Source organism: Nipponia nippon, unplaced genomic scaffold (assembly GCF_047370975.1).
Source record: "Nipponia nippon isolate SJK-2023a ecotype South Korea unplaced genomic scaffold, ASM4737097v1 scaffold_20, whole genome shotgun sequence".
Lineage (NCBI taxonomy): Eukaryota > Metazoa > Chordata > Aves > Pelecaniformes > Threskiornithidae > Nipponia > Nipponia nippon.
Genome location: NW_028262337.1, coordinates 3,953,311 through 4,162,238, shown reverse-complemented (window position 1 = coordinate 4,162,238; position 208,928 = coordinate 3,953,311). Strand labels below are relative to the sequence as shown.

General features: G+C 37.1%; 1 long non-coding RNA gene across 2 annotated transcripts; it reads left to right on the top strand.

The window, feature by feature from the left end:
- The first annotated feature begins 22,901 nt into the window (after positions 1-22,901).
- Positions 22,902-156,353, top strand: LOC148055568 (uncharacterized). 2 transcript variants are annotated; one of them, XR_015705244.1, is made up of 10 exons: positions 22,902-23,019; positions 26,529-26,603; positions 27,211-27,254; positions 30,308-30,412; positions 57,116-57,259; positions 91,806-91,844; positions 102,017-102,171; positions 126,765-126,937; positions 131,162-131,331; positions 155,300-156,353. It is a non-coding gene; the product is annotated as an uncharacterized LOC148055568 (long non-coding RNA). The 2 variants fall into 2 exon arrangements; XR_015705243.1 differs by lacking the exons at positions 30,308-30,412; positions 57,116-57,259; positions 91,806-91,844; ... (2 more) ...; positions 131,162-131,331; positions 155,300-156,353 and adding an exon at positions 27,887-28,296.
- The last annotated feature ends 52,575 nt before the right edge of the window (positions 156,354-208,928 follow it).

Genomic DNA, 208,928 nt, shown 5'->3' with positions numbered 1-208,928 from the left:
GAGTAATTCAGGAAAACATCCCCCCAGACTCTGCAGTCAAACTAGCCTTTCTGACCTTGTCCGGAACTCATAGGTTGCAGGTTTTTGATTAACTCAGTCTAGCATCATTATCAAATACCTGTGCACCTAACATGCATTTAACCTGGGATCTTCAGCTCTTTTAGAAGCCTTCCAGGCTCTAACGTAAGGTCTTGGGTCACCAGGACGTAGTTTAGTTTTGACTGCTAGAAGAACAGCATTTGTTTGCTTTCATGAGTGCTCTTTCAGTGCTCTTATTAAAGTAACATGAAAGGTTATATCCTTGACTATGTTTGTTCTCATTCCCATTTCCTCTCCTGTTTAGAGTCTCATGGCCTTTTCTGAAAGTATTTTACTCAGCCAGGGCAGAACACATATCTCACAGATGTCAAAACTTTATTTCTTCTACGAATCTATTGCCTCAGTTCTCAGCTAAGTCATTATGGCTGCTGCAAAGCTACTTGAAAAAGCTAGAAGAAAAGTATTTTTGGTAGGTCTTTGCTGAGATTTTGAAGTATTCTGCAGATGAGATATTTTTTCCAGGAATGGTCCAAAGCTGGTATCTCACCAGCTTGTCCACCTGACATTTGCAGCCCACTTTGTAAGCTGATTTGGGGCCAGCCGTCACAAAGCTCCAGGACCTGTATTTTGTAGATTCACAGCACCTTATCACGTGTGGTTCCTATGCTCCTGGATTATTGGTCTGACAAGAAGCTAAACCCATTAATCCCAGCTTCCAGGTTTATTATTTCTTGAATGACATTGATACTGGTGTATATAGATCCAAGTAGGCTGCTAGATGGACTGTACGAATTAGGAAAGTGAGGCCTGTGGCGGTATGGCGATATGGGCTAGTCCACCTGAAGTGTTTCACTTACTTTGTGGAGGAAGATAAGAACTTGGTGGTAAATTTGAACAAAAAACAATTTATACAGGGTAAAAATCACCTTTTCACATACAGCTGGGTAGATTACACTGTCTATACTGTAGCCATTCCCATGACTCATGTAGACACACTTGGAATTATTTTATAGCTAGTTTTCCAGTTACATTTCAACCAGCTGTATTGGTGTGTTTGAGCGATGTAGCCAGCTGGTACTTAGAGCAGCATGGAGACCCTCCCAAGTAGCAAGATAAAGAAAGGGGTGCAGAAAGAGGGGAATTTAGACCACAGTGATTACCACACTGCTGTGCCTTGTAGTCACAATGTCTAATTTAAGATAAGACAGCCATTTTAGCTGCAGCTATGGCAACAAGATTCATAGTAGTGATTATGATACTCAATCAGCATTGTGTGTTTCATGTGGGAAATAGCAAAGCTGTGGAGAAGAGAGCCTTGACAAGTCACAGGGTTTCTAGTTGTCAAAACAAAGTCACTCGAACTAAAAGAGAAAGAAACTTTGAGACCAAATTTTTTTACTGTTATTAGTCATGTGTACAACGCCAAAGGAATTTATGCAGCTAGGTACATAGTAGCAGTGTAGGTACATAGTAAGATCTCAAAACATTGAGCTTTCCAGTTGAAACCCAGTTTGCTATTTGAAATTTTGCACATGGTATCAGTATGTGGTTTTTGTGAAGCAACAAAGCTACGAATTAATGTCAAGAACATTCTGAACTTGGTGATTTTTTTTAGTTACTGACTCTTCCAAAATTTGTCTGCATACAGAGCTTGATTGGCAAATTGGCAAGGGATTGTGTTGTGAATCAGATAGATTGATAGTAAATTCATGCATTTAGTGTAATTAAAATCAGAGTAAGTGGTATAATGATGTAAGATATATAATGATACAAACGCGGTAATGATAACATTATACAATGAAACTGGCTTCTTATAATTTGATTTAACCCTTCTTGATAGATTATATTAGATTAATTGTTCACATTTTGTTAATACTGTTTGGACTTCAGAGACTATTTTGGTGGGAGGAAAAAGCTTTTAAATTCAGATAAATGCTCAGTTCTGTACTTTCATTAAGCATTTAAAATCCAATATATAATCTAATTTTAAAATAAGCCAAGCTATTCAGTCAGTTTGATTTGATATTTTGCATACTATGTTGTCTGCAATCCTGATATCCCGTTATTTTACATTACAAAAGTAATTTACTGCATGTGTTTCAAGACATATTTTATTGACTTTCTCTAAATCTCTAGGCCTGCAAAATATATAAGAAAACCTGTAACAGTGGAGGAATTGTATTTCCAGTGGGATGGCCAAAAATTTATTTCAGAGTGAACAGATTTTAAGGCCAAAGGAATTATTATGGTTGTTTAGTCTGACCTACTGTAGTGCACAGACTTCTGGTTTAATATTGTCTTTAGATCAGATAAAAGTATGAAATATATTTATATATGTATATACAATACAATACAAATACAATTCTGCCAGTCTAATAGACAAATTCTAATTCTTTTATCTTAGATCTATCCAACCCATTAATTGTTGCCTTTTCCAGCAGAGCTGAGAATTTTCAGATGGGACTTGAACTCAAGCCAGTAGGGTGGAAGGAGAAGTTAGGGAACCAAAAAAAGGAACAGAATTAGAACTGATATCCATCATATTTGTTAAAATCCTTGCCCTGAACATTGCCAATAACTTTTGTCTAAGCAGGCAGTGAGTAAGCTTGACTTAGGTCTGTCTTTCAACTTTTTCATGAACTTCAGAAGGCAAGCATGAGCCAGTTTATGAGAGCAAATATGTGCTTAAAATTATAACAAGGCATGGTATCTTCTTGTTGAAATGCAGCTTCTTACATGAAAATATTACAACCAGTCCATAAGCTAGCTCAACATGTTTCATGCTATTAACAACTGAGTTCAGTCATAACCGCATTTTGACTGGTTTTAGGAGGTATGATGCAAAATCATAATTTACAGATATAATGAATAGACCCTATATTTTGGACTAGAATTGTAAGTTGATTGGAGTGGAATAGGTCTTGGGGATTTCAAGAAGGAAAGTGAGAGGGGCTTAAAGCATACGTTTTGGAATATCTTCAAAATATAAGGAATATTGTGAGGAAAAGGACAAAGCAGTATAATCTTACATAGCAGGAGGTAATGAGTTAAGCTATAAATAGTAACATCATTAGTCCTGTGTTTAGTATGAACTAAGCCTAGTTTCCTATTAACAAACTGTTTTCTATCCACTCCGCAGTATAAAAAACCCCGACGCCACAACTGTAAACATTAACTTAACCTGCGTAAATGTTTATCAGAGTTCCACATGTAAAGGAATCCTATTAAAGCAGCTGAGGAAATAGATTAGCAGACATGCATGTAACAGACAATGAATAATGCTAGCATTTTCTCCTGTCATGGCCTCACAAAATGAGTTCCTAAAAAATGGACTCTGAACATTTACATAGTCATAGCATCCAACAGAAAGGTTCCTTCTTAGTCCCTGTGAACTAGAATTCTATTTATTTTTTCTTTTATTGGTTTATTTGAATAACAAAGTTTACTTAGGAATGACAGTTAAAATGATGTTGCAAGAGGAAAACTGTGTGACCATTTTACCTGCAGAAGGGAAATACAGCTACTAAGTATACACTTCACATTGATAAATGCCACTTGTAGTATACAAAGAACTTACTAGTACTGACTGCCTTTACCTGCAGCTAAACTAAGTCCTGTGAATAAAATTTATTTGAGTACACGGAGATATCTTTACCTGAACTAGTAATTTTAGGCTTTTCTTATAACCAATGAAAACAAACAGGTTTTTCCAGTGTGTGAAAGATGTCGTATTCTAAGAGGCCTAAAAAAAATTAGAAATCTCATGACCTGAAACATCTTTTGTCTCTTTATTGTCTATAAGGCATTCTGGTAGATAGCTGAGATGTAGAAGTCTACACTCTAGACTTACAAACTGAAGAATTTAATCCATCCTGGGACTGAAATCCTTAATTTAGAAAAATCTGTAACAAATCTTTTGATTGCTTCATTAAGGACAGATTGTCAACGTGTGTTCTGAAAGGGACATACACACTATATGGAAGGTAGCTAGGATTACAAAGGCTGGTTTTCTGTAGCGAACGCTACACATCAAGGTTATCCTGCCAGATCTCCAGCTGACCCGGGCTTTATACCCCCAGCAGTGGGCGTGTCATGTTATAAGGGGCGGAGACAAGGGAGGGTCGACCCTTAACTCTTTCCGTACAGCGCGTGATCTTCCAGTTGCCAGCCCTTATCTTTACTACAGTTTTCTACTTGCAATTTTCCACCTACACAATTGATGGAACTGCCAAACATTCATTATGTGTTCATTGGTAGGGAGAAAAATCTTTCTACTACTTTGTGGCCCACATAATAAATACATGGAGATTTCCTTGTTCAAAGAATCGTGAAAAGAGGGAAACTACTTCTGACATGATTTATTCAAAGAATGCCAATGGGTGTTTTCAGGGAGACAAATCAGAGTTAAAATGTCCTTATGTGTATCTATAGTAGTTACCAATCTTTTCTGCATATGTTGATGACAAAGGAAGATTTGTCACTGTAATTAGGAAGGGAGAAAAAAATCCACTTGCTTTAAGATAGACTACAAAAAATACTGTTTTCACATATCGTTGTGATGGCTGATAGTATCAGTGTTCATTGTTTGGAATACATGGGTATTGGTCAAATGCTCTTTTGCAGTGAGCTCTCCTGTCATAGAAAGAGAAAAAGAAAAAAAAAAAAAAGACTAATGAAGAGAAATAAAGAGTGTCATGACATGGAAAAGGCACTGGAAATCCACCAGATAGATTTTCCTTTCAACTTCTCTTACATGTTTTTTTGGTCTATATTGCTAGACTGGAATACATGGCATACATAGAATTCACAGTAATAATGCCTCATCTTTTGTTGTATCTCTTAAAGGAGATTTTTTTCTGTTTTCATTTCTTTGTCCTTACAAGGGCCCTGCTAAAATGCAAGAGAATAATTCTGAGTAACTGTGGTGACCCCATTTGGTCAAGAGGATGGTGTTTTCAAATCATGACAAACATATTCCTTTTTCAGCTTTTAATTTTCTGATTTTATTCACCCTTCTGGAGTTGAAGATTGTGCAATTATGCTGTCAGTTTATCAGTTTGATTGCTTATGTGCTGTTTTCCTGAGTAATCTTTCAACCTAGCAGTCAGTTTCAGCTGAGTCCATTTGGTGGAGAAGCAGAGGACTGAGTATGGTCTCGCAAGTCTGGGGAAGTATGAGTATTAGTCAAACAAGTAAGGGTAAATTAGAGCCTCATCTTTTCCACCAGTTCCCCTGTAGGATGATGTTAGACCCTCGATCAAGCAGTGTATGTTATACCAGATAGCTAATTATCATGCTTAAAAGTTCAGTATAGCAACAGCACTGTTGTCTCATGAGTGGGGAAAGGTGTTTGATAGGAGATGTGGGTGAAGGAAAGGAAGGAGAAGTTGAGATCGTCACAACAGAGGAAGAGATTCACAAGACAAACTCACAGAAAAATAGTCATTTTTCATTAGTTTTGTTATTCATAGAACTTTTTTTTTTTTTTAGGTTTCAAACAATTTACCTCATTTGTATTTAAAAATTTAATTCAAAACCAATAAACCTTCTTGGTCTTAAATCAACTTTCAGTTAGATATAGAAAGTGAAACAATTTTGTTCCCTTTACAAGAAACCCAATTAAAAGACTGAAACTTGTGGTAAATTTACTGGAATTCTGTGGCAACATCTGGGAACTGACTGGGCACAGCTGCCTGTTCAAAGTTATCAAACAGTATGGCAGACTAATGAAAAAAAGGTGTTGCAACTTTCCAGCCACTGTTGTGGAAAATAACAATATATTGTAAAATTTTGAAAAGATATTGACCTCCAGTTCTTTATACATATAATAGTGAAGAAAAATCAGATTGTTTGAATGCTCAATTCCATCTAATAGTATTTTAAAGATGTTATTTTGAAATAGCACTCATTAATGGACATATGATACGTGATTTTCTTCTGGTTTTGTCTCTGTTGATTTTTTTTTACTGTGAAATAGGGACCAAAATGCTATAAAGTAAAAAAAAATGCAAGAGAGAATCTAGAATTAAAAGAATAGGATAACTTCAACAGTATGATTATAGTATGATTTTTTTTTATCGGTTACACAATTTGAATTTGAAGTACTTTTACTATTGAAGTACAACATCTATAATTAGAGATGTAACTGTAATATGTATTTTTTGTTATGAGTCAAATACATAGTTATATAGTGTGAAGAGTTGTATCGTATTTCTAAACAATATTTGCATACTCTTTGGTTATTAAAATACGCTGATCAAGTACTTTTGTAAAGTTAATTTTCAGGTCCAGCTTAACAGCTTCTTTCTCCAGCAACTTGCACACAAATTTCCTCCAGTGTCTTTCTGCAGCAGGACTGTGGGAGTTATATTGTGACACAGGCCATCCAGAGCTGCAGAAAAGCCAACACAATAGCAAGAAAGCAAGATATTATTTATATTTTTTATCACCAGCTTTTTAGGTCACTTGTGCTCTATTTCCTGTTACAGAGGTCAGTATACAAGCAGATGCTATAATAATTAATAGATGATATTTTCCCACCTATGAAAGACAATGCAAATTTTCACAACAGCTTAAGTTCTATCTAGAACAGAAATATTTGAGGGAAAACCATATACTGTATTTTGCCATAGGAAGCAAAAACATTGGGAGATGTATATTCCCAAAATAACAGTGTTCAATAAGAAGTGGAATGGATTTAAAAGCTTTATAACAAAGCAAATTCCTTGTAAACATAGTTTTCAGGAAATTTCGTATGCAAGCTATCCACGCCTTTTCCTGACGATGCATTGTATGATATCTGTGAAACCACAGTTCTTTATCCCAGGTCTAATACTTACAAGGATTTTAGTTATCTTAGACACATGGAGGGTCAAGGTTTAGTCTTTTTTTGTTTAAATAAAAATCGCTGAGGGGTTTTACATGAAAGATAGGTGGATTTAAAAGAATGTGTAGAGGTCAGTGCAGAGGGTGCCTTGAAGTTTGGTGGAATTTGTTTTCTCAAACAGACCACTGTATTTGCATCTCATGCCTGTCATATACTGCATAGGTCAAGCTTTTCATACTGCTTGGAATATAAAAACTGATTTCCTGAATTAAGTTTGTACAATATCTCCCATAAGAGATAAAATTAGTTTCATGAAATTTCACTGGCTTTGTTTTTTACTGAGCCAAATAATACTTTTTATCTTATTTCCCCAAAATGACAGTTTAGCTTTTAAAAGCCCTCATTCTATTGAACAGTTAAATAATTTTTTACCTTTTAAGAATCAATTATCTCTAAAATGTGCACGATTTGATTGTTATAAAGTCTCATCTAGCTTAATTTTTATCTAACATGATAAAATTATTTGACAAAAAACAGAATTCTCATATGCAACCCAGTGAAATAAAAATATGATCCTTTGAAGGCTGGAAAAGGGACATAAAGTCTGAAAGCCAGGCACAAATAAATTAGATTCAGTCTTGGATGAAACCTAGTGCCGATACAGTGCATATCAGATACAGGGGTTTTGATCTTCACTTCTGTTACATTTCTTAACAGCCCTGACCCTGAAATTCAGTATTGGAGAGGATTCCTTAGTAAGTCATGCCACCACATTTAGTGATAAGATACAGCTTCTGCATTTAAAATGTGTCTGTCTAATCTAAGCCATTTGTCAAGGCTCGTTTTACAGTCAATGAAATGAAGTACTCCCCTAGCCATATCTAGTCTACATTTTTCAGAACAGCTACAGTAGCTCTCCTGTACCTTCTTTTCTCCATCAACTCTAGAGGGATCCTACCTGCCATCTTAGGCTAAAAGTATTAACATTTAAATGGTTAAAGGTAGGGGAAGTGAAGTCTACATTTTGTTGGCTTTCTATGTCTATATATAATACAGAAGTATTACAATTGTTATTATTAGGAAGGTATCCATTAGTATCAGCTAGATCATGATTTGATATGTATGGATGTTTTTGTTTATTGCTTGTTTCCTCATCCTCTAGTTCTCTAGCTTTGGAGTACTTTTTTTTTCCTCTTCAAATCATTTTTTCAGTATCAAAATTTGATTAATGTTTTCTTGGAAATTGTTCATAAGTTTGGGTGTGTTTCTTTTTGTTCAAGTTAATTAAATTGGAAGTGAAAGTAGCTAAACAATGCACGACCTTGAATAAACTAACATGATTTTAACACAATGTAAGTGAACCTCCCATCCAAAATAAACACTGTGGCAAGTTCTTGAAATGATACAACATAGACTGTTAACCATTAAAAAAGCACTGTGTGAATAACTCCATATTTGAGCATTCAGGATAAAAACATTTCACACCTTTTCCCAGGTGCTTCAACATTCAGGGATGCAAAAAGATGTTTCATTGCTTGTCTTCCAGGAGGAGAGCTGCAGTGGTTTATAAAATAATAACAGAGCTCTTTTTTACTGTTAGTTTTCTAGCCAGGCAAATAGACTGAAGATAAGATGAGATAAAAAGTGTATCTGCTGAGGTTTTGCCTGCAACTATAATTTAATCTATGGGTGGTTAGAAGCTGGATTGCCCTAGAATGATGTACTGTACGAGAGCTTGAGAGGTTTTCAGGCAGATAAGCAGGAGATCTGAACTGGAATTAAAGGAATTTCCTCATTTAACATCAAGAATTTGCAATATTTTCTTTTCTGTTTCAGTTCTTGCATGTATTTGAAAAGATTTTTCTGACATTGATATGGTAAAATACTACATTGCTTAATCGCCAGGTTTGTTCAGCCTCAGACTGACTCAAGGGTTCTATGTATATTTTGCCAAAAATGGGACCACCAGCCTTCAGTCTTCCTGTTAAGTCACATCCTTAGGAGCATGGGTATGCTAATAAGCAGAGATTTTTTTTCAGCCCTAAATAGACTTTTATTCTAGAGAACTGTAATAATAATTCAATAATCTATTTCTACATAGTTGAAAATACTGAGATTTTTCAAAAATAATAATTTGAAATAGCTTATGAACTTTAAAAGCAACAAGAACATTTTAGCTGACTGCTAACTGCAGCATGGGAATCCTTTTTGCTGAGTCAAGTAATGAGCTCTAGTTTCCTTTTAACAAGAAAGTTCATAATAGAGCAAGGTAATTTTTGCAGTGCTAGTGTGGAAAACACCATTTATCCTTCAAGCTTGCAACAACAATATACTTCCTTGTAATTTCTGTTGTGTAATTAATAAATATTTTATTTGTTCTCAGAGCATTTATACTTGGAAGAATTACTTCTTGCTTATGCAAGTAGTCCTTTTGGACCAACTGGATTTATTCACTTGAGAAAATATTGTTTTAGTAATCAAAGACTGCAGGACTGAACTCCAAATGCAAAATGTTTTTCTTAGTTTGGATCTGTACAGGATATAAATCAATGATTAATTTAAGATTATTGGAGCAACCTAACATTTTAAAATTTCTGGATTTTAAACCAGACTTTCTCACATTTCCATATTGATTTGTGTGTTTGCTACAAAGACTTTCATATATTGTTGTTTTCATCCAAAAGAAACAAAACAGTTTACAACGTGACTTGATTCCTATTAACTTCATCCCACAAAATTAGATCCATATTTAAGGTAGAGGGCAACATTATAAGCAATAGGATAAATCCTAATTCTTTTCTTCAAGTGGCTATAAAGACTACTATGAAATTCTCTTGTACTGCATGAAATTAAAATTTATGACATGCTTAGGTATTAGCACAAAGATTAATTTCATTGTCTGTAAATTGCGTCTTGGACCTTATGAAGGATGAAGGAGTGTGCTGGTTTTGGCTGGGATAGAGTTGGGTTTCTTCACAGTAGCCTGTATGGGGCTATGCTTTGGATTTGTGCTGAAAGCAGTGTTGATAACACAGGGATGTTTTGGTTACTGCTGAGCAGTGCCTACACAGAGTCAAGGCCTTTTCTGCTTCTCACCCCACCCCACCAGCGAGTAGGCTGGGAGTGCACAAGAAGTTAGGAGGCAACAGAGCTGGGACAGCTGACCCCAACTGACCAAAGGGCTGTTCCATACCATATGACATCATGCTCAGCATATAAAACTGGGGGAAGAAGAAGGAAGGCGGGGGGGGGGGGCATTCAGAGTGATGGCGTTTGTCTTTCCAAGTAACCGTTACGCGTGATGGAGCCCTGCTTTCCTGGAGATGGCTGAACACCTGCCTGCCGATGGGAAGGAGTGAAGGCATTCGTTGTTTTGCTTTGCTTGTGTGTGCAGCTTTTGCTTTATGTATTAAACTGTCTTTATCTCAAACCACAAGTTTTCTTGTTTTTACTCTTCTGATTCTCTCCCCCATCCCACCGGTGGGGAGTGAATGAGTGGCTGTGTGGTGCTTAGTTGCTGGCTGGGGTTAAACCATGACCAGGAGCAAAGCTGTAGCCAAATACTCTAATAAATCTCTTTTTAGGGTGTCACACTTTTATAGATTGACTTAGATTCGTGTCCTGTTTCATCATTTGAGTGAACCTGGACTTTTCCTTGCCCCATGACAATTTTTTTGGTATTACTCAAAAGCACCACTTCTGTTCAGACTACTTCTATCCCGCATCTTCAATAGGAAATGCATGTGGAAGGGACTTCCATTTCTTTGATTCTGGCTATTCTCCACCTCAATCCTGTTAACAAACAGCTGGAACAGCTGGATTCAACAATGCTGACAAAAAACATTGCTGCTCAGTTGGAGCTGAAGTCTGAGCTCTATGACACTGCAGAATAATAAGTTGCATTTCCCAAGTGTTTTTCATGATCCCAGCTGGGGACTATAGATATAATTCAATGTGGGCAGGAATATCTGGATGGAAAGTAATTTTTAGAACATATGTAATTTTATGGTCTAACTGAAATAGTGTATTTTGGAGTTATTAGCTATCTGAATCAATTCAGGCCCAGTGTTGAGAAGGAAGCCAAAGGCAGTAATAAACACACTGGAGTCAAAAGAGAGCCCTTCTACCGTAACGGGCAGCTACATCTGGGAGAGTGACATGACGTTGGAGTACACCAGAGCTTCTGTAAGGAAGAATGCGAGATGATCTCTGAGACCAGTTTTCATGTGCTGGGAATACTGAGGAAAACTAGAATGAGAAGTATCTGTAGTAGAAGAGTCAAAAGGAGTCAAGTCTAGGGAAGAGGCAGGAGGAAAGCTTCTGGGAGTGAGGAACCTTAAAAAAGGTGTCCAGAATCTATGCGGTAACCTGACTGTCACAACAGACACTTCTGTGGACACGTTCTTTCCCCTTCCCCCCACCCTTTTCTTCTTTTAGATGCTTCTTTTTTGCAGTTCTATGGTAGATTTTTTGTGAGACTTCTTTGATGGGAGTGTGCTTCCAGTCTAGGTTCCTTGGAAGCTGAACTTTGTCAGTCATCGCTGGCATTATGCTTCTGGAGCTCTCTAGTCACCTCTGCTATAATGTCCAGGTCACAAATTAGCAAGTTGAAGGGAGCAAGTGGGACCACAGATGTTCTTGGCTGACCCAAAGCAGAATTTCTCTATGAGTGAAGCACCATCAGCCACAGTTAGCCTGAATTAAGAACTATCCAAATAGCAGAGGTTGGTTTTTAATTGCAATGCTCATTGTCCACTTTTTGACCCCAAATGAACTTGTAATGAAGTAGAATGAATATGGATTGCCAGATTCTGTGTGATCAAATCACCTTTTTAATGCCAATCGGCATGTCAGTTTCATGCCCCTCCAAGTAAGGAAAGTGCTTAGGGGTGATCTTCAAATGTCACATCTCCTCTCCCTCAGTTTTTCCTACTCTGGTGGTCCTCCCACTTTTGTAGCGTTTGCTCTTTTGATTGCTTTGCTCAGTTTTGCTCTTAGAATTAGAGTTGATAGCTATGAGCAACAATACAGCGTGCTAAGTGTATACAGGACCTCAAGGACTGTCAGACTACTTACCTTCTTTCCAGAGTCCTTATGTACAGCCACTTCCAGAATGTGATTTCTGATCCCACCAGCCTAGAACCTGGAGCAGCCAAGGAATACCAGAGCACATCACGTGGAGAATCCTATGTCAAACACAGACAGACCTGGCATAGTTTGTGGACATGGAGCAAAATTAGGCCTTCTACTGTAAAGGATGGCTCCAGTTCCACCAAGACCATGACTTCTGCAGGTACAAGACCTAGGCAAGGGTGTACTACTCCTGATGCAAATATACTGAGAAGCTAGAGAGTGAGGGATGAGATAATGGAAGTGGATATTTAATTTGGGATGTGTTAAATTCTGAACCTTCAGCTCTTCTTCTTACTGTAGGCACTGTCAACAAGGAGCAGGCTGAGTACCAGGAGAGATGGTGACTCCTCCAAGAGAGAGGACTGGTTGATTTTGCTAGCTGTGCAATTCTGACCAAATTTGTATTGACATGTGATCTAGTAATGGACAGAACTGATACAACAATTCTCTGAGTGTTGCCTGAGCCAAGTTCCCCACTTGAGGGATGTGTACCACAAAACTGTATGAAACTCTCATTTGTATTTAAAAATTGGTTGCTGGAAGAAGAACAGAGAAAGTGTGCTCACTGGAGTTCTCTGTATGTGACAACCTTGTAATGCAGGATGCTGATTCCTCTTTGTTTATTCTGAGAGTAATATACTTGCTAGGGTTTTTTTGTGAGTGATTTGCTTCATTGGTAATGCTATTTGCTGTTTTAACACTCAATTTTATTTTTGGCAGGACACTGGCAGAAATAACACAGCAGCAGTTGGAATGACTGTGTTTCTGAAATTAACTACAAGGGCAGGCAGCATCATCTTAGTGAAGAATACATGTATTAAATCAAGAAATGTGTAATGTACCATTTGTATTTTCTTCCCAAGGCTGTGCAGTAACTTGAAACAAAGTAGTAATCCCTGTCTTCCCAACCCCCTTCTCATAGCATTGTAAAACTTTTCAGACCTGGATACACAGCTCTAGATATCGCTGATAAAAAACAGAGGGCCATTTTAATGAGAAGAAATCATAAATCTAGGATTTAGCTCCCAAGGAAAGGGAGGAGTATCAGGAGCTAAAGGACAGCCAGGCTGTTTCTAGTTTAGCTAGCTCTAACAACAACAAAAAAATGTAAAGCTATTCTACCTTTATCGTTTGCCAAATAGCTGTCCAGAAAATACCACTATGAATAGAGGAGAGTGTGTTTTGTCTCCCATTAGGAACTGTGCAGGTACGGAGTCTGAGGACAGCTATTGTGCCAATAGTGGTGGAAGCCCAGGTCCATTCCTTTGGGTGGAGTCTGTGTTGCAGAATTTTTGCCATACTTCTGCGTAGGGGTGTTAGAAAGGTTGTTTGTGCCCTCTCCTTGTCTCTCCTTCAGCTCAGAGATGAATAGTGGTTCCGTCCTTTGTCCTTTAGCCTAAAGTAACCTGTTACAGTTCAAGAATTCTGTCAGGAGTTTCTGTTTGATGTTATGACACAGACATATTAAGAATTGCCTCAATGTCTAAATCTACTATGAACTGACAAGGCTGTTACATGTGCCTACAAAATTCCATCATTAACCCTTATAATTGCCTAATCTAGAGCAAATGCCTTGGGACAATAGATGGCTAAAGATTTGGTGAACTAGGCCAACCACATTTCTCTGCAAAGATAGTTTTGCAGAATGGAAAATCCTCAAGACAGGCAAAAAGGGCTGATGTAATGCTTTCTGAACCAGAGACTGGTTGGGTCAGCAATGACTCTGTGATCCATGGTACAAGCTTGAGCCAGGAAAGGGAAGAGGTAGGGAAGTTATATGATGTAAATGTGCAGAAGTTCCGGTCTGACAGAAGGAGAGCTGAGGAATAAGAAGCAGGGGTGGGGGGAGGAGGCAGAGAGGGAGAGAGGAAGGGACCCAGAATTCTGGGGAGGTGCCATATGCATGGTGAAATCCTGCCTGCCTCATGTCACTCAACTGTTCTGTTTTGGTTTGGTTTGTTTCCCCAATTTCTTTTTAGCATGGTGTGGAAAGAAGGCAGAGAAGTGGGTTACTGTGAGTTTTTTAAAAAGTGAAATAAATGTAAATTATATATAAATATACCTTTGTTTTAGAATCCTAATCAAAGTTTGTTCTATACTTACCTCATGCCCATACTTATAACATTGTAAATGCAAAGTGCTGGCATGCTGGGCTGTACGAGGAAGGGCATGTTTCAGTTGAGCGGGGAGGCAAGCACTGACTGAAGGCTGTGGAGTCTCTGTTCTGTGAAGGAACATATGCCAGGCTGCTAGGAGGAACTAGGAGAAATGCTTCCTTTCTGGGCCCAGGGAAGCTTCAGAGCCAGAGGCCCTGTAAACCAGAAGAAAAAAAGAAAAAAGAACAGAACAGGGAAGGGAAGGGAAGGGAAGGGAAGGGAAGGGAAGGGAAGGGAAGGGAAGGGAAGGGAAGGGAAGGGAAGGGAAGGGAAGGGAAGGGAAGGGAAGGGAAGGGAAGGGAAGGGAAGGAAGGGAAGGGAAGGGAAGGGAAGGGAAGGAAAGGAAAGGAAAGGAAAGGAAAGGAAAGGAAAGGAAAGGAAAGGAAAGGAAAGGAAAGGAAAGGAAAGGAAAGGAAAGGAAAGGAAAGGAAAGGAAAGGAAAGGAAAGGAAAGGAAAGGAAAGGAAAGGAAAGGAAAGGAAAGGAAAGGAAAGGAAAGGAAAGGAAAGGAAAGGAAAGGAAAGAGAAAAGACAGTATGTGGATTGTGCAGCAGGAGAAATATAATATGTGCTTTAACCTATCAGAAGGACAAGACTTTTTAACCTGAGCAGGACCATTGCTGCTAATAAGAGTAATGACAGCTCACATAAGCTGGAGTGGCAAGATTTAGTACTGAATGCTGTTTTTGGTTTTTTTTTTAGTAGAAGTATCTATTTATTTTTAACTGTTGTAAAACATATATATACTACTTGAGTATAATAATACATAATGTCATTTAAAATGTAGATGCCAATGAAGCAGAGAGTCAAGAGACAAAAATCCATAAAATAAATTGAGGAAAATGCTGCCATTATCATTACTGTTAGAATGACAATAGTGTCTGTAGCAAGTCAAATATTTTTGACACTTCTAGGTGGTCTCAGGCCAGATTCTTAGACAACTTTAATAATCAGTGACATTAATGGGGGCTGTATTGATTGATGGCCTCTGTGGGTTTGTCCCTCCAGTTTTGCTATGAAAATTTGAGTATGTCTCCAGGTAAACCAACACAGTAGCCAAACTTTTTTTTTTAGTATTTCTTCTTCAATCTGTGTTGTCAGTAGGATTCCCAGAAAAATAAAACAATATAGTAGGCCTGATACCAAGATTGCTGACAACTAGGGAATCTGTCCCTTGCCTTTCTCCTCAAGCCCCAACCTGGCTTTTGGATCAAGCCCACAACTTGGGAGAGGAATATAATGTAACTGTGAGTACCTGCTGAGTTTTACTAACTCTTGTTCTGGTTGCTAGGAGGAGAGTTGGCTTTTATAAACAAAGATATTTTTCATTGCTTCGTTGTCTTCATTTTGACATACAGCTACTTTTTCCTTTAGGCTCAGTTATAGAATCTAGGAGTTTCTATGCTCACTTGCTAGATAATGTTCAATTCCAGTATGAACAACAAATTTCTTAGGAAAACAATCAGGAAACGTCTTAAACACCAACTTTAGTTTTAGTGCATTATTACTTATAGTAATGTATTACCTAATTCACAACTTTTGTCCCTCTGAGGGACAGACTGAGGCACGTGTGAGTAATTTTGAACAGTGAATGATGCCTGCAGTATTCTCTAAAACACCTAACAAAGTCGACTTTGTTCTCTGAAATTCCATTTCACTCATTTCTGCTCTTCCCCATCCTTCTAGGGAGGTATTCTGAAATCCTACTGTCCCCTATCAGTATCTTGAGCACCCACAGGCTCCCCCAAGCTTTCCTAGCCCTTTTCTTTACCGTAACCTCCACTGAACTATTCCAACCTGCTAAAACTCTCACTGACGTTTCCCAGGCTCCCTCCCACCTCCAGAACTTCCTGGACCCCTCCCAGCTGCTTGTACAAAAATATTGCACTGCTGAGCAGGAGACTGGCTCTGTTCAGGTAGACTACTATGAAGGTTTAAACAGCAATATACTGGAATGTAAAACTTGGATTCAATAACAGTTCATAGACTGCAGGAAAAGCTACATTTTTTACAAGTGCTTCCTGGCTTCCATTAACTGGAAAGCATAAGACAAGGGAATCTGTCAGGAGTTATAACAATTATTGCCATACCACAAATCTAAAAAATGGGATTTGTTTTAGTGTTCAATGGAACATATATATTTCTCTGAATCAGTAAAGACTCCTTACTTATACGTTCATAGCCAGAATCACTCTAAGGAATAGAAGTCAATACCCAGCTATTCTTCAAAATACCTGGCTTAAGCAGCAATCCCTTTTGGGTCAGATCTCCAGTCCCTGACATGACTGCATAAAGCAACTGCAGAGCTTCTTTAAAGCAGAAATTGAGAAGTCTTCCTAATGTGGAAGAATAGTGGTTATCAGAAAGCCCTTCAGGCTTGTTCTGTATGTTTTCTGCCCTGCTACATACTGTGGCAAGCTGAACATAAGATTGGGGGGTAAGATCTTACGTCCAGTTGGCTTGCTATGGTACTAATACAGATATCGGAATGCTAATGGACTTTCTGTAGAAGACAACCATTTGCACCCTGGAGAGAATGGAAAAAGAGGGAGAAATATTAGGGTGATCAGAAGCTATTCATCAGCTGGACAGTAAAGTCTTTTAGCACATGTCCACTAAATATTGTCCTTAACAGAGGAAGTATTTTTTTGAGATACAAAATCTCTGTCTTCAAGATATGTACCAGTAATAAAATCAGCCATTTTTTATTTATAGTGGATAAAGTAATTCAAATATTAAACTATTAAAACAGATTGATAGATAAGGAGAGGAATAGTAAAGGCTTCATTTAAACTAGCATGGGAACAGGATAAAAGAACAGCAAGTGAGAGGCAGAATAGGTGTTTTAAAACTACAAAGCTGTATGAAACATTGTAAAAATTAAACAGATCTAGAGTATTGAGTAAAATATTTTAAGATACTTGAAAACACTCCAGCAGCACCTCCTTATTTTTGCTAAATGTCTTCCTAACCTAAAAAGTAGAGCAAATGAACTACAGAAAAAATAGATCTTGCTTGGATATTAATCATAGATGAGATTATGTACTGACAGTGGATAAAGCAAACCTTCCCATTTATAAAAGATGAATGGATGAAAAAAAAAGAAAAAGGCAATATAGTACAGTGTTCCTCTGTGTTGTTAAAAAGCTGCTAAAAGCAGAGAGTTTGCTGCCTTTCTGTGATGAGTGAAATTAGTCCTTCATATATTCCTCCACCCATAATACTTTGCTAATTGAGCTGTAGGGCAAAATCATGTTACTACAGCTTGAAAAGATATTTTGTGTCATTGAGACTTAAGGCTATCAATTTGACTTCCCGTTTGTCTTGTTTATGACCATTTACATGGTCAAGTGGTGTATGCCTTATAACATTAAACCAAAAAATTTAGATTGCATGTTCAGATGTCAAGAGATGAAGCTGAACAAATGTAGTTACTCAATGACAAAATGCTTAGAAGCAGGAATACTGTTAAGATAACACTGACATCAAATCCTAGCCTATGTAAGTTCCCAAACTTCATATCATGCTATTCCTACGTTGTCATTTTCAACTGTGATGAACCCACAATAGTGATGCACACATCAAAAGTACTTTGACATGAACTTCAAAATGCAAAATTTCATGTCTGAGCTGCTGGTGTTATTTTAAATAATTTATTGAGATTTTTTACTTTAACACGGGAAAGTTAGAACTTCTGCTAACATTTATTTGTGGTCTGCTAACCACTCCAGAACAAATATGATCAGCTTTGCCACATGATCAGCTTTGCACACCAGCCAGAATAAGCAAGTGAAGATATTTAGAGCCCTCCATTACCTACTGAAATGCATTATGTATAACATCTGTATGGGGTTTGCATGGTAGGTTTTCATAGCAGGGGTGCTACAGGGCTGGCTTCTGTGAGAAGCTGCTAGAGGCTTCCCCTGTGTCCAATAGAGCCAGTTCCAGCTGGCTCCAAGATGGACCCGCTGCTGGCCAAGGCTGAGCCTATCAGGGACAGCGGTAGTGCCTCTATGATAGCATATTTAAGAAGGGGAAAAAACACCTGTACAACAGCAATTGCAGCCGGAAAGAGGAGTGAGAATATGTGAGAGAAACAACTATGTAGACACCAAGGTCAGTGAAGAAGGAAGGGGAGGAGGTGCTCCAGGCCCTGGAGCAAAGATTCCGCTGCAGCCCGTGGTGAAGCCCATGGTGAGGCAGGCTGGCCCCCTGCAGCCCATGGAGGTTAACAGTGGTGCAGATACCCACCTGCAGCCCATGGAGGACCCCATGCTGGAGCAGGTGGATGCCTGAAGGAGGCTGTGACCCCGTGGGAAGACAATGCTGGAGCCAGCTCCAGGAAGGACCTGTGGCCCCATGGAGAAAGGAGCCCAGGCTGGAACAGGTTTGCTGGCAGGACTTCGACCCCATGGGAGACCCTCTCTGGAGCAGTCTGTTCCTGGAGGACTGCACCCCATGGAAGGGACCCACGGCCAGCATGGTTCGTGAAGACCTGCAGCCCGTGGGAAGGACTTCCAATGGAGAAATTCATGGAGGACTGTCTCCTTGTGGGAGGAACCCCACCCTGGAGCAGGGGAAGAGTGTGAGGAATCTTCCCCTGAGGAGGAAGGAGCAGCAGAGACAATGTGTGAGGAACTGGCTGCAACCCGCATTCCCGGTCCCCCTGCGCCAGTTGCGGGGACGAGGTAGAGAAATCAGGAGTGAAGTTGAGCCCAGGAATAAGGGAGGGGTGGGGGCAAGGTGTTTTAAGATTTAGTTTTTATTTTCTCATTACCTTACTCTGATTTGATTGGCAATAAATTAAACTAATTTCCCCAAGTCGAGTCTGTTTTGTCTGTGATCGTAACTGGTGAATGATCTCTCCCTGTCCTTATCTCAACCCACAAACCTTTTGTTATATTTTCTCTCCCCCTGTCCAGCTGAGGAGGGGAGTGATAGAGTGGCTTTGGCGTCCTGGCGTCCTGGCGTCCACCCAGGGTCAACCCATCACACATTATTCAAGTGTACATGGACACAGTTGTTCAGTATTATCTGGGCTTTGAAGAGATTAACAGATGAATGCAAAGGGTGAATTTTTCACCATGATGGATCCAAAGAGTATGTGCTTACATTTTAAAAATGGAAAGAAAGGGAAGGACAGAGAGAAGTAATGCTATAAGGGAGGCAATGTGTAGTATGGAAGTTTAGGATTATGCTAGTCACTTGTAATGAGTTATGAGTGAAGTTCAACATGAAGAGGAATGGAAGAGACGTGTGAGCTAACAGATGAACATCATCCTATTGGGCATTTCCATTCAAGGAGGAGGAAAAGAATCAACAAGCTGTTTAAGTTACTTTTGCCTATAATTCATGAAAATATATTGGTTTTATGTTCTTAGTCCATGTAAATTTGTCCTGCTTCAAAGACAGACTCAGCTATGATCCTAATCCAGAGAAACTGAGTCATTTTGTCTTTCTTTAATATTATTGAATTACTATTTTCTAGAATCTTGACTGATATTACAGTAACAGTGAGATTCTCAGAAGTCTGTGTTGACAGGAAATAGCATACAACCTAAATACCAAATTTTTCTGCATGTGAAAGGGCCAATTAATTGCACTGTGCTAACAGGCATCACAATGCTAAGTCAAGGCAACATACCTAGAGTTTGTCTGGGATGATGTGCATTTGTTTTAAGCAATGGTCTGTCTTCACTTCCATGTTCTTGGTACCCATTCTAAATCTTGTTAAAGTAACTGGAAATTCATGGGATTTTTTGACATTTTCTTCACTGCAACCACATCAAAAATGTCTCTTTGAGAAATGAGTTAAAGTGTAATATAAAGGTGGAGAGCTGTATTGTGAATAGCCAGGTCCAGTTCTTTTCATGTCAATTCCTCTACAATCTATAGCAGAAAAGAGTGTTCAGAAGTATGCTTATTCTTAACTGTTTTTTTTCCATAGTTTGTATCAGAGAAACTGACTGCAGTTACGAGAGTTTGTGTTTCCTCTTCTTTACCCGTTGCAAGAAACTTTCTGAGTTGTAGATTTAAAAACCAAATCAAACCAAACCAAACACCACAATGGGACTTCAATGGCATTGCACTACCGTGGAATAGCAGTGGGGGAACTGAGGTCTACCCTAAAACCACAGTTGTGTGTATATTAGAATGTGTGTATGTCAGCCTTGCTAACTCAGTATCCTGCCTGTATTTTTAAACAATCTCAGTGCTCCACTTGCAACCACATCATGTGCCTTGTATGCAGGAAAGTACTTCGATATGAATTCGAGTTTTGTTTCTTGGTAATGCAAAGAAAATACAGATACAAAACTACCTAGAAGAATGGTATGATGAATTCTCCTTTTGCCTTTAAATGCCTTTATACCGATGTATCCTTATTAGTATAAGGGAAACCTCAGTGGCTCCGAGGGCACTGTCTTGTTTTTTGTAGAAAATATGACTTAGATATTTCCCTCTCCTGCCTCCCATACCTATTGTGATACACTGAGATGCTGATGCAAGCCATGGGCAGCAGCAGGCTTTTCAGATGGAAAAGTGCAGGAACAAACTCGGTATAGAATTTTCAGGTACTGTTGTGTAATGGTCAGTATGATTGTATTTGCTTTTGATTTGTGTTTTGTTCACAGAAATAATATATTCAGGAATCATGCTAATCATTCCATGAAAATGTCCACCCAGGAGATGACAGATATGACACAATTACTTTCAACTTTACATGATCGTCTAGTTACTTGCAACTTTGAACAGGGAATAGAATAAAGAACATTCTGAATAGAAGTACTCTGGGCAACTATTGAATATATCTAGGCTTCATATTGATGCACAGTGTATATCTAAAAGGCTTAATATAGTGGAACTAGTACTAATGACCCTGCAGTCTGATGAGTAAGATGATCAAAGGGCTGGAGCACCTCTGCTATGAAGAGAGGCTGAGAGAGTTGGGGTTGTTCAGCCTGGAGAAGAGAAGGCTCTGGGGAGACCTTGTAGTGGCCTTCCAATACTTAAAGGGGGCTTATATAAAAGAGGGGGAGAGACTCTTTATAAGGGCAGACAGCGATAGGACAAGGGGGAACGGTTTCAAACTGAAAGAGGGGAGATTTAGATTAGATGTTAGGAAAAAATTCTTTACTCAGAGGGTGGTGAGGCACTGGAACAGGTTGCCCAGAGAGGTTGTGGACGCCCCATCCCTGGCAGAGACGTTTAAGGCCAGGCTGGACGAGGCCCTGAGCAACCTGGTCTAGTGGGTGGCATCCCTGCCCATGGCAACAGGGCTGGAGTTAGATGATCTTTAAGGTCCCTTCCAGACCAACCCATTCTATGATTCTGTGAAGAAGTTTTTTTTTAATACAGCGGTCCTTATTTATGCTACCATCAACTTCAACAGGGATTTTTTTGGGTGAAAGTTTTAGAATCTAACCAAAAGTGTCTCTTACTGATCCAATGCCAATGCTAGACCATTGCTATTACTGTATGGTTTCTTTTTTGAAGTATTTTTAAGTTTCTCTAAAAATACCCTATTAATTCTTAGATTCTGGCTGATTTCTTGCGTTTTACAGAGGAATGCTATTCTGCAAGAAAAATGACACAAAAATGCAATTATTTTTGAAATGTTAAAAAGGGCCCTGATGTGTCATGTCATACATCATTGTGTTTGCTTTTAAACAGATCCCCAGGAACTATTACAATTTTTATTCTCTGCCTTTCAATAAACCAGGAAAATGCGTGTTGGAACCATCATGCTAAATCAGACCAGTGCTTCACTGAATCCATGTCACTGTCCAGTCTGTGACCAAAACCGACTGGTCCACTGTAGGATACATAAAACCTACAGAAGTTTGATGATTAAGTCTGTCCACATCTTCTTGACTATTTCAGTCTGATCACACCTTAAAACCCATTGTTAACATTAGTAGTCTCTGCTTTACATCTGGCAGCTGTGTTTCAAACACTCACTCTCTATAAAACACTGGTTTCTTACTTCAGCTTTTCCAAAATGTAGCCATTAAAAATAAAGTGAGAATTGAAGCGGTGTAGCAATCAAAATGGTTCTAAGTTTATTGTGTTTTGCCTAACTTCGGAAATCATTAGTTTCCAAGTACACGTGCTCCCAGGAACAGTAAAATATTCTAGACTATGCTGTCAGACCAGCAGTCTGTCAGACTGGTTCTGTTTTTACTTATGAACAACAAAAAAATAGTGAGTTTTCCTGTACATTTTCTATGTAATAATCTTCAGAAGTTATAAGTAGAAAACAGTTGTCACTTTTACTATATCTATAATCTATATCGATAATATATATTAAATCTGGGATATAAGATTCTGGAACATTTTATTTTTAGTCACTCCATTATTGGTAATTATAATGGTGCCCTGCTAGTCAATTAAATATTAATTTCACTCTTTCTTATGTATACATTACCAGTACTTCCTAGATGTCTTGCTAAGGATATGAGTTTGGAAAGTTTGCCCTGTCCTTTCTTAAAAGAAAAAAGATCAGCAATTCCATAACATCAAATAATGCAATAGGAAATCTGCTTTCTGACCTGGCTGAAAAGATAATTTATGCAGTGTTCTGACTGTATCAATAGGCCTAAAAAGAAAGAGAAAGAAGGGGAGAGGGAGGGAAAGAGAGAAACCAAAGCCTATTCTGAACATCAAATGCTAATTGCAGCTGAAGACAAGCACCTGAATTTCTGCCACAAAGGGAGAATTGTGTTGCTAGGAGCATTGCAACGGCCATTTGGCATTTCAGCTGTCGGCCCTGCAGCATATAATCACAGGGTGTATTTAAGTTCTCCAGCAATTGTAAGTCTACTGCAAATGTAGTATTCTGACATCCATCAAGCTGAAGGAATGACAGGTAAAAAATACATATGAATATAAATTGCATTCTTCCTGAGGGTGCTTTTTGTATAAAAAGTGATTGAGCTTGCATATGAGTAAGGTTTTTTCATTCTTCTTTGCAATCCTTGAAGTCACTTGGTAACAATAACACAGTGTAATTGTTTTATGAAACTATTATGAGCATTTAGCTTCCTAACCACTACCTGTGCACTATGCAGAGAGAAATTTTCCACTGCTGCAGTACAAAACTCTCTATGCCTTTGAAAAGTGCATGCCATTTCCCTCAGCACATCAAACAGTTTCAGGGATGGTTGTGAGGGACTGGGAAAGCACAGCTGTCTTTCTTTCCTGCTGCTTTGGAAACTATCTGTGCTAGTAACCTCTGTTCCCTTCATGTGATGACATTCCTAGAAGAAATGTCTCTTATGCAATGGCTTCCAGGTCATAGAAAATAAAAGTAACTGAGTGGCCTATGTGGCAAAACCTAAAGAAATGGAATGAAATACCAGCTCGATGGTGACATAGGGTAGAAACCCCATATCATAGGCAAGTAGCAGTTAAGCCCTTGCTTACCTCTATCATTGTGGGCTTCTGGTTGAAAGCTTATCTTCAAGAGCTAAGGTATTAAGGTCTCTGCCCAGCATAGCACTGATACATAGGCTTAATGTTAAGTATATTGGTAATTCTATTGAGTCAACAATATTCTTCATGTCATTTCAACAATATTGTTCCTGTCAACTTTCCAGTTAAAAGTCTCAAGTAGGCAGTGCTATACAGGCAGAATGTTGAAGAATTGTATAAAAACCATAGTTTTAATCCACTAAATCAAGAACATCTTTTCCACTGCAGACTGAAACATTAATTTGCTTTCTCTTCTGGAAATACCTTCCTTGAAACGTATTTTCTTCAGCTCTATCTCAGTAGTGGCAAAGGGAGAAGTTTGGAGGTCAGACTTTAAGAATATCCTTTATTTCAGTACCTGCAAAGGTATTGAACAAAACAAAGATGTGCTGCAAGTCAGTCTCCAAATGGGACCATTGTTGACACAGCTAAATAGGATTATTGGCAACAGCCTTAACTCATTAATGTATTCATTCTCTCAGACTGAATATACCTTGCTTACTTGTATATAATTGGTTTAATCTTTCTGCATGCCACTTTGTTGGATCTTGGAGGTGTAGTTTATACAGCAAAATCTTAATTCCTTATTCATTTTGTTGGAAGTTTTGTGTAAATAATGACACAAAAATGAACCTTTTGCCTCTGGTTTGTTCATCCAATTGAAAAAGCACAAAAACTCTCCACCCTGCCTGCAAACCGGCTTCAACATTACACACGTTTACCTGAGTTTAGAAGCAAATGTACAGCTAAAATAGTGTCTCCATAGTAAACTACCGGTGCAAGCATTGTGAGAATATCCTTATCAAGGCATGCCGAAATGATGACTCAGGACCATCTACGGTAACACTTTTCTTGAATAGCAAGAGGATAATGAAAGTGCCCAGCCTCCACTATACCCTTCAAGATTGTTTAATGACAGGAGCAATTGAAGGCTCAACAAATTTAGTAGGCTCAACAAATAGATAGTAGATCTTGAGAGCAGTTACAGCTACCACAGACCCAGACTGAGGCCAGAGTCTGGGCTTGGCTGGGGTAGGAGTTATGTTAATTCAGTGTAATAGCTAGAAAGCCTCTACAAGCAAGGCTGCAATGGAGACATGAAAGGAATTTAAAGCTACTTCTCTGATAAAATTTGAGAAGGAAAGATTATATTAAATGCAGGGCAAGAGGCCACATACAATCCCATAGCTGAATATTCCTGAGGGGAAAAAGAGAAAGGAAAACAGGCCCAGATGAAGAGGTGCCCTTGAATTAGTCTTGAAGCAAAAATCTGTGGTGACTGCTGATCTGAGATCGTTTATTCACCATTCTAGCTGTTAAGTTTACAGATCTCAGCTGGGCCCATTTGGTATTTATCCTTTCTCTAGGGACAGAAGGGAAAAAACAGTGTACAGACTTCCCAGTCTTTGAAAGCCCAAAATAATAGCTGTTACGCTTCACATTGGCTGACCTTTGCAAGTGAGGACATGCCTCCAACTGGCTCAGCTATTTTCTCAGTAGAGATGTCAGTGTGCTGCACATACTCCATGTTACCGAAGGAAACTTTAGGCACATCTTAGTAATCAGTACTCCAATGAAAGCAGCTTTCATTTACATGAGAAGATTCCTTCCAAACTGCACCTGGCAAATTAAGAATTGTGAATTCACTGTGTTTAGGTTGTGTGACTCTGCTAAACCTAACAAATGGTATTACTTCATACACTAAACATGTTTTATTGTAATAATGCATCAAAAGATGATGCTCTAAGATAGTTCTTCAGATAACTCTGCAGGCACTATAAAATGATTACTTCAAAATATGAGAGCACAAGAAAAACTGTTCTTCATAAACTGTGCTATAGACTTTATGACCAAGATTTTAGCTGCATCTGGTCTAGCCATTTTCTTTGAACTTCAGAACTGCAGCAATGTATGTGGCTTAAAAACTAACCCTGATTTTTGTCATTATAGTATGGCTGCCTAAGAACTCTTTTCTCCTTGATAGTGCATAAGCCATCTACTATAATAAGGGCTGGGATCAAGTTTAATAAGGCTGTGTTATAAAAAAAAAGGGGGGGGGAAAGCACAATAAAAATGAAATCAGCTTCAAAAGAAAAGTACTTCTTACTCCAAAATGCTCCACTACCTGGGCCATAAAAATATCTCAAGGGAAAAGGAAGGCAAATGAAAGAAAGGTTCTTTCTTGTTCTTCTGTGCATGATACCAAAGACCTTACTATTTAGGTAGTAACTTTACAAGAAAACAAAGCTCTGAGACCATGTGAAGCACCTAAACTTGCGGATGGATTTCAAAGTGTGGAGAGTAGTGGAAAAGACATTCCCGGTATTGGCTTAGTGGTAGGTTATATTTTAGGTACCAATCCACAGGAATTTAAGAGAGGCTTAGAAGCTCCATTTATATTTGCATATAGTATGGCTGGACTCTAGATAAAAGTGTTGAGAGCAGAATGAATGAATTAGAGCCTCTTGAGCTTGGGGACGTGGGGTATTGGTCTCTTACAGTTACTGGTCAGATGAATAAGTTCTAGTTTGCAGCTGCCATATGGCCACCCCATATACATTTCCAAGTCCTGGAAGCAGCTGGTGTGGTGTTCAAAATTATTTTTGTTCAAGACTTTCTCTATTGCAGTTGAGAGTTTAGAGGCCAGAATTAGAGGGTGCTGAATTCTTTCAGCTCCAACCAAACACAGCAAAAGTTGAAAGCATGCAGATTGGACCTTTTGAAGATACCAATTGAACATCTTGTGGGAAAACTGTTTGTGCTTACATGATCATGCTGCTCTGTGCATCTTGGAAACGTAAGATTAATCTTGTGCAGGAAATACTGTAACAGGACAGAAAACTAAACAAACAGCAGTCATTCCCCACTCTCAGCTATTTCATCAACTTTCTGCTATTGTTACAGATAGTTTGACTAAAAACAGAGAGAAGTGAGTCTGAGCGCCCCTCCTACAGGAAAACCTGCAGTGCAGCATAATGGGTAAGGAAATCTCTGCAAATTCTATTAGGGGGTACTTCTCAGTCATTCCAGACGGGGAGGGGAGGAGGCAAGGTTTGCTTTCCTGTAAAGGGACGCAGCAAATTCCTGTGGACATCAGCTACGGTCTGACGTCAGAGTGATCCCAGGCAATAAACTGCAGAGAAAACCATTCAGCCATGGAGGTATCTAACAAACTTGCACAAAAGATAATCCCTGGGGAGAAGCCTTGGGAGTAATCACACACATAATCCTATTATGAAAGAAGTCCCTCGTAAGCTTTAAAGGTTAAATGACATCAAGACCCTCCCAAAATAAAAACAAAACAGATCATCAGGGATTTGTTTCTGATTGTTAGAATATCAGAACTGTGTTGCCAGTTCAAACACTCTGAAAGACATTGGTCTGTGAAACCATACGATACAATTAATTGGACAATGACCTGCACAGACAGCAAGCTGCTGTCTAGCTGTTAATACTGGGGTCATGAGGAGGGGAAGAAAAAAATTGCTATGAAAAGAACCACCATAGGATTGCAAAATTCAGCAAATGAACTGAACTCTTGCGGAACTGTGATTCACAAAAAGATAATTTATTTTCTGGATTACAGACTAGGAAAGGTGTATGGATTTCTAAGACCTGTTGGAGTTTCAGGTATGTATGATGCCTCTGCCCTGGGAATACTTTGGAGTTTACCAAGCATGAAGAGTACTCATGGTATTCCTAATCCGTCATGGTTTGGTGTGTCTCAAGTAGGGCAAAATTGCATGTCTTTGTTTAAAATAAAATAAAAATGCTGCAGTGTGACAGGCAGTTCAAAAAGAAAGAGGAAACATAAAAATGCTTACTTGAAAAGGGTGGACATGAGAAACATGCAAACACTGTATGAAACAAGTGAAAGGGAATGTATTCTGAAAGAAAAGCCTGGCTGCGATGTGGAGACTTGTCCTCTCATAACATGCAGCTCTGGGCTGTGATAAACCCAGTGTTATTTGCCAGTGTTGTTTCTGCTGTCTGATGCATATATTAAATTTATACACAACTGAGTTCTTCAAGTTGTGACATAAGACTTGAGACTGTTAATTTTGAACGTGTGGATCTGGAACATGTGAACTGTCAATAGCATATCTAATTATTACCTTGCTTATTTAACTTACATCCTCCAGAAGAAAAACAGAATGATATAAATTGGTCATCAGACATTTGAGTTTCTGCTGTTAGAATGGTAGACTAATCCACCTGCAACACCTTACAGCAGTTTATCCATTATTTTATCTGTTTTGCAGGTGGGGTGCTTCTCCCTGCCTTTGGTTGCCCCAGGATTTCAGCTTCCATTCTCCCATTGTTGACTTTTCAAACAAGCACTGTTAGAACTGTTTCAGTCCTGCCATTTGTGTTTGGAAGGAGATTCCCAAGACAAGAATGCCTCTATCTCCAGCCAAACCCATCTTATTTTTTTTTTCCCTGTGATCCCTGCAACTGTTATGTTACTGACTTGCAGACCATTGCTTAGGATGGTAAGACAGTATCCTGCCTGTACTGCTTCATTTGGCTCTTTCCATCCGTTGATTCCTGTAGACTGCAAGACATTTTCATCCAGGATCATAATTTTCTTCTGTGTTTGTAAACAACATAGAGCTGGGATTCCAGCAGGGCCCTTAAGAGCTCTGCTAAACAGCAACAGCACCAAGCAATGACAAAATAATGCATGTGGTAGAAATACTTTTGTTGGATGACTATATGTTTAATGGAAAAGACAGTAAATATATTTCTTAACATTTTTGCTTTTTTTTTAATGAAGTGAATGGCATGACCACCATGAGTAAATTAAAAGAGCTGCACTGAAAGGGTTTATGGCCAACTTGACATCACAGACGTGAAGTTTAGGAGTTGCTTGAATTATTTTGAGGGAAATAGCTAAATGGAAATTGTGGGGTTTGTAGTGAATTAAATGATAGATGGAATCTGTGCAGGTAGTCTTTGATGAATGGGAAAGGAAGTGAAGTCAGAAGGGGGTTGTATATACAGTGAGTGAACAGAGGAAGGAAGAGTTGTCTAAAGTAAGCAAATGGTTGACAGAAAGAAAATTGTATTAAGTAGGGAAACAGACAGATCTAGGAAGAAAGAAAAAAAGAAAGAGTTTTGAGGGAAGAACTATCAGAAAGTAGAGACAGGTATTGGGCAGTTAAGAGCATCAATATTTGAAAACGTTTGATGCCTGTCTTTCAAAAGGAAACATGGAAAATGAAATTAAATAAACTGAACATGGAATACTTTAGCAATCACTTAAAAAGCAGGATAACTAAGATAATAATAATAGAGTTTTTTTTTTTAAACAAAACAGTCAAAGTAGTTTGCAAAGAAAAAAGTGGAAAACTCAAAGATTTAAGCCACTATTACTGTAGCTTGGTATTAAAAAGAAAAGAATCAAACTGATTGTGTTTTACAGCATTGTAATCTGGAAAACCAGGTTCAGCAGCTAAATTCAAAAGATAAAGGTGATAAACTATGGGTGAGAGCTGAAGCACACTAAAGTATTAACTATGTTACACAGAGGACTATTTTTCAAGTTACAAAACTAACTGATTTGGTGGCGCACATATGTTAAGATGCAGTTATTCAAATACCCTCCTTTGGAATCATTTATTGAAGATTTGATTGAGCATTTCTGTTCGGGATCTTAACTTAGTATATTAAGAAGATGGTAACAACAGAGTTGATATTCTGCATTAGGCCCATGACTCATGTAACCCATATCTCTCTGACTAGCCACCAAAGACATTTCATTCAGGATTATTAGAACTACAGCAAGCACTGAGTAATACTTTCTCTGTATATGGATACAGCACTCATTTATTCAGTAATGTGATGATGCTTCTCCTTTATTCTCCATTTCTTTCCTAACTTCGTTTTTATTTTGTTTGTTTGTATTTTTCTTTTTAAATTTTATTTTGTTCCTCGGCCAATCATTGCACAGACTTTTTTCAGAGAATTTAAATTGTGGTTCTCTTTTCTGACCAGTAAGTGCTAATTCAAAGACCAGCTGTTTTTTCCTGGATACCCTTAGGAAGAATTGGGGAATGAATACTCCCACAGGAATGCCTATTATTTCCCCCAGTAGCTTTGTGAAGATTCTTGTAGAATACTCCTAGCTGTTTTTTTTTTTTTTGAGGAAACCTTGTTAAAAGTAAGTTTGTGACAAAGGGCTGCCAAAAAGTATGAATGAATCCAGCAGGCTTATTGCATGGAAGGTGCACTGTATGTGGCACAGTGCTGACAGTATGACAAGAAGTATATAGAGTTTGTGAAGTGTCCCTGTTGTCTACCATGTAGTGTCTATTCTTGCTTTCTTGATGAAATGGCTGGGGAGCAGATGTTTCAAAGAGTTTTGCTCCCTTACCCTGGATTTTGCCACTGAAAACATCAACTGAACGTTTAGCACAGGCAATCATAGACACTGTGTTTACAAATACAAAGAAAATAAGAATATAAACCTGGAGTAATCTGTACATTTGCACAGTGACAAATTCTGCTCTCAGTTATAGCTGAGACACAACCTTGTTGACCCAATTAATATTACCCAAGGTCCAAATTGACCTGAGGCTGAGTTGGCCCCTTCTTTTTTTTGAATAACATGATTATTTGGAGAGGCGGCTGTAGGGTAGTCTTAAAACAGAGATTAATAATGTAATTATGTTACATTCCAGGCTAATAGAACTGTAGCATCTGAGTGTGGTGAATTATTGAAGAAGACAGAAGATCCTGGCTGAAGTAATAAAAGAGAGATGATAAAGACAAACTGATTACAATTAGTAAGTATCACTGAGGTGACACATGGTAGCTTATGATTAGTTTACTGCAAGGGAAATTGGCACAGCTACAGTCAGTGACAAAAAAAGTAATGAAGTGAAACAGAAGCATGCTGGATGTAAATATGAAGCAACGAATAGAGAAGATAAGATTGAGCATAAACAATTATAATGCAATCAGAATTGAATGGTATTTAAGAAGTGCCGAACTGAAACAAAACTCTTCTCATTACATAAGGAATAAAGATAATTTAAAAGAGATAGCAGAGCTTAGGATGTAATTTGCTGACAGAAAGAAGTACACATAGCTAGACTTATAAAAAGACATTTAAATTAGGACTCCCAAAAGAATATAGGCACAAACAGTAGACACTCATTGCCCAAGGGCAGAAGAAGAAATACTGAAGAAAAATAAGAATTTGCCAACAGAGATGATCAGGGAATCAGAGTGTCTGAAGCCTGTGAAAATGTCAGGACAGACAGACCCATTCCAGATCTGCCAAGGAAGCAGCAGGAGAGATAGGGAAGGTTTTATCAGATACATAATAGGCAAAGCCATTCTGAAGGAGACTGGGAATGAAGCATTGGCTTTACTTAGTCTTCCCTGTATATCTTCTAAAATATTAAGATGACAACTGACCTCTGAATTTAAATCAGCAGACTGCACACCTGAAAGGCAACACTGATCAAGATAAATAGCACAGTGGGTGTTTGTGAGTCTAAGGTTATAACAGCAAGTTGTTGTTGGATATTGGCAAATACTCAATATATGCCTCAGTTTCTCCATGTGTAAAGTTGGCATATTGATATTTATTACAAAGAATTCTAATTGTAGCTAATAAATTATTTACACTTTTTTTTTTTTTTTAAATTTAGGAAGCAAGGAAATTTCTGATTAATGAAAACTGTTTTGTCATGATTTCATCTGCTTTGGAGAATCCCAGCCTAATTTTATGTAGTTTCCACAGGGCTTTATGGTCTGCTTATAACATTTTTGACAGAACTTCAGTAGCTACAAGGGGTGTCTTTTTCCTATGAAATCAGGAGGGTTCAAATAGTCTGGATTTTAGCTCTGTTTAGTGTTATGGTCTTATCCAATCCAATCATTTTCTGGTGATTTAACACACAGGAGAGACTCCTCACTTTCTCACTACTAGATGGTTGTTTCCTTATGCTACAGCATTCAGCCAGACAGGAGCTGCAAAACACTGGCTTCTCTTTCTAAAATTCCGTCAGGTCTATTTTTTGGAGTCAAACAGTGAAGCTGTAATAGATTTGGTTTCCTCTGTCTTGATTTCTATTCTTAAGATCACAGAAGTTTATAATAAGGTGATTTATTGAAAATTGCTTTGGTTGTTTTAAGGATCAGTGATGTCACAGAGAACACAGAATTCATATTGGACTTGAGGGTTTCTGGAGAGACATTATCGTTTCTGCTAACAAATTGAGGTTTACTTCCATTTGTAAAAGCAACAGCTACATTGTTAAAATGTGTATCACTGTTGCAGTTTCACATTAATTATTTTCACAAGAACAGGTGTCAAAATTGCACAGCAATAAAAGAATGTAGTAAACAAACTGAAGTGCTTCCACAAGACAACAGACAGTACTGTATATAAGCCTGAATAATTCAGAATACAGTAATATTTTGTAATGCAAAAGATACTAAAAAGTGAAGTAGGATTTTTGGGGAGAACTGGGGTGTTTGTTTCATTAGCTTTAGTGGTTTTGGGATAGGCCAAGACAAAAATCTCATTGTGAAAGTAACTGCATGCTAATGAAAAAGTAGCAGAAGCAATTAATAGAAATACAAAAGCTGTTGAATGACAGTAGTTCTGTCTCAGAAATTAGGTCTTTTAAAGACTGTTGAGAATTGTCTGGTTCTATCTGTGGAGAGAATTTGGTCAGATTTCAGCTTCAGAGACATTCTTCTCATCATGAAGTCCATATTTAGGCACAGATTCCCAGGCTGATGATTTGCTTGGGAGAAAAATTTATCTGTCTCCAGCTGAAGTAATTTGAAATGTTCCCATTGGCTCCAAATGGAAGTTGGAGCAGGCTATGTGTAAGAAAGTAGCCCCTAATCTCTCTAGCTGACTAATTTATCTTTGCTGCTTTTTAAATTAAGTTTTCTAGCACTGCCAGATCAACGAGTTTCAGTTGCTAAACATGATATCAAACCAAAACATTTCTAGCTAAGATGTGCTAGAACAAAGCAACATGGTTTAACTAGCCACCACTGAGCAAAATGTAGTAAAACAGAAACAAAACTGTACAGACAAAGTAAAATAGGATCGACCCAAAATAAAACTAGCCTCAAATCCTATCTTGCTGTTGTTTAAAGTGGCACTTTGGCAGACGTTAATGAAAGTTGATTTCTAATGGTATAGGTGGGGAATTTTAATACGGTCAAACAGGGAGCAGCATTTTGCTCTTGTGACAAACTATTTCCTTTTTGTGCCTCCCCCCTCAGTTCTTGTGTATGATGCTATGCTTTCCCCACTTACACTTTTAATACTGATTTATGGAATAGAAAACATCTCCTGGATTTGTTGGCCTTCAAAACAATGGAAAATATTTCCAGACATTAGGAAAATTATATGTTAAACATATTTTGTAGTTGAAATGGCCTCAGTACATTTATTTGTTGTGCAACAATACTATAAAAATCTTGATGCAAATAGCAACACAAAGTTATGGGGAAGCAAACGAAATGGTCATAGATCCTTGGCTGGTACACTTTGGATCAGTGTCCTGCTGTTTGCAGGATCCAATCTCTGCAGTGGGTATCAAACTCTGTAATTCTGGGTTTGGAGATTTTCCTGCTTCACCACATTAATTAATGTCTCCCAAGCTTCTGTTTCATACACTGTTGTTCCTAGGAGCGATTGAGATGGAGGAGTAAGATAATCATTCACAGAATTGCTATGCTTTTGCAGAATGAATTCACAGATAGTATTTTCATTTACATTTCTGTTGAAATAAGTGAAGAAGAGTCAGAAGGTTTCCTGGCAAAGGACATGTGTCATTTCTTCATTGCAGACTTTACAAATTGGTATATATTCATAGATTAAGAAGCAGCCAATTTTAGAGGTAGTTACAATGCTTATATATTTACATTGGCATAAAGTTTAGCTACCTTGTTTTCTACCTCTGAAAGATGAGAGCAATGAGCCCTTAACAGCTGACATGTAATAAGATACTGTGCTGCAGCAATGTTATGTATTATTAATTCAGTTTTGATAATGCTCTAAACTGTAGATAATGCTGTAGGATACAGGGGGAATGATGGGAGAAGGGAGAGAAGGTCAAGAGAAAACTGATTGGAATCAGTTTCAAAACAAGTAAAAGACGTAGTTCTTCCTGGAAAAGGTAGCTGATTAGTGCAACTCCCTGCTAAAGGATGCTGTGGATAGTAAAAATCTACATAGATTCAAGAGAAAAAATGGAAAATTTAATAGAATAGAAATTAATTGAAGATTACTAAATGTGTAGAAACCATTTCTAGCTTATGAAGAGCTGAAAATTCTTGAAGGCTGGAAGGTTTTAGGGAGGGACAATGTATATCCTTGCCCTGTTCTTACTCATACTTAGGTATCTGCCTGTGGTCCCTGCCAGAGACTAGACTCTGGGCTGGACAGACTTTTGCTGTCACCCAGGATGGCTTTCTAATGTTCCTATGTTTTAGGAATCAAAGTTTAATATTTACTGAGTACAGTAAATAATTTTCATTTACCATACATTATATATAAAATATAAACGTATAAAATATTCCTTACCTGAAAAAGAAATATATACCACAAAAATGCGTAGTCCCTCATTTTCTTCTGGTGTAATATTCCATGTAAGAATAGTGATCTCATTGTATCACTGTCTGTCTCCCTATGAACCGTAATTTAATTAGCAGGAAAGCTTAAACTGAAGGTCCTTAGAAGTAAGACTTTTGTATGGGAATTTGAATGCTCTGCTTTGAATGTAGTGGCTTCATTTGCCTGGAGTGGGTAATCGGAGTTCTCTGAATACGAGGTGTCTTCACTGGGGCATTTAAAATAGAAGCATTAGAGAATTTTGGTGATGTGACATATGCTTTTTCTAAAAGAAAACATTTCTCCAGCCTAAAATGAAATACATATGGACAAACCCCAAGTGCCTTACAGTGAAAATCGGTGCAGGCAGAAGTGTCCACCCACACAGATTAAATAATGGGATTGGATTTCAAATATGTAACAGCCCCCCTAGCTCCATATATAGCACACTGAAGGTTTTCCAAACACAAAACATGTGGTCAGTGGTATATCATTTTGGATGCCTTTCTGATAGCATCCTATAACCCCTTTAGCAATTTTTCTGCCTTGATATGATAAACAGTGCCATGCATTATGGGGTGAGAACTCCTTGATTTATGAACATTTCAAAGGAGCAATGTGTACTTGTTCACTTGGTATATGCAAGAATAAATTCTAGAAAAGCTCATTTGTCTCTTGCTTTGGTTTGATTTGCTGAAACATTACAAAATTGAGTTTTAGTATTTAAAACTTATGAAAAAATGGCAGAATTTTATTCTTTTCTGAAGCCTGGTCCAAATTCCTTGAAATCAATGACAACCTTGATTTGATTTTGGTTGGTCTTGGATCAGCCTTTTAGTCATCACAAAATAAAGATAGATTCTTTTACAATCAGGCCATATTAGTACAAAACTTTGTATTTAACTCAGTACTTTATTATTATGTTGATCTCATTTAAAATATATTTTATTTTAATGCTTATTCTGCATTTTGCATGTTCAAATGGATTCCTTTTATTCTCTCTTCAATTATTCATCTCTAATGTCAACTAGGGTTCTGCTGCTTCACGACCCTAATTCCTCTATTTGTGATTTATTCTCTTCTTACAAATAGTCCTTCTATTTTGTCCTTGTAATACCCTGCTTATGTGTAGAAACATTTGTAGAAGACTGAAGTTATTTCACTGTAGTATTTAAGCATGAGGAATTATGTGGCAGTAAAGTAAATGGTGAGTGGAAGGAGGTCATGTCTTTATTCTTTCCTTCTTTAAAGCAGGATCCAGTGGGTGTGATTAGCAGCAACTTTTAGTTCAGCATCTGCATTTAATCAGAAGTTATTTCCCCATTTCCTAGGCTGCTTAGTGTCACGCTTCACCACTTCATCTCTCTTCCGTGCCAACCAGGCAATAAAAGAAGGGTTTCTAACTTTCTCCTTTTTTTTTTTTTTTTTTTAGCCAACCTTGATAAACCTTAAATATCTGATTTTCTGTAAAGAAGTGATAACATCATAAATAAATATGTAATTTTGTCTAGTAAATGACTAGACAAAACTTTTCAGCTGTTTCTGAAGTTTTTGTACAGCACAGCGCAGGAGTGACTCAGCGACACAGAACAGGATGTTTAAATAATTACCTACATTTAATTTTAAGTTCAAGTATTAATTTTAACTTAGTGTAATTAGAGGTGCAAAAGAGCAGTGTTTTTTTGCTTTCTGGCACATCGATGACATTTACCCTATATCAAGACTCATGAGTTTGCATTAAGGAATCCTCAGCCTTGAATCTCCCCCTCCCTGCCCCTGACAAAAGTGCTTAATCTGCTCTTCATGTAAGCAGTGCATCAAAAGCAATTCATATATCCATGGGAAATCACATGAAGAAACAACAATTTAACTACATAAAGTTGAAAGAAATGTTTACCTTTTTTATTAAGAAAAGACGCATCCCTTTTCTTGTACAAGGCTTATAGCCACAAAAACATTGACATTCACATTCAAATGTAGGTAATTTTTTATAACATAGAAATGTAATTTTCTCCTGTTTTTTTTTGTTTGTTTGTTTTTTGTTTTTGTAATCAGACATCAAACCTGAGTTCGGTTACATTGAAAGCAAAGATGGGTAAAATACCTTTTAAAATGATCTCTTGCATAAAAATCTCCCAGCAGGTTTAATTAGTATTAGGTGATTAATAATTAGAAATTAATTCTGTATTACTTTTCTTTGAGATAATCTCATGAGATTTTTAAATACATTCTGTTGCCCTTCCGCTTGCTGTATCTTTGCTTGCCATCATGCCCAAATACTATGCAAAGATTTTTATGGTATATATAATATATATAGCATCACCACAAGGAACGGATTGGATGGACCCATATGGCTGTGCCCAGATGTTGCAGATATGAAATTATCAGTAAAAAAATCTCAGCAATTCTTACTTCCTGCAGGTGAGGAGTTCATGTGACCCTGTGCCGATTGATACCAGACTGAAGCTAATTGCCTGTTCACTTCCAGATCATGGGAACTGGGGAAGAATCCAAGGCATTACTAAAATATGGAAAAAAAATGTTTAACAAGTTAAAAGTTCAGAATCCCATATCAAATGTTATGATTTTAATGGATCTGTTGCAGAACTGTTCTCTGTCCATGAAAGTGAAGGATTTTAAAGTATTCTATGTGGGGGCTAAAATCTGTCTCTGAATACTTAGAAGGTGTTTGCTGTCATCTTAGATCTGAGTTGCCTCAGAGCTTAGAGTCTTGAGAAAGTCTACCCTTGAAGTGCAACAATAACATGAGGTAAAGTACAAAGTAAAACAGAAAAAAATATGTCGACTTAAATAGAAGTATTTTTCACTCTGCAGTATATTGCACAAGCACAGACAGTAAGGCAGCTAGTATTCCTTAGAAGTCTAGAACAGACTTGATTGATAATGATATTCAGCTCCAAAAACTTTGTTTCCCTCTTAAGAGTTTAAAGAGACAAAAAGAACTGTAGTTCACAGGTTGTGAAATAGAAATTTCAAGTCTTTGTAATGAGATTGTGTTACACATTACCCAGATTTTCCCATCACTTAACTTCCAGGCACAGCTGAATGTTACCGTTTATGTCATTAAGGAACATCTGGGGACTGTTTTTTAAGGGTGGGAGGCGAGAGCTATGTGTGGTGGTTTCTTTCTTTTAATTTATGCTTCGCTTACTTGTTCTGACATGCATTACATCACATAAGTGGCTCAAATTAAAGTTAGTCTGCTACCTTGTGGCTGTAACTTGAAATACCATACCTTCAGTGGTTTAATTTATAAAAATCTCCATTATATTGACACTCATTTCACTTGGCATTTGTTAAACTGCATCCAGAATACTGTACTCGGTTTTAGACCCCTCCCCAGTAGAAGAGATAACTCTCTTGTACCAGAGGCTGAGTGTCAGAGGTGATAAATTATTCATTTTTCCTCACCCTTCTTCTGTCTCACCTTTGAAGCATAGAAACAGAACACAGAGGGGAAATATGCACTGCTGCTGTTCTTGTGCCTGAATATATCTTAAATTTTGATGACAGCAGTCCAAGGATGATGGAGAATGTCACACATAATCCTGGAGAACTAAAAAACATGACAACTTTGATGTTTAGATGACATAGAAAGTATATGCCTTCAGGATCAGAATTTTATGTGCCTCAGTGTTGCTTATATACCCTTCTTTAGCTCTTCTTACATATCCTCCTTTGAATATATTTTTTTTTTTTTTACTTTTCTTGAAATGAAAAAGGCATTTAGTTCAGAGGAATCATCTATTAGGCACTTGCAGTGACCATGTGTGTCATACTTTGTCAGTATGCATAAAGCATTTGTCCAGTCTATGTGAATAATTGATCCATAGCTCTCTTTGAGACACTTCTAGAAAGGTCTTCCTGTGGACCTTTAGACATGAGAAAGAGGTAATTTTGGAAAGCTGAACTCTTCCATTAGCCTCTTCTCTCTTTTCCTGAGGGCTTTGTAGTGTGATGTCCATCATGGGCCCAGATATAAATTTCTGTAGCAGTAAAAAGACACTGTATAACCCATTTTAACTGATTTTTTTCCTATCCTGACTTAATTAAAATGAGTACAAAGGGCTTATCATAAAAATTACTATGCTGAGACTTTGAATGTCTGGGCCTTTCTAATTACCTAATTTTGAACAGATTATGCAAACGTTATTTAAATTCCTAAGTGTTCAGAATTCCTGATTTCTGGTGTCTGATTGTAGATATACTGACATTAAAGCATCAATGACGTAATATTTAAATAGCATAGAAACAGTGAGATAGTCTCTAGCCTCAGTCTAGCCATAATAATAACAGTCAGATAATTCAAATATCCAGGATCCCATTCTGTTGCAGGTATTTTGAGAAATACTTTATATAGCTCTATTTCCTTGTCCATCTTCAGGTGACTTCAAAAGACCTATTCTCATTGAAACCAGATTTAGATCTGTCCTGGTATTTTTAGCTGTTCTTAGCAGGAACAGTTTGAATAACTCAATTAGCTTTTAAAATAGTGTAAAATAGTGGCAGAATAGTGTCTTAATAACATTAGCTTTCAAGCCATATTCTAAAGTAATAATTTATTTGTGCTAATATTGACAATAATTGTAAATTACCGGTATGAATCATTGTTGTTTATTACATGCCAAATACGCAGAGAAGCCATTCCTTCATAATCTCCAAATTGTGTTGCACTGAATCAGATTTGCTGGATGAACTGTCTTCATCTTGTATTTTATAGAAAAACACATTAACTAGACTTCTCAACAGTGTTTTCCTGCTAGTGTTTTTTATTATATTAAGAGATATCAAGGGTCATGCTGGATAAAGAGAGAGCTTTAAAAGATCTCTGTTTAATGCAAGAGAAGAAAAAAACCTTCATTTTTTAATTATAAATTCAAAATTCCATTAGAGGCCCAAAATACTCATTTCAGTACTATTTTGTACTTTAAATATGGAACAAATTTTTGCTTTTTAAAATGAAGGGCAAAGTCCCTCTATTGACAGAAGCACGTCTAACACAGAAATAAGTACAGATCAATGTCAGACAGTGAGAATTTAAGGAAACATTATGCAGCAGAAGTTGTTTCAGGAAGTGGCTGTGTCTGGGGAAGCTGCTGATAAAAAAGGAAAAAATCTTCCATTCATGTTACAAATAAGGCATTTAGGTATGAAATGACAATATCATGTAAAATAGAGCCAAATAATTGTAGATTTGTATGGACAGACACTGAACACCACATTTGGTGAATATAAATTTGTAAACATTTTCTTATATTTTGACACTGAGGAGATGTGCAGCTGGCATACAAACTGTTGTTTCATGGTACTGTACGAGACAAGCACACAATATAGGCTTTACCTTGCTATGGTATCTCATTCACAATTTACCTCACTACTTACTTTCAGTGGCAAGACAATTCTGCAATATAGAAAACAAATCTTAGAGGGGAGGAACCTGTGCATTATTTAGTACAAAATCACCATATGCTTTTTACTGCCATTGATCAAATTACAACCAAGTTTTTCTTAATAGCTACATCATTGGGGAGGAGTGGCTAGAGAGCAGCCTAGCAGCAAAAAGACCTGGGGGTGTTGGTTGACAGCCACCTGAACATGAGCCAGCAGTGTGCTCAGGTGGCCAAGAGGGCCAATGGCATCCTGGCTTGTATCAAGAATAGTGTGGCCAGCAGGACCAGGGAGGTGATAGTGCCCCTGTACTTGGCACTGGTGAGACCGCACCTCGAGTACTGTGTTCAGTTTTGGGCCCCTCCCTACAAGAAGGACATCGAGGTGCTGGAGCATGTCCAGAGAAGGGCCACGAAGTTGGTGATGGGTCTAGAGCACAAGCCTTATGAGAAGAGGCTAAGGGAACTGGGGTTGTTTAGTCTGGAGAAAAGGAGGCTGAAGGGAGACCTTCTTGGTGTCTACAACTACCAGAAAGGAGGTTGTAGTGAGGTGGGGGTTGGTCTCTTCTCCCTAGTAACAAGCAATAGGACGAGAGGAAACGGCCTCAAGCTGCACCAGGCAAGGGTTAGGTTGGATTTTAGGAAAAATTTCTTCACCAAAAGGGTAGTCAGGCATTGGACCAGGCTGCCCAGGGAAGTGGTTGAGTCTCCATCCCTGGAGGTATTTAAAGAACGGATAGATGTGGTGCTTGAGGACATGGTTTAGTGGTGGACTTGGCAGTGTTAGGTTAATGGTTGGACTTGATGATCTTAAGAGTCTTTTCCAACCTTAATGATTCTATGATTCTATGATCATGTTGACAAAGAAAGGTATTTATTATCAGAATGTTGAAAGTGACCAAACCTCTACAATTAAAAAACCTTATTTATTTTTCTTATAGAAAATCTGTAGCTCTAACTTTATTCATAATGGCAGAGTACCAGAAATACTCAGACTGGAATGATAACACAGCAAATCCATGAATCTGAAACTCTTTTTTCAAAATTTTTGAAATAAATGTCTTCCTTAAAACATGGCTGCTGGGTGGCTTGGATTAAAAACTGCTTAGTATGTATATTAATCCCATTTAGGTTCATGGGCTATGTTAGTACAGAACCTTATGTGCCTTGTTAATTTTTGACATAGCATTATAACTTTTCTCTCTTCAGTCTACAGCAAGAGTTTCTTAAATGGGAGACAGAAAATTATTTTTTATGGATGGCACTGGACGATAGTACGACAAAGCTTAAGAGTGTGAACTAGATATGAAATTTATGTATGCCAAGAGAGAAGACCAAATGGCTTTTCTTTGGATGCAAATCTCAAATCATAGATTAAAATTTTGCCACCACAAAAGAGACACCTACAAAATGCTCTCACCCAGACTTTCCCATACTTAAGTAGCTGAACAGCAGCTGCATTCAGCTGTTCCTTCTCACATAGAATCATCTTTACGTGGTTGAGTGAAAGCTCTTTTAATTTTTAGCTCCCATTATTTTAATTACATATGTAGTCTGTCATGAAAACTGGGTTTATTTATTACAACTGTTTGGGACTGTCTGGTGCTTGGAGCATTCTCTTTGATTTTTTTTTTTTTCCATCAGTTTTCCAAATGGAGAGTCTTCGATTGTAACTGTATTTTGATGGAAAGGATGCATTCATTTCAGACTTGTGACTCTTTCTATAGGTCATGGGCTTCTCCTCAAGTTAATTCTCATTCTTCGGCAAGAGAAAAAACACAACTGCTACTAAAAATTCCCATCCTTTCATCAGAAGGATCTGCTCCCATGAAAGATGGAGGAAACTGTTGCTGAGCTGAGTTCCTTGGCTATGTAGGATAAGAAATAGAACGATATAATATTTGGAAAGATTTCCCAGAAGTCTATGTTACTGCAGCATTATGTGACTTTTGCAGATGCAAACTCCTCTATTTTTATGTGTTTTTTACATCTATGAGTGTTTAATTTCTGAGAGAAGAATGTACACAATTTCCGGTCAAGATGGTTTTTATTTTGCTTATAAAAAAAGTCTCTAACTCTTTTTTAAGGTGATGGTAGGCAAGAAGGCCCACTTTCCTCCTTTGCCCTGGTACCATCAATAACCAAGAATTGGCCAGCTGATTCCTTACCGAGTGCAGCTTTTTTCTATTGTATATAGGACTGGCTGTGAATACTTGAGTTTTGGTCATTTTTTAATGCACTCTGAAATTAAAGACGAAATCTGTCCAAGTGGCTGCTGGAATTGGTGAGGCTGTACTGCTAAATTTGGGAGAAAAAAGCTGAAATGGTGACCGAATGATTCCATCCCACTGCTTTGGAATATCCCAGACTCAGATACAGTCTTGTCTGGGCAGTCTTGGACATCATTGTGAAATCAGGACCCAGACAATGCTCTGTCTGGCAGACAAGATATTGGAATGAAACAGGAGGGAAAAGCCAAGCAGAAAATTAAGCTGGCAAAGCTACTGTTAACATAGGTTAAACAGAGCAGAAACAGATCCTAATAGTGTTTTCTAGAGTTCTGACTAGTTGCATTTTATCCTGAGTAGATCAGCTAGATGATTCAGTCTCTTTGTACCTTTCTTCTCATCTGTTTAGTCCACCTTCGCTTGTCTAGGTTCTCCCTTCTGTGCCTAACCACTGAACTATAAAGTGCATGTGCAGTCTGCAGTGTTACAGTGTGTATTGCTTCTGTTTATTTATTTGTTTTTCTCCAATTTTTCACTTGTCTTGCTTGTGTGGAGGTGGTGTTTATAGAGTGTTGTTTTCACTATGGATGGTTCTGGTTTTGTTCCTACATAGGCACTGCCATAAATACAATTAATAATGATGCAGAAATTACCCAGTATGATCACTCACACATGGCATAAGAGTAGAACAGTGCAAACTGCAATTTTTTTAGTTCAAAGACTCATTTGGGCAGTAATAAAAACAAACATTTAGTGTATGATAATAATAGCTGCATTACTACATTGAATAATGTAAAATTACTCGGCCCAAGAATAGCATTATGTTCACATGGATAATGGAAGTTATTAGCCAGTTTCCTTAGTGTGCAGGGTTCATCTAGGTACAGGTAGATATATTTGCATCGAAGGTACCCTAAGCTCTGTGAAATGACCACAGAGGAATGCAGTGGTTAATGTCATTCTAAAATCGGTGTCTACAGGTGTTCAGATGAATCATGTCTTAAAAGTGTCAGTTTCTCTTCACTGACTATATAGAGAGCCTGCAAGAATAAGCTCATATGTAAAATCTATGTTATAGAAATCTGAAGTGAGGTGAAATGAGTCACACCTGAAAGATTTTATTTCCATTTTCATTACTGTTAACAAACACAAAGCCATGAAGATGAAAAGCTAGATTTGTATATCTGTCAAAAAACAAAAGGCAAAAGAGAAGCTACAATCATGACTTGGTAAGAAAAGAAAGCTAAAATACCCAACAGTCGATTGTTAGGATGCCACCCACTTAGGGTACTAATTTCAGTTATGTCCATTGCCTGAAGGTTTCCCACTTTCCAAGAAATATCTTCATTAGTAGACTATAAGCTTTGTGTAGTGGAAAACTGCTTCCAGTTTTGTTATTGACACTCTGCCATTCTGAGTGTCATACTTAAAAATGAGTTACTGGATACTTAACTTCTGATGGACTGAAACTTGTTGACCTAGTGAACACTGGCCTGGTGTGATTATGAAAGAGACAGGTAAGGCATATCACTCCACACTCTCAGCAACCAAAATATCCTGTCTCAGATAAGAAAATGGGCATACAATTTTTCTTCTCATTTTTTCTGAAATGTCAGGCCAAATGGTGAACAAATCTGAAAATCCCCAGTAGCATGTTGGGGAGGAGCAAACATTGCCAGTCATCAGTTCAAGTTCTACCAAATGCACTTATTCCCTCTGGGGAAAAAATCCAAACAAAACCAAAATAAAAACACCCATACAAGGGGAACATAGACATAAAGATTTCACCAAACCCAAAACTTTTTCTTTGAATTATTGAGACCCTGATTTCATAACTGATAAGCAAAAGTCAGGTGATCTAGTAATTGGATCAGGTTTGGTTCCTTGTTTTTCATGGAAGCACAATCTGGCTCTTTGTGATCAATGTAACCTTTTGTAATACACTTATTTTAATACTGTGTATCAATATCAACATTCCTGTTTAGTAATGTAGAATTCATGTTGCACTTGAAGATCTGAAACCTTATGGTATTACTTAGCAGTTAAATTCAACTTGTATTCTTAGCATAACAAGTTAGTAACATAATTCAGCAAGCAGGAAGTCGTTTGGAATTCTATACTTGTAGGAAGCAGTTGTGTGCTAATTTGGTAATTATGCATATCCCCACTTGGTATCTATATTTCAACAATAGGTGGAGTAGAAAGTCATGCATAAATTTTGAAGGTATGACTTCAGGAGCTGCCTCAGGCTGAAGATCATTGTATCTATTGCACTGTTACAGATGTTGCACACTTACTGCCTCTAGCAACAGTGAAGTCCTGAAAGATCTATTTATCTGTGGCACATTACAGTTCCACAATATTTTTCTGATGTAAAGTTTTCTATGGGAAGAACTTTTCATGAAAATCTGTGTTTTCTATAGGAATATATAAATCTGACAAAAACTTTGTAAAAATTGCTTGAAGGGAGTTAAAGCGTTCTGACTTTTTCTGGTCTTTCAGTATTTCCTAGCTATAAGAAAATGAAACAAAGTCTATTTCAGTTCAAATTACTTGTCACTTGAAATAAATCACAGGCTATAAATACAGCTTGTCTGACCCAAAGGAAGATTTTGAAAAATTCTCTTTCCTGGCAGAATTGGTTTTTGTTCTGATTTCTAATGGGAAAAAACATTCATGGTCCGAATTTCTTCTCAGCTGTCTTTTACTTGCCTCCATTGCATGAATGCTTTGATTAAAATGAATAAATATATATCAATATAAATATTTGGATTGAGCCTAGAAAACAAGGCTTATGTAATCAACAGTTTGCTTGTACACCCTAGGGTTTGAAATTGCTGGCTAATTTCAATCACATTTAGAGGAGGGAGGATATCTCAACCGTAAGTGTGTTTCTATAAATTTTGCAAATACAGCAGCTGGATGGAGGAGTTGAATCCAGGTCATTGTGTCCCCAGAACAAAGTGGAGGCAGAACTCAACTGTTACACATTTTATTTGGCAGCAGATGGCTGCCAGCTAGTCCTTCAGACCAGCCACGTTACTGCTGATTCTTTCCCTGGCGACGATACGGAATACGTGTGTTGAATAATACGAGAGAGCAAAGAAGACAAATTCTGAAACAAACTTCACTAGTTCTACTGACCACAAAAACAGTTTTTAATTGTTAAGGTAGCATTCTTAGCCTATAGTCAGCAATTAAATGATTAGCCCCGGTTTATCTTTGACATCTGTCACATTGGACTAAGGTTATCATGTTGGATTGGGATACGGTTGACGTGATTTCTGATGACCTTACATGAGACTAGACCAGACTGGCAGAGAAACTGTGCAAATTGCCTTAGAGGGTGCTGTATCTATATTGTAGACAAATCAATGACTTCTATTTACAATCTTCCCTAATATGGCTTTAGATCTATTCTATTTACAATATTTCTTATAGCATTATGCCTAAGCTCTTAAAATATGCAGTCACAGAAAAAATTAAGTGAAAGGGACCTCCACAGGTCTTCTACTTCGGCCTCTTGTTCAGTGCAGAACTCAATGTCAGGCCTCAATGCAGGACTCAGTGCAAGACTCACTGAAGGTGTTTTGGCCTGTGTACTTACAGAGTAACGTAGAGAGTTAAAGATGTTATTGTTGCTGCTCTTCTTGTGTCTTTTCTCCCTTTTTTACTGTCTGTATCCTATGAATATGGCATTTCATTCCTCTGAGGCTGACATGCCCCAACTTCAGTCTTGTGCTCCCTCATAATTTGACGCTGCTTTGGGGGTCTGGTTTATGAGCAAATTTGCGGACAGAGAACTCCGTTCACCTGATGAGTTGCAATTTCTGGGTTATGAACCTTAGCTAAACACTTCTGTTGAGACATTTTGCTAGCAGGCTTGTTAGTGAACAGTTCGAACCCTCCTGACTGGTTGTTGCTGTCTTTGAAAATGCACTTTGTGAATCTTCATAGAATCATAGAATGTCCTGAGTTGCAAGGGACAAGGATCGTCGAGCCCAACTCCTGTTCCTGCATAGGACAACCCCAAAATTCACACCATATGCCTGAGGGTGTTGTCCAAATGTTTCCTGAATATTGTCAAGGCTTGGTGCTGTGACTACCTCCCAGGGGAGCCTTTTCTAGTGCTCCACCACCCTCTGGGTGAAGAACCTTTTCCTAATGTCCAACCTAGACCTCCCCTGGCACATCCCCCTGCCATTCCCTCAGGTTCTATTACTGGTAGTCAGGGAGAAGAGATCAGTGCCTGCCCCTCCTCTTCCCCTTGTGAGGAAGCTGTAGACCGCCATGAGGTCTCCCCTCAGTCTCCTCTTCTCCAGGCTGAACAGACCAAGTGACTTCAGCTGCTCCTCATACGGCTTCCCCTCTAAACCCTTCACCATCTCCATGGCTCTCCTCTGGACACTCTCTAGTAGCTTCGTATCCTTTTTGTACTGTGGCGCCCAAAATGGCACACAGTGCTCAAGATGAGGCAGCACCAGTGCAGAGTAAAGCGGGACAATCACCTCCCTTGACCGGCTAGTAATACAGTGCTTGATGCGCTCCAGGACACGGTTGGCCCTCCTGGCTGCCAGGGCACACTGCTGGCTCATGTTCAACTTGCCGTCAACCAGAACCCCCAGATCCCTCTCCACGGGGCTGCTCTCCAGCCTCTCGTTCCCCAGTCTGTATGTAAATCCAGGGTTGCCATGTGCCAGATGCAAAATCCAGCACTTGCCCTTGTTAAACTTCATATGGTTGGTGATTGCCCAGCTCTCTAATTTGTCCAGATCTCTCTGCAGGGCCTCTCTGCCCTCAAGAGTGTCAACAGCTCCTCCCAATTTTGTGTCGTTGGCAAACTTAGATAACAAACCTTCAAGTCCTGCATCCAAGTCATTTATGAAGACATTAAAGAGCACTGGCCCTAAGATGGATCCCTGCAGAACCCCGCTAGTGACTGGTTGCCAGCCTGATGTAACCCCATTTACTATAACCCTTTGAGCCAGAAGACCTGTCAGCCAATTGCTCACCCATTGCATGATGTGTTTATCCAGCTGTATGGATAAACATTTTGTCCAGGAGGATACTGTGAGAGATGGTATCGAAAGCTTTACTGAAATCCAAAAAGATTACATTGACTGGCTTCCCTTGGTCAATTAGGTGGGTAACCTTGTCATAGAAAGAACTTAATTTTGTGAAGCAGGACTTTCCCCTTGTGAACCCGTGCCAGCTGGGGCCAATGACTGCGTTGTCTTTCAGGTGCTTTTCAGTAACTCCCAGAATAATCTTCATGATTTTTCCAGGCACAGAGGTGAGACTGACAGGCCTGTAGTTACCAGGGTCATCCCTGTTGCCCTTCTTGAAGACTGGAACAACGTTTGCCAGCTTCCAGTCAACTGGGACTTCTACAGATTCCCAAGAGCATTGAAAAATCATTGTGAGAGGTCTCTCTATGACATCAGCCAGCTCTTTAAGTGCCCTCGGATGAATCTTTTGCTTTGAAATGTTACATCTACTATGTCTGTTGAGCACTGAGCTGGCTCTCAAGGCCAGCTTCATCTGCTGTCAATGCTGTTAACATGCATGAGAGCTCTCTGTGTTTCACCCTTTCCACTTTGGTAAGACAGAACCCCTCACTACATGCATGGTTCACATATTTCCAAGTAGTCCCGTTTCTAAGTCAATAGTCTGGACCTTGGTCTCATTTCAGTCACATGGGGAGATAGGTGAGAACAAAACACAGTGTTTATGAGCTTGAGCCTTAATGTTCTCTAAATCTTCCCATTCTATATATTGAGTTGTATTATGTGACCCAGTATATTTAAGTGATGTTCAAGCTTCTTTAGAAAGTTTTGTCCTTCCATATTTGATTCTTCTCATTAAGATGATACTACTGACTCATCATCTCTGTAATTGTCATCCATTCCAACTTTACAACCATGCTTCCAGCTGTGTTTCCACTGACAACATTATCTTCTGAAACTTTATGCTTGGCATTTCCCAGGAACTGGCTATGTCCAAACATTAAAGCAAATAGCTCAGTGTCAGTGTCTTCCAAACAGAGCAGAAGAACTCTCACATTGGTATTGGCATTAGCACACATTATAAACTATCACTATTTTTCCTTTGAGATGCTAATGTAGGAACAGGATACATACTATCTTAATACTTGTAAGGACACAGTGAAATGATACAGGAAGCAAGTTTATTCAGCAATGATTTGTGTAAGTAAGTAGGATATACGGGTACCTAACATCGGACCCATATAGGGCCTTTAATGAGGCACATCAGCCACATACTCTTCATTTCAGCCTTATGCAGTTAGCTAACAAATCAAGAAGAAAAATCTTTTGAAGACCTAGGAAAAGTGAGACTTGCCCCTGCTTCTGAGGCTTATAGAATTGCAGAAATCAGAGTTGTATCAATTGCATCCAGGTGCTGTGAATGAACTACTTCTTTGTGCTCCATCATGTACTCTTCACTGCTAGTACTACTTACTGCCCCACTGGCCTGTGAGCTTCCATCACATCCCTGCCTTCATTCAGGAGCCATTGAATTCAAAGTATGGCAGAAGTGGACTTCTTCCTCTCAACTTCCTGCAATTAGGAATTTGCTGAAGAAACTCCATGTCTTGTGGCTAGATGTGGATGAAAAAAATTCCACATCCTTCCTTCTCTGAATAGAATGTTGACAGCTCTAAGATCCAAATTTAATGATGACATGGAAGAAAAATTCTGTTCAAGTAAATTCTTATTTATAAACTCTCTGCATGAAACTATGATTTTTTTCTTTTTTTTTTTTTTAGATATGTGCATTTTCTTCATGAACCACAAGATGGGAGTATTGGCTTTTAAAACTGTGTTTTAGTTTGTTTTTTTTCTTTTTTCCCTTGTGCTGTGCCAGGCAAAGAGTTTGAGAAAATGTTCTGTTCCCTCCTGAACAAGTTTTCTGCAATGAATTAAACTGGAGAGAGTTTCTGGAATGTTTAGAAAATGTTAGTCAGCCTCATTCCCAGTATGAATCCAGGGGCAAATGTCATGTGTACATTAAAAGAATTTCTTGTGACTAAGCATCACATTTCTCTGATACAAGTTTCAGAGTGGTTCTTTTTCAGTTCTGCACTGACCTGACACCTTTTCGGATAATGGTTTCCCTTTAGCACTCTCACTAGGCTGTAAGGATAAGTGGAGTAACAGATCAAAACACTTCATGCTGCATTTACAGGTCACCATCTGCAAGTCTGATAGAGCACAGCTTACTTGATAAAATGACCAGCTCTGAGTAATTTTGGGAATGAGAACTCATGTTAAGAAAACATTAAGAAATAGAAAATCCCACAGTTAAATTTTACTACATGGGCAATTGAAGGACTACTTGTTCTGCCTTCAGGCTTATTTCTGAAAGGTGTGAGCATGTCCTATTTGTTGTGTGACACATAGTGCCTATGAAGGCACTAAAAGAAAATGGACCAATGCCAAACTATTGATTCTGAAATTTCTGAGCATTGAGGAAGTTCAGATATGAACCTCCTTGGCTGTAGTCAAAGCATTCATAACTTTTGGGAAACTTTTATCTGCACATAAGCTATGTGACCCATAGCCCTCTTATATCTGAAACACAGCATCACCCAAGCTGCCTTTTTTAATTTCTTCAGGTTTTTTTCTTGCCACAGCAATCCTCCCCTTCTCCTTCAGTTAAAGAGGGAAGCATTTTACTAAGGAGTGTGTAGGAGGTACTTGCATATATTGTTACCTGTTAATGGAGTTTGTATATGTATACAGGTGTCTGTGAACACCTTTGAAAACTTATTAAGTGTAAGCAGGCATGTGCTTATTTCCAAGCAGCTGGTGCAAAGAAGAGAGGGAATGACTTAACTATTACATGCTATATACAGGTATTGAAGCAAGAGTATTCAGACAAAATATCATTTCCAACTTGGCTCATTAGATGAATATTATAAACAAGAGTTGATTAATTCTTTTGAAAGATAATACCCTAATACATTTTCAAAAAAATTTGGGTCCTGTTCAAATACTGAAAAGAAAAAGCAGATTTTTTCAGAAGCCCAGTACTTGCCATTGAGAAATTTTAATTCAGACTATATTGTGCACTGTTGTTTTTTTTTTAAAGTAGCATGCTAAATTTTCATTGTTTTATTCTTTTCCATTAAAAACTATTGAAACCGATGCTGGATTTAAACTAGTTTATTGCAAGCAGATGTAGTAGGAACAACCCCTTATTTGATACAGATGATACTAGTAAAAAATGGATTAGCCGTTACATTTTGCATTGGTAAAGTCCATCTTTTCAAGGTTTGTCAACTGTACCTAGTGGTAAATTATTAGTCAACTTTTGGTTGCTTTTTAACAAGCTGAAAACTTGAATCTTCTTGCTCCTGTATTACAGGAACACTGAAAACTTTTGGGCTTCTCTTCCTTTCACGCCTACAATAAGGAACAGACAGGCTGAGCTGACTTGTGGCAAGCAGTAACAAAATTGTGGCAGATATATTCATGCTCTCCCCGTACGTCTGGGCCTCCTGTTAAACCTGAAACCTTGTCTTCCCTCACTGTGATCCTGCTAGGAACTTGATATTATGGCCTCTACAAGGATAAAAGAGACTAGTCATAGACATATAAAAGTAGCTGAGGAAATATGCCTTAGACATAGTGCTACATTTAAAGAAATAAAAAGAAATCTCACTAAGAGAAGAGGAAAGGAAGTGCAGCATTTCCACGGTAAATTGCATGCTCTTCCTTTGGCAGAAGTGATCTTGGAAGAATATGCTTCCTGCCTCTGTTCTCTAGTTTTCTGTTTTCTCCCTGAGTGCGGTTGTACTATGAAAAATGGCTGATGCCTTTTTGTACCATGTCTTTGCTCCTTCTGTATATCCAGAATCAGTCGTGTTTGCCTTCAGGTCAGTAAAACATTTTTTTTTTGTTTTCCATTTCTGTTAACAATGTAACTGTATAGCTATGTGAGAATCTTTCCCTTAATGTCCATTCACAACATAGTTTACTGACTTGCAGTCAATTTAATCTTTTCGAGTCTCACACAGAGCATGAAGGTAGTTTCTGGAAGAAGAGCCCAGAGACAGTATGTTTCACAAAGGAGTATTCAGTGCCTCCTGAATGTGACACTACAGCTCTTTTGTAGTGTGCCCTTTCAGGCTTTCCTAAGGCCCTCCTAAGCCACCTGGTGCATATTTATGGAGGAGAAGAAGGATTAATTCCCACGTGGGAGGCAGACCTAGCTCAAGGAGTACTGAAAATTTAAAACTAATTGTTTGCTGGGTTACTCCCTGAGCCAGGAACTCCTGAAGAAAAATAGAGCTGGTTTTCTTTCCTTTCCCAGTATATTTTAATGGAGATTTGGAGTTTCTGGATAATAAACTGCCTGGTAGGAAGGCAGCCAAAGACCTTTGCCAGCTATGAACTCTTTTGATTAAAGGAGAACTCCTTTGATGTACATGTAGAAAGAATGAATCAGACAATATAATATTGGAGATGCCACTTTATTTAAAAATGTTATCTGAGTGAAAGAACCACCTTACAGTACCAGACTGTGTTACTTCTGTAACAGGTTCAAGTAGGATCAAAGGTTTCTACATATAGTAAAATGGAAGGTAATCATGGAAATCATGCTCCTGTGTGCCCACAGGCCTGAAAGGCTGACTTCAAGTCTATTTTCACTCTGTGATAAAATGGGAGCAAAAGGAAAATCACAAGCTGGGTGAGACAGGAGTCACAAGTCTCTAGGCAATGCCACGTCTGGATCAATAAACAGCCATGAGAGGCTTCAATGTGCATCTCATTAATGTGGGGATCTATTAAGGTGTTTCTTGTTGCCTCCCGTAGGAGAGTTTCCACTGGATAAATTGACTTTTGCGGATTGTATTATAAGGAAAACAATTCCACGTAAGAATTTTATAGAGGTCCCTCAGCACTTGCCTGAGAGCTCATGAGAGAGGTCAGTCAAGTATTAGACAACTTCAATCTTTTTGCCCTGTCTCATTTACAAGTCCCTTAATTTCAAATGCACTGACAGTCCCAAAGCAACCAATGGTCCTTGTCACATGTGCTTATATACTTAGTGTCTAAAAGGGCTTTCTTTCTATATTCCTGATGTAAGATATCACGTTATTGCAAGGACAACATTGGTGAGATATAAGACTTCCTACCACAGTTGAATTCACCTGTTTTTGTTTAGTTATCTTACCACAGCAAACTTTTTTTGTGAGTAGTATTTGTCCATGGATTTTTTTCAGTATAGTGACAGAATATGTTAACAAAGCAGCATCACAGAGGTGTGAAAAAGAGACACATAATATCATGAAGAGCTCTAGAGGCATTTCAGTTTTTCATCTGCAATAGTGATTAAAAAGTGGCACAAAAGAATTTTCTTTATAGGTCTAATAGGAACTGGGATAAAATACCAGTAGCATTTTTAATTCACTGAAGGCTGTGGGCAAACAAAAATATTTCCCATACCTCGTGGAAGTTCAGAAAGTATTGTGGAACACATCTATTACTCAAACCTTATAGAGGTGGAACAGCAACATAAGGCATTTCTGGTCTTAGTATCTCCTTTACAATGCTATTTTGTTTTTGTTCTGTCCTCAGGTTGCAATCTGTATGCATAGAGATTACATGTGTTATGTGCAGCACCACCTGTTGTCTCTGCATGCTCCCTGGAACAGTCAAGACAGAGCAGGGAAGGAACAGGGAGAATTGGGGCTGGAGTGGAACTGGAATTCAATTACACATCTGCTGTAGACCCATCCTCATCATAAAAACTGGCCTGACAATTTTAGCTTTAATCATCCCTATCTGAACTCTCTTTGATGTTAAAGATGGGTTACTCTCATCCTCCTTTCTTGTCATATTGTGGGCAAGCATCACTAAATCAGGTAGCAAGATGCAGACCTTTCAGGAAACCTAGGCATGGAGTGAACATTTTTCTCCAGCCCTTGAAAGTACATGGGATTGATCTGTTTGCTGTACAATCCCCAAGCCCCAGGCAAAGGATAAAATTTCTTAGAAGAGAGGCAAACTAAATCAATTATCTCCTGTTGCTGGGATAAAGTTGGTCAATAGCTGATATTTTAAAGCACCTCCATCAACAATTTATGAGATTTATTCAGTTTATGCGAAAGAGCACTCCATAATCATCACTACACAGTGATGGCCCAACAGGGTGTTGCTAACTGGATATCATTTAATAAAAGTTTTTCAAGTGCTCAGCATGCTTTCATCAGAGGGTGATTTTTGTTTTTATCCTTGTTTTGTATGAACATTAGGAGGTAATCAAGAAGTTATAAAAGTTGATGATTTATGAAGCTTTTGAAGTGGTGGGTGAAATTGTAGGCTAGATATAATGCTCATATTGATCAAACTGTTGGTAAAAGCATGGTAAGACTGTTGACTAAAAGTACTATTAAAATAAGTTTTATGACAGGCTGTTAAATAGAGATTTAGTATTATTTTCATAACTTGATTTTCGCTAATAGTGGTCTTTGTCAACACTGGGCTGTATAGTGTTGATAGAGGCATAAACCTCACAAATATTACCAAAACTGGTAGATAGTCCTGGTGTGTTTTCAGAATTGAGAGTGTAGTTACACAGTTACCAAATCTCTCCTCCACCAGCTCTTCAATTAGGTTGTCAGCAGTATTCTTGTCTCGTACACCAACCTTTTGAAATTTTTGTTCCATGCTCATGGCTTCATCCCACTCTGCTGCTTTGATCCCTCAATCTCCTCTTGTTTTGTTGATATTTTTTAAAACAATTCCTCTACTTTTTCTTCCTTTTCCATTTCTCATATTCTGAGACTACCTTGATTATTACATTTCTTTTTCCAGTTTTGAAAGCACAAGGGAAAACAAAGTAATGATTTATCTTTTTGCATATGTAGTCCCATGCCCTTTAGTTCCTATCACATATTATCCACCATTTACAAAGAAGTCTGAGAGAGTCTTTTTAAAGTTTCATAAGTATCTCTTATTCAGTCTTTCTTTTTAGCTCTTTTCTCTCCCACGACTATGTTTTTTCATTTCTGGCTACTTTTATTCTGAAGAGTGTCTCAGAATTTATATTTCTCTTTCAGATAAACCACGACCAAAACACAGAAGCAAATTTTGGCTTCTCATTTTGATACATTTTATCTTTACATCTCCTTCCTGTACTTTATTTACATTCTGTTTCACTGCATTCAATTGAAGAGCTGGTGTCTTCATATCAATGCCTTTTCAATCTTTTAGTAGTTAGGTGAATAGATATGTACAACCCCGAAGTTTGGAAAACAATCCAATGCTAGCTTTTAGGACTGTGCAGCTTCCATCTCTTTTTTGTGCACAGATTTTTGTTTCTTTGGTTTTCTCATATTGGTGCCGACTGTCATTTTTGAGATAAAAATACTGATTCAAGTACTTTTGGAATGAGATGTGGTTTCTTTGGCTGATTTAGTTTATCACACATCTGATGTGTAATCTAGCCATGATATGAGAATGTCCAATGCTATTATGAGAAAACTGCAAAATCTGTTTTATACTAATACAGAACCATGTTTTGAAAATAAACAAAGGTATGTCATGAAAAACATTTGTCAAGGACCTCATCTGAGAACACAGCTGCCTTGGTCTGTATTTGTGCGTGATCATCTGGGGCTGCACAGTACAGATCTCTGAAGGACGTGCTGTGTTCTTCTTGAAGAATTACTCTCTTCAATCTAATCCGTACAAGCTACTTATGTTCATAGGTGTTGCCACCTTTCCTCTTTCATATATAAGTAAATACAGTAAAAATCACCAGAACAAGATTATCAGTGTCATAAAACCAATCTGAAATCTCACTTACTCATTTAAAGTTAGACTGGGTATTTTGTTATTCTTCTACAATCTTCTTTTGACAAAGCATAAAACTTAATTTTAGTTTTGTTTTTCTTCAGAAGCATTTCAGAAGCAGAGGTTCACTGATGTTAGTTACTGTGTTCCTGTTCATTCCAGTACCTAAACAAATGTTTTAAGAGTAAAATCACTGAAGAGACACAGTGCAGTTGCTGGATTTTTTTTTTTCAAATTCATTTAGAAAACATTGCCAACAGTAGAGGTTTTTTTATTGTTCATATGGCCAAATATACCAAGATACCTAAGACAAAATCTTAGCAAAACTAGAAATGCTGTCAAATCTGGATGTAGTTTTCATTTCTCTTGAAAATATGGTGAGTTACCTCTGAAAAAAAACACAAAGGATTGGGAAAGGTTGGCTTAAGAATGACCTTACGTAATAATCACATATGTGAACTTTAAATGACTGGCTGTATTTATGGACATTAGACAAGCATGCAATTATTTGGAAACTTATCTAAGCAGTATGGGAGTTCTCATGTTTTTGTTCGTGGTGACATAAGTGATAACAACACTGATAAGCCTAAATATTGAAAAGAAAAACAGGAGAGAAGATTATATCATTATTAGATTTTTTTTTGTTACAACAATTAACTGAACCATTCTGTATAAATTAACTAAGCCTTGCCTGCTGAATCATTGGTTTGGCTTGAATCTTTATAGGTAGAATACCCTGCCAGAGTTGCACCATGTTCTCCTCCCAAAGGTCCTTATTTGCACCTGGACAGATGTAAGAAAAATCTTTTGTGGTGTGTTAGAAAATTAGCAAAAACTTTTCTATGTTTATGCACTGGACAGTGATCTTTTTTAACATGGATTCCCACATGATACAAATCAGAACAGCTCTGTCAAAGTCAGTGGCACAAATCAATCAATACTGGCTAAAGGTTTTGTCCCCAGTCAGTGTTTTGATGGGAAGACAGAAAAGGGACACTTTTCAGTGTCACGTACTGAAAAACATCATATGTCTTACTGGGTCAGGCTAAAGACTGCCCTTTGGAAAAAAAAAAAAAATCACTGCCTCTTGGCTAAGCAAAAGAATTGTGCAGTTTTGAGTACAAACAATAGAGCCTTTGAACTAAAGATGTGCAGGCATGAAACTGTTTATTTACAGGGAAAAATGACCCACTTCTCTAGGAACATGACCCAGTTTAATCTGCTAGAAAAAAATTGAAAATCTATTTGACCTAAATTTTCTGAAGCAAAAGGTGTGTGGCAGAGAACTGTCCATACAGTTCACGAGGCAGCATCATTTACAGGTCATTTGCTCCATGAGTCAGACAGGATTTTGTTTCTTTTAATAGGCTGTGATTAGGAACATTACCTGAAGAACCTCCACAGAGCTTTGATCTGTGGTGTCACTCTTTTGCAGCTGTCTTAGGGATGCAACTACACTGTAAACACTAGTATCACTTAAGTACACTCAGAATCTCAGGACAGGGTTAGATAACATTTGGTGATAATAAAGTACCTTCCGCAGGCAGATGTGCAGAGACAGGAAGACCTGACTGTTGACTTGTCAGATCTGAGGTAATTTGGGTAAAGGATTCATCTCAGTATGGTTGTCCCAAAAGCTCAGCCTACAATACCTCTGCTTTTAGAAATGGGTACAAAAATTATAACTTGATCAGTTCAGATGGTCAGTATGGTGGAAATCTCACATGCTTATTTTGTCTGAAGAAATTCATGCTCCCTTGTCCACACAGGAGTCTTTCCTGGGAACAGACCTGCTTTGACTTTGACATATTTCTTGTTCTCTACATATCCATCAATGTACTGAATCATCAGAGACAGTCAAAACTGCATCACTGCAGAAGTATTTATTCACAGTATTTCAATGGCAAGTCTTTCCATGCACTCCCCTCGATGTGAAGACCAATCCTGCAATTTTAGAGAATTGTATGAGTGGCATGTAGTATTCAAATCATGTTGGCATTTTTATTAAAAGCCCAGATATATATCCATGCCTCTTCTCAAGTAAATCAAAAGCTGGATAGAGAATGCTCGATGGACATTTCTTCTTTTTGTCTACAAAACTGCAAATGCAAAATGACTCATAGCTGCTTCCTACTCTTTTGCTCACAGAATTATGAAGGGACCACTAATTTGGAACAAAGAACAATATGAGAAAACTATCATCCAGGTTTTTTGTAAAACTGACTATGTGAGATAGCAGTAGCAAAAAAGGTAGTTTAAGACTGTGAGCTTCAGTCACAGTGAGATCAATAAAATTAGTTGAGGTGTGAGATACTCTTCATTATGGGGATTTCAGCATTTACTCCATAGTAATTTCTTCTTGTATGTGTATAGACAATATGTGACAAATAGGACAATGGATTTTTTTAATTAATGTTTTTGTTCATTTGTTATTTTGTAGGTACTTTGTATTATCACTCTTTGATATTTTGTACTGCCTCTGCATGTGCAGCAAAAAGTCCTGTGTGAACTTGGGAAGCAACTGAAAGGTGCTGGGAAGTAAAATAAAACTGAAGAATACCCTCAAAGGATATGGTGGCCAGAGGTATGTTGACATTAAAGCATTTTATTAGGTCCCAGTAATTCTGCCTTTCTCAGTGATTTACCTTACTACAGGTAATTCTTGTGGTGTCATAAAACTTCAGCTTTAACAGTTTGATTCAGTGGGTATTACTGCTAGGATTTTCACTGCTGTCATGATATACAAAATCATAACATCTTTTGTGGAAGGCACGTAATAAAATATAGCAGCATGCTAGAGAGCAACAGATTTTCAGTGTGCACAAAACTCAATTTTCTCTACTTTCTTTAACAGAGGATGCACTGTGTGGTTCATTCAGCCACTGAACATGACTTCACATAAACGTATGAACGCAGTTATGTGGCATGTACAGGGCCTGAACAGGCCTTTCCAGTTACCCATACTCAGCTCTATCTACATTGCAGAAACTCTAATAAAAGTCAAATCAGTCTGTTGAGCAATCTGGGAATAAATATTCATATCTCTAAAACCTAGTAGGATTGGCAGAAGAAGATAGCAGTTATCTCAAGCACAAAAATGGAGCAAACAGCAAAATTCTCCCAGCCCAGGTGTGCATATGTCATAAATAAAAGGGACTCATGAATATCATCATATCAAATTCACTCCTTCCATTTGCAAAGATTTTCAGATACAAAATACCTTTCAGTATCTGTCCAATCTGTCCAACTGAACTGCTTGCTCATTCTGATGAGATAATTATCTAGCAGTATCAATTTTGACAGTGATTCTCAACAGACAAATGGTTTATCACAGAATTTTTCAGTATCTGTAGTGAATCCAAGTTGGTAATTTTCAGATGCAGGCTTTAACTCCCCTAAACTAACCAGAGCTCTCTAATTAGTGTTTGGAATTTTTTGCTTATTTTCTTCACAATACTCATCTTCAAGTTTTCCACTTTCATATTTGCCCTTATACTAAGTGTGGTGCTAAGCGCTACTTGTATGTCACAATGACAGATTTACAGCCTTGATTACCCGTAGCTTTCCTAGTCATCAACAGTGTGCATTTGAATATGAACCTTTCACAACAGACTCCTCTTGTTTACAGACAGCATGTGGCTTACCATGGCCTTTTTAATCTAATGCAGGAATTTAACATTAGAAATCGAAGCTAATTAAGTAAAGATAAGAGCACTGCCAGTTGTTATACAATTGGAAATAAATAACTGAGCTTGGTGACTGAAATTAGTGGAGTATTGCATTGTTGGGACTAAGAAAGTTTTTAATTCTTAAAGGAATACTTCAGAACTATTAATTTAGCCAATATAACTGCTAAAAACGTGTTAAGAATTTCCTCTGACAAACACTATAGAAAAAGAGTGCCTTGTGCTTTTAGAGAACTTTCATATCAAAGGATTGTCAGGAGTGTTTGGCTGACAAAAGCCCCCATCTTCAAGGTCACCTGCAGGTCTATCCTACTTTCCTCTTCTGTCTCCCTGCCAGCAGTTCTGCTTTGAGTGGTGCTGCCACTGTGGTACAACTACTAGAAATTATGAATGGGGAAAACTTCTTATGAGCATTTTTCATATCAGGTATAATGCTACAGCTATTAATTTTCTTGAATATTAAATTTATTTTAAAGGAGCATTATTTCTTTACAGTTAATAGATTTTTTTCCTACTCACACACTTCCAGTATCTACATTTCAAAAATCAGAATTCTGGCAATTATTTTAGGTATGGATATTTAAAAATTATTATTTAAAATTTGTCTGATTTTTTTCTTCAAAGGGTACCTATGGTGTATAGAGTATTAGTCAAAAAACTGTACTTTTCATTATTTTTTATCTAAAATATTTCTTGTGTTTATTAGCAGCTGAATTCTCCACCAAATCCTGCTTTGCAGAATTTATTTTAATACAAGTTATGCAAGTGACGCATAGAAGGTTGTTTTTATTTAAGGGAAAAAAATGATTTATGCACGTACTAAGTGGTTCTGGAATAGAGTTTGCAGATTCAATCTTACAGTGCTGCACAATTTGTCACAGAGCTGTGATTCAGCCCTTGGCTTAGGATTAAGGAATGAAATAAAAAATATGAAAAAAGGAGACCCTTCTTCCCCCATATGTACAAAAGATATAATATAAATTAACATTTACCATGTTTTCTAAATCACTTTCTAGAATCTAATAACCTCTTTAATAGACATAACAGCACAACTGTTTAATACCATTTATTTTCCATTGCTGTTTTAGTGTCTTATTTTTGTCCAAATCCTGGTTCCAGGAGAGCCCAAATAACCCCGCTTAGCATGGAAGTGCAGTACCTTCCCAGTTTGCCATTTGGGAAGAGAAATGCTGTAGAAGTTGCAGTAGTCTTATGGCCTGCATCTTGCTCAATTTGTTTCAGGCACTTTGCCCTTCCTCCTGCTGACTGAAGACATTACCTACATTCCTCTGCTTGAAATAATCACCTGTCTTATGGTGGTTAATTCATTTATGCAAATTTTGTTCTGCCTGTTTTTGGAGATACGGTCTCCCTGAGCATTTAACCATCGACATCCATTCCTCACAACTCCTTCTTTTCCATGCAGACGTTTACTGCCTGTAACATGGGGTGTGTATTCAGAGCACTGCACCCCCCCCAGCAGTCAAGAGGTCTGTCCGTCACACATCCTATCTGAATCTTCATAATCAGTTATGATGCAGCTCTTCTCCCCAAATTCAGCTTGTTCCAGTTCATTTTCCTGAAGTACTCCTTCCAGCACCTGGCTGTCTTTATTCTAGACCCTTATCCCAAGCTTTTCCTCTCCAAAATTATTTTTTGCCAAATCCTGATTCCAGGACAGAGCCCAGAAAATTAACAATTCTTGCCATTGTTTACTGGGGAGGAAATGGGATCCTTTCCCCAGTTTCCATCTGGGAGGAGAGGTGCTATTGGCCCAAGAAATTTCCTTCATCATGACCCTACCGCAGGTTTTTTTTTTTTCCCTCTCAGAGAGAAACCCCATTTTATTTTAACTGTCTTCTTCCTTTCCAGTCAGCCTCACTATCATCCTACAGTTCTTTTTGCTTTTGGCAGCTCTCCCAGAATGCTGAGCTGAAAGCAGAGAGAAACCACACTGATTCTGTGGTTTCCAGAAGAGACCAAGGCTCCTTTTTACATATTTCATGCAGCTGTGCTTTCTTGGCCATCTCTCTCACTTCCCCAGCTAAATCCCAGTCTTTTTTCTCCATTAGCACATATGGATTTCTAAGATGATCAGGTCAATGACTCATTGTACACACTTGTTAGAGGGGATCATTTTGGAGGTGCTTTGCAGTGAAGTGGTCTAGTTCAGTTTGGGTGTGCTGGAATGCAGAATTACTTCTCTTGCCTTTGGAAAGAATAGGTGCTTCTATTTTGTGTCTTCTTGAATATTGGTAGGCGGCCTTTCATGCTAAAATACACTAACTTATCTATATCCAAACTGTATACATCACTATTAAATCACTTTAAATATGTTCACTTTTACTAAACCTGTACTTTCTTCTGGGCTCTGTCAAGGAGATCATGGAAATATGGATTTCATCTGTGTGATTGTGTATATATGTGTCAGTATATATGTATATTTTCATACATATATGTATACAGAGAAAATAGTGATGCTTTCATATATAATTTTTTCAAAATATAAAAGTAATTATGATGACTGACAATAAATCTTTGCAATCAAATTCCCAAAAAACCTTAAATCACTATTAGAATGTGTATCAGATAGAGAAATGATATACACACATACAGACAATTTTTTTTTTTTTTTATGGGTAATCCCAGTTTTATTTGTATTGTACAGTCCAAGGGGAAAAAAGAGTGGCTGTCCTATCTGTCCATTTAAATTGTAGTAATTTCACACTTCTTAATAGATTTTGGGAGAAAGTGAGACATTTTACTATCATTAACAGCCGAACATAAATAATTAGCTTTAGAACTCTTCTGGGAAAAAAAAAAATAATGTAATGGGATAGTATAAGCCTACATGTGGGATAGAAAAAGTATATATATTATTGAAGGTTAATGAAATGTAGTTTTAGGTTTATATAGGTTTACAGGCTGGATCGTTAGGCCGGGGCCAACTGCATGAGGTTCAACAAGGCTAAGTGCCGGGTCCTGCACTTGGGTCACAACAACCCCATGCAACGCTACAGGCTGGGGGAGGAGTGGCTGGAGAGCTGCCTGGCAGAAAAGGACCTGGGGGTGTTGGTTGACAGCCACCTGAACATGAGCCAGCAGTGTGCTCAGGTGGCCAAGAGGGCCAATGGCATCTTGACTTGTATCAGGAATAGTGTGGCCAGCAGGACCAGGGAGGTGATAGTGCCCCTGTACTCGGCACTGGTGAGACCGCACCTCGAGTACTGTGCTCAGTTTTGGGCCCTTCCCTACAAGAAGGACATTGAGGGGCTGGAGCATGTCCAGAGAAGGGCCATGAAGTTGGTGATGGGTCTAGAGCACAAGTCTTATGAGGAGTGGCTGAGGGATCTGGGGTTGTTTAGTTTGGAGAAGAGGAGGCTGAGGGGAGACCTTATTGGTGTCTACAACTACCAGAAAGGAGGTTGTAGTGAGGTGGGGGTCGGTCTCTTCTCCCAAGTAACAAGTGACAGGATGAGAGGAAACGGCCTCAAGCTGCACCAGGGGAGGTTTAGGTTAGATATTAGGAAAAACTTCTTCACCGAAAGGGTGGTCAAGCATTGGACCAGGCTGCCCAGGGAAGTGGTTGAGTCTCCATCCCTGGAGGTATTTAAAGAACGGATAGATGTGGTGCTTGAGGACATGGTATAGTGATGGACTTGGCAGTGTTAGGTTAATGGTTGGACTCAATGATCTTAAGGGTCTTTTCCAACCTTGACAATTCTATGATTCTATGATTCTATATGTTTCCCTATGATATTCTCTTTCTTTTGTCATAATCACCCTGTTTGCACAAAGGAAAGACACAGTTAGAACCCTTTACCCTGCATTTGGAGGTTCACAGAGAGCAACAGAAATGTGTTAGAGGAGCCTGTAATCCTGTGAATTTTCAGAGCTGGCTCATGGTGCAGCTCTGCAGATTCTATAGAAGTGAAATGCTTTCTTTGTGGTAATTATAAACATGTGCTTTAGAAATTAGAAGTCAGATCTCACCAAACTTTATGCATTGAACAATTGTTAGTGTGACTTGGCATCATAAGCTTTTATACAATGAATGAAATGGTTCTCCCTGTACAGATGACTGCCCTCATCTCATCCTTACCTCCCAATCCCTTGTGTGTGCAGGTGTCAGTCCAATTACATTTCCTGTTTTGCTGTCATTTCTAGATCATGGATTTTTCAGTGGATCCAACAAAAATGGTAGGGAAGCGAAAGCAGCAATTTCAATTATATCCAAAGTTTGCATTTTAGATATAAGGAGAACACTTCTGCTGTGAATAGTACTGCATTATGAGAAACAAGAAAAGAAAGAATAACAAAAACAGAGTTTCTAACAAAGAACATGTGGCATGGGTTCCTTCTGTGCCATAGAGGATGGACTCTCCCTCACACATCAGCAGTAATTTGAGCAGATCAGGGTACTTTAAGAAGGCTTCATGCAGGAAAAAAAATAGGAACTGCTGCACTGCAACTCTGATGTTTGGGGTTGTGCAATTTGAACAAGCTCTCCGGGTTCGTATCTTTTTTAATCCCTGGGGTTAAGACATGCTGAGAGAATTAACTGAGGGCTTTGCACAGCTAATCACCCATCCTGAATTTGTCTTGAAAGAATGGTAGAAGGATGCAGCTGGGTTGAAGATGTGTTTAATTTGGCTGACTGCTTCTCTCCCTCTTTCATTGCCTAGTCTGGTAGTTCATCTCATACCTTTTCCTAGCCTCTTTTATGGGGGTGGATATCACTGTATCACTGCCATCTTTGCATTTTTGTAAATGTTAAAATTCACTTCAGCATCTGTCTTTTTTATACGTCATCTCGAGGGTGTGATATGGCAGCATTCCAACACTGGATAAAAAAATAGAGTGAAAATGGAAAAATCTTTGAACACAAAAATCTTTGAACACACAAATATTTACAGCAAAGCCTTACTTGGTATAGGCTTTCCTCACACTGTGATATACCAGGGAAGATACCCTTCTTCAGATTCAGGCTGCCATTTCTGTGCAGCTGTATTCTAATATGAACTTGTGGACGGATTATATGAACTGTGGATGAACTTTTCTTGGCTACCTTGCTGCTAAAAATTTTCCACCATCACAAAACTCACAATTAAGGTTTGGTTCATAAATGCCCCACTAGTATCAACTAAATGGTTACTGGATGCGGCTGCATGTGTTAATAACTTATGAAGTACAATAATGATACATTTTTAATGGGTTAAAACATTATTACAGCAGAAAGGAAACAAGTATCTTACTCTCATTTATAGTATGACAGCCTACAAGAGTTGGGAAGAAATGTTTCTTCTCTGGTGTAATTATCTAGTTACATTAGAAGGGTGAAAGGGGATTTGATTTCCACTGAAATCTCAGATGCTAGCCTCTACTGGAAATACGATGATGAAGTAGCAGTCTATGCTAGGATGGAGGCACCGATTATTCATAGATTTTAAGACCCAGAAGGGACCATTATGATAATTTAGTCTGACCTCCTGTATAACATAAGCCTTATAATTTCACACAGTAATTCTTGTGCTGAGCTCCTAACACATTCCTGTGCATTAGTAGAACAGTTTTAATAAACCAAAGCCTGAAATCTTACTTTGGCACAGAACAGAAAGTGGAAGTCAATAAGAGGGAAGAATATCTCAGTCCTTTCTCTGTCCCACTGAAATCAATGGTAGCTTCACCTGAGTACATAATAAAGGACAGTCAGTAAAGGATTTCAGAGCACAGGCCCATATTAATATCCTGAAATTTGAATAATGTAGAAAGTGTATGCCAAGTTTAAATATTGTAATTTATTTTAAATTGGTGAAGAGCATTATAGAATATTATAGCTTGGACTAACTGTAAATGGTTCATTAACATTTCTGAATTTTATTTCTGCATCACCTTTAGCACTGTGGGGACAGTTAAAGCATACCTGGTTTGCTGTCAGTGTGCTCCTTCTGTTCTTAGTGTGTGCTTCTATTTTGACATTGTTTTTCTGTGCTATAGGAGGTCTTTTAATGCACACAGTATCACCAACCAGTAACACTGAGAGCTGCTTCAGCTTATCTGCAGGGTAATGTTACTCTGCCTGAGCATGAAGTTCTCTGTGTGTTTTTCTTGACTTCCATCACTTGTTTATTTCTTGGCTTAGTTAACTGACCCGTGCTCATTCAGCCAAGCTCAAACTTTCATACAGGTGGATTTTTCCTGTGTTTTCCTTCTGTTTTCATCTTCTCAGTTCTTTCATCTTTATTCTGGGGCAGGGAGATGGGGGAAAAGAAGACATGCAATACAGCCTTGCAATGCAGGCAAACAGCTTTATACTCCAGTACTTTTTTGCTGGTGAGTGGTGGATACATGTGTCTTAGCTACTCCTGGGAGAGCCTAACCAATGGGAAAGATAATTAAGATAGTTTCAGATGAAGTATTGTTTGTATTCCTTCTCTTTTACTTTCTGTGCTTGTATTTTCCCTTCAGTAGAGATCAGTTCCTCAAAGGCATTACCAGGTATGTTCAATACACTATTTGGCTTTTAAATCTTTTTAGAAAGTGTCAAGACTGAACACATAGAAGTTTATTCTGGCAAAAGAAAATTGGGTTGTAAATTTTCATAGGACTCTGTACTGGACAGAATCAACTGGTGTGATTCTGACAGAGCCTTGTGATGAAGTAGTAGTATAAACTTCAGTCCTAAGATGGATCTGCAAATTGAATCAGGGAAAGTGTGATCTGGATCTTAAGTTCACAGAATGCATTAAAAATAGCATTAGGAAACCATTATATAAAAAGGAAGGTTGATTACGTACTTCAGTAGTGTTCAGGCTTTCTTGAATTTTTTTCTAAAATATTTACAAACTGAATGCCATGGGTTATATGGAAATACTGGCATGTGTTCCCAGTATTACAGATCAAATAACAGGCTGTTCATGATAATACCCATATTTGTATACTACTTCAAGGTCTAACCAGCTACTTTAAACTAACATATTAAATAAAGGAAGTAAATTAGCAAGGAACAGTGTATTCTTTCATTTTTTACCAATGAACTCTAAAAGCTTGGTTTCCAAAATTTGTGCAAAACATATTTTGTATATACTGGTTAGTTTAGACAATAGCTGTATGGTATGGTATTTTTAGCTAGATCAGTAGCACCAAACCTGAAAACAAACTTTATATATATAAAAATACTGAAAAAAAAAAATATATATATATATTCAGTATGGTGTTGGAGGAGGCAGTGTGCTCAAAAATTCTTTTTTTTTATTGACTATTCTTCTAAATCTATGTCAGTCCAATCTTTAGTTATATTGCAATTTAGTCTTCATTGCAATGGTAAAGTATGAATAAAATGTAAAAAGACCAGATTGTCAGTTTAAGGTGGGTCAAAAAAGTGCTACTCAGCAACTTTGCACATAATCGCTTCTGTCTTTATTTCTGTACTCAGAGTCTTGAAAATGAACTGGGGAAAAAAAATCTGTTTTTCTTGTTGTCTATCCCAGTATTTATTTTTTCCTGTGTTGTTTTGCCTGGAAAGTAAACCCCAACTAATTATTTTACCTTTCACTTCACAGTCAGTTTCATTCCTGTTTCTCAAGTGTTCATGTTCTGTGTGCCTGTGTGTGCAGATGTTTGAAGCATCAAGGAAATGCACATATTCCTCTTTTTGCACTTAACTGCTTTTTATTTTAGCTGTATAGAAAACATGACTGTATTCAGAGTGTGCCATTTCCTTCAAAATATGTACATAGTTGCATTAAAGTATCTTTTGACCAATCTACTCAGATAAAGAGATCTCAGAAATATGACTATATGACCTTAATTGCTAGCGCCAGAATAAAAAGCAAGTGGAAAAAGGGAGTATATATGGGTTTTATTTCAATTTATTTTCCCACTTCTTGAGTGGCCACTATAGAAACTACACAAGCTAACCTGAGGAAAGAGGTAGGATTTAATCTACCATATCATTAGTTCCTAACATCTTCTTTTTGTTCTGCTGATACATAGCTATCTGTCAAATGTGCCAGGGCAGTCTGTATCTGAACTTTATCCAAACATGAGCAAAATTAAAGAGAGATTTGGCAGATTGAAACATAGTCCCGACACCTATACTTCTCTAGCATAAAAATTTGTAGGTGTGGATAAGCTCCCCTGAGTGTGACCAGGCTGTAAGCAGGTCTGCAGATAGGATAGCAGAGAAGTAGTTAGATTTGTAGATGATGGGAAGTTTCAGGAACTCAGAATGTACATGGTTTTAGAAAAGGGACTGCTCTTTAAAGCAGGGATTCTCAGCTTACAGGCTGCGTTCCTCAGGCAACTTGCCAGGAGAATTCATGTGATCCATCATCTACTTCCAAAACTTTGTTTCCTGGGAAATTTTGAGCTCTGATGCAGGCCATGCAGCAGATAGCAGTGATATTAGCCTTCTCTTGATCACTGTCTTCACTGGATCATCGCTCCACTTCTTTGCATTGTTATACAGGCACAGAGCAAATAAAATGCATATGCACTGTGCCATCCGTCATTCTTTGGAGAAGCGAAGGCTGAGGGGAGACCTTATTGCTCTCTACAACTACCTGAAAGGAGGTTGTAGCGAGGTGGGGGTTGGTCTCTTCTCCCAAGTAACAAGTGATAGGACAAGAGGAAACGGCCTCAAGCTGTGCCAAGGGAGGTTTAGGTTGGATATTAGGAAAAATTTCTTCACTGAAAGGGTAGTCAGGCACTGGACCAGGCTGCCCAGGGAAGTGGTTGAGTGCCCATCCCTGGAGGTATTTAAAAGATGTGTAGATGTGGTGCTTGAGGACATGGTTTAGTGGTGGACTTGGCAGTGTTAGGTTAATGGTTGGACTTGATGATCTTAAGAGTCTTTTCCAACCTTAACGATTCTATGATTCTATGATTCTATGAATAGACTAAATTCTTTTATTAACTAGACTGAATTTTCACAGGCAGGCACCAAACAGGAGACCTGTGTGATATCATGAGAAAAGGACATGGGAATAAGTCCCAGAATGGCAAGTATGTTCTGGTGCTGTCCATTACCATGTAATTACACCATTTCAGAATGGTTCTATTATTGTTTTTATATATTTTCATTGTCATTGATTCACATAACCATAAGGATAAAAGAAATGTTAACTGTAATTACTCTTTCTGCCTAACAATTAATATACAGATATTCTGATATTATCATATATTAGCTTCATGACAATATAGCTATTATTTTTGAGTTGCTATTTCTGATATAAGTAACTGCAAAGGAGGGCAATCACAGGCTTAATTTTGTGACCGGATTTCTTTATTTCCTCATCAATCCAGGTTCTTATCTTTGCAAATGAATACTGGTATGCTATGTTTATGCCCCAAACCCACCATATTTTATTGAATTTTCATCATCATTATTTGTCCTTGCATTTGCTTTTTAGGAATATAAGTTAATTTGTTCTGTAGTTAACTGGGCCTACAAAAATACATAAACAATGTGCAACATAAGAATTAAAGAAGTCAGAATTGTGCCTCAATCTTTGCCACTTCTTAAGAAGAGGATGAAATGCGAAGATGCAATATTTATGAAACTGTAGCATCCTTCTGGTTTTAACTCAGAAGCACATAAAAACAGGATGTAACAACTATTTGGAACTATAAATAGTAAGTCTAATTCCCAGTAGTTCTTACATCCTAATTCCTAAGCAATTAGTGTATATGTAATATGAAATGCATTTGGTTAAAAGTAAAAAAACCAGCCTACCCCATACAGCCAAACCCTCCCCAAGCAGAAGAGAAAGAGCACCTAAAACTTAAGCTCTAAAAAAAGAAGCAGGTTTAAGGCTTAGTTATCTCTACGCTGATGCTTTCAGAGAAACACAATTGTGAGACAAATAATTTCCCATTTTGTCCTCACTCTTATAATCTGTGCAGGATTAGCTACCAAAAGGAAATACCAGTCTGCTGAGACAATGAAACTGAGGACAGCCTGTGTGAATATTGTAGATGCTTCAAGATATTTCCTACAATTCGCTACAATTATGCCCCTGCTGACACATTGTCAGTCTTCCAGTGATTCTTCTTACCCTGGATGAGGGGATTGAGTGCACCCTCAGTAAGTTTGCAGGTGATACTAAGTTGGGTGGAAGTGTTGATCTGCTGGAGGGTAGGAAGGGTCTACAGATGGACCTGGACAGGCTGGATCATTGGGCCGGGGCCAAGTGCATGAGGTTCAACAAGGCTAAGTGCCGGGTCCTGCACTTGGGTCACAACAACCCCATGCAACGCTACAGGCTGGGGGAGGAGTGGCTGGAGAGCTGCCTGGCAGAAAAGGACCTGGGGGTGTTGGTTGACAGCCACCTGAACATGAGCCAGCAGTGTGCTCAGGTGGCCAAGAGGGCCAATGGCATCTTGACTTGTATCAGGAATAGTGTGGCCAGCAGGACCAGGGAGGTGATAGTGCCCTTGTACTCGGCACTGGTGAGACCGCACCTCGAGTACTGTGCTCAGTTTTGGGCCCTTCCCTACAAGAAGGACATTGAGGGGCTGGAGCATGTCCAAAGAAGGGCAACGAAGCTGGTGATGGGTCTAGAGCACAAGTCTTATGAGGAGCGGCTGAGGGAGCTGGGGTTGTTTAGTCTGGAGAAGAGGAGGCTGAAGGGAGACCTTATTGGTGTCTACAACTACCAGAAAGGAGGTTGTAGTGAGGTGGGGGTCGGTCTCTTCTCCCAAGTAACAAGTGACAGGATGAGAGGAAACGGCCTCAAGCTGCACCAGGGGAGGTTTAGGTTAGATATTAGGAAAAACTTCTTCACCGAAAGGGTGGTCAAGCATTGGACCAGGCTGCCCAGGGAAGTGGTTGAGTCTCCATCCCTGGAGGTATTTAAAGAACGGATAGATGTGGTGCTTGAGGACATGGTTTAGTGGTGGTCTTGGCAGTGTTAGGTTAACGGTTGGACTTGATGATCTTAAGGGTCTTTTCCAACCTTGACGATTCTATGATTCTATAATTCTATGAAACAGTCAAAACTATGATGATCCAAAGGAGCACTGGGCTTCTTGAATGATGATGACGGTATCTTTGTTTTTCTTATTTTTTCAGCTGTCCCTCTCTAGCATGGGTTAAAGCCATCCTCCGTGTTCCTGAATTGTCCATGTATCTGGGGTTTACTCTGGGAGCTCCGTGAGGATAGCAGATGGCTGGGGACCTTAAACTGCCTAATAGGAGTTTTATGAAAGGCCAGTCTGGTCCAGAACACCAAAGGATAAATGTAATCACATTATGAAGCATGACAGTACTAGAAAACAAAGAAGAGGGATACAGTCTGTAAAATATAGGTACATTCTGATAGAAATGTAACAAAAAATAAATGGATTCATTGAAACTGGTTAGTGCAAAAATAAGGGAAAATGGAGTGAGGAGTTCAGCCTTCGAAGATCAAAAAAATCATGTTACCAAAACGTGTAACTTAATTTTAGGGTTTTTTTATCCTTTATGTTGATTAAATAATATTTTTTTTATTTTAGGTATTTATTTTTTATTTTAGCAATAAAATTATATTGCCATGATTCATTTAAAAAGTGGGAAGAAAAGTAGTGCAAAAGATGCACTAGGTTTTAAAATTATTTTTTTCAGCATTTACTTAAAAGCTGTTTCCTCTTAGTTTAATTACACTTTGAAATCTAATACTTTGCTAGTAATATAACATCCATATTCAGGCTACATGGTTCACCTTCTGTTGGGAAAAGGTGAATTTTAAATCATGTAGTGTATTGTAAAATACCCTCATTTGTTTAATGTGTTTTTATCTCTTATGATCGTATCATCCCTGATTCAATTAGCTCAGTGGTGACTCCTGGGTTTTCTTCAGATTTACTGCAATAGGGTTTCTCTTTCTGGCATATCTGATATGCAGAGGAGTTACCTCCTGTCATTTCATTCAGAGACGGATGGTAATGCTAATTTTCTAGGGAGGAAATCTTTGTCTGCAGTTTTATTAGTAATATGACTCCAAATTATCTTACAGGTGTTTTTCAGTGGTGAGGTTAGACTCCATCTCAATCTGATAAGGCATTCCTAATAAGGGGAAATTAGGCCAGTACTTGCAGAAAGAATAAAGTGCCATATGTCCTGACTTTTCACAGCGATCATTAAATCCCAGGAGGGTACGTATACAGTGTATTCAATTCTGAGAAAACAAAGGAAGTCTTCATGAAGCAGTTACAGTTTTCTAACAAACAGCTAATTAGGATCAAGATGTTAGGTACTCTGGTTACTATACGAAGAGAGAGAACATGTTTGTAAGGAGAGAACTCTGCAAACTGATCCCTTTTCTCAATCTTGATAATTTATTTTTATGCATGAGCATAACCAAATATGATCTGAGTTGATATATTCTGAAATACAATTTGGAAAAAAAAGGAATTATACTTCCACGCGATTTAATCGCATCCCTCTGTTTATAAATATTTTATAAAGATTTCCTTTTTTTTTTTTTTAATTTTTATTTGTGGATTAAAGCCTTCCAAGTCTCACAGATCTTATTTCTAAGCAATATGACATAGACAGTTCAGAGTCTGTAAGCCATCCATTATTACTTATAATCTAAATCTGAAGAATGAAATATTGCAAGTATATCTTATACTTTCATATTTATGAAATTATAAACCACAAAGACATTGACAATGTACTCAATGTGAAATTTTCTACCAGGTTTTAATGATACATAGATTTGCGGTCAGATACTGCTGCCCCTTTGTGGCCTATCTGTGAAACAGAGAATCACCATTACCAAATGGCTCTCCTTACCACAGCCATCATTCAGCCAGTGTGTTTTGTATAACATTTGTATACATATTACAGTTTAATTTTAAAAGAACGATTAGAACTCTGTGCTTTGAAATGCAATTTGCTTTTGCTTTTTATATTGACTACTACAAAATGGCACTACATTTCAACCTAGTAACAATATATAAAAGAGTAAACAGAACATTGAAAGATGTATTTTTAGGGAAATTCTATTCCACTGAGTTCTCCAAAGCAGCACAAAACCGTGCATTGTGGAAAATTTTTTAATACAAGTAAATGTAGAAACCCTACAAACCCTGGGGATATTTGTTCTTTTCAGATTGCAGTGAAGTACAGGCTGCAAAATGTGATATAAATATAACTTAAGGAAAAGGTAAATGCAAGCTGCAAAAGTCAATTACTTTAGTTTTCAGCAGGGGTAAAATTTACTAACACAAGCATTAAAAACCCAATGTGCTATGGAAAATATACAGTAAACTGTGTATAATACATTTTGGAAGGCTAAGGGCTAAAGCAGGTGTTTAAATTCATAGCAAATTACTCAGAAACATAGGAAAACATGGTAGTTTTCTGAAAGAAAAGGCTTCCTTTCTTCTTGGAAGACCTGTTTTTCTTCTTTGAAAATAAAACATACATTTGAAAAAAGTATGATGGTGCTATTTATCTTTGATTTATTTTATTATGAAAACATTATTGAGAGAGAGATTTATTAACAAAAAGAATTGCATTTTCTTCCCCCTAATTAGCTCTAGGGAGAAATTAAAACTTCAGTTTATAGCTTCCAGGAAAGTGCAGCATATATGAGTCTGTATTATCCAGTGGTGCTGTTATTATTTTGATTTGGATCATTACTTCCTTCTAGTTAAGGTCAAAATTTTGGAAACTTTCTGGTTAGAATCAGGTGTGACACAGGTCAGTTTTCAGAGATTCTATATTCTCACCACCTTTGAAAAATCAAGTAGTTTACTGAGGTCTTTTGCATTGAAGTGCCTCATTTTCAATTTGAAGAAATGCAGATTGTATTTACACTGGTCGTGAGCCTCTGGCAGAGAATTTAGATATAGGTAATGATGTCAGTTAAAAGGAAAAGGAAATGAATCAGCTGAGAACTTTGGATTTAACTATGGAGCTCTGGCTTTGGTTCTTTCCCAACACTGTCTTTTGCGGACTTCAGGAATTGCATTAGGGAGAGGCTTAAAGACAAATTGACATTTCATGTGCTAAATTAGATGTGCTTGTAGAGCAAAAAAAAATATTTCCACTGCTGCAGGAAACCTGCAGATTCTTGGTGAAAACTATAGGTAAAACCTGCAGTTCTCTTAAACTTCACAAGCTTCCAGCCTGTGGAGAACTATACAATTATTATCTCTTTCTAAATAAAGACTTTTTTCACACTGTCTGAAAATAGCAGTGCTGTAAAGCATGGTTTATCCATGTACTGGAGAACTGAAGCCTGATGATTACAGTACATAACCTAACCAAAGAGCTAAACAGGTGTAGCATGAGATTTACTGCTTCAAACAGTCATCACACGGTATGGGTGAAAATTTTATCACCGCTGACAGGTTTACTAAATTCCAAAAGTTGCTCAAGAGAACAGCAGTAACACCAAGGCCATCACACTGAACTCAGCATGTTGCTCTCTGTTCACTCCCTGTGGCACATTATTGGATGAACTTTGACTGTGAGCAATTTTTGCACTTTGGAACGTACTGATGTGAGTCCTGGCTTCTCTCATTGATTTGAACTTAATCTGCATGTTGCATCTTTATTGTATTGCCATGATTCATTTAAAAGCAAATGCTTTTGAGCGTGGCTGTTTGGCTTTCACGATAGGTTGGGCAGCCAGAAAATGAAGACACTTCAGTGCTGGGTTTTTTTGGCTTATGTCTGGAAGGGAAAATGGCTAAAAACATTAGTCTCTCTGCTATTCAGAGTTTTGACTGCTTTAGCTAGGGGGGCTGGATTCATGATCCATTTACTGTTTCCTGTCCAGCATCTAGTTGGTGCATTATGTTCCATGTCTCTTTCCATTAGCTGAGCCCTATATGATGTCAATTGAGAAAAGCAGTAGCTGTACATTATAAAATCCTTGTAACGGTATGACAATGGCAGTGTTATAGTGGCCTTTTACTTGGTTCCAATATACATTTTACCATTATATTTCATGCCTTCAGCTCAGCTGCAGTGATAGAAAACGGTACAGCTATAGCCCAGTTTTTTTTAGGATTTTTAAAATTTTCTCTGAAACATTACGTAAGGGAGCACTTGCTAGATGGAAAACACTGACATTCCTTTCAGTTTACCAAATGTAATACAGTAATCTCAGTAACAGGCCTGGCAACATCATAGATACTTTCTTCCCTTTGAAAAAGAATAAAAAAGCAAAACAAAAAATATCTTAGTAAAGTAGAAATTATATATTGTCAGAATACTTTTTTTCTTTAACCCTTATGTCACAGAGAAAGCTTTTCTGATGATAGTAAATTCAAGGAAGGTAAATGAAATAGACTCTTTTGAGAGACATGTTTACACTTAGATTTGGAAAGAAGTTAGTGTAATGTGATTCGAAAGACTGGAGCAGTAGGAAGGCAGTCTCTCTTTTCACAAGAGTTGGGTGCTCATTCAGAATTGGATTGTATTTAGATTGAATATTTACTAAAAGCAGAATCACAGCAGCTGTGCAATTTATGACATCTTATTTGATGTCATAAGTGTGTGGCCCAAAGTGTGCCCCATTTCTGTGCAGAGTTTCACATTTGCCTGTATTGTATGGGTAAACCATGACTATGCATAGGGCTGCCAGGCAACTACAGCTCTGCCTGTGGAGACATACTTAAAAGTATCATGAGACACTGCAACTACAAGTGCTTTTTCTACCAACCAAATCCAAAATGCTCTATGAGATTTATTAGGGATGGAGTATAGCACTGTCTGGTTGGGGTTAAAAAAGAATGTTTCCATTCTGAAAGGCCAATTTCAATTCCCTGTAGTTTTTGTCAGTCCTTTATCTTGCAAGCTGATATTTTGTAGGCTCACGTGCAGAAGGCAACAATTTTGCTCAAAAAAAGGCAGGCAGGTAAGTATTTCTCACTATAGGAAAAAACCCAAAACATTTGTTAGAGAAATGCACAGTGGTAGAAAGTCCATGACCAGGAGAAGGAGAGACTCTGGAAGCAGATATCTGAAGAAGAGGAAGGTACAATATGGATGGCTTACTGGACTGCATTATATCTATTGTGTATAAACACATACTCTCCTGAGCATATATGTATTTTTATAAAATGTTGTGATAAGGAAATGTTTCACACCCATCACAACAAAGCTCGCTTAATGTATTGTATCATCAGTGATAGAAAAATAATGTGTTCCTAAGAAGTTCACCTCAAAAAATCGGTCAAAGAATCCTTTTGATGCCTAACCTTTTTCGGTGCTTTATATTTGAAAAAGAAATGGGATTTCTACTGTCTCCAAACAGAATAGATGCACATGATTGTTCATTATTTTTTTCCTTCCCTGAAGGTTGCTTTAGTGATAACTCATTACAGATTTACATGGTTATAGGAAAACAAAACCTTTTCTCCAGTCTTCTCAGTTCATGGGATAGCATTTTTTATTTTCTCTGCATGTTGAGCTACCCTGTCCATCCCAAGCCCCTGATTCTTTACACAAATAAGACTGTCTTTTCTATGTCTGGACTGGAGTTCATAAGAATCACAGAAGCAGCTGAAATTATTCTGTATCATTGTATAGATTACTAATCTCTGAGGCTGTCAAAAGAAATGAGAGGAGAGCTATGTTTGTGCCAAGCTCTCTAGCTATTATCTTATGGTACTACTAGTAATCCAGAAGCAGATTATTACAGAAGGCCAACTAATATCAGAAAAGATCCTGGAGGTCCTCTGGGAAGTTTTAAAGTACAGACAAGAAATTAACAATATTAGAGTATAGTGAAGACCTGAAGATACTGAAAACTGTGAAATTGCTATTACTATAGAATCCTAAAGAATGTTTAAATCCCCAAAAGAATAAATGTTTATTTTACAGAACATATTCCCATCATGTTATTAGTTAAAAAGGTTATGCATTTCTCCCTTCCAGCTTTTCCCTATGTCCTTAGTAAGAAAGCATTCTTAACTGTACAGTATTTTGTAAAAGTAGTGGACAAATGAAGATTTAAGAACAGTTAGCTGCCTTGTTGCCATGGTTACCAAGAGTATTCGACACTGATTGCTGAATAGAGTAAAACAGAAACAGAGTGTACCATTTTAAAGAGGGTACATCTAGAATATTTAAAAGTAAATTAACACTCAAGAAGAGAAAACCAACACAAATTATTTTAGACTGAGTTTCCTACTCAATATAGTTCTGTGCACAAAGCATATTTTATAGATGGCATAGTGATAAAAAAATACATCCATCATTTGGAAGTGGTTTTAAATAATGTATCTCTTCAGTTTGGTAACTGGAAGAGTCTGTGTTTCTGTGTGTGTATGTGAATGTGCAGACATGAATATCTGTTGTAGGGTTGTAGACAAATAGTGTCCTTTATTCCAGATACTGATAATAGCATACAATTTCATCTATACTGCATGTGGTAAAATGTTTAGTTGTTATTCTAGAATATAGACAACTTATGAAGTCAGGTTGTCTGTTTTCCAGAGTTCTGCTCCATGCCATCATTTCAGATGAAACTCTTAAATAAGATGTCTTACTTAAATATAATAGAAACAAACAGACGAGGAGTTGTATATCTCCATACACAATGAATTTGAATATCAAAAGCAATACACTTTTGGTTTTGAGCAACTAGAACACAGAACATCTCTGAATTTTTGTAAAACCAGCATTGGTTTTGCTCTTTTATTATTGTTTTTCTTTAACAGTTAGAAAGCTTGAACAGAAACTAAGCCCTTTTTATATGTTTTATCCTAGAATGTGTGTTTAGCCCTTAGGATTTATGCATAATGAACCAAGTTAGAGTTGATCTTGCTTTAAGGCTGTGAGATGGACAGGTGTGATGAACTCACACCTCATTTGTCTATGATTTTCTTCTATTAGTAAAGGTTTTGTAAGGGGCAATTATCCCCTATGTATGGGGGATGTAGGAAAGAATGTATATATGCCAGAATGTAGGAAACGGTGAGATTGTTTTTGTACTTGGTTAGTGCAGAAAGTGGATTTCTATAGCACTGCAGATTTTTATTAACTGTTAATTTCCTTGCAACACTTACAGGCTACATAGAGATAATATTGGGTCCCATGACTTTCACTGAGGAAACTGAGGTAGATTTTCTAAGTATGTGTGACTGCATTTAGACACTGAACGCCATCATTTTAAAAAAAATCTCAGCTCTCCATAAGATGAATTTTCAAAAGCTTGCTGGTTATTGGGCACTTTCAAAAATCTGGTTTCTAACTCAGGTGCCCAAAATTGGCCTACACCATTAGCAGATATGGAAGCTAAATGCTCAGGGTTCTATTGAATCAAAAGCATAATCTATTTTCATATTGAACTGCACCATTTTCTTATGGTAACTCATGCATGTAGTTTAGTTGGCAACCAGTTAAAAATGTCATTTTGGCAAAATATTTGAAATCATCACCAATGCAGCTAGAAAAGAGAAAAGATTGATCAGTAAAAAGCAGCCATTCAAAGCCAAAAACCAACCTGGATGCAGCTTAATATTAGTAAAAAGGAAAGATTTCACCCAAACCAGGGACTTTCACATGAGATCCCAGTGAAACAAGAAGAATTAAAACTATGAATTACTATGTTAGTGAATTAGAAATAATTATCATTAAGGCACCTTTATGGTAACAATCTTGACTTATGCTAGCAACATCTTCAGTGGGGCTGAATTAGACTTTCTACGCCCAGACTGTTGTGATCATACAACCTTCCCAGGCTTCGGGACTGAACATCTTTACTTTGTCTCTTTTGGCTTTCTGTAAAACTCTAGTGGTTCTCACAAGGCAGAGGGACCTTACTCATATATTTGCCTCTGCAACAGTATTGAACAGAAGCCATCACCGTGATGCATATTGACCCCTTTTAGACTGAGATCAAAAGAACAGCTTTGAAACTTAGGGACAGGGATGGCTGGAATAGTTTTGCCTGTAAACTAGCCTAGTGAAGCAATGGGTTTCAGACCATGGGAAGCACCTCTCACCTGACTCTTGTGAGTTGCTTAGGTAAGTAAATGCCAGTTCCCAAGGTGCTTTCTGCAGCACCTTGCTCTAGGCAAGTGGCACTTGAATAGTAAAGACAAGGATATTAGAGTGAGTCCTCTAGGAAAACTGGAAGAAGAGGGTTTTCTAGACTTCTTTCTTGCAAGGGGAGGAACTACTTCAGTTGCTGGAGTTAAAAAAATGAAGGGGATAATCCTCTACAACTTCTATCCCAGTTTAACTTTGATGCTTTCTTTGTCAATGTACCACTCATAGAATCATAGAATCGTTATGGTTGGAAAAGACCCTTAAGATCATCAAGTCCAACCGTTAACCTAGCACTGCCAAGTCCACCACTAAACCATGTCCTCAAGCACCGCATCTACACATCTTTTAAATACCTCTAGGGATGGAGACTCAACCACTTCCCTGGAAAGCCTGGTCCAATGCCTGACTACCCTTTTGGTGAAGAAATTTTTCCTAAAATCCAAGCTAAACTTCCCCTGGCGCAGCTTGAGGCCGTTTCCTCTCGTCCTATCGCTTGTTACTTGGGAGAAGAGACCGACCCCCACCTCACTACAACCTCCTTTCAGGTAGTTGTAGAGAGCAATAAGGTCTCCCTTCAGCCTCCTCTTCTCCAGACTAAACAACCCCAGCTCCCTCAGCTGCTCCTCATAAGACTTGTTCTCTAGACCCATCACCAACTTCGTGGCCCTTCTCTGGACATGCTCCAGCCCCTCAATGTCCTTCTTGTAGGGAAGGGCCCAAAACTGAGCACAGTACTCGAGGTGCGGTCTCACCAGTGCCGAGTACAGGGGCACTATCACCTCCCTGGTCCTGCTGGCCACACTATTCCTGATACAAGTCAAGATGCCATTGGCCCTCTTGGCCACCTGAGCACACTGCTGGCTCATGTTCAGGTGGCTGTCAACCAACACCCCCAGGTCCTTTTCTGCCAGGCAGCTCTCCAGCCACTCCTCCCCCAGCCTGTAGCGTTGCATGGGGTTGTTGTGACCCAAGTGCAGGACCCGGCACTTAGCCTTGTTGAACCTCATGCAGTTGGCCCCGGCCTAATGATCCAGCCTGTCCAGGTCCATCTGTAAACCCTTCCTACCCTCCAGCAGATCAACACTTCCACCCAACTTAGTATCATCTGCAAACTTACTGAGGGTGCACTCAATCCCCTCATCCAGATCATTGATAAAGATATTAAACAGAACTGGCCCCAGTACTGAGCCCTGGGCAGCACCACTTGTGACTGGCCGCCAACTGGATTTGACTCCATTCACCCCCACTCTCTGGGCTCAGCCATCCAGCCAGTTTTTAACCCAGCGCAGGGTGCACTTATCCAAGCTGTGAGCAGCCATCTTCTCCAGGAGAATGCTGTGGGAGACAGTGTCAAAGGCCTTCCTAAAGTCCAAGTAAACAAATTCCACAGCCTTTCCCTCATCCAACAAGCAGGTCACCTTGTCATAGAAGGAGTTCAGGTTAGCGAAGCAGGACCTGCCTTTCGTAAACCCATGCTGGCTGAGCCTCATCCCCTGGCTGTCCCACACATGCCACGTAATGGCACTCAAGAAGATCTGCTCCATGATCTTCCCTGGCACCGAGGTCAGTCTGACTGGCCTGTAGTTCCCTCCTGTCATCCAGGGCTAGTTGCAGAACAGATTTACTTCCTGTGGGTGTGAAGTTTACTCCTGACTGTAATAATATTGGGGTAGCTATTGATATTTCACCACCCTAACGATTGGCAATGAGTTACCTTGAAGAACTGAGGTGAGCTGGCTTGAGGTGCTAGGCACTAATGTAGAGTGAAGGCTCTGGAGACTGCTGCTCTGGAGTGAGAAGCTGTGTGAGAAACCTTCCTCATTCAGCTGCTACTGCACCCCACCAGTCCCCTCAGGATACATCTATGCTTGCAGTCCTAAGTGATTGTAATGTTTGCTGTGTGTGAAAATGCACATTAGCTAGGTTTAGAGGTGGAAAATATACCCCAGAAGCAGGGTAAATAAGCTTAGCAAGGGTGTTCTGTGTACCTGATCAGGGATGTTAGTAATAGCTCTTGTGCACAGACAAAGATGAATTGAATTGCTGCTGTGACAGCTGCAAAGACAGATCCCTAGCTGTTAAGAGGGCTACGGGCTTCACAGTCCTATTCTGAAATTCTGTGTATGTGTGTGTGTTTTGTTTTTGGGGCTTTTTTTTATACATATACCAATGTTTTCTCCTTATTGTTTTCCTAATACTCTGATCTAGTAAAATTACATTTGTCTATCATGCTGCCTGGCCATATAACTACAAAATGATATTTTTAGTTTTGAAAAGAAATTCTACCCCTGCTGGTAGGTAAATCTACAGGGAACATCCTGTAGCAGTGACTGTTTCACTCCAGATAACAAAGCATTATCCACAGGTTTAATTTTATTATTGCTTTTAGTTTTCTGCCAAGGATGCCTAGTAAGAAAGGTCAAGGTATCATCAAAGCATAGACAGATTTTTGCTGAATGACATAAAACTGTCAGAGATGCTGAGCTTTGATGTTCCATTAAGTGATCGATGTAGATTACTGACTTTTGGCTAAATGCTGCTCAACTCTATAAGGTCAATATTTGTTAGTTCATTGGTAGAATAATTAATCAATCAATACAGGATGCTTGAAGTCAGGAAAAAAATATTGCCAAGACTGTATGTCTGGCATTAGTAACTAAAATTATTTCACAACCTCTTTGGAGTGTTATTAACCCTCTGTGTACAGAATTTATGTGTAACCATCACATTTCTAGTGGAAGGAAGAAAAAAAAAAATCCAAGTGAAGAGCACTTCTTGTAACCTTGAGCTCTTGGAAGGAAAAACCTCTAACAAGCAGAGTGCATCATCATTAGTTCTTCCCTTTCACATCATCACGCTCAGCTTGGGAAATAATTACATGCAATTTTTCTATTTTGCAGTTGGGCCACATGACACAATGTTCTTTCTTTAGAGTTTGTACTCCAGTTCTCCCATTTTGTCTTTTATTGTAGTCTATAGCATTGCCAATAGCCTCTCACGTCTCCTCTGGAAGCTTTTACAACACTGCATGTACAGTGCCTTGCACGAGGGTCTGAACCATCAGCTGGGACTTTTAGACCACAGACTACTGCAGTAATATTAATGAATAGGGATAAAGGGCTTCCATAGATACCCTGGTTATTTTCTAGGTGTAATAGCTTTAAACTTCACAATTCCATTAGAATTTATACTCTAATGCCCCGACATTCCTTTCAACTTACAGGCAAAAAGTGTGTATAGACTTGTCTAGAATGCTAAGATGAGCACTTCTTCATGCACTTCATATATCCTGGATGCTTTCAGGCTGTGAGAATTGAAAGGAAGACCTCTTTCTCAGAGGATTACAAAAGGAGATGTTTGTAATGGAGGATTTTGAATAAATTTAAAAGCAAATTCCTTCTTTATATATCTTGTAGTTGTGCATGCACAAATGTCATCTTTTTGTGGTAAATTTCTGCAGTCCTGAGCACAGTGAGATCTTGATATGTGTATGACACTATAAAAATAATAAATCATAATAAAAGAGTGTTTCTAAAATAATTGCATATAATTGATGGTTGCATTCAATAATGAGATCCAAATGTTTTCCTGAAAATTAAGGAAATAACATGCTGAATGTTTGAAGAATAGCTAGCTGATCCTCTCCATTAGGAAAGAAGTAATAATATTTTTTCCTTGTGTGTTTCTTCTTACCAAATGTGAATATCAAACTCAAATTAATCAATATCAAATTTAATTAATAGAAGTGGGAAAGAAGGGAATTGCAATACAGATCCTAGCTTTGCTAGGTTCAATCACTTAGGACTTGGAAAAGTAGAGAAAGAACAGCTTCATGATGTTTTCCATGGTGAAAGACACAGCTGTATTTTGTCAATGCTTAAGAGCTCCATGCCAGCTGGCTTGCAAATGATAGACCTAAATATGGGCATCTCCCTGGCTTTGATTTTTAAGCAGGCTACGCTGTGGTTTTATATAACCCCCTCAACCATGCAGTCTGGTAGAAAGATTCTGCAAGGGAGAGGCTGAGCACCGCTGTACTGTAGTCCATTCCTGGCCATCTGACACTGAGGGCACATTGTTCAGAGCAATTGGGGCTGCACCAAGTAGGATGGGGGAGAAATTATGGTCCTTTAGACCCTGCTTATCCTGACAACAACAGAAGAGACTTTTGCTTCCATTTTAACAATGGAGAACTGAAGCACCAAGAACCTACATATCTTGAATTAGGAGCAGGGCAGGAAACTGTGCCCAGATTTACCAAATAAATTTATTTTTAGTCAAGTGAAAATACATAAGTCTCTTGCTACTTTATTAAAATTACTAGAAGTTTGATATACTCTTACAAGAAGTTTGATTCACAGGATGTGACAGTTATGTCACTCATTTTCTCACAGTTACCTCAAAGATATGGATTTGTGATGGCTTGTTAATTTGTAACTATATAATTTCATTGATTTTCTTTAAGAGATATTTTATTACAGAAATATTTGTTTGTGATTTACCATAACGGAGCCCAGAAAAGATGGGCTCAGAGCTTTTCTTTCATGTTATTGGTTAGTTTGAAGGTTATATAAAGTCAATGTAAGACCATAAATTACAAGGAAATTCTCTGACATAACTTCTCCAACAAGGTGAAAGTTTTACAGTTTGGCTGTTCAACATATTACCTCATGGTTTAATTTTTCTGGATGTCTATGTAGAATTAGAGGAATGTACTTCCCTTTTCAAATCTTGTAATAACATTAGAGATCCATTTGCCTTGCACTGTCATCTACTCATTCAATTTGAGAAGACTCAAGGTGTCAGATGGTCTGAGCTTTGTAGAAAGGAAAAGGACCACTTCAGTGAAGTTTCCTATGTACCGTGTTTCATCGGATTGTACTGGGTTATTGTGCCACAACTTGTTCTATCACATCACAACTAACATGCCATGAGAGAAATAAGTCAATGAGGACACAAGGTACCACAACACTTAGCTCTAGTAAATGCATACAAACCAGAAAATCAAATGGCATTGAAACAGACGTTGTACCTTGATTACTATAATTTCCCTTTCACCAACAGTTTGCACATAGAGATTCTAGGATTTTTATTCTGAGAAAAGGCCATCATGATCCAAACTGTGGTTCCAAGCAGGAGTTAAACATCTCTCTAAAATGGGAAAGCCTTCTCTGAGCAACAATTACTTTGAAAATCAGAAGTCTGAACAACTGTTTTCTTCCCTAATATGGGACTGCAGAAATATCTCTAAACTTACGTGTTACCATTATTATGCTCCCTGTTGTACTCCATCAGGTTGCAAATATCTCAGTACCCAGTGCTGTACAGATATATAGAAAGATACGTTATCTGATTCGGCATAAGTAACTTGACATTTGAAAGAACGTTGGAAAGAAAGCTGGAAGTCCTGAACAGCTACTTTCACTGGGAATCAAGATGAGGGTGTAAGTTACAACACAGCAATCTCTCTACCATCAGGAGATGCTGGAGAGCTTCCCAAAGGAGGTAATGTTGTTGTCTCTACTTTACAGAAAAGGAGGAGAACAATGAATTGATTTGTTCAGACTGACCCAGGAGATGAGTGGCCAAGACTGGACCACAGGTAATGCCATCAGGGAGGTGAATAAATACTACTCTGTCTGATCCATGGGGTGCATGTTCTATGGCTTCTGATGAAGAAGCTGTCTAAGGAATAACAACATAGTCAACGTGTACTCAAAAGTCTCCTGGAGTACTAGTATGTTAAGACTGGCTGCCTATAATGTTCCCCTTTTAAAAATTTTTTCAAGGAAGGTTCTTCAAAGCAATTATGATATTAGTAAAAGGTTATATCCTTTTAAGAATTTTAACTATTGGAAGTCGTCTTTTTCTGAAGAATTTTGTGCAGGTGAAATTCTTGACATTAGTCATTTTCTCAGTTTGTTTTTCCCCTCTGGCTGAAAGCATTTAACTCAGAGGCAAATGAAAACTTTTGCTTTCTGGGAATATTGTCCTAAAACCATTTTTTTTTTCTGACAGTGGGATAGAAATACAAAGCAAAAAAAGAGAAAGATGATCAATCCTTTCCTACTTATCCATCTTTCTTTTTTTATGTTTGGTTGCAGTAAAAGAAACAGATAGATGATTTGCCACTATTTAAATGTGAGTTTTGTCTTGAACCCTGTCAGAGTGAGTAGCATTCAATAAAAAACTGCAAAATCAACAACTCTTAGGAAGGGTTCTTGCAAACAGCAATTACAAATGTCTCAGAGATTTTATCCTTTAATATGCCAGGATGGCATCTTTAGCATGAGCTATGATTTAAGTCCATAGTTGTGTTTCAAAGCAGGATGGTTAGCAGGTAAGTTTTCTAAGCCAGACAGGTTGCCAATGTAGAGGGACTGGAATAGCAGCCAATGTTGTGGGTACAATTGTTTCCTGGATTAGAGGAACATACAGTCGTGTGAAGCTTCCTTTCCAGAGAGCAGCTGGACAGAACTAGACATTTGGAGGTTATGTACATATAAATGGTATTCCTCAGTATATTGGTATATATTTTCACGTATTTTTAATGAGCAGATATACAAAGAAGGTTTGTAGGAAACCTGATGGCATACACATTTGCTAATATCGGTTATACCCAATTAGGAAATGCTGCAATGGTGGAAGTGATAGGCAACCTCTATATTGTGAATTCTGATAGGAGGCACTAAACATGAAAGTGTTGTTCTCCTTTGGCTGCTTAGGGCTGTCTTGAGTGCTAGGCTTTTGATCACAGTGACAGTTTTAAACCCCTTCAGAAAACTAGAACTGAGAATAAAAAAGCTGACAGCTGTGGTTCACCTCTCTCTGTCTCTCTTTGCCTTCCTATTATTCTAAACCCTTGAAGATCTCTGGAGAGAGATACAGCTCATACCGCACATATGATGAAACAGCACTCATCATGTGTCCACTGCAAGTGCACTATATATGTCCTTTTTACTTCTGTCAGGTTATTGAGACTACTAAAAGGCATGAGCCTCAAGAAATGAACACATGTTACTCAAAGAGCCAAGGTGGTGCATATTTATAGTATATATGGCATCCTTATGTCTGCATGAATTCTGAAATCTGGTTGCTATTGAATAGTAGGCAGCGAGCAGTTTATGGTTTAAGTAAATTAAACTGTGAAGCCAATTAACATCTTTGGGGGAAAAAAAAAGCAAGCTCTTGATAGGAACAGGGAAAGCTTAAAAACAGACTACATAAATAAAAATATAATTTTATGGTATAATAGTTACTACATGTTTAAAAATTTTCATGTTATATTTGGCCAATGGAGGAAAGGAGATAAAATCTGAACATGTCAGGTTAATAGTAAGTCTATTCTAGCTGTCGATGCTGTTGCTGTAATTATGGCATTCATCGTCACCCCCGGAAAAAGCACAAACCCGTAAGAGTAGAAATACCTACACTCAGATTTTATGTGCAAGCACAAAAGTGGGCTTTTAACAAATGCAGTTGTGTAACTGTGAATTTTGCAGGTATAGCTGGAAAGATCTGTTCAAAATAGGGTTAGTAACAGCCACTCTAACATAAGCTATTAAGATCTTTTATGGAAACCCTAACGCCACCTATACAAATTCTTTATCACAATCAGTTCAGCTGAATAGCTACATGGGGAACTGTAGAAACAGTTAGATGAGCCATTCCACTGATGGCCTTGAAGGTCATTGTAATGATCTATTGTCCAAGATCATCAGTGCTGTGGCTCCTAAACTCTCTTCCCCATATACCACTTTTTAAAGTCATAATAGTTTATGGATGACAATGACTGATTGCATGTTTGGAAGCACCACTGGCAGAAATTATGCTACAGTTATGGCTGAGAAAGTTTTCAAATTCCTGTACTGCAGGTGAAGTGGAAGTAAAAGATAAATAAAAATTGTCTTCTATTATAGCATCTGATAAATCTGCTTCGGTAGAATTCTAATATTTGCTGCTGACAGAATGATAAATCATTGCAGGCTCCACTTAAAACAAGTTAGATTTCTCATACCGTAGGGAAATTTTCTGTTGACTTCAAGGATTAGATCAGAATCAGACAGAACTGTGTTTGTGGTAGGTGAAATGCACTTTTTTATTTGGTAGACTTAGACTAACATTATTCATTAAGTTTCTAAAGACAATAACAGAGATTAATCCAGTGTTCTCTGAATCCTTCTGTGATTAATGGGCATGACATTGGGTTACCAGACTAAAACAAACTGAAACAGCCTCCCTTTAAAAAAAATATTCAGTCTGAAATACATACTTTTTTGTCAAAATAGAAAAAAAAATCTCAGTGCATGAAGAGGAGTATAGGATACCACGTGTAGTGTCATGTGAAGTAGATACATTGGATTTTTCTACATGAATCTATGGAGGAATTTCTTTGGAGAGTTTCTTTAGGGGTTTCCGGTGCAGGTGTGGAAGCACTGTGCAACTAGTACAAGAATCCACTGATTTGTTAAAGCCCTGTACTGTTGATGGCCTTATATATTTTGGTCAAGATTGCTTCTGCTCCTGTGTTTATGCACACAATACAAAGAACAGTAAGTCACGGTTAACAGTGATGTAGTGGCCAATAAAAATATGCTTCAGGTTTCCCAAAACAACTTTTTAGGAATATTCTCAATTTGGAGATATGTGTTCAAGTTTAATTAATCCTGCTAGCTGAGAACTACAAAAAAGACTGTGGCAAAAACCAAAATGTGGAAGATGATATGAAATGGTTCAAAATTTTTAAGGTGGACAGAAAAATACACTGTCAATCCCACTAAGTCCAGAATCAACAAGGAAAATGACAGAGTAATTGTAAGGGTTGATCTGGCTCCTGGGTCCTTCTGAGCAATGGGAGATATATTTATACTGCAAAAACATGTAATGTATCACTGTAATTTTTGTATTTTACAGCCAAAAGCTTTCTAAGGTTGAAAGCATAATAAACAGGTAACGGAGAAGAAATACTTCAACACTGTATATAATCCAAGCAAGCTTTAGAGTCCTATGTATCTTTGTAACTTCCTCTCTAGGAAGTAAGCCCTGTTTTGGAAAGGTACTATATAAGTGCTTTGCTTAATGATACTTCACTGAATTGGGGCTGTAGAGCCATTGCATTGAATGTGTCAAATTTGTCACCATATAGTTACCTTCTAAAAGATACACAGTCACTTAAAATCCTCTTCTTCATATTTGATGATGTTGATAAAACATTTTCAACATTTAAATTATGTTAATAGCCTCAATGACAGAAATCACACCAAGCAATATAATTCATTTTAGACTCTCACAGCCTGGTAACCGTATTCTGTAACTCAGAACCATCCAGCTCACAAATGAGATGACACAAATTTTAAACTCCTATGAGAATTTTAATTTGGCGCTTGACAGAACCTGTTCTAGACATAAAACAAGTATTGCATGAAAGTCCAATAGTTACTACCTAAACACAGAGAATACCTGGACTCAAGATCTGGTTTCGGGGTTGAGACTTGTCATGGAGCATAGAGAATTGATTTTGGTGAAGTCGATGCAGAATTGCCTTTATAGAGAGTTTGATAACAATAGGAATTGCCATATTCTGTTTTTACCACATATCATTTCATTAAAGCATAGCATTGAAACAATTATCATGTATAAAAATGGTATAGGACAGTATTTATTAGGAATAAAAATGCGTTGTTTAATTTGCTTGATGTTTTCCTGTCCAAAAATTTAAATGGTAATGAAAATGGTGTCTGTCTTTTACAATCATGATTAAAAAAAATCCAGGAGAAAAACATTGGTACAGATTAACCTATGTGTACAGTGATTGTCTGTAGTGTAAATGGACTTTTCTTTGTGCATACAATAATGTTATCTTTAGCAACCTGTCCTGCTTAGCAGAAGCTCCTTAATTTTGCAACACAACTGCTTCAAAACACCTCCTTGCTTTCTTTTCAAACAGCCATTTTTTTCTAGTGGAGTTCTGATGACCTTGATGGGTATTATATCCTGTTTCTATTGTCCTAATGCCCCAGTTAGGGTCTCTGGTAGCTTGCTGATAATTTCCTTGCTGTGTTTGTAGGTGATGACAGTTGTGATAAGCTACTTAGACCTCTGTAATATTTCAGATTAAAATTTTATGCTGCATCTCCTTTTATTCTCAGTTTATTAGTTCTAATATTCAGTGACATGTTTGTCAGGTCAAAGTGAAGGCAGAATAAATAAAGAATAAATAATGAATAAAGAGTTATTACTAATAAAGAGATATTACCACGCTTTATGAATTCTTTTTTCATTACAACAGAAAGGCCAACTCTATTATATTTTCAAGGACACTTCACACATTTGCATAAACCCCCTTCTATTAAAATTAACAGAAAAAGTATGAGACTTATCCAATAAAATAAATGCTCGATTCCTCAGTTATTGAAGAATGTATTCAGTGTATCCACTTAGCCCATGTACTAGAAAAATCCATCTCGGTAAAAATTTTTTGTTTTGGTGGAAGTTTAAGTGCCTAACCCAACAACGAATTTTTAATTCAGTAAGCCAAGTAGTTGACTAAAAATCCATTGCTTGCGAGCAATGTGGCAAAGGGAAACATCTGATAAAAACAAAACCACATTGAATTATCTGCTGAATCTTCACTTACATGTTCCAAAAGAGGGCAGCAAATGTCTGCCTATCTGGTGCTTTTCAGTTCTGGTCAGCAGTGGTCACTGATGATGGACTGATGCAGACCTTTCCTATATTCACATCTTAAAGTATTTGTTGTGATCAGAAAAGATTTTTCGGGGAAGGGGTGTAAGTCTGATTGATTGGCTCATCTGTACAATATGTATCTTTTAAAATATAAACAGAAGGAAGAGACTGCATGCTGGACTTTATCTTATGCCAGGTCTGGTAAAATACAGTTCAGAATAGACAAAACAAAATAATCTGTGCAGTTCAGAATAAAATCTCTCATAGGTTTTTTTACACTCATATTAATTTCCTCCATTTTTTTCTCTCCTATAATAGTGAAAACATTGGAAAAAAATAAATAGCCACTCCTCCCCAACCCAGAGATACATGCAGGAAACAAACAAACAAATCTTTTGCAATATGGAAGTGGATTTTTTACAGTACATTAAGGGGGTTGTAGAAGCAGTGTACATCTTCAGAAAGGCTGAGTAGAAAAAACAGGGATGAAGTTAAAACTTTCTTCTGAAAATTTGATACACTAGGTCCAAAATGCTGCTTCTTCTCAGACAAAAATCTGAAAAATAGGGGAGATATATATAATTTATTGAATATTTTACTGTTCACATTACTTCTCCTAAAATGGCTTACTAACTCTCATCACTGTGAATGTGTATTCTTACATTCACACTTACACACACTTATTCATGTTTTTGTGAATTTCCTTTCAACTACTACCTTTTCCACTTGCTTGTATGATGCTCATTACCAAAGTAGCTAGTCTTTAAGCACAGAAAAATTAAGGAAGGAAAAAAATTCAACTGCCACATAAAAGCAAAGACGTAATTAAAAATATCTCTCTCTCTTTTTCATAGGGAGAATAAAACTGGGATTTTATTATTTATTATTTATTGGGATTTTATTATTTATTATTATTATCCACTCTAGGATATTTCTGGTTTTTTTTTTTTCTTTTTTTTCAAATCCAGAGTAACTTTTTTTTTTTAAATAGAATCTTGAAAGTAATGGCACAATATGTTGAAGGTGTTTTGGCTTGCTTTTGCAGAATTAGAAGACATTTAATAGAAAAGTGTGTCGGAATGGCTTGCAAGGATAGAAGGTACAGCTATAAGCTAATGTCAAAAGGCACATCGTGCATTATGAATAAAATACCTTGAAATATGTATATGTTGGTAAATTCTTGTCGTGCTGAAGTATTTGAATTCTGTGCATATGTTCAGCATGTTAGAAGGCTCTCAGCCTATCCGCTTTTAGTCTTCTTTCCAATATGTGTCTCCTTTAAAAGCATTTGGATTTTCTGGATGTTAATTCACTTGTTACTTGTTGGCTGAAGGTTATTATTAGAACTTCATATTCCTATCTGAAATGCTCAGAGCAGGGCTAAATTCAGACTTAAAGCAGGCCAACTGGGGCTTTGTCTGGCTGAGGTTTCAAAACCTGCAGGAATGGAGATCTCACAGCCTGTCTGGGTAAATTGTTCCAGTGTTTAAACGCTCTCATGGGGAAGAACTGTCAGTATGTACAGCTGGAATTTCCTTTGTTCATCTTCGTATCTGTTGCCCCTTCTTCTTCCACTGTGCACGTCCCAGAATAGTCATCTATGTCTTCTCAAGAACTCCTTTTCATACACAAACACATCTATGGAAAGAGCTGGCTAGAAAAACAAAGGATGAACTAATTTTCAAGGCATTATCCACCAGGATTGCTAAGTCCCGTTCTGTATAGTTGCTACCTAGCCAGCTGGGCCCCAGGCTGCACTGATGTATGAGGGTACTCTCCCTCAGGGGCAGGACATTGCATTTGCCTTTGTTGAGCTGCATCAGGTTATTGTCTGTCCATTCCATCATTTGAGCATGATGACCTTCAAATATGCACAGAGAAAGGAGAAATGTACTGTCCATAACCATGATGGACAGCTATAGCAAGAAGGATCTAGGTTAGATGTTAGGGAGACATGTCAAGTAGTAATGAGGATGAAGAACCAAAACTGGTTGCTTCAGAAGACTGTGGAATCCCTGTCATTAGAGGTTGTTTCAAATGGATTAGGCAAACATCTGGCAGGGAAGAGGTAGGGCTCGATGCACCTATCTTGGGACAAAGAGATTCAGTAAAGGGAAGCAGAGGTGAGATCCCCTCCAGTACAGTTGGTTTCGTAAATGGGCCTTAGGCATTTGCCATCAGGTTAATTCCTCAAATGATGGAAAACTTCAGATTTCCTTATACCACACAATTCTTTAAGGGATTGTTTCTGATAAACATAACTCTAAAAGAAATGCATGTATTTCATTTATGCAGAGAAGCTAAAAGTCCCATTTTCTAATAACTAGACTAAAGTTATCAACAACACCTAAGTTAGAAGCAAATGGAACTTAGTCCTGTTCGTTAGAAATTTTAATTGTTTTCCTTTCCTCCTCCATTTTTTCATTTATAGAACAATTGCTCTTGATATTTCCTTCAATATTTTTTAATTCTCACTCAGTAGCTAAATAAATGTAAACAATTACAATGCTTATGTTGCTACTGCAACTAATTGTAATATTAAATTCCCCCTGTGAATGTAATTTTAATGTTCTTGGTGGCGTTTTTGTCAGCAATTTTCCTGCTGTTTAAAAGATCAGAGTCTAATGGGATTAAGGTGGATAATCAAATCTCAAACTGGAATCAGGGTATGAGGTTTGGATGCCTGGGGAGTACTTCCTTATTGAATATGAATTAAAGATGTTCAGTGCTTACAGTGGAGAAAAATAAATGGAAGGCCATATTTTCACACTATGGTGTTACCTCAGACTTCTTGGTAAGGAACTTGGATTCTTTTTCTGATAGTTGGACCATTAGACAACATGAAGAATAAATCCAGCTCGTCATCCAATATTTGGGATTGAAATAATATTTCAAGGGATTTATAAAGTATATGACATTATTCAGAGGACATAGCAATGTGGTTTTGACTACAATTTTTAGTGCAGCATTGAACCTATTGCTGTTTTTTTTAAAAATTGTTAAACTCTACTTATGGGCATACTATATTTTTGGTAATGATTTTAATTCTCCCATCTCAGACACAATTCTGGGCTCTGTGTGTGTGTGCGTGCGTGCAGGTGAGATAGTTGGGGCAAAAGAGTATGCCTGGCATTAGGTGATGTTTACTTCCTGCATGTGGGAGCTATGAAACTTACTTTGTAAACTGTAATAAATAAGTGGAAGTAACTGATTTCCATATAGGAGTGTTATCTATGCAAGTTGAAATAATGAAAGGAGAAAAAAAATTACATAGCTAGCAAACTCCTGCCAATTGCTATCAGAGCTGCTTTGAGTAGTGTACGTAAGCTCAATGCAGACAGAAGGCAACCTGTAGGAGAGCGTAGGCATCCGGAAACTGTCTTGTGTGTTTGGTTTGATATAGTCTGTGGGTATAAATTCTGTAAGGTGTCTTCCAAGCTGAATTCCCTTGCTTTGCTGTTTTATCCGAGGAAACTAATTTTCTTCCATCAGAAATAAAAGGATAATAGTGTTTATTTAGATGATTGTTATCATAGTGGTTGACACAGGTATTGAATGGAAGACCATATGACACACATCTGTAGAAAAAACTTGAGCTGAATGTTTATGCTCCATAGCTGAGATCAGTAGCAGATAGATGTCCTCTGTAGTTTCCATGGAGAGAAGCATATATAACGCATGCTCACCATTGTTTAAATGCATATGTTCCAGAATATTTTCTAATTTATTCAATGCCATTTTCTTATTTTCTAAACTAGGAATTGTCCTGTAGCAGTACAGAGGCCATCTTCCCAAAGGTAATAATTTTAATCTAATGATATCTGAAGCTATACTAACATATAGCTGCATACATCCTGGCAGTAGTAGATCTGTAAATGACTGTGAAAATGAATCTAATTTATGTACATTTAAACTGTGAATAAATGCTTACTTTTTAATATATTTTGTCAGGCTGTTTCATAACTTACTAAATTCCAGACTTAGAGCAAGGTAATTTCATGTATTTCAATTTCAGTGTATTTATTCTTAACTTCTGGCTGATTTTTCTTTCACAATTGTTTAATACTTCTATAACTCCTCTAAAGCAATAACTTTATGCCTGTTATGCATTCCTATAAGACAGTAGAGTGTAAAGACCTTATATATTTGTTACTCTATTAACCTTGTTTCTAAAAATTCTCTAGAGACACTAAAAAATATCTTTAGCAAACTGTAAACAACCTGTAAATGAGGCACATTCTGATATGTACTGCACTTGTTTAATATGTTTCCTATATATTTAATGTATTTTAATTCTTTTTCAGTTGAAATGATGTAATAATTAAGTTTCCCTTTTACTGAAGAATAGAATTGTGTTCCCCATCTAGTGACATTTGTATTAAACACATTTTTGTGCTGATATTTTTCCTTAATCAAAATTCTTGGCAATGGTTTGTAAACATACATCCAAATTCAACTCCTGTTGAAATTAGCGGGAGTCTTCCAGGTACCTCTATGGCAGCTGAGTAATATTCTTAGCATAAACTACTTTGCTCAGTTCCTGTTTTAGAACGTTTCTTCGTGGAGCTGTCCCTGTGCCAAAGCAGACTGTCTCGCATTCATGTCTTCTTGACTGGAAGATAACAAGTAGCAATGAGGAAATACTTTTTTTTTCTGCAGAAAAGAACAACCGATCTTAAATTCTTGTATATGAAAATATGTATTCCAATGCTAATAATAGAGTTTCTTCCTACATTTCTCATTTTAACTCTCAAAATTTTGATTTTAAGAAAACTGACTAATCATGTGATTTTAAGGCTTTCACACTGAATGGATCTGCAGGCATGTTACTAAATAAGAAGTAATATTTACAGATTTAATTCAGACATAATTTCTGACACCAAAACCTAAGACACTAAATAATTACTGAAAAACAAAATGTTTTGGGCTTTGCATACTTAGTCACTTAGATGTGGGCCTGATTTCTACAAATTAGGAGAAACTATACTAATATCCTCAGACTGTCCTGTGTGCTCTTAAGACATGTCATCAAACATAATTTCCACAAGAACAGTTTACTGAGGCAGAATAAAGGGAGGATCAAATCAATAACAGAAATGGCAGCTGTCGGTATTTAAAATTGTAAGGATATAAACATATCTGATTTAAGATGGGGTAGGTCTTAAAGGAAGAAAAGCTGAGTAGAAAAGTTATTGCTGTCAATTTGGAAATCACAATCCACATGCTACAGGTTTTGATAAGAAATACTGCTTTCTGTCTGGTAAAAAAGATTTTACTTAATGACTTCGCTAGAGCTATGCTGATGTACATTGCCTTAGGATATGACCCACTGCTTCCCGACTTCAACACCTCAACACTGCAAACCACATGCAATAGAGCTGTGCAGGACTAAAATGCATTAACCAGCTAATTTTTACATGGCCACATTAATACAGAATAAAAACTGATCTATGAAAAAGGGGTGGAAGCGCTTGGCAGCACTGTCAGCAGCAGCAAAGGCTTTTCATTCAAACACTGCCCTTTAGATACAGAGTTATACTCTGTGTAATATATTTGCTGTGGATACATGTTTACCAAGAATAGGGGGGACAATTAGTACAGAAGGACTCATTCTATATCTCATATTTTTTAGCATGTTCTTATACACACAAAGCCAGGGAATTAAAAGTACAGACTAAAATGGTCTTGCAGGAGCTGGACAACCAGGGCCTTAAAGACGGTGTAGTGCTGTGGCCTGAAAGCTCAGACAGACATAGTTAAGTCTGTCACTAGAAGAAGCTGAAATCTCAATCCCAGAAATATCAAGTCAATTATCCCACACAGCAATGTTCTTCACGTTTCTGTCGGTCATCCCAGTATCACATGTGTATGGTAGTCATTTAAAACACTGTGTGCCTTGTACTGTCTGTTATGCATTTTCTGACACAGCACATTATATGCAGTATCCTTTGGGTACCTGTTGGGATAGAGTATAACCACGCTGTAGTCATGGTTTCTGTGGGTATTCCCCTGCTGATGTACACAAGAAAATTGATGACAACTGTATTATTGCACCTTTTGCTGGTGATATTACTGATTGAACGATCTCTTTCAGTTGTTCATCTCCACCATTTTCCTACTCATTTTGCTACCCTTCTCCCCCATTCTTGTTTTGCATACCAGCTGAGTGATCTCTGATTGCCGATTAACTCTGGTGAGTCTTCTGAAACATAAGCAATTTGCTCAACTTTGAATGTCATGTGTTCAGATTCCAAGTTATGATGATGATTGCACATTTAGTTTAAAAGTGTTTTGCACCCACTTTCATTGCTTATTCAAGTCCTATAAATAAGAAAACTTGAAATGCAGCTCTTCTCTACTGCTGTTGATTGACTGAGCCCCCTGAGGCATAAATGTCTCCAAAGGGCTTAATGAGATGACAAATTGTTCAGCCTTGAGCTTGTAGGAGACATGTTATGAGCATCAGCACTGGATGCATAGTTAACAGCTGTAGATGTGATAACATTTACCATCTGTACAAAGAAACAGTGTAATTTATTGAAACAATGCAGGTAACAAGGCATTGTAAGTAGCTCTTCTCTCCCTTTCATTTCTCCCCTCTTAATGCTGATTACAAGATTTCACCTATCCATTGGGCCAACAGTAACACTGACACATGGTCTGTGTCCTTTTTAGGAAGATAGTTAATGACGGTTCTTAGCTATCCCCATTTCAAGAACTCAGTTCCTTTTTTGCTTTGTGACTGACAAGTCTGCTGCCTTCATCCAGATAAACGGCAATGTGGAAAGCCTCAACAGCTGAGTGTGATCCTTTCTTTGCTTTCTTGATGGCTGCATCCCCAAAGATAAGAATGCGAGTACAAGTGAGGGGCCATTGACATTTATTCCTCTACAGAACCTGTCAAGAAGAGTAAGACAAGTGCCACATTCTCCAGCATTACCCATACAAGGGGTTGACTCTTGACCAGGCATAAAAGCATAGTCTTCATAAGGTTAATGAAAGATACCATTATTAGGGCAGTGGCGGATAAAGAGAATATGCCACTCTAAAAACTAGATTAAACCAGGAGTTAATTGTGATGACTGAAAAAGCAGCCATGAGCTGAAAGGGAATCCTAATTGTCAGCATGACCCAAATTCAGGCCAGCACTGGCCACAAGCAAATATATGATGAAAGGGAGAATCAGAATCACTGTACACAAAGCTGTAGCACCGCATTCCCCTTGGTAACACCACTTAAATATAGCAACAGAATTTGCTGATGGTTATGTTTTTTTCTTACTTGATTGTAAAAATCAATTCTAAAGTGCAGTTTCATAAAGTGCTTAGAGATAAGTTATGCTATGTAGCGATTGCCCTATCACTACAGTGCAAAGGAGTAATTAACAATATTAACTATCCTTGCCACTTCAAAGCCATATTATTTTATATCAGTTACAGACAAAGAGCAAAAGAGGGCATCAGGATAACCTAACACTATAGATTCTAATACTAAAAAAGTAAACTTCGTGAAGATCTTTAGATAGAAGGACTTACCAGGTGTCATTTTAAGGTGCACATCCTTTAGATTTCCCTTAGAGAGGTTGGTAATGTCCTTTAGGTTATAACATACTTCCATGAAATGAATTCCTGATCCTCTTTCCTACCCCCCATCATCCAAGAATGAGAAAAAGGGATAGAATTTGAAATATAACTACTTGGAGAATTATACTTTTTATATCTCGGTTGAGCTTCTACGTAATAAAAATGCCACTTTTATAAGAAGGAGTTTCAACTCCATTTACAGAAGATACACATTCTTAGGACATCCAAGGCAGCACAAATTTGACTTGATTTCCCATCTGCTTCTTTTTTCATTTTTCATACATTCCACTAGGTTACAAATCCTGCAGGTTAGTATTTTTTCCTTTGGAGAAAAGCAATTGAAAAAAAAATCACACCATCTTATTTAATTCAATATAGATTATCTGAAAGTATTTCTGAAACCTAAATGTTTTGAGCCTTTGTTGGTCTGTAATAATATTTTTTAATCTTGAATAAGCATTCATTTTACACTAGTGGAAAGTAGAGTACTCTGCTGTACTAAAACTACTGATCTGAGAAAAAAATAATAATTGTTCAAAATCCGTAGGAATCCCCAGCAAACTACACTCAGTGGGACAAATTCTGTTCTCGCTTACACCTTTATGTACACGAAACTGCTTCACTGAAAACCACTTGATTCTTTACACCACAGTGTAAGGAAGAGACTTACTTTGGCCAAAGGTTCTACATAAAGTATTAAATAGTATTTAATAGTATTAAAGTATTAAATAGTAACATTTGTATCTTGGTGTTTATATTAAAAAAACAAGGGCATGGATTATCTGAGAATAGAACAAATTCCTTTTACTTTTATGAACTAATATCAATAAGTGCAGCACTGAAGGAATTGATTCCTTCCACAATTGACTGCAATTTCAGTCTGTGCCATGGCCTGTTTCACCTTTGTTGCACAGTATAAACTGACCCCAGCTGCATTTCTTCATCACTATTGGATTTGCTGTCTCCATTCTTTTTGTCAGGGTTTCTCATGAGTCCACCTGGTCTTGAAGAAAGTTTTTTTTCTCTCCTTGGATTGTTTGGTGACAGAAGTTCTGTCTAAAAATTATTCTGTCTTGCCTACCTGCGCTTTTGTTACAATTTTCCTTGCCCCTTTGTACCCTTTCCTCTCCAAGGCTCTGCCTGACAGTTTCTGATCTTCTAACTATGTGTTATGCTGAGTATCCTGGTAAGCTGTGAGTGCTTCTCCTTAGAGGGTTACTAGAGTCAGTTGCGCTGCTGCCATGTCTCCATTCAAAAGGGCTGGAGTATGCTTCTACGCTATTCAAATGTATTAGCCATGACCCAGGCTTATACCCACGTCATATCTCTTGTCATCAAAGTCTCTTGTGAAAGTTGTGAGATAACAATTACTGTGAAAAGGAAAAGGAAACTTCTCAAAGGAATATATCACAACTCAAACTCTTAAAAACTATACCCATTCATATCGGGGCAAATATTGGGTAATTTTTATGTAACACAAGAGGAATTACCAACTCCACAGCTTGAAACTAGTCCTAAGATCGTGAATACAACTTGAGAGCTGAACAACCTCATATTTTGCAAAGTGTGAGTACTTCCATAAGAATTGCTAAGACTCTATATGAAATAACATTTTAAACTAAGCTTAATTTGGAGATGGTCAGAACAGCAAATCTACAATGTAGACAACAAAAAAGAGATTAAATTTCCCATAGTGCCTGCACAGCAAAGGCACGTATGTGACTTCCTTCAGGTCCTGTGGAGGGTATTGATCCCTTTTTCATCTGCTTGTTCCTGCTTCTCTTCTTCTGTGCACCTTTGTGCTGTAATATGACAAAATTATTGGGTTTGCTTCCTGCAAACCCTCTGAAGATCTGAACATGGAATAGATCATGCCACTAACTAACAACTGTCATTTCAGTTTACAGACTAACTATGTGCTCATAATCTTACACAGGATTTCTGAACTAGCTGTTTCATCTCCAGCTCTCCTAAGACTTGGCTCACACCAAGATTATTGCCTTTGCAACAAGCCTAGGCTCTGCTTGGGTTTGTTCTTTCTTCAAGCACCATCTGCCATAGGAATAGTCTGTGGAGATTTAAATTTACTTCTTTAATGCCAACTTGATAGTTACTGTTTTTACTATTCAATTTTCTTTATTTCTATATTAACATAAATAACGAAATGCAACTCTGTGTATCAGTTACATGGATATAGTACTAAGAAACCCTGTGATCCCTGGGTCTCCCTCAAACATGGGGAACACAGTCACTTCTTAAAAATGTATAATCTAAGAAAATATAATCCATAATATTTTCTGGTGGAAGATATGTTTGAGATAAATAATGTTGCAATAGATCACATTGGGAGAGACTAGGGTCTTGTGTCCTCTATTTTCTATTTTTCCTCTATTGACTTAACGACCAAAATATTTTGGTTCTTTTGAATGTCAAACACATCTTGATTAACTGTCTGGAAAATTAATTTTTTAAATACTAGTATGTTTTCACAACAAACAAATTTTTATACCCTTGCTTTTCCATTCAGTGTACTTAACCTTGCAAATTGCTCTGCAGTGCAAGCCCTCATCCAAGCAAATAAAATCACATTGTAAAAACAGCTGCTTTAGTGAAAAAAATACTGGGGGAAAGTTTATTTCCGTCTTCCTAGAATGGACTTTCGATGAATCACTATTCATTCTGGGTCATTTATGGAACCAGCTCAGTTTACTAATGATCTTAGCTATTATTCCCATTGCAGATTTTAAGGTTTTCTACTAGTCTTTTGCACATTGCTAATACGTTTGAGTATCACGTATAGTTCAGTTACACTTGAGCATTTGTGTTTTGATAGATGCTTGTCAAAAGGAAGCAAAAGCATCACATCACTATTACAGCATCTTCACAGAAGTGTTTTACTGAACATGTTTCCTAATTTTTTGATGCAACTATCCATAACATAGCCTAATACGATGATCAAGCTGTGAAAAATAAAAACCGGTAGTTAGGTAGTAATCCTTCTGCTTCTGAACCTGTGATGGACTTGTGTGATTCATAGCTTAAAACCCCTGCTGCAGAACTGGCTACAGGTAGTAGATGCATCTATTTTTTGTGACCAGAGAGTAATACCATAGGCTCAAAAGATGTCACAGAAAATTCTGCAGACTTCAGGTGGAATAGGGAGTACTTAGCTCACCCAGAAAGCAGGCCTATTATAAGTCAGATGTTGGGTAACTAAAAGCTACAATATCTAAAAATTATGATTGCTTTTGAAAAGTGGCCCTCTAGTGCCCCCATGCATCAATAAAATATTATTATGTAGTACTGTGAGTGCTCTGACACCTTGTCAAGTTTATGAAGAATATTTTGATCACATGAATAAGATAGTAGAAGATATGAAAATGATTATAATCAACATTGTAGCTCTTATGCCTAGCTATTTTTTTTCATTCTAATAGTCTATATTTTGTTTTCTCTGATGTCTTCCAGAATTAGTTTATTTAAAAAGTATTTTTCTTCCAGTCCTTTATCTTTATTCTTAGGGGGATGGACTTTATAACATTAATTTAGTCTTTCTCTCTCTCATGTTTTTCTTATCTTATTTTAGTAGTAACAATTTTACCTCAGGAACGAAGCTTTAATGTCTTTTAACGATGTATCATTTACAGAAGAGTGCTCTGGTTGTAGCATATCCACTTCTGGTTTAATTAGACTGCTGCTCTTCTAGGTTCCTTTCATCTTTCAAAATATATCCTGCCATTCTCTATTTTTCCCTTGCACTTCTTCTATCGGGTTTCTAATTTTCATGGGAGTTGAAGAGCTTGCCCACTTTTAATATTCTTTGGCTTCAGAGAGCTTGTATACTAGCTCACAAACAAATGCTAGTAACAAGCACACATGCTCAGTAAGCTCAGCTATTTGTTTTTCCATGGAACAAAAGAAAAAAGAAATGTGCATCAGGAATAAAGGAGATGTTCTTTACAATAAAAGACAGAGAGAGTTTGAATTAATTGAATTATTTATTTGGTAGTCCACTCGTATCTACAGTAACATAAACTTTATCATGTTTCTTTAACCCTGGAGAGTAGTCATATGCTATAGCATTAATGAGTTTCTCCACATTTTTAATGTGCTTTGAACACAGTGTTTACACTAATCTCCCAAGTGTCTGTTGATCATGATCTTCATTTTCTTAAGAACATCCAGAGTCACACTTTTCCCTTTCTTTCATGGTCAAGATGAAGCATCTGCTGCCTGCCATCTTCATTATCATCATAAAGAATGATAGTTTAAAAGCTAGAAGGCTAGTGAAAGTGTGCAGCATGCACTTGAGAGATAAGTGTCCTGGAAAACTGGCAGCCCATGTGTATCCAGTGGGCTATCTTTCCTTCTCTCCCCTCACCTTTTTTTTTCTTTTACAGAATTAGCTTTGGCAGCAGCATTGTACAACTGATTAGTGCAAGACAAATAGATTGCTTGTTTGTTTGTTTGTTTGTTTTTTGAAACTGAGAACTTGTATTCCATCTTCATTTAAAAAAACAAACAAACAGGGTTCTCCAAAGAAGGGGGAAGAACAAGTGATTTTTAGGTTCTGAGTCTTCCAAATTTCTGTTGTCTGTGATCTACATGAAAAATTAGATCATGCACATATCAAAGATTGTTAGCATTTCTTAAAGTATTGATGGTTTCACTTCACAAATGGGAGGGGACTGACTAAAGGAAGATTAATACCCTGTGACTAGTGGAAAATATAAATCTATTAATTCTCACAACACTCTGTTAACAATGGCTTATATTCAGTTGAAGGCAATTTACTCTAAACATGTAAGTTTTTATGGCAGAATAAGCAAGATTTAGCACCCAGAGAACCACATTTCTTTACTTGTTTTAAAATTCTTGACAAATAATCTGAGATTAATCTCTACTTATTTTTTATCTTTATTATTTACACAACTCTAAATTACTGAATTAAAACTAGCAAATCTGGACAGCTGTGTTTGATCTTTGGTCAGTGAATCCAAATTGTCCTTAAAGTCAGGGTTTCACTGCGTTTCGTACAAAGGTGCAGTAGGAAATGATTTAGGAATAAACACTTTCTAGATGAAAAAAAAAGATAGGAAGGTGGAAGCAGCCTCTTCTTCACAGAAAGGGAACCGAAGCACAGATGTGGTGATTTACCTAGAGTTTCTCAGTGGCTGGCAAGAGAATATGCAGCAACATCCTGCATCTCAGTGTGCTCCTCCCTGTAGGGCCATCTTTACAGAATTATTCATGGCGCATAGAAAACAAAAGTCTGAAAAATGTGGAAGGCACAGTTTTGCCCAGACTTTATAGAAAGGAAAATGTCTCCCAGCATTCTTTCTCACTTTTTGTTCTCTGTAATTCTGGAATGAATTCTACGTGGAATTTCCATATGTCATAGCAACAATTAAAATTATATTTAACTCTGGCCTGAGTTTTTTCCCTCTTTTTATGCACAATTATAGAAAAACACTGAGGTAGGTATAAACAAATCTTTGAATTCTTGTTAGTAGCGCTATGCACAGCTTTTAGAAATCACCCTATAAAACAGTGAACCTTGTACAATTCAGTCTCATCGGTGCTATAAGTTTTCAGAGGAATTGAGGAGGAATTGAGAATAATATATTTTTTAAAAAAAGAAAAAACACAAACCACACCAGTATCATTTCGTCTGATTAAGTGAAAGTTAATAGCTGGAATCAAGGTTGCTTCTGATGTCCTAATGAGTAGATTGGAATTGAGTAGGATCATACTGTTTTCTAATATTGCTTAAATATGTTACATATGTTTTCTTCAGTATTTGGTGGCTCGATGATCCTTTCAGTAGAGCGATGCAAATTTATAATGGTCAGGACACAGAAGAACTTCTCACTCTGTGTGCTACATTGTAGACAATTACTGGTCATAAAATTTCATTTTCACTAGTCCAGTTGCAAGGTGCAAATGAAGACAGAATGTATTCCTGTCTGTACTGTGTTCAGCCAAGAGCAAGCATGACTTAAAATAAACAGATAAGCTACATTAACATGACCTGAACAAATAAGAACAAATTATTATTCCAATTGTGGTATATATTAGCAAACCATTCCTTGATCTTGAATGCTTTTCTTTCAAAATGCTGGATGACAGAATGATGGCAGATGGCTTGGTATGAAATGTCCAGCTTTCATTACTCATGTCTGATGGCAGCCACTCATTGTCACACAATACTTTTACATCAACACAATATTAATAATCAACTTTATCCCTGCCCATGGCAGGGCAGTGGAACTAGATGATCTTTGAGGTCTCTTCCAACCCAAACCATTCTATGAGTCTATGATTCTAACTTCATCTATGAATTTTTATCTAAATGAACACTTCTAATTTGGCTACTCATGATTCAGGAACACTGTCTCAAGTAAAGATCTCCATGATGAAGTAGAGGCTGAAAGGACTTCAACTACTGCCATTGATACTGCCCAGCTCAGTGCACTTTCCTGAGATTTCCAAGTATTTGGTGTGTAAAAGCCTCAAAAGCGTGGTGACTCCACAGATGCAGGTAATGTGTTCAGATGTACTAAATCCAAGATAATACATGCAGTTCACATGCCTATTGCCTATTCAGAAAGAAATATAGGGACTCTAAATAGCTATACATTATCCTCTGCTTTTAGTATATTAAAAAAAAAAATCAACCAAACAAGAAGAAATGTCATAATTTGGAAATCAGTGCCCAATATTGTTATGCTTAAGTCTAGGAACTGTGGTTTTCCTCTTTTAAAGTGAGGAGAAAATACATTGTTTTGATAAATTTTACGTGATTTGAATAAATTTTAATTCTTTCATGATATCTGCAAATATTGTGAAGATGATGTAAAGAAGCATGAGGACTATATGCAAAATTCTTTACCTGGTAAGTCTATTTCTGAAACTGATTGATGTTTTATTTGTATGGAGAGTCTAGGACTGAACAAAAAACCCTACCTATTAGGTCAGCCAGTATATTTCATTAGGAAAAGATCATTGCTTAGAGGTGTGTCTGATTTTCAATGAATATAGGTATATTTAGAAAACTATGAGTTTTCTGCTTTATATCCTCATGTGCTTGCTGAAACAGTTTACCTCAAAGCCCTCAGTACAGTGTTTTCTCAATTTTTACCCTTTAGTATAAATTCAAATTAAATATTATCAGAGTAACAGATAAAAAGGACCTAAGAGGAAGTTGAGTGACCTAGAAAATATTCTGAATGGGGAAAATTTTTGTACAGAGATAAGAAAAACAAGTATTGTAGCCCAATCTTCACCCATTTTGCAGTAGAAAACTGTTCATTTTGGTGGGAAAGGATCTGTTCCATTATGTATTTCAGCTAAGATCATTAGAACAGGTAGTGATGACTTTGCAATCTGTGCTTTTCATAAACTCACTGAAGAATGATTGGCAACTAAGGAAAATTCCAGAAATTTACACAAATCCTATTACAGTATACCACTCTGTATATAAAAATTTAAATCCCGTGGGAGTTACAAGAAAATACAGAATCATTTTACTAATCCAATGTTCAGAAATTGTATATTGCATTTACACAAGAATATGGATATCTGTCAAAATAGTAATAAGTGCTTTGGAAAAAAGTTGTTAGAAAGTTTATCAGAAAACTGATAACGGATAAAAATGTAATCAATTGTTTTCTGGCATTTTTTCATAAACCACTTTTTCTAATTTTGATCTTATTTCCTGCATAATCTTAATCACGTTTCTACTCAAGACAGTGTTCAAATACTTGCATAACAGTGCATGTAAAATGGTAGCAGTTATTTTAAAGACTAGAGTCCTTTTCACTGGGCCATCCAAAAAACTTGGTCAGTTTTTACTTGTCTAATTTCTGTATAATGCCATGCAAATGTGAGTCAAAAGCCAATTTCCTGGTGGTGGCAGTTTACTTCTAGGGTTAGGAACCCTCATGCTGAAAAAGAAATTGAACCTGCTGCTACCTAAGTTGAACAATTAAGCCCCTGACTTGTGATAGACACCACTATGGGCATGGTTAAACAACATTTTTTAGAGTATACTTTGTGTTCTGAGCACCTCTCTCAGGTGAAGGTCTGTGAGAGCACAAAGGGGTTGTTCATCTGTAGATTCTAACAGGACTTGAGGTATTTAAATCTGCTAATCACAGAGCTGTTTGACTCTGCCAGGGCTGAAACCTCCCTAAGTAAGTTCTGAAGTTGTAATTCTATGCTGAAAATTCTGACACCTGCAGACTTTATTTGCTTTTAGGATTAGATCGCATCTTGGAGATTTTAAATTCATGTCATCTAATTAGAGTGCCATTTAGTTATTTAAGGATGATTTAGTTACTAGGGGAAAATGAAAGGAGGAAAGAAGCAGGGAGAAGAAATTTTTCTAGGAACATATGATGGGTTACAAGCTTTGCAAAATAAAAGTATTAATGTATTTCTGCACTTCACAATGTGGCTATCCCTAAGGGAGAAGTGCTTACATAAAGTGCGTACATCAAAGGACTGTGTGTACTCTAGAATGCATTTCCCTCCTCTCACAAATGCCACTGGAGTGTGAGCTTCTATGTTTTCTTCTCACTCTTTCTTTTCCCCTTTTGTCTGCCACTTCTTTCTACCTTCACAGCTGTCCTTATCGTTCCTTTTTCTGCCTACTTGATTGTTTATGTTTCCTTAAAAGCTCAGTGACGGGAATATGAAGGCAAGGGATCTTGCTTATAAGTATGGCACTCTGAAATAGCCATCATTGCTCCTGCAGATAGAACCATGGCAGTCCTTGCCTTATGTATAGACAGACTAGATCTGATAAGTGCACTGGTTACAACCCACAAATTTGACTGGAATAAGCCGAAGAAGCTAATTAGCTCATCTTGAGTTAAGAAACAATTTTATTTCCTCCTGTCTAAATCTTTGCAAAATGCAAAATGATGGGCAGGCTTACTGGCACTGGTTCTTCAATCCATTGATCTCTTGTTAAAGGTTGTGAAATCAAAACTAATGGAAGTGCAGAAGGGCACAAAATTAAATAGGTTATTATTTCATGAGTAGATGTATCCAGTGGAGTTTCACTGATGTCTGACTTCTGGGATATTCGGAAGGTTAAGGTCAAGGACAAAAAAACAATAAAAAACCCACCAAACAAGCAATGCAGTACAACAAATGTCAAAGTTCTGATGTAGCAGAAAAATCAATCTAAATATCACACAAAAAATACACAACAAAAATATCTGTCAGAACTTTTGTACAGGGCATAAGCATTTCAGCTCAGAGCTTGCAACCAGGGACATTTTAGGATTCCTCTCTTGAATGGCAAGAGACTATAATCTTGCAAATGGTTTTGATAGGGAGCAGTACATATCTGAACTGTTCCAACAACTCATCAGGGACTGAATTGTTACTGAGACAAAGATTCAGCCTTTCTTCCACTGCTGTGACAGACAGTTGTGCCCTTGTGCCCTTTTAGGAGAAGAGCTCAGAGCATCTCTACGTGGCCAGTTAGAGAAAGAAACTGAGCTTTCTCTCCGCTTGGTCCCTGTGGGCAAGATTTAGCAAACAATCACCACAGACTGTCTGAAACCGTAAACAAAAGGGTGTAGTCCTTATTGTCTTTACTGAGTAAAAGTTGTCATACAGAATGGTGGATAATTTCTTGGACTACATCTGAACCTAACACTGACCAGTAAAGGTTATTTTTATACTACTGAGTTGGAAACACCTCATTTTGCAGCAGTGTGCTAGTCACCCACACTGCACACCCTTCTCTCTGAATGAGCTAAACACTTCCCTTGAATGAGAAATTGGCAACTACATTTTATACTTCCACACCCTGCACTTCAAATGGCTATAAATAGAGGCAGGTGCAGCTCTCAGCATGGCCCAGCCCAGCAGCATGCCTTCCAGCCCCACTGCAGTGGGAGTCCAGACACCATCAGCAGTAAGGTGGATGCAATTCTGTGCTCTGGATAAAAGGCAGACCCTGACCCAGTAGTTGTGTGTGGCACATCAACATGTTCATCAGCAGCAAGATGTGTGTGGTGCAGTCAGACTGGCAACTGAAGGTGTAGCCTGTCTGCCAAAGCACAAGGAACAACTGAAAGGATCTTGTGCCACAGTTTGCTTCTGCCAAAATGCAAAATGATGTGAGCACTGTGACTGTTGTTCACAGGAGGTACAGTGCGGAATATGTTCCCAGGATACACTGAATAAGAAGGTTGATCCACACATATAAATCTGTAAATGCTCCTAAAGTTTGTTATATTAGTTCTGCTAAAGTGCATGCTTCTTTGCTCTGTAGGCGCAGTCATTTACAAACAACGTAATTTCCAAGGAGTTTCTCTAGCAAACAAAACTACCTCTGGCTTGATGACTTTCAGCAAATTGATAGCATTAATTTGATAAAACATAAAACCCCTAAAAATAGTGGATTGTACAACTGGAATGAAATTGGAATCAGGAATTTGTTCAAGCTTATTAGCACAGCAGAAAACAAACAAACAAATCTTTGCAAACTAAAGGCAATCCAATTAAATCCAGTAATCAGTCTATGTGATTTAGTTTGGCAATCTTAATTGCAATATGTCAGTCTTAATTTTGGTTTCTTACTCTGTTGTGCTACCTGAGATCCTTCACACAGTCAAGAATGCCACAGTGATCAAATAAGTTAAAAATACCCCAGATAGACAGAGGCCACTGCTGACATAAACTGTTAATAATGAAAATATGGACCAACAAAGGAAACACAATGATGTAGTATCTGTCTGAAAGCATATTGATTATCCAGTACATTAATCCTTTACACTGAAGAATTATTGTCAGAGAATGAGTCACAGGACAAAATATAAGATGTATGTTTCACTGTTCTCATTTACAATATTTTAAAAAGTGATTAATGTATTTTTGATTTATTATATATTAATTTAACACACTTAAGTTCAAAACATGGAATCTTTCTCAGAAAATATTATATACCAACTGATTATAGTGGTATTTGGTATAGAAAATTTAGCAAAATATTTATATACATATATACTTTTATCTATAAATATATATACATAAAAGACAGAAAAGCAATAAAAATTCATCTAATTATGAAGAGGTGTTTAGATAATACAGGCAAAGAAGATTTTTTTTGAAAGTAGGCAATAAAAGACTTGTCTAGAAGAGGAAGTTGCACGTGCATTACCTTATAAATTGGCACAAAAAAACCCCAAAACACAGAGAAAGGCTGTGTATGTCATCTGAGTTTATGTCTTTCAGTTTAGTTGTTCTTCTTCCTTACTAAATTAACTTAAAATAAGACTGATTGTGTGAAGTTACTGTGGACTGCCCTTTGCAAAGATTTAATGAAAACTGCTAAGATTCACACCTTACATCATTGCCATTTTCTCATGGAAAAAAAATCCCATGCTGAATTGCATTTAATAGAAATGTGAGTGGTGGTTTTGCAGAAAAAATAATATCATTAGATTGGTAAAAGTGCAAATGCAAAAGATGTTGTGATATGTCAAAAACTCCCTTGAGAACTTGGGGGGTTCAAGTGTTCTCAGTGTCTTACTGCATTTCAGAGATCCTTCCTGATTATCAGCACTGACCAAAGATGCTTCTTCCTCCTTTGATTTCTGTCATACTGGCTCTCCGTATGGCTCAGACTGTTGAAATGGGAAGACCTTCTAATATCTCTGTCATACTTTGGAGAAGCTGGATGCTTGCTGAACGATCCAAGTGCTCCTGTTTCTGAATTCTCCACAGCACTATTTGGGAAATAATTTCTTGTAATTCAATTACCTTGAAGCCTTGCTTAAGATTAAAAATGAAAAAGTAAAAAAAAAAATAAAAAATTGGACCATTAATACCAGGAAAGACGACTGAAAAAATAAAAAATATAAAAGCATTTTGCTTTATCTATTTTGGTGAGATAAAATTGGAAACAACTTTTTCTTTCCTTCTGTTGTCCGTTTCCATTGGACATGCAATTGACTTATAGGCTTCTATATTCAGGCATACTGTGCATCTAGGGCTACACATCCTGGGGAGACTGCTTCTCTGGTAGAGCACATAGCATTTGAACACTGCTGGAGTCTTTTCAGGTACCAATACTCTCACTGAAATTTGTTCCTTTGTCTGTGCTGTTCTGATATTTTAACAAGCAGGGTGGCAAGATGAAGGCATTGTTTTCATTGGTGGCTTAGTGGATCCTATGGCTCTCCACCTCTGAAAGGTGGAAGTCTTGCTCCCCTGCAGCCCCCAGCCACTGCTCCTGGTTGTTTTCTCTGTCTGCCCTTCAGGCTGGGTCCTTCTGTGAGCTGACTGAACTCAGCTTCTTAACTCAGGGTAGCTGGTGGGAGCACAAGGGAAGGAGTCAGACTTATTACAGCTGTGAGACAATGGTAGGTTTGCTCACCCTGCCTTGTCAGCCTAAACAGTCCACTGAGCTGGAAAAAGGAAATATCTCCTTAGGTTAGGTGCCACCTTCTGTGCTTGGCTGACCTACACACAAAGAGGAGTCTTTCCACACTTCAGTGACCAAGGTTGAGATTTCATTCAAGAGGTGACAAAAGAGCCCTGAGGGAAAGTTTTATGTATGTTTTTTGCAGACTTTATGCCCAACATAATGTACAGATACTGGCATTTCCTAAGACTTCTCCTGTAAGTCTTCCTTTTCTTCTTGTTCTAGCTGTTTCTTGTCTGAAAAGACCTACTAAACCTTTTAACCTGCTGAACTTTATAGTGTTCAACCAGCTGCTCAACTGAAAGGATGAGTCAAAAGAATAGTTATTCACAGTCTCTGACAGTTTGCTATAGGGCACAGCCTCAAGATTATATACAAGTAAAGGGGCTGATACTATAAACTCTGTACAGTAACACTAAATAGAAGGTTATGATGTACATTAATTGACTTGGGCTGCAGAAATCATGTAAATGAGTTAGAATTTTTCCAATAATTTTTTTGAAAATATTTTTTAGCTGCAAATCAGCATAGCAGTGCTTCATACTGATATTAGTGTATATTTGTATATTGCCTTTCTATCTATTTAATAGATTTAAGGCTATCAGATCAAATAATCATGTCAGTTTAGGATTTAACAATGAGTTAGCAATAGCTATAATATTTTCTAGAAAGTGGAATTTAGCTTTTTGCTGGTATTTCATGAAGTTATTTATTCTACTTGTATCCTATTGTTTACTTAACAATCAATATAGTTCAGTATACTTTAAATATACAATAGTATAGATAGTACATTAATCAGAAACCACAGAATATGAGAGGGAAAAAATAAGATTACCTAGAAAATATTTTTCATCTGCAAAATACTATGAAGTACAATTATCTAAATGACTTTCAAAAATATTTGACAGTGTAGACACAATTATAATATTAATCACATCTTCCACACTGCATGTGCCCGGTTCAAAACCTTGAAAATTTTTTCTAATGGCAATTATATTGCTGAAATTTAATAAGATGTATTTGGGCTAGTGAATTGTACCCTAGATCAGTATTTCTTACTACATCATTTGACAGATACTTTCAACGATTGCTGATGCTAAAGACATTGTTACCCAGAATCTTAGGAGAATGTGGTATACCATTGTGGAGACCCTGCTCCATTATATAAGGTGAAATTTGATCAGAATAAAGACAAAATAAGAACACTTGCACTTTCAATTGTAATAATAAAAAATATGGTTAGATCAAAACCATCAATAGGCAGTGCCTTGCTATTAACTTTTGTTGTTTGTTCGTTTGTTTTCCTAAACCTTCTATCCCAAGTGAAGTTTCAGTATTTTGAATTTTTTATCAATTCAGGAATGAATTGAAATACAAAAACAATTGGAACAGTCTAGTGGAATATCATCGTATACAAATAATTTTTTAGGTGAGGTCTATTTAAACTGATGAATATCTGTCCTGACATTGCTCCAATCAAGAACAATCAAAAGGGACCTAACACAACTCCTATAAGCTCAAAACTAGACACAATTCATCTGGCTAAATGTGTGGATGTCTGCCTCTACAGTGAGCAAGGCACTGTAGGCTTGGTACTCTTCCCTAAGTAGCACAATCTTTTCAACTTTACAACACTCTCACTGTTTGCATTTCATCCAAGATCCACAAGGACTGTGACCTGTTTTCCTAAAGTCCAAATCTCGCCAGTGTCTAACAGCCACCGCTGTTAGGATTAATGGTTACTTGTAGCCTGGTACTTTGGTTCCCCCTTTAATGATACTTCATTTCTGTCATAACCTTGACTGCAGAGTGGAAGAGGAGGTGACAAATCCGACTTAAATCAATTTGGCCTCTAAATAAGGGGGTTTTAGATTGCTTTTGGTGGGGTTTTTTTGGTAGCAGCTCTTGACTGTTTCTCTGATTTAACAATAGCTGGCAAGAAATGCATTTCCTAAGACCAGTGCATCTCAGATTGTCCCAATTATCCAGTTATCAGTGCTAAATTGAATGCATTGGATAAGTAAGTTAATGATCCTCCATAGTCTTCTTCAATTGATACAGTTTTTCTTTCTCATGTTTGGATAAATAGTGATGCAGTTTTCCTGTGGCTATTCATAAATCTTGGTTCATTTTACAGGGGGAGTAACTATGGCTCTCTTAATAGGAACTACTCTTAGTTGCTAGCTGGGTTTTACATATGAGATTACACCTCCTCATGGGCCCACTGTAGTTTTGCTCATATTTTGGTGGTCTATCCAGCGGTTCAGGATTCCTGTGCTAAATAACATAACAAACTATGTTTCTTAGCTGAAGAAGCTGAGAAAGTGTGGGCAGTATATAATGACCCATATCTGAGGGATGATGAAAATGAACTCTTGAAACCCAGTTTGTCTTTATTAGAGGCAATCTGGCTCAGCTACTGGACCTGAATGTGTGCTATGAATGTAAACATTCCATGTTCTTAAGTGTGGCTGTCGAGAAAGTACATGAATACAAGCAGATTAAGATTTGAAAAAACACCAAAGCCATAAAATATTTCAGTTTCTCTGGTGGCACTAAGGGGAAATGGTGTTCTGCTAGTTACACCTTCTTGACATCCTGGAGCCTCACAAAGACCATAGCAAATTGGGTAAAAAAACTTTAGCCAGTGACCTTTACTCGTTATTATGGATGTGATAAACACCTTTTCAGTTATTGGATGAACTGATAATGATGGCTACATTGAGACTAGCGATTATTGATCAGATTATTTGTTCATTTTATGATGGTGTCACAATGACGACTCACAGCGGTTTGGACAGTTCACTTTTAATATCCTGAACCAGGTTACCCAGTGGGGTTCATCAATTAGAGCAAACATAGTTCCTTGCTGGGTCCTACCAGATATCCTGAATTAATCAAGGAATCTCCAGCCCAGCTCAGCAAACACCACCCTTCTGATAATAGCACCTAGTTATTTGTATCACTAGGTCAGACCAAATTATAATAATGGATCTTCTGGATGTTATCCAGAGCCTGTCCTAATGGCAGAAAATAAGGTACATGTGGTGGTATGCCCCATCGCGTGACTTATCAGTACTCCGTGGATGAACATAAAGGGCTGATCCACCATGGCTGAACAGAAACGGAGTCAATGGTTTGATGTAATCACATATCAGTTAGTATTACATGATTCTATAATACCTCTCATATATCAGATAGTATTATCCAATATTTTTAGATATCTTTGGTTTGCCTGGTATATCTTCAGTACAGAATGAGTGATGTTGGAAAGACTGATAGTCTCACCCATGGTGTGGAATGCTCAGAAATTCAGCAGTAGAGTCATCATCATCACTGAAAAGTCTGAGCTGATCCCGGGAAGGATATTATTATTCTTCCATTTTGCTCCTGAGAGATGTTGTCCTATAACCGCCAAATAATATTTTGGTTTTTATTTTTATAGGAAATAAAATCCAATCTGCATTCTGAAGTATCAGGCAGCAGCTTGCAAATATTATAATACCTATTTTATTTACAGATGTTGTAGGTAATAGGTACTTCAGGTTTAGTAAAGTACATGATTGCTTTTTAAACTGAGCATTTTTTCATAATAATGCATTGTAAATAAATTGTTGTACTGTAAAACATCACCACTCTTTCACAAGCTTCTAAAGTCCTTAAAAGCACTCGCTCTTATTTGGCTTTTAAAAAACTAGCTATTAATATTTACATTTGTGACTGTGCACAAATACATAAAATCATCGTAAAAGCCAGAGGTTTAAGTGCCTGCCCTTCCGTTCATCAGGTCAGAAAGAACTTTTAGATCTGTCTCAGAGGATTTTTTGCTATTACAAATATGAAACTAGGATGTTAAAATGAAAAAGAACCAAATTTAATAATAATAATAATAAAAAATACTTGCAAGGGACAGAGCTCAGCTTGATGGCTCCAGAGAGTGGAAGGAGATTATGTTAAAGCATAAATGGAGTTTTAACATTTTTAAATCCAGAAGGTCTAATCTAATCTAATCCTTTTCAATCCAATTTTTTTAATGCAGCCTAGACATCAGATTAAAGCTTGCACTTTTCTTTTTTAGGCCATTGCAAACAGAATCAGCATCTGTGCTGCCTTTCTAATATTCAGCATTTCAAAAGGGATTTTAAATGAATCAAAAGTATAATTATGAAAAATAAACAAAGGAAAGGCTATAAATTGGATACCAGGTATCTTATTTTTACTTTAAGGTGGAACAAACTATAATTCCTTTTGATAAAGATGCCTTTTCTGGTAAATGAAATGACTAATAAATAAAAAAAGAAAAAAAGAAGAAGATAACCCTATTCCTGAGCTCACAGAACACTATAAATGCAATAGTTACCGAGGAAGAGTTTTTTTGTGCAATAATTCCTTTTTTTTGAAAGTGATTTAATGCCAATAGCTCTATAAAATCAATAATTTTAATTTTATCTGCTGAGTTTTCTAAGACCGATGCTAATGAAATATATTAATAATCGGATAAAAAGCCTTGCATTCTTTCCATTGTTTTTCTGATTTATAGATGCTACTGCATTATTGTACCTTTTGAGTTTCAAGTGAATCTTAAGTCCTTGCAAAGTGCAAAATAATATACTCTAGATTATCATGTCCCATAGTGAATATAGCATCTCTTCTGCCTGTACAAATATTTTCAAGCTCTTGCTTACCTGCTGCACCAGTCACATGATAAACTACTCATTGCTGATGCAACAAATCTGTCTTGTTGAGTCATCCTTCTTGTAACACACTTGTTTCTCTAGAGTAAATCCGCAATATTTTATGAGAACATTTCAGTTAGATTAGCCAGTTTTTAGGTGTTGGACTCAAGAAAGATTTTTATGTCAAAATTTAAGATAATGACAAATGATTAAAACACACTGAGTCGCCACAAGCTCTTGCTTCTGAAGACAGCCTGAAATGAACCTTCAGTGTCTAATTCTGAAGCCAGTCAGGATGAGTCTGATGACTACCCAAAGGACTGCGTAATTCAGAACCCATTTATCCTTTCTGCCTTTTGTATAACACCCCGTAACTAATCAATTTCAGAATCAAATAAACAGTATACAAGACAAAAGAAGTGCTGAGCAGTGTTTAGAAGTTCATGTGCAGCAATTAATCAGGATGTACCATATTCCCCACCCTTTCTTCATGCATAAGGACTGCACAAGAGCAGAAATTAACCCACGCTTATACTTTGAGAGGAAAGCTTTCGTATCACTTCCAAAATCTCAGAGGTTCTCTTCAGGTTCTCTCCAAAGAGGACATTTTCACTCGATGATACCAAGTGCAGTTTTAAGATTGTTTTATGTAGGACCATTTTCTGCTATGTCCCCATGAAAGGTGTGCACCTACCTAGACAGAAGAAGCAGTCAAACATCCATCCAGCTGTTCTTAGTACTAAGTTATTCTAACACTGATATTGCTGGGCACTTGAGGACATTATAGCAAATGCATCTTTTAAACCTTCCTGTATTTCAGTCCATTTCTACAATGAATGCCAAAATGTCAGTGCAGTTTGTTTAGTGACAGATAGGAAAACCAGGGGACCCTTGATGTTATTCAGTATTATGAGTGATTTTCCCACATTGGCAGCTGATGCTGACTCTGTGCTGTTCTTTTGGAGGTGTTGTTTTCATGGATACTACCAAGTGACACCAAGTAGAGAGAAGGCAGGCTGGGGTAGGAAATAATAGAGGCACTGAAATAAGTGATATCTAAACCTTAAAAGAAGCCAAATTCTTGGAAGGATTTTGGCAAAAGGCCTTTTATGGTCTCATCTGTCTTTCTTTTTTCTTTCTCTTCCTCCTTTCCATATGCTTTCCATAAAATTTCCAATTATTTTGAGATAAAGTTAGCAAGAAGATACACTTAAAGAAATGGCTCACTGCTGATAAAGGTAGCACAGTGATTGGGTTGCATGTGATTGGTGATAGCCATGCAATAATAAGAGTGAAGAACAGAGAAAATCCTGCCCCATCTCTGCTGTGGAACCTAAACAACACAGCACTCCTATTGCTTCAAGGGATTTTGTTTGTTTGTTTGTTTTTGCAAATATTTCCTGGCTTTGCTTGAGCTGTCCATGTAACAGCCTCATGTAGGTGAGACAAAGGTATAAGATACAAAGAGAAGAGCAAGTTCAAAAAATCTAATGCAACCATGTCATTTATCTCCATCTTTCTCTGAAGGGGGTTAAAGACAGTACTTCAACAAACCATATAGTAACTACTGCAGAGGAACTTCCATCATTTGGCAGCAGGTTGTCCTTCATGTCTTTCGTCTCCTTAAACATTCCCTGCAGTACCAGTCTTGCTATCTGCGCTAACAGCTAAAACGTGCCAGATACAGTTTTCCAAGAACACACTGAAAACATGTATTTTTCTGACTTTTCTTGCCAGCTTTGTGCTAGATGCTGTTCTAAATGTTTTTTGTTATGTGCTAAATATATTTGTGAATAGAACTAGGGTAATTCTTTACCTGAAGTTTCTTACTAGTAGCTGAAAAATGCAAACTCATTCCTGTAAAAAGAGTCTGAATTTGTGCCAAGTTAGTTCAGTCCTTTCAGCCAAAAAAACCCTTTGAAAAAAGAAGAAAATTCCCTTCCCCTCGTCACCCCAGTACATTCTAGACTAGCATCTAGAATTGCAGCAGCAGCTTAAAAGCAGTCATATAAAGCAGGCATAGCAGAATATCATCACTTCGGCAAGCTCTGAATGCACACACCTAAGTTGAGGGAACTGAGAAAGCTTCCCATATCTCACTCTACATGTATGCACACTGGCCATATTAAAACTCCTTTCTGGAATGAGTGTATGTGCACCACAACCTGCATTAACTGGAAGAAGACTTGAATAAACAAGGAAACAGAGACTTTAATGGATTTGAATTGGTCCACTTGTGAAAGGACCAAGAGTTTGGACTGCATCTGGGAACATAAATCCAGCCTATAGGTTAGACAAAGCTCTTAAAAAGGGGGATGCTGTAACGCTATCATAGCACTAACAAGTATTACTACTGAAGATTCTCAAAAGCCAGCTAAAATGCAGACTTACCTGTTCCAGCTTACGCATTATGTTTTTTTTGTTAGCCCACTTTTAAAAACAGTACAAATAAGCTCTAAAACATTTTAGTTCATGTGTGAGAAAACACAATGGTCAGATACCATAACAAAGAGAGACGATATATTTTAAAGGTGCAGCAGTTTAGATTATATATTTAAATTATCAAAATAAAATACAGTTAGAGTTTGGGAGATTCTCTAACATTGATTTAGTGGGTGCATGTGTATTGGAACTGCCTGGGGGAGGAGGCAAGATCTGGATGTATTTAGACCTTTCTGTCCGGTAAAGTAACAAAGACCAGTTTTGTACTTGTTCTAAATTGTGTTATTCAGAGGCATAGCTGTATGTGAGTTAGGGGTGTGTAAACTCTCATAGTTGATAACTTGTTTATATCTACATTTTCTTCATTTCATGTGAATAAATGGCTGCACAGAATACTGGGTAACAGTGAATACAGATATTCATTTTACATAGTGACCCTTTGTAAGTTGGCCTTTCCACTTCCAAAATGACACTCTAGACCAAACTCTCAAGCTGGGGAAATAAATAGAACTTGGACTTGAAATAGGCATGGCATATTGAGTCCAGATCTTCCCCTGACCAGTGAACATTTTATATTTGCACATCTGGACTCACAAGACCTTGTGTGTATCATGGTTGCAATCTGCTTACATATCTATCCATTCATGAAAAATCTTCTTTCATGTACTAGAAACTACTGACAGTGGAACAGGAGCAATTAAAGTCTTGATTTTCTATTTGCCCATTCCTTTTGGGGGCAACCCATGATCCTTCCAGCTGCATTGCCCTTACTGTGCACACTGTTTAACAATGCCTCCTTTTTAGGCCATGGGTTTTGGGGCATAAGCAGAACTGCAAACCAAGTTTCTTCCATTGAAGTGTGACATCAAGGCTTCATTCCAGCCTAAAAAAAGTCTGAAATATTCCTGATCCGTTCCGCTTTTGCATACTAGTGTAGTCAATTGCATGAAATAACCCCAAACAATTAAATAACTAATGAAAAACAAACTTTAATGATGGATGCAGGCAGAAAGAGAAAGTTTTTATTTTACCACTTTGTGATAGCTCGTTTCCCCCAGCTTCTGACTTTCTGTTGACATTGGTGGTGCTTATCTTTTCCAGCCTCCCACACATATTGATTACCTCTCAAGCTGATGCCCTCTGTTCTCCCTTGACTTGCTGCTTTATCTGGCTCTCTAACACTTGTACATTTTTAGTTACTTCTGTTTGTACGCATGGGCCAAATTTATCCTTGGTTTATTGCCAAGGACTAACATCCAGTATAAATTTGACCCTCTCAGTCTTCCTTACTGTTTCTGAAATCAAGTTTCCAAACACAGATGAACTCTGGGTCCCCATGATGAAGTAAGTATTTATAGCGTAGGGGCTGACCCTGCACACAGAGAGAAACACCAGGCCTCTAATCAAAGCTACAGCTTCTTCGTAAGTGCAAGCACATGATTTTAACTCTGTGTCAGACTTCTGCACTCTCTGTCCCTTCATATCTACTTTTTATTCTGCTGACAGGGAAAAGGGTATCAAAAGCCTCTACCAGACTAATAAACACATGTCTGTGTAGCATGTTCATGTACGTGAGATCTGACCTAAACAAACTTGTCACAAAAATTAAACTTAGATGTAGAAGGAGATTGTGAGAATCTCAGTATTTACCATGATTCCTTAATCACTCTATTTAAACTCATCACTGCAAATCATGATCCTTTGAAATTTGATGGTTTCATCCTATGCCACAGAGTTCAGCCCTTGCATATATGTTATCCAACATGCAAACAGAAAACCATATTTTCCGTATTTATTATTCTTATGTACCATTTTATTTCCTTTTATTTGTTGTAATATATTTTTTAAATTTTCATTTTAAAAAGCATGAAAATGATGATTCATTGCTTAAAAACACAAAATTATGAAACTAATTTAAAATTGCTCAGTTTTCAGTGATTTCTTTAAAAAAGAAGGAAGAGAAACAACAGAAACAGACTTTTCTTATGTTTTAAGTATCTTAATCTTTTTCAATAATCTTATTTCAATAAAAGTATTCTACTGTTGGTATTTAACATTCCAGAATCCCTTCTGCCATCTTTACTGTTTTCTTGTTGAAAAGTGTGTAATTTACCAGCTGTGATGTGCATCTACCTATAACTGTCCTCCTATCACATTTCTTTCACAAATGTGTATTGTAATTTAAGATGATAACTAATTTATAAATGTATCCTAAGACATTTCAGTAGGACCCCTTAGATAAGATCCTAGAGTCAGAGATTCTGAATCTCTTGTATCTGCTGAGCCCATATACAAGTATTGAAAATTACAAAGTCATGAAGATAGTGGATAAGTTGAAAGTAGAATGATTGCATTCATCAAATCCCATGATGACAGAACTAGGGGGCAATTTCTGAAACTTATAGGAGATAAGTTTAAAGCAGATAAAATACCTCTTTATACAGTGGTCTGTGAATTTCTGGAACATGTTGCCGCAGGGATTGCGGAGATGGTCACTATTAGCAGGTTCAGAAAGAGTTTAGACAAATTAAGCAGATCCTTAACAGGACAACAAAAGGGCTAAGCAGGGCTATGTTGCCTAATATTTAGGATACTGGAGAATTATGAGAGGAATGGCCCTTTGCAGTGGTGAGTCTTACATGCTTTCCCAAAGTAACATCTTGTACTGTTACCATCAGACTGAATACTGGGCTAGAAGGAAGTTCAATGGTCTGACCCAGCAGGGTGGTTTTCTTCTTTATGAACATGGTGCTCCAGGATCTTTTCTGCATGCATGACATCTACCCTCAGCTACAGCCTTCACGTTAGTTTCAGGGAAGCTCAACATTAGTCTTCCTGTCTAGCCTTGCTTGCAGTGCCAGTTAGTCTAAGAGAGCAATTTGCAAGAGGTTGTCCTGTCTGAGGCTGATCATCTCACAGCATCTGGAAGCATTAGGGATACATGGTAACAAATGAGAGCCAAACATGAACTGCCACATCCTCAAGTGCTTGCATGTTTAGGTATGTTGCATACTCATGACCTTCTCAAAGCCTTAACCCTTTGTGAATGTAGGGCTACTTTGTCTAGTAAACACATCTTAGCTGCAGATTTCCATCTTCAGACAGAGGTTGCCACTGGCTGATGCTTACTCACACAAATTTATATCACGCTATTGACAATTTCTGCTGGAGAAGATAAAACTCTGTACTTCTCACTTTGCCCACAGATTGCTACCATTACACTGTTGAGCACATAGCTTTTGGTGTGTATTAACTACTGTACTGTGTGTGTACCTCCAAAGCTGATTTGAAGCCTTCTTTGTGACCTTGTGATCTTGAGCTGTCTGTATGCCACTGAGTCCTCCAGCATAAGTTTGAGGAGGAGAATGTCCCCAGAGGACAGCTGAGGACTGTGCCAGATTCCAGCGACACTTCAGCAGTGCCCTGCTTCTCCTGGGAGTGATACGGAAACCTCTGTGACAGCTTTACACAGAGATGAGTCTTCTGTGACTACCCGGAAAGTGTCACATCCAAGTAACACACATCTCTTGGGTCATAATGTGGCATAAATGATAGAATATAATTTATTTTTAAAGTACAATTTGTATTTTTTATATGCAGAAAATATTATAGTCCTTGTTATTAGAAGCAACACAGTTTACTCAGTTTCATTCTCATAGTACAGAACAATGCTGCTCAACTTGAAAGCATCGAAAACATGCAGCAACAATCTTCAAATGAGATATACTTATTAATATATTTTCCTATATAGTTTTACCTTCAGTGTTTCATCCATTTTCCTTGGACTTTTCCTGTGTTTGGGGAAGACTGGCAAAAATGGACAGACTTAGAGTGAATTTTTTTTCTGGTTGAACATCTTCCTCTGCACACCTTTTGCATATGTATTTTCCTTCTAGATAATAACAAAGTATTTCATTAAAATTTATTGTAGTGGGAAAGGAATAGTAAAAATTTTTAATCAGTTTACGAATAAACTAGCAGACACTGTGTAGTAAATTCATTCAGTTGCTCCATGCAGTTGCTTTGTCTCTGAATAGGATAGAAAGATAACAACATTAAGAAATACTAATGTAATCACAGTAAAGGTTGCAAAAACTTAGGTATGACTTCTGTTTTAATCAGCTTGTACAACATAAAATTGAGGACAGCTTATTAATGCCAATATTTTTAAAGATGTGGAGCCTTTCCCATCTTATTACTATGGTGCTCATTGTGATGCAGTTACTCATTTTCATTTGTTTTTCCTGAAGTTATCAATATAAAAAAATTTTCTCACAGTAATTGTAAATACCACGTTTTATATATACGGTTACATTGGAATTTGCATATATTTTCAACTGTTTAATGTAAAGTTGGAAAATTAGGTTACACATGGGTGAAAAATTTGACTTGAAGAAATTTACATAATTCTTACTACAATCATTGAGAAACATATCTTCTCTGGCTAGCAGACATAGCAGGCAGAAAATAGAAAGCACCTTTTAAAGACATCTCTAATCATACCATGCAATAATCTAATGAAGATTTTGTGCATTCGTGGTGTGAAAACCCACAAGTAATGATTCCTTACTTTCTCTAGGAGATTTATTCTCATCATGAAACACTTCACCGGCAGAAGTCTTTCCTCATATTTATCTTACATTTCCCCTTTTCAAAACATAATTTTATTACACCACTGTATAACTTTGATTTGTTGTACTATATGCTTTCAATTATACTTCAAGTCCTCTTTATCAATTGCTGTGAGAATCTGACTTTTATGATGTTTGTGAAATCTCTTCATTCCTAGAATGGCTTGGGAGCTAATAGTAATCAAAAAATGTAGATGACAAACAGAACTTATTGAAAGCACTACATTCTGGTACACGTGTAATAAATTACATGTTGCATATACTACTGGTACAGTAATTATATGTTGAATGTAGCCTGTAAAGTATGAAGGCAGTTTGGAGACAATATATAGAAAGCTGATGACTTTCGTTTTCCATATTCAAGTGAAATTTAGCTGTTATTTTCCAGAAAGATGCGATTTTCATCAGTTTTTAAAGTAAATTATTGAAGATATTAAGTGAATATATCAGTAACTACATGAGAAACACAAGATCTGAAACCTTGACTATTTTACAGATTTCTTTCTTTTTCTAGTGGTGATTCAGAAATACAATACTTTTTGTTATAATCTTTCTTGTTGACAGATGACATTCTCAGAAGTATTGTCAGTAAGCACTTGGCATTTACATCATGCTTCACAAACAAGGTCTGTCCAGCTGTCCCATTTTTAGATCAAATTGGAGCATAGGGATGCAGAGTCTCACCTGTGACTGGGGAGCCTCCCAGGTCTCTGACCTTAAAATTAGGTGAGCTTTCCTCTGCTGGCCTAATGCTCCATCATTGTGGAGAAGAATAAGGGTATTTGTAACACAAAGTACACAGAAACATAATCATCATTAATAGAGTCTTGATCTGGAGAACAGAGCTCTGATATGAAGCATTTTCACTGTGCTTATATCCTCCCTGGGATCTCCTGTAGCTGATCAGTAAAGAACAGATGGAAGAGCAGTTTGCCATGACTTGGGGCTTGCTTTGTTGTTGCTTGCTGTTTTCTTGTCATACATACTATGTGGTTATGAAACTAGACTGTGTTTTCAAAGGCAAAAAAACTGATATTTACAAATTTACCCTGACCATAAAAGCCAAACTTCCTACTTTCAACAAGCATGATGCACATAGTATCCAGTTTAAAATGCTAGGGAGTTTGTGTCTACCTCTGGGAGTAAAGTAGGCCTAAACCTGTTCTTTGTCATCCCCTTAGACACTCTAAAGGCTGTGTGAATATAGTATTCTGCTTATATATTGCAGATGTTATCTAAACTTGGGCTAAAGTGGGTGACCTGTGCAATGGCTCAGACCTTGACCCAAGAATATATAATAAACTCCTAAATTAGTCAGACTTCCCTTACCAGATATGTATCCTATCTTGATATTTCTCACAGAACTCACATTCTTGCCTGGTAGTTACAAGCTGAAAGTCATACCAGCAAAACAAAGTGAATACCAATGATATTAAAAAGGCAAGTACTGGATGTTGTCTGTCAACCATTCAAATTTATTTGTTTTTTTCTGTACAACACACACAGTTTGAAAGTGTTCTTTCAACTCATGCAATAAAAGGATTTTGTCAGTTATGTTCTTTTATTGTACAAGTTTACCACTATACAGTCTCTCTTATATAAAAAAATCAGCTGTTACTTTTTTTCCAAAAAAGTGAACTTATGCTCATTTTGTGTGAAATATTCTGGAAGAGTATAATGGAATACTCCATAGCCAAAGGAGGTGTTTTCTTAAAGCCTGCATGAAAAGAACTATGGAGATTAAAATCATCAGTCCTGCACTGATTATTATCAAGCCTGAACCTCTAAATAGCAATAAGCCTTGGCTGGAATTCACATTCAGGCCCATATGACGGGAAATTTTACATTTAGAATTGATGGTACCAGAAACCCCATGAATAATCACCATTAGATATTGACTAAACACTTAGGTTCTTTTGAAATCAATTTGTCTGGAGAGATTGATATACCCCTGGGCCACATTTAAACTGAATATAAAAAATTGGCCTCCATCTGGTTTTGTACATAAGCTAAAACCAAATCAAGATGAGGGGATGAAGAATTTCTAAAAAATCCTGAGATGAGTTGTAAGGGTTTGATTAGGCTCATCTGCTTTTCCTAGCCCAGCTGAGAATTTCTGGGGCTAATTCTAAAGGGTAACAGTTTGATTGTAGCTTTCTTTTTAACGTATGAAATGTTTCAGGTGCAATGAGTTTTGTTTGCAATTATGCTAATTGAGGTGCCTAATATGCTTGTATCTGAATATGATTAGGTGGTCAGGAGCCTTAAATGATGTATTTTCATACTTCTCCCTTATATGCACGTCTATCTATACTTGACTCTGTTTATCTCCTTCTGCTTCATAAATGTCATTTCTGAGATTTCTGTGGACTTCTGGGTCACTCAGTAAGCCACAGTCTGAGACATGTTTACAGGCCCAGAGCTCTGCAGAAGCAAAAGCTGTAAGACAAAAGCAGTAGAAATACCTGTGGAATGGTGAAAACATCAGAAAATTACAGGTTGCAGAGCATTTCAGGGAAGAAGAGACCAAGGGTTCAAAGTCACAAAATCTTATCAACTCACACAGAAACACTGAAAGAAGAGGAGGGGAGGGAATTTGTGGAGAGCTTGTGGTGACATGAGTACCGTATATCTAAAAAGAAATCATCAGACTTTCTACAAATATATTAAATTTTGGATACATCTCTGAGCTTCCTGCTGGTACAATTGACAGCTTCATATTAATTTAAATTCGTTCATGTTTGTGAAGGATAACTAATGAGTTGATGCTTAGTCCGAATGCTAACGCACAGGTGCTGTTTTGGATGCATTGATTCCTTGAGCCCCACTGAATCCCTACAACATTGCCCTTGACCAGACTGAGGGCCCTGGTTGGGGCTGCCTTGGGACAGGGAGAGAGTGGGCCCCTGGTGAGGCTGCTCAGAGCAGAGAGGCTCAGTGGTGACCTCTGGACCCTGCTGAGAGGGTACCTGGGAGCCAGCAGGACCTCAGCAGGAACCCAGTCTCCCAGGAGGATTTCTTTCTCCACCCAGACTGTCCCTGGCCATCTGACTTTACTGCCCTTCAAGTCAGCACTGTGCTTCCCTTCATGCTCTGTTAATTCTTCTGCATGGTGTGCAGTGGCCTAGGGATCCTCACATATTACTTTGCTGTCCAGACTGGCCACTACATCCCACAAAACCCTAAGAACAAAACGACTGCTTTGCTTCCTCCGTTAGCTGTAGAAGGCTCCTCAGTAGTGGCACAGGAATTGTCAAAAGGTGTGTGGGAAGATCTGTGCAGGGTAAATGCTGTTATCCTTACATTTCTTGCTGGCTACCTGCAGTAGAGAGATGCTAAGCAATATTGTGGTTCCACAAGGAGGATGAGTCTAGTGTGCCTGACACCAGGTATAGCTGAAGGATGAAACAGGCTGAGCTCGGCCAGGCTTCTTCTGCTGGCATGCACTCATTAAACAGCTATCCTGACCCTGCAGAATCAGATACCACTTGTCCACCTTTCTGTTCTGTCCTCCTGCCTCCACCCCAAATGATTATCACCCTTGGCAGAGTACATCATCCTACATTTAATCCCCTCCCAAAGGTCTGCAGATGAGATTTCTCAGCTTCCCTGCTTGGTTTAACCACTTTCTTCTCAGTCCAGAAAGCCCCACCAGATACAGCTGGTCAGACAGGGACTGGTGGAGCAGAAGAGAAGCAGTAGCACTGCATATGAAGAATTTGTCCATGACATGCAGTTGTATGGAAGAAATGTCAGAGATGGGCATTTCTGACCCCTCAACCTTTAGAGAGGAGAGCTTTCCTAATGCAGAAGTGGTGGTCCTCTTTTCCACCTCCACATAGGGCAAATCAGCAGACTCTCTAACATCTGTAAACTGGTTTTTAAAGAAGAAAACCCTGAAAATCTATATATTTTCCCTGCTGCATGGGTAGGCAGTGGGAAAAGAGAAAACAAGAAAAACAAATCCTTGGGTTAACTAAAGTATATAGTCAGGCTATTAAAATATAGAAGGTATGAAAATAAATAATGTTTTCTTTACATCTTAAACTCAGTTCAATGTGTAGTGTCATCTTAAAAATGTTAGAATATATTAGCATTGGTTTTAAAAGCTTATGTTATAACTAAGGGGAAGAATATGCTTAGGGAGGAATATAGGAAACTTTAACATCCATAGTGCCATGTACAAGCCAAGTGCTATTTTATATTTAGCATTGCATTCACCCTTTATCACTTCTGGCTGAAACGTGTATACTACTAGTTGGCAGAATCCCAAAGTAGGAATAATAAAGAAATAACAAAGTATTCCACACAAAAAAAGGGAAGAAATCTTGTCCTTGGGGAAAGTATTAATACAAGAAAGGCAAAAGACATATACTAAAATGATGGACAGTGGCAAGGAACTCAAGAAGTATTCATCAACCTTTCTTATAAAGAAGAGCAATGAGTCATTTAAATAAACCTGTCATTCCAAGGTAAGACAAGGAAATAGTCTTCACCCTAAGCAAAAGGAGTCAGCAGAATGTGTTACATCCTGCTGATATATAAATGCCACTGAGCTGACTGAAATGCTCTGTTTAGGCATTGAAAATGGCTTATAGCAGGATTGTTTCGTCTAAAACATTTTGTATTTCTACAGTAAGAGCCTTTTCACAAAATGGACTACCAGTCTGATCTAATGCGGTAATTTACTTATTTGCAATCTGGTATTCTGGGGTGTTTTAGGACCTACATGGTCTGAAAGTTAAAAACTTCATGTATGCATCTAAGAGTTGCCAAGGGACAGCTCACCCAAGGGTTTAACATTGCCCAGTGTGCCTAGCCAGCTCAGTACGTTCAGCTCAACACTGTTTCTGCTCCCCACCCTCCCATGCCTGACAAACTTCATGGGCAGGAGGACAATAGGTAAGTACCAAGTGTATAATTCGCAGCACCAAATGATGAGCAATAGAGTCAATTTGCTATGTTCTTAGCATGGGCATAGTGCAACTAATCAAAAGTACAGAAGCAGTACAAATATTTAAGAGATGGTTTATTTGCAGTATGTGTAAGGAGACAGTTGCACAGCCATGAGTGTCTCTAACACTACCAGGTGGTTACTGTCTTCTTGCTTCTTCTGGTCACTCAACAGCAGCAGAATAGGGATGAACTCACAGAAAGCTGTGTGAGCAAAATACCTGTGAAGGGAATAGGGAGTAGGTCAAACACAGTTGAACAAAACAGGTTTTCAGGGCTCAGATGTTCGTGACAAAGATCCACGGAACAAAGATGGAGGAAGCCAGTCCAGCAGTTGCATACATCTTTCTCACTTCCTACTCAATTGCCTGTGCCCCAGTTCATGTCACATAGGTGTATCCACATGACTCTGCATATCCTCTATCTAGATATCACTGGATTCACCAAGTGATAAAACACTATTTTTTGTGTGTTTCTGTAGCCAGACAAAGAGTTTTGGCAGAAAGATGGCAGCTCTGTGAGACAGCCTGAGACAACAGGGCCTGAGAGTCAGGCTGGTGAGGAAGGAATGTCAGGACAAACAGCATCTTCAAGCTGATCAAATTCCTTAGACTTTAAACCTAACCCAGAGCCTGCAGCTTTGCTCTTTACCAAGGGACAATATTCAAGTTGTTACTGATGTTTGCAAAAGGGCCACAACCTATTTGTCTCTTCAAAACCTCTCATTTCCCTGTATTTGCCTTCACTAATGTGGGGTAAATGTGGCATGGTAAAAGCACATAGAGCCTGTAAAACATACTTCCTTTTCAGCCTGTACTCTATGGAGGATTTAGGCCTTATCACCCACTCACTGGAGTCACACGTGAATGCACAGCAGAGATTTGTCATTCAGTTAACCATTAACTGAAAACTCTTATGAACCTGGACACCAAAATTTGTGGCTTTTACAGCTTAGTCGTCATCCACCTTGAAGGAAGCGAGGGGGACCTATAAATCACTCCAATTAATCACCTCCTCCCCCTAAAAAATGTAGTCAAAGCACTCCAGAAATAAAACCATATGGCACAATCATGTCAGATCTGTTTATATAAGCTGTTCCTAGAAACAGCAGTAGTGTAATACCAGATTTCCATATACTGAATCAATATTTGAGCGTTTGAGACCAGATGTTTTATAAGATGCCATTAAGTGAGCAGAGCACATTAGCAGGTTCAAAACAGGCTGTGGAGGGTTCTTCAGACCCTGTGCCTCCACTTGCATTCCTCAGTCTCACAGCACCAACATGCACTCTCCAAGTCCTTTTGATTGGATTCAGCAGACCCAAACAGATTGTGACTATCGTGCCTTGTTTTTTCTCAAAGAGTTTTATACATTTAGGACCAGCAATAACAAACTAATGAACTGCTTGTTTATTTGAGTAACAGCTCCTGGTAGATGTGCTTATTGGGTTACACAGGCTTTCAGAGGTCTCATTTTTGCATTGCATTGTTTCTAGGTTGCGATGCAATGGCTTTAGCTGTACATTAATGAACATCTGCATGATTGGTGACATTTGTCTGTCATTCTGCTTAAGACAGAAAAGCATAGACTGTGCTGACTGACTTACCATGCAGTTTGTGCAGTCGTAGATGTGGGGTTTAAAATACAAGGTATAAAGTTTTACTGCATCCTTATCAGTATGGAGTTTAGCTTGTTTGGCAAGAAAATATCAGATGTGGAGTCACAATTATATATAAATTACTCTGTGTGCTCTAACTCCATTGTGCCATGTTGTATGACAGTATGTATTTTTGCATTATTCAGCATTTTAAGCCACTATCTGAAAAACAGAATGCTTTACAGTCTACTGAGAATTTTATATCTTCCTAAAATATGGTGCTTTGTATGAATAAAATCCAAGTTACCTATATCTATCCTTTCCCTGTGCAGCAGGCTGGATTCATTCAGAGAGAGCAAATGTTAACTCTTTCAATATTTTTCTCAGGAAGAAGCAAACTTAATGCCTACCAGGAGCTCTTTGAAGCTCTCAGGCTGCTGAGATGATGGATGACATATGTATGCTTTTCTGCTTTGGTTTTTCCCACTCACCATTGCCTACTCCCAAGTCAGCTGTAGCCTGCTACTTGAAGAAGAATATTGGAGCCTCTTGCTATTCAGGTAGATTTGTTGCTTCTAATCTGTTTGACAACATACTGTGTAAGTGCTCTCTATTATTAATAATATTAATTAATATATCATAATAATTATTATTAATTATCAACCTGTAATTAATTTAAACAAATTATCACCATGTTTATGACAACTTTCCTATGTGAACAGAGATTTCTTTGGAAAACAATTAATTCTAGTGGTCAGAATATGGATTTGAATGGACAGTAACTCAAAATTTGCTTTGTTTGTTTCCTTTTCGATAAATCATTTGAAGAGTGGATGCAAAGACTGAAAATGAAAATGACTTGTTATGCCTGGAAAAGTGTGGTCAGATGTCTCTTTAGGCTTTATATATCAAGAAAATACTCCTCATCTTCAACCTTAGCTGGAGACTGAGATTAAACTTGACTTTCTGTTTTGCATAGTAATCAGTTTAAAGTTTGCCAGACCATTCTAATGCCTCAGTGCCATCTTTCTGAGACCTGATTGCTTTCTAGCATTCTTCCCGGTAACACCAATGCAAACCTAATTACACCTTTGAAAAATTCTGTAAGAAAATAACCAGTGTAGGGGCTTCTGGTGGTGCACACAATGCTCTGCAGTTTCCAGACAGCACTCTGGGGGCTACAAAGTTAACACGAGTAAGCATTTTATTAAATCAGAATAAGATCTAGTATATGTGGGATCCAACAACACGCATTTTTACAAAGTAATTTCCTAGGGCTGAACTGCAATCAATGTCTCTTTGTTATGTCTTTTCTTTGTGGAGAAAACATTATTTATCCATCACTGTGTCTTCAAATGAGAGACTGAATAATATTTCAGCTATAGCCAGCTGGCACCATTTGGTAGGATGCTTTTCCTGCAAATTTATCGTGATAATCAAATAGTTTTGTTATTTTGTGAGATATTAGTAACTGCTTGTGGAATCACTTAATGTTTCTTTCCTTTATAGGTCTTTTAGGAGTGATATTGCAGCACTGAATGAAAATAAAACTTAATGCTCAATGGTTCATATGGCACTCAGATGTCACAACAATAATACTGTAAAAGTATCAGAATAAAACAAAATGTGAGAACTGAGAAATTTGCTTTTTTGAAAAGGTGAAAGTGTACAAGGAATGTGTCTATTCATCTTGTTTTCAATAGAACTTAAACTTTAAACTTTATTTCAACAAATTTTTCAGGTTTGGAGAAAAAAAAGACTTTTTCAGGAAAACATAATGTAATTTCAATTCAGTCTCTCCCATCTTCCCCCTCCCAAAACCCAGACCATTATATTTCCATTTCAGGCAGATCTTGTTATACAATCCTCAGTAAAGAAACCGTGTTTTGTGTGTTTTATTACATTTCACTGCAGAATCTTGACAGAAATTTTGCCGAGATAGAAAGTAGATACCAATAATATTGCAGGGAATTGATAGCTATCCAAACATCATTAGAAACAAGACCCTTTTTGGCTCTGTAGCAGGTATATAACAGCATGATTATTGTGGCTATTAACAGAAAATGTATTCTCTGATCAGCCAGTGCAGAATAGGCAACAGATTGAACAACTATTCCATTTTTGGCATTTTACAATACTCTAATAAATCTGAAATTAAATATCCCAATTTCTTGTAAAAATTAAAAAGAAGACATTTAATTTCAAGTCAGTTGAATTTTTAGGCAATTTTAATATATTTCATTTATTCTCTTATTCTCTTCTGTGGCCAAAAATTAAGCATGATGCACCACGCCTCCTCTTGTTAAAACTAAGGCAGTCCCTCACAGAGGTTCTACTACCACACTCTCTCTTGGAAGGCCTGATCTAGAATGAACCTATGTTTTAATAAAGAAACAGGATGTAAGGAACTTGGACCAGACCCTAACTAAGAGATCACTTTCAAAATGGAGAGTACAGATATATTTTGATCACAATAAAATAATTCAGCATGGTGATTAAAAGTCACTTTCAATTCTAAACTGACAAACTGCTTTTTCTGTGAAAAGTTTTGTGAACTGGTAGCCCCAAGTAACTTGAAAAGCAATGTCTAAAGATCAGAATTACTCATGGGACAGAAGCTTAAATTTAAAAAATCTTGTAAATTTAATATATTTTAAATTCTAGCACCTTCACAACTTAAAAATCATATTTCACCAAGGGAACAAACTGGGATTTTCAGTTGAGAAGTTTAGTTTTATGTGGGCACTGAAAAAGAATCACTGCCTTTCTTAGTAAACTTCTCCCAGTTTATTAATGGTGCATTTTGATAAGACTGTATTAGAAGTTGAGACTGCTGTTAATGTGATATATTGTGAGACTGAGTAAGGTAAATGTCAGCATTTAACTTAGAACCATTGGGTAACACCCTGGCTAGTCATTTCAACTTTTTTTTACCTACACTGAATTCACTCTTTCATGTACACACAGATATGCATGCAAGTGTTTGCCTGTACACATAAAACATTTTCTTAATTTCAAACATACTTTCTGCTTAGGCATGTTTTTTAAGGCAAAAAAGCTAAAGATGCATGTGTTCATTTGCAGGAATCTTTTGTGCTTTAATGATGCAATTTTGTGTCATGTAGCAATTTAAATATGACTGTTACTTACCATTAACAATTAATCTGCAGCATGTTTTTGACCAAAGTTTCACAGAATGAATATTATTGAATCATGAGTTCAATTAGATATGAATAAAAGAAATCATGCTTGCTGTGCTTAACTAAATATAGACATCAAAAATGAGTACTTAAGAAAAATCAAAAATACTTTTAGAGCAATTCTACTAAAGCATGAGAATGGGAAAGAGAGATTTTGAAAAGATAATATCTAACAAAATCTTACAAGTCTTTTAGCAATCTGTAAAAGTAATGGCATCCTAACTTAAACCCAGTTAATAATTCTCTGACAATGAATCCAGGGCTCTTTCTGTCAAAAGTAAATACTGGTTCAAAACATCAGCCCAGTTATAAAAGCAAATCCCTTTTCAAAGTCAAAAGACTGGCTTGCCAGGAGAGGAACTCAAAAAGCAATTAAACTTGTAATTGTGCCTGCCCTTATATCCAAACTAATTATCTATACGTGTTGTGATTGCACTCAGGAGTCAACATATCCAAAGTCTGCTGAGTTTTTAGCAATAATACTTGGGCTTTCATTTCTTCACTGTCAATGTAGTCTGCTTAGTAAGGGAGAAGTAGAAAAACAGTTTCCTGACCACTATTATTACCATTTAATGCATCTACAGAATTTTATTTTCTCTTCTTGACAGGAAATATGTCTTATATTCTGTTTATCATAACTTCATTTTATTAAGCTCTGAATGAGCCATGTTTTAATAAAAATGTTTTCTAAGTAACTTCTGTGCCTGTCTGCTCTCCTCATGTTGGCGGCAAAATCTCCTGGGAGCAGTCCAATCATTTCTTCCATTTATTAGTAATTTACTATTAAAAGCCAATGTAACATTGGAGCACACTGAAAGATATTCTGAGATCCCTGACATATCAGATTTACAAATAGGAATGCACAAAAGTTCATTCCCATTCATTTTCCTTGAGATTAATCTGGTCATGAACAAAAGTTTTCAAATCCATAGGAGCTTAGATGTTGAATTTCATTTCATAGTCATAGAATAATTAAGGTTGGAAGGGATTTCAAGATGTCATTACTTCAAACTATGTTCACCTAAGTTGCCTGTGCTTAATTGGAAAAAAAAAAAAAAAAGGTTACAGTTCATTTCAGAATTCATCCTTTGCCCTACTGGCTTTTACTGGCTTCAGTAAAAGCTTCAGTTTAAAAGGGAACTAAAGAGAGAATTTATAAGATGTAATTAAGCTGCTAATAATTACTGTTTATTGAAAAAAAACCCCTCATCTCTAGCCAACAATATATTCCGACTGTTCAGGCCAACAGGGTCATCTAAACATATAAAAAGATTTTGCCTTCATCTGTGGATTTGAAATTGATATTTTTTGTACCAGTATTTCTTTTTTATATTTTCAAGAAATATAAAGACAAAATAAATACACTGACCAGAAGAATGAATCACAGGTTTATATCTGGGTTTGATTACTCATTTGGTGATTAAATGCTTGTTAGTTAATGACTATCAACTTTCCTTTCTAAAACTACAACCAGCAAAAGAACAGTGGTTTTTGTTTGCTTTAAAATGCAATTGAAAAATAGTAAGACATTTTTTTTACCTCTGACATCATAATTTTTACTTTGTTCCTCTCTCATAATAATAGGAAAAGGTAATTAGTGCTTGTAGATATACTTCACAATTGGGGAAAGGAAAAAAAAAAACAAACCAACAGCAAAAGCAAAAGGGAAGAATCCATGAAGTCACTCTCCAAAAGCCTTAAGCAGTTCAAGGCCCAATTTGCAGGAACTCTGCAGAATCCCTTGGCTAAAATAGGTAAGTAGGTATTTTCCACAAGAAAGAACAAGACTTCTTAAGAACACAACTACTAAAAAATTAATGATGCCCAGGATGTTGACAATAGGCAGTCTTGGAGAGGTGTGTTTCCAAAGACCTACCTCAAAATTAAACCCCTAACTGTGTTGCAGAGTTTTAATTTCACAGCGACTAATGCTAACCAACACCTTGACCTGTAGACCAGCATTTTATTAGGGAGGCAACCAAGAGTGAGATCACCCATTTTTTATTCAACAGACTCATGGCTGGACCATACATTTTTGTTTGTTGTCTGTTATTTTTTTAAGCACAATATGGCATGCTGGGAAACTCCTCTTGCCTGGACAGGAATAAAAAAAGACTTTTTTTGTGAGTGCTGATGTCTCCCAGGCACCTCTTTTATGTAGAAAGCACTACAAAATTGTATATTTTGCATCAGTTGATGCTTTTTAGAACAGGCTAGACACATCTGTCTGGGATGACAGGAATATCTGATTCTAGCATCTGGCTAAGGAGTGAACTAGATGAACTTCTGAAGTCTTTTCCAACCTTATATTGCCATAAGTCTATTACATGAAGTCTCTGCAAGTACCATCAAAAACAGTGCTTCTTGGCCATATGCTTGATAAATTACACATCAAGTATAAAACATGTATATTATTTTGCCAAGAAAATAGTTTTTCTCTATTGTGAGATGACAGTGAATTGAAAATTATCAGTTGTAAAACCCTACACTAGTAAGAAAAGATCTCTCAAAACTGCTTCTACATCTAACAGTATTAGTGTGCTCTCTTTATTCTTCTTCCCTATTCTTATAATAATCCATAGTTTTAGAAAAATAGCCAATTATTGACACATCCTCATTTGTAGGAAGATCTGTTTTGGAGTGCTGGAATGTCATAGTGGAAAATTCCATTTCAGAATTTGGAAGTTGTGTTTTGAATATCATTTTATGCCTTTTTATAGTTTTATATTTTGGGTGTGTCAAGTCACATTAATGATCTATGATGTGCAGCCTGTCTTATTTTACTGCAAAGACAGGATACTTCGAGGTAGGAAACACATTGCCATCAATTTGAAGCAGCAGCCATTCTGCTGCTAAAAATAGTTTGATATGTTGCATTTATATCTTGGTCTGGCCTGTAAGTAGTACTACTGTGGCTTTAGTTGGGTTCTTGAGGATACTTCAAGGCCTTACTATAATTGCATGCTAACTGTAAATATGCTTCAGCATCCAAAATTGTTGTTATTATTTGAGATAGGGAGTTGTTGAAATTATTTTGGAAATAAAATGCAGACATATATGATCTTTTGGTGATAATATGTTCCACGGTGAAGAGTGCCTTAGAGAAGAATATTGTGAGTAATACATACCAGTTTATGGTGCAGTTAATTTAGGGACTGAGCCAAAATTATGAGAGTGATTAGAGATATCTCTCTGGATTAGATTATGGGTATACTCCTCAGCTACCTGAACACTGAGTTTCATTTGGAAAAGTTTAGAGAGAGAGTGGGAGAAAGTTATTGCAGGTAGCATGCATGATCAGAGATACACAGGCTTGGAACGAAAGTGGAAATGAGCAAAATTCACAGTGCATCTATACTTTTGAATCATTCTCTAAAGGTCCTTTGACTGTCCAAGTCACACCCTTAAGTGAAAGTCATTTGAAATGATCCCTTTTTTAAGAGATGAGAATTTTAGACTGTAGAGTGTGCTACCCTGTTTTTTGGTATTGATAGTTATCTTTCCAGATTGCCTGTGTTTCCACAAAGACATGTCCATTGTCACTTCAGGGATGAGTAGGTGCTTTGCTGTTCCCTTTCAGTGCACACAAAGAAATCTGGTGATCTCATCAGTTAGTTTTGTTGGTAGCTCAGAAGTGTTTCTTCAATTCAAGTTCTGTTATTCACATGCAAGATTTCATATGTACATGTATATATAATCCTGGTACAGAGCAATGTTTTGTTTCCAAGTGGTTTTTTCTTCCAGTGTGTATTATTATAACATGTATTCTGACACATTTACTCCTTTTAGGGCAGTAACTACCCTGTAACTTTTACTTGCTTATAGTTTCCTGAGAGTTAAAATATTTACTTTGTTAGTTCTAGGAATAAACTATTATGAAGAGTTTTGAAAATATTGAAGTGAAAAACTTCAGACTATTGCACATTATAAAAAAAAAAAAAATCTTAGAATTCACTTTGAACCTAAATTCATTTAAAAAAAACCCCAAGGCTTAGAAATCCTGTAAATCAAAAATGGAAACTTTCAAGAGGTAAAACAACACATTGTATTTATCAAGAGAGAAGCCAAACAATTTCATCTTATATTTGTCAGTTGTGTGACTGTTGAAAACTGTAAGGTTTAGAGAGATGATAACTCTTATTTTAAGTTACAACTTTTTAGGTTTTTAAAAATTCTTCCATCTTATATCCTTCATAGAAACATAACTGGGCTTCACTCAACATTTCCTGTTTGAAGTTGACTTTGAAATTATTGACCACACACATAAATTCAGAATGAGAAGTCAGGGCAGAAAGCTAAAGCAGATGGTCTCTTCTAGTAATAACTGATGGGTTATTAAAGTTGAGAATCTTTGTACTGTTTTGTCACAAAGTTTGGTTCAATACAGAGAAAAAGAAACCCTTGTATTTCAAAACTTTAATCTTCTCTACATTGTTTGCAGCTTGATGTACATGCTGCATATGATCTTCAGTCAAACATAGTCAAAGAGATTACATCTTCATATTAAGAAATCCTTCAAATTTCTCAACATCTTGCTTCTTTAGGGGAACTCCTCTTTTTTTTTTTTTAAATCAAGTTTGTCTTGTACTTTAATCCTTAATTAAGAATTACTTTAATTAAGAATGAGCAACATCCTTTTATGTCCATGCTTTTTTATGCCAACTCTTAACTGAAGATCAAGATAAGGAAGCGTGCACATTTGTGCCAATATAGATAGTACATTTTTTTTAAACTCTGTCCTATTTGACTTCTGTGTTAAACAAGGATCATTCCTTTCAGGGAACCATTACGACGTAAAGAAATGAGTTTTCTGGAAAAGTAACATTCAGAAAAAGATTTGTTTCTTCCTGAACTCCTTTCATATACTGTATAATCCCACTTCATCCTTAGCTGAGAATTCATTATTTTTCATCGTTGTCTTCAGGATAATGAACTAAAAGGAAACACAGAACGGTGAAAAGATACTCATATTGAATCTTATACCATAACTTCATTGTTTCCATAATGTCCTGGTCCACCAGACTGGAAAAAAGAAAGCTTCCATGATTCTTAGCTTATGTCCTGGTTTCAGCTGGGATAGAGTTAATTTTCGTCTTAGTAGCTGGTAGAATGCTGTGTTTTGGATTTAGGATGAGAATAATGTTGATAACACAGTGATGTTTTGGTTCTTGCTGAGCAGAGTTTACACCAGTCAAGGACTTTTCAGCTTCTTGTGCTCTGCCAGGTGCATAAGAAGCTGGGAGGGACAATAGCTAGGACAGCTGACCCAGACTGGCCAAAGGGCTATTCCATACCATATGACATCATGCTCAGTATATAAGCTGGGGGAGGAGGAAGGGGGGGATGTTTGGAGTGATGGCATTTGTCTTCCCAAGTAACCGTTACGCATGATGGAGCCCTGCTTTCCCGGGGATGGCTGAACACCTGCGTGCCGATGGGAAGTACTGAATGAATTCCTTGCTTTGCTTTGCTTGTGCGCGCAGCTTTTGCTTTACCCATTAAACTGTCTTTATCTCAACCCATGAGTTTTCTCACTTACTCTTCCGATTCTCTCACCCATCCCACCGGGGGGGAGTGAGCGAGCGGCTGTGTGGTGCTTAGTTGCTGGCTGGGGTTAAACCACGACAGCTTAGAATATTAATTTATGATCACTGTTGGAAACAGATTACTGGGACTGATGAATCCTTTCTCCAACTGTGGGTGGATGTTCTTCCCTTTAAGTCCTGCTCAGCCCAGAACTTGCAGTGAGTGGAAGCTGTTGACATTCAGTGTCTGAACCTCTTCTCTTTCCCCCTCCAAATAGCTATGAACCGTGTTTTTTGTAAGCTATGACTTTGTCCAAAATAGTAAATATATCTGTCCTTCTAATTTATTGTGATATTAAAAAGTTCAATGGAAGAAAAAAAAAAGCTAGATTTAACATATGCTACAATGTTTTCTCTGAGTAATTGTAATAATAAAGCTTCTGACAGTTTCTATGGTAAAAATGAAATGTTTCACCAAAATTTGAAGAAGTTACAAATCCCAAAAGCAGATTTTTTTTTTCACAAAGTGCTACATAATTGTCTTGTTAGTCCTACTTCATCGAAATTTGAGCAATGTTTTTATAGATACTTCTCGTTTAAGAGCTCTTTTACTTATTAAATATGTATTAGCAAGTACATTTCTGTCCTGTAAAAAACCTAGTTTTTTCCCATCATTTAATTCATATGAAAATGCTGCAATAATTTTTTTCCTGTTTTTCCTCTATTAAAAAAGACTGTTGTCTGTCTTAAAATAGACTACTGCAAGTAACGAGGGAAAGTCATCTGCATGCACATATAACCCTATTTTTCTCATCTAGAATGACACTGACTACTCAATAGTGAGTGGTCCTAAGCAGCAGGCAATAGATCATAGAATCATAGAATGGTTTGGGTTGGAAGGGACTTTAAAGATCATCTAGTTCCAACACCCCTGCCATGGGCAGAGACACCTGCCACTAGACCAGGTTGCTCAAAGTGCCATCCAACCTGGCCTTGAACACTTCCAGGGATGAGGCATCCACAGCTTCTCTGGGCAATCTGTTCCAGTGCCTCAGCACCCTCATAGTAGAGAACATCTTCCTTATATGTAGTCTAAATCCATCCTCTTTTGGTTTAAAGCCTTAATCCCTTGTCCCATCACTATGTGTCCTTGTAAAAAGTCCCTCTCCAGCTTTCTTGCAGGCCCCCTTCAGGTAATGGAAGGCTGCTATAAGATCTTCCCAGAGCCTTCTCTTCTCCAGGCTGAGCAACCCCACCTCTCTCAGCCTGTCCTCATAGAAGAGGCGCTCCAGCCCACTGATCATCTTTGTGGCCCTCCTCTGGACTCATTCCAACAGGTCCATGAACTTCTTATGTTGGAGGCTCCAGAGCTGAACGCAGTACTCCAGGTGGGGCCTCATGAGAGCAGAGTTGAGGGGCGAATCACCTCCTTTGACCTGCTGACCACACTTCTTTTGATGCAGCCCAGGATACGGTTGGCTTTCTGGGCTGCGAGAGCACATTGCCAGGTCCTGTTGAGTTTCTCATCAACCAACACCCCAAGTCCTTCTCCTCAGAGCTGCTCTCAATCCATTCTCTGCACAGCCTGTATTTGTACTTGGGATTGCCCCGACCAATGTGCAAGACCTTGCACTTGACCGTGTTGAACTTCATGAAGTTCACACGGGCCCACCTCTCCAGCCTGTCAAGGTCCCTCTGGATGGCATCCCTTCCCTCTAGCATGTTGACTGCACCACAGAGCTTGGCGTTGTTGGCAAACTTGCTAAGGGTGCACTTAATCCCACTGTCCATGTTGCCAACAAAGATGTTGAACAGCGTCAGTCCAATACCAACCTCTGAGAGACACCACTCGTCACTGATCTCCACTTGGACATTGAGCCATTGACCGCAACTCTTTGAGTGCGACCATCCAGCCAATTCCTTACCCACCAAGTGGTCCACCCCTCACAGAGGTGAGCCTGTAGTTCCCCATGTCCTCTTTTTTTTCCTTTTTTTAAAAATAGAGGTTAAGTTTCCCCTTTTCCAGTCAGTGGGAACTTCACTAGACTGCCACGACTTCTCAAATATGAAGGACAGTGGCTTAGCAGCTTCATCCACCAGTTCCCTCAGGATCCACAGATGCATCTTATCAGGTCCCATGGACTTGTGCACCTTCAGGTTCCTTAGATGGTCTTGAACCTGATCTTCTCCTACAGTGGGTGGTTCTTCTTTCTTCAGTCCCTGCCTTTACATTCTGCAACTTGGGTGGTGTGGTTTAAACACTTGCCGGTGAAGACTGAGGCAAAAAAAGTCATTGAGTACCTCAGCCTTCTCCATATCTGAGATAACCAGGTCTCCCATTTCCTTCCAGAGAGGGCTCACATTTTTCCTGGTCTTCCTTTTATCACTGACATACCTATAGAAACTTTTTTTATTGCCCTTGACAACCCTGGCCAGACTTAATTCTATCAGGGCTTTAGCTTTCCTAGCCTGACCCCTGGCTGCTTGGACAATTTCTCTGTATTCCTCCCAGGCTACCTGCCCTTGCTTCCACCCTCTGTAGGCTTCTTTTTTGTGTTTGAGTTTGTCCAGGAGCTCCTCATTCATCCATGCAGGCCTCCTGGCATTTTTGCGTGACTGCCTCTTCGTTGGAATGCTTCGCTCCTGAGCTTGAGGCCCCTCTTCCCTCCAGAGCTTTATCCCATAGATAATATGATGTATTTCATTCTTCAAAACATAAACTGAGATTCCAAAAATGTGTTTATAAATTGGGAGCAGAAGATTTTAAAAATATTTTTAAATTATTTTATCTGAAGCCATTATTGTTTCATATCAGAAAGATACTTTCCAGTTACCAAATCCTTTCTCGAAAGTTTGGCTTAGCTATAAGAAATTACATTTGGTTAGTTCACACTTCTGAATTATTTATCTGAAAATTTTCATCTTGTATAGTAGTGTGAATGACAGTCCAACAAGTAGGTCAGAATCAATGGGACAATGCTTTTTCCTTTACAAGAACAAGAATCCAGAGTTCAGTTAGCATTATTCAAGTCAAAATAATAGTAATGAATCAAGGTAGTTACACCGATTTTTCTTAATTGCTGAAATCTCTAATTTTGAAGAAAAGCAGTATATGTTTTAAGCACCTCATGATGCTTACAGAAAGACTAGACAAACCACTGGAGAAATCATGGGTAAAGTAGATCTGAATGAAATTGGAACTATATATACATATAGATAATTATATCTGTATATCTTAAAGGGCATGAACATCTTTAGCTGGTGGTTTTTTTCCCCCTAAAACTAAGACAAAAATCTAGTGAAACACATTAAGGTAGGGTAACAAATGGATCAGACAAAGTAGTAGTAATCTGGAAGTTCTGTAATCTTGACAACAAAACTGTGCACAAAATGTTATTGGTTATTTATTTGCACAAAACCATTCTTAGCAATCACTAGAATTCTTTAAAACCAATCATCTGGAATTCTTTAGAAATGAAAATACAGATTGCTACTTGGAACAGGTCAGTTACTCATGGATGCCAAGTAATCTCTGATGAATTGCACAGAGGCCTGGGACAAATCAGAACTGACATTTAGTTGTAAAGCTGCCAAAGTCAGTGCTCTTCTGCCAAAAGTGTCTCTGTAAATGTTTACTATATATTAAAGCAAGCTGAAGATGGTCAACAGACTAAGCCTGAGATGGAAAACAGTGAGTTACAGGTGTTACTTTTCTGTTCTCTCTCAGTGAGCATATTGAACTATGTTTGGACTGTTTTCTTCCTGCTTCACCATTTTTATTTCCCACAGTATTGCTTTGCCTAGAAGGCTGAGTATTGAACAAGTGAATAAGAGCAAAATTTAGCTGTACTTGTCAAAGCATATATGGCTTGTTTTATATATAGTCTGTTGAAGGTTAATGAAACTAAATTGTTCTTGAGACCCAGATATTGCAATGATCAGCAATATGGAAATGTCTATAAAATAATTAGACAGCATTATGCATAATTCACAAACATAGACTACATTTGCATTAGAGGGGACTTCAGTACCATGAGTACCTTATGGTCAAGAAATCTAAAAAGACAAATAGATATTTTGATCAATGACTAGTCCTGCCCTCTTCTGCTGGTACTCACTTTGAACATGGTACTATTTCTGTGACAGAGCTTTTGATGCTTGGAATTCATTCCCTTGCTCTGGTGAAATGTGTTAATGTCCAGGAATCACTGCCAAGCCAAAATTTATGTCCTTAGACTGCTGAGACAGATGATCAAATTACTGAACACCTACTGTGAAAAAACTAAGCATTCCAGAAGAGAAACCTCCTTAGTGGTTCCTTTTGCAAGATTTGCCTCCTACATACATCCTTATGTGTCCTACATTGGCTTCACCTAGCCTCAGGAGCAGATCTTTGGATTAAACATAAATTAGTTTAATTTTATGGTTAAAACTAGGTTTCATCTAGACCAGACTGTACAAGTGAAACCACCCTAATATTTTCCTTCCCTAGCATGCACATGGGTTCTTTTAGCACGAAAACCAGGACAAAAAAGGGAGAGACATGGACCAGACCATGCACTCAGCTGAAAGTACTTTTAGTCCCTCATATTTTTAAACTTATTTTAATAGGTTTAATAAACGTATTTTAAAACTAAAAGAGGGTAGATTCAGACTAGACATAAGGAAGAAATTTTTTATGATGAGGGTGGTGAAACACTGGAATGGGTTGCCCAGAGAGGTGGTAGGTGCCCCATCTCTGGAAACATTGAAGGTCAGGTTGGATGGGGCTCTGAGCAACCTGATCTGTTTGAAGATGCCTCTGCTTATTGCAGGGGGGTTGGACTAGATGACCTTGAAATGTCCCTTCCAACCCAAACTATTCTATGATTCTATATAGCCTAGACATATGAAAGAGTAGAAATTAACTTTACTGTTAACCAGTAATCTACTTCCTATATTCTTTTTGCATCTGAAGAAATGGAAAAGGAGAGAAGGAAAATATGTACTCCTACACCATCATGCCATATAGGGACGTACTGCAGCAACTAATAATAATGGATATGGAGGAGATAACAGCTCCTTAACTTTTACCCTTTGCCAGTGAGTCTATGCCCACCATGCAGCTCTTCAGATAAAAGCAGTTGCTAAGAATGAAGCCCAGGATGCTAGCCAATTGCTGCTATGTAAATGATGAGCATTTTCTTACTACTTTCAGAGCAAAATATAATAATTTAAAATTACATTTTTTTAAATGTACAAAGCAGTAGAAAAATAGAATAAACTGTATCAGAGGATTTTCCATTTGCTTCTTCAGCGGAGCAACAGACATTAGCCACATGGAAGAAGGAAGCCACATGGGTTGTACCACTAAATAGAAACATAGCAGCAAAACTCTAAACATCATTTAGACACTGCACGTTTCCCAGTCTACTGATTTTGATGCTGACAGAGACAGACTTCCTTTGAAAGTGCAATGATCTGCATGCCTTTTGATCAATGTCTTGGGACAGTCTAATATTATTTCATTTTAGGGTAACAACTAGTCTTTGCATTTGGTTCTTTGTAGAATACTTGTGCATAGAACTGTCAAACAGATTAATGTATGGGATGCTAATGAAGTGTGACTGAGACTGCATACATGTACACGTCTGCATGTCAGAAGGTGTGTCTACAAATATCCATGGGAGGAAGATTTCATTTTTGTCCCTGGTCAACCAAGCCAATCTTCAAAGGTGCTGCAAGGATATATTTCTTCCTTCAGAGACACTAGTATTGATGCTGTGCCTTTCAGATTTGAAACTTGCAACTAACTGGTCATGCATGAATGTTACTTCCTGACTTATATGTGTGCGTATATAAATTATGTGTAAGCTAAAATGTAAGCCTAGCTGTGCAGAGCCATTCTTTATATCTGGTAGAGGAAGCACCTAGCCGTGATTAAAACATTCTAGGCAAAGATATTTTTCTACAGAAAGTGTTGCCAAAACACTTGCATGTGCATAGACAAATACACTTGTTAAATCATCGCTTTGCAGTTGCTATTTCATGTTTAAACTTCGGTCATAGGAATTACAGATGCAGAAAATATCATTTGACTTCAGCAGGTATAAAACAGAGTTTCAGTTATGGTTCTGCACCACTTTGTATCAGCTGATCTGGCTTTATTCTTAGCTCTGCCATGTGACAGTCACAATAACTAGCTTTTGTGACTCACTTATGAGACTTTTACTGCTAACCTTGGAAGAAAAATATGCAGTATCAGAGTTCACACAAAGAATGAAAATCTTATGGCTTTCTAGTACACTTAAAGAAGAGGATTTGAGCCACACAAACTAACGTGGTACAGAAATAGAAATGTCACCTTTTTCTAGTTTGTTTAAAGCACAGTGCTGATAATCTGATATTACAATATGAGCTGAACAATTTTTTGAGCAGGTAAGTTAATCAAAACATAAAAAACATGAACCAATTCTGACATTCATTTTTGCCAGAGGAAATGAAATTCATGCAGCTCAAACTTTGGTTATGTTGTTTTTACATTTTCCAGTGAAGATGCTTAAGTTTTGATACACTTATTTTCTTAACTGTTTTGGTTTAGTAAGCAAGTTAAAACCAGATGTTTTCAAAATTCTCATACAAAGTCTAGCCCCACATGTAAATGTATAGATATTTAAAAAAAAACTGTGAAGACACTTCTCAGCCAAAAATACTAGAAAACTGTTCAAATATCTTAAAAATTTAAATAATTAACATTAATAAGGAAGACAATTTTTGGTCATTTCGAAAGCAGTAACTGTTTACTTTTCAATATCTCCACCTCAGAAAAGTTATATGCGGATCATATGATCATAGAAATTGACTGAAAATGAATATGAATTCTTAGCAGTGGCAGGATTGCACAGACTTTCTTAGTTTAAGTAGTATGTAAAAAAGCAGTATTTGTTTTCTGCTTATTCTGGAATGAGCAGTATTTATTCAGGTTTTCTCTTCACAGGGAAAGGACTGGGCACCTCAGACACTTGAGATTTTGGTATATCAGGATGGCTGGATCTCAGCTTTCATGCATAAATTTACCAGGAGAATTACCACTATCATTCCAGAGTAAAATGATGGTGTCTACCCCTAGTCAAGTGAATGGAGCCCAGGAGAAACCCAGGAGAGAACTAGTGTATTGCTAACAAGAAACCAGGATTGTGTATAAGAGAAGAAGTCTTGTGGGAAATTCCTCTTATGTTTCCCTACTGCTTTGTCCAGAACTGTCAAAGTCTGGTCATTGACAGCAGAGATATCAAATTGCTAATAGCTGGCCTAGGACCGCTGTCCTAGTTCAGTTTGAAGAAGTAACCTGCAGCAGGTTTTCTAGCAACCACTCTTTCCTGTTAGCTGGAAAACCTGTCTCTTCTGAAGCAGCATTCAGACTCTTTTAATTAACTGTAGCTAATGCTTCAAGCTATGTGAAAGGAAGAGCGACACTTAACTTCAGATGAAGTTAAATATCAGATAGGGTTATTTTGCTGCATTGACAACAGTATCACAGGAGTTTAGAGTATGGAAAATGAAATTGTGATAACAAAATAATGACACCAGAATGAAGGAATAGGTCAGAAGAGATTTCAAAGTATTTAAAGGAATCCAACAATTGTACACCGTGAAAGAGACACTTGACAAAAGGTTTGTTTTGTTTTTTTTTTCCCCTGAAACTTTCTATTCTCACTGGAAATAAGGCTATAAAAAGATATCAAGGCACTAATCCAAGCAAAGCATACTTCTCCAAGAAAAATCTTATGATCCAAAATTATTATTGGTTCACATGTTTTTCAGTAAATGTATAACTAAGTAACAGAAACAAGGAGCAGAAAAAGATGATGGAATTTGAGTCTCCCTGAAAAGCAGAAGAGAGCTTAATGCTGTGAAAGACTAAGAGTAGGCATATCAGTTGTTTGCTCTTTGACTTTCTCTGGAGAAACCTTTGTTTTAAGAGAACAAAAATGGAGGAAATATATGGTAGTGATTTTTAAAAAGCAAAACTCTTGGGGAAATCGTAATTTAGACACAAGAAAAGCATCTTTTTTTCACCAAACAGAAAGCCATTTTAAAGAATGGGAATTTAGGATGACCTTCAACTGCAAAACATCAGTTAGATCTTTGCCTCAGCCAGGTAACTGTAAGCATAGTTATTCTCCTACTCATGCAGTTATTAACTGTGCTTTTGTACATTCTGTTCTGAACTGCTTTCTGTCATTAAGCTTTGACTCCTTCCTTTGAAGGTTTCACATTGAAACATTTAGGCAACATGTATTTAATATTCAACTGATTTTTCTGAACCCATTCCTACAGTATAATTTACAATTATTCTTTCCCTGTAATGATCTATAGACTTCCTCTCCATGATCTGTCTTTGCTATTCGCATGCTGGTCTGTATTTTTTCCACCAAGATCCAAGTAAAGGCAGCATAGAAAACTGAACCCACAGTCATTACTTGGTAAAATTAATAAGTATTTACCTCTTTACGTTTTGGTTCTCTTTTGAAAAAAGAAGAACGAGAACCTTATCAACTCTGTCAATTAAGTATTAACAAGCAAAAAAATGAAAGGGGGAAATTACAACTATTTGGATGAACAAAAACATTTCATCTATTCTCTCATAATAGTTATAGATCCATCTACAAGGTTATTGTTATGGCAATAGCTAGGACCACATGGTAGGGAGAAAACTGCCCAGAACATGACAATAGATTCACCTCTCCATGCAAGAAATTTTTCTTTGAGTGAGTTATTCTATTAAAGCCAGAACTAGGAAAAATTTCTAATGGTAGTTTTGCATCTATTTTATGTAGGAATCAAGAACGAGAAATTGAACAGCTCTCCAGCTACTTTTTCTGCCCTATATCTTGTGCCTTTTACCTTATCTACCTCTGTGTGGGCCTAATAGGGTTTTAGTAATGCCAGCAACATTGACAAGCAGAAAGGAACGTGAGAAGTGTGTCAAGAGGAAATGACAATAATACAACTTTGTGACTACAGACTCTCTGCCTTGTCCAAGCAACAATGACTTTTCACCCAAGAAGGTTAAATTTTCAATTGCAATGATTACAAATCATAATTCTTTCATTATGAACAGTTGTTCTCTGTGTCATTTATATATCTTGTATAAGATGTGCAAATGGAATGTGTCAGGAAGCATATCTATTACGGAATACTGCCAATATTCTCAGTCCAGGTTACAGCCTCTTAGCAAGGTGTTTTTTCTTTGTAGATGTGCAAACAGACAAAGTTTTCCTAGAAAGTATGCTTGGACCAAACACTTTGCAACATCACAGATAGGTTGCAATGACCTTCTTTGCTGTTTGGCAGGGATGATAAAAAGACATTAGAATGCTTGAATTCTTGCTGAACTTCTGTTTGTTAAGTAAGGAGCTCAAGATTAAGTCATAATCTCATTTTCATAGTTATTTAAAGTAAATGTTCTTGCAATTTTGATAAATTGCTGCTTAGCTAGTAAAAATAAACTTTAACTTATTAGAATATTTGATTAAGAAATGCTTGTAAAACACATATGAAAAGCTATGTAGATAAATCTGAACTAAATCAGCCAGTATTCAAGCAGGTGTAAGACCTTTTCCCAGAGTTACATTAGCTGTAGTCTTTCTATACTAATTTTAGTTCAGTAGGCAGAATTGAATCTATAAAAAATAAGCAGCATTGAACAGATTTTACCAAATGAATGTATGAAGAAGCAGTAGACTTCTGTGAATAACTTTAAATAAATATAAAAAAGAGCCGTCATCACAGAATTTGGCAATTAGTTTTGACCATTCTATTTCAATGACGATAGGAGGTTTGCTTTGATTTTATTATATTGCCAAAAATCACATATTAGATCTAGTAGTTGCAAAACAGCTTAGTCCCAGTAATGATTTGACTTCTGATAAAAATTTTGAACAGGGTCAGTGGACTTTAAGAAGCTCAACACTAGCATGATAGGATGGGACTTTCTTTAAGCAATATTCTATTACACTGAATATTTTACAGTTACATTTATTTAGAAAATAAATGATAGTTCTGGCTTTTCCCTTAAGCAAAGAAATCTAGTGGTAAGTAAAATCTCAGGTGAAAAAACCTACAGATCTTCCCTTGGTGAGTCTTTGCACTATGCTCTCAGGAATGATGCACATTTACTTTGCATGCTTTGCTATCTGACAGTTCCAGAGGTCTTGAAAAAACAGCACAGTAGAGAAACCTGTTTCTGTAAGGTAAGTATGGCATTACCTGTCTTAGCATTGCTTTTACAGGTAACTCTCCCGCAAGGTAATTTATACATTCCTCTACCCTCCAAGGTATTCATTTTAGCCAGTTTTCACACATGTCCATGACAATGAGCTTTGGAAAATAGCAATTTACTGCTTCAGTCCTCCTCAAAGAGAAGTCTGTAGCTAGAGTCAGTGTCTCTGAGAGATCAGCTAAAGGGAAGAACGTATGAAGGCAGCAACCTTCCCCTCTGGGGAAGCAAGATGACACCATCAGAATGGCAGAAGGCTCTTTGGAAGGCAAGATTAGTTTGTCCAGTCTGTTTAGTCTGATAGGTTAACAGTTGAGCTGATATCTTTAAAATATCTGTTTATTAACCTTGAAGGGAAAAGAATGATGCATGATAATATAACTGCACCTGAAGCTATTGTCAAAGAGAAATGGAAAACTAAAAAACTTAACCTACTAAAACAGGTATTTGCATATTGGTGGCAGCTGTTTCAGGTAATGGTCATTAAGAAAAATATTAAAAACCTTAGGAACAGATGAATTGTAGACACCGTGTGTTTTACTGTTTGCTAATCTGGAAAACTTAATCCACAAAGAAGTAATTTATGTGACTGCAGAGCTGAGCTAGCCAATGCACTCCCAGACCTATACAGTCCTGGTTTATACAACTGCATAGCTGAAATATTCCATATTCAGAGGCAAAGAATTTCTTCTGAAAACCCACTTACATATGCAAAATGGTCTTTTGAGCTATTTCTTATGTTTGAGGTCTGACCTGGTTGATATTTACAGTTCTTGATATTGTACTGTTTGTTTTATTTAAAAAACAGGAGTTCCAGATGCCACAAGTTAGAATTCACTTTGAAGTGTAGAACTGAAGGTGAAGCGTCTCTTAGAGACATTTCTCTCCATAAGATAGTAAAAAAATACAAAACTTAATTCAAAGTTAGTTGTTGTTTGGTATGTACAATACTAAACAGACCCACTATTTATCAGTCCTCACAATGCCATCTCCCTACTATCCTTGCCTCCTCCTCTGTCCTCGAGTGGGTGCCATGCACTGTTTTCATTACAGATTTTCAGAGCTGGGATTCTGCTATAAAGACAGATAAAGAATTTTTTTTTTTAATGTTGCTTACACATTTCTGCATGAGGCCTTATATATAGGTTAAAAGGTTGTATAATTGATTGCAGGCTGTGAATGTTCATTGACTTTTCTTAGTCAATTCCACAGCTGATGTTGTTTTAGAAGTCTTGGTGCCTAACACTCTTGAAGTGAACTTCTGAAACAATTTTCAATATCTATTCTCAAGTTAGTGATTTTGACATAATTTTAAATTATGCAACAGAGCTACAATACTCATATTACTATTAATGAAAACCGAATTTTCTGAGTGCTCCTTTAATGACCTTATTGTGGATGTAATAATAAAAGTCTTTGCAAGATGAAAGACTCTCAGACTGTAGAAATTAAGAAAAGTACATATAGAATTAATAAGCCATAAGGTGACATGACCACATACATAAATTTTTATTTCAAAGAGGTTTTTGCTAGTAGGCCGGTCATAATAAAAATTTATCATTCACAAGTGTAAGCTTTCTGAGTCCTATCTGCATAGTAACTGTTTTCTTGATGCTGCACTAGCTTTGCCTGCAGCTGAATTTATTTGCTTTTAGAGGAACTTGACACTGTATTTTGAAAGTACGAATGAGAAAAGAATAGGTAACCTTCACTTTCTTTGGTGGTTTGTTTCTGGAAGTTGTATGGATCATACATTTTTTTTCCAGGATCCTTAAACAGCTTTTAGCTAACCTGTGATCAGTGATCAAAGCAAAAGATTTTAATCAGAAAATGGGATCCTACAGAAAAAGACAAGTCCCACTATTCGGAATTATTTATACTAGTACAAATGATCCTAATGTTACTTCTGAAAATCTCTATGGTTGCAGTGGCTACGAATTGGATCATTTCTTCCAAAGGCAGTGTTCTTTCTCATCAAACATTAAAGGTTATATTATAATCCAGGTTATAATGTATCTTATATATCCAGTTTATAATTTATCTTTATAAAATGACAGAAGAAATAATAATTTTACTTTAATTCTATGATTTTAGTCTCTATTAAAATTAAATCAATGGTCTTTTCAATTAAAAATAATTTCTTTTGTTACTGGACTAAATTCTGCACATTCTAAATTCTTTATGTGATTTTTTTTGTAGCTCCAGGGTTACCCCAAAGTAACCAAACTCATGATCTGACTCTTGTAAGTTATTGTGTAGCTCTCAGGACTAGAGAAAGTATTTTTCAAACTAATTTTTAGGAAAAGCAGACTGTTATTAGGAAATAATACTCTTACCTAGGAGGAGAAAAGTGTAAATATTGTTGGTAAGAGACAGTGATTTTTATTGCTGCAAAAAATGCATACGTCTTATTGTAAACAGCACTCCCTTTTCCATAATTATCACTGAGAAAGATGAAGTCTTCCCTAGGTAGATTTGCTAAATGATAGAGGATTCTGGAAAGTAATAAAGGGCATTCTTGACATACTTGATGTGTGGTTAACCCTATTAGCTCTCAAGGAGAGCTAGTTCAACCTCCAACTCTAAAGCATCCATTTAGCTTTCTGCTCTTCTGAACCTGAATAATCAACATTACAAGCTGGAGGATATGGGTTTAGATTTGCTTAGATACCTGCAAATGAAAGGTTGCTCTCTAACTCGCACTGGGTATCAATCCTCCCCATCCCCCCGCCCTGCCATCACCCCACTTCCATGGCCCTATCTAGTCCTAGAGTGACTTAATATTCACATATAGTATATATTTTATTATCATTCATTTAAGATTGAGCACATATAAAAATGCTTCGTATTTCCATAACATCAATCCCTCACTCATGGTTCCTGTGTATGTGAAATCAGATAGTTTGGAGTAGAAACTTGCTATTGCTGAATGACAATGCAAAAAGTAGTAGGAGGCAACACTTTGTCCAATTCTGTCTTTGTAATCCAGTTTGGCTCAAAATATCATTAACTTCATAAAGAACCTCTGTTTTGCATGCTTATTCTTAAAAAATACTGATCAGATTAAGTATCAAATTCCAGAAAAACAATATTATGAAAAATAAATTTTGCACAAAGACAATGGAAACAAATCCCTATAAGCCTTTAGGAAAATATTTGGAACATGACACTGAAGCCTTTTAATGGAAAAAAAAAATAAAAGGAACCTACCATTCTACACATTAAAACATAAACTTCTCTTTTTCAAGAATAATGAGAGTTATACATTCCCACAAGAGGAGAGAAGCATGTGTATCACACCTAGAAACAAATGAAAACAACCCAGAGATTAAAAAGAGAAGACCAGACTACTTCTTAAGAAAACAACTTTTAAGGAAAAGTTGATCCAACACAACCCTCCTACCCTTGAGTGAGACTTCCACAGAGGTGAAGCCCAAACAACTCCATTGCCCCACCCCATTTCAATCCTGCAGGGTTCTTTATAAAAGGACTCCTCACAGTTTAGGGTTTGGGGTTTTTTTCCCCATCTTTTACTGCATAGATAATCATCCTGTTAAAACACTGACTTAGCAGAATAGGGGAAAGCTCTGCTTGTATTTTAAGGTGTCTGTATCTTTGAAGATGTTTGTCTTTTACCACTATTTTCTTAAAAACACATAGGAAAGAATCTTCAATTATTTTTTCTTGTATTTTATTTTGAATTCATTCTTCTCCCTCCAAACAGTGTTACAAGAAATCTAGCATCATGGAACAGCTGGACATTTCATTTAACTTACACATGTGACTTTAAGTGAAATCCCTAATTCTTGATCAATTACCTAAGCTTTCTGCATAGTGTCTGGCGAAGGGTGGACAGCTAGGAAAGAGATATAGAATCATAGAATCATAGAATCATTAAGGTTGGAAAAGACCTCTGAGATCATCAAGTCCAACTGTTGATCATCAAGTCCAAATGTTATGAAATCCTGAGGGAGTAGAAAACTGCTTAAAGCTATCCACCAGTTAGTGATATGTCCAAAATTGCATTTCATCCCTTACTTTGTGGGATCACAGCTTCTGTTGAGCACAGGTGCCTCCATCACTGGATTGCTACCACCCTTTTATAGGCAGAGTGATTTTCCCCACTGTAAGTGGAAGATTCTGTTTTCTGGAGAAAAAGCTCATCTGTCATCTTGATTTTAGGCAACTAGTTTTACAGAAATAAGTTTTAATTAGCCTGAAGTTCTTTTACAAAAGAAATAAACTAACATGATACTGGTCTCCCTTTCTAAATGACTCAGGGCAAAAGTTTTCCGCTGATGGCTTTGCCATGGGGCTTTCCATCTATGGCAGCTTCTTATTTCTGTGATAATCATAGTCAATAACTGATAATTCTCTGAGCTAATTCTTCAGCTCTCCTTGCTTTTGTGGTTCCCTGTCACACTTTCTCTGTTCTTTTGACATGCTAGAAGAGAAATGGAGGCTGCAAAATTTTGTAAAAGCGTATTCCCAGTCTACTGGCTGAAGTGATTTGTTGTACTTCCAGATTGTAATGGCTTTCAACTGACAAAACAAATATATCTTTCCAGAGGAGAACACTAGAAAAGATGTAGTATGACATGAAAACTTATCAACTTCAGGTACCTGCTAGGCTGCGATTTCTCTCAATAAGGCTATAAGGTGCCTTAATTATGTTTGTGTGGTTTATATACACACACATGCAGACTGAGTACAATCAAACAGGACACCATAGAGGGAATTGAAAGCAGTGGCAATTATTCTGTGAATGGGAAGCTAATGTAGACTAGTTGTTTCATAATTTATGCATCTGAAATAGATATAATTTACTAGGAGGATACCTTGCCTTATCTCTATATTTGTATGATTTCAGTTATGAAACATAGGGGACACTAAAAGGAAAAAGTTTCTATTTCATCCATTGAGTGTATTTTGATATCATAGTGAAATTAAAAATTCCCTCTGGAAATGACTGGAATTTTTTTTCTCAAAACATTTCATCCAATGTATGTCAATATACAAAATTCAGCCTGATATTCTAACACATTCAAAATAAGCTGATCAGATTCAGTACTATTCATACCTATTCACATCCAATCCAGTCATGAGTTAGACTGTGGCAATTACAACACAAGGGTGGCAGGACCAACCGGTAGTGAACCTGATGGGGAAAAAAAAATCTGCATTGTTTTTGAGGTCTAACTTTGTATTAACAGATGAATGCTTTAGTGGTTAGACAAAGTCTAACAGAATTTAAAGCTGAATAAAGCCTCTGATGTTTACTACTGTATTTAAAGAGTAACGTCATTGCTTACCAAATATTGATAGGTCAAATCTTTAAACCTGAAATAAGGATGACAAAACTGGTCTCAAACCAAAAGCTGAATAAGAAATTGAGGCCAGAAAGGATTCCCTTCTTCCCTTTTTATTATTTTATATGATTTCTATTTTGTGAATGTTCCACATACTCAAACAAGTATCATCCTGTTCATTTAAAAGCTTTAAATGAACTTTAAAAAAAAAATAAAGCTTTCTGAACTGTTTTGTATTTATAAAGACTTCATCATTGATTATGAACTGATTTATTGGAAAGAAATTGTGCAGGTAATAATAAGAAGATAAAGTTCACAGTATTCCTTCTACTGATCTATTTCAAAGATGCATATCCTGGTGAAAGATGAAAAAGTGAGATAGCAATGTGAAATCAATGGAAATTATGCATTCAATTACTCTTTAAGTGTTCAAGCCTAAACATTACTTGGAGATTTAGTCAGAATAATTAGTATTCATTGAATGTCTGGAGTTTTGGCACAATTGCTGATGACAATTACCAGAAATTATCTCTATAGTGAATATTTGTTGTAAATGAGGACTGGTTTACTAAATTTTCTATGGTTTCCACAGAATAACTGTAGATTTTTTGTTGTTGTTTATTATTATTGTTATTATTATTATTATTATTATTATTATTATTATTATTATTAGTAGTAGTAGTAGTAGTAGTAGTAGTAGTAGTAGTAGTAGTAGTAGCAGTATGAGCCTGTTGGAACAGGTCCAGAGGAGGGCCACAAAAATGATCAGAGGGATGGAACACCTCTCCCATGAGGACAGGCTGAGAGAGTTGGGGTTGTTCAGCCTGGACAAGAGAAGGCTGCGGGGTGACCTTATTGCGGCCTTTCAGTACTTAAAGGGGGCTTATAAGAAAGATGGAGACAAACTTTTTAGCAGGGCCTGTTGCAATAGGACAAGGGGTAATGGTTTTAAACTAAAAGAGGGTAGATTCAGACTAGACATAAGGAAGAAATTTTTTATGATGAGGGTGGTGAAACACTGGAATGGGTTGCCCAGAGAGGTGGTAGGTGCCCCATCTCTGGAAACATTGAAGGTCAGGTTGGATGGGGCTCTGAGCAACCTGATCTGTTTGAAGATGCCTCTGCTTATTGCAGGGGGGTTGGACTAGATGACCTTGAAATGTCCCTTCCAACCCAAACTATTCTATGATTCTATGATTAATATAGGCCTGTGCAATTTTGTGAAATATTAGAGTACTTCAATAAAAAAAAAAAAATTTGTTCAGTATTTTTAAGGTTAAGAATGAACACAAAAATGGGAAGAAAAATTTCATAGGTGAAAACCAATGGATCCAAACTATTAAGATTCTTATTGGTTTTTTTCTTATTTTCTATATTTTTATCAAAATCTTAGATGAATATGGAATTTTGTTTGTGAAAACCTTCACTTCATTAGCAAAGCCATTGGGATTAAGAAGAAGAAACACAGATAAGCTTAAACACAGGTTTTCATGATGTTAAAAATATTAATTGCATGTTGTTAATCTTAACACTTTTGAAATCAGTGCAAAATGTGACCTACTTTAAGTAAGCAAAAACTCTACAAAGTGGGTTTTATTCCAAAAGTCAGATGCACAAGAGTGCTCTTATTGATTTAGCATTGGAATAGTATTCATTATTTTAGTCTAATACTAAAACTGGAGGTAAGTAGTAGGGATACAGCAGTAAATAGAGTAGAACAGAGAACAAACTTATCTGTCTGATATTCCCACATAGGCAATAAAAAGAAAATGTTCTCTACGGTCCTCACTAAAATCTGTAATCTACACTGGTCTGCATTCAATCTAGCCACCAAAGATAAATAGGAACAGAGGCCTGAGAAAGTTTGCATTCTGGATTCTTATAATACTTTAAAGCATAAAGAGATGGCTGAATGCAGTGGTATAATTTTTGCCTCTATGCAGAAAATGTATAGTGTTTTCATTTTTTTCCCACATTTTAAGCATGCTGAGGAACTTGCCAGGCATCAGTCTCCTCAGATAGAACCTAAAAATATGGTTAAAACCTTCTAATATTTTTAGTAAATTCTAATAGTCAATTCTAATAATACATATTTTTATTAATGCATTTAATATAAACTTTATTAAAAGGCCTGTTTGACAGTGAAAACACTAGGGTGCCTGAAAATAATTTGCCACCTTTCTGTACTATACTTACATTTGAATGCCATACAGGTGAAAAATTCCTGTGCTGTGCACTTTTTACTTTCTTCTCCTTTTAGAGATAGCATCTCAGTCTAGTTTGGCTGTAAAATGTACTGATTGTGTAAGACTACATTTGTGGTGACATCATGGATGCTTCAGCGGTTGCAAATGGTAGCATTTCAGGAATTTCAAAAAACCACAGGAACCTGTGAACAAATAGTTTGTCTTGACAGCTTGCTGCAGTCACCAAACCAGGGAGGGGTACCAGAGCCGGGGGGATCACCTCAGAAGCTCATCAACTCTACCCCAGTGGCCCAAGGCAGGATCATCTATACCTGTGTTACTCCTTTGTGACATTTGTTTAATTTTTTTCTTAAAGAAGATGGTCTCCTCTCTCGTAGAGGAGATGCCAGCATCTCTCCAGACAACTCATTCGTTTTGCTACTCTCATGGTTAGAAAATATTTCCTACTAGTCAATCTAAATCTCCCTTTCTACCTTTCTATCTGCCACAGGCATGAGGAATAAATTATTCTTCTTTGCAGCAACTATGGAATACATTTGAAGATTCAAAAAGCATTATGTCCCAGTCCTTTTCTTTTATAAACTAAGCAGTTGTGTTCTCTCAGCTCTTTCCTTGCAAGACCATTTTTCCTTGATCTCTGATCATTCATGCTGCCATTTTGTGGATTCTTTCCATTTAAGCATGTTTTTCTTGACATGGCTAAGTAAGCCTAGCACTCCAGTGCTAAGCTGAATGCATAATGAATTTCTTTTGTTGAAGGTTACATTCCTGTTTATCATAGTAAGGTGTTTGCCTCTTAAGCAATGCCATGAAACAGTTGACTCAGATTCAGGCTGTGAACCACTAAATCCTCTTCTGCAGATCTGACATCCAGCTAGTTATTTCTCAGCTTGTTCTTGTGCAAATGATTATTCATGCCAAGTGCAATGCCTTGTTTTCCTCTGTTTGATTGAATTAACAATTACCAGTTTTCTAGTTACTAAGGGAAATAAAGAACCACAGTTTGTGCTTATAATGAACAAATATCAGCCACTAAATCTTGATCTTGTAAGACCAGCACTGAGTTTCCACGGTTGGGCTCCCTTGCCATGCTCCTACAGGAGCTGAACCTTGCCCAGTACTCTCCATTGGTAGGACATGCTTTATACAGTATCAGAAACAACACATAACTTGCACCCCTTATTTCTGGAAGTCTGTACTGCCTAGAAAATGTTTCTTGCTTTGTGTTCTTCAGAGGTTTCAATTAAAACTCATGTTTTTCTCCTCCTGCCTCAATGCCTTTCCTGTGGCTAAACAATACCAAAGGCCAAGGGTGGAAACATATGAATTGATGTAATAGCCGTACCTTGCTATGGTAGATTATTCCCCCTTTTCTGCCATTTCATGTCCAATCTGACATTTTATCTGATTTATCCAGTCTGAGGGTCTCCCTCACCCTAATTAGTGAGATCAGACAATTTTGTGGAAGGCTGAGTGTATTTGAGCACTATTTTGTGTACTGTTACCATGATGGTTTTAATTTATAATGAAACAAAAGCTAACTGAAGAATATTTATTCTTTCTATATCCCCACTGTTTTTTCTTCCCTTTATGCATGAATAGGAGTGGCTGTGTGGATGGATGGGAAGGGATCTAACAGATGAGAACACATTCTGACTGCATTTAAACAGTGAAACATACAGCAAAGTGCAAATGCTCATGTTCCCCAGGTTTAAGAGAACCAATGCTCAAGCCTCTGGATCTTTACATTATTGACAATTTTATTTTGATAGTGATTGTTTTTAGAGGGAAGATGGCCATTGTGACAAGCACCTTTTAAAAATTGGTTTATCCAACCTTCATATTTCAAACTGGATAAACTTTACTTAGTACTTAAACTAAACAACAGTCAAAGTTACTTTAATCTTAAATATATATATATATCTATATGCACTTATACATATATTTCTGCATTATCTTTCATTTACACTCACTTCAGAACTTCCTAGCTGAAGCAGGAACAAACTAAGCCAAATCATTGCCAGAATGGCTATTCTTGTATCTATTTAAAAATGAAAAGAGTAGAAACTCTGTCTTAGCAAATACTAGAATTATTTTTTAAAATATGCAAATAGTCCCTATGCTAAAGTAATAGCCATGTTAGAAGTCCTAGCTTAACTCTTAACGAAGAGATGTCAAAAATCGTGTAAATTATGTTACTTCTGGCAGCATTAATATGAATGCACTGGTTCTGCCAACTGCCTTGCCTAAGCTCACAACAACGCCCATGTGGAAAGCAAAGAAATATCAGCAGTTTTAATCATACATGTTTACATGCTACAGCTAAACACTGAATTGTAAATACATGATGAAAGTGATCCAACGTGGAAATGAAAAGTTAGATTAATGTTGTTAAAGCTATGCATCTCCCTCCCTTGTAGGTTTGAAGACTGTAAGCTTCTCTGATATTCAGATACAGAACAAAGTAGAAGACAACCAACGAATGAAGAGAAATTACTGCCAAAGGAGACCACTAAATTCTTCAGGCTTAAAATGAAGCTCAAGGAAGAACCTGCACACAAACGCTGCAAGTGTACATGATTACAGTGCTAGGGTCAGCCATGGACTGCTCCCTGTAGTCAGGATAAGGTGGCTCTGTTTTAGAGGGGGACAGTTAAGCTAGAAGATATACAATTTATATAAGATTTCATATGAGGTATAGATAATTTATATCATCCTAATGAACCCACAAGGGGTTACTGATATTGATACAGTTTAGTATGAGGAAGACAAATCAACAGCTTTTAAGAGAGTGCAAAACACTTTTGAGTACTTACCCAGACTGAAATTATTGATTGTTTTATCAGGCTAGGTGCTTGTATGCAAAGGGCAGCGTCAAGGAAAGAAACAACAGAAACAAAAAGGGAGAGATCAACACAGGTCTTAAGCTGAGCCATACTCAGGCAGACTAGGCGTAGCAGCTACTGCTATGGCTTCACATACAATGGCCTTATATGCCTTTGTGAGTGCAAGCGTGCGTGTTTAGGGACAATATATTTCATGTGTTATTTTTACTTGTTGCAAAGGATATTTGATCTTGATTCTGTAATGGCTACTGCAATTTCTCCAATTATTGTAACTGGGAACTGTATCAGAGTTTCACTTGTTTACAAATAGCTACCATCTTGCTTTAGAAAACTGAAGGCCTTGTGATATGCAAATTTCTGGAAAGGTATGTGGTATCACTTCTAAATGACCATATTATAAAACCTTTTATGATTGTCAGTAGTGTTGTTATAAATCTATTTTGCATAATAATTAAATAGTATCACTCCAACCCTGAGAAGTTATAGACCTTTTGTCATCATTAGACAAAATCAGTATGAGTGTAAACACAGCCTAGTTTCCTCCATGTTTTTGTATTTGTATGCAGCAATTGTCAGCATGTCGGCAGTGGACGGTGATAAAGTGCATTTTTCTGCTTGGGTGGTTAGCCCTTTCATTTTTACAAGTGACAAAATAAAAATCTGTTGAAGAGTGAACATGCTGCTTTCACTGTGTCATCTCAGCCCTGCGGGTCATTTTATTATAAAAATGTAAAAATCCAGTCAATTTTATTTAATCAGCTGAAAAGGAAAAGTGTTTCCAGGTCATTAATCAAGTGCTCCTTCTCTGTGGGACTTGTCTCTTCAGAAACTGCCATCTGAATCATTAATAAAGCTGAAAAGATTTTGTGCCAGCAGGTTTTTGAGAAACCTAGATGTTATCAATATAACTGGAGTAAAGTAATTTGAGGTCAACAAATAAAGCTTTATATATTCATTGCTTCAAAAGCTGCATCTTGCCTATTAAAAATGATTAATTATTTATTTTAAAGGCATTTAATTGTTGGAAAACATACAACTGTTTAGAAGGTATTTGATTATATATTCCATAATTATATGTTTTCTTTAATGTTACCTAACCATATATTTACAGTAAACTTTTATGTGAATTGATCAAAACATAATGAGACAGTAAGAAGAGATAATTACTACTGTATCTATAATAATAATGATAGTAATTAAACCACAGAGAACTACATTCAAATAACGTCAAGCTTGAGACTTAAACCCCTATTAACAAAGACACTGAAGGCACTTACTGCATTTTTAACACATTCAGCTCCACGCATGCCTTGATGCTGCAGTTTGTGCTACCTGTGGCCAAACCTCTGTGTACCTTTTGTGGCAGACAAGGAGAACACACTTTCTCATTCTGTGAACATGTGAGGTGAAAAGTGTTTCTATCCCATGTGATGGGTAAGATGAAAAACCTTACAAAACATTGGGACTGGTAGGGTAAAAGGAGAGAGGTAGAGTGTGGTGTAGAAAAAGCTTGAATGCAGGTATTAGGGCACTCCCATGGCCGTTCATGTTCTCATCTGGCTTTGGGAGACTGAGCTCTAATTCCCCTTCCTCTCAGCCATTTCTCTGGAAAGACAGTAGTACCAACAGGAGCAAATTGAGATTAATGAATGAATAGCCTAATGTTTAAGGTTATAATTTTGCATGGGGAATGTGGATTCAGGTATCTGCTTTTCATCAAAGAGAGAAAGCATTTGAACCCAGGTTCCCAACTGTTGTCTGGTCAGGATTGGTTTCTTTCCCTAAGGCTTACCCTGCAAACTGCTCATTTGCATTTGACAAATCTAAACATGTTAAGCGAAAAACTCTTTCTTCCAGGAACTTCCTGTTCAGTCTACTTATGAATATGCTGTTATGTTTGCATTTATGCCAATGGGCTTTGGAGTTAAGAAGAGGTGCTTGCTTGATTCATGTTTTTTCATTTGCATTGTATCTTTTGTAATACATTGGATTGCCCTTAATGCATTGATTAACTAGCATTTCCTAATTACCTCTGATTTTTTGATAGGTAAAAAATTAATTTTATCTCTGAAAGTGCAAAAGTTATCATTTCAAAAGCTACATAAATCCATTTCTATTCAGGAAGGAAGCAGTTTAAAGTATATATACATGGGTGTGTTTTTACTCATGCATATTCTAATCTGAAAAAATAAGCTAAAGAATAGATCCCATAACCCTTTTTCTCTGGTATTTTAAAGATATCTTTACTCTCATACACGGTATCTTATGCGTAAATTAAGACCTTGATTTCTTCACAGTGAAAGTTCATGGACTGTTACAGTGTAATCCTGAATTCACGTCTCAATATAATTCAGATTGTGTTTTATTCTTCTGAACAGGGTGCACATAACTGCTGATGCTAACCATCAGCATCTTCATTACATGTAACAGACTGTGAAGAATCCTCCTAGACAGCCCTGTAGCTTTATCACATGATTACAAACAGTGTAAACACTATGGATGTTCTTATTTATATTGGACTTTGCTTCATGTGGACAATGCTTACGTTGACATAACCACATAAAACTTGACACACAGGCTTCCAGCAGGCCACCAAAGAGCCAGAATCTAATTGCATTTACACTAGTTCAATTCACTTAGAGTTACTTATTTGTACCTGTGTAACGGAGTGAAAAAGAGCCCGCAGGTCAACAACAGCAGTAATTACTTGTCCACTAGGAACTGAACTGAAGCCACCAATTCGTTTCACACAGTTGACCAAACAGTCATTGGATGGTAATGACGTCTTGTGCTGAGCAACTCAAGCTATTCATAACAGGAACTTAGTAGGAGAGAGCTTCAGAGTCCATTTACCAATCCCCAGGACTCAATGGCTCATGAGACTAGTAATGTGTTATGAAGTCTCTCACCATCACAAAGTTATAGTTTAAGAGTGAGTGTGTGTGTGTCTGTATGCGTGTGCTTTTTTTCTCTCCCTATAGAAAATTGCCTAAGGTGCCCTGCTAGCTTTGGGAAAGAGTATCTTTACCCTGCTGTGATAATTTGAGATGTGGCAGAATTTTGTGATTCAAAGAAGATTTTCTTCTTTTTTTCTTTTGTACATTATTTTCTCTTAAAATGAAATTTCAGAGATGTGTTAGTCTTAATATAGACTAATCACTATAATGGTTATCTAAAAAAAGTAGCCATATAAATAATCTCATTTTATCACTTGATTTGCTCCAAAGTCACCATTACTATGATTAGTCCATATTAAGAAAAAATATCTCGGAAATTTTGTTTGAACATAAAAGAGTATAGAAAAAAAGCTGTCTTGAATCACAAAGCTCTGTTGAGTTCTAAATTATCACAGCAGGAGTAAAGATGGTATGACAATGATAAAACAGCTACCAAAGAAGCTTCGTCCCACTACAAATTAAAATTCCTACAATTTTTATGTAACAAATGTAGTAATTTTTCAGTAATTGTTATTAATTATTTTTTGCAAGAAAGTATCAACAATTCTCCTTTAACAATGTCAGTTGCCACTAGTATAAATCTTTCAGGACTCAATTTCATGCATGTATATACTTTGCATGTCAGAAAGCTAGAGACTTGCAGTTGTAAAATAGATTAAGCAGGGATTAGAAAAAGTGGAACAATGTCTACTTCCAAATTCACTCATTTTCTGTTTTTACACCATTATACAGACCTTTACTCAGCCTGTACAATTGTTGGCTACCAGGTAGTTTCTCAAATAGAGAAAATAAGTTGGTTTTTTTTTTAAGTCATAACCATATTCACTTTTGTTTAAAGAAAGCTGAAGATACTGTATATACAGAATCTTATGGGACTAATGCAACAATAGACATCTAGATGCTGTATGTATTGAACAACGATTCAGTTAAGTAGTTCAGAAATTTACTTTTTTACTTTGACAAGCATTTTTGGGATATATTAACTCTTTCTTGCTCTTTAATGTCAGAAATGTGAAGCTATTTCTCTTCCTATCCCATTCTCCTTCAGTACATTTGCCAAAACAAAATGTAATCTAATATCTACATCTAATATCTTTACATCTTTTGTTACTACAGTGATCAGGATATTATTCTCCCATGTGACATGGGACTTCAGACTAAAACTAGCCTCTTGGTCACTTCAGTCAGATCTCATACTACTGCAAGAACAGTAAATCTCTTACCTTCATTACTTTTTCTAGAATCATAAGTTTTTGCAGGTTTGGTTTTTGGTTTTTTTTCATTCCTAAATATGTCCCAGCACTACCCTTTCAGCTTAGTAATTTCCTCTCCCTGGAGCTTACTGATAACCAAAGATTTTCCCCACTTTCATTTGGCTAGGCTGAAGCAACTAAGCTATTTTACCACCTCTCTCTGATCTGAGCAGATATTCCTTTACACCTCCTCTAGTTTACTCTTTTATTTTTTTACCCATCCTTCTCTTCCTCCCTAGGCCTGAGTGACTAGAATTGTACCCAATATTTCAGATGAGGCCACACCCAGATCTTAGAAACTAATTTTCACTAATTATTATTTTTTCTATGATTTTATAGAGCTTTTCCTCTCGCTCTATATTTCTTCTTTCAGTACAACCATCACCATCTCCCTTGCTCACAACCAGAGTTTTGACCTGATTTCCATGTACTCCTGCTTAGCCAATGATGTTTATTCTAACATTGCAGCAAATGCTTGACTGAAATTCAGATACATAAAATCAACTAGAAGTAATTTTACTGATGATGGATATCAGCTGATTGATGCAAGACATATTTTTATCCCTTTTACCTTGGAACACTTTGTGGAATAAGTACTTTTCTTGTCTGTTTGAAAATCCTATAAAAATCCCTCCTTTTCATTTTGTTTTGAAATTTTCCTGTTTTTTGTGTTTTCTCACCCAGTTGCTTTCTAGGGAAATGAACATAAATATTTTGCACTTCGTTAAACAAGTAATATACACAGCTATAGCATGTAGGATGAAATATAACACAAGGGCTGCTATGACAGATTCAATTGCCTCTTTACTAAATGTTCTGCATGCTATACTTCTATAACCTTTGACCATGTATATTGATTTGTATCTATCTGTACTTTCTTTTTTTTTAACAAGTACCTACCATGCAAGGATTATCTGTGGTACACACTGAGAAAGTGGAAAAAGTCCCCAAAAGTGATATGGGTGTCTTTGAGAACTAATTTCTTAGCTTTCTCCTTTGATGAGTAACTACAGAATTTTCTCTCTCCTGTTAAAATATGTATTAATGATTTTACCACATCTATTCTGCACCTCTGCAGTTTGAAGTCTTTTAGGATTAGTCAATTTCCTAAAAGTTTTAGTTCCTGAAAAACACAGATACAGAGAAAACCTTCATTTTTACTACAGTAAATGTATCATGAAGCTATGATGTCTCACTCAAATTCATAAAATTATGAATGGTTATTTGGATTCCAATTTTAGAAGTTGAAGTTGAACCCATTGTCACCTGAAGGTCTTTTCCCCCTGCTTTTTGGTATATTTCGCTTTGAGAAAAATGCGAATGTTACAGATCCTTTCTTCCAGACAGATAGCATAGAATTGACATTTTGTAAGTGTCAAGATGTTGTTTTTCTGCAATTAAGAGTTAGTGAATTTTCTTATTGACTCTTATTGTAATAGTGAATATTCTTGAGTTTCCTGAAAACCAACCTTACCCTTCTGTGGAGTTTTTCTTCTGCTTTTTCCCCCTACAGTTCCCCCCTTCCAGCCCAATGCAGCAGAAATATGAGTCACACTCTTCATATAATACTGAAAATTTATTCTGATTTATATACAACTCCTAGCAGCAAATCCAGAGATGCCAGAAGTATCATACACTTTCTGGGAGTCTGACATCTGTCTAAATGTCTGACAAGTGTACAGCTTATAAGAAAACAACTCCTTTTTCTGTCTGCTCCAGCTAATAACACTGACTTGACAGGAAAAAATCAAATCCCTAAATCACAGATTTGCCTTCTAAAAATGATTCTTTGGGTACTTCAGCACCAATTCTTCTTTTAGGAATAAATTTCACGAGCTGTTACCTTCAGCTTTTGTGAAGAAGCAATTCCTTATGTGCAAGTCACCCCAGCACAGGGAGCACAGAGATAAGGGGAGCACTATTGCTTTTTTCCATGCATTTACAGAAGAGACTTCGTTGATGTGGCAATGAAATGATTTCACTTTAAGGGCAACAAGCTATGTGCTAAGAAACTGTGAAGGTGCCCTATTGGCACATTAAATAACACCTAAATGGTTAATAATGGGAAAAGAAAAAAATTATCTTGAAGGTCAGTTGTCATAGCTACAAGTTGCCAGTTTGGACAGACACTCAGTAATTGTCACCCAGGAACAGGAGCTCTGGATAGTAAATCCTCACTTGTGGTCTTACCCAAACAACAGGATTCCATTATGGCACGATCACAGCTGAATGTTAAAATAGCTGACAAACTCACTGCTATTGTTCATTTAGTTTAACATGGTTAGGAAGCTGAAAAGCAGCTGCCTATTTTTTTGTATATGTAAGGAGTTGCTTAGTGAACTGTAGTGTTTTATAGGATGACAAAAATATAAAACCAGAACGCATATATAACGATAATGTAATGGCTTTTCTTTTGCTAGCAGCTTTTCCATTTACACACATGGAGGACTTGTTCTGAAAAACTGTCACTGGTCCACTGAGTTGTTAGTGATCTTAGAGCTCCAATTCTGACAAGTCTAATCACAAAAGAAAAGAGGTGTATTAAAAATACATTAACGCATAAAGCTATAAGATGCATGGGAGACTTAAGGTTTTGCCAGAGCAGAGTTATGCATTTCATCTTCTATTTATCATGCCAATCCTTCAGTAGGATAATCTTATAAATAGCAAATCATTAATATCTTTAGTTGTCTGCAGAGCTCTAAAAGCCACTTGAGAATGGTATAGAGAAGTTATTCCTGTTTTGTTTCTGGGACAGAGAAAAGTAGAAAAAAGACTTGCCTTTACAGTAGCATTCTTTTTGTCATGGTGATCACTTAAAATGAGAGACAGTTCCATGAAAAACAGAGAGAAACAATTTTTTTTCAGTTTTGTGATTCAGCACTCTATAATCACTATATCACATAATGAAATATAAATAATTTCTCAAAAAATTTATTATCATATGCATGGTATTAACTCAGTCTATTTCAGTCCGTTTCTTGTCCCATCTCTCCAAAGTGGAATAATTTATTAGTTATCAATAAGACGTGCTTATGTGTATTGTGTAGACTTCCTCTGTTTAATTCCCTGATAAATTTATCAACAGTTTTGACTAATCTTTCTGCTTTTTGTGTTCTGACTGACAAGCTATTTTCATTCTCCAATATTCTTTATAGGAACAAACTTTTTTCTTCTGTAGTCTTAGGTTAAGCTCGGAAGCTCTTCTGTTGACAGCTGTGTTGGCCACAGAAATTTTATTGCACAAAGCAAATAACAAGCATTGTATTTTTTACGTGTGGTGTATTTAACATCAGTACTTATTTCACATGTTATTATATTACAGAAACCATTGGTTTCCAACTATTAGTAATAATAGATCTCTTAATATCTGAAAACATGAAAGAAAATATTTCATTTTACAGCAACCATAGGTGAATCTGTGATGTGAGTAGATCCTTTCTCTGTGACCAGATCTGTCACAGGTTAGCATGATTTTCAATTGCTTTTTTTCCAGAATAGATGTTCTGATAGAATGCCCAGTGCTGTTTATCTAAGTTAAATATAGACTAGGTGTTATGCAGAAAAGTGGAATATGGCTTTTTGATCTCAAATGTAACTTGCTGTGCTTGGAAAAATGAAGTTCTGTTTTTCAGACTATTTGAAAAACTCGAGACACCTGAATTGTGGAGTATACAATAAAGGTGAGATATATCTCACAACTAAACTTGGATACATTAATTAATGGAGTATTGGTACCACTGTTTATGCTTTTGTAAGTTGTAAAGAAATATCCTCATTTCATCAAAATGTTTACTATAGCCTCTGTCCCCTCTGTAGATGAACGAAACCAAAACAAGAGATTAACTTAAATCAAGGTTTGTATTTAAAATAAACCAACCAAACAACAAAAAGTCTCTATTAACTCTGGCAAGGTTTGAATGAGGAAGATAACTAAAGGCTCTCCTGGAGCCTCGAAGGCTCTGTGATGAACTAGAAGTGGGATGGGGTGCTTGTAGTAACTTGAAAAAGGGAAACGTAGGACAAACATGGATGTCCACAGAGCATCAGCCAGGGCTCACTCTGGATGCCAGTTATTGGGAGAGTGCTCCTATCAAGGCATTCTGCTGAGGAAAAGAGTATTTCATGTGAAAGCATGTAATTGCAAAAACAAGCTATCAGTGTTCAGTGCAAAGCAGACATTTTCTCTGGTCACAAAAAGATTGTCATTTACACACATTGACTCGCAACTCTTTCAGTAGCACAGTATCTACTATAATATTTCTGTACTCACAGGTATTTTTTCTACTGTTTTTTCTTCAAAGTATCTTTTCACTCCCAATTAATAAGTTTACCTTTCTTCTTCCAGATTTGTTTTATTTTATTTCTACATAACATTTGCACATTCTTCCCGTATTACTATTGCATTACTGCATGAATTTGCCTTGTTGTCTCTGTTGCTTTGCGCTTCATTCGTTTTTCATATTGAAAGATTCAGTAGTAAAGCAAAACTCTATTACTGAGAAAGCCTACTATATTTGGGGAAGATTCCTTGGGCTTTCCTACCTAATACCCATGAGAGATTAGGTAACAACTAAGGTATTAAGTTGTTAGACAAAACCCTTTTCTTTTGGAAAGATTGAAATAACTCTAAAGTGGTCCCCTCCACATGGAAAATCTTCTGAGAAATTAAAACTCTTTTTGAACAGAGTTTTGGAGTTAACGTGGATCATGGCTTATTTGCAGAAAGAGGATTTCATGCCCCAGACTACAAAGACGTAGAATATTGAACACCCTTTGACAAAGGATAGAATTTATCACTTTGCCTAGTTCTTGCCTTCGTGGCTGTTTAAATACATTTTTTAAGCACTTTTTTTGTCCAGTTTTGTGGTACTATTTATTATGTTAGGAACATGGTGGTAACCATTCCCATATTTCTCTAGGGCATCAAAAGACAAATGAACCAGTGCTCTTTTTGAGGGAAGTTTTATGCTAGTGTTAGGAAAAAACATGGTTTGTGACATAATTGTGCTTTGGAGATCATAATAAGAAACACAACTGAATAAAGCCCAGCTGCAGTAACTCCCTAGAAGCTTACCCAATTTACTTTCCAGAAGCACTTTTCCTTCCCAAGTGACAATGGTATTGGCCTCTTCCTCTTAAGTTATGCAGAAATAAAAATGTTGTGGCTTCCATGTGTGTCTGGACCACTGTCTGATGTCTTATTCAGTAAGTTCCTGTACAGCAGAGGCTTTTATGAGGTATGTGCATCTGTGCCTGGGGCATAACAGAGCCCTATGTGACTTCAGTGCTTTTTAAAAGTCCTGAAAGTTTCAGATAAACAATAGGAAACTATACATTCTATGACCCCTGCAATTATACTGACTTAACATACCTTCTGAAATTTGTTAGACATAATATGGTCTGGCCAAAGCTCAAGGGAATATTCTTTCTCTTATCACTTCTAAGAGGATAATCTCATTTCAACCCCCCTTGGTCCTTTACTGTAAAAAGCACTTTCAGAAAAGTTGTACTGTATCAGTGATGCACTCCCAGGCTCGTCTGAGAGTTTGCAAACCTGTTTTAAGGAGTAGCGCTGAGAGTCTGGGAAAACTAGCCCAGTGGGCAAGCTCTGTTTTCTTACAAGACTCCATAAGTTGACATGTTTACTCACTCCCAGCCATAATGCAGTGAAGGCATTCTACCTGACATCCCACTGTCAGAAGAAAAGAACCTCTCTCACCTAACTGCTTATTCCCTGCCATCAGGATATTTTACTGAAACACAGGACTTGCAATGCATCTCAAGAGAACTCTCCTGTGACTTCCTCTTTTGCAATCTAGCTGATGCTTCATTATCTAAATTATTATAAAAATAATTCAGTTCATAGCAGGATTATTGCCGGTATTTGATAATATCTGCTGTTGCTCAGAGATTCAGACAGTGCTTATTAAAAACATTGTGATGTTGGCATAGGGCAACACTTGCATGGGGAATGAAAACTCTCAGACTGACAGGATAGTTGGTTGCGGACCAGATGGTGGTGGAGGTCTCCATAGCAAGGGTCTTCACCTAGATCAGGTGATATTCCCCAAACTGTGTTCTGACCAGTTCTTAAAACCTATCTGGCCTGCGGTCGTGTGTGACCACTCCAGGACAGGCATGATTCGTCTCTACTGGCTACTATAAACTACATACAAAACACCTAACTATCTTAACGATGTACAAAATGCTGTCTTATGTAATCACTTCTACATCCGCATGAATAGTTTTTACTGAATAATCACAAGTGTCTTCTCTGGGTACAGATCAGTCAATTCTGCACCAGGAGATGCCTGGGGAGTCTCTTTGTCTCATCTAAAAGACACATACCTCAGAGATACATAGTAGCAGCATATAGACAAATCATCTACCTGCTCCATTAAATCAGAAGTAGCCTTTTATCTGCTGGCTTTTTTACACAGCCTTGTTATTGTTTTTGTTTCTTTTTGATTATCATTAGTTAGAATTTTAATACTGGAGGCTCTTCAGACTGATTATACTGTGGACACCTTAGGATGTCGATCATCTCCTCAGGCAGCCTGGTTTATACCAGGGAGCCAAGAGGAAATACCTTGATTGTAAAGTTATCCAGATTATTTTCAAATAATTGCAAGAAAATAAAGCAGTGAACTGATATTCTCAAATGCAAAACAGCAATCTTATTTTTATACTGATTTACAAAGAGACTATTTCTTGTTGAAGTCTTATTATTGTCTTTGTTCATTTTTTTAGATACATCTGTATTTCTCTTCAGTGCCATTTTGTCTTTTATATTAGATACTCATATATTCTCTGAAAATTTAACACCATGCACTCTTCAGATTCCTATCACTTACTAAGTTAAAAAAAACTATTCAAATTCAATACTATTTCTACAAATTGAGCATCTTACAATAAGTATAAGAAATATAAACCAATTCAGCTATTCGTAGGACTTTTTTTCACCCCCAGTGGTGTGTTTTTAGGTTTTGGAACTCAGTTATGAACCAGAGATGGGATTGTATGCTATTTTTTTTCCTTCTATCTTCCCCAAAGTTTCCCAAACTCCAAGGCTATTCAAGATTTTTAGATCTTTGAACTCAACTCTTGTCCCAGATTGTAGGTGAGCCAAATCGGATTGGAAACTAGGGTGCAGAATTTTGAACATGAACTATATGTATGTTCTTGCTCTTTAGGGTATAGCTGTTTGCAGTTATTTTCTGAAAAGGTTTTGTTACAAAGGTTAGTGTTCACCAAAGATCCATCTTATATTGAGGCATCCTCACAACAGCACAGACCAATGACCTACCTGGCTCAGTTTTCTGTCTTACATAACATTCAGTGTGGGATATATTAAAAGACTTTTATAATTTCCCAACATATAGCTGTGGAGAACAAACTGAAATTTTCAAATTAATAGAAGAGTTATAAAAAATTATTAACAGGAATAATTGGATTTATTTATTTACTTGAAATTGGGGCTTAGGTCTCTGAATGTTCTTTGTATAAAAGAAAATCTGAAAATTAATGGAGAAGTTGTTTGTATGTCAACTGTCCCCACACTTACTATTCACCTTAATTTCCTCAGTTGTTATTACTTATATATCCTTTTAAATCATGTTTTTCTTCAGTAGGTGGAATTCTTTACATTGAAGACAGACTAATTGGAGAGGAGAGTCATTCATGCTATGAATGTATGGAGCTGTTGACTGAGTATTACAGCAGAGTAGTGGCATGAACTGATTTGCTTAACCATAACATTTTCCAGTGAATGACACTAGTTCAACCTCTAGTGGGAAGCAGTATTAACTAGAAAAATGAAACAACCAAGACCGAAGTTTTAAATAAAATTCTGAAAACTTTAGAATTATTTTTTTTGCAATGAAAATCCCTCACGTCTCCCAACTTAGGAAGCCTTATTTAATTTTACTCCAAAAGCACCCCAACACTAAGTTGCTTACATATGTGAACAAACAAATTCCTTCACATGAGATGTCTTTCATGTGGTAGAAATACTTGAATCTTAAATGTACAGTTGTGGCACCATAAAATGACATTGTCATGGCATTAGTCATATGGTCTTCATTGCTATTGTACAGTTAATTTGCCAGTTCACATAATACCGTGCTAATCTCTGTGAAGTAAGGGCCAGATCCAAAGCCAAGTGATATAAAATGGCAGTCTTGTGGTTGTTGACTTTAATATGTGTTAGATCAGGCCTTAATAAAATCAAACTCAGTATTCACATTTGTAGCCACTGACTTCATTGTGTATTTAACATGAGAAGCAATTAGTGTATAATAGCATAACAGATTATAAGAGGGTGACAGATTTATACTAATCAGTATATAGGTTTTTTTTTTAAATTCAGGAGTTCAGAATAAAAGCATGCACTATTATCTTTTTTTTAAACTTGAGAAAAATGGATGGAAGTACGAATAACAATTCTAATGATATAATAGTGCTTAAAGAAGGCTGCTAATGTTAACAAATAATAAGAGTACATTATAGTTTTGACTGTAGTAGCGCTGTGTCTTTCCACCAAAATAACAATAAATGAAAGCATCCTATTCTTTTGCAAAATAAAGGAATGTGTAGGATAGGATTCATATGTTAAAATATGGTTGTTACAGGCAGAAAAGCAAGTGTTACCCAAAGTCACAGATTGTAGGTTTGTGGGAAAAGGGGCTTGAGTTAGGGTATGAGGAAAGCCACAAATCAGAATGCTTTGGGGGTCTCACATGAAGGTCAGATGCACTGAGTGTGTAATAAGCAGGAGGCAATGCAGCAGCCATTATCTTCCCTCTGACAAGAGAGCAGCTCACTGACCTGGCATGCTGACAAATGGAGAGGAAAACTCTGCACTGAGATGTAAATTCCCCACACAGGTCCCTCATGAATATCTTGTCTCCAGAATTCAAGCCAGTGACCTGGAAAACAAGGTTCCTCCCCAATCAAAATGACAGGCAGAGCTGGTTTCCTGTTAGGAAGACTACTAGGTGTGTAAAAAAATTATGATTTCTGAGGAGAAAAAAATGAGATGTCACACAGAGCAAAATATTACTTTCAAATGGTCCTCTGCAGCTCCCTTGAATGGCAGCTGTTAAGAATTCAATTGTGTGTATGACACACTGCAATGCAGGATGGAAGTTCTGTTGGGGAGCAAAAATGAATAGAAATTTTCAATTCAAATACTCATTTGAGAATATTTGAATATCTGTCATTCTTTATAGCCTAAAGGTTAATTCTTGAAAAGAATTTCCATTAGTAACACAAATTGTAACCTTGTCAAGTCCTCTTATGTAATGCATCAACGCTGAAAGACATACTCTGCAAAACTGCACTATTAAACACATAACCTTGGTTCATAGTGAATTTATACTTTTAGCAGTTTGTTTGATTTGTCAGTTATTTGTTTAAGATCTTATGGTTTTGTATGTGTACTTCTGTCAGCACGCAGAGAACATTTTGTAAACATTACTATACTCTTTTTGCATATGTATGCTCTGTTGCTATGCTCTCTTTATTTCATAGATAGTAATTAAGAAAATTGTATGATGCCATTGCCCTCACACAAGACAGGTGGCTGTCTAAGGAATCCTGTTCCGTATGAGAGGCGTCTTCTCTCATTCTGTGCATGTATGCCTACTTTATATCAGGATCTCCGTATTTATATTTCTGTAGGTTCTGATTTCTTGTAGATGGGAAAAGAAATTATGATTTTTCGTTCTCAATGACAATTTGGCTCTTAATTCACCAACAGTCCTGAAGCAGATCTAGATGCATATTTTGAAGAATGCTCTAAAGTTTGGTATTAAAAAGTGCACAGATTTGCTGCATGAACGTGTGCATGAGGAATATAAACTTCCGCTTAAACATAAACATACGAGACTGACGGCGTAAAGGTACTGTGGTTCTCTAATTGACAACTTAATTTAAATTTTTTTTTTTTAAATTGAAACTACAGTAGTTCGTTGTACAACAATTTTTTAATACTGTGGCTAGGTTGGTTTTGGTGTGAACACTTCAGACAAAGCCATTAAAAGTTTTGTAGAATTATGAAATAATTTGCTACTTATCATTACAATAAAATCTGTTTTCCATAAAATATTTTCAAAAACTTCTGACTTCTTTGTATGGTGAATTTAAATAATTGTCTTTGCACTTGACCATGATCTCTCCCTGCATTTTATTCAGAGTTGTACTATGCACTGATCTAATGTTCACGCTGTTTCTGGTGCCTGGTACAATCTTTGTTAAAAGACAGCATGGTTTGAATTTGCGCACAGAGCTTAGACAGAATGAATATGTTAATAAGATCCAACCTCAGGCTGCACACTCAAATTACTATCAATTGTGCATGCAATTTTTTCCAGGTTATTTGTTCTGAAAATAAGTACTAAATTATACATTCAATGTAGTGTCATGTATGAGTACAAAAGATGAACTTGCTCAAATATTTCCAAATGGGAATATTTGTGTGTGCAAATACGATGCAATTCAATTATTTGATGTTCCCACTTCAGCAATTTAAAAACAGGGAGACAAAAAACTTATTGTACTGGATGGGGGAATCAAATGCTTCAGAGGCAGGCAACTGAGCCTGTGACCCATAGTGGATATATGTATTTCAGTTATCCAGTATCAGTCATCAGCATGCCTTTTCAAGCCCCTTAGGCTGGATAGAGCCCTGAATAACAGTACAAAACAATTAGAAAAACATCATTGTGAGCTGGCCTAGTGAGGGATATGTTGTCAAGAAACTATATTACTCATAGCTGCTGCTCATCCTCATGTCGAAGGCTGTCTGCAAACTCAGGCAGATTTGCTAGGAGAATACACTTTGGTCACAATTCCAGTATTGCCTGGTACTGAAAAAAGTTAAATTTGTCGAAGTAAAAGACCATATACAGGCAGTATATCTACTCTGTTGGTTTGGCTCTCTTTTTTCACGACCTTGGTTTCCTTATCCAATTGTTCCAATGCGTCAGTTCATTTTTTGGAGTAGCAGGTAAGACAAACTGACATGGAACAGGAATACAGGGTGTATTTGATAGGATGTCTTCAATAATCTATGACCCATACATATTTTTTAAGTTTGTAGCTCTACACTTTTTTTACACTATAGCTGCCAACTCCAAATGCTCTGTCTCATGTACTCTGAGGCACACTCTAGATACCACCAGTATTGTTCTAAGACACTGAAACTTTATAAGCTGTAAAGAAGCTCTCCCAAAGTAAACCACGCAGATTAACAACAAAAATCAACTACATATATATATACACACACACACATATATAAAAGCCAAACCCACACTTTCAGTGCAATGGGAAATGAATGGGGAAGGTCTGAGGAATTTGTGGAGCAGGCAGAACTCTGGGAGAAAGAAGGGTGATGTTTTTGCAACCAGTTGGATCATGTGGGAGGAACACAAACAACATTTTGGATCTTCCTGGAGCAAGATGGTCAGGAAAGTTAATTTCTGCAGAGACAGGAGGTCCAGCTCTACACTGGCTAGATTGATATGATTTGAAGTCATAAAGTTGCAGAAGAAAATAACTTTATAATTGATATTGGAACAGGTTCTCATTGAAGGGCTTGGAATATGTGCCCCTAATGCAAAGCTGTGGATTGATTGCTGGTCATCTAAGTTACCTCTTCATGACACAGGTTTCCTAAGCCCCAAATCTTTTCTCAGTGAGGGATAAATTGCTGTGAGTTGTGGTTGCAGCTGTGTTCCCAGATCAGCATTGCTAGTACAAGTCAGGAGCAGACATCTGCACTGTAACTTTGAAGCCCTATAGCAATAGTTCCTGAGCTGATGAAAGCTGACTACGCAGATAGGATCTCCTTTCCTCAGTGAAAGATGGCACTGGTGTGAAATGGACCTTAAGTTATATAAAGGTCTCTTGAGTACAGGATGCAAAGTTGTTAAATGGAATTGCATGGTGTGTAAATGGATGGCTGTGAAGAGTAGGAGGATAGGCATCAAGCCAGACATCATTCAGTCATCACAACACATGGTATGAAGATGGCCAGTCTGATCCTGGCTGCTCCAGCTGTGATGGTGTGCACAGAAGTCAACTGAGATTCTTTGACTCTGGAGACAAGGTTTGTTCACAATCCAGTGAACCCTGAAAGCATCATAGGACTTCAGCATTTTTGCATGTCTATTATCATGTAATCATAATTTAATACATTCTTCTTTTAAATATTTTTGTAAAAGCAAAGAAAAGTTGTTATATTTTGAAAGTTTTAAGTGCCAAAGTTTTAATATCTGCAGTTAAAAATATATCTATGTTTGTTAAAGTCAGTAAGTGTTTTTCATTGTTCAAAGAGAAGGGGAATTTCACCCATACTCCAGGGAAAGTCTTCTAAATGAGTTTGTATAAAGAGCCAAGAGGGATTTGAAACTTCCACTTTGAGCTGGGACTTCCATTTCCAAACTGAGCAGGAGGGAAGTAAGAGCTCCTTGCTGAGAGAAGCATTTACAAGAGACAGCATGGAGCTGAGCTTGCTAAAAATTGCTTTCAAATTAGTTATACTAATTTAAATTAAACTACAGCCAACATAGTCCTGTCTGAATTTTTGGGTAGGAAAATTCTCTTTAAAATTGGTTTTCAATAAATTCAGCTTGCAGTATATGTTCTGATTCACACACCCAGGTTATACAAACCAGGGTCTGGAGTTGCTAAGAACAACAAAGTTACTATCAGGAACTTGAAACGTGGAACATTAGGGGCATGGCAGTTTCTAACTGCCATGACACATTGAATTGATTTAGGTTTTTTACATATATGTGGTGTTGCATTTTGAAGCAGAGTAAAAACAAATATTTCTGTGCCCGCAAATGTTCATAATATTTTTTCAAAAGATGTCTGATAACTAGACATTTATTTTAGGTGATAATCTGAAACCTATAGGTGAAAGATACTGAACAGGACCTGCAATAGCTTTCATGTCAATCACCAGTTGACTTCTACAGAAAGCTGTTGAGGGTTAACCCAGTGAATAATATTTAATTGAAATTGAGAAGTGAGAGAGTGAGAGAGTGAGAGAAAGACTTACCTTGCAACCTCTAGAAGTTTTGAACACTAGCTTCCTACAGAAAAGCACTCACTTACACTGAGATAATCTTGAGGACATTTACTCAAGAAGAACTGCTCTGAATTTTTTTTCCTCACAAGAAAACTACATTCAGTCTCATTTTTTACTAAAACAATATTTGCCCACCTTCATAATATGTAAGCATCCAGGTTGCTTGAACAAAACTGTTTGACTTAGAAACTGAAAGGCCAGATACAAAAGAGAATTTTTATAAGATTGTGAATAAAATGCTTGTGGATGATGCATAAAAGTTCATCCTTTCTCCCATAGTTGTGACCACTGCACACTAGGTTAAGTAAAATTAAAAAGTGAATACACTGAAAATAGCTCTTTTAGTATAATTAAGTCATACTTAAGCTCATTTTTTAAAATCAGATATTCCAACTCCTATCTTCATTCTTCTTACCTTGCACATTTAAAAGGTTTAAGGCAGGAAGCACTGACAGGATGTTCTTGGAAGAAGGTTTAATGGGACTTGCACTGCCTGTACTTTCACTTACAGCTCTGCTGGAACACGCAGGCTTGTGCATCCCTCCATGTTCCTCCAAACACTTCTACTCTGAAGCATTAGTGTAAATAAATGCATGTGAGTTTCTGACTGTTTTAATAGTACAAAGGCAACCACTTCAGATGAAATCTTCAGTCCATAGACAGCTGTCCACGTTAGGATACATTAATGTAGATCTAGATAGAATGAGTTTTCTGTGACATACCTACAATTTTCTCTGTGTCTCTCTCTCAGCGTTATGAGATTATGATGGTAGATTTCTTCAAAGTTTCTAGCCAGCAATTTGATGAAGAATGGCCTCATGGACTGTAATTCTACCATGTATATGCCATATTTGTGGGAAAAGATAGGAAATGTTTTAAAAATTGGGAAATTAGGGAATATTTGTCATATGTTTTATTTCAAAGATAACTATCTACAGGTTGTCAAAAAGCATTGTATACAAAGCCATATTGGAAACGTGATCTTCTTATCCGATATTTAATGGGTTACACTTATTTATTGTAGTAGTTATTATAACTATATATAACTATATATAATAACTGTAATTCTATTTATTTGACAATTTCCAAAATAAGACCAAAATCAGGTTTGTGATGCATGTGCATATTCGCCATAAATTTGAAGTAGCAGCCAAAAAAACAGTATAAACTTATTGTTTTACATATATGTACTTTAAAGAGTCATGGGAAACAGCTTTGCAAAAATAATACTGCAAAGTGAGATTGCAGGTTCCTATAAAGAGGGCATAATTCATAAATATAATAGCTTGATAACAATCTCACTGCAGAACTTCTCTTAGATTTAGCAAATAATGTGGAAAACAGTTCTACAGCATGGTGTGTTTACAATTTTATTAAATAATTTGCAGTCAGGATTTTTCCTGGTTCTGCTGGTTTTAATTACGCATGTACATACACATATGTTGGTCATTAAATTTATGTGCAGCATTTCTAAGAAAAGAATAAACTACATGGACACTGCATCCAAGTAAGTTTGCTTTGGGACTGGTATGTAATGTGTCCTTTACATTCCGTTGACCCCATGTTGGTCCATATGCTTAATTAAATCAACCCAATGCTCTTCAGTACTTTGATGTCATTTTTTTCCCTACATTTACTCCAATAATTTTGCTATTTAAAAGTATTATTTACTGTGTCTTTCAATATTAATAAAGGGCTTGTGAACTTCATACTAGCTACCTATTATAACAGCAAACTGAAGATGATATAAGAAAAGTACTTGCATACAGAATAATAAATACTTAGGGGACGTGGTTGCCTCAAAGTAGAAGAACATAATACATTCGTTTCTCATTGGTCTGCATGTTTCAGACACACTGAAAGATGAGAAGGGCTTATTTTCAATATGAAATGTGCTAAAGCATCTATTATTTTGCTACTGTGCCTACACAATTTGCAGTGCAACAAAAACTCAGGCTGCTACAACACAGCTCATACCTGTTCTCCATATGGTATATGAAGTGACCAGGGGATGCCCTGTGGAGTGCTTTTATTTTCTGAGCCTTCACTATGCCTATGACACTGCTGTGGATAGAACTCCTTCTTTGAAGCAGGTTTTGGCCTTTGAGGAGTAGTACTGAGGACTCAAATAATGACAATTTTAGTGATCAGGATTTCTGCTTTCCTAAGGACTTTGCTGCATCACGTCATCTGTTAGACAGACTTGTTCCACTAGGACAGAGAAGGCAAAGAAGCTGGGGAAAGTGTACCAGGGAAATTTCTAGACACCATGGAAAATTTCCTTGGCTGTATCCAGAGGTCAGCTGTCCTGTGGGTTTTCCCATGTTTGAAACACAGTCCTGTGCAGTGGCAGCTGTGGTGTCATGGTTTTCATGAGAAACTTGCCCAAGCAAGTGAACTAAAAAGAGAAATCTAATTCTGAATACAGTTACCAGCCCTCCATCCAGTGTTGTCAGTTTCCTGCCATCTTCTAGAGACTTTGACATTACTTTCCTTGCTCAATGGAGCTGCCTGACATAGACTCTTCAATCATCCTTTTTTCTTTTTTTTTACAATTTGCAAACACCTTACATTTTTATTTGCATTTCATTTTTGTCTGATTTTAAAAGCATGATTCTTCTATCCAAATCCAAGAAATTTATTTTGAAATTTTATTGTAGTAGACATGAATCTCAAGCAAACCATATGACAGGTTCAGACGAGATCAATGATGATAGAGTTCAAGGCTTGTGTTCTTTGTTTGCTCCCTTGTCATAGGTCAAGGAGAATGACAAAATTCTGATGCAACATTAACATAATTTGGAGGTTACTCTAATGATGCTATAACTGCCTATGTTTAGTAGTATAAAAAAATTGATGTAATACAAAATTTACCACATTATAACTCTTTCCAGGTCACATGGGAAAAAAGCAAATTCCTGTTTGATTTTTTTCCCCTAAACTAAAAAACTGATTTGGGACTAATTAAACAAGTCATATATGCTGCTATATTTACATTTTTATGTATTTGATGCCCTACTATTTGTGGTCAACATAAATGCCATTGTAGTAGATCTCTGGTTAAGTTAAGACTAAGATAAACTCTGAAATATTAAAAAATGGTTGATTTGACTAGGGGTTACTTCCTACTTTGAAAATTCATGATCTGATAAGTGACTAATAAATGATGGAAAACTGAGATCTCTAAAATACCCTCAAAGAAATACCTCTGATATTTGACTACATAGAGCAATTTCTCAAAATGCTGAATGCTCAATTTTGTTCTTTTTGATGCTTTTGAAAAAACTGTGAAAAAGGAAGAAAAATCCTATCAGATGTTTGAGAGTAAAGTAAATAGGATTGAATCTCTGTGTGTTTACAGTAGTTAATATGTAGACAGAGCACTTTTATAAAATTTGTTTGGCTCCTATTCAGAATCTAGCAATATCCATATTAAATTTCCATTTAAATCTCTTGTACAGATGAATAAGTAGAGGATTAACATATTTTTCTACTGTGTTCTTAGTATTTATCTTGACAGTTGACTTCTCTACACAGAAAAAAAATAATATCCTCATTTGGGCCACAAGTGAATTATTTCCTAGATAAATAATGAAACCTTTGGTTTTAGAGATAAATACAGCTACATTTTTCTAAATGTTTTATTACTATTTTAAAAGTTAAAAAGGAAAATTCAGCTGGATACAGAGGATTTGATACATTTTTTTGTCTTGTGCAAAGTATTTTGGAAGGGCCAAAGGGCTTTTTCCTGTGTATTCTGCAGTCAAGACAGGAAAAGAAATCCCACTAACATCATCAGGAATGTGACTAGGCCCTAATACAGCAAAAAAATTCCCTTTTTGTACAAGGAGGAAGGCAAGACCAACAACTTTCAGGGATGAGTTGCACTTCCTGGGGGGAGCCTCATTCAGAGACAGAGTTTGAAAGTTTTTCATTTGTGAGAAAGGGTGAGGATGAGGAGATGAAAATATTTCCTTATGAAGTGGCTGGTTGTCAGAGTAGCTTAGATTGCACTTTGTTTATCTTTTCCCCATTTTCCAGATATTTTCTAATCTCACGCAGCCACTAAATTTCTATGTTGTGTTAGTTTAATTTTATATCAGACTTCTGGTAGAATAACCAATTTACCATACACTTTGCATTCACTATAAGCCTTCTGTTAAAATGAGCTTATTAAGGTGTTTAACAAAAATTTCAGATTTATACTTTACCTCATGAGGACAAGGTGAAATAATGACAGCTCTAGGAATTCTATAAGTGTTATTGATTTAACTTAATATGATTTTATAGAAAAGTCATTAGTGGTTGAAACATATTAAAAAGAGCTTTATTCCACAGAATAAGTGTGAAGCACTTTATAAATCAGACCTTTAAAGTGTCTCATGCTGGAAAAACAACTACTAAAATATTGGAAAATGACTACCTTTTCTTATATTTTAATTTATTTTATCCAGAAAATATAAGGTGTATTGCTGTCTCCAGATACCATGCTGGAGAATTCTTAAACAGATGTAATTTCCTATTTAATATCGTAGTCAATTTTTTTAAGGAAATTTATTATTTTGTGACAGGTGAAAGGATATTTCACTACAGAGAATTTAGTAGGCTTATGAATATTCATAAGCATACTTTCCACAACTGTACAGCAGACAACCAATTTCAGTGATTTTCATATACAGTGGACTGTAAGGTTTATGTTTTTTATCTTTTCCCCACTAAATTTTCTATTCTTTGTCTTTTTTTTTTTGCTTTAAAGTCGAAAAAAAATTAGAATATCTTCCTCTAGTGTTCTAGAGGCTGCCAAATACCACCCACAATTAGAAAAACACCAGGCTCTTTGCAGACCACCCTTCAGCCATCACAATGACAAAATAATTGTAGAACTCGTAAGATTAGACAAACTGCATGGGAACAGGACACTCAGCCTTTGACAGAAGCTGGTGGGCTATTAAGGAAGTAGCCAAGTAGTGGCATGCTGTTCTGACACTTTTCTTGCTGCCAATGAATACAGAGTGTCTCCTCTGAGTGAATGCCAAGGCATTGTGATTAGCATAATTAGAGCATACCTTTGTGGCACTGTTATATCTGTACGAAGTTCCAGCGAGCAAGGCTTGGTCACAATTGGTGATATGCCTCATTATCTAAATACACAGTCTTCTGAATTCAAAGGCTGTCAAGTGAGACGGAGTAAAACTGCACTTTACTTGCCCTGATATTGCCTGATTAAAAACTTAAATATATCTTTTTTTCTCATCGGCTTAGGAGAAAAGTTGTGCTTTGTGCTGACTTTATGCTTTACATCAACAGCTGAGCCAGATAAAACATTTTTCCTCTGCAAAATTCCCCCAAGTGCCAACTGCCTAAACAATAACACACATAAGAAAATTACACTAATTACTGTGCTATTGTAGGTCTAACTGAAGGGGCAAAGCCCCCTTTAGTGCATGGCCCATTGTGGCTTTTGAAATATACCAATATATTAAAGTGTGATACAACATAGGTATGATGCCTGGAACCCAGGAGTCTTTAAAAGCCCTCGCCAGAAAATCTATTTAAAGAAAAATAGTCTGATCCATTATATAGTAATAACAGTTCTTTTTCTTCTGAAGAGAACCTTTCAGCAGAGTTAAAAAACTTTTCTGCTGATATCCTCTCGTTTCATGGCTCCTATTGTCTTCGTTCCTCGCCTCTCTCCAGATCTCTCTTGGCTTCTCCATCACACCCGCATCCCTCAGACAAAAACGTGACTATCTTGCATTTATTGAGCTGGAGTTCTTCAGTTCATTATGTCATAAAACAAATTTGAAGTCTATGTCTGAATCAGGGAGTAAATACCCAGTTACCTGTAAAGGGTAAACCTGATAACAGTATACTAGATGGGCTACAAGGCTAGCAGGATGGTACCTTGTGCCCTGATAAGCTCCATTTCAGGTAGCTCAGCTTGTTCTACACAGCAGTAGACCGTGTATGGTCAGTCTATTAACTGGTCATAGTCAACCCTTCCCTTAGCAGCACGGGAGTAGGAGCACTGGCTCAATCGGTCTTTACTCAGTCTGAGGAAATGCATCTTGGGAAAACTCTTCCTTGTCTATTCTCCAAATGCTTGTAGTTGACACTGTATCTTTGCTGACATCTTCTGCTTTACTCCATGTTATCCTTCAGGTCACATATGGATGTTGCTGTTTCTCATGGCATTTGTAAGAACTATCCCTTGTCTTCCTTTACCACCCATTCAACTCCTCCTTGTCTATTCTGTACACTAGACAGTGAGCTTTTTCTTAAATCAGTTCTTTGAGAAAGCGATTATCTTCGGCTATATATTGTAGAACAGAGGCATAGCAGGCCTTCACAATGCTTTTGGATATTCTTGTGAATGGGAACTGGTCATGAAAACAGAGATCTCTTATTTGTTATTCAAAAATTTGTGGTTTAAATTGCCCTCAATTTGTATGGATCCAAAATAATCCACTTCCATTTTTTGATGTTTTTTACAGACAATTTGTGAAATTGCTTGCATTTTTGTTTTCAAAACCATTACAAAAAACTATTGATTTGTAGCAAGAAATTGTTTATCAAAGGTCTGAAAATGAAATCAGGCATTTTTCATCTTGAGGATTTTTTCCAGTTCTCAGATGAATTGTATTTTATCCACAAATCCCCTTTTTCTGATTTCCTCCTTAAAAAAAATCCCTCCCCCCGAATGAAAAGTCTATTCACAAGCCATTACCGATTTCTCAGAAAGAAATGCCTTGTGATTTTTGAACCAATTATCCATGTGCTGTATTTTTCAGATTTCATACCTGTTCTAGTGAACTTCTCCCTTTGCATACAAAAAACTTGAAAAAGCACAAAAATCAGTGCTGAGACTGAAGTCCTGGTTCTGTGATAAGCCTTTTGTGGGTAGATGGTGTTATATGCCAGAACCTAATGTTGAAAATAATCTGGCTACATTCTGTTTTAACTTTGTATGATAGCAGGGACTGCTTGCCCTGATTGTTGTTTTCCAGTCACACTTTTTAAAGGCAAGGAAGGAAGGAGTGAGTGGAAATCACTTACATATTCTGACCTCCCACACACATGCTTATGAAGATATTTTAGGCAAAGAAAAAACCCTACTTTCGATTCGTAAATCTCTGTTACAATTAATGTTTGGTAAAGATAATGATAAAAATCACTAAGAATTAGTTCCAGATAGTCAGAACCTGAATATCCCTGTGTAAGAAAAAGAAGTGAGATAACATAAATTAAGTTAATTCATGTAATTTCAAGGAATGATTCTAGGCTTACTAAATAGGATTTTTGAAAGGGGTCTTATGTAGAGTTTAGATAAGTATCATGGTTAAGGCTGGAAATAGTTCTTCAGTCTTTAATCTTATGCAACAACTATTAAAACAAATGTAGGACTCTTACCCTCTTCCCACTGAAATCCCTAGAAAGATTGTCGTTGATTCAGTGATATCAAGTTTGCAACCTTCATCTGCCACTAACAATTGCTTTCTGTAAGATCCTAATGTTGAAAATCTTCAGTTTTCCTCAACCTCTATGTATTTCTTTGTAGTAATGGTAAAAAAGACTAAATCTTACTCTACTCTAGGTTTAAAAATTTGTTTTTCTTTAGGGACAGATACTGAAATGTGGATAGTATCTAGGAAGACCAAACATCACGTTTAATAATGAGGTTTATGTTGTGTTTGGTTGGAGCTATGGTCAAGGGAAGACCCCTGTAAACTATGCTGTCTCAGGAAGAAGATGATCTCTGCTGCCTGTTTTCAAGAGGCTGTAATGCAGCACTCACCTCTTGGGATTTGATCAAAGGAAAGATGGAACTGAAGAGCTGCTCCACCTAAACTGGGTACTCAAAATACCCTCTTGTTCCTCTTGCTAAAGCCTGCGGATATCTAATTTCATTAGTTACTTCTGTGGTTTAATTTTAAAATTTTCCAGGTACTCTGGAGTTTTTCTGAGTTGCTCCAGTTGCTCCCACAATTGCTCTCATGCAAGCAGTTTGGCACATGAGCCCACGTGGTTTTCCAGATCTAGATGTTTCTCCAGCTGTTTTTGTTCTCAAGGTGTGTAAAGAAGAAAGGTGATGACACCCTTGGGTTTCAGAAGCAGACTCCAAGCCTGTAGATCCTCTTTGGGGCATGGCTTTGCTCTCACTCTGTGGTCACAGTCCCCCTGTGCCCCTAGACAGCAAGGACATGTGTCAGAGCCGGAGACCTGAACCTACATTGCCTTTAGTTTTTCCTGGGAAGAACTAAGCAACTTTCAGGTCAGTTCATACAGCTCAATTCAGTACATACTGAGAGTACTGAACTCTTCCCATATCCTCTATAGGGTGTCCTCCAAAGCATACTTCACATTTAGAGAAAAACAAGCATCATCTTTTCCAGTGCTGTCATAGTTCATTTATATACAACAGCAACAGAAGGAGTTAAGCTTTGAGTGTTCATTTATTGCTATGCATAGTTATTATACATAAGAGCATAGTAGCATACGTACAGAAATGTGAATGGTTTGTGCCAAGCACCTCACAAATATTTTGTAGGAAAAGAAATGTTGCTTTCTGGACTCTAGTCTTAGAACAAGACAGATTTCTAAACTAAATGATACAAATCAAAGAGAAAGGGGCCTTCTGAGGTGAAGGAGGTCCAACCAAATGTTGATAATGGAACAGAAATTTTGCCAGTCCCATGCCTGAGAATCTAAGAGAAATTAAGCAGATGACAAATTTTGTCCCTTTTCTAATTTTCATAAAGATATGCTGATATTCCAGACACAGTATGACTAATATACAGTCTTCAAATAAGATGAGTTTAAAATGTGTGGAGAAAGAGAAAATCCAACGTGAAAGCTGTGCACTGTTCACGTATCACTCTGAAGGACCAGGATCAGCCTCTTGGAGAAAACCAATATGCAAACCAATATGCAAAAGTCAATCTTCTCTGTCAGAAGACATGGGACTTTCCATCTAACTTCAGCATTCCATAATGTTATTGGCTATTCTGATGCCATCAGCAAAGTGATACAACAAATTGATGCATTTAGTTCTGTGAGAGGTTTCAGGTAGGTAAGTTATATTTCTACAGTGGTAAAACTTGTCATAGCCTTCATCTGTACACTGCTGCAACATTTATATAAACATTTCTGCACAGAATTATTTATCACATTCTCCATTCTCTGGGGCTGGCCAGGACATTGTGTATGTTGAAGAATGTTTAATTACATTTGAAAAGGGCTGTGTCTTTGGGAGAAGACACACACTTTTATTAGTTATACAAAGAGCCTTTTGAACTAGACATCTACTTCACACTTGGCATGAACTTAGTATAAACACCCATACAGCCAGTCTTCTGTATTAACCTCACAACCTGTTTATCCTCTTCTCTGTTAACCAGTTTATCCACACAAACTTGTGTGTTTGAACAACTTTTAAGTATTCAAAGTCCAAACTGGAGGTCACCTTGAACAGAATAAGTTGTACTTAAATCTCTTCAGTAATAAGAGGAACAACTCGTAAAAAGGTGTTATTGTAAACAGCCATCTTTTTCAGCAATTTGTCATATGCTTGAATAGAAAACTGAAAAAAAATATTGTGTGCAAGAATTTTTTTTTTTTTCACCCAAGGCTGGAGTGCATGAAATGCCTGATGTACTGGGGAATGATTTTGAAGTGGAAGACCTAGTGCTGTGCCACTACTTGCACTTGGAGACCAGCTGTGCCAGTTGCTGTATTGGAAGAAATGCCTGCTGTGAACCTAGTCTGCATGTGTTACTTAATTTCCTGAATTATCATATTCTCCTAATCAGCTTCTGAGTTAAGGACCAAAATTGAGGATCCAGGTGAGCAGCAAGGATTTAATGTCTAGAATGAAATAGCCTATTTTGTCATTTTATTGTTGTGCAATCTATTGGGACATTTATTCCATGTATCTTGTCTTAGACACTGAACACTTCTTTTGATTCCACTTCATCTAATTGATCTAAATGATATTTCACAAACTCAAGAGACTTAAGCAGTTTTATAAGAATCAGATGAGGGCACATCTACCAGAGATCTGCATAATAAATAAATTTGTCAGCCTCAGTGAGTGGAGACAGTTGAATTGTTCAATATGAACAATACATTTACTGCTTTTCTCAGTATGTGTACTGCCCTTGAATTGGCCACGATTGTGATGAATTTCTACATATATGTAACGGCTTGGACATAGATGCTTTGAAAATTAAAGCTTGACTTGGCACTAGTAAATAATGGTCCCAAATTTCTTGACAGGATCAAGGCTGGATTAGGCCTGTAGGATTTTACTTGTTGTTTTACATACGTCATAAAACGTGCAAAGAGATTTAAGATTCATGCTGTAAGATTGTTCACAAAATCATGCAACTCTTTCCTCGTCTATTTGATTCAGTGTATGGGAAAAACTGCAGGATGAAAAATTGCAAGACCAGAATCAGACTTTTCCTATGCTTGAGAAAGCCGTGTAGGACAATATTTTTATGGAAGAACTATAATGCTACCTAATGGCTGTGAATGAAATCCTTGTTTATTGCCTATGAACATCTCATAAGACATAGTGTAAGTCCACAAACCTAAGAAGGAATGGATCCATTAAATGGCTTTTGGATCATTGTATCTTTTTGATGATAAATGAATCATAAGATTGGATGGGCATGAATGCTTGACAATTTAATTACTCCAGTTTGGATAGTAGCATATGATAAACTGATACTACTTCTTCCTGGCTGTACAAATGTTTTAAAGTACTTCTGGTAATATGCTATAGCAGTATACTGAAAATAATTTGAATGGTCTCTGATGTTACCTCAAATCTTCTCCTAGAGGAACTCCTGCTGTTAAAAGAATGTTCCTATTTAAAGGACAACATCCACTGGCTGTCAGCACTAAGTGCCTAATCAAATGCTTATTTATGGTTACTAGAGCAAGCTTAACTGGGAGGTCTTGGGTACAGCATGTGTGCACTCAGTCTACATCATATTTACTTCAAGTCCTGACTTTCTCTGATGTTGAATTGCTTCATACATTTTGTTTAACCAGCCAGTGTGGGTGTACGGTGCTCAGGTCTGTGAAGTCTTGTCCTCCTGCAGTTTTCCCTGTGCAGGGAAATAAGGTTGAAGGGGGTGGAGCACTTTACAAAACAAAACCCTTACATGAGTGCTCAAGGAGACAAATCAGCAGCAGCCTAGGTTGCACTTCGGTTTATTCTCTGCTTTCAGTGTTCTGTGAATGATAAGGAGAATGCTGGGGTGGTAACACTTTTACAGGCTCCCTAGTGGAGTGGTAAACTTTATTAGGAGAGGGGCTGACAGGTCCTCTCAATTCCCACTGATAAATTTGTTTCTGCAGTACTGCCAGTGATGACTTTCCCTCTTTCATTTTTAAATGGCATCAGAAACTCCAAGCTTCTAAAAACTGGAAATGATGCCTTGAAAGACTGAGATTCATTTAGATATTATTGCTTGGGATTGTTTTTTTTTTTTTATATCTCTGTAGACAAAAATAAAACTATTCCTCCATAACAGAAGGGTTAGAAACTGAGTTCTTAAAAAAGAAAACAAAACATGACAATGTTTCTAGGAGCCAGATGTTGCGAGATTCTCTCTTTCCCATGAAATACAATTTTTATGATATATTTGAAAATTGACCATTCAGAATCTTTTCTTTTCATATTAAAAAGGATAATTTGGGCTTTGATATTTGGGAACTTAATTTTGTATGCACTAGCATAGAATTTCTTTGGCTATGTTTTACTGTCTTCAGTTAGAATGGAGGAGCAAGCAATCAAGATCCCAAGCAAAATTACTCTGGCAAACACACTCTCTCTGTCTTAGCAAGAGCATAGTGAGCGAGTTGAGAGAGTGGTTTTTCACTTCTGTTTGGTACTTATAAGTGCCAAATCTGTCCAGATTTGGGTTCCCAAGCACAAGGACACTGACATAGTGGAGTGAGTCTGGTGGAGGGCCACCAGGATAGTTAAGGAGCTGGAGTACGTGACATATGAGGAGAGGCTGAGAGATCTGGGTTTCACAGAATCACAGAATGGTTGAGGTTGGAAGAAACCTCTGGAGGTCACCTGGTACCACACTCCTGCTCAAGCAGTGTCACCTAGAGCCAGTTGCCCACGACTCTGTCCAGATGGCTTATGAATATTTCCAAGGATGGAGACTCCACAACCTCTCTGGGCAATCTGTTTCAGTGCTCAGTCACGGTCACAGTAAAAAAGTGTTTCCTGATATTCAAAGGGAACCTCCTGTGCTTCAGTTTACGCCCATTGCCCCTTGTCCTGTCACTGGGCACCACTGAAAAGAGCCTGACTCCTTCTTTGCACTCTCCCTTCGAGTATTTGAATATATTAATATCATTCACCCTGAATCTTTTCTTCCCGAGGCTGAACAATCACAGCTCTCTCAGCCTTTCCTCCTATGGGAGACGCTCCAGTTCTTTAATCATCTTTGTGGCCCTTTGTTGAACTCTCTCCAGTATGTTCATGTCTCCCTTGTACTGAGGAGCCTAGAACTGGGCTCAGTTGGGCTCAACAACTTGTCTTTGAGGATCTTATGGGAGACAGTGTCAAAAGCTTTACTGAAGTCAAGTATTCACTGGACTTCAGTAAGTCCACTGCTCTCCCCTCATCTGCTAAACGAGTCACTTTACTGTAGAAGTTTATCAAGTTGGTCAAGCATGACTTCCCCTTGGTGAAGCCATGCTGACTACTCCTGATGATCTTCTTGTCCTTAATGTGCCTGGAAATGTTTTCCAGGATTTTAGAGGAACTTCTGCTTCCAGGATTTGTTCAAAGAAGACTAGGTGAAGAAATTAATCTATTGCTGTTTTTAATTGCTTTTTATTATTCTAATTAGACTGGATGACCTCCACAGGTCACTTCACTTCCAGTCTAAATTGCCCTGTTTTCCTATGTGGTGGCTAGCAGCTAGTGGTGGTTAGCAGGGCAAGACTATTAGTGATGCCATGCACATTCATTCAGGGACCTTTCATAACCATAAGAATAGTGGATCTTTGTATGTCAGATTATAAGATGAGAGTACACACTTCCTTTTTGTAACGTTGTTGTAGGGGAGTGGGCCAGTACTCTCTTTACTCTTTGTGACACAGTGTATACATTCACCAAATGAACAGCCCAGTTATGCCTATTTCCCTGTGCAGTGAACAACGGGAAGCTGACCTCAGTATAGGTAATGTCATACTCATTTCTCTGATGCTGTAGCTTGTGTCCTCGTTTACATTTAACAACAGTTTCTTACATTCTTAATTTTTTCCCCTTTGTAAGATCAAAATAACTCCTATGGAGCTACTGCAGTCTTACTTCAACATAACTGCAGTATCTTCTCTTTCCACACAGTATACTGAGAAATGCCATGTATCTCAGCTTGACGGCAACTGTGTTCAAAATACCAAAGTTTGATAAAGAAAGCTCATGATATTCTGCTCCAGCACATATGCTGCCCCTGATTCTTGAGTAACACAACCGCACTACCATGCATGCTGTGGCTCCTGAGCAGAAGTAATTATTCACAATAGAGGTACCGTATGTAATCCATAATCCTCCTTGTACTTACTGTGAATCACATTTTGACCATACATACCTAGCTTCCCTACCTCCATTCCTTGTAATTGGCTTGGATCAAGAACATAATGCAGATTTCTCATTTTCAGTACTTTGTAAACTGAGGCAACTGTCAAGGAAAGTAGGACAGTACTACTGAAATACATGCCCACTAGAGAAAATATAGTTTAACCCTATTGAAAATGGTCACTGTGAGAAACAAATCACAGTGGATTAACTCTCTGGGATCTGCTCAATGTCCATTTCACTCAACCACCCATAGTATAGAAGCCCTTGCATAGTATTAGAGATTAACGCACGTAAAATTATCCACTCCCTGGAATTTTAGCAGCCTGCTTGTAGTCACAGTTTCATTTGAATTCTGCCAGTGGCACACATGCATTTTGCTTTTTAAAAAGAATTTTTATCTTCATCAGCCAATATCTATTTTAAATGAAGGAATAACACAGATTACATGGCAACTGTTTACATGTTTGCTAGTTTAAATAACTGGAAATGATTTTGAACACAATTCTTTTTTATGCTGCTTTAATATTAGGTAGAACAGCAGATCGCTCTGATAATCAATGTTAGTTTCTCATATTACAGGTGAATACAACCTTAAATCGCAAATTTGCCATTTGTTTAGTTTTCTAATATTCATCTTATGAGTAAACACACACTCTGCAAAAAAATGCAGTGTTTAAGTGTTAATAATGAGTTGGGCTAAAACTGGCCTGAGTATTATTCCGTTGAAAGATGAACTTAAACTGCTTTGGTAACTGTTCCTTGGCTTGTCAATATGATAAAATATCATTAGGTAATATTATCAAGCTTTTAATCAGAAAAAAGTGGGTTTTAGTGCAATTTATAATAAGGTACATAGTATACAAAGGGAAACCTGCTTAATGCTTTACATTTACATTTAAATCCACCTATCTTTTCTGTGTTTTCCATAAATATCCTTGACATTTTGGTTTAATTATGAGAGGTGCTTTTATTTAAATCATTGTGTTACCCTCTTAGCCCAACTTGTCTTATTCCATCTCCTTCTCCTATTTGATCCAGAAATGAAGTCAAAATGTCAAGGTGTAAAATCTCTACAATTTCCATGGCAACAGAGATATTATTTAGCGAATACAGGATTTTATTTTCTAGAGAAAACCAGGTAAATGAGAGAAAAAACTTTCCTTATTCAAATATTGTTTCTTTCTGTTTCAAGGTATAGAGTTTGATATGAGGCTTTAAGTTACATCATTGCGGTATGAGATCTTGTTGGACAAAGCAAAATAACATCTTGCTTGTTCAGCACCCAAGTGGAAATTTTCTGTGAAGAAAGTAACCTGCTCAAGAAAGGAGGGTCAGTGACTTAGCAGCTGATGTGCTTCTCTCTGAGTTTTCACTGAATCCCTGCCTCTGCAAGAAGGTGTGGAAGATATGGTAGAAGGCCTGCTCTCCAGGGTGGCATCTAAAACTGTGGTTTTATGAATAAAGGATTGATAAAGGAGCCTTATCATGCCTGACTTTTTGATAACTCTTACATAAGTTGTGTTGCAGTAAATCCTTCCTGTAAGTCTAATTCTGCAAAAATGCAGTAACTCAAGCTAAAATATGTTTAACGTCATGCACTGGAGTTTTCCCAATATCTTGCAGCTGGGGAGAACACATGGGACTTGCAGTTCAATAAACTGAGAGTGTTATTGACCAAGAGGATGGAAAGTGAATTCCAAAGATGAGGCTATTTTAAGATAATTAAAGGTCCCATGGCACTATATGCAAGAGTAGGAACATCTGCTACTGTGTCCTAGTCAAATTACAGGTTTGGTAATTACTTTCTGCCTAATTGAGCTCCTGATTAATTTTAGCTGGATTTAAGTATTCGTTATGCCTTTCCGTATTCTGCTGCTGCTGTCAGTTCGGTGGAGTGAGCCACTGGTGAGACAACGGTTCCTCTTCTTTGGCTTGTGCTACGTGTGCTGGACATGAACAATGAAAGTCAATTGATGTTGGATTGTTGTAGGCAGTAGAGAAAAGTGCAGCCTTAAACATGTTGCTTGACTGAGATCTGTGTACTACAGGACAATGGCAATTATCCCAGAGAAAAACGAGGACTCTACTGAATAAATCTTTCATGCCCCTCCCTGCCTTGCCTCCATTTACAAAGTATCTATTTATATGAATTATTTTAACCGTTATGATGTACAGATGCAACAGTTCTATTTGCTTTAAAAGGCACCATTAAAGTATATGCCAGATGACTGCATAGTGTGTTTCTTATAATGAATTTAAAATTCCATTTACAAGTAGGAGTAATCCAAACCTTATATAACGTCTGATGGAAAAATGATAGGGATATTTACTAGATTACCTGCCAAAATACAGAAAAAATTAAAAAGCATATCAGTATTTTCTTCTTTACCAGTTGCTCAGTATATTCCAGCTGTAGGTCCATATTGACTTGTGGAAAGGATGTTTGTGTGATGAATTTTATAATGGTACATGTAAGTATGCATATATATTTATATATAAATATGAATACATTTTAGAAGGAAAAAAGTGAAACATCTATATGGTATGATAATCACATATGGGATTATGTGAGAGACATGGCAGACTGACAGAATGCAAGTCATTTGGTGTGATCACTGTACTCTTGATAGTATCTTTAAGGGGACTTCTGTTGCGCTAAACTAAGTGAGTATCAGATTTCACCGACTGTGCCTGACAATAGATTGTGGCTAAGTTTGACAAGGCCCCTGGGAAAGAGTGCTGCCCTCTGTCACCATATGGCCTGGAGAGGGTTTCATACCTGTTACAATATCCTGAGGAGGGGGATTCATTGCTAAATCTATGCAGGTTCATTCCTAATCCCATGAAGCTAATGATCTGTGAAGGATATCTTAAAGATGCTTACTGTGAATAAGCATATTATTCAAACTTTTTTTTCCTTGTATTAATTTTCACTACACTCCTCCACTGAGAATACATTATCAAAACATTGGAAGAATTGTTTAATCTCTCTTGCAATTCATAAATATTGGTTGAATCTAAATTTAACAAACTTACTGGTATTTTAGGACAAGTTACTTACCACACAATAGGTATATTATTTCCTAATTTCCTAAATTGAAAATAATTCCCATGACAACATTTTTTTTTCTGGTTTCTAACAAACACTCAAATTTGCACATAATGCATAATGATGCTAAGCTCCATTTTTTAACCAGAAGTTTTCTCCTTATGGCATGTGTATTTTGATCTTTTGTCCAAATAACCTGCTTAACACCCATACCATTGTGAAATATTTAACTTAATGTAATTACCAGTTTTCAAGACATTTGCTTCCCTATAACTTTAATACAGTTGAAGAAAATAGTTTACAATTCACTATTCTGCTTACACAGAAACAACTCTCTTTTTGGTTTTGCCACTATATCTGGAATAATTTATGGACAGCTAGGCCATTATTCAAGAAAGGTTTAGATTAATGCATATATTCAAACTCTGACTTTATTTGTAGATATCACCACAACTACACTTACGACAAAAGGTTCAGATGTGAATTTATGAGGAATCCAAATGGATGCTAAGTTTCTCACCCACACCCACTAGCACTGACTGACGTAGTATCTCTATTCCGGCCCAGGGAACATGTCCGCATGGCTACCCTGCCCCTGTATTCCCCTTCCCAGTTCCCTACTTCATGTATGAAGTACAGGATATATCTGAAAATCCGCTCCTCATTATAAGCATTTGAATAAAGAAATTTAGGAACATGATGTATACGTATGTATGCTTGAAATGAAGAAAACCCGAACTGTCATCCTGCAAGAAGGCATAGTTCCAGTTTACCTATTCTTTCTCTTTGCCAGCTGGGCACATTTTAGTATTAGATGTTTTTGTTATGCAAAGTTATTCAAAGGAAAAATATTTCCTACAGAGAAGCTGGAGTTAGCAGCAGCAAGAGTTTATTAACTAGTTCTTGATTTCTGGTATAGCTGCTTTTAATTCTCTGAAATCTGTCTCTGGACATTGTCCTCTACTGGGCAGGCAGGAGAGCTAATATCAAATCATGGCACTGGAGCTGGACAAAAGAGTAGTTCTATATATTCGTAATATGTGGGAGGAAAAATGCTTGGAGAGTAATATGGTTGTAATGCCTCTGAGTAGAGAAATTGAACTTTTTTTTTAAAACTGTAAACGTTAAAGCAGGGTTTCATAGCTGAGTGGAGAGGGTGCTTCTTGGGTAGAAAGAGTACCTTGAAGAAGTACTGATTACACTGGTCGCAGGCTGAGAAATATTTTGCTAAAGGTGTATCAATTAAATGAAAGTAAAAATCTAATTATTAGATAGTAAGTGTAATTAATTATTAGTAAATCTAATTATTAGATTAGTAAGTGTTTTTTGACACTTCTGTGGCAGACGTGCTCTGATATCCTCTTTATGGCACCTCAAGAACTGGAGTTCTTAGAGAACAGGGTAATTGAAGAACCTCAATTTAAGTGAATGAGAAAATGAAAATTCTCAAATCACCTTGCCCTTCAAACAATACTCCACCTGTGTGACTCTTCCCCTCACTTTCCCTTTGGATGCCTGGCAGTGGGTCAGAGGGAACAGAGGAAAGAAAAGCCCAGTGATCTGTATGAAGACCATTAGGTTCAAGAGAATGAGATTTGGTGGGAGATGAGGAGCCTTCCAGGAGCAGGTCTTTACAGCAGTTCCTTCATGCATATACCCCTGGCCCACCTAACTTGTGTTGCTTCCCATGGCTCACCAGGAGATGTATTGTTTCCCTCCCTAACTCACTGAAAACATTAAAAATTATTGCGGGTATAAAAGCTATTATGACCTGATACAAAATAAGTATAGCACTATCTGAAGTTCTTATTCAAAAATGGATTAGCCAGGACAGGAGCAGGCCTTTCAGGAGTCTAATCTTTTTAATAATGATCTTACAAAGTCATTGGTTCACATCAAAAGAAACAGATGGTCACAGTTCCAACATAAAACTGTTCATTCCCCTGTGTACATGTTGCTCCATCTCCCAGCCCTTGGATAGGTCTAGCTAAATGGCACCTTTTGAAGAAAACTGTGGACCCTGGCCCTTTGCTCACTCACCTATGCAGCAGCTGGAGCTCTGCTGCCCTCAAAATGTTTGCTCAGCAGCTTTTGCTGTGTGCATCTGTCATACATAATGTGAGCCACTGCAGAGAAAGTCCTGCTGTGCTGTGAATAATGGTGCACTCAACCAGGATTTAGAAGGTTGTGGGATGAAAAAGATAAAATATCTACAGATGACTTGTTCTTTAGCCCTATCCAGTTGGTAGAGTCAATTGGCAGTCAGCACCCTTGATTGCTTATTTTTAAAGAGTAACACAAAAGATGTCCTAACCCTCTCCCTGCCATTCCTGGGCATAGAGTACACTGACAAAAGCCTCAGACATAAATACTCTTCTCGAGGCATGCAGACCTAAATTAATCACCTAACCAAGCAAACAAAAACTAAGATATTTCTAATCTTGATTTGTACTTGCTTATACATTACATTACAGTTTGAAAGAAAAAGATTGTGTTGATATAACAGCCCAGTACGTGTTTCTAGAGGACACAAAAACCTGTTTATTCCTATCCCTCACCTGCATATCTGTAATGCCCCAGATGAGACTGACTGACTGACCTAGTGAGAAGTCTTAGTCTGGTTTCAATGGGAAATGAGACAATTTGCTTAACAGCCCGCCTCCAAACAGTTATGTGCAGGCCAAGAGCTGAGACGCAAAGAAGCAGAATCAAGAAAACAACATGATGAATTCCAGGAGCAGTTTTCTTCTCTGGAATTTCAGATGATTTAGGACAAATGGCTGAGTAGAAAGTACCAGTCCATAAAATAAGCAATGAAATAATTTATTTTCAGAGTGCCAATGCAATTTGTCTCTGACCATGGGTATTGTGGTAGCATGGTACAGCAAACAGTGGTCTGCTGCACAGAGGCACCTGTGCATCCAGATAGGTACACACTGCTCTGGGAACCAAGGCCTGCTCTTGCATTAGGGAATCAGAAGTGAGAGTTGGGTCTTGGTGTTTTTCACTCCTGATGTTTTAAATCTATATTTCCTACAAACAAACAGATTATGTTATGAGAAATTTCAGCATTGGATATATGGATGCCTTTGGTTTTCATTTTTATTTTCTGTTCATTTGCTTTAAATAGTCAATCCTTTTCTTAACATGCCACTGGAATATTATGCATTTGAGTTTTTGTATCTCTTCTGTCTTCATTTTTCATTTCTTTCTCCTTTCTATTATTCCTATTAACTCTGCTCCTCTAAATCCATCAGACATCTCTAATATTAACTTGTGCTTTCCTCCCATCCCAAACTAAGCTTAGGTATCACACTATAAGGTGCTCTCTACCTAGAGGTTTGATTTAGTGGACCAAAAGGCTATTGCAGTATAAGTTAAATGACAAAATCTGCAATTTATTGTACTTCTTTTTTTTTTTTTTCATCAGAGGGAATTATAGATTTCATGTTATTTGTAAAAGATAAATTATATTATGGAAAATTGCTAGACTAATGATATTTTCTGTTTTAAGCAGGATCACCATGATAGTTGAAAGAAATCTAATAATGAAAAAAATATGACTACAGAATTAGTGAACTAGTACAAATACCAAACTGTGCTTTCCTTAAAAACCCATCTGCTTAAGGCATTCCTCTCTATGTTGTAATACCCTAAACTATACTGTGATATTTAATAAGTAAATAACAGTATGTCATCAATACTGACATATGTTAAGATGGTTTTAAAATGAAAGCATTTTTAGGCCATCAGTCATTACTGATAGGAGGAAGTTTGTGCCACTGCCCTGCATGTATAAGGAGGACCATCCCACATGTAGAGCAACATGGGTGGTCAGTTCTCCCACCACTGCATAGTGCCAGGGGAAGCAAAACAAGGCACTGAAAAAGTTGTGTGTGAGGGGTTTGTCTTTTACTCATTGCCTCCCACCAGAGGCCTCTGGATGTTATGGTTGTTTCAGTGGGAGTCATGACAGTGGTTGATTGGTGTATGGAAACCACTGTCTCAGAAGACATTTCAGTTCAGCCTCAACATAAGAGCCTTTGCCTTTGAAAGCAGGTATAAGAAATTAGCATCTCCAACAAATCTTCTAAGTCCCTTTCTTCTACAGTCTGCTTTGAACCAGCAAATTGAACTTTTGAACTTTCTCCTCCCCTCCAACTTGATAATTCTTTTTGGATTTAATTTCTGTAGAAACCTGAACATCTTGAGACTTCTGTGAGGTCTCTAAGGCATCCTTCCAGGCCTTTAAATAGCTGTTGCACAGTCTGCATAACCCGTATGCTAAACTGCTTTCCTTCAATGAGATTGCAAAGCGTAGATCCTTTCTACACATAACAAGAAATATTATAAAAAATATTTCACTTTAAGGATTGATGTTAAGATGATCTTTCTATATATCTACAATACAAAGTGAAAAGTAATATGTTTGTATACATTATGCACATTTATTCGTCTGTGTGGATACACGTACATATGCAAAGGTTACAAAATATCAGGCATTCACTTATACATTCAAAATTCCTTCCAAATATTCCCTGTCTTAATTTGTAAGACGATAATATTTACACACTATATACAGTTCTTAGTACTGCTTATATTCCTAGCAACTGAAGTAACTTAGCTAATTTTACACACACAGAATCATGCTTTTCAGTGGAAGCTGAATCTTTTAATATTTACAAAGCTCCATTGGGCAAAACTGTTTGTCAGTTCTGGTTCTGAAATGGGATTTTAGTACTTAGATTGGATTTTCAAAGTCTTTTTTTAACACCTAGTAAATGGGGGCTACTCTAATTTTTGAGAATATATTAAATATCTCTCTATGGTGTTTACAAGAAAACAGAGACAGAAAAAAAACATGGATTCATACCACCAAAGACAGTGCAGCAAACAGAGAAATCATATACACAAAGCTAAAGCCATTATAAAGGGGCTACAAAGACAAAGGGCAGAAGAAAGAGATAAAAAGGCTAATTTTTGTGCAAGAAATAGAATATCTTGTTCTCCATACTCAGGGAATTTTTGTCACAACTTTTGTGAATAACTTCTGAAAAATGAGTGTTTGTATCACAGGAAACATGGGCTCAAAATAATGAAGTAACCTGTAAACCCAAAATCTTTTGACTGATTCACAAAACTTCAAACTCCTTTGCTCATTGGTTTCCAGACTCTGTCGTACAGTAGTTTCAAGTCTGGTTTTAGTTAAAAAATAATGCTTGTCGTAATACTTGCTGGGTTCCTTGTAATCATCCAAGTATCATAAAATGTAAACTTTTAAATTATCCTCAGTAGTTTTGCAAGGGTATTAGACTTTTGATGAATTATTTTTCTTCTTTGAAGTTTTGGCCATAAGGTTGAGCTACATTTCCAAAAAACATGGGAGGAAAAGTTACAAGTGACTTTCATTTGCAATTTACACATGCCATACAGAGAGTTTACCTTTTATTACTGTGGAAGTCTGAATGTTCTGCATTTCGGTTTATAAGTGAGAAGATTTTGCAAAGGCCATGATTCTGTGCCTCAAAGTCTAGATTGTTATTACTGAACCTTGGGATCTGCTTTTGTTTTTCTCTAAAGAATAATTTTTGTAATCTTCCTCCCCTATCTTTCCCCCCTCCCCTCCATTCCTGAAGATCTATTGTCTGCAGAATCATATGCCAGTGTTTTAGGTTGTTTTCTATTACCTTTCTCCAGAATTTCTAAAAATCCTAGGCTTTCTGGAAGGTTACTGATTTGCTACAATATCTATTAACTGCTCAAAATTCTTTCTGAGATTCAGCTGAAGAAATAATTCCTTCTCATGTTAGCATAGAGTTTCCCAAGTAGCAGCAAACAATCGTTTGTTCAGTCCATCCCGTTGATATAATTCCGAAAATACTATGGAATACGTTTGGTGCATTTCAATTATTTAGAAGACACATATTTAAAAATGTTGTGAAAAATGGTTCCTGGGCAGAGATACAGGTGCAAACTAATGCACACACTATCCAAGGGAAAGACTTGTAGATAGAGCTCATAGGCTACATATACTTTTTTTGCTAGCAGCTGGCTGACTGATCAGCCTGTGTGTCACTATGAAGTGGTCTCAGGATATGTTGCTACTTATAGAATAACATTGTTTTAGGCATTTCTGATAGATACAGTCAGCTGGCCACTAGACATTTTTGCCATTTAGGTAAAAGATACTTTAATTGCACTTGATTTACATGAGCATAATTGAAGTAAGATTTTGGGCCATACATGGGCTGCACTATGCACGTCTGTCTTGTATTTTGAAGTAGAGAAGGTATATACTGATAACTCTCTTGGGGACCTTTACATAATTTAAACATTGGTGTAGACAGCCTACTTATGAGTGGCCAATATCAGCCTTAAACAGAATCCTCTGGTCTGGGGTAAATTAGACGTATTTTTTATTACCACTCCCTCAGGCAAGAGCCTGGGAATATAAATGAGCTTCTAACAGGGCCCTGAAGATAAACAGATTCATGTGCCACCATTTCTGCAGGGAAAGAATTTCAGAAGTTGTGCAACTTCACTGAAATTGTGCAGATGATCTCATTTGAAGTTCATTAGTTGGATGTAGTTTTACTGCTTTTCCACTGGAATTGTGATGGATCTGTGAATGGATGTCAACCAAGTCACAGGGTGTTTTAAAAATCCAAATACAGATTTTGCGTGTTGCCAATAACCTGTGTAGAAGCTGCTAGCTGACTGACTTCCTATAAGTCCTTTGGAAGGGGCTGGTGAAGCAAAAGACAATTTGCATTATGTGCTGTTAGCACCTTTTTTTTTTTTTGCCAAAGCTCATATGCCTCAAATAAGTTTCAAAAACCATAGACAACCATGGCTTCCTATCTAAACAGCAGCTATTTCTTGACCTTTGGGATTCTACAGATGTGGTCCTTCAGATGTGGCTGTAACACTTTGCAAAGATACTGCCCTCAGTTCTGTTCCAAGTCACCAGGTTAAAGCCATTACCCCATTACTGAGTCCATAATCAATCGCAGCAGTGATCCTGTTTCATTTAAAACAAATTAGTCTAAATTAGCATTCACAACAGTGAACAGCTGTAGATGGTAAAATTCAAAACTGCCAAGATGGTATCAGGATCTGCCCATGCCTCACCCAGCTTACTTTCTTTTACACCACTAATTAGACAAATGCTGAGAGGATAGTAAATTTTCTGAATATGAAGGAAAAAAGCTCATGGGAAAGTTATCCCAGGATAATTATAGGACTGTCTGAAACAACATCAGTATCTTAGCAGTTATCTTTGAGAGTTCGTAGTGGACAGTTAACATTGGAATAGCTGCAAAAGGCAAACCCAGAATATAGATTTATAATGGAAGAGAAAAATGGAAATATCAGCTTAGCTTGCGTCTCTGGAAAAATTCAGTAAAAAAATGAACTAGCTGTTAACAGCTGGAGAATAATGAAGCCACAGTTATCATATAGCATTAGGTGAGGCTTTTTGTACTCACATAGTATCATCAGATGTCAAGAAAATCTTAGCCTGGATGCAACTGCTGGAGTGCAAGTTAATGTGGCCTAAAAGTATCGACTGGTGGTTGCAGTTGAGATGGGTTTCATGGAGTTATATCTTGTGTGTAGCTCTGTTTAGTGCTTTCTGTATTTCCTTAATGAAATAGAAAAGGAACACATTAAGTCTTCTAATACCATAAAGGTAGAAGTGTCAATTATGTTAAGAAGTTATTAGTGTTCAAAATTATTTTGACAAACTGGAAAAACAGTCAAGTGAATTTCAGAAATGAAAAATGTGAAGTGTTACCCTTCAGCAGGAATAACCAGCTGCAGAAACACTAAGTGCTGACAATCTGACAGCAGGTTTTCAGGGAAAGATCTGAGAGTTATGAGAGTGTGAGTCGGTGAGCCATGCTGCTGTGAAATAGGCAGAGCCCTCACAATGTGTGCAGTAGCTCCTCTGCTTGCCTCTGCATTGCTGAGGCCTCACATGGAGTACCATGTGTCCTTTGGGGGCTGTATTTCAGAAAGACATGGAAGAAACAAAGAAGACCCAGAAGAGGATTAAGAGAATAATCAGAAGCCAAGACAACATGACCTCTGAGGAAAAAAAAAAAATTATCTTGGGTTTATTTCATGTACATGAGAGAAGATTTGGGGGAGGGGGATGATTGAAGTCTTCAAGGATAAAAAACACTGCTGTAAAGAGGAAGGGAGTAATCTGTTGTCCATTTGCAGAGAGACCCAGAAGTAATGGGTTTACGTTACAGTGAAGAATATTCATCTTAGGTACTTAAAAGCTTTTGGAGGACTAGGATAGTGAAGCACTGGAATAGACTGCCTGGGGAGGCTGAGATGTCCCCATCACTTAATGAATGACTTAATGAATGGGTTAAACAAGCAAGTGTCTGCAATGACACCTCTTCAGTCAATCCTGCTTTGGGGGAAGAGAATGAATTTAGGTTATTTCTTCAAGCCTCTTCCATATGTAACTATATCAGATTCTGTGATACGCTAGCTTTGTCCTAACATCATTATAACACAGTTAATAACATTGCATGTTTCTATAGCTTTAGTACTGTTTAGGACATTTTATGCTTTTGTTAGAAAATATAAATTTGTTTTAAACTACTTTCAGGAAGCAGTTAGCTTGAATTACTTCCCTGTTTTTGATTTTCTCCCAAAATATCCTATTTCTGTAATTTCAGAAATTCTGGATTCAGATTAGCAGGTTTGAATCCTTAATTTGTAAATTTAGAAATTAAGGGAATTTTTTTCTTTTTCCTCTGCCTCCATTCACTTGTCCTGGGAAACATTTTCAAACTTTTTACTTTGTGAGGCAGAGAACATTTCACGTGATTGAAATATTTAAATAGAACAAATTCTGTTCATATACACTGCTTATGAAGAAGCAGGAAGAACTCAGAAAAAAGAAAAAGAAAATTAACATTAGAGAAAAATCCTCACTTGTGACCCACACAGTGTGATTCTCTGCAAGTTCAATGGTACAAGATTAAATGACCATCCAGAAAATCAGTGTTAGGAGATTCAACCAGCAAACATTTCAATTAATGTGGACTGCATCTTTTGCAAGCAGAGAGAAAGATATCTTCCAATAAGAAAGCTTTCCCTGACATAAGTTGTACTGCTTTCAGGAATACAGTGAATATTTCTTGCCAGAAGAGCTGACTTGAGAGAAACCTGGAAGAAAGGAAATAACAAATTTGGCATTGTACCACTGTATGTGTATGTCTACTTGTTCTCTGTAATGATGGTACCACCTAGATGGAGAACAGCATATCTGTGAAAAAACTTGGGATAGAAGAAAGGCTGAAGAAAAAGTCTTTTCTTAACAGTATTAGTATTAGGAAAGTACTTACCAGCACAGTGTTTCAGATTCAAATATTTGGCATTACTAGTGACAGTTAGTATGTATTTTGGGAGACAGATCTTCTATCACATGTATTTTTCATTCAGTTTATTCTTGCCAGCTCTATGGACTGTTTGTGATAAGGACAAAGGTCTATAGAGAGACAGTTGCTGATCATAGGCTACAGGTAATAGCATTAAAGTCAACACTGCAAAGAGGGAGATGGACTGGAGAGTTTTTGTATAGTGAAAAAGATTGTATTATGTGAGAAAATTTATCATTTTTTCAGTACTGAGAGGCAAGAAGGAAGTGTATTTTAAAAGGAAATAGAAACTCTACTAGAGGGGAAGTAAGTACAACTGACAGACTTTTGTCTGACATTTTTGTTTTGCATTTGTTTTTCTCCTTCAAATTTAAATGTCTAGAAAACAGATAAGCTCATGGATCGTAAACTACACATGCATTCACAAGGAAAGAAAAAGTTCATTACAGAAGAGTACCACTCTTTTATTAATGAAATACATTTTGTATAAGTAAGTTCCCATTACCAAATTAGGAATTTGCCAATAAGTGGAGGGAAAAGTAAGTGGAAAAATGTATATATGAAAGTTGGCATGCTCTTTTCCTTCCTCACTTACTTTCACCATGTCGGTCATATTTTTAGGTCTTAGAAACAGAACTAACTCTTTCCAGAATTAGACTCACTAAGTACCTTTGTAGATATAGAAAAAAAAAAATTAGACTTCCTTCAGCATTGTATATCTATGACATCGGGGTTTTTTATTCTCACCAGCTCCTTTGTTAGATTACAATATTTAATATTGATTTCAGACAGAGTAATAGAAAAATGACACCTTTCACGTACACCACCTCTCCTAATATAAAGGTTGATTTTCAGATTAGAGTTAGAATTAGAATTGATGCTAGGTCCTTGCTTATTCTAGACAGAAAACTTAAGCAAAGTGACTGCTGTATAAATGACATTCAGCTCAGCTGATACAATAACGTTAATAACTTATAGATGATAGTGCGGTACAGGCAGGCAGTGTGTTGGTTCTGTGATAAACATTGATTACCCCTGGAGAAAAAAAATTTATGAAGTGAATCAAATATTATTCAAGTATTTATTTAAGAATACACATGCCCCACTGGTGAAGTGAGTTTGATGTGAATATAATATAAATTCTCAAGAATTTCCTAAGACTTCATGATAAAACTTCCAAGTCCATATGGATTTGGAATATTAAAGAAAAAAACCTCAGACATTAGGAGAGGTTTGAAAGCTGCAACTTTATCAACTTCTAGTTTTAGGAAGGACTGTATAGTTTCAACCCTAATATCAGTCTTTAATTCATTCTCAGTATCAGACATTAATATTTGCACGTGAACTCAAACCACCTCTGTGCCATATAATTATTTTCTTTCCCTTGTGAACTTGGGTATCTCTTTTTAACTGACTGGATACAGTTTTCCAATGGTTTTGCTTGTCTCAGCCAGTGAACTCCACTCTGTGGAAGAGCTCTGTTGTGTTGTGGAGGAATGTAGAAGTGACAGCAGCTCTCTGGCAGAGACAAAGAGAGAACCTAACAATTCAGGAAAGCATCCAACTTTCTTAACTTAAAGTGTCTGCAACCCTTCCCACCCCCCCACCCCCCAGTTTCCTTATTTCATTCTTCAATGGCAATGTCAGGGATGCTATATGCTGTTAACTGAATTCTTTAAATCAAAATTTCCACATTTAACCATAAACCTCCTAGAGGTCCAAAGAGACAAGCACAGCAGTTCAGTTTAAACCTACCTGAGAAGATTATGTGAGGATTAAGGATTCAGGGTCATCCAAAAATGGGGACACTGCTAGGAAAAAGGGAACCCAAACAGAAGGAAGTTATATCATCTGATCCATAAGGGAATCAGGCTGTTGTGTTTAAAAACATGAACACTGTGAGTAATCTTCTAAACTAAGAGTATGGAGACACAGCAGTGTCAACACACACGGTTCAGGGTTTTGCCTCTGGTATTAATGCAGATATGAGAAGGATGTGCAGGACAAATTGGAGGGTGCAATTAATCAAATAGGAAATAGAAAATAAAGTACCATTTAAAATATGATTCCAGGAATGGATAACCAAAATTCTTTGGTACAGGTGCTTTCACATGAATGATAGAAATTTAAGAAATAAGACAGAAGAACTAGAATGTCTAGTTCTTCATGAGGACATCACTGTATACAGAAGCCTGGTGATGGAAGACAGTCAATGAAAACCTGCAATACTAAAATGTGAAGTAAACAGAAAATACATCATAGGCCATAATAGGAGTGGATTAGTGCTGTATGGCAAGAGGTCATAGAATCAAATGATACTAAAAAACTATTTGCCTGAATAAGTAAAGAAGAATCTATAAATTAAAATTTTAGCTTATTTGCAGGAGCTAGGGAGTAGGATGGTAAGATTAGCTGTGATATGCCAAGGGATGTAAGAGATATTAAAAAGGGAAAGAAGTAACTGTGATGAGAGACTTTAATTACACTCATGATGGCTGGGCAAATGTCACAGTAAGACCTAGGGTATTGACTCAGGTTGATGACGATGACACTATGGCTGTCTTGTGGAATGGCTGATTATGGCCTCCTGAAGAAAAAGACAACTCTCAACATGGTGGTTAATATTATACAGGATCTCATTACAGACAAAAATTCAAAATTAAAGTCTGTGTGGCCTCTGTAAAGAAAAGTCCTTTCTTACCTACTGAAAGTGTAACAAAGGAAGAATAAGGGTGATCCACATGATGTAGTCCTTTTGGATTTTCGAAAGGGTTTTAACAAAGTCCCTTACCAAAGAGTTTTAAGGAAAGTAAGGAGTTATGGAATAAGAGGGAAGGTCTTGGCCTTGATGATTAACTGAAAGATAGGAAATGGGAGGTGGAAGCAAACACTCACTTGTCACAGTGGTGAAAATAACCAGCTCCGTGGGGATCTGTGTCAGTCAAGCCCATGGTAGTGTAAAATATCCTGACAAACTCCTCCCAGGGACCTTTTGTCACTCAATACTACTGAAAGCATCTGATCTTCCCTTTCTATTTTTTGTGGTTTAAAAGAGTAAAATTTGGGGTTTTAGATATAGGTAAGCTATGAAGATAAATTAACACTTTGTGAAGGACTGAAGTGTGGTACTGAGGAGCTTTATGTAGTTAATTCGTTTTTTAAGAAAGCAGAACATTTCAGTTCGAGTTTGTAGGTGTTAGTGTTTGGTGATAATGGTGGCCTGATAGGGTGTGCTTTCTTCACTAAGGATTTCACTAATACCAAAAAACACTAACAAAGCATTCTTGAGGATGTTAATAAATCTGAAATCAAAACATAATTTGAACAGCATATATTAACTAAAATCTAAAGCAATTAATTGAAAAAATGAGGAAAAAACCTGATTATTTAGTCAAGAATCACACATCTTACACAGTGAGGGAGAATTCATAAGGGACAGGGAAATTAAGGTATGTATTACATTAGCATGTGCATCAAAGTATACAGCTAAAGAGTATTGAACTAAGGAATATTTTCATGTTCCCATGTTTTAGATGTTGGATTTTTCAACCTCTGTTTCTTTTATAGCATTTTCTATGCATGATATTACTGCTTAATATGGAAAAAATATGCAGTAGAAAGCTGACTGCTATCAAATCATGATGCTGAAAAATCTCAACACAGTTGTTTCCTATTTCTGGAGATGTCTAAATTCCATGAATGCCTTTCTTTTCTCTTTCTTTTTTTTTTTTTGAAGCTCATGAGGAAAATAAAGTTGTACCTTTGCATGAACTTAACACTTTTCCAGATCTGTCTAGACCAAACAGCTCACAAGCTAATGCATGGCTGCATTTGTTTTACATTAAACAGAATTGGTTAAAACAGTCAGAATCACAGAATCAAAACTCTCACAAATGCTCACACCACTAACTATGTTTTCTTACTTTCTTTCCTTTTTCTCTCTGTCTCTTCTCCACCTCTTCTCCTCATATGGTCCAGAATTATTTTATATATACCTTCAATAAATATAAATAATTCATTTAGCCAAAATAACAAATTGCTTAGTAATGAAAAATATTTCCTGGGAGACAGGAAATACAAATCTAAGTCTCCTTAGGCTGAAAAGGAAGCCTAATCTAAACTTCTTGATTAGTCACCATTAGTGTAGCCTTAAAGATGTGAGTACAATGCCTCCCTTTTAAAAGAATATCATGAACTCTTCTTGTTTCTCTGAAGGAAATGCTGTAGTCGTCTGTCTTCAGAGAATTCTTTGCGATCTGGATCGAGGCAGGCAGAGATGCACATATCATCTCTGAAAACAGGTGGATCTACCACCAGACACAGGTTGCTCTATGCAGTTCCTTGTAGAGACTGCTGTGTCTTCTGTGTCTTACATTTCACTGGAGTCTGTACCTTCTCTATATAGGCTATATCGATTTATTTTTGCTGAAGTGAACCTATGATTTTGATACTTGCTGCATGCTTGGAAGAGAAATTTAGCAAAAGTAACAAGCATTCCCCTGCCTAATCTCAATTTAATAAGATAATGAATGGTATTTAAATCTTAGGTATTGCAGTACGAACATTCAGTTATTTAAAATATTCATTAGATCTAGCTCTAAATCAAGACTGATTATCCTTTTAATTTAACCACAGGTTCTTGAGATAGATACCAGTTTTATGTAATGTTGTTGAAGGCATCTAGAATTTATGACTAGCCTGTAAAAGGATGTTTCCACCCAATGTTTCTATAGAACTATGAGTAAAATATCCAGTGTATACTGCAAAACAGCATAATAAACACATTAATGAATTGCGAATCACTTACCCCAGAGGTATAAACAGACCATTCTCAAGAAAAAAAGAAGATACAACCTGCAGCCATGGGTGAAACAGACACTTGTCCTAATCAGATGGCAATGTCTTGGAGAACATCCAGAAAAGTGAAATATGAAATTTGCATCATATAAAAATATTAAGCTTTTATTTCAGTTTCCAGTACAATCCTATAGAGATGAGAACTGTGCTGATGTCCAAATTTCTTAGTACTTAAATTTTAATAGAATTTTCTATTACAGTCCAATGCTGTAATCATCCTGTAAATTTGGATGAATTTTATCAATATATTTAAAAGTTCTGTACCAAATTTTTTTGTCAACTTTTTCCTACACTAAATCTTTAGAGTGCTTAAAATAATCAGGATCACAGCAAGCAGTTTATGAAGAAATTGTTAAAGTAAGTACTTAACAAGAGAAACTGCTATATCAAATTAAACAAATCTAGGAAACAATCACTTTAAACATGACACATTACAGATTTGCAATGGTTTAGTGACATCAGTGTTAAACAGAATCAACTAAATTAGCTGAAACTTTCTGCAATAGGCAGGTTCATTGTGTACTAAATTGAGAAAATAGGTTTTACTGATTGCTTTATTTTGTTTTGTTTTCCTGTGTCTCTTACTGTCTTTTCATCTAACATTGACAGAAACAAGGCAGAATCTGAGCTACCAGAAAGATTGTTAAAGAAATGCTTAATCCTGTTTTGAGGTAAAACCATATTTATGGTGGACATGCAAGATGACACTGCAGCAAAATGCACTCCAGTGAAAAACTGAAAAAGCAATTATAAATCCTTTTACAAGCACTTTTATAAGGCCTGTTATTTTATAAAAGGAAAGCTACAATCCTAAACCACAAGTTCCCTTCCATTTGAAAAAGTGTTAGTTTCCATACTGTAACAGCAGCAGGTACCCTGTTAGACCAACACAGTGCTGGTATGTGTTTTGGCAGGTACAATGAACAATTCTCTATCATGAAAGATTACCTCCTCACTAATGAAGATCACTATAAACAGTTGGGTGCTATTTGACTGCATGGATGGTGGTCCCACCTAGTTGACAGCCCATGCATATGTTTTATGTCATCTTGCCTTTCAAACCCTGCATGGAGGAGATGTTTCAGAAAGTTATGAGGAAGAAAATGATGAATAGTGAGCTATTAAATGATATTGCAACAAATAAAGCATAAATACAGGCCTTTATCATCATCTGAGTTTATCTATGACAGAGAAGACCTTTTTGAAGCTGTATTTGGGAGCTAAAAAATGAACTGCTTGACACATAAAGATAACAAGAGGCTTCATCCAGATTCTCATTCTTTGGCCTGTTGAGACTGCACTAAAATATCCAGTTGAACTCTTGATAGGTGTTGTAGGAAGTTTTGTGCATAATTTTTCAGTATTTGCACTTGCATGCAATAGATTTCATGCAAAAATTCTCCACCTTGCCTACACCGTGAACTTTGAAATAAAATTAGCTTCTGTTTTTTTCTTCCAACAACTTGAAAATAGGACAAGAATCCACAACTTCTCCTTCTAATGTAAATTTTTGGAAATACTATACTTACAGCTTTACCCAGGCTGACTATTTAGACAAAATATTCCCAAGTGCAAAAAAGAATATTAGATACAGTTTTCTGTCTTTATGCCTCATTTGATTGCAACAGTTCACTTTATTTGCATTCTTGAGCCATAGTCCTGGAGCAAATGCCATCCATTTATAGGAATCAGTATATTTGTACTTTAGGACAGAGCTTTGCACTGTACATTCTTCAGGCTATAGGGCTTCTTTACATGTGTGCTCCCTGGACTGCATAATACTTAAGCAACCATCTTAATGTAAACTGCTGCTATCACTGCTGGTGACTATGAAATAATATTTCCAACAGTTTTAGCATGTAAAATGCTTTAGTCTAAAATTTATATCCAAATGAAAACCAAAGACTTCTCTGAGTATTTCTCATTGTGATTTATATGCTGGGTCTCAAATCAATGTCTTGTTTTGTTTGTGTTTTTTTTGTACTGAGAAATCTAATTTCAACACCAACTTTTTTCAAAAGTCAAAATTATTGATTATTGATTGACCTCTTATTTTTATCTAATCTCGTACACAGTTATTGTGGGAACTTTTCATCATCTTATAATAACTTAGTAGTCCCTTAAAACTATCAATCGAATCTAGTTTAATCAATAGCCAAATATATTTAAAGCAGAATGTTTTGATAGACTTAAAATATTATAGGGTATTTTCTTAGCCTACTGTATGTAATGGGAAAAGTAAATTAACTTCTTTGTTGGTGGGCTTAATTAAGTGATTAATATACTAATTTGACTTGACATATGGAAGGGTGAAACTTTGGTTCTTTTTAAAACAAATAGAATTAGGATTAATATCTACCTCTGGAATTGACACAAAAGACAGAAACTTTTAAGATGAAAAAATCTGTTTGCATTACACACAGAAAGCAGCAGACTAGTCACTATAAAAAAAAGAAAGCCTTTCTAATGTAGGTACCTGATCGTGAGCTGTTAGATACACACATATACATAACTGTGTTTTTTTCCTGGGTAACTGAATGAAGCAGAATTTTGAAAACTCTCATTTACACTTGCCAGAAATATATTCTTTTCAGTCAAGATATGAGCACAAATCTGCACAAAACAACAATTAATTCATTAATTCAGAATTTCATTTGTGTTTTATATTCAATGTGCTTGCCAAGCACATTTCTGGAGGCTTATATGACTTTAGCAAACACCTTCATGAAAGTTGAAAGCTGGGTGTATAGAAATTTTTAGATTTCCCAGCACATATACAAAATTATTCTTAAAACCTTATAAATTTTGATATATAATCAATCTTATTGATGGTAACATTAACCAAATACCTAATATTTAGAATTTGTTCTAAATCTCCTTTTCCTTCTAATTAGAACTCTGTAGATCCATTCGGTGAAGAAATGCAATTGTGGGGAAAAAAATCTCATTTTGGCTTCTTGGTCGTAACAGCTGTCACCTTTGTGACACCTTAAATTTTTTAGATCAATGTACAGTTATCAGGCACCTAGTTTTACATGCCAGCAGATTGACACATTCTTTCTGTCTCATTTTCTTGCTTTCTTGATGACTTTCTATTTCTTTTTCCTGTGGATTCAGGGAAGTTCTTGGCATAACAGCCTTCTCAGATTATATCATCAACTCTGCAACTATTCTGATTTTATGACTCTCTCTATTTCCCACCACGCAGTGGCATTATTATCCTCATTTGTTTTAGACTTGAGATAAATTTTGAGATAAATTTTATTTGCAGGTTCACAACAAAGAGTACAAATGAGGAGCAGAAATCTTGGAAATTTAAAAATCTGCTTGTTTTTCTAGGAGTATTATGCTCCTCAGATAGTAAGAGATCAGTACTAAAAAAAACAGAACATAAACCAAGATTTTTCCCCACAGTAAAACTGGCACCTTGGCTAGTAATACAATTACATGTCCTTCGTGAAGAAGTGAGTATTTTTTTCATATAGTTATTGAAAATTGATACAACGTTTTCTGCTCTTTGACATTCACTGTTTTTCTTCCATCTATTAGATAAATCCTCTTAGAAAAAACCTTTTAGTTGTTTCATACACATACACGGAAGCATCTGCCCTGTATTCCAGATGCTCTTGGACATATTATACAAGTAGAGTCACAGAAACTCCTGAAATTATTTCTAGTGGACTTCATGACTTTCCAAAAATATAAGAGGCTGAAATCTGTTATTACAAACCTGAGATTTGTAAAACATGTAAAACCCCAAAACTTATTGGGGTGAGTCTTTGTCCACGCATGCTTTTGTCAGTCATGTTACTCTCTTCTCCCCCACAACCACAAAGTACTAAGAAAGGATAAAGAGTACCAGCAATAGCATTCCCAGAGAGCTGACTGAAATTCATGATATCTAACATGTGATTCATCTTCACCTTTGGGAATTTGTCTCACCAGTTAGCCTAAACTGCAGCAATGAGTGTTATGAATGCCCTAAAAGAAAATTCTTTCTTACACTGAAAAGTAATAATTTATCATATTCTATATTTTAGACTTTTCTGAATGATCCAAACATAAACTCTTGCAGTAGTTTCTTTTTCTGGCTGAAGCAAGCTTATTCGGAAGCATATAAAAAGCCACACTTCTCCATTAAAAAAAAGGCAACTCCTACAGATTCTCATGAAAAATTCCTACAAGACTTCTTGCTTTTAAATTATGAGCCTATCTGATATCATAACACATTTTAATGCTGAAGTGTATCAGAGTGTAAGCTGTTAAATATTGAAGTTTCCATTAGAATCAGATATCTCTGTAGACAATATCCATACTACAACACTATTATGCCTTCTAAAGAAGTGGATGAAATTCAGAGGGAAAATGCATCAAAATGCAGATGATTCTTCAGGTCAAAATCCTGAGTGGGTTTTGAGGAAGTCCATCTCATGTAGACAATTTCATTGGGTTCATCTCCTGAGTGTTTAGGTCACCTTCAATGTTAAGGGTCACGGAGAAACACATAGGTCTCTCAGATCCTCAGGTGAAATTTTGTCAGCCCATTCAGTAGACATCTCTACAAACTTTTACGTGCTTCCTACTATGGTGATGGTTTCAAATATCACAGTAGCAATAGTAACCATGATATATGGTCACTCATCATTTCCTTATCTGTCTTTATTGTTTTTTTCTTTTTATTGGGAGCATAGTCTGTTTTGATAATCATACCTGTAAAGCGATTTATAAATACATATGCTTTTTAAAGTGCAACTAGTGACTGGGAATAACAATATAAAGTCTAGAAACTCTAACTCAACTCCTCAGAATTTTTTTTATTTTAGCATTATAAGCACCAAAAAGTGGAAAAGCTAGAACTTTGCTTTGAAAATCAGTTTGAATTATTTTGTTCCAAATGAATATAGACATGCAAAAAGACTTACCTGCACAGGTGGTTCATGTACAGGAAGCAGAATTATATACAGTTTGACAA